This window comes from Vipera berus (genome assembly GCF_964194415.1).
Source record: "Vipera berus genome assembly, chromosome: Z".
Taxonomy (NCBI): domain Eukaryota; kingdom Metazoa; phylum Chordata; class Lepidosauria; order Squamata; family Viperidae; genus Vipera; species Vipera berus.
The window spans coordinates 46,046,975-46,334,932 of record NC_138205.1 but is presented as its reverse complement, the minus strand read 5'-3'; the positions used below and the strand labels follow the sequence as shown (position 1 = coordinate 46,334,932).

The 287,958-nt window shown below is 39.6% G+C and overlaps 4 protein-coding genes across 4 annotated transcripts; 3 read left to right on the top strand and 1 right to left on the bottom strand.

The window, feature by feature from the left end:
- The first annotated feature begins 15,648 nt into the window (after nucleotides 1–15,648).
- HEXIM1 (HEXIM P-TEFb complex subunit 1) lies at nucleotides 15,649–18,324 on the top strand. The gene has a single exon (XM_081343048.1). It carries the CDS (start codon nucleotides 16,607–16,609, stop codon nucleotides 17,678–17,680), a length of 1,074 nt encoding a protein of 357 aa, XP_081199174.1. The 5' UTR covers nucleotides 15,649–16,606; the 3' UTR covers nucleotides 17,681–18,324.
- A 53,437-nt stretch (nucleotides 18,325–71,761) lies between these two features.
- LOC308676916 (cyclin-dependent kinase 5 activator 1) lies at nucleotides 71,762–73,896 on the top strand. Its single transcript, XM_081342981.1, has 2 exons — nucleotides 71,762–71,836; nucleotides 72,822–73,896. Exon 2 carries the CDS (start codon nucleotides 72,958–72,960, stop codon nucleotides 73,873–73,875), a length of 918 nt encoding a protein of 305 aa, XP_081199107.1. The 5' UTR covers nucleotides 71,762–71,836; nucleotides 72,822–72,957; the 3' UTR covers nucleotides 73,876–73,896.
- Nucleotides 73,897–77,726: 3,830 nt separating this feature from the next.
- Nucleotides 77,727–242,721, bottom strand: LOC308679161 (unconventional myosin-Id-like). Its single transcript, XM_081346478.1, has 22 exons — nucleotides 242,536–242,721; nucleotides 212,939–213,147; nucleotides 211,425–211,518; nucleotides 210,105–210,270; nucleotides 208,588–208,641; nucleotides 204,282–204,377; nucleotides 201,922–202,038; nucleotides 200,702–200,905; nucleotides 199,749–199,894; nucleotides 199,555–199,669; nucleotides 197,586–197,756; nucleotides 190,659–190,729; nucleotides 188,784–188,858; nucleotides 188,552–188,684; nucleotides 184,702–184,868; nucleotides 183,457–183,664; nucleotides 160,200–160,423; nucleotides 159,770–159,914; nucleotides 158,841–158,945; nucleotides 150,301–150,414; nucleotides 147,973–148,127; nucleotides 77,727–80,374 (listed from the first exon to the last, which is right to left on the bottom strand). Exons 1-22 carry the CDS (start codon nucleotides 242,628–242,630, stop codon nucleotides 80,218–80,220), a joined length of 3,021 nt encoding a protein of 1,006 aa, XP_081202604.1. The 5' UTR covers nucleotides 242,631–242,721; the 3' UTR covers nucleotides 77,727–80,217.
- Nucleotides 242,722–258,905: 16,184 nt separating this feature from the next.
- Nucleotides 258,906–267,116, top strand: LOC308678967 (somatotropin-like; the record flags this gene model as incomplete). The annotated part of the gene is made up of 3 exons (XM_081346198.1): nucleotides 258,906–259,028; nucleotides 259,779–259,922; nucleotides 266,916–267,116. 3 exons carry the CDS (start codon nucleotides 258,906–258,908, stop codon nucleotides 267,114–267,116), a joined length of 468 nt encoding a protein of 155 aa, XP_081202324.1.
- Between the last annotated feature and the right edge of the window lie 20,842 nt (nucleotides 267,117–287,958).

The following is a 287,958-nucleotide window of genomic DNA, read 5'->3' as shown; positions in this document are numbered from 1 at the left end:
ACCTACATGCCACTATCAGCTCCAGAGATTACACCAGTTTTCTGAATAGTAAATCTGAGTTGAACCATTTTGTTTGTAATTCAGAGTTAACAGCAGTGGAGGGCAACAAGTGTTCCTGTGCTGCATGAAGCCTTTGTTCCCTTTTTGCAGCCCACTAGAATACACTTTCCCTATGACCACCTGTGATATTTTAAAGCTCACAAAAATATTTCTAAAATAGTATAACTGATTGTTTAAAATTACCCCAAACTGGGGGGGGGGGGGGAAATTGAAAAAAAACCCATGTTAACATGTAACCCCATGTTAAATATTGTTAAATCAGTCTCTGGTTTATGATTTAGCATGTGGGTGAACCAACTATTATAATTAACCATTTTTGACTTAGAGAAGTATTGATTGACTTTTTTGTGGCATAGGAGTTGCACTTTTAGTTGTTAATACAGTATTTCAGGGACATCTAACCATACAGGTATTTGGCAAATCATGCACTAATATATCAAAATGGGCAGAACTGAAATACTTTGCTCTTCTGTGCAGGTTTCAAGGTAGATATCAACTAAAATACATGATATAAAACTTAGCAGTACCAAAAGGTACAAAGGTTGGGCTCCCAAAATCTGTCTTTTATGGTTGTATTTCAGCAATATGATATTTGGACAGCTCACCACTAATTTCCAGACATTTGCAAACCCAGTTCAAGTGTATAATCATGCATGGCCCCTGCAATATGATTCTCCAATAAATTTGTAGAAAACGGTTTGGAATGTTTTCATAAATTAGTCATCTACAAATTGAAGGTGTGGTGATAGTGAACAAACTATGGGCAATGCTATTGGCCCTGCCTAAAGTCAAATAGGAAATGAGCACATATTTTTTTACACTTAAGATACATACAACATGGATAGGCATCCAGGTACATGTGATCTCCCTTTGTATCCATCAGGCTTCTTACCATTCCTGAATTAAAAAAAATAGAAACATGTTTTAAAATAAGATAAATTAGCATTCTGCAAAACAAAGAAGTACCATTCTTCAGCATTAACTTTCGTATCAAGAATATCCCTAGACAAATAGGCATTCTTATAAATAAAATAAAATGGAGACAAGGGACAAAGCTGAAAAAGTATGAAAAGTCCTGAGAAACTAGAATAGTTGATAGCAATTTTATGCTTACATTCAATCAGCCTGCTTTTGCACCCTTCTCACTGGTCTTCTACATAGGTGGGAACTTTCAACTTGTGTTCTCTGTTCACTCAGACTGGGCAGATAAAAACTATCTGGGATAAATAGCCTTGTTAGTAACTGGCCTGTGGTCCCCACAGACTTTTTACTGGCATATCAGAGATGTTATTTTATGAATACAAAAGATTTTTGAAAACAGCTATTTTTTGAGAGTGCTGCAACATGCTCTTGGAAACCTAGATGTGCTCTTGTCCCCCAAGTATTGTTTACTTCTGGCATAAACATAGACTAATTACTTAATATGAACTGGGAAAAAGGGAGGGAATTCATAGAAAAAAATTGAAGACCTGCCTCTATCTCTAAATAAAGTAAACAAATTTTATTTAGGCAGATCTCACAATTTACCATTTCTCACTGGACAAGCAGGACAACTGGAACAGGAAGCAACCTGTAGTAAATATAATATTTAAATTATAGAGCCAGTTTGAAGTAATAGTTAAGACACCAGGCTAGAAACTGGGAGGGCATGAGTTCTAATCCCACTTAAGACACAAAGCCAGCTGATCTTGGACTAGTCACACTCTCAACCCCAGGAAGAAGACAAAGCAAACCATTTCTGAAAATTACCAAGACAACTGCAGGGACTAATCCAGACAGTCACCAGAGGTCAACACTGACACACATATATGCCTAATATAATAAATCAGCAGATAAGACCCTCATTTCAATTCATAAAGCAGTTGGTTTGGTTGGCAACTATATTTTTAACTCAAGGTGCATTTTCTTAAGGTTCATCCAAGATCTACAGTTCATAAATTATATCTGTTCACTGTGGTCCAGACTTTTAGCATGGCAAACAACAAATCCTTGCTCCCACACAAATTATTTCCTGATCACCCTGCAGAATTTTATCTCCAACAAAAGGCATAGGTAATTTAAGGAAACAGTAAAAGTTATATTTTGCTCAAGTTAGAGCACTCAAGTGTTTTAATGTGAACATAGATACATCCAAAGCTTAGGATAAAATTGCTACTGTAACGAAGAGTACAATTGGCTTATTTTAGCCAAAAAAATAAAACAAAAATAAAACATTCATCACTATTCTTTTATGAAATAAATTTTGTAAGCTGCCCTGAAAATACTTAAAAATTAATCCATAAGGTAGCCATTAACTAATTAATTAGATAATTAATCACAAGGTGTAATTTTCCATGGTCAAAATATTGATAATTAACTTATGTAACATAGTGAACCTAAGTAACATAGATATTAGCACAGTCTTTGGGAAAGACTTACCGTATGTCTATGTCGGCTTTTCAATCACATACATTTACTTTCCGTTGCCAAATGCACAGGACCTCTCTCAACGGGTTGAGCTACTCCATAAAAGGATAAAGGTCAGCTTGGCTTAACAATGAGTTATAGCCTGTGAGGCCCCATGAACCAAGAAAGACATATAGAATTACTTCTGAGCAGTTTCCTTTATGTTCCTCACCTATAGACAGAAATTTTACCAAACTAAGGCAATTATTTGAATTAGTATTAATATACTCTGAGAATGGCTAGGGAAGAACCTTCTTAACTCTCTTCTTCTGACCAAACTATCTAAGCTTTGTTGTCTCTTTGCCCCCCGAAATGCAGCCCCTCTCTCAAGGGAATCCAGAATACATTCTATCATATAGCCCACTTAGTCATAGTCAGGGCATCCCCATCAATGGAAGTTAGTCATTAGATTTTTTGTTAAATATATTCTATTGATTGTTTTACAATAGTAATCTTTAGTGCTTAGTAAGCAGTGTGTTGTCTGGGTTCATATATTTAAAAACAACAATAATTTCAATAATTCCATAATCAATATATTAGTTAATGATATATTTCTTTGATCTTCTCTTCTTCCAATAGTATTCTCCTTTGTCAACATTAAGCAAATATAATTCTTAATACTTTCGATACATACAAGGTTGGATATAAACATTTTTCTTGTGTTTGTACAAATAACAATAACATCCACATATAACATCTTTTCTGATTGGCTTATGTTTCAATTGTATTTGTAAAAGTCATCTGATTAAGTCACTGTGTCCTGTTTTCAAAATTCTTATTTAACCTTAATTTCCCCTTAGTATTCAAACCATTATCAGTCATAATTTTCTCAAAATTAATTACCTTTAAATATCCAAACTTTTCATTCATATACCCCATCCCAGTATTTTACATCTCACATATTAAAAAATATACTATACTACTTATATATCTTATCCCTCTTACTGTAGGGCCCCTTTATATTCAAAATTTATCTGTTCTTTTAACCATATTCAAACAAGTGTTTAATCATATAGTACTCCATTTGGTAAGTTGAATTGAGTCTCTTGAATCTAACTCTAGCCTTCTTCTTTTGCCATGTAGCTTTCTGTGTCAGTATGATCTGCTTGCCAGGGGATTCTTCCTGTATTTTTGTGAATATTATTGGGAATAGGAAAGACAAGTTAATTAAAATGTACATTATGATTCACCTGGCAACTCTATAATCCATTTTGTTAAATCTTCTTTCTTATCCTTAAGTTTTTGAAGTCCTAAAAGATAAAATATATTTTCTGTTTTCATTGTTGTGGCAAAATCTTGCAGATTTTTTCTTTGTATTAAGCTGTGGTTCTCTTTATTTGTAGCTTTCCTATTTGGGTCACTTTCCTCTGAATGTTCTGTTATCTGATTTGTTTGTTCATTCTTTATCGTTGTTTTCTAGAGTTTTTTAATTGTAAGTTTAGGTTGGAAATGTGCTCATTTATGTCATCAAAGTTATTTTTAATCTCATCATGGTTTGAAACAATTGTCATTTGAATCTGTTTCAGCACTGCATACATTTCCTCCTGGAAAGTATTTGCCTTGTCTTGGAGTGTTGCTCCTGCAGATCCCCAATGTTCCAGGCTGGGGCCTTCAGAAGGGAATATTAGATGTGGTTTTAGTTAGGTATGCAACATCCATTTTGTCTCCCCCCTTATAGTCCTTCACTGGTACCATAGCCTCTGTAATTAGCTTTGTCAACCAGCCAATATTAAAATCCAAACAACCAAATCTTATATAGTTCTTATTTTTATATATGGTTTTGTAATCCAATGCATTTCCAATTGTCAAAGCACCATTGAAAGCAGTGTTTTATAACAGTTTTTCTGTTTTGACTGTATTAACCAGTCAAAATTGCAATCCAGAATGTTTAGCCACCTAAGAGCTTTCCAGTAAAGTCCCCCCTAGAAGATTAGCCAAAGTTAAAAGTTTTTCTTTCTCTACAAACAGTTCTTGATCTTAGAAATCACAGCTCAATAAGTATTTATAATCCCAGAAAGTCAGCAGTTTTTAAAATAAATGTAGTTCTCACTCTGTAGTAGATAGCCCAGTGTATTTTCTTTCCTCTATTCAGCTGTTTTTAATTTGGCTAAAAGTCACTAAGTTTCAAAGGAACAATTTTTTCTCTATTTCTGGGCAACTTGCCTATTTCTATAGTTTTATACTCTAATCCAGGTGTGTCAAACTCGCAACATCACGTGACGTGTCGTGACTTTCCATTGCCGGCAATGGGGTGGGCGTGGTTTTGGCATGACGCATCCAGCCCGCGGGCTGACAGTTTGATACCCTTGCTCTAATTCTATAGTTTTACTCTAATTCCATACTTTTATACTCTAATCCTCCACTAGATGTCAGTAGTTATTTTCCAACTTTTAAGACAAATAATTATTTTCTTATAATTTTATCAATACTTTTTCAGATGTGAAGTCTTAACAGTTTTTATAATTTTCAGATTTATTGAGACTGTAGCATTATTAATTTCATTTCAATATATTTCTGTCCCCCATAAACATTAATTTGCTGCTTCCGTCTATGGAAGGGTGGGGATGTGATTCCCTCCCTTCTCACTTTTGGAGGATTTTTTGCTTTTTGGGGATCTTTTCCAGGAAATCAGTTACAAAATAGGAGAGAGAAGATCAATATTCTCTCCCAGTTCCAGGCATGCTGTTCACAGTTGTTCTGGTTAGCACTTTTGGACTTCAGCTGCCAGTAGCTTGGGCTAATCACTGAGGTGTGGCTAGCCTTTCTCCTGTTGAGTCGGAGGGCTTCCCCCAGATCAAATAGATCGACCATCATTCCATGATCAGCGGGGGGCCCCTCCTTTGTCGCTTCTCCAGGGCGACTTTAGACCCAATTTAGGGTCCCCTGGCAGGGTGAAACCAGCCATGGGGTGTGGAGTTCCGCAATCCCTTGGCCGTGTTACTACAAAGCAAGACCAGAAGTCATCATTAGATTTTTGATTTTTTATATATATATTATTGATTTTTTTTAAAAAAAACTAACAACCTGGTGCTTAGTAAACAGCATGTTATCTGGGTTCACATTTCACAACAATCAATAATAGTTAATTTCTATCATATAATACTCTACATAACAGCTTTCCTTGATTTTCTCTTCTTCCCATATTGTTCTCTTTTGCAAACATTAGGTTAATACAGTTCTTAGTATTTTAGTAACAAAGAGGTTAAATATAAACATTGTTCTAACATTTATCCAATTAGTAATCGCATCAATATAGAACTTCTTTTCTTGTTAGTCCTCTTGGTTGTGTTATATGTCCTGTTTTCTACATTCTCATTTAGACTTTTTCCCCACAAAATTGAAATCATTTTTATCTGTTAAGATTTTCTCAAAGTTGATTAACGGTTAAAAATTTAAGCTGTTTCCCTCACAATAATCCTCCAACAATTACATTTTTCATATCATAAAAAATACAATACTACTCAGAATAAGAAAGAAGAAAAAGAAAAACATCTCTCTCAAACTAAAATTCATTTATATCCCCCATTTTTTCATTTTTTAAACTCTATTCCATTCAATATTTACTGATTAGGCAGACCATATTATATTTTAACCATATTCAAACAAATGCTTAATTTTTAAAAATTGCTTCTGATAGGTCCAATCTTCTAAACCCTTGGATGTGATTTTAGTCTTTTTCTTTCACCAAACGGCTTTTCTCATTCATCTATTTCACTTAGTTAAAAAGTCTTGCCATTTTCTTGTGGATGTTGTTAAGGGTAGGAGAGACAAATCAGGTAAGATGTTGATTTCTTTAATCTTTTTTTGTCTCTTAAGTCATAGATTTTTTGGTATCTCTGTAATCCATTTTGTCAGACTTTTCTTCTTATCTTTGGTTTTGTTTTGTGATTCTGGGGTGTGGACTATCTCTTCTAGTTCTGGTGCTTCAGTCATGTCTTGTGTGTTTTCCTCCATCTGCGTTAAATCACAGTCCCTTCCATTGTAGATTCTTTCATTTTCTGAAAATTTTTACGTTGTGAGGTTAATGTAAGAATTTGTCCATTTATGTCATCAAAGTTGTTTTTAATTTCATTGTGGTTTAGAGCCATTGTTGCTTGGATTAATTGCAACATAGTGAGCATTTCCTCCTGGAAAGTATTTGGTTTTTCTTGACAAGTTCTTTTTGCAAGCTCTTGAGATTCCATGATAGCTGGAATTAAAAAAAAAATTCTTTCTCTGAAAACAGCTTTAAAGTCACAGTTAATAGGAAGATCAGTTATGTTTTTTCAATTACAATCTTTGCTTATTGTGGCTGGCCCAGAATGTTTTGTTTAGCTCTGTTTAAAGATCAAAGAAGCAGGTTATCTCATTCTCGGCGTCCTGCCAATACTTATAAGAAAACAGCTAAAGTTATATATTCTCTTCCACCACTAGATGTTAGCAAAAGTATGTTTTCTATCCCCCTTAATAGTTTAATTCGCTGCTTCCTTCCATGGGAGGGTGGGGCAAAGCTCCCACTCCATTTCACTTTCAGAGGGTTTTTTTGCTTCTTGGGGTATCTTTTCTAAAAGAAAAGAGTAGGAGAGAAAAGATCATATTTCTCACTCAGTTTCAATACACTGCTCACCGATATTCTGGCGAGTACTTGTGGACTTCGGCTGCAGTGGCGTAGCGTGGGTTGTCAGCACCCGGGGCAAGGCAACCGGAAGCGGAAATAGAGGGGCGGGTGGGCGGTGACGTCACGGCACTGCTGAAAAGACGCGCCCCGCAGCGGCGTACACTTTCCAAGAAGAGTCACGCGCATGCGGGATGCTTCCGGGTCCCTCTCGAGGGCGGCTGGGCGGGGCTCCGACCTGCAAGAGCCGCTGCATTCAAGCTCGCACGTGAGCCCCGCTAAATAAAGCCACGCATGCGCACGAAGCTAGGCCGGCCGGCCAGCGGGTCCGTCTTCGCTCGGCCAAACCTGCCAGGGCGCCTGCGGGGCGCTTGCGGTTGGCCTGAGCCTGGGCAGAGAGTTGGCCGCTTCTATTTATTTTATTCAGTTTATGTGGCCGCCCATCTCACCTGCCGGACTCATTTCGCTTTGCAAGAAAGAGCAGCTCGAGAGCGGAGCCAAGCCAACTCTGTGCAGCCCTTGGGGCTCCCTGAGCAGCTCAGTGCGAGCGCGCCCCCCCAGATGTTGCGCCCGGTGCGGCCGGCCCCCCCTGCACCCCCCACGCTACGCCACTGTTCGGCTGCAAGCAGCTTGGGCTGGTTACCAAGATGGGGCCAGCCTTTCTCCTGTCGGGTTAGAGGGAATTTCCTGATTTAACAGGACAACCACTGTCGTTCCCAAATCGCTGGGTAGCCCCTCTTTCTTTGCCGCCTCTTCAGGGTGGTTTTAGACCCATTTAGGGTCCCATGGCAGGGCGAAAAGAGCTGCGGGGAGCGGAGCTTTTGTAATCCCGCAACTGTGCACCACCAGGTAAAACCAGGTGTCCTAGATTTTTTTTTAAAAAAGACCCAAATACTCTACCTCCTACTGCAGGGGTGTCAAACTGCCGGCCCACGGGCTGGATGCATCATAGCAAAACCACCCAATTTTATTTTATTTTATTTTATTAAATTTATATACCGCCCTTTCCCAAAGGACTCAGGGCAGTTTACAGGGCATTTAAATTGCTGGCAATAGCAAAAAAAGTCATGATACGTTGTGACACATCATGTGACATTGCAAGTTTGACACCCCTGTGCTACTTTATTCTGGTCATGAGTATTTTCAGAAATCTTTAACAAAGTACATTGCCAAGGTATCTAGAACCACTTTGCTACATGGGAATTAAAAGCAGGTGCTAATTTATGGAATTTCAAATCTTTCCCTATGCTAAATTGTATTTTTGTACATAGGTTGTTGCTGCTGGCTATGTACAATTAAATCCAGTCGAGTGGGATTGCCAGCTCTTTATGAGCAATTTGAGTAGTATTTGCTATAAACAATTTAACCTGCTGATTTCTGCCCAGCAAACTCTTCTTGTGACCCAAGAGTACACTGTCCTGTTTCTGTTTTGATTTTCCATGGGCATTTAAAAATCTTAGCTGATGTCAAGGTTTCATTCCAACTTTGTCAGTACTGAACAGCAAGCTAGAGATCAGCTCGATCTGGACTTAAATTAAACCTCTCCCCAGCCACATTATCAATCTTCTATCAGCACTGCACTAAGCAACTGTTGGTAGCACTAGGCCTTGGGATAACAAACTAAAAGCCAACCCTGGAGAAAGAAAGGATTAGATCTTGCATTTCCCTCAAAGTACAAAAGGACTCTGCAAGGCAAAAAAAACAAGAAGACAATTGTAGAGCTGTCTTTCTAGTGATGTTGTATTCTGTTTTTGGTGTGGCCTCCCAATACAATGAAGGAACAGACTGTCCCAACAGCAGGCATCTAAATTTCAGGTTGCAGCTCAGAAGGAAAAAAAACACTTCTGCTGTCAAACATATATTCAGCTCCCATGGAAAGCAAAATACAACAGATCCTCTGGAACTAGAGAAAACAGCATCTCTGAAAGCTCTCTGGAATTAAAGAAAAAAATCATCTCTGAAAAACAGGGGGTATTTTTGGTTTGTAAAAAGAAATATTAAGAACCCATTCTTATCACCTACAAAAATTAGCTTTCTTGTTAATATTCTTGATAATATAGTTAATATTCCTATGTATATGTTTTATTTAGACAGATGGCACTGTTATTATCATTTTACAAAAGAACCAAGGGTGATTGACTCTGCAAAATGCAGAACAGAAACATGACTTTTCTAACTGTAACTTTCAAGTACCCAAACCACCTCTGTTTGTACAGTCCCAAAATAGATTGTTCAAATAGGCATTGCCAAAGCTGAGGAAGAGTGTTCTTGGAATGCTCTGAAATATATTTATTTACCTTATTGACACATTGATACTACATGATAAATACTACATGATAAATTGATTTTTCACAACATACTACATGTGATATCCTGCACTGACAATAAACAATATAACAATGTTCCATAATCTGAGATCACTAAGTCTTTGGACCACAACTCCCATTACTCGAACCAGTATGGTATGTGGATAGATCAAGGCAAAGTAAACAGCACTAATTAGGTAGTCAGAATTATTTATGAGTAAACACTGTCAAGGCTTGCATTATTAAGTCATTTTATTTTCTTTATTCTATTGCAAGTAAATATTATAACCTCTGGGTTTCAGGATTTTATGTTCCTAAATGTGGATTTTTTTGCATTTATTATTTTACTCTTTATAAAATAGTGCAAAAGAAAACCAAATGCAAAAATAAAAATACATACATTATCAAAGAAAAGAAAAAAATCATTTTTAGAAAAGTGAAGTAAAATATAGCAAAGGAAAAAAGTACAATATATCATTTTAACTGGTTACAATTTTATATATAGTTATCTAATGCAATTATTATTCAACAACATATATTTAATACATTTCTTTAACATACTTTATTTGTATAAATGAGTCCCATACTTGATTATATTTGTTCATACAAAGTCTAGGTCTATAGGCAATCTGCTCATTGCAAGCCACTGAACAAAAGGGGCATATATTTATATTTCCAATAACACTACATTTTTATTTATTTACTTATTAGATTTATCTACCACCCATATCATTTAGAATATCAGTATTCTGGCCACAGCAAGGACATGGAGAATCTATTTATGTTACCAAGTTGTCAAATTCTGTGTATTAGGTATGTAGTTCACAAGAATATTATAATCTGAAAATTTTACCTTTTGTCTCACGATCATATTTATATAGTCCACTACTTTTCTCCTAAAATTTGATAAATATAGAACATAGTAAAAATATTTTAAAGAAGCATTATCCTTGTTATATCTTCAATAAAATTCTATTGTAGATAATCCTTTTCTATAATATAACTGTACTCCAATAAATTCTACGTACGTTGTTGTCATAGTTTAGGGTATTTGACACTGTTGGTATATAAATTAAAACTCTCTCCAGTTGACTAAGCCACATGTCCCCAACCTTTTGGGCACCAGGCAACAATGCCATGGAGAAAGGTTTTTCCCTGGACCAGAGGGGGTGTGGTTTTGAATACTGCCTGCATCCCAAGGATGGAGCTTTGCTTGTTTGTGTGGCCCGCTTGCTGGCATGCTGCGGACCGGTGGTGGTCCACGGACCAGGGGTTGGGGACCCTTGGTTTAAGCAATACAGGAATCTGTAATTCCTTATTCCACTCATTTCTCAACATCTGCATATCAAACTGATTTATTAATAACATATTTATACTATTTGGGTTTTTCTTAAATTTAAATGATATAAAAAGTTCTCAGTTGCTTCAAAATCTGAGAATGCTGTTGGTCCCAACAATATTGGCAAATGTTGTCACTGTAAATATTGCTATTGGATTACATTGGGTAGATGATAATCTATCTCTTAACACAGCAAATTCATCATCATCTGTCCGATAAACTATTATCAATTTTTCCATATCATATTTTTCATATTTTTATCATATTATTAAAGTTGGTCAATTTAGCAGGGGGGGAAAGGGTTGAATTTTTATTAGACATTATTTTCCATAATTTTCTAACTGATGCAATTGTTTCCAGAAATACTAGAGTTTAATGTTTAGATCCTAATACTGTCCATCCAATTAATACTATATGTGTATATTCCATAGTTACCAAAATCTGAAAATTAACACTAATTATTGGCCTCCAAAATTTGATACTTGACAATAGATAAGCATGATGATATAGTTGCAGATTTGGAAACCTGAATCCCTCACATTAATTGGTAATTGCATTTTCTGTAAAGATAATCTCAGAATGAAAGTGCTCCATAGAAATTTTCTAAACAAAGAATTTAGTTTCTGAAAATACATACATATATACTACATCCAGATACATATATACTATAATTATTCTCAAAATATAAATTAATCTGGGAATAATATTTTGAGAGCATTCACCTTTCCTCATTAGGGTAAGGTTTAATGATTGTAATTTTAAATGTGTTCCTAAATGTGGGATTATGTCCCTTATAGTCAATACGATAATGATTAAGATCCAGCCCAAGAGTAGGGAAAGCCAGATTCCAATGTATTATCTACATATCTTTGGAACACTCACTCTTTCAAGCCCATTCTACCTCACAGAATTCTTGTCATAGAGAAAAACAGGATGAAACACTATGTAAGGTCACCATGAACTCTTGTATAAAAAGTGATATATAAATCTAATAAATATATTGAGAATGCATTATTTTATATGGAGATTTTCATTTTTATTCTTTTGGATTATTGTATTCAGTCTTATTGCAGAAGATACAGTGCAACATGATTCTAGATCAGACATGTCAAACACAAGGCCCGGGGGCCGGATCTGGCCCGCGAAGTGGTTTCATGTGGCCCGCGAAGCCATCTTGGAAACAGTGAGGGAACGGCCCCCACTGCCTTGGCCCTGGCCCAGAGACCCTTCTCCTGCCAGAGACCCTCAGATCTGTCCCACTCCTGCCCAGGCCCCCATAGGCACCCTTGATGCCAACGATGTAGAGCTGGCCACGCCCACCCAGTAGGCCATATGTACTCTAGCCACACCCACCCAGTAGGCCACGCCCACCCTGGCCATACCCACCCGGCCCCCTGAGGGCAACTGCAATGCTGATGCGGCCCTCAATGAAATTGAGTTTGACACCCCTGTTCTAGATCATTATTTAGATTCAGCTCAGCACAGTATTAGAATCTGGCTGTTCTACCCAAGGTTAAAGCAAATTATGGCTTAACGTAATGAGGGCATTTAGCCTCTATATAGCTAGAATCTGACTTAAACGACTGACTTTGCCATAGGATGAGGATGAGGACCTTAGGCAATTGTATTTTCCCAAGCCCATTTTCTCCATTTTACTTTCATAGGACTTAACCATCTTTATACATTTATTGTCTGTCTTCATCTTTTTCCTGAGTAATTTTGGTAATAATAATATTACCAATAATAATACTAGTAATTACCTAGTCAATCAATAATTTATGAAATCTCCATTCAGGATAAGTTCTTTCCAAAATCTCAGCACTGTATGATTCTTTGGTTCAGTTAGCTTGCTGTACCAAAGAATTATACAGTTTCCAAAATAAGTTTTGGAAAATTTGGCCTTTTACAATGAGGAAAAGTTCTCATCTGACTAAGCAATTAAACTTGGTTAAATAGGTAACAACTACATTTTTGCAATTACATCTAATCATTAATATTTGGTTAGTTTTGGATTTATGATTTATATACGAACCCAACCACTTAATTTACAAACTATTATTAAGCAAAATACCAGTGCATCAATAAACTTGTTTCTAGGACCATATTTAACAAATTTGGGAGGACAACTGCTGGAGGGTATTTTAACATGCAAAATAAATAAGATGATGTCCAATAATGGGGACAATACTTTTTGTAATTTCCTGAATTTGGAGAATTTCTTACATTAACAGGTTACATGAATCTTCAAAGTTATCCTATAGCCAACTTCTGCCTCATAGTGGCATGAAATTTTTGTCATTTTAGACTTGTAATTGAGGGTAATTCGGGAAAAATTACAAAAAAAGAAGCTATGCTCTTTAGGTTAAATTTTTACTATATATGGAAATTTTGTCTGCCCTGCTTTATATACCTCTGATAATATATTAAATCCATTGTGGAATAGATCAGCAGTAAATATACTATTTTCACTTTTTGAAATTTCAATTGTTTAAAACTGGTTATTTTGCTTTTTAAAATGTTGATTCTTGATGACAAGGACTTAGCTTCACTAGATTGTGTGATAAGTTACAGATAAGTTACAGGAAGGTTGTGCTGGAGATACATTTGCATTTTGGGCTGTATAATGTTGTATTACTTGCTTCATTTTCTTGTACAGTATTTCACCGTATTCTCAAGATTACATTATAGAGAAATGTTGCATAGCAGTAAGGAATCATTCTAGTTTACAATATGTGTGCAGCAAACTTAGCAAGGCAGCCAGTGCTGAACTGAACTGAATTAGGAAACTAGCATAGAAACATAGAAAACTGACTGCAGAAAAAGAGCCAGTGATCCATCCAGTCTGCCCTTTGAGGTTTTTCTTATTTTCATTTTTTTTTATTTTTAGTTTTTTGCAGTTAGCCAAATGTTCAGATTGGATTTGCCATTATTATATTACTTGGTTTCTTGTTTGCTTACTTATTTACATTGCATGATAGACATGTGCTTTTCTCAAGCAAATTTAAACTCTTCTGGAAGTTGGTTTCAAGCTTTCCCCACTCTATCAGTGAAGTAGTACTTTCTATCATTACTTCTGAACTTCCCTCATGTCAGTTTGAGTTGTAACTGTGTTTTTGATTTTTGTTAAAAGTCTTCAAACCCAATGCCTAAAACTCTTACTTTCTGCCATTTAAAATGCAGTTTTTATCTAATTAGCTTAATGCCATTACAGTCATGCCAACATGTTTTTCACAGGAAAGGATAAACATGCTGGCATTTTAAATTTAATCACTTCTCAGATTTTCTATCATTCTAAGTTACTTTCAAGAGACCGGTTCAATTCTCAAAAGCTGTACAGAGTCCACAGTATTTGGCTCCAACATGCTCAGTTTATACTTTCTACCTTTTCTTTACAAATTGTTATTCACCTGGGTCCATTGTAAAAGCTAACCAAAAGCTTGTCCTGTTAACACTCCACAATGTGAACAGCAGTGAAGTCACACCAGTTCAATTCTGCAGACAAGTCAGGATTCTGGGATGGAAGAGATGAGCAGTTGTGGATGGCAAAGGAAGTCCTCTCCCTCTAAGCAGCCTTTCAGGTGAGGTTCTCCAAAAGACGAGTCCCTCCACTGAGGCAATCAAAGCCAGCTTGTCTGGGTCCCAGCTTCAGCTGAGTGTTGAACTGTAGAACAAGGTAGCTATTGAGCCTAACCTGGCAGCCCATAGTGCTTGAAACGGGGGAAACAGAACTGAAGATAACTTGGTCTCTGAGCATATACAGAATGCATCTGATTCATGATAACTTGAACCAGCTTCTAAGTATTAGAAGGAAAGAGCTCGCAGGCCTCAAATTCTGTAGCTTCCTTTTCAGTCACGGTCCTTATTCTCCATCCTGCTTTCTTCAAAGCCAGAGAGAAAAACTAGCAGTAATCGGTTAATAAACTCTTTCTGCTTTATCTGCTGCAACTTGGGCATATCTTCCTCTGGCGAAAGGGGAAAAAAGAGTCCAAATTTTAGTCTTTAACCACTAGACTACAATCCCCTTTCCAGGCCTTCAATTACATCATTTGATTCAGCGGGTCGAGTGCCTCTATACCTTTAAGACGGAACTAGTTTCCAATTTCGGTTTGTTTACAACTCCCTCCATGTAGATCAGTCACCATCATAGGTTAACATAACTGAATTTTTTTACACAACTAGTAGTGACCTTCCGCCAGCAACAGCTTCCTACTCAACTCTCCAATCTAAATCTTTTTTGCCACTAGATGACATCATTGCTGTCCCTAAATTCTCGAATAGTTACTGAAATTTGTCGATTTTAAGCGAGTGACTCATTACAAAATCCTCTTAATCTTTAGTGTTATATTGGAACTACTTTTTGGGCACTACCATAATTATTTTGTCGAGGGGTAAATTACGAAGCTATTTTCCTTCAACGCTATTACGATAGATAAAGTGCCTGAGGTGACATTCGTTTGAACAGGAGCTCTAGCAGGCCTCAGAAAGGTCGGTTCAATACGCGTTAAGATTTCAAGATTCTCATAAATTGTTGGTATATTCCAATTCCCTCCTCCTACACCGCCTCCAACTATTTTCCTTTGATTGGTTCAGTTAATGTTGAAGGACTCCCATTATAGCCATTGATCTTTTAGTTATTTAGGCAGCCTACCAGAGAGGGCTTCCTTGTTGTCCCAACCTTCCTTGAATATTGATTGGCTAAACAACAGTCCCTTACCGCGATTCTGGGAAAGGTAGTCATTGTGTTAAAAGAGAACTGGGCAATCGATCGGAAGGAGAAACCACAAATCCCGAGATACCTTGGGAACAGGAAAATGAGAAGCGGCTGCGCACTGCGGTGAAGGGGCTGGTTCGTTTATATAAGGCGAGGAAACGCGCTAGGAGTAGCAGTTGAGAACTGGCGGTGCTCGAGTAAGGGAGCAAGGCGGTGGAAGGAGGGGTGGGGTTAACTGCAGGGAGGGAGAGATTCGAACTTTGGATGTGCGTGGAGGAGTCATCCTTCTCTCATTTAGTTAACTCTTTCCTCTCCGAGGTGGAAACCATTTTAACTCGTTCGGCACCGGAGACTTTTTAATAGCTGAAGCTTGGGACAGAAATATTTTTCAAGCGATTTTTGAGGTCCGGATTGTTGAGAAAAAAGAACTGTTACACACTGAGACTTGGCACTGGAACTGCCTTCAACTTTTTCGTGCCTGAACTGTTAACCCTTGATTGTGTGGATTTGGACACTTCACTTACCTTCTGCGCTGGAGTGAGAACCCTGCTGCTTAACTCTTCAGTGGCCTTTTGTCTCGCGTATCTTCATTTTTTAAATGCAATTATTGTTGCATACAAGGCGTTTTAAGGACATACTGGCTCTGTTGCGGTGGCTCGTTCTTTAGCTGGAACTTTTTTTTTTGCTTTGAATCTTTTTATAATTTGAGATGTGCATCTTTTCTACTGTGTGAGAAACTGGAGAAGTAGAGACTGCAGGAAAAAACGGATACTTCCACACTTCCCAGAAGGTAATGAACATTTAAAGACTATTGATGACCAAGACACCTTGCCGGTCTTTCTTTTCCTGCAAAGTTTAGTGTTTGTAACACACTATAAATTTAAGAAAGAGCAAGAAAGGCTTCCAGATTAATACTCCTGATAACTATTCTGCGATTAAGCAGTAAGAGTTCTGTAAAGGCTTGCAAGTTGGGCTGAAGTGTTAAAAGTATTTGATTTCTCAGAACTTGTGAAGCTGGCAGCCCCGGCCCCATCGCAAGGCACTGTCGGCTAATTAAATTCTCCCTCCTTCAAGAGAAGAGGGAGTCAACCCCTCGGACTTACTAGCCAACAATCTCTTTCGGACTGAGGAAATTGCTAAAAGCACCAGCTATGGCTGATGCTGCCCTCTCTGCGAATCTGAGGCAACAGCCTAATGGCAAAACAACTTTCCCCCCCTGCAGGGATGCAGGTGGAGGAGATAGTGGTGGAGGGGGACCTTTTGTTGGATCTCCACCCACTAACCAGGAACTGCTCCAAGGAAGAGAGATTGCCGATAGATGGCAATCAAGAGAGGTGGTTAATCAGGATGGCAGGCCTGTCAGTACTGATGTTTCCTTCCCTGGTATAGATCTCACAGTTCCTGTGGTTGAAGGAAGCCAAAGTCTGGGTACCCCAGGGATTAATCAGATTGAGGACCAGACATTTGGTGCAGCTGCAGACATCCAAGATGCAGGAGATGAAGAACAGCCAGACCTACAGGAGCAGGGATACTGTGGGCCTGTTGACCAGAGTTGCAGATCCCAGTCTGGTGGAGAAGAGGAAAAACAGTTGGGCAAAAAGAAACATAGAAGGCGCCCTTCAAAGAAGAAGAAACATTGGAAGCCTTACTACAAACTCAGCTGGGAAGAGAAGAAGAAGTTTGATGAGAAGCAGAGTCAACGGGCTTCCAGGATGAGGGCAGAGATGTTTGCTAAAGGACAGCCTGTTGCACCATACAACACCACACAGTTTTTGATGGAGGATCATGATCAAGAAGAACCAGATTTGAAGACAAGCCTTTACCCCAAAAGATCTGCCACCAAGTCAGATGAAACCAGCGAGGAAGACTTTGTGGAAGAGGAGGATGGGGGTAGTGATGGGATGGGAGGGGATGGTACTGAATTCCTTCAGAAAGATTTTTCAGAGACATATGAGAAATATCATGTAGAGAGTCTACAAAATATGAGCAAACAGGAGTTGATCAAGGAATATTTGGAGTTGGAGAAGTGTCTTTCCAAAATGGAGGAAGAGAACAATCGCCTACAGATGGAGAACAAGAAATTTGCAGGGGACTCAACAGAGGACCCCAGGGTAAGTCAGTTAGAACAGGAACTGGACAGGTTGAGAGCTGAGAACCAGAAACTCTTGAAAGAAAAGGAACTTGGCAGAGAACAGGAGAACAATTGCTCTAAACTGGGAGAATGAAACTGAACATTTTCTGAGGACATAAGTAGAATTGGACAGAAACCATCCCAAGATGCTGTATTCATATTGTGTGTATGTGTGTGTGCGCGCACACACACACACACACACACATAATAGAAACAGGACTTCTATGTGATTTAATCAGAATAAATTCACAATCTTACACTGTTTTTGAGGATAGTTCTAATATAGTGCGTGCTCTTTTTTTTTATTATGTGTAATCAAGGGGTTTGGGATTTGTTTTTTAAAATGAGAACACAGAATATCCAGCATTCTTAGGGGAAAAAATCTAAAAGTTCATTTAATTCATACTGAAACAGAATTTGTGATCCTTGTAAAGGAGAGACATTGGTGAAGAGGGAATGGGGCACAGGAAGGAACATGTAAAATAGTCATATTCTGGGGCGGGGAGGCTACCCAGATACACAAAGAGAATTTAAATAAGGTAATGTCAGCATAATTATTCTGGTGTGATTTCTAGAAAAATAATTCAAAATATTTTCTTTTGGCAGAGAATATTGTGAATAATTTTTCCAGGCAACTTGCTTTAAAGGAATATGAATTGGAAGGGATGGATTATTCTAAGCCATTGTGTGGTTGGTCTAATAGAAGACCAAAGAAAAACATCACAGTCCAAATTTACTTTATTTACTAGAGCATTCTTTATTTGTTATATGTTTTATAATTATGGGGTGGGCGGGGGGGGGGGGGTTGAGCTGCCAAAGCAAGTTACTTTATTTAAGTACTCTGGCTCCACAATAAACCTGCATGGTAAGTCTCTGTTCTCATCTTTATACTTTGGAGTCAGAGGATGGGCAGGTGTGACATGCCCAAGGCAGTAGAGGTGGAGCATTCAAATCCTGTTGCCTAACTGCTGTTTTCTGTCACTGAAAATGTTGAATAGAGATATTGCTTGCTTTTTATCCATAAATTCTTTTTCTGCTTTAATAAGTAGTTATAGATAATACTTGAGGAGAAGGAAATGGCAAATCACCTTTTTTTAAAAAAAAAAATTCAGGCTTTAGTTTGGATAGGATGAGATGACTTTGCTGTGCTATCCAACTTTGTAATTTAGATCAACAGCAAAAAAAGGAGTTTTCCAGTGGCCATCCTAGTTAATAGCTTGCAATGACTTTTCTTTGTGTTCATTTTGCTGGCCAAATTGATATAGCCATCTATTTTACCAAACACGTTTTGCCAGATATTCTGTTTTTATCTTACTTTGGTAGCCTTAGCTCACTTTCTTCAACTATCTGGACAGCTTATCTATATAGGAAGCCTAATTTCCCCCTCCCCCCATGATCATGGTAATGCAGATAAAAGAGGATCATGTGTACATGCCGACATTATGAAAGTTACTGATATGATACTATGCACCAAACAGCCTAGTGTAATCTGGTTATAGGAATCATAATCTTAAAAGAATCATTTTTATTAGAACTGCCGAGGCTGATGGGACTGAAATCTAAGCAATTGTAGGATCTGCCACAGTTATGATAGCTTCTTTCAATGCAACTCCCACTTGAAATTGAGAATTGCTTTCAAATAAACATGGATAAGTTCTTACTTGTGTAGCCTCTTTATCCAAGCTATCAACTGGACAAGTTTTTTTAAGTGTTAAATATTAAGGAAGGTGGGATCCTTTTGTGCTCCCAACACTATTCCATTAACTGCAAAAGCAAGTTACCATTTTGATGAATTCAGTCTACAAAAATGTGGGAGGAAATTGAGTGAATACAGACTTCTGCCTTTACCACAAAACTTGTATTTCATTTTACTCTATTTTGGTGCACACACAGACTTGGCATATATAATGCTGTTCAATTTCATAGTATACAGTATAGTATTTTATATTTTTCTTCCCTCCTAATAACTGCCCCTCCTTATTTTTTAAAAAAAGAAATAATGTCTTTAGTAGTATATTAGACAAGTTTGTTTAGATACTAATAACCTGTAAAAATTTTATGGCTTGCCATCCTCTAAAAAATAGACAAGCTAAATTTAAAAATAAAGCCAATATAAAACAAAATTGGTGATCTTTAAGTGGTCAGGGCTAACCTGACCATTAAGATATGTAAGGAACAATACAAGTCTTCATTTTTATGGAATAGAAGGTCCAATATTGAGGAGCACTGTGACAGAAAAAAGGCCTCACTTCATGCCTACCAGTCTGATCTCTCTGGGAGAGAATCTAGAATGGAGCTGTGACTGTAAATTATGGGCTAATATTCAAACCCCCTAACAATTAGAAATACCTAATGATTAAGACAACAGGCAGCATTCAGTTTAATTATGAAAATGAGTTCATATAGCGAGGAGGCAAGCATGGACTTGTCTGGAGGGCATTCTAGATTTCTTAACCAAAATGCAGAGCTCTCTACAGTGATTAGGCAGACTCCCATGTTTTAGAGTTGTATTGGCTACTGAAACCTTTCTGCATTAACAGATAAAAATGAGCTACCTGGGCTTTTTCCCACAGGATGGTCTATGCCCTAGAAATTGGGAAGGATGGCACAGGAGTCAATTGGTCCACTCTTTGATTCAACTGGAGTCCCAGAATCATGTGATAGGCCATGATTATTTCAGGTTGTAGATACATCCTAGTTCAAGAGTGCCACCTGACCTTATTTTCTGAAGCCATTTCAACCATTGGTTCTCCCCTTCTTCATTTGTCCCATGGATATTTTCCCTACCCTGCTACTTTCCACTGTTCACTTTTCCCTTTCACCAGCATGTTGCTTTAGACTGAGGATTGTCTTAATTACTCCTCCCCTTCCCCCCCCAAGGAATATAAAACAGTTGACTGGTTGGTCTACTCCACAGGTGAAGCTTGAAAGAAAAAAACAGTCTTCTGAAGGCCTAAGTCTATAAATCAAACTGACTGCTCTGTAATGGAGGCTGAGATATCTGAGGATTCATTCTTAGAATGGGAGGAGGTTGATTAAGGTGGGGACTTGGCAATTTTTGGAAGGGGCTTTCCAGCCACTGCCAGAGGACAGATTCATCCAAGTTTGGGGGAAATTAGAAAGCAGCTCTCTGCCTTGTTTGGGGGAGGGTGTTTTTAGGAGTGGGTGTAACGTCATCCAAACCCCTTCAGCTGCCAAACTGCAGGAAGGGTGAAACTTCGACTGTGATACCAGAGAGACGTCTTGAAGTTTTAGTTTGTGCCTTCTAGAATAAAATGCTGCTTGTCTCTCTACTCCAAGGCAACAGATGATGGAGCTCTTCTGAAAGGAAGTGGTCTGGCTGATTACATACCTTATGGGAGGAAGCCAAGCAAAATTAACTTGCTATTTCATCTAGAAATACCCAACCTGGGTTTGAAATCATAATCTATTTTTTTCTATATCCTTGATTTTCAATAATTAGGAGGTAGCATTTATAAAAGGTAGCTTTTTTTTCTCAGCCCAACTTTTTCTGGTGTAAAATATATGAATAAATATGTTTCACAATGCAGAAGCTATAGAGTTGTATGTAACTCTTAACTCCTGCTTAGTTTAGAGTCAGTGTGGATCTGGCAATAGTTTTGTTGTCCCCAAATTTTTTTCCCTCTGGGGATTGGCAAAAGTTTGTCCATAGCAAGACTTTTGTGCCTTTCAGCATGTGGGAATTCAAATATTGAAATTTATGATTAAAAATCCTCACATACAAGGAGTCTAGACATTTTTTTTCTAATTGCAGCAACAAATATTTTGATAAAGTGCGTTTGTGTAGTTATCTGCAATCTTTTGTGATCTTTTTTTCTAACTAAGGTAAAAGGCATTTGGCATAACATATGAGTTCATTTAAAATTCCTGTGTTTGCAAGTAAAATGTAAGAAGGAAGTTTTAATCAAATTTCTCAATGTTCTTCTCTTCAAGGAAATAGTGGTTTTTGACTAATAAACACTTCAATTACACCATAGCCAGATCTTAAAACACAGTGAATGGTATCAGCATTTTACAAATTACTCCAATACCAGCTCCCTGGAAGCCAAACAGGTTTAATAATAAATCCATGGGCCAGTTTTTCGTCATGAAATGGTGCTTCTTACAAAAGCCAATGAGCTGGCAAGCTTTATGATGTTTTTATAACAATAAACATATGTTTTACAAGTATAGTAAGACATTATTTTCATATTTTATGATTAAAGAAACATTTTTGCTGAAATAAATTGAAATAGATTTGAATATTTTTGTCAAAATTATATGACCTATATAATTATTACCCTTAATTGTAAATGTGTACAATATAATTTAAATTTGAAAATGCTGCCTTATCAGGCTCATCTTAATCCAGTTATTAGAGATAAGATATCCAAGATGGAGTTATTTGGGGTGCAAGTGACAAAGGACATGTGAAACTGAGTAAGTTGGCACCATGCACTTTCCTACCTGGTGGGAGTAAGTTGGCACCATGCACTTGCTGTAAACAAAGGCAATATTTTATTTCTTGATGTGCAAAACACATAATCTGAGCGGTTTACCTCCTAATCCTGTTCCTATAAACTAAAAGAAAAGAGGCAAACAACTGCAGCATGGATATGCTTCACTCATTACTGTTCAGGCTAATAGTTCATCTGCTCCTTTTGCATAGTCTGAAGAAGCCCAAGTGACATCACGGTTTAAAGTACAGAAGCCTCCCCAACCTGGGTTTGCAGAAATCTAGACACAACTATATATCAAGAAAGTGATACAGAAAAAAGCAAAATCTCTGGTGCTGATTTGTACTTATCTGTTTCTCTGCTGTTGCAGTACTTCTCAACCTTGGCAATTTTAAGAGGTATGGACTTCAAGTCCCAGAATTCCCTACTAGCATCCCAGGGAATAGTTGCCAGGACTGAGAAACACTGTGCTACTGTATCAGTGGTACTGATGCCAAATGTGGTGTGGCAGTTTTATTCCCATTGTGAAAGACATTACAGTGAGGGGAAAAAGTATTTGATCCCCTGCTGATTTTGTACATTTGCCCACAGACACTGAAATGATTAGTCTATAATTTTAATGGTAGGTTTATTTTAATGGTGACAGACAGAATAACAACAAAAAATTCCAGAAAAATGCATTTCAAAAAAGTTATAAATTAATTTGCATTTTAATGAGTGAAATAAGTATTTAATCCCCTATCAATCAGCAAGATTTCTGGCTCCCAGGTGTCTTTTATACAGGTAATGAGCTGAGATTAGGAGCATTCTCTTAAAGGGAGTGCTTTTAATCTCAGCTTGTTACCTGTATAAAAGACACCTGTCTACAGAAGCAATAATCAGATTCCAAACTCTCCACCATGGCCAAGACCAAAGAGCTGTCCAAGGATGTCAGGGACTAGATTGTAGACCTACACAAGGCTGGAATGGGCTGCAAGACTGTCGCCAAGCAGCTTGGTGAGAAGGTGACAACAGTTGGTGTAATTATTTGCAAATGGAAGAAACAAGAAATAACTCAATCTCCCTCAGTCTGGGGCTCTATGCAAGATCTCACCTTGTGGAGTTTCAGTGATCATGAAAACAGTGAGGAATCAGCCCAGAACTACCCGGAGGATCTTGTAAATGATCTCAAGACAGCTGGGACCATAGTCACCAAGAAAACAATTGGTAACACATTATGCCATGAAGGACTGAAATCCAGAAGCAGCCCACATGGTCCCCCTACTCAAGAAAACATCTACAGACCCATCTAAAGTTTGCCAATGAACATAATGATTCAGAGGAGAACTGGGTGAAAGTCTTGTGGTCAAATGAAACCAAAATTGAGCTCTTTGGCATCAACTCAACTTGCAGTATTTGGAGGAGGAGGAATGCTGCCTATGACCCCAAGAACACCATCCCCACTGTCAAACATGGAGGTGGAAATATTATGCTTTGGGTGTGTTTTTCTGCTAAGGGGACAGGACAACTTCACCGCATAAAAGGGACGAAGGATGGGGCCATGTACCATCAAATCTTGGGTGAGAACCTCCTTCCCTCAGCCAGGGCATTGAAAATGGGTCGTGGATGGGTATTCCAGCCTGACAATGACCCAAAACACATGACCAAGGTCACAAAGGAGTGCCTCAAGAAGAAACACATTAAGATCCTGGAGTGGTCTAGCCAATCTCCAGACCTTAACCCCATAGAAAATCTGTGGAGGGAGCTGAAGGTTTGAGCTGCCAAATGTCAGCCTTGAAACCTTAATGACTTGGAGAGGATCTGCAAAGAGGAGTGGGACAAAATCTCTCCTGAGATGTGTGTAAACCTGGTGGCCAGCTACAAGAAACGTCTGACCTCTGTGATTGCCAACAAGGGTTTTGCTAATAAGAACTAAGTCATGTTTTGCAAAGGGGTCAAATACTTATTTCACTCATTAAAATGCAAATCATTTTATAACTTTTTTGAAATGCGTTTTTCTGGATTTTTGTTGTTATTCTGTCTCTCACTGTTAAAATAAACCTACCATTAAAATTATAGACTCATCATTTCTTTGTCAGTGGGCAAATGTACAAAATCAGCAGGGGATGAAATACGTTTTTCCCTCACTGTAATTCTATAACTGTTTGTTTGACATAAACTTACAGCTGTGGGGTTACTTCTGAGCACTGATGGCTATGAATGTGCTATCCAACAACAACAACAACACAAAACATGGACAGTATTAACTTGTCTGCGTGCTTCTTGAAATATGTTGCAGGGCACAGTACAAACTGCTGTTTTTGATCTTTAAAACTTTTAAGGCCTCAGCTCAAGTCTCCATGATAGTATCCCCACTGTAAGCCTTCCTGCTCAATGTAATTATCATCTAAAACCTGGCTGAGAATATACATATCTTTTGAAATTAAACAGGTGGCAACCAAAGACTGGACCTTTTTCAGTGGCAATGCCTATTCTGAAAACTCCTTCTGAAAATATTTGCTTTTTTCCCATTGTTGGCAATGGGGTGGGCACATTTTTGGCATGACACATCCAGCCCACAGGCTGGCATTTTGACACCCCTGATCTAATCTTATACCATGGGTGACATTTCTGACTTTATTAGTAGTAGATCAATTATATATTGCTTAGGTGCTTTGAAGCTCTGTGGGAAAACAAAATGCAAAAATATTTGAAATATTTTCATTCATGTTTTTTAAAATAGAACCCTACTCCATGTAGTAAATGAGTTCATGAGAGAGCAAATATCCAGTTGACCCAGTTATCAAAAGTAGTAAGAGTGGCTTTAAAATATGTCAGCGCTATACAAAGCAATACAAAAAGTAAATATATATGTAACGCTTGGGATAGCTCCCACATCACAGTTGCATGAAGAAAGTAGCAAGTCATTTATTTATTTATTTATTTATTAATTCGGTTTACATACCGCCCTACTCCCGAAGGACTCAGGGCGGTTTACAAGGCAAAATTTAAAAACAATACAATATAAAATTAAAATTAAATTAAGTCTAGCCCCAAAAAATTAAAATACCAATACCACTCTTGCAAATACTATGCAAACTATAAGTATCTTATCAGGCAAATCTACTATTGGAATCTCTCAGCTGTCTTTGTTAACAACTTTTTCAAGAAAAGTAGACATGCCTATCTATTTGGTATACCAAAAACTAGAGTTTTAATTTTGGCAAAAGTAAGTAACAGAAAGCAACTATTCTCTCTTGGTATAAGGGCCATTAAACAGAAGATGTCACCAAAAGGGGTGTGCTGGACCAGTATGTAACCATTTGGCCAGAACATATACTTAAGAACTGTGTTAGAGTATTTAGCATTTATAGGGTTAATCCTGCATCCTTAACAGAAGTGTATGTAAGAACGTTTAGCATTTAAAGGGTTAAGTACTATTTCCTTAAGAAATGGCTTCTGGGAAATGTAGCCTAGTTCTTAGTAAATCCTATAGCTTATCTAGACAGTGGGAGGAGTTAAAAGTTTATTGCAGGATTTCCTGGCCACGTGTCAGGGTTGTAAGTCTTTTGTTCTAATCAACTATGCATGTACGCTGTAACCAAGAATAGCTGAGATGGAGAATTACTCCTTTTTACCTACGAAAATGAATAGATGTCAACATTCATATGTTGTGATGACCAGATGTTTTCCTGCAAAATGTGTGTCTTTGCTTAAAGCTTCTGGACAATAAAAACATCTGTTATACAATTATTTTCGTTCGAGTTGAACTGTGTGAATTCTGGAATTATGAAGCATTTTAATTCTGGGAACCACAACAGTAAAAAGGATGTAATTATCTCCATTCTCCAGCTGGCTGAAGTAAAAGGAAATGATTTACTTTCCACATCTCTGGAAAAAAGCAAATTTGTATCTCTATGAACCAAACCACAGATGGTAACTGGATAAGTCTATCTGCTACGGTGACGACTCCACAACAGGAAGAGCAGAATGAGATTGCCAGTACTCAAGCCAGGCTAGAGTCTCTACTGTGTCAACGGGAAACAGCATCCCGAGGCATCGCCTTCATGCCCATTTTCGAGAGGCCAGAAGGTGAAATCTCGCACAATCATGTCGAGGCCTGTGTGGATGTCCAGAATGCACCACGTCAAGCATGACGAGACCACGCCCAACAAGCACACTAGAAGTCAGGTCTCCTCAGCTTAATGTAAAGGCAGAGGAATTCAGGCCAAATCCTCAAGGCTCCTTGTATATGCCATGGCAAGTTACCCTCAGCAGACAACACGCTGAAGAAGTTCCCCAGCCAGCCCTGGCACATGTCCCCATTCTCGGGAGCAATGCACCAATTCCGCCTAACTACACCCCCTATGCACCACCAATGTATCTTTCAACATCCAGTGGGAGAAGGGATATGGCATCCAGGGCCATGCAGAAATTCTCCAACAAACCAGGGAAGGAGTACTTATTGTGGAAGCAATTTTTCAAGTATGCTCTCCGTAACGATGGGATAAACCCAGGTGAAGAGATCGGGCTTATGACGTCATGGCTGGGACCAAAATCTTAGAAGGTGGTGGATGATATCTTCGCATCCCAATTAGGTAACACACACATCACCATTCAGGAAGCCTGTGAAACGCTTGATAAACTCTATGGGGCACCCACATTGACACAGTCCTCATTCCTAAATTGTCTCTACGAATTCCCTAACATCAACATCAATGATCCTAGTCAGATTTGGGAATTCTCCAATTTACTTAAACAGCTCCGGACAGCACAACAAGGTCCCACCATGCCAGGACTTGTCTGTCTTGATCAGTTTGAGAAGCAAAAGGTTATTATTAATAAATTATCAAGAGAGTTAAAGGAAAAATGGATCGATATATCTGAAACTCACGGTAAACAGAATCTTGGCAAACCCTTCACCTTTGTAGAATTCGTAGCCAACCAAGCAGAGCGGGGCAATAATGCCTGCAACCTCAATGACACAGAAAAATAGTTTCCAGCAACCAAACGGATCAGCCAGAATTCTGGCATGACCAATGGTCCATTCCAAACCGCGAGGGGCAAAACCCTTATTTCCGCACACAAGACAGAGGTCACAACCTGGCCAAAGAAGACTTCAGACAAGCAACTGCCGAGGAAGACTCAACCTGAACCTCGGCAGTCAGATAAAGGCTTCATAAACCTTCACACTCTCTGAACAAGTGTAGAGAATTTGGAAAGAAGTCCATAGATGAACAAAAGGCCCTGCTCAAAGAGCACAGGTTATGCTACAAGTGCTAGTGAGTCTACAGACCACCTAGCCAAAGATTGCGCAGCTAAGGTGAAGTGCCACCTATGCACCAGTGACAAGCACCTGGGGGCCTTGCACCTAGATTCTAAACAGCCACAACAAGCGACCTCGACCCCTCCTATGTTGAAAGAGCTTCAACGTGGCTCCAAAGAGCACCCAGAAATGATCAAGCTCCACTGCACGGCAATATGTGGGGACTCACCATGCCCTCGTTCATGCGCCTCCATCTGTCTGGCTAAAGTCTACCCCGACGGATGCCTAGAGGAAGCCGTAAAGATGTACATGGTAATGGATGCACAAAGCAATGCCACATTAGCCAGATCATCATTCTTCAACCTCTTTGACATCCCAAGTGAAAAGGCGATTTTCACAATAAAAACATGCACTGTAACAGCGCACGGCAGGGAGGAAAATCTCTGGACTGCACATAGAGTCATTAGATGGGTGTTCACAGTTCCTGCTGCCGCCAGTGCTGGAATGGGACTCTTTACCAGATGACCGCAGTAAAATCCCTACACTGGAAGTGGCGAGGAACATACCTTACCTGTCACACATAGCTGATCTAATTTCTCCCTTAGACCCTGAAGCTGAAATCCTATTTATGTTGGGAAGATACACCTCTGAGTCCATTGGTTCTGATGAAAAGATCAAAGGCCCACCAGGTGCCCCAGTGGCCAATAAGATGGATCATCGGAGGAACGGTCTGTGTTGATCGGCTGCAAGTTCCAACCCAAGTGAACGTCTCAGCAACTACTGTTCTTAGTAATGGGAGAGCATCCCATCTGAAACCATGCCAAAAACACTTTATACTTTCAACATCTAAGCCCGCTTTAGGAGCGACAGTATTCCAGACCAGTGAAGATGACAATGACATGGCCCCGTCAATAGAGGACAAAGAATTTCTAGAACTCATGGACAAGGAATGCCTGCAGGATGCCACAGGGACTTGGGTAGCCCCACTACCTTTCTATATACCCAGGCAGTGCCTACCTAACAATCATGAGCAAGCTCTGTCTCACCTCGACAATCTGAGGAACAAAAAGCCCGAAATGAAAACACATTTAGTAGAGTTCACCGAAAAGATGTTCCAGAACGGACATGCAGAGCCTGCCCACCACTGAAGGAAGATGAAGAATGCTGGTATCTACCATTCTTCGGAGTGTACCACCCACAAAAGCCAGGGCAGATAATAGTAGTCTTCAATGCCAGTGCACAGCACCAAGGCATCTCTTTGAACAAAGTTCTTCTCACAGGGCTTCAGAAAGGAAGCTGTGGCTGTCATGGCTGACATCCAGCAGATGTTTTATTCCTTCTACGTCGGGGAAGATCATGGCAATTACCTGCACTTCCTGTGGTTCAGCAATGACCAACACAACCAGCAGATAACAGAATTTGAGTGCACGTTTTTGGAAATGGCTCCTCCCCTGCAATCACTAAGGCCTGCAATGCACCGCCTGTATAGGTGAAGCCAAATATGGTGCAGATGCCAGACACTTCGTAGAATGGGACTTCTTTGTTGATGATGGCCTAAAATCTGTACCCACTCAGCAGAAGCTATAGACCTACTAAAAAGGACATGCCAGATGTTAGTGCCAGCTAACCTTAGGCTGCACAAAATTGCATCCAACAGTGAAGATGTGTTGTCAGCCTTCAATCCTGAAGACCATGCTAAAGGTCTACAGGATCTCAACTTTGGCACAGACAATCCTCAATTGCAACGTAGTCTCGGTTTGTGTTGGGACTTGAAGAAGGACATCTTCACCTTTAGAACCCCGGCAAAAGACAACGCTTTCACAAGAAGAGGAGTTTTGTCTACAGTAAACAGCCTCTTCTGCCCTCTAGGTTTTGCTGCACCCATAACAGTCCAAGGAAAGCTTCTTCTACGCTCACTCTCCCAACACGCCACAGACTGGGACAAGCTGCTTCTGCCAGAGCAGAAGCAAGAGTGAGAGACATGGTGCAGATCCCTAAGTAGTCTCCAAAGCATCCACATACAGCACACGTATGTTCCCCTTCCACTTGCCGCCGCAACAAAGAAGGAGCTGCACATGTTCTCAGATGCTTCGATGAAGGCAATAGCAACTGTAGGATACATCAAAGTCTACAGTGGGGAGAGCTGCAACATCAGTTTCATCATGGGAAAGGTGAAGCTAGCACCACTACAAAGTCACACCGTGCCCAGGTTAGAACTCTGCTGTGCTGTTTTAGCCATAGAAATAGCAGACCTGATAACTAAAGCAATGGACCTTGAGTTTCAATTCACCACCTTCTACACAGATAGCAAAGTGGTGTTAGGCTACATTCACAACAGAAGCAGATGCTTCTACATCTACATAAGTAATAGAGTAGAAAGGATCAGAAGATCTTCAAATCCTGAACAGTGGCCAACAGATCAGAATCCGGCGGACCAGGCTACATGGTCCATTCCTGCAGCACAGTTAGCAGACTCAGTCTGGCTAAAGGGTCCTGAGTTCTTGGCTCATCCAGCTAGCCAGGCATCAGAAAAACCAGAACATTACAAGCTTCTAGACCCAGATCAAGATGATGACGTTCGACCTCAGGTACCCAACAAATCGCTCAGACAGGGCGAGAAAATGACCACCCAGATTGTCTGCCTGTCTACAAAAATCAAGGAGGCAAAGAAACCACCTCCCGGTCATTTCCTAGAACAGGCTCGCTTCAAATGCTTCTCCAAATGGAAACCTCTCGTAGTGGGCATAGCAGTGATCATTCTTGCCTGCATTGCGAGATGGGCTTCCGAGAAAGCTGTCTCCAAGCTGAGAGGGGTCTTTTGAAGTGTGCAACAAGATACATACCTAATGGAATTTGAATGTCTGGCAGCTAAAAGGACTGTTCCAAAGTCTAGTGCATTGCTGAAATTGAACCCATTTTTAGATAGTCATAACTTACTCCAAGTAGGAGGGCATCTAGACAAGGCTGAAATAGCTTCAGACATCAAGCACCCTATCATCCTCCCTGCCCATCAACATGTCACACATCTGTTGGTCCAACACTACCATGAAACTGTCCACCATCAAGGCAGGCACTTCACGGTAAGTGCCATCAGAGCAGCTGGTTTCTGGATTTTAGGAGCCAAAAGATGCATCGCCACTGTCTTGCATAGATGTCTGCCGTAAACAATGAGGTGCAACACAAGACCAGTTGATGGATGACCTGCCACCTGAGCGCCTCATTCCAAGACCACCATTTACCAACGTAGGCCTAGATGTATTTGGGCCTTGGTCCATGTCTGCTTGTTGGACCAGAGGTGGTCAAGTCAACAGCAAACATTGGGCAGTACTTTTCACATTAGAGTGGTCCTCATCGAAGTTATCGAATCTGTGGACACTTCTTCTTTCATCAATGCTCTAAGAAGGTTCCAAGCCTACAGAGGCCCGGTCAAGGTGTTTAGATCCGACCGTGGAACTAACTTTGTAGGGGCCTTCAAGGAAGTGCAGATTGATGAAGGCATTCATCCCGATTCAGAAATTGACAAGTACCTAAAGGCCCAAAGTTGTGTTTGGACATTCAATTCCCCTTCATGCATCTCATATGGGAGGAGCATGGGAATGCATGATTGGCGTAGCCCACAAAATCCTGGACTCTATGTTGATAAAGATACTCAAACTGATGCATGAGGTCCTTACTACCTTCATGGCAGAAGTAGCAGCTATCATCAATGCTCGATCTTTGGTTCCAGTTTCTTCGGATTCTGAAAACCCAACTCTCCTTACTCCAGCCACCTTGCTGACTCAGAAGACAGGCGACTGGCCAGCATCATTGGGGAACTTTGTCCCCAAAGACATGTACAAACAGCAATGGAGACAGGTTCAACTACTGGCCAACACCTTCTGGAAGCACTGGAAGCAAGAATACTTGTCTACCTTTCAAGATCGCCGCAAATGGAAGACCAAAGAGCCCAACCTGGAAGAAGGAGACCTTGTCTTGCTGAGAGACAAGGACGCCCATCGGAACTCTTGGCCCATGGGACTTGTATACCAAGTCCTACCCAACTCTGATGGACTAGTTTGTCAAGTCGAAGTCCAGATTGTGAAGCCTAAAGAGTCGGGTTGCAACTTACAGATTCTTGTTAAACGGCTTTACACCAGACCAATCACTGAACTGGTCCTGTTGCTGAAGAAGACCAAACTTCAAGACTGAACCTTCAACTATGCATATTATGTCTGCCTCATGATTGCATTATTTGATGTTATGTTTTGTTTATATCAATTATAGTTATGCATGATTGATACCATGTTTTTTGTTTTAGTTCATAGTTAATAGTGAAAATTGCATGCTTGATGCTATGTTTTTTGGTTATTCTAGTTAGTTAATAGTGAAAATTTATATTTCCAAACAGGGAGTGTCTGGACCAGTATGTAACCATTTGGCATATACTTAAGAATTGTGTTAGAGTATTTAGCATTTACAGGGTTAATACTGCATCCTTAGCAGAAGTGTATGTAAGAATGTTATAGCATTTAACGTTATAGCATTTAAAGGGTTAAATGCTATTTCCTTAAGAAATGGCTTCTGGGAAATGTAGCCTAGTTCTTAGTAAATCCTATAGCTTATCTAGACAGTGGGAGGAGTTAAAAAATTATTGCAGAATTTCCTGACCACGTGCCAGGGTTGTAAGTCTTTTGTTCTAATCAACTATGCATGTACTCTGTAACCAAGAATAGCTGAGATGGAGAATTACTTCTTTTTACCTACGAAAATGAATAGATGTCAACATTCATATGTTGTGATGACCAGATGTTTTCCTGCAAAATGTGAGTCTTTGCTTAAAGCTTCTGGACAATAAAAACATCTGTTATACAATTATTTTCATTCAAGTTGAACTGTGTAAATTCTGGAATTATGAAGCATTTTAATTCTGGGAACCACAACAAGGGGTAAAAGCAAACTAGCCTAGGCATCAAAAGAATGGTATGTGAATCTCTTCACAGGTCTCTACCGACCAGAGTCTGCATGTCACCTCAAACATAGCATTTCCCAATGGAGTCACATCTGTTGCTAGGAACCATCAATTGAGAATCAATTAAGCCATGTATGTTTGAATGTGAAACTGTCTTTTCTCTTTCTAATATGAACTCATTTTTAGAAAAAGTGAGCAAAGAGCAGACAGGAAGGCATGCCAGAAAAGAAAAGGCCACAGGATTAGCCCCTAGCTAAGTTTCATCCCTGTTTTTCTCTCTACCTCTGAATTGCACTTCCATGTATGATGTATGCCACTCAAAGTAACTTCTTGAGTGGGATAATGATAGAAATCATATTTTTTAAATGTACGCATTCACATTTGGGAAGGGTAGGGAATATGTTGCTTCCCATACATTGAGGAACTGCAACACCCAGCATTCTTTATTATTTGCCATGTGAGCTGGTCTTCTGGGAGATGTAGTTAGCAAAACCTGAAAGGCCACAGGTTCTTTATCATTCATGTGAACTATGTATGCACAATGTACTGATACTTGACTAATTGAAATGTGGTTTGTAGTGCCCAAAGTTTTGACTTCACATGACAGATTTGATCATAAACCTTAAAGACCGTGGTTTATTTAGCCAATGTATAAGGCTAAAATGCGGTTAACTTCTTCATGATCCAATACGCAGTATGACTGGGTAAGAGGTGGTCTGATTAAACCACTATAATGATTCACATTTTAGGTTTACTTGTAGGCAGTAGAAATTGCTGTTGAGCTACAGTTCCAAGCCCACATAGTGAGGTGGTATCTAGAGGATCACTGGTGCTTCATCTGCATTTACCATTCTAATCCACTTGCCTTTCCACAAGGTAGATGGTTAAGCTTCTATATGTTTTTATCCAAAACTGCTGTTTTTCACCCGGCTCTGATTGCTGCATTACCCCACTCTTGGCAGTCCAAAAGTTACCTGATTACAAGAAATTCTCAGCATACATCTGTAATGAAACCATCCCATTATGGTGATATGTTGTGATGTTCATAAATTATCCTGTGTTTATGACTTTTTTAAGTCATTAAGTGACTGCCACGGTTGTTAAGACTGTACTATGTTTTTGTGGTGGGCATTAAGCAAATGCTGCAGTTGTTAAATGAATGCTGCAGTTATTAAATGAACCAATAGTTCGCTATGGGTGTGATTTTGCCAAAAACCAGAAATATTGGTTTTCAGCAAAACTATTGTAAAATATGATCATGTGACCATGGGACACTACAAACAGTCATAAATACAGCTATGATTCCAAACTCCTGAAATCAACAACCTTGTGACTGTTGAGGGGGTCTGACTGTCAGAACTGGGCTGTAAGCCCCCTTTTGGGGGAGGGGCATCAGAATTTTGAACAGTTCCTATGGGGCCAGTCATAAAGTCAAGGCCTACCTGTACACATTCTGTTCTCATCAACATCACAACTGGTTAAGAAAATTGGGCACTATACCTAATATTAGGGGAAGGATTAGTGAACACTGGAGTTCAAGTTGAAAATGAAACGTTGCAGATGTCATCTTCTACCAATTCTCTTGACCTGTTGCTTTCCTCAAAGAAGCTTATTTCCTAAGCAAAGGACCATGGCAAGGACATTCAGTATTGGGAAAATTTACATATTTTTTAAAATAAGCAATCATATAAAAAAACATTAGCAATGCCAATTTATGGGTACATTTTTATTTATTTTTTTATTTTTTAAAAAAGCAACATTCAAATGAAGGGTGGAAGTTTTTCCTGGCACAGAAACAGCGGAAAGTCTTCATGCTTAAGTTGGCAAGAAAATTTCTGTTAAAGACTGAGGAGCAATGTCTGGAAAAATAAAACTTGGCAACTAGGAAATCAATCAAAATTCTATATTGTGTACATTTGCATAATTCTGAGAATTGTTTGTGATTAAAGATCTGAGGCTTTTGACTGCAAAACATAGTACTTACATGCCTTGGGGGGAAAAACCCCAAGGTTTTGGTATATTTGCCAAGCCATCTTCCTTAGATATAAAAAATTCCATGAATTAAAGTGGAAATCTCTTGATATAAAATGCTGCATTTCTAGAATGTCAGGTAATCTTCCTGCTGATTAGAGGATTGTGCAAAATGAAATTCAGATTACTAGAGTTAACTAGGTAGAGAATCCTGGATACAGGTTTTCAGAGATGATTGTTATAAAAATACTGTTTCCAGTAATTTGTAAATGCTCCATCAGTCTAGCTGTCTCTCCTATCTAAAAGAATAGCTCTTGAGAACAGCATTGAAATCTTCCGTTGTAACTCCAGTTCAGATGGCTAATTGAAATCTAATTAGATCTAGCAGGGTTTTCTTATTTTGCATTCAATTCAAATATACTTGATATATCCAGGGGAAAAGACAATAAATTATTGATTCTTCAAAACAAAAGACGGTAGTGATTCAGGTAAAAGTACATCCCTGAGACACATTTTTTTTTACTTTTTCTCCTGTATCCCAATAACAGAAACTTGTTAAATTTCTGTTAAATTTCTTGTTTAATTAAAACATTTAAAAGCAAAGCTATGAAAACCAACATTGGGAACTACACAAATGACAAACATTGAAAGAAGCGATAATTATATTAGTGTTGTCCTCCCTTTCCGTGACTGATCTTAAACTACTTTTGTACATTAAGCTAACCCAGTATTTCTCAATCTTGACGACTTTAAGACAGGTGGACTTAAACTCCCAGAATTCCCTAGCCAGCCATACTGGCTGAGGATTTCTGGGAATTGAAATACACCTGTCTTAAAGTTGTTAAAATTGAGAAACTCTGAGCTACCAATTGCTAACCAATCCCTAAAAGTGAGTCATAGTGTGCCACTGACAATCTTGTTCTCCTGATTACGATCCTGGGATGAAAGAAAAAGTTCTATGATTTATTACATTTCTGATACACCTTATCTTCCTAGATAGTGTGCTGGTCATTTAAAAAATGCAATCTGGAACCAATAGTTGTATGAGACAATAAAACACAGTATAAAAACTAACAGCATCAATAATAAATGCAGAAGATAAAAGGACAAGGACAAGTAATAAATGCCACAGATGAAATCACAATAAAAGCAGTAGGGAAACAGCCTTTCATATCTATAAAACTGGTTCCTAAAACACCCGAGGAAAGGAAAATAGATTCATTCTCAGAAAGGCTGTAATGCAGGACCAAGGCAAGCTTGTTTGAGGATTTAATGCATTCATCATCAATCAGACAGACACCTTACAACTACTTCCAGAAATCTCATGTTTGAATTAACAGATTTCTAAGGGTGTATCCCAAAGATCTCCTATGTTTGCTCTTGCTTATAATGTCTAATATAACACCAAAGAAAAACAGTTTGATTCTCTAAGGCAGACATGTCAAACACAAGGCCCGGGGGCCAGATGTGGCCCGCGAAGTGGTTTCATGCGGCCCGCGAAGCCATCCTGGAAACAGTGAGGGAACGGCCCCCACTGCCTTGGCCCTGGCCCAGAGACCCTCCTTTTGCCAGAGACCCTCAGATCTGTCCCACTCCTGCCCAGGCCCCCATAGGCACCCTTGATGTGAACGATGTAGAGCTGGCCACGCCCACCCAGTAGGCCATACGCACTCTAGCCACACCCACCCAGTAGGCCACGCCCACCCTGGCCACACCCACCTGGCCCCTTGAGGGCAACCGCAATGCTGATGCGGCCCTCAATGAAATTGAGTTTGACACCCCTGCTCTAAGGCACCAGGAATAAAAGTGTAAGTTCTAGTTCCACCTTAGGTAAGAAAACCAGTGGGTGACCTTGAGCCAGTCACACTCTCTCTCACCCTCTCTCAGTCCAAGTCACTTCATCACAGAATTATTTTTATGCTCACTGCCTTGAGTTATTTATGAAAATAATAAAGATGGGATTAAAAAAACCTTTAAAATATTTTTTTTAAAAAAGGCAAGTCTCTGTTAGGTTGAACTCCACCTCTGTGGCTAGCTGCATGTTTTCATGCTATTTTCTTCACTTGAATGGCACAAAAGTGATTTGCTACCAACTTCTCTCAGAATGGATTTCCTATAAGAAATGGAATTTTCTTGGCAATTATGAGTCTGCTTGCCTTCTCTAGATCAGCCATGGCTTGGTGTAATCCAGTATTTGAACATTTTTGCCCACCAATAATTAAAAAAATATTCACTTCTCCAAATCTTCTCTCAGTTCAGGGTTTGCAGCATTTCCTAACCTTGTTTTTTGCCTTGGAGGTAAACCAGATTCCAGGTCACTTATATAGTGAATGTCAGCAACAACCTTGCCTTCCCCTCCCCACCCCCTTCCCCTTCACATAGCATGCTGGTTTAGTTACAAGTGCCTGTACGTTTTGTGGCAAGCAAGTGGTAAAATGACAGAATTCCTATCAGGCAACTTCTTAAGTTGTTAGCCACAGTTTGTTCTGAAATTGGACTATTAATACTATTTTCCCCTTTCCTCCTTTCTACTGATTTTGGACAGCCTTTACAAATCTGAAGCCTAAATGGATTGGGGCTTCATGAATCCTACCAGTTCTAACCCATCTTGAAGTTGGAGAGGTGTAGGAGGAGCAACGGAACGCAACATGATATGTCACTGAATATTCCAATGCATTTTTCTGTAGATTGTTAGTTTCCCCTAATAACCTGCAGCTTGAGCATGTAGGCTGTAATTCAACTGAAAAAAGTAAAAGGGAGAGAAGGTTGCTAGTCCTTTACACAAGGCTGTTATGAATTATGGTTCAGAAAAAACAAACCACCATGATGGTACTCTCATATCATTCAGGGGGTTTATACTTGTTTCAAGAACCCATTTCAATCAAGAAATCACCAAAGGGATTAAAACAAACTCTTCTGTTGTATTTTGCCATTTTAAGAAGTTAGCAACCCCCATAGCCAGTGAGCTTTTATTCCTTTTGTAATAAAGGAGTACATGGTTGGAGAGCCAATCATAGTTCTCTCAAGCTATTTGTACTTTAGCCTTAAGGCAGTGTTAACAGTAATGTTCTCTGGGGATGATAGGCATTGTAATAAAGCATAACAAGGCAGCATTAGATTAGGGAATTCTGCTGAGGGCCTTTTATAGATCTCTCTCCTAAAAGTTGTGTTTTTCAGTGTTCCTACAGTTAAGTGTTAGATCTTTTCTGTTTACTCTCATCCTCCATAAAAGTAAGTGTAACCTTTCCCGAGAAGGTATTTATATTCAGTTTCTGCAGAAACTGTAGCTCTGGCTGCTCCTTTAGATTCTAAAGCAGCCAGCCCAAAACATTGTCTCAACCAAGGTAACAATAGGCTGTTACTCTTTCAGAAGTGATGTTGCATCGTTAAATGTTCCAGTCACACCTCACAGAGAGATACACTGAATTATCATCTCCAGCAGAGCTAATAGAAGGTGGACAGATTGTATGATTTATCATGCAGAGGTACAACAGAGATTCTGATAAGCAGGTGACCTCGTAAAAGCTGATCATGTCCAGTGGTTAGCTGGAAAATTGATAGCTGCTGGTTCCTGTGATTAATTTTCTTTGACTTTGTATCTGGATAGTTAGGAATAACTTTCTAGTGATATTTTCCAATATTAGGTCAGGATTTATTTATTTTTTGCCACAGAAACTGTAAAAAGCTAACATTTTGTCAACTTCTTTCTGAGACACTGTTAGTTTATATTTATATAGGTAGCGCTACCCCGAAAAGGGCTGCTGGAGCCCAAGTTTTCCTGGCCTTCTTAGTATGGCTGCCGGTCACATGATGAGGTGGTGGTCAGCTTCTCTCAGCAGACAGGTAATGTGAAGGGGTGATGGTCAGTCTTCTCCTTCTCCTTCTTTTCTCTCTCTCTCTCTCCCCACAGAAACCTCTCTTCTCCTATCCCCTTCTCTCCCTCAGGCTTACCTCATAATAGCCTCTCCCATTCCTCCCTATTGTCTTCTCTGCTAGGCTTATCCCTCCCTCCCCAATCTAGTCTCAACAGAGCCTCCATTCCTCTCTGCCCTCTCGTTGACCTCCCCCAGGCATCTCCCGGCACTGCCTCTTCAGCTCACCCTACCTCCACTACACACTCCCCTGCCCAAAGAGTGGGAAGTGCTCACCAAGAAGCTGGGGTGTCAGGGGATGGGTCAAATTTTCATGTAGCACCGAGTGCCACCTCTTCTGTGCTGTGGCCCAGAGTATCATATGTCAGTCTCCTAAGGGGATGCATCACCCATTTTGGGTTCAGCTGTAATGAATGAGTCATCCCCCAGAGACTTCTTGCACCCAAAAGTCTCTGGGGCTGGAGACCCATTCTCTGGTTCTAGCTGTTGTGAGGCATGTGGAAGGATTGATACTTTCTCCACAGGCTCCTCCAGCCCAGAAGCCTCTGCTTCTTTTGAGCATCTGATACATCCCATTCTTCAACAGCCTGTACTGCCTGCTCCATCCAGATTTTGTATTCTCCCTCCCCAGTGGCACTGGTTGTATCTCTGAAAAGTTTCTTGTACCCAGCCCCAGCACAGTAGTTGCCAGTCAGGATATGGATGGGTGTTAGGCTCCCTGTGGCCTGGGCAGATCTTGCCTCTGCTGTCCCTTTGGTAATCAAAGTACATGTCTCCTCTTGGGGTCCAATGTCTTTGCTGAGGGTGTAGTCCATGGGATCAGTTGTATCACCCTTGCTCTGGTGTCCTCAGTCAATTGAAAGCTCTCAACCCCAAAGCATTCTGGGACCCTTTTCTTCCACTCCAATAGCACATAAGAATGAGAGGAGTCCCAGTCCACTTTTGTGTCTATCATGTATACTGCCTTAGAATTTGCATTTATGGCCAAGCATCCCCAGGGATGTCCATTTCTATGCTCAACTTTACTTCACTGTTCTGGTCCTCATACCACTTAGTGACGGTGGTGGAGTCCTTTTTGCTCACTTGGCTCATGTCCCTGGATAGGAACCCCCCCCTTCTGGAGCAAAGCCAGAAGGAAATCCCAGACGAGCCCCCACTTGTATCACAACCTCTGAAAGGGTTGCTGGAGTCCGGATTCTCCTGGCCTTCTTGGTATAACTGCTGGTCCACAGTGGTCCCTCATTTAGGCACCTCTGCTTGACTGAAACACGTGATGAGGTGGTAGTCAGTCTCTCAGCAGACAGGTCACATGATAGAGTGGTGGTCAGTCTTCTTCTCTCTCTCTCTCTCCCTCCCTCCCTTTCTCTCTCTCTCTATCTCAGGCTTGCCCCACAAAAATTTCTCCTCTCCTATACCCTTCTCTCCCTCAGGCTTGTGACTGGCTGTTGCTTCATTGTGCTGCCAGCCCTCAGCTCCTAAATACTTGATAAGTTGCTGGTAAATCCACATTCCTGTTAACTGAGAAGGGGCCATTTCCCAGGCTTCAATCATTTCCCTGCTATTTTTGTACCTGCCTGGCCAACGATCTTAGTAGCTATGAAATTAAATGTGTGTCCTTGTTCATTGTGAGGCTACTAATGACTTTGGGTCTCCTCATCCAACACTCGGTTGTGTTCTTGCAGTCTGGTGGTTAGCTCCCTCCCCATTTGTCCTACATAGTCACAGGGGCAATCCATGCAAGGGATCTGGTAGATTACATTGGAAGTATCTTCCACTTCTAAGCAATCTTTACAATGCATAATTTGTCCTCGTATGGTAGCATCTGGGCAGTGTGTGATGCCCACTTGCAGATCTCAGAAGCTGCATTCTTCTGTTTCCAAAATATTTTTGATGTATAGGTAAAGGTAAAGTTTCCCCCACAAATGCATGCTAGTCGTTTCCAACTCTAGGGGCCAGTGCTCATCTATGTTTCAAAGCCGAAGAGCCAGTGCTTGTCTGAGGACATCTCCATGGTCATGTGGCCAGCATGACTAGACGCCAAAGGTGCACGGAACACTGTTACCTTCCCACCGTAGTAGTTCCTATTTTTCTACTTGTATTTTTTACGTGCTTTCAAACTGCTAGGTTGGCAGAAGCTGGGACGAGTAACAGGTGCTCACTCTGTTACGTGGCACTCGGGATTTGACCCACCAAACTGCCGACCATCTGATCGACAAGCTCAGCGTCCTAACCCAGTGAGCCACTGTGCCCTTTCCTTTCCTTTCTACCCAGTAGCTATTCTTAAAGGGGAATGTGCCTTTTTAAGCTTGTTCCCTCAGTGGCTTGTCTTTTTTGTCTCTGGAGGTTTTTCCGTGTTTGATAAATATATGGAAGAGGAAAAATATGGGGGAGTTCAAATTCTTCCTTCAGAAGGAAGGAAGGAATGAGAAAGAGGGAGGCAAGGAAGGAGGGAGGGAGGAAAACAAGAAGGAAGAGAGGAAGAGGGAGATTGGAATGAAAGGGAGGGAGGGCCACCAGCAGCCCTGCCATTGACTTTGCTTGTCAAAAGGTTGCAAAAGGGGATCACATGACCCTGGGACTCTGTGACCATCATAAATATGAATCAGTTGCCAAGCATCCAAATATAAATCACATGATCATGGGGATGCTGCAACGGTCTTAAGTGTGAAAAATGTTCATAAGTCACTTCAGTGCCATTGTAAGTTTGAACTGTCACTAAGTGAATTGTTGTAAGTTGAGGACTACCTGTACTTTATCACTTTTCTCCTTTTTTTGGTCATCAAGTTTTTGACACCTTGCTAGGTGGTAGTCAAATATTGCCATATCCTAAAAGTGGTACAATTGGTGAAAAGATTCAAAAGTCCTGATTTAGATTATGTGTGTGTATGTGTGTAAAATCTAAATGATACCAACATTCATATTTAAAAGATACCCATTAAAACCATCCAGTATATTAACAGTTTAATATATAATCAGCACCAAATATTCAATAGCCATAGAGAATAAGTGGAAAACCTATAATTCTATATTATCTGTAGGCAAATTCTGAAGAATTAGCATCTCTTAATTTTGAATAGGTGTCTATATATTATGCTAGTTGGAAATTCTTGGTAGCAACTCAAAGACATCTCAGGGTATTGGGTTAGAGAATGCTTGGGTGAAAGCAAAAGCTTTTGTGTAAATATAATGAAGTGGAGCTGATGGATTTCCAAGGGCACACAAGAGCTGCCAAGAAAATAGCTCTAATGTAGTGAGTAAAATGTAGTGGTCATGGATTCAGATTCAACATTGATTGTATTAAGACCCGTTTTTTTCAAACCTATCCTGTCCATAGTTAGTAGCTCCACTAAGTTTAAGATTACTTCCTATGAAAGTAAGTTTTAATGTGAAAACCTGGGCATACTGTAATGCATCCAGATTTTAGACTGAGCATCCACAATGAAGCTCAGCAGGAACTGTGATTGGTTAAGAGCCAAGGAGGGTATGTTTAAATACACCCTGAACAGTGTTTGTTCTTTTTTGTGTTTTGGCTTGGCAAAGTGTCTTGGAACAGCAGCATCTGGAAAAGCTTTGCAGGATATCCTTTCAGTGTCAGGTTTAGTCTCAGCATCTGAAAGATCAAGTCCTTAGCTGGAACATGAAATAAGTAGCAGCGCAGCAGTGATCAAATCCGAATGCAGAAATGGCCACCTCTTGAGTTAAAATTCCCTGCCACTTTGAACAATGCTGAGAATTGCAGCTTAGTAATACTGTAAATCAAGAACCACACATCCATCTGGAATTTTAGGTGAGGTTCTTTTATTTGCTTTTGTGAGCCAAGATGGTAGAACTGCTGATCAGCAGTTGTATCCATCTCCCCTTTCACTGGGATTGTTTTTTATCCACAATTTATTCCTGAAATTCATTTATTTTTGAGTGCAACTACTATGTATCCCACCCGATGAATTCCAAGTGTCTTATGCTGCATTTTTCATTAACTCTTACCATTAGTTACACTATGGGTGTCAAACTGCTGGCCCGCAGGCTGGTTTCATCATACCGAAGCCGCGCCCACCCCTTTGCCAGCAATACAAAAAGTCACAATACGTTGCGACACGTCATGTGACATGGCAAGTTTGACACCAGTGCTCTGGACTGAGTGGTAGTTCTGATTCTTTAAAACAGTATTTCCAATTTTGACAGCTTTAAGATGGGTAGACTTCAAGTCCCAGAATTTCCCTGCCAGCCATAATTAAAATTGCCAAGTTTGAGAAACACTGCTTTAAAGCCTGGCATTAAATGTCCAATTAGATCTGGACATTTAATGCCAGGATCTGGACAGACTCGAACACTGGGCACTATCTAACAAAATGAAATTCAGTGGTGAAAAAAGTAAGGTTCTACACTTAGGCAGGAAAAATCAAATGCATAGGTATAGTATAGGTGGTACCTTGCTCAATAGTAGTAACAGTGAGAGGGATCTCGGAGTCTTAGTAGACAATCTCTTCAATATGAGCCAGCAGTGTGCTGCAGCTGCCAAAAAAGCCAACACAGTGCTAGCTGCATTAAGAGAAGGATAGAATCAAGATCAAGTGAAGTACTAATACTACTTTACAATGCTTTGGTAAGGCCACACCTGGAATACTGCATCCAGTTTTGGTCACCACGATGTAAAAAAGATGTTGAGACTCTAGAAAGGGTACAGAGAAGAGCAACAAAGATGATTAGGGGGCTGGAGGCTAAAACATATAGGGAACGGTTGCTGGAATTGGGTATGTGTAGTTTAATGAAGAGAAGGGTGAGGGGTGACATGATAGCAGTGTTCCAATATCTCAGGGGCTACCACAAAGAAGAGGGAGTCAAGCTATTCTCCAAAGCACCTGAAGGCAGGTCAAGAAGCAACGAATGGAAACTAGTTAAGGAGAGAAGCAACCTTGAACTAAGGAGAAACTTCCTGACAGTTAGAACAATTAACCAGTGGAACAACCTGCCTCCAGAGGTGGTGAATGCTCCAACACTGGAGGTTTTTAAGAAGAGACTGGACAGCCATTTGCCTGAAATGGTATAAGGTTTCCTGCCTGAGCAGGGGGTTGGACTAGATGACCTCCAAGGTCCCTTCCAACTGTATTATTACTACTACTACTACTACTACTATTATTATTATTATTATTATTATTATTATTATTATTATTATTATTATTATTATTATTATTATTATTATTATTATTATTATTATTATTATCTCTACAATATAGACTAGACCCCCTCTGCTTGAACACATTCAATAGCACATATTATTCTCAGGAACAAGCAGTTCTGAAATTCATGTGGGTTTTTGGCAGGTCCTTTTCTGTGTCACGAGAACCAGAGAAGGTTTTCCAGGTGTGTGACTTTGGATAAATAGGTTAGTCTTGGATGCAATTTCCTTCTTGAGGAGCAGTTTAACTAATTAATAAATAAAACATTTAGCAAAGCAAGTAGGGAACAAATAAGAAGGTGTTGCCTAATGCTGATTATTATCGACATGGAATGCCATCACTGTTTCTTCCTTTACCAAGCTGAGAGGATTTTGTGTGGAGTTTCCATCAAATAAGACCACATTGACTTAATTTCAATAGTATTTCAGGACCAGGTGTTCCCAGTTGAATCATGAGGTCAAATTTTCTTACACTCTTACACTTTTTAAAATTCCTAAATAAAAATGAAACAATACTCTAACCTTGATTTACACGTACTGAGAACACTAAAAGTCAGGTTATGCATAATCTCCTGCAGGTGGCAGTACAGAACCAGATTTGTTTCACTGCTTACTGCTACTGTGATTCTTTACCAGCAATATGCAATTGGTAACTGCAGCACACGTATAATTCCACAGCAATTACCATAGCAATGGTAAAGCCCACCAAAGGCTTAGTTCTCGCTCAGAAGATCAATCCGTGTCTAGCCTGTACCACCTCAGAAGGGAAGAGATGGCACATGGATTGCTCCTTAAGGCAAATGTTTCCCTGCATGTGTATAATCAACACACCAGACGACATAAAGCTAAGGTACAGTCCTCTTCCCTCCCCTCCACATTCTTATTCGCAGGATTTTTAATTTTGATTAGCTTGGAGAATAACAAGTAAGCCCTTTTTTTCAGCGATCCTGCCCAGTAACAGGTGGACTGATTGATTGAAAAATCTGCCCTAAGATTGTTTTGCTGTGATTGTTTCGGAAAATGTATACTATTAAGACAATTCCAAGGGAGCATGTTCTATTCCTGTATACATATGAATATAACAGCATTATTTTTACATAGCGAAGCTTTAGTCATGTACCTTTTACCTGGCCAAAAATTGGTGAGCAAATTGGGTCTTATAAAGAATAACTAACTACTGATAGGATTACACTAAAAATATTAATGAAACATTACATATATACTATTGTTCTTCCTGTCAGAATTTAAAACTGAGAATATCAGAGTTGGATGGGACCCTGAAGGTATTCTATTCCAACTCCCTGCTAAAGCATTCTGGATAAATGGCTGTCCACTCTCTTCTTAAAAACCTCCAGTGATGAAACACTCTTCTGGAGGCAAGCCATGATTAATTGCTTTCATTGTAAAGAAATTTCTCCTTAATTCTAGGTTGGATTTCCCTTTGATAATCTTCTACCCATTACTTATTGTCCTGCCTTCAGGTGCTTTAGAAAATAAGTCAATTCCCTCTTGTCTGTGACAATCCCTCAAATATTAGAAGACTGCTATCATGTCACCCCTTCTCTTCCTTAGATTAGACAGTCCTATTTCCTACAACCATTCATTGTATGGTTTAACTTCCAGTCCCCTAATCATCTTTGTTGCTCTTCTCTGCGCTCTTTCTAGAGTCTCAACATCTTTTTTGTATTGTGATGACCAAAACTGGATGCAGTGTTCCAAATGTGGTCTTACTGTTGCACTATAGAAGTAAAGTGGTACCAAATGTAGATTAAACAGCATCATCACCAGATGGATTAATAACTGGCTGACCAACCTCATTCAACATATAGTCCTTAGTGGAACTGCAACTCCATGGAGGGAAGTACCTCAAGGCTCTATCTTAGGCCTAGTACTTTTCCATATCTTCATAAACAATTTAGATGAGGGGATAGAAGAGGTACTTATCTCATCAAGCTGGCAGGAATAGCCAACATTCCAGAAGTTAGGGTCAAGATCCAGAAGGATCTCAACAGATCCTTCATTAAAGAAAAGAAGGACTAGGGGGCAACTAGGTAGCAGTGTTCCAATATCTGAGGGGCTGCCACATAGAAAAGGGGGGCAACCTCTTATCCAAAGCACCTGAAAACAGAACAAGAAGCAACCGATGGAAACTAATCAGGAAGAAAACCAATGTAGAAATAAAGAGATATTTCCAGACAGTTGTAATAATTAATCAGTGGAACAGCATACCTTCAGAAATTCTGGGTACAGTAATTATAGTAAAATACAAGGAAAAGAAATCTTCGTTGAATAGGAACGCCTGTAGAAATAGTCTGCATTTGTATATGAAACCAATGCCCGATGAAATGGGGTATACTACAAATCCCAAGATGCATTGCCTCATCTTGAGCTGAAGAAGAATTGCATGCTGGAAACAGGATTGGGAAGTGGGGGGGAGGGATGCATAGAAGCAATGCTGCCATTTTGGTGACCGGGTTGGGAGGACGTGAGAGTCGCTTTAACATGTTTTTCTTTTGCAAATGAATCTTGTTGTGATATACGCATCTCCTCTGGCCCCTTAACAGCGGTTGACATCAGACAGAAAATTAACCGTAGAAATGCTAATTTGCTGCCCGTTTACATTAGGAGCAGAAGATGCATCTGTTAGATTTCTGCCTATTGTGCAGCTGGGGGGAAGGATTACGACATGAGAACCATGGAAGGAGATTGGGAACGGGTGATGTGGCTCCTTGTGGAAATACAAAAACAACTTCTGTATTTGTATTTTACATCCAGATTAGTGTCTTCAGGCTTGGGAGATCTGCTTTAAATCTCTCTTTCACCACTTGAATCTGCAGCAAAAATATGCTTTGAATACGGGAGGTGTGTGTGTGTGTGTGTGTGTGTGTGTTAAGCAGAGCTAACATGTTTCCCTCACAAAATATACATCCCAGGCTTTCTACTGATCATTGTTATAAATTTGGGGGGTGGGGGTGGGGAAAATATTTTTTGCTAGTACTCTTAAACAATTAGCAATCAAAAGTCCTGGCCAATCAACTAAAAATAATCCAGTGTCTTGAATACTCCTGGTCACTATTGCTTTATGTTGTGGAAATAATTGAGAAAGCCTAGTCTTCTGAGAAGTGAATTTTTAGCGCCATGGAATAAAGTGGTCAAAAAATCTGTGCTGTATCAGGGACTAACCCAGGGGTAGGCAACTCCCACAATTCCTGAGCCAGCCATACTGAGGCAATAGGGAGAGGTTTCCAAGCTGATCCATGCTGCCTCAGAAATTCTGGGAGCTGAAGTCCATCACTCATAAAAGAGCCAAGGTTGCCTACCCCTGGACTAACCTAAAAGCACAATCAGCAGAAAGGGGCCAATTCTCTTACGAGAGGCCACTGGGTGTTTGTCATACCTGCAAAGGCATAGACAGGAATAATGCTGTTTGGGCAAAATGAAGAGCTTGTACTGGGAAAGTTTCACAACAAAAGTGCCACCTTGCTGATCTCTTGATTTATATAACCAAAATAAAGAAGGTATTAAAGAAGGCATTATTTTGCATTCATTCTTCTCTCTTGTTTGAAAAGACACCCTTAGGATCTGCTGGCAATATTGCAGCAGGAATTGCAAGGGCCTCCATATGGTGTTAACCACAGTACTAAGCAACCCCAGAAGTTTGCTTAATATGGGAAACAGATTGTTGTTCAGCAACATTCCAAAGAATTTAGGCTAAATACATCTGCAAATAAATACAGTTGTCTTCACTGATGGCCAGATGCTTAATCTAGCAACTTTTATTTTGAAGGAAAAGCATCCTATTGGTGAGCTTTTTATTAAACAGTGAGAATGGACAAAAATCCATTTCTAGTGCTGACCCAAGAAATCCTTGGAATGACCCTTGTACTGAAAATCACTGGGAGAAGGAATAAAAGGTACAGTTACCTCATCCCCACATTCAATTGATCGCTAGCACAGTCCTCCACAGAACAGAGTGGCAAAGATCATGTGATACATTAAGCCAGGGGTGTCAAACTGCCAGCCCATGGGCCGGACATGTCAAAAAACCGCACCCACCCCATTGCAGGCAATGGCAAAAAAAGCTCCGATACATCATACGTCACGTGATGTTGCGAGTTTGACATGTCTGCATTAAGCCAAAGCATGATGAACAGGACCACACAGGTTGCATTTGTGGAAGTTTAAGGTGAGCTGGGTCCTGTGAACTTAAAATTCACAGAAAATGGGGTGGGGTAAATTGCTGGCCCACATGCTCTGTTAACCAAGCATTTCAATTTGGTTATTAAGCTGTCATCTATTCTAACCCATGACTTTGGTTCACTATGTTGTGTGAATGGGTTTGCAGAGAGGCCTCCTAATACTTTTTCCCCAGGTTGATTTGTATACTTAGCAGAAGGGATAAGCAGCTTCTGCTTTCTATGGCTTCCATAGTTTCTGCCTGCCCTTACAAGTGGCAAAGCAAGCCTAGGGTGGTGAGACTATTGGAGTATTGTCTGGAGCTACAGCATTGCTCCTTAAGAAGGATATTGTAAAGTTGAAAAAGCTGCAGAAAAGGACAACAACCAAAATGACTGGGGAAATAATAGCATTAGCTTGAATGCAAGAAAATACTGTAATGGGAGACATGATAGAAAAATGTAAGGTCCACTCAAGGTATAAATAATGTGGAGGGAGAGTTTCCCTCTCCTGTTAAAATTCAGGATCATCCATTGAAGCTAAGAAAATTCAGGATCATCCATTGAAGCTAAGCATGGAGATTCAGAACATTTTTTTTCACATGGATCATAGGTAAATTGAAATTTACTGCCAACAATTGTAGAAATGACAGCCAATTTGGATGGTTTTAAAAGAGGACTGATTTGTGAAAAATTAGGCAAGCAGTAACTGTTATTGAGGGATGCTTATACCTCCTGAGTTCCAGGACACATCTATACATTCCCTTAACTTTGGCTTGAAGATTTCTGATCAACTGTTCCTTAAGACACATCAATATCATGTGGTCTTTCCTTCACCTAGATCAGGGGTATCAAACTGCCGGCTGGCGGGCCGGACACGTCACCAGGAAACTGCGCCCACCCCATTGCCGGGAATGGGGGAAAAGCTCCAATACGTTGTGTGACATCACGTGACATCGCAAGTTTGACATGTCTGACCTAGATAATTTAGGGATTTCTTTTAAATTCAATGTGGAAGAATTGATCCAAATGGTTTGCAACATAAGCCTGGCTATATGCATTGTTTGTGTTGCTTCTGTGGTGATGGAGCAGCAGAGATCTACCCAACTCCTATTGGCTGGTTCATTCTGGACACACACCCTTTCTGCTCACTGCCAGTTTCTCTGTGACCCCTTTGCTTTGTGGTGCTATACTGACATTTGCTATTTACTTAGTTTATTGGCCTTACAAAATAATATAATCCAAGACAACTCTGAGCAATGTACATATTCCCAACCATTGTAGATTGGGTTAAAGTGGTTTAAAAGACAAAACAACAAGTAGCAACAACATTCATAAAGATTAACAATGTATAAGCCTTGGAATGTAATAGGTGTTTGAATAATCAAATAAAATTTCTATTGTTAGAGAAAACCAAATGTATTATTCCTGTCCCCAAGATCTGATGAAAAAGCCGTGTTTTGCCTGACTTTCTAATTCATGAGAATTGGAGGATAGGTGGGAGCAACCCTACAGATGTCAAAATTCTGAATCATTTAAGGATTTAAAGATGACAACCAGAACCTTCAGTTGCATCCAAAAGCTATCTGGGAACTAATGTGGTTTTCAAAATCTTGGTATTATATGGACAAATTAGAAAATACCCATTACTCCAGCAGTTGCTTTTTGGACTAGATTTACAACCTCAGAACATTGCAATACTTCAATTGAGAAGTGGACAAAATGAGTATGAGTAGACCTTCCCATTCCAGATGGGATTATATCTGGTGCACGAAATGATTGTGAGAAGATCCTCTTGACCACCTTCTCATCAAATATGAATCTAGGAGGACTTCCAGTAGATGGACAGCAGCACCAAGAGATGAGTCATGAAGATCCACAGAAGAGGAACAGCAGCACCCAAACTGCTGGAGGAAGCAGCAGATCATGACTTCTCTATACTTGTTTGTCAGGTCCATGTAGAAATAAATGCCTAGTGCTTATATTTAAAAGTTCAGGGAGGTTACTAAGCCTGCTATTGTAGCCTTTCTTAGGACCTGTCTCCTTTCCTAGCCCATATTAAGGGGAGTAATTGGTATATATTTTTCCATTAGCAGACAAATCCAGTAATCACCGCACCTTGACTTGCTCTCCAATAAATTTATCAATGAAGCTGCACTTCCCTACTTTGTTAACAAGACAGCTCAGAGATCTGCTGTGGGAAAGAGCTAATTTGTGTGGTACCTCATGAAAGCATCTTTCATTGGCTGCATAGATGTGCCTAAAGCATGCAGGGCTTAATGATTGCTAGGAAGGGATCTGGGAGTGAGGTGAGGGGTGAGATTCCAAATGTGTCACTCTGTGACACAAATTCTGGCTAGATGGGATAGTGTCTTAGCTTTGAAGAAAAGGTGCCGCAGGCAAAGAAGCGTTTCACCCCAGTTTTCCAGTTTCTGAAGGGATAGAGAAAAAAGGGGCTCACTGTTGCTTGCTGTTTCCTAGTTGCCTCTCCCCCTTCAAGTAGAAGCTTATCCTTCAAAATAAAAGTGTGTTAAGCTCTCTTTCTCAAGTATGTTTCTAGCCTCAGATCCAGCCAGTGTGAAAAAATAAGAGGATGATGTTTACACAATGGAACCATTCATGAAGGAGACGGGCCCAGAAGGATCTGCCTGCCTGCTTTTAAGTTAAGACATGCAGCTCTCCTCACCTAAGAGAGAACTAGAAATAAATCAGAAATCAGAGGATCCTCCTGCTTTTCTAGGCCATAGCTTGCTGTTTTGATTTGATTGCCAGGGTCAGTTTTCACCTTTCTGTTGAAATCTGCTTTGCTAGAAACTGACACAATCTGTGCCAATTTGCCCAATATGCCCTCTGGGTTCTCTTCCCATCATAAACCCCATGGATAGGTTATGTCATAGATACAGGCTGATGGAGTAATCCATGTTACTGTTTTATTTTTCAAGGCTAAAATAAGTGGCCGCTTATGATGGTTATAGAAAATTCAGCTGAAAAATGTACCTAAACTCACATAGTTTTCATAACAGGAACCTCATGGGATTCAAGGGCAAACTCAGGTTTGCACTTGCTAGGTATGTATTTGCCAGATGCACAGAGGGGAAAAAAAGAATGAAAAGAGGAATAGCATTTGGAAGGAAAGAAGCAGGGAAGAAATAGGCTGGGGGAAAACTGAGCAACTGGGTGTAAAGGCCCCTAAAGAATAGCTTTTCCCATGATTCTTGAATTGTGCAACACCATTGATCTTCCCAGAGGTGTAACCTTAATCATACTCAATTGCAGTCTGAGGAGCCAAGATGGCATCTGTGGCAAGAGAAGGTGTGTGTGTTTGTGTGTTTGTGTGTATGTGTGTGTGTGTGTGTGTGTGTGAGAGAGAGAGAGAGAGAGAATTCCTGTGAACCAGTTTCCTTCCCAAGGTGGTCTGAATGCACTACCTAGTCCTGCAAGAAAATTGATTTGTTCCTATTGTTTCTTCTCAAATCTGTTGTATTATATTTTGCTATGTTCTATGTGTTGTAATTTTTAAATGACAATTTTCCACTGATGTTTATAAACTTTGTTTTGAATTATTTTAAGAAACTAATGTCTTAGCTAATTTAGGTTGAAAGAAAAACAGTGCATTATTACCGCCATTATTTAATTTTAAAGAAATATTTTAATAAATGAAGCAGGAAAATAATCCTTGGAATTAGCTCTTTTATTATCTGTATTTACTTCTCCACATAATAATTGCCATTTGCTACATACCTATGCCAAAAGTGGACAAGCTTCTGAAAGATAACAACAACAACAACAACAACAACAACAACAACAACAATAATAATAATAATAATAATAATAATAATAAGTTGGAAGGGACCTTGGAGGTCATCTAGTCCAACCCCCTGCTCAGGCAGGAAACCCTATACCATTTCAGACAAATGGCTGTCCAGTCTCTTCTTAAAAACTTCCAGTGCTGGAGCATTCACAGCTTCTGGAGGCAGGTTGTTCCACTGGTTAATTGTTCTAACTGTCAGGAAGTTTCTCCTTAGTTCTAGGTTGCTTCTCTCCTTGACTAGTTTCCATCCGTTGCTTCTTGTCCTGCTTTCAGGTGCTTTGGAGAATAGCTTGACTCCCTCTTCTTTGTGGCAGCCCCTGAGATATTGGAACACTGCTATCATGTCACCCCTCACCCTTCTCTTCGTTAAACTACACATACCCAGTTCCAGCAACCGTAGCTGGAGCTGTAATGACCTCCTCTTTTGTGTCTTTAGCTGGGTTCTAGCAGTCTTTTATTTGCATCAAAAAGATATTCTGGAAAGTATCCCCTCACTTTGAGGAAAGTAGAAATGGTGTGGTGGAAAGTGTGAACTGTATGGTGGGTAAGATCCAATTTCACAATAGTGTCTTGGGTGGTTCATGAGAGGTGAAGCTTAGAGTTGTCATATTGCCACAACATGTTTTTTTGAAGTAATTTTCCATTGAGTTATATACTGATTCTGAACCAGTTGGTCAGCCTTTCTCATGTAAAACTGGTCAGAGGTCATCCACCTCATTCTTGATCACACAAATTATCTCTTTCTGGTTCACCTTTGCTTTTTTATTTTTTGTCTTATCAATGCACAACACCAACACAATCATCCCCATAAATAATACATTTGGCATTAAATTTCAGTTGATGTTACTCAGTCAAAATTTTTACCATGCCGTATTGTTTAAAGGACATTGATGCACAATGGCTACTCACAGCAACTTTTTTACCAAGCAAAGTGAGAATAAATGCTAAACACTTCAGCATTTCTAGTATGTCAGTACTGCCATCTGTTGGCAAATTATAACATTACAGTCATTATATTTCACTCTACCCTTGTAGAATTTCTTATTTCATAACAAGCTAGGGTAGAGCTTTTATTCATTTGACCCTGAAGCTCTACATGTAGAGTACTGTACTGATGAGAAGGCATCAGCAGACATCACTAACTGATATTGTTTGTTTGGATGACTGACTGACAAACGTTCCTGCTGATATTTATTCTTTAAACAATTTTTTAAAAAACTGGTCAGGTTATCTTTTCAGGATCAATTGGGAACTGTGCAAAATTCATACAGAATTTATCATGGAAATACTTATTTTAAGGAGAAATAATTATCAAAGAACATGTAGTCCTTGAATTATTATCATAATTGAATCTAGACTTAACAGTTGTAAATTGTGCTGCTCATCAACGAGTGATTATGCCTGATTTTACGTCTTTTGTGGCTGTTAAATGAATCCATTGTCTACAAAGGGTATTTTTCTTGCTGGGAACCCAAAGTAAATCCCAGTTTCTGGTTCTAAATGTCATAAATCACAGTCATGTGACTCTGGGATGCTGAAAATGGGGGTTAAATACAGCTTGGTTTCAAAGTGCCCAAAATACGAACATGTGACTGGGGTAAGGGAGCCTGGCCATTGAAACTTTGAATCCAGGTCAAAAGTAGCCCTTGGGAGATCTATCATAACTTTGAATGGTCACTAAGTGACTGGTCATAAGTTGAAGACTGCCTGAATTTATTTTAAGAGTCCCTGATGCTCTGCTTCTCGATCATAAAATACATTCATTAATTGAAAAAAAACACGTAAACAAAGAAAGATCTTAGGGCAACTGGGAGAAATTATTTGTACTATAAATTAAGCAAAGTTCTCTAACAGCATTTAGTCCAAATATATTCTTCCCTTGTCAGGGTTAAACACAGTGAGTGTACAAGCTAGGAAACAGTAGTGCAGCTCTGTATATGTGCAGCAAAAGTCAATTGTGAATAGCATCAAATGCTATTTATAATATCAGTACATAGGCAATACTCAAGGCAGTTTGGCTAAATGTTTCCATTTAAGAAAAAAAAAAGATGAATGAGATATAAACAGAAAAATGTATATAAAGCTTTATTAAAAATGCCTAAAGAGTAGGAGACAAACTTGATAATGAGATCTTTACTTAATAACTGTATATATGACACATAAACTACAAAGACAGCCAAATTTGTTTTAGCGGTTAAGAAAACCACACCCACAGTGATTTCTCTTTGTGTGTTCTGTCTGCCTCGCCCTTTGTGTTATACAGGAAAATGCCCAGCAATTTGATCCAATAGACCATTAAAGGGAAGAACTGCCAAACATTCTTTCCTTTTTTAATCTCCCCAGCTGGCAATGTTGTTTCTTTTAGTCTGAATATAGCAAATTTGTTCTCCAGAATTTCTGATGCTGCTGGATTTCACAACATTCTATTGTGTTTAGGAAAAATCTAGTCATGGATTTTCTTGGCCTGTTACAAACCGAGACAATGTCCATTGAGAGAAAGCAAAGTTATTCACATTTATTCTTGAAATGGCTAGAACAGTGGTGGTGAATCTTTTAGAGACCGAGTGCCCAAACTGCAACCCAAAACCCACTTATGTATTGCTGGGTGCCGGATGGGCATAGCCCGCTGGGTGAGTGTGGCCCACTAGGTGGGTGTGGCTATGGTGGTCATGGCAGACTGGGTGGTCATGGCCAGCTTGATGTTGCTCCTTGGGAGGGATGCCTATGGGGGCCGGGCAGGGTTGGGGCAGATCCAGGGGGTCTCTGGTGGGTGGGAGAGTGAGCAGGAGGGCATCTTGCTCAGCTTGGGGAGGGGAAGGGGGCAGCTACACCCCCTTCCAAATGCTGCCATCTCACAAAAGCAGGATAAAAACTCCAAAAAGCGACAAGGAAAAAAAAGTTAAAACAGAAGAGTGTCTTGCAATGGTTTTCTTCCCTGGGGGGTGGGGGGAGGCTTCTGACCCCTGCAGCTCTTCCAAGGGGGGGAGGAGAAGGGTGGGGAGGTTCTGTGCTGGGATCGGGGCTCCTCATGTCTTTCGCTTCCCGCATGCACTGTTCTGCCACAGATGCCGCGGCTCCACTTGCCTGGCAGGGCAGGAGTGCACTCGCGCATGGGGACACACATGGGACTGCTGCCTTGCTTTCCATGCCATGCTGGGGCTGGAATGGACTGGGCTGGGCATGGAGCCTCCTCGCCGCTTCTTCCCCCGCAGACATCAGGAGCGCCCACCCCACCTACTCCTCGTCCTGGGGCACCTGCTGATGTCTGGGGTTCTCCAGCCCATTGCTGGCCAGCCAGGCACGCCGGGATGCCTCTCTTCAGACTCCCTCACCCTCACCCCCCTCCAAGCTGGGGCTGGTCAAATTCCCCCTGTGGGCAGCGCATCCCCAGCCAGCCCTCCTCCTCCATCCTCCTCCTGTGGGCAGACCACGACTTACTGAGCTAGGCGGCACCTCTACCTGCATGCGTCCTCAGGTGGAGGAGCCAGGCAGCCATGGCTCTCACTCCCCTCCAGCCTCCATCTGCCCGAGGCCCAAGCTCGGTGTGCCTGGTTGGCCAGCGACAGGCTGGAGAGCGCGGGATGGCTGCAGCACCCCTGGGACAAGTAGGCAGGGTGGGTGCTTCCGATGTCTGCAGGGGAAGAAGCAGCATGGAGTCTCCACACCCAGTCCAGCCCAGCCCTGGCACGGTATGGAAAGCGAGACATCAGCCCCACCGTGTGTCTGACCAAACCTCGCAGAGTGCCGTTTTTCCTGCCCAGCGGCCTGATCTGCCCAGAGGCCTGGAAAAGGCCTCTGCTGCTTGGATCTATGGCTGTAGAGTGATTTCATGCCCCCTCACGGCTGATCTGGGTGGCAGATGCCTTTTTTGGTCCTCTGGAGCCCAGATCAGGCCGCTGGGGCATTGCAAAATTGGCCTGTGACCGTGATCCGAGCTCTGGAAGCTTGGAAAAGAGCTCTGCCGCCCGGATCAGCTGTGGGGGGGGGGTGCGTGAAATCACTCTGCAGCCATAGATCCGGGTGTCAGAGGCCTTTTCCAGGCTTCCAGAGCCCAGATTGGGCCGCTGGGGCACCGCAAAAATCGCTCTGCAGGCATAACTAGACTTGCGCTGGCAGCTGCCTCCTCCATCCAGCCTGGATCCGCCCAGCTGTTGCAGCTGCTCCCTGACTCTCAGTGCAGACAGAAAGAGAGTGGGAGCGCAGGCACATGTGGAGAGGTGGAGGGGAGCAGCCTGGCCCTTCCTCCCTCCTGGGCGATGGTGCGTGTGCCCTCAGGGACGGCTTTGCTTGCTGCCTGTGGCACGCGTGCCATAGGTTTGCCACCACAGGGCTAGAATTTGCCTTCTTTAAAATCTTAACAAAAAGAAAAATGTCTAAACCAATTATTGAAAGGTGAGAAAGATATGGAATGGGGGGGGGAAAATGACCTATAATTTAGAACAGTAGTTTCATACTGAGCAACTTTAAGATCTGTGGACTTCAATTCCCAAAATTCCCCAGTCAGCAATTTGGGGAATTAAAATCCAAACATTTGAAAGTTATTAAGTTTTTAAAATATTGGTTTAGACTCGCAGGGTTGGGGAACTATGGCCTTTTTATGACTTGTGGAGTTCAACCCCCAGAATTCCTGAGCCAGCCATGCTAGTTCAGGAATTCTGGTATTTGAAGTTCACAAGTCATAAAAGAGCCATAATCCCCCACCTCTGGTACAGAGGAAAGGGGGAGCATGGATTTGCAAATACAAAATAGGGAAGTCATACTGATGTGAAAAAAGCTGCAAATAAAAAAAAATCCATGTCAATTGACTCTAATCATCTTTTGCTGTTGTTATTTTCAGGTAAAAGTCAGGTGTGGGTTTCCCACTTAGCAGAAAATGTTGTGTATGAAGCAGGAAACTTCATCTTAAAACACCGATTAAAAGTCATTCATCTAAAGTCAATGCTTCTGGCAATTTCAGCTATGATATCAATATCACTATTCACAACACAATTTCCCCATCATAATCCATCTGAAAAACTCTGGTTAATTGCACTAGCTAGCCTTTTTGCCAGATGGGCTCTTTTTTCTATTTATATTTTAAAGATTGACCAAACACAATCTTCCCAACAAGTTTTTGCAGGGCACACAAGAAAATATACAAGGCAGATGGGTTCTTGCCAAATACAGAAGAGGATAATGCAAATTCAGGATTAACCTGCAATAAACAGGAATTAAATCTGAGAGATCTGGAAGACCTGACACTGAGACCATTCCTCCTCCTCCTCCTCCTGCCTCAACCATTGGTATTTGATGCCGTTGTAGTGTGTCTTTGATGTTGTCTTTCCATCTTCTTCTGGGCCTGCATCATGTTCTTTGGCATTCTCCTCCTTTTTTGTGTTTGCCTTATATAGTATAAAATCTGACTACATCCTCTCCAGGTGAGTAAACCACTTAACTAGCTGTCTTTTGATATAGTTTAAGGTTTGTTTTATTCCAGTTCTTTCTCTTATGATCTCATTTTTTATTTTATCTCATCTTTCCTCAACATCTCATTTCCGTGGTGACTAACTTTTGCCTAGGCTTTATTGCAAGTGTCCATGTTCGACACTGGTAGCGAAGGATGAAGATGAATATGCTTTGTATGAGATACAGTATTTCTTTGTGTTGATTGGTACTACCTTGTGTAGTAGGAGTGGAGCTAGCTGTCCCAATACTTGGTTAGCTTTAGTGCATTATATGTTAATATCATTGTCCATTTTTCCATCCTCAGTGAGAGTCATTTCTAGATATTTGAACTCTGATATTTGTTTTATGCTTGTCTTCTCTATTATTATTATTATGTTTAGGATGAGCTTTTTTGCCATTATTTTTCTTTTCTCTTTGTAGATACTCATATTATTTATCTTGAATTCTTGGTTCATGGACAGAAGATGTTGTTGCAGTTCCTTATCCTTACATGCCATCAATCCCTGATCATCTGCAAAGAGTAGTTTGTTGACAGTAGTTTGCCTCTCAAAGTCCAGGAGAAAGTAAAGGATTGGGTGAAGTATGACATGGCCGGGTGCCACAGGACTGCTAGGGCAGCCATGAGGACCCCCACTGGGTCACCCTGAAACAACCTGGCTAAAGCAGCTCTTTCCAGCAGTGACAGGCCCAGCAAGCTGCCAATGGACAATATATTGCTACAGAAATAGCAAGGAGAACATATATCCATTATGAAATTAGAGTACTTCGATGCTATTTAATGTTTAAGAATTTTCTGAAGAACCCAAGGGACTGGAATTTGGTAAGAATGCTAGAATAAATAAATTAAAAACCTACCCAACTGTAAGTTATAAACAGATAATTTATTTTTTTTAGAAATGTTTTATTGATTTTTTACAATAACAATCCTTAGTGCCTAGTGTACAACATGTCTTGCTTCATATAATTTGGAAAAAACAATAGTAGTTAATTAACAGTCAATAATAATTAATTTTTGTAATTCCATTATTAGTATATTAATTAATAGTATATTCCTTTGATCTTCCCTTCTCCCAATAGTATTCTCCTCCTTCAACCTTAAACAAATATAATTCTTAATATTTTCAATGCATAAATGGTTAAATATAAACATTTTTGTTCACGTTTGTACAAATAATAATAACGTCCATGTATGACATTTTTTCTTATCAACCTGTGTGGTTTATATAAAAATCATCTTATTAGTTCATCATATATCCTATTTTCATAATTCTTATTTAAGCTTAATTTCCCCTTAATATTCAAACCATTCTTATCAGTGATATTTTTCTCAATATTAATCATCTAAATATCCAAGTTTTCCATTTAGATATACCATCCCATATTTCATGCATTATAAAAATACTATATTGCTTATCTACCTTATAACATCTACCTATAACATCTTTTCTGATCAGTTTATATTTCATCTATATTTGTAAAAGTTAATTTGTTAAATCACTATATATCCTATTTTCAAAGTTCTTATTTAGGCTTAATTTCTCCTTAGTATTTTAATAATTCCTTAGTCCTAATTCTCTTCAACTTTTTACCTTTAAATTTTAAACTTTTTGTTTACATACATCATCCCAATATTTTTACATTTTATATATTATGAAAAATACTATATTACTTATATCTCTTATCCCTCTTATTGCAGGGCCCCTTTATAACCAAAATTATCTGTTCTTTTAACCATATTCAAAAAAGTGTTTGCTCATGTAATACTCCATCTTTTAGGGTGAGGCAAATCTCTTGAATCTGTCTCTGGTCTTCTTCTTTTGCCAAGTAGCTTTCCAAGTTGATATATTCCACTTGCCAGGAAGTTCTTATATTTTTGTAAGTATTGTTGGGAGTGGAGAATACAGGATATGTAGACTATATGCTTTTTATCTCCTGAACTCTAGTGGTTCTCCTGGCATTTCTATGGTCCATTTTGTTAAATCTTCTTTCTTATCCTCAGGTTTATTTTGACGATCTGATGAATAAAGTATCTTTTCCATTTTTATTATTATATCAAAGTCTTCTAAGTTTTTTCCTGTTGATGTTAAATTATAATTCTCTTCATTTGTAGCTTTGCTGATTAAGTAATTTTCTTCTAGTTTATGTTTTGTTATCTGATTTGTTTGTTCATTGTTGTTTGTTGTCACTGTGAGTTGGGGGTGGGGGCATGAAGGGAGGCTCAGCCAATCTCAATGTATAAAGGTTCATTCATTCTTTACCATCATTTTCTGAGTGTTTTTTTATTGTGGGTTTAAACTGAAGATGTGCTCATTTAGGTTGTCAAAGTTATTTTTGGTCTCCTCGTGGTTTGAAGCTATTGTCGTTTGTATCTGTCATAGCATTACATACATTTCCTCCTGGAAAGTATTAGTCTTGTCTTGAAATGTTGCTTCTTAGAGGTCTTTGATATTCCAGGCTAGGTCCTTCAATATTAAATGTGGTTTTCTGTCATTTTTTTGATAATTATGCAATATCCATGTTGTCTCCCCCTTTCAAATAGTCCTTCATCAGTGCCATAGTCTCTATAATTAGCCTTATCAAACCAGCCAAGCTCAGAATCCAAACAGGCTAAGTTTGTATAGTTCTTATCTTTATATATAGTTTTTATAATTCACTGTATTTCTAATTCTCAAGGCATCAGTAAAATCAGTATTTTATAACAGTTCTTTTATTAAGGGGTCAGTTGTCAACCAGTCAAAATTGCAATTCTGTATATTTAGCCACCTTGAGTCCTTCCTGTAAATTCTCCTTTAAAAGATTAGCCCAGAATCAAAATTTTTTATTTTTCTGTAAACAATTCTTGAGTTTAGACAACAGTCAGAATATTTCTTTTCCTTCAGACACTTTTTAATCTTATGGCTGGCCCAGTATGTATTCTTTCTTTGTTCCCACCCAGCTGTCTTCTGAGGGTTATTAAAGTTCAAGGGAACAGATTATTCTTTGTTTCTGGGTGTCTTGCCAATTTCTGAGTCAGGTTTGTTAATGTTTTATGTTCTAGTTCTCCACTAGGTGTCAGTAATTGTTTGTTTTCCAGCTTTTTCAGACAAAAAATTATTATTTATTGTTATTTTTATAGTTCCATCAAAACCCTTTAGAGTATAATCTTAGCAGTTTTTTTAAAATTTCTAGATTTATCCAGACTGTAGTATTTAAAATTTGATTTTAATATATTTCTTTCCCCCTTAAAGGTTAATTTCCCACTTCCATCTATGAGGGAGTGGGGGTCTAGTCCCCTCCCTTCGTTTTCAGAGGTTTTCTTACTTTGAAGATCTTTCCCAAGGACTTAGTTACAGAGTAGAGGAGAGAAGATCGATACTTTCACTAGTTCCAAGCACACTGTTCACCATTGTTCTGGTTCGTGCTCTTGGACTTTGGCTGTAAGTAGCTTGGGCTAGATGCTTGTGTGCAGCTAGCCTTTCTCCTGTTGGGTTAGAGGGCTTTGTTCACCATCATTCCATGATCATCCGGGCATCCCTCTTCTTCATCGCCTCTCCGGGGTGACTTCAGACCCATTTAGGGTCCCCTGGCAGGGCAAAATCAGTTGTGGGGTGCAGAGCTCCGCAATCCCACAGCTGTGCACTATGGCGCAAAAACCGGAAGTCCCCATAAACAGATAATTTATATTAAGCCAGTGAAAGTCAAATTTCAAAAGATATTTAGAAACATTCTACTACTGAGAATGTTTTGAGAAAAGTATTCTTGTATATAGCACTTGTACAGTTATAGAAACAGACCTTTTGACTGTGGATATTGCAATGAAAATTTGTAATTTAAGAAATTAAGAGGGTAGAGATAAAATAAAGGACAACTCTTAAAATGTTATCAAGAGCGAGCATCAGATTCAGCAGACTAAGTGGTTTGTCTCACCTTCTGATTCTCTATTTCCACTAGCTGCAGCATCCCAAGCCTCAGCTTTTCTTCTCTATCACTTTGTCCCAGTTGCTTTTGATTATATGGCTGCAAATTACCTCAAAGAAAAGTAATGCCTTGCCTGATGCATAAGCCATGGCTATCGTCTATGGACTTCACTTAAAAATCTTGAGTTAAAAATATGTATATATTGGCCTATTCCAAGATATTCTATTTCACCGTCTTTTCTCCTGTCCTATTTCTCAGGCTTGAGTTTGGGTATAGCCCTGGGAAATTTGTCTTCTCACTAACATGACATTTTTTCAGGTATCGTACCCTCAGTTCATCATAATTACTCCACTGTGTTATCCTCCCTCCCCTTGAAATGGAGGACAAGAAGAAGCCAAAGTAAAATGGACGGAATGCGTGCAGGGCAGCTGCAATTCATTGATCACAAACTACAGGGAAACCAGATGGAGAGAGGGATTTAGAAAGGGCGTGCTGCAAAGAAACTAGAAAGAAAGAAAAACATCACAGTTCCATGCTGGTGTTTTGGGTGACGATCACAGAACAGCAAAAGAGAATGAAGAGACTAGTGTAATTTAAGAGTATGTATCTTTCAGGCAGCTGAAAGTGAAAGAGTGGAACATTACATCAATCAAGTCATATAGTTTTACAGCTTGTTTGTTGAAAAAGAAACACTTGCTCAGTAAGAGCCAACAGATGTGAGTCCTAAATTTGATTGAGCTCTTCCACTTAAATTTTTAAATATCTGGGGCTCATAATACCTAAGCAGGGACACCTGTGATCTTAACATACAGTAGCAGGTTCTGTTTTTTCCATTTTCCTAAACACCAGGGGAGAAGGAAGATGAAGTGAAAGGAGAGCCCTTAATCCTTCAGCAGATCATTAGGAATCTCACAATACCCCAGCAATTCCTGGAGGTGAGTTACTGCATTGCTGGAAGGAAGGGATTAATTCTTCTCTTTAAATCACTACATGCCTCTCTTTTCTCCTCCAGAGCTTTAAAAGCAGGTTCAGTTTGAATCAGGCCACATAAAGCTTCACCCTGGTATTGGCATTAAAGCCAGAGTAAAACAGACTAGATGAAGTCAGAATAAAAGGTCCTTGAGTATCAGGAGCCCTTTCTTTACCAATACTGACTATTTCTAAACAAACTTGAATTTCAATATTTTTAAATTTTGCTACATTATTGGTAATGATTTTTCAATGCAAGAGTGAAATTTGAAATTTAATTGCAATTATTTTTTTAAAAAATCTTTATACACAAGCTTCAACATATTGCAGTAGGAATCTAAGTCCGAGTATACTACCTTCTTATGTCCTTTAATCTCACATAATCTGGTAGAATAGAGAATTTGGCACCTTGTACATAATACTGGACTACTGTTTCCTGGATTCTTATTCTGGGCTGTACTTGCTGCTATTAAGCCCAGAAAATGCATGTTCTAACAGGCCTGGGAAAAGCACTATTTGCTTATAATGGAATTCAGCTTCTTATCTGAACTATTTTAAGGACAAATTCACCCAGCCTACACAGTACCTTCATGTAATGCTTTTCTTTCCTTGGACCAAACAGACACCCAAGAAAAGGTACCTTGCTAAGGAAATTGTAGGAGGAAAGCCATGAGGTCTGCGATGGCAAAAAATTGAGAGAACGTTTTCCAATCAAACTTTATTAAAAAAAAACATAAGCTGTCATGATCTACAGTTCATTTAATCAATTTCCTAGAGTGGATTAAACCAGTATTTTCAAACAGAGCAACTTTAAGATGTTACAGTTACCTATGTTGCCATCTTAAAGTTGCTAAGTTTGCAAAATGCTGAGCTGAATGGATTGAAGATTTAAACTGGAGTAAAGTGGGAACAAAGGAAGACAGCTTCAGATTTATGTAGATGCAGGTTACATGTGAGACAGATTGCACATTAACATACTGTAGTTTTCATGGTTCATTGTATTTGTTGAAGCCATGGTTGAGACTTTCTGATGTGACTTCTGCCATTTTTCATTCTGTGGTCCTTAAACTGTCATTTTGAAGTCTGCTTTATTAATAAACTGTTGGCTATTGTGGACAGTGCACTGCAATTTCCCAGGCACTGGGTTACAGGCCAATACTGTGCATACAACAACCCAGTTGAAAGCAGATTCTTGCAAAGAGCAAGAAACAATGATATCAATATGGGAACCAGACGTTGCACGACCCAGATATCTACATTGCCCCCATATTCACAACAGTAGCACCATGATAGGACCAATTAGTACACAAAATTACAGGCACCTTCATATGCTTTTTTTTTCTAATGTGAGATATGCTGTGTGATATGTACAAGCAGACTCAAAACAAGACAAGCAATAAAGTATTTCAACCTATGACAGAACTCAAAATGACTATTTTGTAAAAACAGCACTTTGAAAGTATAGGTAAACCTTAACCTTAGATGCCCATTGATTTCCCATTAAATCCTTGGAAGTAGCATGAAAAGTGGATAAATGACAGCCCAAATTCAGTAAATAGCATATCTGATTAAGTTTGAAAGCATTAATGGGAATATAAAAATGGCCGAGGGTACGCTATTTAATGCTAAGTTATAAAATACTTTATTTTGCATCTATTTTATTTAAGAACTGCCAATCTCTTTCAGAAAGGTGCTCTGGAGGGTGCACAATAAAATATTAAAAAGCATAGAAAGAGCATATAAAATTTAAGAGAGGCAAGGAATGTTGTAAATTAAAGTGCAGGAGGAGGGCTTTCAGGGTACTAATTGACCCCATAGCTTCATGCTCCTCTATGTGCCCCAAGCAAGGCCACAGAGCTCTGCTTTTATGCCTTTTCAGAAGGCTGTGTTTTTACAAAAGAAATATGGCACTCTCTGTCCAAGTTGCAGCTAAACAACACCCTAGTTTAGGCTAAAATGAACTTCATTAGCCTGTGGGTCAGCATGTAAAGGGAAGCTAGCTATTAGCATGTTGTATGAAATTAGCCATTATGTTAAGAAATACAGTGGTTTATGTTTGGGCATAGCATGGTATGCCAAACTATCTCTGTTCTGCAGAATTGGATGGCAGCAAAGCTATCAATGAAGCTATTTTTGCCTGTTACATTGTGTTTTTCATGGTATTTCAGCTCAGATACAGTGCATGAATGTTAGTTGAACAAATATTTTGTTAATGCAGTTCTAGGGCTTAGTTTTTTGTGAATCCAGCCTTTATGGTCTATTTTACTATCTAAGGGGGAAACTTGTCCTGCAAAATGCTTTGCAAGAAGCACAGATATTTGAACAATTCCTTTTTACAATTGGTAGCCACAAGAGGCATAATACAATTTCTGGTCACTTGGTGGCACTATTTGCAGAGTAAACATGGTATTCTTTGGCACTTCTAAAAATGAACAGATTTATCACGGCATAAGCTGTTTTCTTGTGTACTGTTGTTATTTTACTCATAAAGGTTAAAAACATGATCAGTTGGCACACAGATAGCTAACATTTCGTGTTAAACTAGAGAGGAAGAACAGTTTCCTTCTTTAACTAGAAACCCGAGAAAGCTAGATATTATTCATACATCCAGTGTTGGGATTCAGCTGGTTCGCATCACTTCGGCAGAACCAGTAGCTAATTTTTTGTTGCCCAGGCTCAGAATGGACTTCTGGAAGTGGCATCCACATAGAGAACTGGTTGTTCACATATTTGAATCCCACCACTGCATACATCTCATATATAACTGTCATGCAGAAAACAGTGTTATGTTTTGACATAGCTATGCATACAGTAGATTTACTGAAATCAAAATATTAAATTACCGCTAATGTAAACTCTGCTAATTTCAATAGCTTTATTAAAAGCATGGTTAAATGGGGTTGCAGGCCCCACTTGTTTATATAATAAATGCAACTTAAGGTTGGGTACGCAATTTGTTGCTTCTGCGTTGAACAAGAAAAATGGAGTGGTTGTCTACGTTAAAAGTACCCTAACAGCGGAACTAATTGAAGCAGACAAGCAAGGAAGATATGTTATGATAGATTTGCTGTTAGAAGGTAAAAAAAACGCTTCTAGTTGGATTGTATGCTCCTAATCAACAAGCTGATTTTTTTAGTTTACTTCACACAAAGGTTACCCAATTGGATTATAAATCGTTTATTTTTATGGGGGACTGGAATGGTGTCTTAGACGTACAGATGGACAAGGCTGGTTCTTTTAAGCGTGTTCCGAGTCATGCTAGATTGCCTAAATCTTTTTTTGAAATGAAGGATGATTTGGAACTGCGAGATATCTGGCGTGACACACATCCGCACGAAAAGGATTATACTTTTTTTTCTGACAGACATCAATCTTTTTCCAGGATTGATTTTATTTTGTTGACTAATGATTTTTTTTCTAGGATTAAGAAGGTAAAGATCTGTGCAAGAACTATTTCTGACCATAGCCCAGTTTGGTTAGAGATCAACAAGGACAATAGGGATAGGCGCTCGTGGCGCGTAAATGAGAATTTGTTTAGAAATCAGAGGAATGTGGAAGAATGTAAACAGCAGATGAAGGTTTTCTTTGAAATTAATATGAATAAGGATACCTCTATGGACATGGTTTGGGATGCTAACAAGGCCTACATGAGAGGGGTGTTGATATATATGAATAATAAATACAGACGTATTTTGGAAGCCAGAAGGAAAGAACTGGAGAATGAAATTAGGGAAAAAGAAAAGGCCCTAATTTTGAACCCATTGGATGTGAAGACTAAGGAGGTTATTAAGCTATTAAGAGGACAATTTGATAAATTGATGGCAGATCAAGTGGCAACCAATTTGCGGTTTGCCAGGCATAATACTTTTTGCAATGCTAATAAGCCAGGTTACAGACTAAGGAAAAAGCAAAGGGCTTCTTAATATAGATAAAATTGAACATAAGGGAAAGGTTGTGTTTCAACAGGATCTTATTAAGGAAGCTTTTGTGGATTTTTATTCTACATTATATGCTAAGGAGAAGATTAATGAAAAAGACATTGATGTATATTTGGAGAATGCTAGCATCCCGGTTCTTACGCAAGAACAAAAGGAGGAGATTAATCAATTGATAACAGAAGAAGAAATCCTTATAGCAATTAAGGAACTGAAGGTGGATAAAGCGCCAGGTACGGATGGTCTGACTGCAGCTTATTACAAAAATCTACAATTGGAGTTGATAAAGCCGTTAAAGGAATTGTTTCAAACAATTCAGAGGGGGGGAAAGGTGCCTCCATCTTGGAGAACTGCTTTTATTTCTTTGATTCCGAAGGAAGATCAAGATGCTACTCAAGTTAAAAACTATAGACCGATATCACTTTTAAATACAGATTACAAGATATTTGCCAAGGTCTTAGCTAATAGATTGATGAGGGTTCTGCAACAGGTGATTCATGGGGATCAAACTGGGTTTATTAGTGGTAGGCAAATGAAAAATAATGTGAGGCATATAGTTGATGTGATGGAGTTTTTGGAAAGGAACAACCAGATCCCTGCGGCGCTAATTTTTCTAGATGCTGAAAAAGCTTTTGATCAATTGAATTGGCAATTTTTGATGAAAGTTTTAGATAAAATGAATTTTGGGGATAAATTTTTGCAACCAATTAGGGCATTATATCAAAAACAAACTGCCCGAATAATAGTCAACAATAGTTTGACTGAAGTATGTAATATTGAGAAGGGCACAAGACAAGGGTGTCCGTTATCACCTTTATTATTTGTTTTAACATTGGAGATATTATTGGTAAAAATACGGAATTCAGAGAGAATTAAGGGTATACAAGTTAGAGATCAGGATTATAGACTGAGAGCGTTCGCAGATGATCTGGTTGTTACGGTGACCCAGCCAGAAAACTCTGTTGTGGACCTGATGGAGATAATAATGCAATATGGGAAGGTTTCTGGATTTAAAGTTAATGCACAAAAAACTAAAATTCTGGCCAAAAATATGACAGTATCGCAAAAGGCCCTTTTAGAAAGATTAACTGGATTCGAGATTGTTAAAAGGGTTAAATATTTGGGGGTGTTTTTGTCACCCTCTAATACAAAGTTATATAAAAATAACTATGAAAAGTTATGGGGAAAAATTCAAAAAGAAATGGAGAGTTGGGAAAAATTGCAATTGTCTTTGCTGGGAAGAATTGCAGCAGTGAAAATGAATGTCCTGCCTAAATTTCTATTTTTATTTCAAATGATACCGGTCCTTAAAAAAGATTCTAATTTGGAAGAATGGCAACGGGTTATCAATAAATTTGTTTGGGCAGGGAAAAGGCCACGAGTTAAACTTAAGATTATGCAGGATACTCGTGAAAGAGGTGGTCTTAAAATGCCTAATCTTAAATTATATTATGAGGCTGCTGCGTTATCAGGAATAAGTGATTGGATTAATTTGACACAAGAGAGATTATTAAATCTTGAGGGCCATGACTTGTTATTTGGCTGGCATGCATATTTGTTGTATGATAAGAAGGTAGATAATGTGTTTAAAGTGCATATTTTAAGACAGGCATTGTTGAGAGTTTGGAAGAAGTATAGACATAAGCTAGGTTACAAGATGCCGTTGTGGGCAATTCCAAAACACGCAATAGAAAACATAAATGTTGGTTTCAAACATGATGTGACTACGTATAAGGAGATTTTAAGTTTGGAAATAAATGTCTGGTGTTTGAAGCCGTACAACCTCTTGCGAGATGAGAAGGTTGTTCAAACTTGGTTTCAATATACTCAGTTACGGGCCAGGTGGAAAGAAGATCAGAAAATTGGTTTTGCAATGACTGATGAAAATTTGATAAAGCAAATTAGAAATCAGGGTCCAGCACATATCAAATGGATATATCTTGCACTGATAGAAATTGACTCAGAAACAGAACTTGTTAAAGACTGTATGATAAAATGGGCCCAGAACATTCAAGAAGTTATCACTATGGATATGTGGGAAAAGATCTAGGTGAGGAACGTAAAATTTACACAAGCTCAGAACTTAAGAGAGAACTTTTATAAAATGTTTTATAGATGGCATTTAGATCCTAAAAAGCTTGCAAGTATGTATCCGAACTATCAGCCAAAATGTTGGAGGTGTGGTGGTGAAGATGCAACATATTTTCACATATGGTGGACCTGCAAAAAGGTTAAGGCTTTTTGGATAAAAATCTGGTGGAATATGCAGAAGATTTTTAAGCAAAGGATAAAGTTCTGTCCGCAATTGTTTTTGTTGGGCATAATTACAGATGCTACTGTTGTGGACACTAAGTTGATGCTGAATTTAATTACAGCAGCAAGACTTTTAATAGGTCAATATTGGAAGAAGAAGGAGCTGCCGACTATAGAAGAATGGACTCTAAAGGTTTCTGACCTGGCGGAAATGGCAAAGATCTCGGCTTACTTGAAAGAACATTCGCAAGAACGTTATATTATGGAGTGGAAAAAATGGATTGATTATATCCAGAACAAATATGGGACCAAAAAGTTTCATTTAGCATTTGAATAAGTCTTCCTTTCTTTTTTCTGTTTTCTTTCTTTTTATATGTAATATTAATATTGCTTGTAGTTAGCTTATATGAGCTAGAGAGTGATAGATTTAAGAGTTTATTGTTGTTAGCATAGGGATGTTTATGATTGTTCTTTGTTTTTATACCTTGTACTTAGCTCTGGGAAGTCGGGGGGGGGGAAGGGGGAAATGGGGGGAGGGGCAGGGAGGGATAGGTAGGGGTGGGGGGAGGGGGGGATTGTGAAAGACAAAATGTATTTTAAAACTTTTCAATAAAAAAAATAAATGCAACCAATTGTGTCTTTGTCAACAAATAATGATTTAAATAACCATGCCTTAGTATAGTTCTCATTAAAGTTTAAATATCTCACTATACAGCCTCTCAACTTAAGGTTAAGGGTAGGGGTTGGGGTTTTCCCCAATAACATTCAATATTTGGCAAACAGCATGTTGTCTGGGTAATTATATATAAATAGAGATAATGAGGTTAACAATAACACTGATAGATATCATAAATTATCAAAAACAATACTAAATTTTCAATGTATGATAACATTCTTAGTCAAATAAATTAATAGTTGCATATCACATTCCTTTCTCTCTAACTTGTTTATCTAGCCATTGATAAAATTTATTCCAAGTTCTGTAATAAACTGAATGCTCTTTCTCTTTAATCTCTAAGGTTAATCTATCCATTTCTGCACAATCCAATATTTTCTTAATTAATACTTCTTCAGTCGGTGACTTTTCATTTTTCCAATATTGGGCATACATAATTCTTGCTGCTGTCAATACATTTAAGATTTAATGTTTTAAAAGCAAGATTCAGCTATAATGCACAAATCATGTCCTTCCCCCGTTTTCATTATTTCTCTCCAATTTATTGTGATCTTCGGCTTACTGTCCAATCCAATGGCAAAACATATCTTCTTGACTTGAAAATATTTACTTAGTTTTGTTTAGATGAACTGACTAGTGCCATAAATCTCGTATCTTCCCTGCACCTTTAACATTGTTGGAATCTTGTGAAATTTGTATTTTTGAGATCACTCAAATACTTCTATAAAGATATGTCCCTTCAGATCTTCTATGAACAAGAAAACAACTAATTGTCCAGCATTCATTCGTGGAGTGACCTAGGCAATGGCTGCAACATCATTTTACTGTGATTACAGTATTTTAAAATAATATTCCATGATTACGTACATAATACTGCACATGTATGAGTTATTGCATGTGATAATTGTATTAACCTGTATTAACAAATTATGCTACAACCCTAGTCTCTTTCTGGCTTAATATGTTGTGTAGAGTGAAGCACATTCTTTGTGATTCTAACCATTGTGGTTGTAAACCATGGTTTATAGGTTAATATGCTATACGCCAATCATGGTATATTTAATGAAAGATTTAAAACCGGTCCGCACAAACAAGCAAAGCCCCATCCGCAGGATCCAGGCAGCACACAAACCACGCACCCTCTGGTCCATGAAAAACCTCTCTCCATGGAACCGGTCCCTAGTGCCAGGGAACAGCAAAGAAACAGGGAGACTGTGAGTTCTAATCCTTTTTTGGACATGAAGCTTGGGCAAGCCACTCACTGTCAGCATTTCCCTTAAACCTTGTTAAGAAAACTTCAGGGGCTAGTCCAGGGGTCAGCAACCTCAAACAGTGAAAGAGCCACTCGGAACCGGTTCCCTCACAAAAGGAAAAACTGGGGCCGCAAAAAATATGTGCGCATGCGCGTACATGCGCACATGCGCAGAACAGGGTTTGACTGAAGAGTGGAGCCAAGGTGAGATATGCACCTACCCTGCATACTTGAATTGATTGGTTGAACTTTTTAAGTCCCACTTTTTTGGGGGGGGGACTGCACATGGCAGAGGACCGGGAGCCGCAGGAGACAGCTGAAAGAGCCGCATGCGGCTCTGGAGCCGCGGTTTGCAGACCTGTGGGCTAGTCCAACAGTTGCTGGAATCAACACTAACTCAAAGGCACCAATAGTCCCTCTCCCAATTTTTTGGCAAAGTTTTTGCTTATTCCCTCACTCCCTCCTTTAAATCAGTACACCCAAGGTCTAAAAGTGGGCAGCCATGTATGGATGCTTGGAAGAGGAAGAAGTAGCCCAATGACAATTGTCTTTGTCCCAGTGGCCATAGCCTCCTTGTTTGAAGTTTTTTTTTCTTCCCTTTGTGATATCAGCTGTCTTTGAATGAAGGTTTTGGAATGATGCTGAAAATATCCAGCATTCTGAGAAGCTCTTGGCAGTTGGTCCAGGGTTGAGTCCAGGCTATTAGCTGAGGACTGACTCTGGTTTGAGAATACCTATGCTGTCTTTGTGAGATTCAGGTGAGAAGAACAAATATAGTCTTCTGGTTGCTGCTACAGTCCAGTTTTATTAACTTTGAATGATTGATTGATATCTTGTCATTCTTAGAGGAGCTCAAAAAAGCTGGACATACCTCTGTCCTTTACCATTTTTTTCCACAACAATTTTGTGAAGTAGGTTGGGCTGAGAAAAAAGAGTCTGGGCCAAAGCCATTCAGAGGGCTTCTGTGGCTGTGGGTGACCTAGAGACCTGGGTCTTTCCCATGCTGGCCCTATGCTTTCATTATGACACCACAGTGGTTGCTATTTTAAGAAGAGCACAACAATCTTCGGCATGTTTTCTACATGGGATAATTATTTGGTGTTAGACATTCCATTGTTGATCGGTTTAATTAAAAATGAATTATTTAAATCTCCAGGGATCTTAGCAGTGCTTTTTCATGGAAGGATGTAAAATGTTTTATGGTAATAGTTATCTGAGGATTAACCCTCCAAGGAGGAACTAGGGGGCTTTTTAGAGCTTGTCAAGGCACTCTCCTGTGTTACGTATTTGAGAATTCTGCTCCTGAAAATAGTTGCTCTGATGACAATGTTATTTATTCTTTGCATAAACTCTGGGTCACAGTGTAATTTCTCTACAGAGATTGAAGTAGAAGTACCTCCATTGTTGCTTAGAAATTATGGACAGAACAAAAAACAACATGCACAGCATTCAAGACAACAGCCAGTGTTCAGCTCAATCTGGCTTAATAAAGGATACGCCATGCGGTGCTTAAAAGGAGCCCGAGCTGCTGGTTGAAGCATTAGAGTTTACAGAGAATCCTTTCAGTGGAGAGAAAGCGTTCCCATAGAAGGAACCGCCTGTCCCTAGGCCACCAATCCGGCGTTTCGCTCTGCATCCGCGCAGAGGCGCGCTCCGACAGCGTTGGGGGGGGGGAGGGCCGGGAGCCTCGGTGCCATTTTGCCGCGCTGTGTCGGTGTCCGCCGGGGGTCGCCCTGCTTTGCAGGCACGTTGCGGCTACGGTGAGATGAGTGAGTGAGAGGCAGAGGCGGAGCTAGGCGGGTTTAGCGAGCGCCGTCTGGTCGGAGTTAAGGCGAGCGGCGCGGTGAATCAGCCGGCAAAGCAGCTGAGGCGGTGCCGAGGAAGGCTGCTCACCAGCCAGTGGGGGCTCCCGCACAGTTCTCGGGAGGGAGCGACTGGCCAGTCTAGGAGGCGTCATTGGGGACGGCGTTCGGGCTGGCAGACAAGCAGGCATCCGCCGTGTGCCGCTGCCACACTGGACGAACCTCTGCATGCATTTCCTCGTTTGACTGGAGAAGCTGGACGGCCTCGCACCCGCCCCTCTGCCGCCTCCACGCAGCCCCCAGAGCCGAGCCGTTTCCTGCAGGACCCTGGACAGAAACCACAGTGCCCGGAGGGCGCGCATTGCGGTGGGTACCACGGTGGAGGAGGAGGAGGAGGAGGAGGACAGGCGCCATCGCGTCCTTTGGGGAGGGGAGGCGGGAGGAATGCAGCAACATTGCGGCGAGAGGGAGAACGTGCGGGAGCCCAGCGCTCGCTCTCTCTCGCGCGCGGAAAAAGCAAAGGCGATTTGGTGGAAGAGAGATATTTATCCTCTTAAAGGTACTACCATTTCTAACTATTTAGTAGGCAGGCAGGAGTGGGTAATAAATACGCATGGTGGGCGTCTAATTAAAAACATGGATGACTGATCTTTCTCTCCCTCTGTCTGTACTTGCATATGGACGGAAAGATACCTTTTTTTTTAGAAAGATGGAGAGGCATCTTCCATCTTCCATCATACATCAATTATTCCATAAGGTGCTAGGAGATTCTTTGTTTTGCTGCAGCCAACTAATATGGCTCCCTCTCTAGAAAGCATCCCTGACACATTTTTATACACCCATATACACTTGCCAGGATAACATTGGAGCGAGGGTATCTGTGCAGCCTTCCTCTCTAAACATACCCAGCTTTTTCTTTCAGCTTTTGTGGTGGTGGAGGAGTATATATGCCATTTATAGAAAAGGAAACCAGCAAGTCTTTGGTGTGTGTGGGAGCATCAGAGATAGCTTCCTACAAGGCTTTGGGTTTGAAATTCAAGGTCCCATTTTGTAGGGCACTATTTGCACATGTCCAGATCAGGTGTTATGTGCCCTCCCCCCTTGGTCTCCCCCCACAAACATGTAGGACAGTTTAATTTGGAAGGGAGAAAGGGAGAAAATAATAATAATAATAATAATAATAATAATAATAATAATAATAATAATAATAATAATAATAATAATAATAATAATAATGCTCTTAGAAATGGATATGTGAATGGGCTAGTATTACTAAAAAGCAAGGGTCTGTATATCTGGAAGAAAACCGACCCCTGCCTGGGCTTATTGGAATTGTTTTTGCTTTTGGTAGGTAACTTCTGAATCCAAGCTATTTAAGGCTGTGACGGAAAGGAGAGCCAGCACGGTTGAAGCAGAGACCCCTCTGCCCTGCTGGTGACAGCACCCAGCTCTGTCCACTTTGCTCTGCTCCTAGCTGCCTGTGCACCATGGGCACTGTGTTGAGCCTTTCACCCAGTTACCGGAAAGCCACTCTCTCCGAGGATGGTTCAACCACAGTGGGGCATTATACTGCAGTCCAGAATAGTAAGAATGCCAAGGATAAGAGCCTGAAGCGCCACTCTATCATTTCAGTGCTGCCTTGGAAACGCATCGCAGCTGTATCTGCCAAAAAGAAAAACTCCAAGAAGGTGCAGCCTAACAGCAGCTATCAGAACAACATTACACACCTCAACAATGAGAACCTAAAGAAATCTCTCTCCTGTGCCAATCTATCGACCTTTGCCCAGAACCAGGGCAGTCAGCCTACAGCTCCAAGCCACCAAATTTCTAGTTCCAAGGGCACCGTTTCTTCTGTCAAGAAAACACCCCACCCCAGCTGCAACTCATCTGGCACTCCCAAGAGGGTCCTTGTCCAAGCCTCAACCAGTGAGCTGCTAAGATGCTTGGGGGCATTCCTCTGTAGACGCTGCTACAGGCTGAAGCACCTTTCCCCCACTGATCCAGTGTTATGGCTTAGAAGTGTGGACCGATCTCTCCTCCTGCAAGGCTGGCAAGACCAAGGCTTTATCACTCCAGCCAATGTGGTCTTTCTGTACATGCTTTGCCGGGATGTCATTTCATCTGAAGTAGCCACGGACCATGATCTTCAGGCTGTCTTACTTACCTGTCTCTATCTCTCCTATTCCTATATGGGCAATGAGATCTCCTACCCTCTCAAGCCCTTCCTGGTGGAGAGCTGTAAAGAGGCATTTTGGGATCGTTGTCTCTCCATCATCAACCTCATGAGTCCCAAAATGTTGCAAATCAATGCTGACCCACACTATTTCACTCAGGTCTTTGCTGACCTGAAAAATGAGAGCAGCCAAGAAGAGAAGAACCGGCTGCTCATTGGCCTGGATCGGTGAGCTGAAACTCCGTCAATTCACCTTTTCATTTATCTTCTTTTTTATGTTCTGTTTCTTTTCCAAACAAGCCAGGACACATAGGTGAGACAGGACAGGCCTGAAAGAAATCAGCCACCCACCACTGGTCTCCACCATTATTACCTTGGCTTCTATGAATGAAAACTGACAAGAAATGGGGTTTGTCTGTTTGGTTTTCAGTTTTGCTGCATGTGATGGATATGGCTTCTTTTCCAGATTGTAAACCAGGAGAAGGCAAAATAGAGTGGAGAAGCAAGCACGAAACATAAGATCATGGTATCCTTTCACCTTTTGCTTGTCCTAAACAGCTTGCGAATTGGGGTGAACTAGCCTGCAGAATTTACTTCTTCACAATGGAGGAACATAATATTTACAATTCTTAAGAAGAAAAAGACCAAATCTAATAGATGTTCTAGCACCTGGTATTCTAAAAAAAGGGATTCAAGAATGGATTTTTAAAAATGGAGATTTAAATATTATTTATACACCAGTTCCAACAAGATGACGCCATCTCGGTACTAGCCTTCAAAAGGGATTCTTACTCCACAACAGTGTGATTATATTGAGAAACAGAAGTGGGTAAGGAAAAGTCAGAAAATATACAAGAGACACCTCATTTTGTGTATGATATCACCACTTGCACCCATTTCATTGGGGACCTTTGACCCAGGCTCCGTAGGTCTTCTCTAAATATCAGTATCGAAGGGTGAAGATGAGATTTGACAATCTTTTCTTGCTAAGGTAGATATAAGCCAGAATATGGGTTAGGAGGTGAGATTCAAAAATCCCAGGCAATAGGTACTAGCTGTTATTGATTTGTTGAGAAGTGATGTATGTTAGTATTGACAGGTCAAAAATTGTTAATTCTTTGGGAGCAATATTTGCATAATATAACTTTGCTGTTTCAAACAGGCTGAATTTGAGTCCCTTGAGATTTTTCTGAGGATCTGCAATCAAGTTCCCCAATTCATTTATTTATTGAAAAATGCTGGGCTTATGTAGGACTTGGTGCTGAATTTCAGCGTAGAAATGCTTTTCTTCTAAGTGGTTCCTTGCAGCCCCAGCCAGGACGGTATAGTTCATGTGCCAACTAACACTCTTCACACTTTATGAAAACACAATAACAGCCAGAGTAAACAGAACAAGGAAACCCACTGAACAATAAAAGACTCCCCTTCTATTGTAATAGTGTTGAAGACTGAGAGTGAAGATAAGTTGTAATCTAAACCTACAGCAAATACAAAATATTCAGATATTTTGTACATTTTATAGAGTAATATTGCAGAAGGTACTTTTGGGCCACAAATCTGTTCCCATGCTTGGAGACATTCTCTTCCATCTCGTAGACTTACAATTATAGGTGAACATCTAAGAATTTAAATATTTTTCCCCACACTGAACAGCTAAATATTTGAATAAAGTTAATTTTTTATGCTTAAATATTTTTTTGTTTTGTTCTCTAGCTCCTGAACAGTATGCAAAGGTTAAAATATTCTAATCTTCAGGGATAGTCAAAAGTATATAAAAAAAGAGTAGTGGGGAGACTGAATTTCCCTCAGTTACTAATAATATGTATTAAAAGTCAATAGTCCAGATCTAGGGTTTTATGGAAGATGTGAACTTTTGGTATGGAGGTAATCTTCACTGTTTTAAGTTCTCACAAGCTGGACAGTTAAATAGTATAAAGGCAATAATACTCGGGTAAAAAAGGCTGTGGATAAAACAATGTTAGAAATATTCTAGAAAGCTCTTCTAATGCTACTGCTAAGGATGCTGGCATTCTAGCAGAAAGGCAGACGGAGAATTATATTGTGTCTTTAAATAGGGTAGCTTGCAATTAACTTAAAAAACAGCAAAGCACTGTTAAAATACAGAGGAACCTTAAAAGCTGTGAAATCTGAAAAGGTCAAAGCTAAGAGGCTGCAGTAGACTTGAACTAAATGCATATGTTGTGATGATTAAACAGCTGCTGGGTTTGTTCAGCAGGTCTTGCCACTGCCTCAAAAGCTAGGCCCAAATCTGAGCCATTAAGAAGTGAGATACTGTTAAGCTTGTTGTTGAATTTGTAAAGGAAAACTGAGCCTTAGCATCAAAGAGGAAAGGGAGGGCTCCTTTACAATTAATTCTCCCCTGTAAACCATTTGCTTCTCTGAAGTGGGTGGCATCTATCATCATATCAGTCTCCCTTGGAGACCCCAGTTCTTCATTCAGCATTATGGCTGAGTTCTGGAATACTTTACAGTAGTAGTTCAGACTAAATTCTGGTATGTGTTTGAAGACATCATTCCCCTGGTTGTTCAAAATGGCAGTAAATCTTTTTGCCCTCCCTCTCCTTTTTAATAAAGACTATATATTAAAGGCAAATCACAGTTGTACTCATATGGATATGAAAGCTTAAAGCTGCAATCCTTTGCATGTTTACATGGAAATAAGTTGCATTCAAGGAATCAGACTTATTTCTGAGTAGGTGTGCTTTAGATTGCACTGCATGGAAAGCAAATGTGACTTGGTGGTATCATTGATGTGCAAAACTATCTTGGCTTGAACCTATATATTTACTGTTTTATAGTGGGGAAAACGGTCAACTGACTTACTTGATATAAAAGAGCAATGAGTGAGAATTTAATATGCTGCTGTATGAAATGAATCATTTTAGAACAAAATCTATGCTTATGGCAAGAGGAAAAAGAAAACCTAATCCTTTTCTGTAGTTCCATTATTGCTTTACAGTAATACTGTGCATGCCAAAAGCAGCATTTTTTGACAGCAGGCAAAACTTTAGAACAGTTGATTGTAAAAAGAAAAAAATAGAAACACAGTAACTCACCATGCACAAATTTCAAGCAGATCTACTGCTTTCATCCACACCTTCATTTCTTCAAATCAATGTATTTCATCTCAAGACCTCTAGATATTTTCTGATATAAACTACACGGTTCTTAATGTTTAGCTCTGTTCTAAACTATTTTTTCTCAAAGGAAAAAAAACACAAAGAAAATACTGTGCCATTATTTTTCACTTGAACATTCTTCAAAACTAAAGTTCTGAAGTGGGAGAAAAGAAAACAGGATCTGTTAAATTCTATATGTCTATGTATGTTAAAGTTTTTGGATTTTTTTTAGTGTGCAATCCCTTCTGTAGATATTTGTTGACCAAAATTGGTATTATTGCTTATTATTACTTAATTTATAAATGGTCTTTTGTATGTATGTGTACTATAGTGTGTTTCTAAGTATGTGAGGTTTATAAATATGACAAGACTGTCAAAGAGCTGTGTGTGCCTGTAACTTAATGCCTCCCTATTTTTATTTATTTTTGTACTGTGCTGATTAAAAATAAAATGCACTGACCATCCATGACACAAATGATTTTCAGAGGAATTTTTTAAAAAACTTCTGTCTGTGGTGGGAAGATGACAAGGAAGACTGTGGGTAAATAATGGAGCTTTGGGGAAACAGTTGAATCTACCCTGACACATGATAAGTTTCAACCTATGTGATCTTAAAACTGAGTCAGTTACTTTTATTCATATATATTCTCTCTCAAATGCTATACCTTAAACAAGAGTATGCACTCAGTCACAAAATAGATAATTATCTTAACCAATGCCTGGAGATCTCATGATTTAAACATCAATAAACCAGGAGATTATATTTTTTAAAAATAATGGATCATGTAAAACCATGTAATCAGGTAAGAATGAAGAAGTCTATTACCATAGTTGATGAAAATGATATAGATTAGTTGAAATTATTTTCTTCTCTGAAAAGAGGAAAAAAACAAATACATTTCAGAAAATGCAAAATCAAAATCAAGCCAATGGAGTTGGGTATAAATGAGAGTCCTTTTATTTCAATTATGTAAACAAAAATACATCTTAATTATGAATAGGATGTGTGTCCACATTTCTGTATAAACTATTTTAAAATATTAATTACACTATAACCTCATTCTTACAGATCAGGCGTACAATTAAGAAATAGTTAATTTATAGATAAACCCCAGAAATACACATATAAGGTAGACTTCAGTATCCTGTGAGAAGCTCATACACTTAGATTTTCTTCCCTCTGGAGCACCTTGCCCAGTTCTCAATACTCCCCTGCTGACTGGGTGCTCTGCAAAGCACACACGGGGGAGGACGAGGAATTTCCCCTTCCTGTTTTGGTAGCAGAAACTACCTTTGTTAAAGCAAGCAAAATAATGTATCGTATCTGCCCCACAGAAAACCATACACACAAATCAAGAAAGACAGAAATTCTGCTAATTCATTTAAATCAAAATACTTCATTACACATTATATAATCAACTTAATAGATTTGTATCTCGGTACAGAAAGTTTTAATCTCATACAATTTTCATAAATTTGGTCATCATTCAAATCCAGCCTTTATTTTGGAATATTAAATGAAAGTGCTAATTTTAAAACTTCTGAGGCTAATTTGGCTGCTTTGAAACTAAACGTTTGAAGCCATCAGGGATCTGAGGCAGTCCATTTTTTTGTTGGCAGTAGAGATAGGAGTGTAAATGCTCAGTCTAGGTAGCTAGACTGATTAAAAGCTAGCTTGCTTTTTAGTTGAAATGAAGGATTAGGCTCTACTGCTTGCCTTTCATCATGGATGTGCTGGCATTTGGGGGAACAAAGAAGAGAACACCTAAAGAGATTTCTATAGTTACATTGATCTTCCAAGGCAACTCCTATTCTGCTTGTAAATTCCATCTGTGTTGTATTTCATTTTCCCTAAATTACAGCTAGATGGTTTCTGGCTGGGATTAATGGGATTCAGAATGAGATTCCCTACCTGGAAGGCACTTAGTTGAAGAAGCCCTTCTAAGAGCACTTGAAGATACTAGAAGATTGGGCTAATCAATGGGAAAATAAAGGACTAGAGATAGCAATGCTTTTCATTGAAAAGCTAATTTGAAAAGAAGAGCAATAACTCATCTTGGGCAGAGGCAAATAATCCTATTTAGGAAATGAACCATATTTAAGAGTGACTCAGAAGCAAACAGGACTTCTAGCTAGCTGTAGTTAGGCAACACTTGTTTGCCATTTTGTGCCCCAGCTCACAGAAATGGTAAGTACTGTCTTCTCACATTTAAAACAAAAGCAAGCGTACTGAAGCAATTAGTTCTACTGTCATTGCTTTATTCTTAGGCTGTGTGCAATTATAATTATTTAAGTCCTGACCTGTCCAGCAGTGTCAGGTTTACAATTATTTACCTTTAAATGGTCCAAAATAGCAATCTCCTCCCTTGTATTAAGATGCTGGAAGTGCTCTCCATCAATGTAAAATAAAACATGTTTCTTTTGGCACAAGAAGAAACAAAGCCCTGTTAACAAGGCTATAACTACACCTCAGCAGAGGGCTGTACAAGCAACAAAAGGCAACTACAAGTCTATGCTGGCCAGAATAATACCAGCTGTTCAAAGGAAGCACATTATATATTGGCCCAAGCTTTGGGCTTTAATGCTTGCAATAGGAGTAGCATCTGACAATCAATCATTAAGCAGTATCTGAGCCAAGCTGAATACTGAAAGGGGGAAGGGGAACATTTTTTATTTGTATCCCGCCTTTATTATTTTTACAAATAAGGCAGCGAACAAATCCCAACCCTTCTCCTTTCCCACAACAACCCATGAAGCGAGTTGAGCTGAGAGAGAAGGACTGACCCAAGATCACCCAGCTTGCTTTCACGGCTAAAGTGAGATTAGAACTCACAGTCTCCAGCTCATGTTACAAGCCAGACCCACTGAGGCATCATATAGGAATACACTATAAGTTCAGCAAGTCTTTGAGTTGCACCAAAGGACCTACCCAACAAAACAATGAATCCCCAACCTGAATACACACAGAGTGCCAAATGAAACTTCCTTGGAAAAAAGATTGAAGGGATGGAGTAGTTACAGGGAAATAATTTCCAGTCTCTTATCATTCTCTAATAGAAAATCTCTTTCCCCCAAATATAGCTCCCGATTTATAAATTAAGATTTGATATTTGTAAAAGTGAAAGTGGTTACTTCTGTTTGTTTTCACACAAACTTTTGGTTCCTTCCATTGCAGTCTCAACTATTAGCTTTCCAATAATTTTATATATCTGGAGAATTCATTAATAAAAGTCACTTTGGTACACAATGGATCATACAATAATTTAAGATCATAGTTGGCTTAATGGAGGGAGCATTTCAAGTTCTCAATTCATTAACAATGTTTGTTGTGCGTCACACACCAATACTTTCATACCCTTCCCTCCATAAGACAGAAGGCACTAAGATTGAAGGCATCAGTGGAACGTGGAAGGATGCTTAGTGACAGAATAAAATTAATTCTCAGGTACACAGAGGATGAAACCTGTATGATCCTTGATGAAGTTTGGCTCTGATTGGTTGATTTTGGTTTTCACTGAGATGCTGCATTTTCGCCCATGCATACTGCACTGGACAGGGTTGGTGATGTTTACTTGCAGGCGACCGTTTTCACTGTAGGTAAAAAAGAGAGCAATGAAATAAAAAGGATTAAATCTTGAGGGAAAATGGTTAAAATGGGTCCCCAATTCCCGGGCCACTGTTAAATATCAACTACCTTCAACTTGAGAAACCCCTCATAACATTTGGGAGGCCATGATTAACAGGCAGAGATTACAGATTAGGCAAATGAAGAAAACGAAGAATTACTTTAGTCACCGAGGATAAGGTCTGCCATCTTAATTAAGTTGTTGGCCAACTGTAACTTATGCATTTCTTGGTTTGAGATCAGAAAATTTATAGGCAGAAAACCCATACAAAAAGAGTAGGAACATACCTTCACCTGCAATAATCCTAATTACAATATCCCCCACAATCAGTTTCATGAAGTAGGGAGAAAAAAAATCAAGTGCTTTCTGAATGCAATGACTCCTTTGCTTTGCAGGGCAGAGAGAGTGAAGAGGAATGGGATTTTAAAAGAGTAAGCTGTTTGCTAATCTATACATGAAAGCAATGTGATTGCACTGACGGAGGGAAAGAGTAAGGTAAAGGAGAGATTGCCCATAGAAATCACTTGTCCCTTTTCTCTACCTACACCTCACAGATTGAAAAAATCGGATAGAGATTTCAACCTGTTTGCATATTGTAGCCATGGTTCCCCATCCTAGGCTGCCAGCAAGTTTGCATTGCTTTTGATAATTCAAGACAAGAAGCAGGCATTCAAGCATTCCAAATGGCTAACAAAAGAATGGCAACAAAAGTGTGAGTACTGCAGTCTTGTCTTTTTCCAGGAGAATGTTAAATGATTTCCCACTTAGTGACAGCTTCACTTAGTGGCTGGTCCCCTAACTTGTATCTGATTTCTTAAATACCCTAGGTAAGAGATGGTGTTAGACTTCTGGAGAAAAAAGGAGGAACCTGCCCCACTTTACATCGGGGAGGACTGTGTAGAGAGAGTTTCCTCCTTTAAATTTCTGGGAGTCTACCTCTGTGAAGATCTGACCTGGAAAGTTAACACAACCCAGGTGGCTAGAAAGGCCCAACAGAGGCTTCACTTTCTTAGGGTCTTGCGGAAGAACAGGGTAGAACAACAGCTAATGACCCTCTTTTACCGGTCTACTATAGAGAGCGTCCTCTTGTATAGTATTGTGGTTTGGTATGCTGGTCTGACAGCTGCGGACAGGAAAGTATCAGAGGGTAGTGAGCACAGCACAAGACATTGTGGGCTGTTCCCTGACACCACTGGATGACATTGCCAGGGCTCGTTGCCTTGGAAGAGTGAGGAAGATTCTCAGGGATGACACACACCCTGGACGGTATCTCTTTACTCTCCTACCATCGGGTAGGAGATATAGGAGTATAGCCAGTCGTACCAACAGGCTGAAAAATAGCTTTTATCCGTGGGCTGTTAGGCTTTTAAATGGGACATAATCTTATGCAGAATTGACTTGGGAGGCCAGTGTGTGGTGTAGTTGGTTCACATGGTGTGGTAGGATGGAGGGTTTGTTGTCACTGTGTGTTGGGGGGGAGAGCACGGGGGGAGGCTCAGCTAATCTCAATGTACACATGTTGTACTTTGACAATAAAGGTGTATTATTATTTATTATTTGGACATAGGTGAGTCTAAAGGTGATTTCTATTTATGTTTTCAAGAGCTTCATATTCTGAACCTTGTTTAATCACATGACTGGGAAGCAGAATGAACAAGCAAGATGCGACATGAGGATGGAAACTCATATCATTATAGCAGTTACATGAAGAGTTTCACTTCACTTTTTCTTCTGCCAGACAAAGGACTAGAACAATTCTTCTGCTTCTTAGCAAAGTTTGGTCTAGTAATTAAGGCATCAGGCTTTAACTAGGAGACTGTGAGTTATAGTTCTGCCTGAGGCGTGAAAGCCAGATGATTGACTTACAGCCAGTTTGTTGTCACTGTGTGTTGGGGGGAGAGAGCACGGGGGGGGGGGAGGCTCAGCTAATCTCAATGTACACATGTTGTACTTTGACAATAAAGGTTTATTTATTTAAAATGAAAGGAAAGTTTCCTTTAAAAATACAACAGATTAGCTGATTAAATATGAATAACTTTTAAAAGTTTTTCTATAATTTCTTGAAAAAAAGGATTACACTCAGAGAAAATTGATACATTCCAGTTTTTCATTTTTTAAATTAGTATTTCACCTTGATATTAATTACCAAAATAGATAATGTTCAAAAATGCAGGAAATGTAATAACCATATTCCATATTTGGCAGTAATGTTATAAACTCAACAATTTTGGAAGATAATTCAGCACAGGATGAAACAACTTTTTATTTTTCTGTTAAGTAGGGTTTCACAGAAAAAGTAGTTATTTTTCTACAAAATATACAGAGCTGGCCCTGTACATGATAACAGCTGCTAGAATAGTTTATTTCTTTCTGAAAATTACATATAATTCCTTTTTAATAGCAAACTAAAATATGGGAGTATGCATCAATGTAAAAACAACCAATTTTGTATTTTTTAAAAAATATCTGACTGAATTTAATTAAACCTGAAAATAATTTTATGGACCTTAATGCTGCACATGGACTTGAACCACATCCAAAAGCTTATCCTATCATAAGATTTTAAATATTATATTTTGCCTTATTTGTTATCCTATTAATTGCTAGTAGCATATTGGTGGTCTTGGCTCATATTGATTATTGATTTGATTTTGACAATGGTCTTAAACTGCTAAATTGATGCATAATCATATTTATGCTAATCTAATATTGATTATAGGTAATCCTCCTTTAGCGACTGCTTCATTTAGATGCCATTCAGTTACAATATTGATGAAAAAGTAACTTTATGACCAATCCTCAAATTTATAACCTTTGAAGGTCTGTGAAGCAAAGATCACTGGTACAGTTGCTGTTTCACTTAACAATCGATTGCCAAACTCAGTTGTGGTCACTAAACATGGACTACCTGTATTTCATTTTATGCAGTTTGTAAATCACTTTTTATGTATAGAAAACTCTCCCTGCAGTTTTCCTGGCAAGATGTTCAGAAGTCCAGAATGTCCAGATGTTCAGAAGATGTTCAGGAGCCTTTGCTTCCTTCCTAGAAGAGTGACTGGCCCATGATCAGCCAGCTAGATTTATACCTAAAATAGCTCTCCCAGTTTTTAGCTTGTTCCCTTTAATCATTACTCCAATCTGGCTCTAATTTTTTTACAGCATCTTTTCTTCTTCTTCTTCTTCTTCTTCTTCTTCTTCTTCTTCTTCTTCTTCTTCTTCTTCTTCTTCTTCTTCTTCTTCTTCTTCTTCTTCTTCTAAATTGTTTTTTTTTGAATATAGGTTGTAGTAAAAGAAAAATGAGAATAAATCTTTTAAGGCAAACTTTTTAAAAAGTGTTCACAGATTTTTTTTACTTTTGCAAACCAAACCTATATTACTAGTGTATTATTACTCTCATTGTAATGTAGTGGGTCCGACGCAAGGAAGAGACGCCAGCCGGAGTACGTGTTCAGCTCTTTATTGGGGGGGAACGTACTGAAAAACAAAAGCTACCTGGCCTCCTTAAATACCTAGCCAGGTAGGCAACCAGCCAATGGGGTTGGCCCTACGTTTCCCACTGAAACTAGGTTTCCCGCCAAAACTGTCCAGGCCAACGCCCTCTGGTGGCTGTTGCTATGCGGCTGCCTGCATCAGGATACATCACACCCCTCCCCCCTTAGAGAAGAACCATCTTACAACTATGTACATGCATAACTATATACAATGTGTGCCACTACCTATGCAGCTACTGTGTGGTTACTTGCAAACATAGTCCGCTAAGTATGCTGGTGTCCTGTGGGGCCTGGTGGACCGTCTGGGTGTGGCTTCACCCTGAACTGGAACATCTGGCTCGTGATGCCCCTGTGCAGGGTTGAGTCCGGCCGTCAGATTCCCGCCTCCTATGGTGCCCTGCCGCTGCTGCAGCATCTGTTGCAGGAGGCCATCCTCCTCTAGTTCTGGTTCTGAGTCGTTTCCGGTTGGTCTGGCCTCCCTTGGGGTGTGGCTATTCCGTTGGCCGTGGGTGGTACACTCAGGGACCCTTCCTCTGAGCTGGTCGATGTGTCGCCTTATGTGGCGATCCCCCTCCACCCCCACGATGTAAGAGAGAGGCCCAGTTTTTTCAACCACGATCCCTGGAATCCATGGATGTCCTGCCCCGTAGTTCCTTGCCCAAACCAGGTCCCCCATGTTTACCCTGTGGGATGCGGGCCTGTCGGCGACGGCGGCTTCTCATAGGGCGGCGATGTATTCGGCCCCGGAGTCGTCGGGACGCTGGTCCCTCTTCTCGAACTGTGATCTCGAAGCCAGTTTGGACATGCGGGGCCAAAAATTGGCATTCAGCTTTGCGACGAGGTCCTGGTAAGAAACGGTATCAATGGCCTCCGGGGCGAACAGGTTAGCGGTGACCTCGAGGAGTGCGGGTCCGCCGATGCAGAGCAGGGCTGCCGCTTTTGAGCCGTCTTCCGAGATTTGGTTAAACCTCATGTATAGCTCGGCGTGCGACAGGTACTGGGCCCATTTCTCCAGGTGGTGGGTGTTGAACTCATGGGGTTGCCCTGCTCGTGCCATTGTTCTTCCGTCGGTCGCTGTGGCGTGTGGTTCCGTTGCTTATTGCGGTGGCCGGAGCCGGTCTCTCGCGGTGGCCGGTTGTGGTGGGGCGAAAGGAAAAGATTCCTCTTTTCCTTCAGCGCGTGGTGCTTTCCCCTAGTGACTTCAGCTCTTCTGTCGGCAGTATCCCACCTTCGTCGCCACTGTAATGTAGTGGGTCCGACGCAAGGAAGAGACGCCAGCTGGAGTACGTGTTCAGCTCTTTATTGGTGGGGAACGTACTGAAAAACAAGGGCTACCTGGCCTCCTTAAATACCTAGCCAGGTAGGCAACCAGCCAATGGGGTTGGCCCTAGGTTTCCCGCCGAAACTAGGTTTCCCGCCAAAACCGTCCAGTCCAATGCCCCCTGGTGGCTGTTGCTATGCGGCTGCCTGCATCAGGATACATAACACTCGTGCTTTTCATCAAACCTATAATTCTTTCCTTCATGCTTTAATTATTTTCCCTAGTATATCTGGTACTTGGTTTTTTATTTCTATTCAAAATCCTACGTGGAAAGGTTCATTAAATTCCACAGGTCTATTTCTGACTAAAATACATTGTGCTCTTAATATTAAGTATCTGATTATGGTGATAGACGTGCCAAGTGTCATCAACATTAAAAAGGAGCATGAGAAGCTGGAGAAGTACCAGGGCCTGAAGGAGGAACTGGAGAAGACGTGGAAACTAAAAAGCCAAAGTAGTCCCAGTGATGGTAGGAGCACTTGAGTCTGTGACTCCTAAACTGGAAGAGTGGCTCCAACAGATCCCAGGAATGATATTAGATCTCTTTGTCCAGAAGACAGCAGTATTAGGAACAACTAAGATACTGTGGAGAACCCTCAAATTCCCAGGCTTCTGGCAGAGGACCCAAAATTGAGGAAGACACATGAAACAGCAAAGTCATTCCTTGTTCGCATTTAATATTTCTTTAGTTACACCACACTAAGCTACATCAATCTGCTTAATCTGCTATTTTTGCAGGGCATTAGCAGACTTAGATGCAGTAAATGCACCTTAAAGTCAAAACAGATCACTGGTGCTTAGAGACAATATAATGTAAATCACTGGCAATGAGGTCAGAATAACAGAGCACTCTGTCCTCTCAAAAAACTGCAAACAATTTTGCAGATTCATTTGCAGACACATGTCCATAAACAAGTTAGTAACCTCTTGCCTTGCAAGAGTTCAGAAGTGAATCATCCAATGTGCATAAAGAGAAGTTAGCTTTCTGTCTCCCACTATTGCTCGGTCTGGGGACAACTTGTTCCCCTGTTTATGAAAACATTTAGTGAAGGTTACTTTACTATCCTTGAAGTAAGCACGAAAAATAAGCATTTAATTATGCATTTGGCTCCTTCCAATTTAAAAAGCATATTTTAAAGTCTGTTAAATCCATGTATATTACTGAAGCGAGTTCACAATTTGCAAAAAAGGAAAAGAACTGTAGCAACAATAAGCATAATCACAAAAGGCTTTCAACAGCATCTGACTTTTAAAACATTGCTTCATTCTTGATGATGGAAATGGATGTTTCAGAAATGAAATTCAAGCCTAAACAGAACAAGTGTAGATTCAAAAAACTGCTCTCTTTATGATAGTCTTCCCTGATGTAGTGCTTTTCAATTGAACTATTGCTTTCATCACCCCAGCCATACCTTTCAAAGATTATGATATGATTCACTAATTATCTTCAAGTATACATATTATCAGTTCTGTAACCAGGTGTTTGCTTTTGCCTCTTGGCACAGTGAAATTATAGCAACAAGCAATGCAGATAATTGAGAGAGCTGTATAGTTTCATGATGGGAGGGAAAGATAAGACTTCTAAGCTGGTTTGTTCTGGTACAACTTCCTAACCTGATGTCTGTTTGTCACTAGACAATTCAATTCTAATTCTGGACACTTAAATTACACTACACTTGTTTCATAATATTTATTATAACAGGCCAATCGGCTCTACTTGGAAATATACAGCACTATAAGAAGCAGGTTCATAATGTGGGGATGCTCACTGCTCACAACTTGTCAGCTTGAAATTCCCCATGCCTTTAACCAACACATAACCTGCACTGGTAATCTCCTGCCTGCAGTGCCACAACATATACACATGAAGCTTCCTTTGAGGATTGGCCATTTTGAACATGCCCATTCTACTCCTGACATCTACAATGGTTTGCAAACATATTATTGATAAATGACTAGAGAAGCTGATGGAGCTGGCAAAGATGGCTAAATTCTCTATTTTGATTAAAGAAAAGAATATAAAGTACTTTTGTTTCTACATGGAGACTGCTTCTGGATTTTGCGCTTGAGGTGGGGAAAAACTTAAACTTTGATTTTGGTTCTATTGATTAAATTGATCTGTTGTTATAGAAATGGATAGTTTATACTATTATGGAAAAGTAAACAAGTTGAAGTTAATGTCTTATTCTACTGCAACAGAGGGAGCTGGAAGTCAATGACTTTTCTTTTCCCCTTCTCCCCCTCACTTTTCTTTTCCTTTTTCCTCCCTACTGTGTCCTACTATTTGCTTTTGTATTTTAATAATCTAATAAAAGAAATGCCTTTTTCATATTTCATGGTTAGAATGACTTACAGGGGTTTTCTTCCGGTTCGCCACCTGCAATGATAGATTGATAGATAGACAGACAAACAGACACTCCATCTACCTACCGAAAGAGATCTGCTTGGTCTCAGCTACATAAAAAAATTAAATGTTTTATTTTTTGTTGCTATTTTGTGTTTTGTCTATAATTTTTCAAGAATTGTGTGGCATCTAAAATAAACAAATACATTTGTTGTGGACATCTTATATGGATAGAAATCCCATTGACTGTAATAGAGTAGTACATAATAGATTTGTCTCATTTAATTATATTGTAGACTTTGATATGTCATTTACATAAAAACAACTAAAAACCCCACATTTTTAAATTTGAAAGTGGAATATTCCCAGCATTTGCCTGGTTTGTGGGTAGCAAACAACAACAAGAACAATAATAAAAATATTACCTTTCCATTAAAATATTATTGAACATACAATGCAAGTATATTAGCATTGGAATATTATATGAGGAGAGCCAGGAGCCAAAATGAAGGACATAAAAGTAATACAAAAGTAAGAACCGTTTTCCAATTTCTTATGTTTTGAAAAATCAAGCAGCATCATTGGTGGGACTCATGAAAGATAAACAAAAATTCCGAAATGCCCAAGAGAGTTGGCCATCACAAATCGCAACTAGCATTTGCTTATCTACAGTTCAGAGAATTGCTTGCTTTGAAACCTAACTTTAGTTCCTGGAATCTCTAGGCCCATCCTGAAAGAATCCTGAATTGCTATGTAACTGTACAGGGGGACAAGTTTATCACACTGAAACATAACCTTAATATACAGACTGGGATTGTAGAACAAGCTAATTAAGTTGTGGTTGGCTAATATGTAGTTCAGTGTACTATGGCATTAGCATGAGTATGGTTAGTCTTGAATAATCCAAATTAAAATGGAATAAACCTGACAAGATAGAGATGTTTACAACTAAAAAAAATCACCCACACAGTTCTAATGAAACAGCGAGAGAAAAGGAACCACACGTGTAGGAAGAAAGTAAGGCTGAGAAAATGGTGGTGAAGGTTGGAGAGAAAAAGAAAACATTTTTTAAAACACTACAGCTTTCAGTCTCAGTCACCATAGTAACCTTGTTCTTAGCATTCAGTCTGATACAACATCATTGCTAGCCAACCAGAAGATGAAAGCAACATGCATGTTCTTATTAAGTTTGTAGGGAAGGAAGTTAGAAGGTATGTTTGCTGCCTTTTCAGCAGATGCCTGTTTACAATTCCAACCACAGATCAATTATAAAATATGCATTTTTACTATCTCACAGCATTCCAACTATCTTGTTTGTCCACACAATTGTGTATATACACACAAATCTGTATAATTCAAATCCTGGAGCATCCAAACTTGCTTACTGAACAGGAAATACAACAGGAAACAGTGAAGCAAGAGGTGGTTATTAATAGAAGCACTCGAGGGTTTTCTGCTTCATTTTGCACTACACACAGAGTCCTTGTTGCTGGATGAACTAGGTGTATTGATAGTTATGAATTAGCCTACCTGATGAACTCCAGAAGCTTCCCTTTGAAAGCCCTGCCATACCAGTTATGAAAATGAAACACCTGTCTGATAGATATAGAAGTCATGTTTGTCCAGCTGCATGTTTGTTTTAATCAGCATGTTTTAAAAACTGCATCTGGATACATTTCGAATGTTCTGTTCTCTCCACTCTGCTTTCATCAAGACTGTTTTTCTTTTATCTAGGCTAGCAATAACCAACTTTTATTCTTGCAAAACAGAGCCTGGCCTTCCCTCTTCACCATCCTCTCCACTTTGAACCTCAATCCTAAGCAGATGCAGTAAGAGCAATGCAAGAATAGAAAGGTTTCCTCCCTTGTCCCCCAAACAAAGATACTTCAATCCTGCCAAAGCACAATTTGGTAGATTTTTATGTGTAACCTAATATTTGACTTGCCTGATGCACTCATAAATGAAAAAGCTCAACATTAATAATAAACACTGGATCAAGATTACACAACTGCAGATAAAAGATTGAACCATAAGTCCAATTCCAACCTTGCCAATGATACGAACTTGACTATGTTCTGACCATTGTCACTTGCTATATGGATGTATTAGCCAATCTACAAAAGTGTTCTAAGGCAATATTCCTTAAGATGAAGCTCTCCAAGTCTGCCATGAAATCCATCTGTATATCCCTAGCAAACACTGATTATTGTAAGGGTTCAGAGAGTTCAGTGTTCTAACACCCTACATAAATGTTAATCTGTCCTTATTTCTTGACTTCTTATTTCATTCGAATTCTTTACAAGTTGCCAACATTCTAGTTTTCACACTCTCCAGAGAGATTCATCAAGAGCTAACATCCAAGAGATAGAGTACTAGGATGTAAAAAGAAGCTTCCTGAATGCATTCAAAAAAGGACACACATCAAACAATGGGTACTCAAAGCTGATGAAAAAAATCTAACACCAAGGAGACATGAACTATGAAGAAATATTCTTCCAGAATCACAGAGTGTCAAAGGAAAAATAGTATGGAAAAGGAAATCTATATTCAGTTACTTTGTGCTATATGCAGGGAGAAAGCAAGATAAACAATATTAAACCAAAAGGACGACTCATACCCTGAATATTATAATCTTGAAGTTACGTAAAATAAAATAATTTCTGGAGGAATAGCTATAGTGCACTTTCTTTTGCTGCAAAAACAACTGTCTTATGTTAGACAAATTCTGTATTAGAGTCTACTTGAAATATACTATTTTGCAGTATTGAGGTTCTCTTCCATGTTTTTCTGAAGAATAAACATGATTCAACTCTTTTTTTGGGGGGAATGCACAATACCTGTTGGAAAGGGCACACTTGGAAGTAGCTGGTTATACCTTCCCATTGTACCCAGCTGATTTATAATAACTATGACTAGCCAGCTGGGAGTAAAAAAAATAAGATTTTTTTTCTCAATACACTCACCAGATAATTTTCCCATCCTGAGGGGAAACTATTGCAAAACATCAAAAATACTATGTGGAAGGAGCTGGGAAGAAATAATAAATACTGCATGGCAGGAACTGGTGCTTCAAGGAAACAAACCAAACAATGTGCTACTATGGAGTTTTATTGTTGATTACAGAGACAATGTGCTACATAAACATTATAATTAGCATGGGTCACCTGAATATAAATGTTTTCCACAGTTTCAGTACATTTTTGCAATGAAATTTCTGCCTAGTGGTTCATTTTGCTTTGAAGCCCACAAGTGAATCTGATATGTATGTGGGAGAGGAGAGGAAGTAGATAAAACGCTCTACTCTTAGAAGTAAGAAACTGGGCGAAAGGGTGTCATGGATTTCAGCTCTCAAATTTATCTGGCCTGTCTGTATAGCTATTGATAAACATATTTGTTTATACATATATTAACTATTTCCTAGGACACATATTTTATGGTGTCCTATGTACATGGAAATGATCTTCATTTTGAGGAGTGTAGTAGGAACAGATAGCTCTGGCCTACATTTGCCTTTGATAAATGTTACAATTGAAACTAGCTGAGATTTTGCTGTAGGGTTCAACCAAAGTACCATCTCCCAAATTTGCCTAGCCACCTTTAAAAGACTGTATAATCTTTAGCTTATACATTTTGGAATGAAGAAGTGTGACTCCAAATGCACTTTAGCGAAGGTCAGATTCTGAACCACCATCTGTGAAGTAAAACTACTTGCCCTTTTTGCTACAGCTGCCATGCTGGGACTCTCCTGTGAATCAGAATAAGCTTGTGAAAGGACAATTTATGGCCATGAAAGATTATCTCTTTTAAGGCAGTGACCTGGTTTAGTATTTGCATTTTCTAATTTGCCCAATGAGAACTTTGAATTCAGAAATTAGTAATTTTAGAATAAAGAAAAAAAAATCCATGTAGACCTGTATTCCAGTATATCCTGTAGCAAAATTTTAACAGTTAAGAATAAACGCTGGCTTATTCTACAACTAGAACAGAATATTATTTAGTCTACGGTAAGGAAAACATCTTCATTAAAAGATATCCTGAAAGGCAAAGAGTTTTGTACTGACTTATCTTACTAAAGGGACGCGGTGGCTCAGTGGGTTAGGACGCTGAGCTTGTCGATCAGAAGGTCGGCAGTTTGGCGGGTCGAATCCCGAGTGCCGCGTAGCAGAGTGAGCGCCTGTTACTCATCCCAGCTTCTGCCAACCTAGCAGTTCGAAAGCACGTAAAAATGCAAGTAGAAAAATAGGGACCACTACAGTGGGAAGGTAACAGCGTTCCGTGCGCCTCTGGCGTCTAGTCATGCCGGCCACATGACCACGGAGACGTCCTCGGACAAGCGCTGGCTCTTTGGCTTTGAAACGGAGATGAGCACCGGCCCCTAGAGTCGGAAACGACTAGCACGCATGTGCGGGGGAACCTTTACCTTTACCTTACTAAAATAAAGAATTAAAAGGGCAGCTAGTAGAGTTAGAATTGTTTCCCCAAAATAACTTTTTTTAAAAATTAAAAAGATCTTAAAATCATGTACGAACCATGCATCTTCCTTAAAAGGCTTTCAACCTAAATTTATGAGAGCTAATTTTGTACATACTTCAAAGGTAGTCTGTTTTAATCACATTCCCCAGTTGAAGCTTTTGGAACATTAATAACTGTTACAATATGTTTGTATACCTACACGTTTACAGATTTTATCTTATTTATATTTAGAAGCTGCATGTCTCCGAATAACTTCAGACAGTTTACACTTTAAAAGCAAATCTACCAGGGATCCCACTGCAGTAAGAGATGATTTAGGTATTTTGGTATGATCATTTTTCAGGATAATATTGTATTATGTTAAAAAAGGTAAAGGTTCCCTCGTACATGTGTGCTAGTCGTTTCCGACTCTAGGGGCTGGTGCTCATCTCCATTTCAAAGCCAAAAAGCCAGCGCTTGTCTGAGGACGTCTCCGTGGTCATGTGGCCGGCATGACTAGACACCAAAGGCGCATGGAATGCTGTTACCTTCCCAACATAGTGGTCCCTATTTTTCTACTTGCATTTTTACGTGCTTTCGAACTGCTAGGTTGGCAGAAGCTTGGACGAGTAACAGGCGCTCACTCTGTTAGGCGGCACTTGGGATTCGACCCGCCAAACTGCCGACCTTCTGATCGACAAGCTCAGTGTCCTAACCCACTGAGCCACCGCATCCCTTGTATTATGTTACTGTAATGCTATAGTACAGCTAGTGTTCAATTTACAACCACTTACAACTATTCATTTAATGACTATTCAAAATGAAAAAAAATGTCTTAGGACTATTTTTCACACTTAAAACCATTGCAACATCCCATAGTCATGTGATCAAAATTCTGGCACTTGGCAACTGGCATGTATTTATGACAGTTGCACTGTCCTGCAATCATGTGATTGATCACCTTTTGCAACCTTATGACAAGCAAAGTCAATGGGGAAGCCAGATTCACTTAACAACTGTGTTACTAACTTAACAGCTGCAGTGATTTACTTAACAACTGGGGCAGGAAAAGTAGTAATATGGCACAAAACTCACTAAAATTGTCTTGCTTAGCAACAGAAATCTTGTGCTCAATTATGGTCATAAGTTGAGGACTACCTGTATTGCTTTTTCAACCAATTTACTATATCAGAATGCATGTCACAAAGTCCATTGTACTTGAGTATTAAATAATTTGAATTAGAAAAGCAGGGTACAAAAGTTTAACAAAGAAACATACTCCATTTTTTTTCTTTTGACTTTTCTCATGTTAAGCACAACTATGAGAACTGATATGTCATCAGTTTGTGAATACTCATCTCTTTTTTTCCCCTCTGATCAAATTTTAGGACTTATGCTCAATTGTACAGTAACAGGCAGGTAATATAAACAACAAGTGAAATCCACTTTGTATTAACATGCAAATTAACTTTTAGACTGTGATAAGATACCAAGCATCCAGAGAACAGAATGGAACAGTGTATGAGAGTTAAGGAAAGACTAGCCCTGCCTACCCACCCATATACAAAAAGATTGCACTGGTACATAGGACATAATTTTGCCAATTATCCCAACAATCAATCAGAATTACGAGAACAAATATTATACTCTTGACACCAGCACACCTACCTCCATTCCCTTCCCCACTCCCCCAGTTTCAGAGGCAGACCTACACAGAATGTTGTCATAGTCCCGGCTGGCAAAAAGCATTTATAATGGTGGTTAGAAATGTTGTTTCCAAAAATGTCTACAACTGATCTACTGACCTAAGGTAAGAAAAAATAGCCCTGGAATTACTAGCAGTATATAATACAATGACTGATTCCAGAAGCACTCCCAAATTATTATTTTTATGATTTGTCACACTATTTGTCTCTATACAAATTTGATGTAATCTTAGAGGCAAAATTATAGGGTAGCAGCAACAGAAATGGGGGAATGATGAAAAACAATCCCTAGTCTAATTTGAATCACACTGATTTGTGCTAAATAGAGGTAGTCCTTGACTTATGACCATTAGTTTCACAATGGTCAGGAATTATGATGGTCTCAGAAAGAGTGCTTTATGGGCCATAAAACACTTTCAGCCCTCACAAAATGTCACCCCCATTCAACCGTATAGTTGCATGATCACAATTTGATTGGCTGAGGTGAAATTTGACCAGACTTGGAGCTTATTCCTTGAACCTCTTACATTTAATGCATAATAGGTTAGATCTTGACTTAACCATTACTGGATCCACTGATATCAGAGGAACATAACTTAACTATGATATAAAACCTAAGTTACTTCAATGGATCTACACTTCTGGAATTTATTTTGAAACCAAACTCTGCCTTCACCCACCACTGAAACCACATGAAATCAAAAACAAATAATAACATTTGCAGCCATTGAGAGGGAAAATTCTTTTTTGATAGTCTCTTTGTTCTGTGAGTAAGCACAAAAGGATAAAATATTAACAAGAGAACCAGGAACAGAAGAATTGAGACCATTATGACTAAGTGATACTAGAAGGCTTCTGGTAACCAGCCCAAAGACCAGCAGTGAATTCCTAGGTGCAATTTTTAAGCATTTAGTATTAATTTATTAATTTCATCAATAGCACTAAAGCATATTTTCCTTATCTGTCTTTCAAAAACACTTCTAAAAAGCACCAAAATCTAATCTCTTACATTTTTCTAGCAAAAACTGAAAGAACAATATACAAATAGCAACAACCACTAAAATAATAACACCAAAAGATTGGAAAAATGAATTGCAAAAAAAAATTGTTCACTAGAATAATTGCTTAATGATTTGTTTCAAAGTTATTATAGGAGTTCAATGCTTCCTGAATCTGCTATTTACCATATAGTATAAAAGCTGCTGCAGTCGCAAGATAAATCCCAGGAGGTTTCAAAGGATTAAAAAAGTGTCACTCTTCAAAAAAGTCTACATTCTTCTGCATGTAGTTGAAGGAGAATCATATATGGCTAAGATGTATCTAGAGATCAATGTTCAGATTACTTCAACTTGCCTCAACATCCCCTCAAGTGTGATGTCAAAACGTATATATTAAGAATGAATTGGAGGCACTCCTTACTTACCCTTGTTTGGTATGTATTGATTATTCAAAATGGTGGATGATAAATTGCTCCATGCTGTTAGATCCTGACTACTGTGGCCGTGACCCACACAGAAATGCACAAGTTCTATTCAATTATGTATCAGTATGTATAAGACACTCTTATTCTTACAAGATTATTTCTTTGGCATTCATTTATAGGTAATAATTTATGTAGCAGCATATTATATAACAAGACAAAATGTGAAATCTGGTGCTTGTACAGGAAACCTTATCCAAACTTGCATATTATAGGTGTGCCAAGTTGAGGAAGGTTGATGTCATATAATACAAAATTAACTTTCAGCCTTAGTATCCTAAATGTAAAAATTGATGCCACACATCTACATCAATTTTAGTCTGTCCATAAGTAAAAACAAAGTCTTAAAAAGGTATGAAAGTGAAGAAGGTCTCATAAGATTAAAATCACCTGTAGCTTCTAATAAAATATTTAATTCACAACAGTAGATATTACAAGCTATGTATTATCAGTGCTGACATAAGGCATGTACTTGATTTATATTATAATTTCTATTAAAATAGTTTTAACAGTAGCTGATATCCAGTAAACATTTTGGGGAAGAATAAAGATTTTGGATTAGAAAATACGTTTTCAAGATAACTAGTGGAGAAAATAGCATAATGTTGCCGTATGTCTTAACTTAGAAAGGGAAGAGATAATGGTGGGTTATGCAACACTTGACTAATAGTAATGGAAATATCCAAAGTAATTTCTAGAAATAAAACCATGTATTTCAAGAACATTAAGAAACATAATTTTAATATTTTAAAAGCAGGTATACAAAAAGAATTATTTTTTGAATCTGGGTAGGTTCAAAATTATATTTTAAGGCAGTTTTAAACATAATATATTCAATCCACTGTGGAGTGACAGGGAAACAGATTCTTTTTTGATTAAATCTGGGAATTTTGTTGTATTTATAAACAGAAGAAAAAAAAGAGAGTTCTGGATGGATCAAAAGTGCGAGTGCGATTCAAGGTGCTGGTAATAACCTTTAAAGCCCTGCATGGCTTAGGCCCGGGGTACTTGTGAGACCACCTGCTGCCATTGTCAACCTTCCATCGCCTGGTTCGCTCCCACAGAGTTGGCCTCCTCAGGGTTCCGTCAGCCAGGCAATGCCAGCTGGCGACCCCCAGGGGGAGAGCCTTCTCTGTGGACATGCCGACCCTCTGGAATGAGTTGTCTCCGGAGCTGCGGACAGCCCCTGACCTTCGTTCCTTCCGCCGTGACCTGAAGACCTGGTTGTTCCAACAAGTGGGCCTGGACTCACTACGATTTTAAATTAGGCTTTTACTGGGTTAAATTGTTTTGTAATTTTGTATTTATTGTTTAATTCTCTTTTAAATTTTTTACTCTAAGTTTTTTAATTTTTATTGTGAGCCGCCCTGAGTCCTCAGGGAGAAGGGCGGCATATAAATTTAATAAAATGAAAAGACATCTCCCACCACTCCCCCAAACAGTTCCTCTCAAGAAAGCAGCAAACCCGTTTTAAAAGGGTTTTCCATTTTACAGATTCCAGTGAGATAGCCATTTCCCAATTTAGACACACCATTCCATCAGAATAAAAACTTAGTTTCCCAGCTGGAGTGGCCCCCAAAATGGGGTGGAGAAGCCAGTTGTTGTGTTGCATTTAAAATACCTCAGAGAAGGTTGCGATAATAGACATCTGTTGTTGTCCAACTCATGCGGAACAGCTGAAAAATACAGTATGATATTGTTCTCTTCTCTTTCTGAGATTAACATTACTTGGTGGTTTATTTATTAAGCACCAGCAAAATGACACACTTGGAGTGAAAAAAGAAAAAGATAGAACTTTTTGTTCTATTCATCTGGCCTAGTTTAATATTTTCTATATTCCCTATGATGGCTAACTGCAAGATTGGTACTTTCTATATGCAAGGCAAACATTCAAATATGTTTTATTTTAATTTTACACTGTATTTGGAATCCTTTGTCTAAAGTACAAACAAGAGGATTTTGCTGTCTTTTTTCAGTATTGCTTTATATCATCATTTGCTTGTTTTTGCACCTTTGATTCCTGGTGATTGAATAAGGACAAGTGCCTGAACAAATCCCTATAGTTTTCTTGGGAAGTTTTTCAGCAGTAATTTGTCACTGCCTTCTTCCTAGGACTAAGAGAGAATGACTGGCCTGAGGTCACCCTGCTGAACTAGATCTCATAGCCTTCCTGTTATAAATCATGACAGGTTCAGAATGCAGATGTGTGAACTCCTCATGTAGCAAGATAATAGAACTCATTCTAATTAGCCGGAAGAGTTTAGATATGGCATACTGTTATAAGCTACCATGAGACTATGACAATAGATCAGTTCAAGAATAAGTAAACATAATAGTTATATCCTTTGAGATAGGAGCAAACTATGGGAGATAAACTGCAGCCCTACCTCAGTTATTTTGACTCCTATACTTACACCACAAACTGAAAAAGATTTACCATAGAAAACTATTTCTATTTACAGAAGTTTTGCAATTTTCTAAACAAAGTAAACTGCGAGTTACAATGCTTTCCTTATCTGAACAGCAATCCACAAAACCATACAGTATTTTGTAAAGTGAAAATAACAGAACAAAAACATGTAACTTCCTGTAATGGTCATATTCTTCTTCGTAGCAATAATTTTGAAATCAAGTAATGGGGGGGGGGAAATTGTCCTATTTTATAAGCACCATAGTTCTGTTACTTAGTAGCATGTTCAACTCAAGAGGCTGAAGCAGAATTCCAAACATCAAATCTTCTATGAATTTATCTACACAAGAGCACCAGTTGCAACTTGCAAAATGAAAGGAGCCAGATTATATACTCTGAATCTATTCTTCAAAGTATAACCTAGATCTATCAGATATAGATAATTTAACACCCTCCCTCTATTTTTTTCCAATCTAGTACCATGAATATAAGACTTTACAACTGTTGAAAAGAGACTGCATTTTTCATTGAACTCTAATCCAGAAGGCTTGGCTCCTTTTCTAGGATCCATGGTGTTTCAGTTAATTTTAGAATAGGGATATCAAGTAAGCAGCAATGCCATATTAGGAACCAGGTTCACTTGCATAAAGAACTGAAAAACAACTTGATATTTCACTGGAGATAAGAAAAATGAAAAATGCAGTAGCTCTCCCACTAGAGCTGGCGGAAACTCTCCAAACCGGCGGATGAAAGACCGGCCATAGAAATATGGCTCGTCACTAGCGTGCAGACAGCCAAAGTCACACTTACCACCAGGCAACTTTAAAGCAGCACAGAAAAGACTGGGTGAAATTTACTTCTCTTAAATCCTAATTATTTTTTGTACCTGCATAAGCTACTAAAGTATTTTTCCCCCTGTGGAGAGGGAAGGGAGAGTTTAGCCCTCCCTCCAGAAACAGTGGTGACTGACTACTCAGGGGAGTTTAAAACATTGAAAAAAATTAATTGGATCCCAATCGGAATTTTATTTCCTAAAATTTGTGGACTAAAAGATTCTTTATTTTTTACTCTCTACTTTTTATTTTTACTGAAGATCTGGGTTTTCCCTTATAAAACAGAAGCAAAACTGAAAAGATTAAAGTAACTTTGGGACTCAAAGGAAATCTTCAATTGGCAGGAGCAACAGCTTGTGGCTAAATTTGATACTTCAATTTGTTATTGTTTAAAAGAGACCTGGCTGACAGCCCAGAAAAGAGATAAGACACATGTAGTCTTGAAAAATTAGCTGGGAGAAGCTCAGCTGTGCTCCTTACCCAGTGGGGAAAAAAAACTTTTCTTTTTGAATTTCCTGCTTGTAAAGCTTATAGCCTAACACATTATCATGGAAGAAGATTAGGAACAGACTTTTTCTATGGATGAGGACCAGGAACAAATTCTTTTTATGTTGAAAGCAATTCTTCAAACCCTCTTTACAGCTGGTGATGAAATAAGAGGCTATAGAAAAAAAACAAGAAGGCACCTTGGACTTGCAAACTCAAACTCTAAGTACAACCAAAGAATCACCTATACAGAATACAACAGAAAAAGTGGAACAATTAAATATCATGACAGAAGATTTAACTGCTCAACAAACACAGATAATGGAAAATCCAGAAAAGAAACTGACAATATGGAATAAGGAAAAGACTTTCTATACAAATCAGAAGGAACCTGAGGATCAAGAAGAAGAACAGCCGGAAGAGAAGATAAGCAGTTCAGGACAACTACGTCAAGATGGAAAAATAAAGAGACGACCTGTTAGATCTTCTAGTCCCCTCAAAAAAATGGCGACTGGATGGTTTTTCAAATGTCAAATAATAGATATAACAATACAAGATTTTTTTGACGACTCAAAAGCACAGACATGGAAGACAATTTGGCAAAAGAAAGCTAGAATAAGACTGAAGAATGGGGTTTTGTCCTATCTATGAGAATTAAAATAGAATATACTTAAATAGATCTGTACTTTGAATATAAGATATTGTTATGAATTGAAAGAAAATCCTCATTTAAAACTTAGAAGTATAAATATTAATAGTCAAATTTGAACACTGATTTGCTCATAAAGGTCATGTACACACACACACACACACACACACACACACACACACACACATATATACAGTGCTTTTTTTTCTAAAAAAAGGTGCCAGAACTCTCATCTTGGCGGGCGCAGGAGGCAAGGGGGTGGGGGGGTGCTGCTGCAGTCACAGGTGCGAAGGGTATTGGCGGCGGGCTCCCCTCCCTGGGTCTGGAGCCGGCGCGGCTGGTGCTGTGGGAGCAGTAGAGCCCACTCTATATGGCGGGGCTGCGCAATGCGGGCAGTGGAGGCAGTGCGGGCCAGGCGATGTTTTAATCTTAGGATTTTAAAAATATATTTTTTCTATTGCAAGTTTCCCCAAACCTCGGCATGTGGATTGCATACAAATATTATGTAATTGATAAATAAAGGTAGAACATATGTTAAATATACATCAAATGATAATATGCTTCCCTACAAAGTCAATTCTTGCTCAATGACAGACCAAGGAGTTAACTCGGAAAGGCAAGAGGAAAATCTAGAAGAGGTCTGTGCAGCTCTTCAACATCTTCATCAACGATTTGGATGAGGGGATAAATGGGGAACTCATCAAATTTGCAGACAACACCAAGCTGGCAGGAATAGCCAATACTCCAGAAGATAGGCTTAAGATACAGGAGGATCTGGACAGACTCGAACACTGGGCACTATCTAACAAAATGAAATTCAATGGTGAAAAAAGTAAGGTTCTACATTTAGGCAGGAAAAATCAAATGCACAGGTATAGTATAGGTTGTACCTTGCTCAATAGTAGTAACTGTGAGAGAGATCTCGGAGTCCTAGTGGACAATCACTTAAATATGAGCCAGCAGTGTGCTGCAGCTGTCAAAAAAGCCAACACAGTGCTAGGCTGCATTAATAGAGGGATATAATCAAGATCATGTGAAGTATTAATACCACTTTACAAGGCCTTGGTAAGGCCATACTTGGAATACTGCATCCAGTTTTGGTCACCACGATGTAAAAAACATGTCGAGACTCTAGAAAGAGTACAGAGAAGAGCAACAAAGATGATTGGGGGAGTGGAGGCTAAAACATATAGGGAACGGTTGCTGGAATTGGGTATGTGTAGTTTAATGAAGAGAACGGTGAGGGGTGACATGATAGCAGTGTTCCAAGATCTCAGGGGCTGCCACAAAGAAGAGGGAGTTAAGCTATTCTCCAAAGCACCTGAAAGCAGGACAAGAAGCAATGGATGGAAACTAGTCAAGGACAGAAGCAACCTAGAACTAAGGAGAAATTTCCTGACAGTTAGAACAACTAACCAGTGGAACAACCTGCCTCCAAAAGTGGTGAATGCTCCAACACTTGAAGTTTTCAAGAAGAGACTGGACGGCCATTTGTCTGAAATGGTATAGGGTTTCCTGCCTGAGCAGGGGGTTGGACTAGATGACCTCCAAGGTCCCTTTCAACTTATTATTATTATTATTATTATTATTATTATTATTGTTGTTGTTGTTGTTGTTGTTGTTGTTGTTGTTGTTATCTTTCAGAAGCTTGTCCACTTTTGGCATAGGTATGTAGCAAATGGCGATGATTATGTGGAGAAGTAAATACAGATAATAAAAGAGCTAATTCCAAGGATTATTTTCCTGCTTCATTTATTAAAATATTTCTTTAAAATTAAATAATGGTGGTAATAATGCACTGTTTTTCTTTCAACCTAAATTAGCTAAGACATTAGTTTCTTAAAATAATTCTTCTTCTTCTTCTTCTTCTTCTTCTTCTTCTTCTTCTTCTTCTTCTTCTTCTTCTTCTTCTATTATTATTATTATTATTATTATTATTATTATTATTATTATTATTATTATTATTATTATTATTAAACTTGTAGAAAGGAAAGGCCCACACTGATAAATTAAAAATCTTTGTGGTCTGCAAAGGAATGCTGGTGGGCTAATCAATGATTTGGTGACTAGTGGAGCATCTACAGTGTTGGAGCTTGTGGTCATGGTAAGCCATGGAGGCACTAGGCAACATGACTTTCAGGGCAGTGGTGGTCATTTTATTACTTTTAAAAAAAGTCTGTGCTCTGTCCAAGGGTACAGGCATGTACAGGCCTGGTCTAGAATTTATTTTGGAGCATTCAACTATCTAGAGCAGGCATGTCAAACTCATTTTGTTTGAGGCAACTTTTTATAAAAGAATTGCCATTAATTTGTTTTAATAAAATAATTTAAATCAATTTTTCACTTGATTTCAAATTAAACGAATAAGATTTTTTTAGTACAATTGCCAAATGCACTAAACTGGTTTCAGGTATATGTTACTGGAAGGAAAAAGCAATCCCTGTTGCGTTACTGATCCCCGAGAAACATTTGCATGTATGCAGGTATCCTTAGGGTGCCATAGTTATGGATGAGAAATATTGGTTCCAAAGTTGGCATTTCTGGATGTAATACAGATATTTTGGACTTATTTTTGTTTCTTTGCATGTTTGATATTTTTAAAAAGGCATATGCTATTGACTACGCTTATGCACATATGTAACATGATCACTGCTTGTCCAACATTTTACTATACAGATAATACCCCCAGAAATTATTTTAGCCTTTTTAATAAATGTTGTTATTGATGTTAAGCTCACCAGGGAAAACATCATATATTGTTATGTATATACTAGGTTAATTATTTAAAGACTGAAGTGCAACATAACTAGATTCTAAATAATCTATTTTTCAAAACACACAACAGTCCAAACAGTAAAAGTAAAGTCCAAATTAAGAATATTTCATTCTTAAGAATTGTTTAGATTCAAAATAGTTTTCAAGAGTGTACAAAAGATACTATTTTTTTCTAGAATCCGCTAAATTAGACATATTACATTGAGAAAAATGTTTCTCATTTCTTTCCTGTTACCTTTGATTTCATTGCAGAGATGTTAACATAAGAAATAGATTATTTGTTATCTAATTTTACCTTCCAAAAAACAGAAGCAGATGAAAAATGTGAGGTTCTTTCCTGTTGGCTTTTCTGAATTAGCTGTTTTAGATTCTAAAAGTTTAGTTCCTAAAGAAGTAATCCTGTAAATAATTTTAATGTCCTCCTCTAGTGCAGGCTCTTTTATGACTCAAGGACTTCAACTCCCAGAATTCCTGAGCCAGCATGGTTCAGCTTGGAAACCTCTCCCTTTCCCCTCAGCATGTCTGGCTCAGGATTTCTGGGAGTTGAAGTCCATGAGTCATAAAAAAAGCAATAGGCTTAGGAAAACCAATAAGGGAGCTGGGTTGTTGTTGTTTTTTGCAAAAAAAAGGTTCCGGAAACGCTTGTCCGAGGACATCTCCATGGTCATGTGGCCAGCATGACTAGGCGCCAAAGGTGCACGGAACGCTGTTACCTTCCCACCATCATAGTGGTCCCTATTTTTCTACTTGCATTTTTTACGAGATATATATATATATATATATATATATATATATATATATATAAATAATTATTAGCTTAAACATGAGATAGTAAATGCAAAGAGGAAAAGAGAGGAAATATTAAATGTTGGGGGGGAAACTTTAGTTATTAAATTTAATATATTTGGAATTATTAGAAAATAAGAATATTATATTGTATTATTAATTTGTTAATGTACATGGTGAGAATGTAAACAGGTAAAATGTGTACCCTGAACACCAGATTATATGAGGAATTGTGATGAAGGGAATTGAGGTCATTTAAAATTTGGGTATTATAAATATTAAATGTTAACTTGTTTAAATGTTAACTTAAATGTTAACTTAAATGTCATTTAAAATTTGGGTATTATAAATATTAAATGTTAACTTTAAATATTAATGGAAAATTAAAATTGGGAAAAGTCACTAAGTTATTGATTGTCTAAAAGATTGAGTGTTAAAATAATTAAGATACATATAAATTAAAAACTATTGATAAATTTAAGAAAGTTGCTTTTATTTGATTGTTAGAATAAAAATTGTGTCAATTTAAATAAGAGACACTACATATTAAGGGGAAAAGAGAGGAAATATTTACTGTATTAGTTTGAGGTTTGTACTAATGATATTTGTATGTAATTGAATTATTGTAATCCAGTTGCCACATGGCTTTTCAAATATGTAATTGTAACATTAGAAAATCAATAAAAGTTTTTTTTAAAAAAGGAATATCATGGTTCTAGAATCAATATTTTCTAAGAAGGGCCTAATTTGGTGAACTAGACTAGGATATATTGTTGGCAGACAGTGTAATTACTAATTTTGTTTAGAAGCTAATCAGAATTTTTACAGTATTAAAAAACTGAGATGTTTGTAATTTTTTTTTTAAAAAAAATCAAATTATTTGAAAAAAATAGCTGTAAATATAACCATTAAGAGACCATACAAACACAAATATTGTACACGATGGTCAAATGCTTCCTTCCTGCATGCTTATGTCTACATATATTTCATTTTGCTAATTCTGGCTAGCGGATTCATCACTGAGAACTTACCTTGAATAATGTTTTTAGAAGGTCTTGAACAAAGAGGAGAGATTGTGGAAGAAACTCCGTTATTATTACTGCAGCAAATCTTTCCCACATATTGCTTTGTTACAGAGACTTCTGAGCCTTCAATAAAAAAGCCCAAGAAAGGGCCTTTGAATTTTTCTTATTGTATTTTCCCCCCATATTTTTGTTTTTTAATCTGTATGCTATCATCTGCACAGTTACTAACTGTAGCATGATATGCAGAGGGATTTCCCCACACTTTGGAAAACATGAAAAGAGAGCTGTGGTGGTACAGTGGTCAGAATGCAGAATTGCAGGCTAATTCTTCTGACTGCTGATTGCCAGCCGTTTGGCAGTTTGATCCTACTGACTCAGCCTTTCATCCTTCCAAGATCAGTAAAATGAGGACCGAGATTGTTGGGGACAATATATATGCTGACTTTGTAAACCACTTAGAGGGCTGTACAGCACTGTGAAATGGTATATAAGTCTATGTGCTATTGGGGGTGGGGAGCGGCAGTCAAGCATTGGTTATCCAAACAGCTGTGTACCTCTCTAAAAGCCTCCTCCCCTTTAAAGGTTTTAGCCATGCCAGACCCATCTGATTTTTCTTACAGGCTATTACAGATTCATAATGTTAATTGCTATTTAGTGAGGAGCTGTGTGGTGGCTAATCTATCCTTTTGCTTCTGTTACAATAAAGCTTATTTCAAACATTACAGCGTTTCTACAGTATGCAGTTCTCTCTCTTTTGGTGTACACACATAGAGCAGTGTCACAGAAGCTACAGCAGCAATGTTTCACCCAGGCTTTCATATTTTCCACTGGAATTCAGTAATGAACTCATTAAATCACCAGCTTAGTGTGATAGAAAGTCATTCAGCTACTGATGTTGTTGCTATGGAAACCTGCACTCTTGCTTAGAGATCTTGCTTCTGCACTGGACCTATAATTACTGTGAAGCTCAACACATCTTCTCCATCCCCCCCCACAACTGCGGCATCTTCCACTATCATAAGAGTCCTCCTACCAAGGAAGAACCTATTTCGCCAACAATTATTAATATATTGTGATTATTTTAACTGATTCCCTCCGTTCTTTGCATTTTGTCTCCAATCCTGGCTTACTATCAATCCCTTCCCCGGCAGAGGGGATGAACCAATAAGATATTATAAAACTTCCTTTTTATGACCCTAAGGTAAAATATTTCATGTTGAATATTTAAAGCTTACTAGCATTCAATTTTACACACTGTCATTCTATACATATAAGAATGGTGGAAATCTTACGTGGGAATTAAAATCACCCCCTTCCAATTTCTTATTTACTGTATGTATACATACAAGTAGCCCTTGATTAACAACTGCCCTGTTAGCAACCATTCAAGCTTACAATGGTACTGAAAAAGTAGCTTTATGTACTCAAACATATAGCTGTCACAGCATCCCCACAGTCACGTGATCATGATGCAGGTGCTTCACAACTGGCATGCATTTACAAAGGTCACAGTGTCCCGGGATCACCTGATCACCATTTGTGACCTTCAAACCAATGTCTGATGAAAATAGTCAATGGAGAGGCTGGCAGTAAGTTTCAAGTCATGCTTAATAACTGCAGTTGATTCACTTAACAACTGCAAAACTGACAACCTAATTCTGGAAGGATCACATGTTTCACTTAATGACAGTTTCATTTAGCAACAGAGGTGTCAGAGCCAATTGTGGTCATTAAGTGAGGCAATTATTAAGTGAAAACTATTTGTATACACACACACACACACACACACACACACACACACACACACACACATATATATATATATATATATATATATATATATATATATATATATATATATATATATATAGGTAAAGGTAAAGGTTCCCCCGCACATGTGTGCTAGTCGTTTCCGACTCTAGGGGCCGGTGCTCATCTCCGTTTCAAAGCCGAAGAGCCAGCGCTTGTCCAAGGACGCCTCCGTGGTCATGTGGCCGGCATGACTGGACGCCAAAGGCGCACGGAACGCTGTTACCTTCCCACCGTAGTGGTCCCTATTTTTCTACTTGCATTTTTACGTGCTTTCGAACTGCTAGGTTGGCAGAAGCTGGGACGAGTAACAGGCGCTCACTCTGTTACGCGGCACTCGGAATTTGACCCGCCAAACTGCCGACCATCTGATCAACAAGCTCAGCGTCCTAACCCACTGAGCCACCGCGTCCCTCTCTCTCTCTCTCTCTCTCTCTCTGCAAAAACACATACATGATGGATTTAGCATTATGCTGGATTAAATTTCTTCTTCATTCTGCACAATCAGCTGAAGGGTTTCGGGGAGCTTAAAATATATATTTCTAATGCCATTTTGATTATCCCTAACAATAGTACTATCAAATACAACATATGGGAAAATTATTCAACTACCAAAATAAAACTTGAAAATACAAAAATCTTTAAGCAGCATTCTTTTCTAATCATTATACCCACCACTTTGGTGATAACTGGTTTTCACCAACAGCAAAACAAATTGATAGTTTTAAAGAAAATATATGTTACAGAGTTTGCATCTCTTTTCATAAACATTTTTGTCTCCAAATAAGAAAATGTTTCTCACAGATCAGTTATATAGGGATTTATTGTCTATACTTCATGAAATTCTAATATTCCAAATGCTTAGATCTTGATAGGTCTCCTGCTCACAACATTTTCTGCATAATTTTTTTTTAGTACTCACCCACACAGTTTTTTCTCCCACACGTTGATCTGAAGCTTTCAGATAAAAGCTGATAGTCTGGAAGTTTCACTTTCCACTAAGCTATCATTTCCTGAATTGAAATAACAAAAACCAAGCAAACTCAGCCTTAAACACACGAGGGTGTAGCCACTGAGACAGTTTTAGAAGTTTATAAAGCTAGAGAGAAGTAACTCACAATTAATGACTAATGAGAAATTCAATTTTTGTTTCAACAGAAATCAAGTATCTAGCCCTCAAGGGGTGGAGATGGTGGTGTGAGAAACTGTCATTGGTCCTGCCAGATTATTGGCATTTCTAGAGCTAGCAGCCTCAATTATATTAATGAAGAAGCTCTGGCAAATGTTGCATTTTTCTAACATTCTCTGAAAATTTATATTGCATGTCATCATTATTGACTAGGACTCCTGATAGGACAGGGCTTTAACTCATCCTCATAATCTTCTGAAGAGTCAGAGATCACCTGGTGATACAGTGAGGTCACTGGAAGGGTTATGATGGAAAGATAAAACATAAAAACAGCCTCTTTATTTTCATTTTTCAGCTTTTCTGCTGGGTAGAGCTGGAGCAAGTCAGTATCATTTTCAGCATCTCCTATCTTGAACTGCTTTTGAAGTTTTAAGCAGTGGGCTAACGCCTCCTTAAGTAACACCAGCTGCCTGCAATTAGTGCAGGTTCGCATCCCACCAGGCTCAAGGTTGACTCAGCCTTCCATCCTTCCGAGGTAGGTAAAATGAGGACCCAGATTGTTGGGGGCAATTAAGCTGACTTTGTAATAATGCCGCTTGGGGTGTGTGTGAAAGCCCTAATAAGCAGGCATATACATAGAATGAAGGCTACTGCTAAGCTTGTAAGCCGCCCTGAGTCTTCGGAGAAGGGCGGGATATAAATGGAATTAAAATAAATAAATAAAATAAAATGAGAAGCCTCTAGGAGGCAAAACAGTATCTCCAGTAAAATCTTCCCAAACTTAAAAGATGCTATGAAATTGCATCACTGACATCTGTCTATTTTACCACTAGATAGTGTAGTTGTTTGGTGTTAAAAACTGAAAATCAGCTTCCATTGTCTGGGCTGTTGCCCCACTTGGGGCAGGGGAACAGGATAGAACTAGGTCACTCTCATGTTTATATGAACCAACATAAAAATACTTCCTTTTTCAACTGCCTGAGTCACTTTCCCCAGAAACTTCCTCTGTCATATTCTTGAAATGTACTTGGATATCCCCTTCTGTTTTGAGACATTTAAGATAGAAAAAGAGATAATATACAGTATGCAGCTAGTACAATCACACCCTATGGTAAATTTCTAGCTGTCAATGAATTCCTGGTAAATGTAATACTTAGCTATGTGGTTTCCTGATATATTATCATAGACCACAACTTGTATTAACTTGGTTAAATGTTATATTTGTCCAGGGAAAAAGTGAGAGGGAAAAGGCTATTTGAGCAGTATATAAAAGCAACAGCCAGTGATAACACAATAACAACAGTAACATAACAAAAATGCAATATAAAGTCGTAGGTAAATTAAAAGACATATAACGTATAATACATATAATATTCCTGGCACTGGAAGTCATAACATCATTTAAGTACAAAAGTTTTTTATAAACATCTAGAGTGGCCAGGAGAGTTGAGTTGTTCCAGAAAAGGATTCTTTCTGGATTTACCAATGTGGCAGTCACCCTACATAGATCTCCATAGTTGAAAATTTTGACTTTCATCTATTCGTTTGTATTTTATGTTACTATAATTTACCATTATTGTATCTGTTGCCTTATATTGTTATTGTTATATATCTTATATTTTATTATTTATAAACAGATGTAAAATATATACAACTTGATAGTTTTTATCTTGCTGTTCTTTTGGGTTTTTGGCCATCATCAATTATTTAATAGCCTCCAAAATACTCCATCAAATTGTTCTGATCCTTAGAAGCATCCTGAGCTGTCTTACTCTCAGTGACAGAGCCACAAAATATAATGAAGTGTGCTTCCTATTCCATAGGAAAAACAAATCTCTTTTCACTTATAAAATGCAAGGTGTATCCTAGAAAAAGCAGTAATTATTACTAGGCAAAAATTAGTTTTTTTTGTCCAGCACTTCTTCCTTTGTCAAGTCAACAACCTAGGGCAGTTTTGGGCACTCTGATGTCCTAGTTCCATTCCGCAATTCATACACGGGTATCTTTATTATGTTCTTTTCCTTTCTTAAACACGAGATGCATTTAATTGACATGTGAGGGCCAAGTTTGATGGGAATCAACTGATCCTGCAACGTGATCACTGGAACTTCTTTCTAAGGTGCTGTTGCTGCTTGTGGAAGACTTTCTGTCTCTATCTATCTATCTATCTATCTATCTATCTATCTATCTATCTATCTATCTATCTATCTATCTAATTAACTAATTAATTAATTGATTTTATATACCGCCCTATTCCCGAAGGACTCAGGGCGGTTTACAGGGTGAGTTAAAACAATACAAATAAGTACACTTTAAAATAGAATTAAATAAAACTAGCCCACAATTAAACAAATTAAAATTAAAATTAAATTAAAATTAAAATTAAATTAAAACCCCCTCAGTCCAGGCCAGCAAGATCAAACAACCAAGTTTTAATGTCCCAGAGAAATGAGCGAAGGTCTGGGGCAGTCCGAAGTTCTACCGGCAGATCATTCCATAGGGCAGGCGCGCCCACAGAGAATGCCCTCCCCCTTGGAACCATCCGTCGGCATTCCCTAACCGGCGGAACCCTAAGGAGGCCCTCCCTGTGGGAGCGCACAGGATGCTGGGAGGCTGATGCTGGCAGCAGGTGCTCCCTGATATAATCCGGACCCATGCCATTTAGGGCTTTATAGGTCATCACCAGCTATCCCCTGTTCAACTCACTATACAAGTTTGTAGAGATGGAATACAAAGATTCTTAATCAAGAAGGTTCCTGTTAAGGCAACTATACCTTTCCATTTTACCAACCCCCCCACTTTTCTGTGACTTCAGAAAGAAAAGAAACCAGACAAGACTTTTCTCTTTCTACAAAACAAGCAACTAGGAAAATGCTGAAGGGGGGGGGAGGAGAGATGTCAAAATAACAACAACAATAATAATAAAGTTGGAAGGGATCTTGGAGCTCATCTAGTCCAACCCCCTGCTCAGGCAGGAAACCCTATACCATTTCAGACAAATGGCCGTCCAGTCTCTTCTTGAAAACTTCAAGTGTTGGAGCATTCACCACTTCTGGAGGCAGGTTGTTCTGTCAGAAAATTTCTCCTTAGTTCTAGGTTGCTTCTCTCTTTGATTAGTTTTCATCTGTTGCTTCTTGTCCTGCCTTCAGGTGCTTTTGAGAATAGCTTCTCTTCTTTGTGGCAGCGCCTGAGATATTGGAACACTGCTACATGTCATCCCTAGTCCTTCTCTTCATTAGACAAGACATACCCAATTCCAGCAACCGTTCCCTATATGTTTTAGCCTCCACTCCCCCAATCATCTTTGTTGCTCTTCTCTGTACTCTTTCTAGAGTCTCGACATCTTTTCTACATTGTGGTGACCAAAACTGGATGCAGTATTCCAGGTATGGCCTTACCAAGTGGTAAAGTGGTATTAATACTTCACATGATTTTGATTATATCCCTCTGTTAATGCAGCCTAGCACTGTGTTGGCTTTTTTTGACAGCTGCAGCACACTGCTGGCTCATATTTAAGTGATTGTCCACTAGGACTCCGAGATCTCTCTCACAGTTACTACTATTGAGCAAGGTACCAGCTATACTATACCTGTGCATTTGATTTTTCCTGCCTAAATGTAGAACCTTACTTTTTTCACCATTGAATTTCATTTTGTTAGATAGTGCCCAGTGTTCGAGTCTGTCCAGATCCTCCTGTACCTTAAGCCTATCTTCTGGAGTATTGGCTATTCCTGCCAGCTTGGTGTTGTCTGCAAATTTGATGAGTTCCCCATCTATCCCCTCATCCAAATTGTTGATGAAGATGTTGAAGAGCTGCACAGACCTCTTCTAGATTTTCCTCTTGCCTTTCCGAGTTAACTCATTGGTCTGTCATTGAGCAAGAATTGACTTTGTAGGGAAGCATATTATCATTTGATGTATATTTAACATATGTTCTACCTTTATTTACCAATTATATAATATTTGTATGCAATCCATCTCACAGTTGCTACTGTTGAGCAAGGTACCACCTATACTATACCTATGCATTTGGTTTTTCTTGCCTAAATATAGAACCTTACTTACATTTTGTTAGATAGTGTCTATCAAGATCCTTCTTTATCTTAAGCCTATCTTCTGGAGTGTTGGCTACTCCTGCCAGCTTAGTGTCGTCTGCAAATTTGATGAGTTCCCCATCTATCCCCTCATCCAAGTCATTTGATGAAGATATTTAATATTTATTTATTTTTTACCCTGTCACACTTCTAATGAAAGGCCATGAAGGCCTTGATGAGAATGACTGACAGTCCCTTTAATAGTAGTTTGCTTTTGCTCCTATCCACTTGCGGCCTTTTATTCCTTCATTTAGTATTACAGTACTTTATTCCTTTTGATCTTGTTTACTTGTGAACCACCTGAAATCAAATCTAGGAATGAGAAGTTTAATTAACAAAAATTTATAAACTATTCAAAGTCAACTTACATACATACAAAGAAAAAACATGAGCACCCCCAAATTATTACTTTACAGTGGCTCTTTAAAATATTCTTACAGTATTTTAAACTAGCTTTTCTCAATCCACCAGATATATTGTTTTACACAGCCTTGACAATCTCCATTTGGGATGACCATAGTCCAATACACGCAAGGACATTTGATGGAAAAAACTGATCTAGACATACAGAAGAATTTTTCCCTAAGCAGGCACAAACGATTCTGTATTATGCAAATCTTGGCTAAGGAATTGGTATTCAAGGATCAGGTCAGAAAGATGCTAAAGCTGTGAGAAAAATTCTTATCATTAATTACATTGTGTAATCACTGTACTATTACAATAATTAAATACAACAACATAGGTATTATTAAATGTTAACCTAGTCACATGGAATCCAGCTTGCAAAACTGTAACTCCCATAGGACTCTTCTTCATTTAAATCAAGTAAAAGTCAAGTTGCTATTGTAACATCTCACTGCATCAGTGAGGGAACGAGCAGTGTAATGAAGACTAGTTAATACTCTGTGGAGCAATAAACTAATGGAACACTAGATAGATATTCTTTTGACTTAGCTTGATTGTGTGCTGTCAGATCCAATGGAGTTAATGCAGCCCCTATATTTCCATCCCTACCCAAGACAAAATGGGGTATGATCTATCACCTTCTGATTTATGTACGTTACAAAGTATGTGCAATGCAATTGTGAGAATAAGGGCTTTGAATCTCAAGGCTAAAGCTTGGGAATTGCACAGCAATTAGAAGCATCAGAGTAGAATAATTTCATGAATTAAAAGATAGCCTAAGGGAACTTCAGAAGGCCCTAGCTTTAATTTGGGTCAGATATCACAGCACTGGAAGTGAACATTCTTCTCACATTTCAAAAATATTTTGCGCAGGGTTCACTTCGCAATTCATTTGGTTTGCTTTGATTATTGATTTCAAATTCACATACTACAGTATTGGAAACTTTTCTGAACCAGTACTCTTTTCCTTTTATCAAAAATGCTTATATAGGCTATGATTCATTGATTACAATCACACTTCTACTGTCCCCTATTTTCCGAGTGACGTAGGACATCTCAACTGTAATCAGTTGAAATGCTGGAGGAAAGTAGATAATACAGTAGTGAGCTGTGTAATCAAAGCATGGAAACAAAGGGGAGACTAAATAATAATTACACCTTTGCTAAATTTCCAATATTACAATAAGAACTCAAAAATATATGTGTGAGAAGCTGGCCATGCTGTAGCAAATATTAATAGGTAACAGTATTATCCAGGGTTTCAGATAGAAGCTTTTCCCATTGCCATCTTGAAATGAATGTGTACTCTAGTCTATTATAACATCTTTTCTGATTAGCATGAAACCACCCACTGATTCTTCAGCCAATGGTATCCTCAATGTCATCTGGCAACTGGCTTCCAGAGAGGAAATACTGTATACACACAATGCTAAATATCACAGCTGCTCAGCAGTTTCTATTGCACAATATGTAAATCACACAAACACTTCCTTAAGTGTATCAGTCTAGACACTTAACTGTCTGGTTTCTATAGGTCTTGTTATCAATTAATTCATTATAAATGAAATAGTGTGGTTTGCTGCCTACAGTACTTCAGGGATGAATCTTCAACTTAAAGTGAGGTAAAGCTCCCTTTACAGCAAAAGATAACTGATATCATATGACGTACTGGTCTCTGGAAAAAGATCAAGGCTTTTAATTTAATCTGAATAACACATTTCCTCTCTCTATATTTTTAAAAAATAACTATAAAGAACAGATTGACTTGAACTGTTTCAGGGAAAAAATCAAGAACTCATAAAATTTTACCAAATGTAATAGGCTACAGCATCTTCTATATGTTCAATGCCAGTTTATTCGGGAAGCAATTCTATTTTTGAAGTAATCTATTACAATCAGCCCCTAGCTTTGATAGGTACTATAATACTTAAGTAAAACAATCCTTTCCTAACATTAATTGTTAATCACTCCATATGCAAAACTGTTTTTCTTACAAGTGGGCAAAAATCTATTATCTAGGTCAGAATGACACTTTACAAGGCCACCAAGCATAGATAAAATTACTTCATGGGCACAAGTAATCCAGGCACAGCTGTCTGTTTTGTTTTTTTAAATACTGAAGCATTTTTACCAAGAAAAAGTATACCCCAGTCAAAACATAGAGCTCTCTCTCTCCTCCCTTATGACTTTCAAGAGTATTAATCTAAAGCAGAGATGGACACTTGTTAAATGCCAAGGGCAGTGTTTAACATTTTGGGACACCATGTTCACTTCCAAGGCGCAGGAAATGTAAATCAGTTTTAATAGTCATGATCAAAGACAACTCTGAGGACTGCAGAAAGGAAATTTGATGGTCAAGCATGGCCCATCCCTGCTTTAATGAATCCACCATATTTGCCCTATTGCTGCTTTGAAACATACTCAAGTTCCTATTTTTATTCCTCTTTATTTGAAGCATCGTATACATATAACATGCAAATTGGAAAATACTGCAAGTCTTTTGGGAATATAGAGCTCAACAACACATCACAGCACAGAGCTTGTGAGGAGCCAAATATAATTCAAAAAGCATTTCACAAGTGCAGTTCCCAGTACATTGTAGCTTCATTATAATATGTATCCAGATCCTTGTAATTTGCTTAATTCTGTGGGCTTTAAGGCCAAACAAGATGAACGTATGTATTAAACATCTTAAAACAACCACTCACAGTATAGTGAGGTAGAGGATAACTTTTTCATTTCTATTCCTGCTCCATTTAATCTTCACCCACATTTAACAAGCAACAAGCATTGGTGTAGTTGGCTCATACTACTACATTCATGTTGGAAGCACCTACCAAGGTGCTTCCAGATTGAAAGGATTAACCAATGATATAACTGTTGCCAAGGAGACACCCAAAGAGGTGCCCTTCATGTCTCTGGTATTTTTCCACCAAAGTGGTACCTCTTTATCTAATTGTATTTGCATGCTTTCGAATTGCTAGGTTGGCAGGAGCTGGGACAATTTGATGGGAGTGTATTCTGTCATGTGGCTTATCCTCTCAGGATAATTTCCAGCAATTAATTGTTCTTAACTTCACAGGTCGTAAGATTCTTAGCAACCCATGGCTGCTTCCAGTAAAAGCTACAAAGTGCCTATTCCTGAAAGTATAGTATTGGATAAACATAAAATCTCTGTCAAATTAAACTTGATTCCATGTGATGATATATGGATATGTCAGTGTTGTTTTCTTGGTAACAATAAGGAGTGATTTGCCTTTGTCTTCTCTCACAATTTTTTAAATCTTCCAGTCAGACTTACTGTCTGTCTGTCTGTCTGTCTGTCTGTCTGTCTGTCTGTCTGTCTGTCTGCCTGCCTGCCTGCCTGCCTGCCTGCCTGCCTGCCTGCCTATCTATCTATCTATCTATCTATCTATCTATCTATCTATCTATCTATCTATCTATCTATCTATCTATCTATCTATCTATCTATCTATCTATCTATCTATCTAATGTGAAGCTAACTTTTTTTAGATCAATCACAGTCAGATAAATACTGACTAGGAACTACTAATACTATATATAGCAATCTCAGGACATTTCATTTCTGCAATATTTTTTCTTTTACTTTATTATCTTGCTCAGATTGGCTATTTATGACACATTATTTTCTCAGTATTTCAAAGGTAGATTATGACACAGGTTTCTCTTATTTTCCTTCTAACAATCAGTCTTTAAAACAGAGTAGACTAACTTGGCCAAAATAGCTCAAGAAGGTTTATGACTAACAGAGATCTGAAGTGTACAGACTCTAGGCTACATGTTTATCAGTTTATTTGGCTGTGATCAACAGTATTTGTAGAAGTGACTATTTTTCTGAGTAGTCTCAAGTTTTTGTCCTCTGACCATTTTTGAGCAGAGTCTTAAAATTTAACTCTAGAGCTAGATTTCTCTCTTCAAGTCCAGTGTTAATTGTATTAAGGAAAAGTGTATTTCTTAAGACAGTTCTTTTTCGTTTGGTACTGAGAACCAGAAAACCCCCACATCTTATAATTTTATTTGTGATGTTGCTGAAACCATAGAAATACAGAGTTCAGAGGGTAGACTTTGGCACAGAACATTAGTAAAGATAATTACATTTCAATGTGGTCTCAGTCTGGTTTGTTAGCATGGAGAAACTCTCTTCACAAGAGCAACTGATTCAATGGCAATCTAATACTAGTAATATGCCAAGCTTTAATACATGGACAAACTGTTCTATGGATGTTGTTTCGGATGGAGAGAGGTATCTCTTTAAATAGCTAGAATTTATATTTTCAAAAACAGAGAACTTCAAAACATACGCTTGCTTACTTCCCCCCCCCCAGTAAGTTCCAGAAGATTCCTTGATATAGTTCAATACCATATTTGTACCTGATAACACCCAATGTGAACGCCCAGGCTTCCATCACTATATCTAACAATGTAATTGCATGCACAGCCATGATTTCTCCTCTCTTTTGTCTGTTTTCTGCCTTGCCTGAATAATCACTTTTTAAAACTTGAAAGTTTGTAACTATTCTGTGAATATTCAGTTGGACTAATCAAAATATTATGCCATGAATTTTGGATTTTTAAAGTGTTCAAGATGATGTCCACTGTTATAATAATTTAATAATTCCATATGATCTTTCAATAATGCAAGTAGGATCTCTGCCCCTCATTTTCAAAACCTTTACTTGGTATAGAATAAAGTGAGGAATGAGATGCAATCCACAGTAAGGGCATTGCCTCCTCCTCTGCCTTCTGGAACTCTCATTATCCTAAAAAGTACAAATTAACTGAATGGCTTTTGTCAGTGTTACCAACTCAGCATTTAATTGCTTTGAAGTACTGCTCCTCTAGTGGAAATTAACAAGAGCTAGTCCAGTTCCCACAGGACATTTGTCACTAAGCTAATTGTACCACCACCCAACCTGATTCTCATAGATAGTGAAGCCATTCCATGGTGTTGTTTCCATCTCTTATGAATTAGCAGGGTGTAATGCTGAGTGGGCCAACCTTCAAGGTGAACAAAGCAAATACAACTATATGTTTGTTTTCATATTACAAATTTTTACTTTTATATAAAACAGCTTTACACTGACTCAAGAATCCCTTGCCTATCATAATCTATTTTTACTAGTAATTGTTTTCCATGGGTACAAACATGTTTTTTTCTACCGAAGACCCTTTAATTGGAAATGTTAAGAGCTCAACCTGCCTTATTATAATGTGGGGATGCTCTGTTGGAGACCAGCACATTTATTTGACCTCAGCTAATGGTAAAATCTGATGTGTCCACAGAGAATGAGAGGCTATTAATCAGCTTGCTGGCTATGGAATCTGTAGTAAACTACATGGAAAAAGAAAATAAAATACAATGAAACAGAGTTGGTCTAAGGATCTAGATGTTCCTGGCTTGTGCACTTCTCTGCATGCTCTGTAGGAAAAGGCACTGAGAAGGGAATAGTCCTTCACTTGAGATCAAACTCAGAAATAAATAAACCTAACCTCCACAGCAAAATGGAGGGTGATAACTACTTCAAAATGCTTTCTACTGTACAAAAATAAACAATTTATAGATTAATTCACAACTACTTCTATCTCTACTTAAACCAGAGGTATTTTGTGATAACTATCTTTAAAATAGGAAGAACAGTTTGAATGCTTCAGTGTGTAGGAGGAACCTATCATTGTAGCATAGAGGTATGTTGCTGCTAATTTCATCATATGATACTCAAATGCAGCCAGCAACCCAGATGCAGCTTCCTATCTTCATATTCATCCCAAACTAAAGCCAGGAAACTAAAGAGAAAGCAATAACTGAATCATATTATCTGTCCAAAAATTATAGGTATTTTATTTTATAGTCCCAGCACTTAACAGTCACATATACGTCACATCATATATTCATAGAAAACATATATATTGTAGGAAATGTATCCTGAGAAAAAATCCCGAAATAGCAATAGCACCTAGACTTATATACCTCCTCATAGCGCTTTACAGCTCTCTATAGGGATTACAGAGTCAGCCTATTGCCTCTAACAACCTGGGTCCCCATATTACCAACCTCAGAAGGATAGAAGGCTGAGTCAACTTTCAGCAGGTGAGATTCAAACGGGCGAACTGCTGGCATTCAGCACTCAGCAGAATTAGCCTCCAATACTGTATTCTAACCACTGCGCATTCCACTGGAATATTAATCAATTAGTTCTTGTATATAATTAAATGTATAGCTTTTCTTTCTTTTGGTAGAGAGCTGCAGTATGACCTGCGTTTTGTTTCTTCTGTCGTTAAACTGCAACCTAGATTTTTCATCAGAGGAATCTGCATGGTGCTGCTCATCGTCTTGTAACAAAGACATAGATCAGGGGTCCCCAACCTGTGGGCTGCGGCACAAGCTGGCCAGTGTGCGCACATTTGTGCACACACCCCTTCTCGTGTTAGTGCTGTGCCCACAGGGTGCAAAAACAGGATGCCGTGCCGCATGGTGCAAAAATGGGATGCCGCTGTGCCTCAGGGCATGAAAACGGGCTGATGCCATGCCTTGGGATGCAAAAATGGGCCGATGTCATGCTGTGGGGCCTAAAAACGGGACACTGCCACACTGCAGAGCACAAAAACAGGACACCATGCTGCCACACTGCACAAAAATGGGCCAACACCTTGCCTCAGGGTGCAAAAATAGGATGCCGCTGCGCCTTGGTGTGCGAAAAGGGGCCGATGCCACACCTCTGGGCACAGAAACAGGGTGCTGTGCACAAGAATGGGGCAGGGCTAGTGAGTATCACGCAAGTGCTAGTCCCACGCCATTTGTGTCACGCACATGCTCTCGGCCCTTTGTGTGTGCTTTCTGCTCCCTTTTCTTCCAGTCCACCAACCAAGAAAGGTCGGTAACCTCTGATATAGATAATCTTCTTCTACACTTTCCTCTAAGCGTTTGCTAATAACATGATTTTCATAGCTAAAATTAAACTGCTTTTTTCTGGACACCACTTCTAATTGCAACCCAAACAGAAATATAAAGCAGCAGCACAACCAACAAATTCCTGACAGATGTGTTTTCAAACAAAATAACTCATGCAAACTAGGTATTGCATTTGCTCCCTTTGTTGTCTGGTAATAACTTTTAAAACCACACTTCGAACTTGATTTTTAGGAATCTTGCCATTTATAAATGTAGTAAAAACAATAATGGAGGTTACATAGCAACAATCTTATCTTTGGGGATAAAAATAGAACATGAAATTGGGTGTTGGAGGATTTGCACAGAACTACTCAACATCTGTTGTACAGTCAGCTGATTGTTAAAAAAAATCCTGGAATTTCCACTTCATTATTAGAGGAAATAGGCTTGCCTAGGCAGGCCCACTCACTGATTGTTAATATATAAGAGACTGGAATTTTATGAAAACTTCTTATCATAGAGAGTTTGAGATATCTTTGCACTTATGTTAGACACTGAAATGTTTAGTCAAAACACTTTGTTGAAATGAGGAATTCTATAGGGGTCACAAACGTGACATTTCCTGTCTCCCTCTAATTTTCCAAAACATACAGAAAGTAATTTTCCTATAGAATAATATGTGTGTCATGGATTTTCTGATTTTCAAAACTAGTAAGCAGTTAGAATAATACTTTCCCAATTAGAGGAAAGGGGATTTCCTAAATAACCAAGATATACGAAGCAGTATATATAAGAAAGAATAAATAAGTAAGGATAGAGGTTAAATCCATTTTCAGTAAGATATTCAAGATATTCAATCCATCTTTCTTGAATTTTAGCCCCTCTATTACATTTTTCAAAGTAGCTTCCCAGTAGCCAAAACTGTGCATTCTATCTGTGCAGCATTTTTAGGAGTAACAGAAGACTACAATATACATCTACTTTCACATGTTTTCACATATCCCAACTATTTCTCCTCTTTGTTATTTTAAAGCTATCCACAGTAGTCCTAACTGTCTTCAAATCCTGGAAAGTTTAGTTTAGTTTAGTTTTATTGGATTTCTATACCGCCCTTCTCCCTAGGGACTCAGGGCGGTTCACAGGGCATATATAAATAGGTATACAAAAATTAAAAGAGAATTAAACCATGCCCAATTAAAATACAGCAATAAAAAAGTAATAAAACCAGTTAGAAAACCCAGGCCAGACCAGCTAACTCAAACAAGTGGGTCTTCAACCCACGACGGAAGGATCGGAGGTCCGATGCCATCCGGAGCTCAACCGGCAGTTGGTTCCATAGTGCCGGGGCACCCACAGAGAAGGCCCTCCCCCTGGGGGCCACCAGTCAACATTCTCTGACTGGAGGCACCCTGAGGAGGCCCTCTCTGTGGGCACGCACAGGGCGGAGGGGAGTTGACGCCGGCAGCAGGTGGTCCTCGAGGTATCTCGGACCCATGCCATGTAAGGACTTAAAGATCATAACCAAGACCTTGAACCTCACCCGGAAGACAACTGGTAACCAATGCAGCTCGCGGAGCAAAGGTGTAACATGGGAGTACCGGGAAACTCCCAAGACAACTCTCGCGGCCGCATTCTGTACCAGTTGGAGCCTCCGAGTGGTCTTCAAGGGAAGCCCCATGTAGAGAGCATTACAGTAGTCTAGGCGAGAGGTCACGAGCGCATGAGTGACCGTACACAGGGCATCCTGGTCCAGATAGGGCCGCAACTGGCGCACCAGGCGAACCTGGGCGAAAGCCCCCCTAGTCACGGCTACTATATGGTCTTCCAGGGTAAGTCGTGAATCTAGGAGGACTCCCAAGTTGCGAGCCCTATCCACGGGGGGTAAGAGCTCACCCCCCATAGAAAGCGATGGAACATTTTGAATGTCCCGGGATGCCGGAATGTACAGCCACTCAGTCTTGTCAGGGTTGAGCTGAAGTCTGTTCCTCCCCATCCAGACCCGTACCGCCTCCAGGCAACGGGACATCACAGCGAGGGCATCACTGGGGTGGTTTGGGGTCGAAATGAAAAGTTGGGTATCATCAGCATATTGATGATACCCAACTCCAAAACCACGAATGATCTCACCCAGCGGTTTCATGTAGATGTTGAACAGGAGAGGCGAGAGAACTGACCCCTGAGGAACTCCACAAACGAGAGACCTAGGGGCCGATCTCTGCCTCCCTGCCAACACCGACTGCGAGCGTCCCAGGAGATAGGAGGAGAACCACTGAAGAACTGTGCCTCCCACTCCCAATCCCCTGAGACGCCGCAGCAAGATACCATGGTCGATGGTATCGAAAGCCGCCGAGAGGTCTAATAGGACTAGGACAGAGGAATATCCCCTATCCCGAGCCCTCCAGAGATCATTCACCAGAGCGACCAGTGCCGTCTCCGTGCTGTACCCGGGCCTGAAACCCGATTGGTAGGGGTCCAAATAATCCGCTTCATCCAGGACCAGAGGGAGCTGATGCGCCACCACACTCTCATCTTGGTTATGATCTTTAAGTCCTTACATGGCATGGGTCCGGGTTACCTCGGGGACCACCTGCTGCCGGCGTCAACTCCCCTCCGCCCTGTGCGTTCCCACAGAGAGGGCCTCCTCAGGGTGCCTCCAGTCAGGGAATGCCGACTGGCGGCCCCCAGGGGGAGAGCCTTCTCTGTGGGCGCTCCGGCATTATGGAACCAACTGCCGGTGGAGCTCCGGATGGCATCAGACCTCCGAACTTTCCGTCGTGGCCTGAAGACCCATTTATTTGAATTAGCTGGTCTGGCCTGACGGGGGATTTGGGTTTTAAATTGTTGTTTTAGAATTGTATTATTGTTTTTAACTGGGCATTGATTTAATCTTTTTTAACTTTTGTATTGTATTGTATTGCTATTTATATATGCCCTGTGAACCGCCCTGAGTCCCTAGGGAGAAGGGCGGTATACAAATTAAATAAAAACTAAAACTAAACTAAACTAAACTCTCAACAACCTTCGCAAGAAAGCGAAGGTTGGAGACTGGACGAAAGTTGTTCAATACAGCTGGGTCCAAGGCAGGCTTCTTGAGGAGGTCTCACCACCGCCTCCTTCAAGACGGTGGGGAAATAACCCTCACTCAAAGAAGCAGATATAACCGCCTGGAGCCAGCCTCGTGTCCTCTCCCTAGCTGCATAAACCAGCCAGGAAGGGCACGGGTCCAATAAACATGTGGTGGAGCTCAGCCTCCCCATAATCCTGTCCACTTCATCAGGGGTCACAGAATCAAACTCCTCCCAGATAACATTGACAAGACCGCCCGTGTCCTGATCGCCAGACTCTGCCCAGCTGGAGTCCAAACCGGTCCGAATCCGAGCGATTTTATCCGACAGATGTTGACTAAATTCCTCGGCACGACCCTGCAAGGGATCCTCCCTCACCTCCTGATTAAGAAGTGAGCGAGTCACCCTAAACAGGGCGGCCGGGCGATTATCTGCGGACGCGATGAGGGTGGAGAAGTAATTACACCTCGCCACCCTCATCGCTGCGAGATAAGACCTAATATGGGTTCTTAACCGCAACCGGTCGGATTCGGATCGGCTAGACCTCCAACAGCTCTCTAGGCCCCGTTTCCGACGCTTCATTTCCCGGAGCTCCGCGGACAACCATGGAGCTCGCTGGGATCTGCACCGGGTCAGGGGCCGCAAGGGTACAACCCGGTCAAGTGCCTCAGTGGCTGCCCTTTCCCAGGCTTCCACTAAGGCATCCGCCGAGTTGTGAGCAATGGAGGCAGGTGGGGACCCCAGCGCCGCTTGGAATCTATCAGGATCCATTAAGCGTCTGGGGCGGTACCATCTAATTGGCTCCGTATCCCCACGGCGGGGGGTGGCAAAACGGAAGACCAGCCGCAGGAGGTGATGATCGGTCCATGACAGGGGCATAATAAATGGAGAGCCCCCACCAAGATCATCCAACCACCGTCCAGATAAAAAAATCAGGTCAAGGGTGTGGCCTCCCTCATGAGTAGGTTCAGAAATTCAGAAAGGACAAGAATAGGTTATCTTATCACCAAAACAGTTTTTCAGCCCTCTAGAACAGGGATTTTCATCTGGTGGTACGCATACTGGTGATACACTGGCACCTGGCAGGTGGTATATGGCCCTGCCCAGCCTAGCCAAGCGTAGTGGGGGAGGGAACAAGCCAAAGCAGCATAGCAGAGGACATGGAGTGAGGGAATCCTCGGGAGCTGCAGGCCCCAGGATCAGCACTTCCGGCTCACCCAGAAGAGAAAGGAGGAGGGGGAGAGGTCACCCTCTACGAAGAATGAAGAAAGGCAGCATCGGCTGAAGGTGAGGCACGGAGGGAGGGAGAAAGGAAGGAAGGAAGGAAGGAAGGAGATGGCAATGAGAAAGAGGGAGGTAGAGAGCAGGAGGAAGAGAAATGGAAAGGAAGGAAGTGTTGTAAGAAAAAGCCGGGGGCTTGCTTTCCAGACAGGAGGTTATACCTTTAAGAGGAAAAAAAAAAGAAGTGCCGGTGTTTGAAATAGATGAGAGGAAGTCGGCTGCTCGAGAGGAGATGTTTATTGGCAGAAGCGAAGTGCCATTTCAGTTTGGTTCTGGATCAGCTGAAAAACAAACTGGGAGAATGGAAGGATTCTTATGTGATTTTGTGACTTTAAAGTTCTGGGATTTGTGCAATGTGGGCTTTGTGTTCTTTAAGGAATGTTTGGCAATTTCTATTGTGGCTGATGGCTAATGTCCCGTGTTGGATTTTGGGGTGAGTGGTTACTGATTCTAATTCTAAGCTTGGAGACTATTATCCATATCTGAGCTGGCAAGCCACCAATGATGCCTGGGCTTGGGGAGAAGAACCTCTCCTTCCTCTGTGGATAAGTCTCCAAACTTGGAATGTGGTGTGTTTGTGTGTGCATGCACACACTTGACTGCTGGCAGTTTGGGAAAGTGAGGAGTTTGTGGGGCACCTATTGTCCCTATGACTTGTTCTGTGCCGACCCATCCATCCTGAATCAGCGGAGTTGGGCCAGCTGCACCTATCCGGCCACACCTACCTAGCCAAGTCCACCTGTCCATACTGGGTAAGCCACAGCGAGATGAGCACCAGCGAGCTGGCCAGGTCAAGTAGGCCACACCCACCCAGCCCTGCCCACAGTCACGGCGACCTGGCTCTGACTACCCAGCCACACCTACCCAGCCATGCCCACCTGCCCCCCTCTTTTAAATAGTTTTATTCAGTTATAACATAAAATGTGAAAATACAAAAGCAAATAGGGGACAACAGTAGAAAAAGGGAAAACAAAAAAGCTGTGAAGAAAAGGCTCTTTGAGAGCAACCATAATGCTGATGTGGCCCTCAATGAAATTGAGTTTGACACCCCTGCTCTAGATGATAGATGAGCACCTGTCATACTTCACAAAGTACTGACCAATGTAACAGTCAAGCACAGTAAATAAATCTTTGCTTCACTAAAGAAAAACATCACCATATTTCTTATAAGAGGAAAAAACTGAAGCTGCATTATTAGTTTTCATACTTAATATTACACTCCTAATATGCATTGCCACATTGCAACGAATGCTGTTGAAGAGCTGAGTGGTCAATCAGCCAAAAGTACAGCTAGTTAATTAGCAAAACACTACCATCAATACTCTGACAATATCTCTTGGCACTACTCATAAAGGAAAATTGACTACAAAATCTGAGCAGGTTTTAAGAGGACCAATTTAATTACATGTTCCTTATGAAGACATGCTGAAAAATGAACTACAAAAAATAAGCATTTTGCCTACCTGAATTTACCAAAATAATAGATGTGATAGGACAGTGCTTTTCTTGTACAGTTTCAAAAGCTGAAGCACTTAAAAAACCCTGCTGTATTATATATGATGTAACATGATGTAAACATTCCCTTGAGTGTGTATGTTAACAGTACAAAAGCATCGTCAAAGCATATTTAAGGAAAGCCGCCTGACAGGAATACACGCGGGAACTTTGACAGCTGTCAAAGTTCCCCGTACTGCGCAGGCGCCTCCACTGACAGCTCGCAGCTGTCAAACTCCGGACCATGAAGAAGACTGAGCTGTCAAAGCGTCCGCCACACTGCGCAGGCGCAGCCACTGACAGCTCGCGGCTGTCAAAACACCACACCACGCGGAAGCCGGAGCTGTCAACAGAAGACGTCGCTGATTGGTCCCTGCCTGACACGGCGCCAAAATAAATACATCTGATTGGTCCTCGCTACCTGCTGCCGGCTATAAAAGCCGGACAAGTTATTCTCTGTTTGTCTTGCTCCAAATAAACTTGTTGTTTAACTAGCCTGTCGTCCCGAGCGGTCCTTCGGCTACTTCACTGGCGACGAGGATGGGATCGCTCCGGAGCTGAAGTCACGGCCGAGGAAGAGAGTTCCCGGCAAGAGCTGACACGGAAGTTCTAACTTCCATCGGAGCAACCCAGGACCGGACGACATGGCAAACTTCGGCCGTGTGAGGGAGTTTGATACCCGCCATCCCGAGAGATGGCAATCACACCTCGGCCAAGTTGAAGGATTTCTCCTCGTCAGTAAAATTACTGACGACCGAGCAAAGGCCGCCGCCCTGCTGTACATCAGCGGGCCCCCGGTGTACGACGCAGCCGTCGGGCTGTTCAGCCCAGTGCCCATCACGGACGTCTCCTACGCGGACCTGGTGGACCAGCTGAACAAGTACTACATGCCGGCTCGCTCGGAACTGTACTGGCGGGTGCAATTTGCACAAAAGAAACAACGGCAGGACGAGCCCGCCAACGAGTTCATCGCCGGGGTCAGACACGCCGCGCGGAACTGCTGCTTCCCCGACCTGGAAGACCGCATCAGGGACCAGGTGGTGATCGGTCTGAGGGACGAGAAGCTACAAAAAAAACTGACGTCCAAACCTGACATGAATCTGGCTGAGCTGACCAGGGAGATCATGGCATATGAACACAGCCACAAAAAGAAGCCGACGAACACGACCCCAGAGACCCCGGCGACCGTCTACCAGGAAAGCGCAACCTTCAGCGACAGCGGAGAGTCGGTAGATTTCACCGATGGAGAAGCTCTACAGCGCAGGATGGAGCACCGACAGCCGAGGAGGGGAAAAACGTCGGACCGCCGAGGAGTCAGGGACCCTCCACCGCCACCCCCGCGTTACGTGCAACGAGCCGCCTGTGCCAGCTGCGGGGGCAACCATGCCCGTGGAAGCTGCCGCTTTAGGAACGCAAAATGCCACAACTGCGGGAAGACTGGCCACATCAAGCCGGTGTGCCGCAGCAAGGGCCGGGACAACGTCAATGAGGTGGAGGCAAACCCCCCAGGTAGGCCAGCTGCCCAGGCCAACAGGGAAACCCCACCAGGCAACCGGGTTGAGACAATCGATAGGGTAAACTGCATAAGTTCCAAGGTTAAGGTCTGGGTCAGAATTCAGGGGGTGCCTTGCCACATGGAGGTGGATTCAGGGTCAGCGGTCTCCTTAATTTCGCTAACTACCTATCAGGAGATCTGTCAGAAAGGCCGAAGACAAATTCCCCTGAAACAAACTCAGGTTCACCTTGCAGACTTCCAGAAAACCCCTATTCCGTTGGAAGGGAAAGCCAAGGTCCTTGTACAGTATAAGGGGTTCAAAGGCACCCTGGAGGTTTTAGTTACGCCAGGGAACCGTACCAACTTGATAGGGCTTAACTGGTTCACGCCACTAGGCATCGCCTTATCTGGGGTTAATACCATTCAAACACCCAGCCTGGAAGCCGTTTGCGAAAAGTACGCCGACGTTTTCGAGGGCACTTTAGGGAAATATACAGGTCCCCCCATTTCCCTGCAATTAAATCCAGCAATCCAACCAATTAAAATAAGAGCTAGGAGGGTACCCTTTGCCCTCAAAGAAAAAATTGAAAACGAGCTTGACCGACTCGTGAGTCTAGGGGTGCTGGAGCCAACAGATGGGGGAACCTGGGAGACCCCTATTGTCACCCCAATCAAACCTAATGGCGAAGTGAGAGTATGCGCTGACTATAAGGCGACAGTCAACCTAGCCCTCAGCCCCCATGCTTACCCGGTGCCAGCGGTAAGGGACGTATTTGCTTCCATCCGCTCTGGCACCATTTTCGCCAAGCTTGACCTCTCGCAGGCATATTTACAGCTGCCTGTCACAGACGACACCGCGGAAGCGCAAACCATTGTCACCCACCGCGGTGCTTTTAAAGTTAAGAGGCTTCAGTTCGGCATATCTGCAGCCCCGGGTATCTTCCAGGGTATCATGGAAAAGACCCTGAAAGGAATACCCGGGGTCTGCCCATATTTCGACGATGTTCTCATCGCCGGAGAAAATGAAGCTAGTTTAGCTGACAGGCTGTCAGCTGTGCTGAGCCGGCTCAGAGAAGCCGGTCTCAAACTTAAGCGGGAAAAGTGCTCCATTGGAGTCACTTCTACAGAATTCCTAGGGTATAAAATCGATAGCCAGGGCATCCACCCCACCTCTGAGAAACTAAGGGCTATTCAAACCGCACCCAGCCCTAGGAATAAGCAAGAGCTTCAATCCTTTTTGGGACTGTTAAACTTTTACCATGCTTTCATTCCCCACAAAGCCACTATTGCAGAGCCTCTCCATAGGCTCCTCGACAAGGGTACAACTTGGTCCTGGACCAAGGAACATGAAAATAGTTTCCAATCGTTAAAAAAGATTATCTGTCAAAGCTCAACCATCACCCTTTTCAGAGAAGACACCCCAATATGCATCGCTTGCGATGCCTCTCCCTACGGAATTGGGGCAGTCTTAAGTCACCTATTCAAGGATGGCACACAACGACCCATAGCCTTCTACTCCCGCACTCTGACCAAAGCTGAAAGAAACTATGCACAAATTGACAGGGAAGCCCTAGCGATAGTAGCAGGGGTCAAAAAATTTCATGATTATCTGTATGGAAGACCATTTACGATATTTACAGATCACAAACCCCTGCTAGGCATATTTACTTGGAATAAAATTACACCACAAATTCTCTCCCCGAGAATCTTAAGATGGTCAACGTTCTTAGCAGCCTATTCTTATCAACTAATACATAAACCAGGTAAGGAATTAGGACATGCTGACTGCCTCAGCAGACTGCCCATACAAACCAGGGACTCAGATCCAGCCCCAGCCAGCCTAATTTTAGCAATCTCTCAGCTTCCAGAATGCCCCCTGACAGCAAACATTATAGCTAATAATTCAGCAAAAGATAAAATACTTGCCAGAGTCCTCAAATGGGCCACAACAGGGTGGCCAGCTCAAAACCCACAACCCCAATTCCAACCTTATTATAACAGGAAAAACGAGATTTCAACACATAGAGGATGCCTGCTATGGGGAAATAGGGTCATCATACCAGAGAAAAACATAGACCAAACATTACACATTTTACATGAAGGGCACCCTGGAATTGTAAAAATGAAGGCAATGGCTAGAAGTTATGTATGGTGGCCTGGCATAGATAAACAAATTGAAAAGTATGTGGGTGGGTGTTATACCTGTCAGGAGACCAGGAGCGAACCCCCCCAGGCACCGATCCATAAATGGGAGACTACAAGGAACCCTTGGTCACGTATACATATAGATTTTGCAGGACCTATCCAGGGCCAAAGTTTCTTAATAGCAGTAGACAGCTATTCCAAATGGCTGGAAGTCACGCCCCTTAGAAAAACAACGTCCGCAGCCACTATTCAAGCCTTAAGAAAAATATTCGCAACGCACGGCCTACCTGACACCATAGTTTCCGACAATGGACCTCAATTCACTTCTCGTGAATTTCAGATCTTCGCTACGAAGAATTGTATTAGGCTGGTCACGTCGGCGCCGTTCCACCCGTCGTCGAACGGAATGGCTGAAATTATGGTACGATCCACGAAAGAAGCATTAAAAAAATTCGTTAAAGGGAACTGGCAGAGGCGACTCAGCCAGTTCCTCTTGTCACAACACACAATGCCATGCTCCACGACGGGCAAATCACCGGCGGAATTAAGATGGGGGAGGAGGCTAATAACACGTCTCGACAGACTGCACCCCGACACATACCCAGAAGAAAAACAGCACCCCCACCCCGGCCGCACACTCAACCCTGGTCAATTAATATGGGCAAGATCATACACAGATAAAAACAAGTGGGTTCAAGGGACAGTAATAAAACAAACAGGACCCATCTCATACCTCATAGCTACGCAGGCACAGGGCAACATACGCCGCCATATTGACCAGCTCAGACCCAGACAACCGCCACACAATTCCGAGCAACCAACCATCGCCGACTCACAACCCCCACCGGAAATGCTGCCTATCCCAAACCAGGAAGTTGAACACCAAAACGAAGAACCAGAACCAGACCATCCACCACCCCTTCGCCGATCATCCAGGAATCGAAGACCACCCACCTACCTAAAGGACTATCAGTGGGCAGGGTCAAACATCCAAGAGGAAAGGAACGCACCAGGGGAGGGGTAAGGGGTGTATTATATATGATGTAACATGATGTAAACATTCCCTTGAGTGTGTATGTTAACAGTACAAAAGCATCGTCAAAGCATATTTAAGGAAAGCCGCCTGACAGGAATACACGCGGGAACTTTGACAGCTGTCAAAGTTCCCCGTACTGCGCAGGCGCCTCCACTGACAGCTCGCAGCTGTCAAACTCCGGACCATGAAGAAGACTGAGCTGTCAAAGCGTCCGCCACACTGCGCAGGCGCAGCCACTGACAGCTCGCGGCTGTCAAAACACCACACCACGCGGAAGCCGGAGCTGTCAACAGAAGACGTCGCTGATTGGTCCCTGCCTGACACGGCGCCAAAATAAATACATCTGATTGGTCCTCGCTACCAGCTGCCGGCTATAAAAGCCGGACAAGTTATTCTCTGTTTGTCTTGCTCCAAATAAACTTGTTGTTTAACTAGCCTGTCGTCCCGAGCGGTCCTTCGGCTACTTCACCTGCTAAATTCCAGGAAATGCTTATCTTCATCAGGCTAATGATGAAACAAAAATAGCAAAGGCCTTTGGATAGTAGGTTTGTATGGTATATATCAGAATAAATATTTTTCAGCCAGTTACTTAATTACACCCTATTTTTAAAATTTCAAGTAATAACTCTGTACTTTTGAAGAAATGTATGGATGTATAATTTATCTTTTAAAATGTTCTACATCTTCAAGGGATTTAAGTTCCTCTTCCAATCTGAATCTAGGAAGTAATATATTCCTGCAAGTCTCTCATGAGAATCAATCAACAATAGAAAGATATGGACAGATACCATGTGGTTGTGGTAACTTCCAGCTTCTGTCATTACTAGCCTTTCCAGTTTGGGCTGGGAACTGAGGCCTAACAACATCTGCAGGATAACAACTAGTCCACGTATAGCATGCATATACACTTGTCAGGGAATAGAAATGTTGGTCACACCTGCAGGACCTCACTGAATCCTGTTTATACTGAAAAGTTATTGTAAGAAGGTCCTCTGTATTTGTAAGAATGGACTATTTTCAAAAATTGTACTGTAAACTTTAGCTAACTCTTTTTAAAGAAAGAAGCTAAAGTTAACTATGAATCATTTCTTCAAATGTTCCTTTCAGAACAGCTCCGAATTTTTAGGTAGCCTAAATCAGAGGTCCCCAACCTTTTGGGCATCAGGGACCAGTTCTATGGAGAGAGGTTTTTCCATGGACCGGAGGGGGTGTGGTTTTGTGTGCTATCTGCATCTCGCGGATTGAGCTTTGCTTGTTTGTGTGGCCAGGTTGCTGGCATGTGGTGACCCGGTACTGGTCCACGGACTGAGGGTTGGAGACTCCTGGCCTAAATGATAAACATCAGATGGAGTAATCTATAGTTAGATTACCTAACAAATTTGTTTATAGCAAAACCATATTGTTGGCTATTCTTAATAATTAATTCATGCTGCAGAAGGAAAATATATACGTGTCTATTTTGTAGCTACTGGTCTACAAATATGTATCAAATTCAAACTGTCTTTAAAAATCAGGGATTGGTGAGGATCTTGATACATTCTGCTATTTTAAGGGCATGCAATCACTAATTTTAAAGTTTTAAAATTTTAATTTGTGAAGCACACGTTTTTACAAATGGAAAACTGAATATTAATTTACTGATTTGGACATAATAAAGGTAAAGGTAAAGGTTCCCCCGCACATGCGTGCTAGTCGTTTCCAACTCTAGGGGCCGGTGCTCATCTCCGTTTCAAAGCCGAAGAGCCAGCGCTTGTCCAAGGACGTTTCTGTGGTCATGTGACCGGCATGACTAGACGCCAAAGGCGCACGGAACGCTGTTACCTTCCCACCGTAGTGGTCCCTATTTTTCTACTTGCATTTTTACATGCTTTCGAACTGCTAGGTTGGCAGAAGCTAGGACGAGTAACAGGCACTCAATCTGTTACGTGGCACTCGGGATTCGACCCGCCAAACTGCCGACCTTCTGATCGACAAGCTCAGCGTCCTAACCCACTGAGCTACCGCGTCCCTAATAACCTAACCTTATTTTAAAAGCAGAGAATATTGCAAACAATAATTTAAAATAACGCCATCTATGCAGCATGACAACTGTTTGATTTACATGGGATCACAATTACATCCTGGTATATGATAGTACATTAATTTCATATCTGAAAGATTAGCAAAGATTATTATATCTAATTGCTGGAATGTTAAAAATCAATCATAAGGCACGACAAAGCTGATAGACAAATATATTTAATGTAAGGCAGCAGTCCCCAACCTTTCTGGCTCTGTGGACCGGCACCAGTGGTGATGATAGGAGACAGGAGATGATTTCATGTGCGCATATGGCACTTTTGCAAATGCCATTTCATGTGCTCACGTGCTTTCCTGCCGTTTGCGCGGCTCGGTTCCCAACAGGCGCCGACTGGAGCTTGGGGACCCCTGTTCTAAGATACCATCTATAGCCAGAAATTATTGTTGCATCCTGACAAGTTTTTCCTGAAAAGTAGAAACTTGTTGAGGGAAGGAGAAAAACTCTTTCTGATTAAAGTTATTAGACAGATGGTCTTTATTTCCTTTCCTTCTGATCAAAAGCAGTGACAGCAAAGTAAAAGTCTTCCTGAGAACAATGAAGCCTGTAATTTCCCAAGCAAACAGAGAATGAAATGCCAGGACAGCTGCTTGGGCCAGATGGATCTTTTGACAATTCCATAGTGCTTCCACTAGTGTAAGGGGATCAGTATCAAGACTATGTGCCTGAGAATGTGCACAAAGACTCCTGGAGCAGTACGTATTAGAGCTAAGGGAAGTAACTGCATGACCAGTTCTTGGGAATCATATAACCAGATCCTTGCAATGGGTAACTATAACTTTCTTGTACTAATGGAGTTCAATGGACATTTGCACAAGATGGAAGAAACTATCTTTCCAATATGTTGCTATATAAGATCTAAATAAATAAGAAATATTAAAATATATATTAAGAAATATTGCAACAGATAAAGAGGAGAGAAAATATATCTAGCTCCCTTACGAGAAAAAGGTGTGCTTAGATTCCTTTTCTAAAAATATTACGTCTAACGCTTTTCAACCTTTTCACCCATTGTACCACTTTAGGATATGGCAACATCCGAGTACCGCCAATCACCTAGCAAGGTGTCAAAAACTTGATGACCAAAAAAAAAGGAAAAGGAAAAAAGTGATGAAGTACAGGTAGTCCTCGACTTACAACAGTTCACTTAGTGACTGTTCAAAGTTACAATAGCACTGAAAAAAGTTGAGGATTGGCAGCAGGGGTGGGGTGAGGTGGGGGTGTTTGGTTTTTATCCCCCCCCCCGTCTGCTTGGTGGTTGCAGCAGGTTTTGGTCACTTCACATGATCTTGGGACACTATGCCGACATAAATATGAATCAGTTGCCAAGCATCTGAATATAAATCACAAGACCCTGGAGATGCTGCAACATTCCAGCTGATTGGCGCTTCTTCTGGGCTCAGCAGAAGCACCAGGATCAGCGCTGAGCTCCAGCTGCAGCCTGGCACTGATCCTGGCACTTCTGCTGAGCCCTGACAGCCCTGCAGCTCCAGCCGTCTCTTTCTCAGGCTTGTGCGGTGCTGACACCAGTTCACCTCATTCCCCTCCCCCGCTATCACTTTTCTAGGATGGTCGCATACCACCTGCCAGGTGCCAATGTACCACAGGTGGTACCCATTCCACTGGTTGAAAAGCCCTGGTCTAACGCACATTCCACATTGCAAGAGCATTTTTTTAAAAAAGGTTCATATAAGCTTTAAGAGGTATTCTTGACTAGATCTTAATAATGTATTACAGTACTTCATTTTTTAAAGCCCTTATATCTGGACCTGAGAAATTGGATGGTCAAATGATTAAATTTCAGGGAAGTTATTTTAGATTCCATGTTGCAATACTAATGCATTGCTTCAGTTGGAGGTTGTGTCAAGAAATTTATTGTTTTTATTTTTATTTTATTTTACTGTTGTATATTTTTTAATTGTAAGCCACCCAGAGTCCCTGACTGAGATGGGCAGCTACGGAAATTAAATAAATACATAAATAAATGCAATGGCTTAATTTAACTGAATTATAATTGAAAGTAAGAGTTTCACCTATTTAGGTTAGCACTATTAGTATGGAATAATTTTTTTTCACCTATTGGGAATGCTCATTATGCCTTTTTGTCATATCTTTAGCCCTCTTAACACACATCAGGTACCGTGTTTCCCCACAGTCTTTTTTTTTTTGGCCTCCAAAACAGGCACCAGGTCTTATTTTTTGGGGGGTGTATTTTCCATGGTCTCATCTTGCAGCAGTGGCATCAACAGCCCTGCCCAGCCAGCCCACTTCATCTGCAGCCTTCAGGAAATGCCTCTGCAGCTGAGAATGGAGCTCCAGTCTGGATTTTGCCATGAGAGGCCTTCCAGAAAGGCCTCTGCAGACAAGAAAATGTAGCTCGGTTCTCAGCTGCATTCTGGAAGGCCTCCGATGGCAAAATGCAGGCCAGAAGGGGGGACTCGGAGCTCCATTTTCAGTTGAAGAGGCATTTCCTGAAGGTCTCTGATGATTATGAAATGCAGACCGGGAAGCGCTGCAGAAGAAGTGGGCTGGTGAGGAGAGGCAGGTGTCGATTCATGGGAGGCCTGGCAGCAATGGTAAGTGGATGTGGGGCGTGTGGGGCAGCTCCACTCCCACCCCACCCTAGCTTGGTTTTTAGGTGTGCAGCTGGCCCCAAAACTAGGGCTTATTTTCGGGGTAGGTCTTACTTTCTGGAAAATACAATAAGAACAAGCCAGAAAAGTACTTAGACAAACAATACCAGATATAAAGAGGAAAACAGAACTAAGACATACTGAATACCTCAGGGTAATATTTTGGGACACCCAAGATAATAACATGAATTTAGATATTTAAATAGGATAATTGTGCCAAAACAACATAGAATGCTTACTCTAGCCCATTTTGACATGACTTATATATGGCAATGCTGGAAGGAACATACATAAATGTTCCATATGTTAAACTTTACCATCTGTGCAATACAAAACCTGAAAACATAAATGTCATCTGGTCTCTGAAATTAAAAAAGTTATTCAGGCCAATTCATTTAAATTGTTATCAGAATCAAATGATGCAAGATCTGTAAACATCACTACATTCTGGTCTTAAGGCTTAAAATTATCATAAAATTCCTATTTGACAGTGTTCAGATTACTGAGAAATTCAAGAAAAATAAAGCTACACTTCAAGGCAGATTCACAGTGAAACATACCATTTCTTCAATAGCTAGTCCTTGAAGTATTTAATTCCTAACAAACTAAGAAAAGAAACCAGGATTTTAGTTTAGTGAATGGATTAATTTTAAGATTCATTGGTTGTAATGGGAAACTTTAAATATAATCTCTCACTCACATATACACAAAACCCAACTCTTTTATATTGATTATTATGATATTTTATTTAGAGCACACTAAACTATTGTAAGTTCAGATCTAAATCTTTCCAGATAGTACCATTTAAAACTTTGAGCTACCTATAACTATAAGCAATGACCCACCAGTTATGTTTTGTTGGCCATATGTTCAATATCTTTTTCAGGAGGGAATAGTTCTTCCAAAATCCTTAATTAACAATTGTAACAATTGGAATTAGACCTTCTTTTGAGCTGAAGTGTTCTTAAGTTATACAAGAGTTGTTTCTTCAGGATTGCATTTGCTCACCACCATTAAAAAGGAAATTTAAATCTGTTCATTCAAAGAGCAGTGTAAACATGAATTGTAGTCTCTTCCTTTTTTCAGGACCATCTCCTTCTGTTCTTAACATGCAAATAATAATAACAACAATAATATAACAACAAGGAATCATTTAAGACTGAGGCATGTTGAGGGCAACACTTAATGGAAGACGATGAAGCAGTTACTTAAGGCTAGGCAAAAATCAGTGGGGGGCGGGAGGGAGATAAATGGGAGAGAAGAGCCTTGTTAGTTTATGTAAATAAACATGAAATCTGGTAGCATTTCATGACTAACAAACTTTATTGAGGCATAAATATTTGGGAGCAACAGCTTACTGCATTAGATGCAGGGAGGTTTCAGTAAGTATCTAGGAATTACACAGAAATTTAAGAATTATTAATTTAATTTAATTTTAATTTAATTTATTAATATTTCTATACCGCCCTTCTCCCGAAGGACTCAGGGCGGTGTACAGGGCAAGAATAAAACACAGAAATTTACAAAAACTAAAAGATAATTAAATGCATGCCCGATTAAAATACAATTGATACATAGTAAAAACCCCAATAAAAATGATAAAAACCCCACCAATCCCCCCTCAGGCCAGGCCGGCTTGCTCGAACAAGTATGTTTTCAGATCGCGGCGAAAGGAGCGCAGATCGGGCGCCGTCCGGAGCTCAACCGGTAACTGGTTCCATAGCTCCGGGGCGCCCACAGAGAAGGATCTCCCCCTGGGGGCCACCAGTCGGCATTCTCTGACCGGTGGCACCCTGAGGAGGCCCTCTCTGTGGGAACGCACAGGGCGCAGGGAGCTTGATGCCGGCAGCAGATGTTCCCTGAGGTACTCCGGCCCCATGCCATGGAGGGCTTTGAACACCATTACTAGCACCTTGAATCTCACCCGGAAGACAACTGGCAACCAATGCAGCTCACGGAGCAGAGGTGTCACATGGGAGTATCGGGAGACTCCCAACACAACCCTCGCGGCTGCATTCTGTACCAGCTGGAGCCTCCGGGTGGTCCTCAAGGGAAGCCCCATGTAGAGAGCGTTGCAGTAGTCTAGACGAGAGGTCACGAGCGCGTGAGTGACCGTGCATAAATCATCCCGGCATAGATAGGGCCGCAACTGGCGCACCAGGCGAACCTGGGCGAAAGCCCCCCTAGTCACAGCCACCATGTGATCTTCCAAGGTAAGCCGCGAATCTAGGAGGACTCCCAAGTTGCGAGCCCTATCTACGGGGGGTAAGTTGCTGAACCGTATTTTATTTTCCTCAAAGTACAGAGCACGATTATTAGTGTATTTTAATTGGCCTGATGGGAGATGTTTCTGAGAATTTCTGTCAAAATAAGCTGACTGACCTTAAGTAAGAACAACAGATCTGCTGAGCAGGGAAGGAACAATTTGCTAGTCTACCTCAGAAGTCAAAATGTCTTGGGCAGACTGTGGGATGTGAGTGACCTTTTTTGTATATTGAAAAATAAATAAAACTTAACTTATACGTGCCTTTGGTATTTGGATCTGATCAGTATACTGACAGATTCCTTAAGATGTAGCTCTTCACTGACAACAGAGGTAGAATGATGGCATATAATTTTGAGTATGGTAATAAAATGAATACTTGGCATCCTGATATATACCATGTACTTTTAAGAATATTTGTTTAAGAAATGTCTGTTGTGCTTACTTTCAATCTAGAGGGTTATAATGAAAACTACAACATTAATACTAAAAAGTGTTTCACATCTGATGATCTCTGTAGTCCTTACAATTCTACAAGCAAAATCTCCTAGGTTTGCATTTCCTAAAACACTGAGTTTTATGATTAAGATGACATTTTAGGCAGGAATTTTGATTCATAGTTTTAACTATAATATGAAACCAGCTCAATTTTCTGGAAAATGGCCCACAACTTTCTGTTTTTTATTTTAAGAGAAAGGAACATGGTTGATATTTCCACAACTTCAATAAAAAATTTAAACATATCTTCTCATTCATGTATGTACAAGTGAGAGTAACCTTGTTAGACAATATCTCTGATTGCTAATGAGAAAAGCATTTATAAACATCTAGGCACAATGTACACAATAGACCACAACCATTATTTCTTATGTTGCCATTTTGGTTCATTAATTTCCTTTTGCTGAATCCTCAGGATCAATCACTCAACATAACCTCTTCCAGTCTCACTAGTCATCTCAGCCCATTTATTTTGCATATTAGTAGTTTGGTGATCTAAGACTTGGCTTACCTGTACAACTTCTATGATTCAGCTGGTGAGGCATGTTCACGTTGTTGTGTGGGCGCTAGCCTTTTTAAAGAAACTAGACAGCCTGTGAACTCTTGGGTCATTCTTCTTTCCTCTCATGCCCCCAGAAAAGTGGGGTGAAGCCTTCTCCTCATTCTTCTCAGCTGACCCATGGGACTGCTTGCCATTTTGTTGGGGGAGGGATAACAAAGGGAGCTTTGGAGTGTGAGGAAAACTGCATCCCTTCTTCCCATTCTAGCACGTTCCCAAAGACTCTTTCCAGGAAGGAAGGGAGTGCCTTGTCTTCTATATGCCAACCTTTTAGACACATGAAAGCAACTATTGTGTTACTCTACCCATTTTCTTCAAATGAAACATGTTTAATGGCTCACAGAATTTTCTTTCTAGACCCTTTATAATTTTGACTGCAGTTCTCTGAACACACTCCAGCTCATCAAAACCCTTCCTAAAATGTTTGCTCAGAACTGGACACAATATTCTAGGTATGATCTGATAAACACTATGGTTTCATTTATGCAACATGAAATAAAGGAGCTCAACCAGGGAAGTGAGCAAGAAAATCCTTGCAGTCAGCTTCATTTTTTAAAAAATCCTTGTTTCTCATTTTTATATAACATTGATTTGCATTTCTCATATGAGATATATACTCATAAGGTACAGTATAGAGTTTATTGCTTTTAGGTCAAAAATTCTTGAGTTTTATATTTAATACATTGTTACAGAATTAGAATTAGTTTCAGAACTCAAAATTCATGATATGTTTTTCAGAATCAAACAGCAATTCATGTCCAACTAAAATGCATATAAGGTTTCTATTTATGAAAACATTTTCTATAGTTCTGAACAGAACTATAGAAAGTAAATTTGAACCCAAAATGTGTGCACTACATCTCATGATGAGATGGGTGGTAAACAAATTTAATACATAAAAATAAAATACATTAGTATTCTTGTCATATTCACTAGAATATCACAGGGATGAATATAACAGAACTTACTCAATCAGACCAAAATAACGAGATTTCTTGATTACCCCCTACATCACTATACAAATCCATGTTTGTATTTAAATATTTTATAAAACTGTTGCCCAATTTTATTTTATCTTTCTGTTATGTTTGCAAACTTTTATGCTCAGAATACGAAACTCATAGGTGTAACCCTTAAATTGGGTAAGAATTAAAAAGCATAGGTATATTGATAGCACCTTATACATGCATAATCAGATTTTTAACTTTCCAAAATAGGCAACAGGACAATTAAAATTGCAAAGTATATTTAAGTATCAGAATCCTGTTTGAATTGAGAACTTCGCTAAAGAAAAAAGGACAAAACCAGCCTCTGTCTAAGGTTGCTAAGCAATATAATACTTTAAAAAAGGGAGGTGGAGGATTGACATTTAATATTTCTAATATGGAAGTTGCTGAAATGTTCAGCTACAGAGGGTTTTCTTAAGCAGCTGCAGTGAAATAAAAGATATGGCAAATCACTATGACAGATGCATTTAAGGCTGATGCAGCATATGCTTCATTTAATATTTCAGATCTATATTTTTCTTCCGTTCTGGCTTATATGACTGTTATATAACCGTTAAGCAAGACAACTTACAATAAGAACAACAAAGGAAAAAACTCCAAAGAGTAAAACCCATAACTGATGCCAAACCAACATTCTTTTTTTAAAAAAAGTTTTATTGATTTTCTAATTTTACTTGTAAATATTTAAAAAGCAATGTGGCGGCTGAGTTAATTGATAATTTAATAACATACAAGTATCTTTAGTACAAGTCTCAAATTACTACATTAAATATTTCCTCTCTTTTCCCCTTAGTATTTACTGTCTCATATTTAAACTAATATAATTCTTATTGTATCAATTAAATAAAAATAACTTTCTTACGTTTATCAATAAATCTTAGTTTATACATATCCTGGTTATTTTAACATTCAATCTTTATAGATAATCAATGTCCTAATTCATTTTTCCCAATTTTTAGTTTCCCATTAATATTTAAATTTAATATTTATAGTTTCCAAGTTTTAAATAACCACAGTTCCCTTTTTCACAATTCTTTAGAACATCCAACAATATATCATTGGCCTCAATCTCCAGCAATGCAGGCTAAGAGGACTCTGTCTATTAGCTGTTAGCCAGTGTGGAACTGTTATATCAAAATAATGGATGAACATAGAATATATACAGTACATTATTGCAAATGTCTGAATGCTCTGGCTTCCTACAGACTCTAGTCGTAATCAGGGGAATGTACAGTTGCCAAGAAAACAAATGGGTATTTCCATGAAGTTCATGGAAGCAAGTATGAACTGGAAGAAGACTGTATTTTTAAAAACATTATTTATGGCCACCTCACCAGCTCCCTCTGCTGAGTGCCTTCAAAATTTACCTTAGCTCAGAGATGGCCTTTATCAGATGGACACAGAAGCTGCATCAGCTACACCTGAGACTGAGAGAAGTGTCAAGCCCGGTTCTATACAACAGTCCCCTTAGGACGGTGATCAGCTGTAGTAGAAACACTCCTATTCAGATGTGAAACAGTGATGTACCAATAACGGAAAAAGTGTGCAATCCTAAACTGACGACTCCCAACTATAATTTAAATTGCTTATCACTACCACTCTTCTGCATCTTTCTAAGAATGGAGTTTCTTTCTTCCAAAATAACTGAAAATAGGTTAATTCCAAGAGAGCACTTATTAGCATGCATAGACCGTCTTGAAACCAATTAATTTCTTAATTTTGTTATAAATCATATATGAAACCATTTTATATAGTTATTTACTCTCCACTCCTTCAACTCTGCAAAAACAATTTAAATATTTTTTTCCATTTTATAAATTTAAAAAGTCATGCTTGTAAACATACAACAAAAAAGAAGTTTAAGTAAGAATAGATATAAGGCTGAAATAAAAAACAGAAAATGTAAGGATCAAAAAGGAAAACTTAATTACAAGCATATTGCTTTTAAAATGACAAAAATAAGTAGAAGAATCCCTTATAAGTCTATTTGGTTCTTTTTTGAATTCATAAGGGATCTGGAGCTAGGGGTAATCAATACTACCAAATTACACAGATTTAACAAAATATCAGTTATTGTTAAAAGCTTCTAATAGATTTCTTTAAATGTTCTTTAATTAGCATATTCATTCACTGTTTTTTTAGATACAGACTGTCTTCTAGTTTAGTTCTATTTAAAATATCACCACCACACCTTAGAACAGGGCTTTTCAACCTTTTCACCCACTATACCACTTTTAGGATATGGCAACATCCAAGTACCACCAGTCGCCAAGCTCCAGCCATCTCTCGATTAGGCTTGTGCGGTGTTACCACCGGTTCAGCTCATTCCCCTCTCCCACTACCACTTTTCTAGGATTGTCGCGTACCACCTGCCAGGTGCCAATGTACCACAGGTGGTACCCGTACCACTGGTTGAAAAACCCTGCCTTAGAAGACAATCAATCTTAAAAGGAATGGCACAAATGTGCGGCAAACTGATTATTACCTATATATGAGGACTGTCAAATACTCAGGCTCAAATTTTGGAACCCGCTGTGGAAATTAGTTAAAGAAGACACTGATATTGAGATAGCATGGCACCTGGAATGGGTAACTTCTAACTCAGATCTGCTTAATTTAGTGTCTCATTCAGTACATTGCCCCCCCCCCCAGCTTTGGTCTTCCAAAGAAAAACTGGCAGCGCTTAACCGGATGCAAATCAACCATTGCAGGTACCAATTACAAATAGGGGCTGGTTGTTAATAGTAACTCTGACTGTGGGAAAGTCCCACAAACTTTACATCATATTGCAATGGAATGCCCTATCAGAAGATTCCCAGATTCCTGCAATAATCATTTTGAAGGCACTGGTGTCCAATTCCAAAAGATCTAGATATCTGGCCATAGGCTTAGCGACTCTAGTAACTGCTCATACATAATTTAATTTTATTCATCATTTATATTCTGAATTTTTAAAATGATTCAGCATACTGGTGATCTTATTTTGATGTACATTTTATATGCTGTTTTTGTGCAGTAATGCTGTATACACACACACACATAATTAAATTATAAAGCAAAACAAAATAAAAATACTGAAATCATAGTTTTGTATTGTATAATAATATATTAATCATAATTCAAGGCCAGAGTATAACCCCTCACTTCAAGAGGTTAATTAGTTAGGTACTATTTATTATTAGTTACAAATCACTAACTAATTTGAAACTTTTTCCAGTTTTAATGATTCAGGGGCACAGTATTAAAATGAGTAATCTCAAATCTATCACCCGGCTTACAAACTAAATAAAATAGGAATCAATTTTTTAAAAAAAAGATTGAAAAGATGTACAGAACTGGAATACTAATTTTGCATTTTGCATTGTTGATATCTGATACCAGAAGAGTTTATCAAAATATATTCCAATTCCAGACACAAACACTGGAAAAACAAAAAATGGATATCCAGATGTTATTCATATGAAATGACTATCTTATCAGAAAGGATTTCCTACATCAGATAAGATATTCAGATACAGTTCACAAGATCTCTTTTATGTATATTTGGAATACTGAGCTAAATGTTTTCTCAATAGCAGGGAAGCAGCAAGAGTAATAGGTGAATTATTTCAACAGGGAAAAATATATTGGAATGGGGTTTCTTCATATAAATCTTCCCCATTTAAATTATATTCCTACTAGCTACGGACACAATTCTAAACATGTCAGGTGCAAAGGATGAAGATTATATGTTAAATTGCAATTCAAAAAGTTTATTGTTTAAACCTATATACAAGAAAGGGACGCGGTGGCTCAGTGGGTTAGGATGCTGAGCTTGTCGATCAAATGGTCAGCAGTTTGGCGGGTTGAATCCCGAGTGCCACGTAACAGAATGAGTGCCTGTTACTTGTCCCGGCTTCTGCCAACCTAGCAGTTCGAAAGCACGTAAAAATGCAAGTAGAAAAATAGGGACCACTACGGTGGGAAGGTAACAGCGTTCCGTGCGCCTTCGGCGTCTAGTCATGCTGGCCACATGACCATGGAGACGTCCTCGGACAAACGCTGGCTCTTTGGCTTTGAAACGGAGATGAGCACCGGCCCCTAGAGTTGGAAACGACTAGCACGCATGTGCGGGGGAACCTTTACCTTATTATACACAAGAATCTAGTCAACTAAAGTTCAATACTAAATTGGCATTAGACAAGACTCAATGGAATTCAAGGTTGAACCTTGACCATTTGTGGGAATGTAATGACTCTATGCTGATGATGAATTTAACTCTGTCCCCCAGTTCTGTCTGCTCTTCTTGTATAAAGTATTTGAGGAAGACAATATGTTGTCCCTATATAACATCTTCTGGTTCTCCTTCCAGCAATTTCAGATATCCTATTATGTATCCTATTTCTAAGAGATGATAGTGAAAATAGAATCTTTCATTTGTGGTTTTTCTTTTAAAGCTATAATTCCTGAGGGAGAGTCCCTCTTTCTGGAGGAGTGCCTCTCCCAATATGAAGGTACCCTATTATTAGGATATGTAGGAGAGATTCTTTTCCAGATAGCTTGGATGTATAGTATATGAGAAAGGGCAGTTAATGAATAAATGTATAACTAACTTCTACTTGAAGTCTTGCCCCAATTGGATTGGCCTCCTCCACTTTGGCATGCTGGGATTCTGTCAGTCAATGACATTTAGCTGTCAAGGTCTAGGAGAAGAGCTTTTTCTGCCATGGCTCCACTCTTTGGAACATCTTGCCACCCGAGGAGAGATCCCCCCAACCTTTTGATCTTCCTGAAAGGCATTAAAACTTGGGTCTGCCAGTTGGGATGGGGCTCCAATAGGAGCAATTTACCCTGGAGGTAGTTGCTGGAGTAATAAAGACAATCCCATCTCCATACTGCTTGTGCCCTTGGTTCTTAGTTTTATCTAATTCTAACTGTTGTTTATTTTGATGTTTTCTTACTAATGGTTTCATTGTATTGAAAACTGCCCAGTGTCATTTGGGATAAGATGGGATAAGTGTAATAAGCAAGTAAATTGTATGAAATTTATTAAGCTAAGCAAAATCTTCATCTTCTTTAAAGGGCATCTTCATCTTATTACACAGAGTTCTTTATACAGCAAATGCATTTTTTCTATTCAGTCAAACAGCTTGTCTATGCATGATTAAAATGGGAAGGACACTGTTTGCAGTGCTGATAGTTTTCCTCCTCCCCCATCATAACACATTCAAGTTCATCTCAACATCAAGCTTGATCATTGGTTAAATAGGGCATCTGGTACTTAGATTATGGTGTCTTTCTTCCCATCTGTATCCTAAATGTGTCAGTTCACTTCATGTACTTTATGTAGGATATTTATTTTATTAGACTTATATACCGCCCTTCTCCCGTAGGACTCAGGGCAGTTCACAAGGTTTTTTTTAAAAACAATACACAAGTTACAAAAATTAAAAGAATTAAAATGATTACACTAACCTTGAACTAAAAACCCCAGTTACAATTAAAATACAATTAAAACCCCAGTTAATACTCTCAGTCCAGGCCAGAAAGCTCGAAGAGCCAGGTCTTCAGGTCCCGGCGGAATGAGCGAAGGTCAGGGGCAGTCCTAAGCTCTACAGGCAGCTGGTTCCAAAGGGCCGGCACACCCACAGAGAAGGCCCTCCCCCTGGGTATTGTATATGGTATATTGTATATGGGTAATGTAAGTTGGGTTTCAGGTTATTTTAGATGAGAGATCCTTGCTTTAATATAATAATATATCCTAAATGTGGCAGTGCATCTGGAATAAAATTCAGGTTTTAGTTGAGGCATACTGGTCAAAATGTGCCAACTACCAAGGACTGTGATCTAAAGCAGAGGTCCTCAACCTTTTGGGCACCAGGGACCGGTTCCGTGGAGAGGTTTTCCCGCAGATCGAAGGGGACGTGGTTTTGTGTGCTGCCTGCAACCCGCAGATAGGGCTTTGCTTGTTTGTGCAGACTGGTTGCTGGCATGCCATGGCCCGGTTCTGGTTCACGGATCGGGGGTTGGGGACCCCTGATCTAAAGAAAAGTTGGGCAGGATTCTGAATGAATGCGAGTCATCCTGTTAGTTAAGTAGAATGGACAGATGGAAATGAGATGAGAGCATGCAGAAAAAGTGATTCAGCCAAGGAAGGACGAGAATGATTATTGCTTGGCATGTGGTTAGAAAAAGCTTAAGATAGTTTGAATATGGCTAAAGATGAATCTAAAGGCAGCACTTGACTGACTGTGATGAAAGATTGAGAGAATTAATGAAGGATCTGTGAATGATGAAAGGTTATGAATGCAGGACAGAGTAGTTATTGTTAGTGTTGAAAGAAGAAAACTGGACATGGAAGAAAACTGCAGAAGAAGAAACCTTTTCTGTATGAAAAAGAAACATTAGTCTATTAATTAATTTCCCAAGTGAATGAAGGGAAAGCAGGCCTCAAGAAAATTATGTTGAAACTTTTTGTAACTGATTGGAAAGAGTTATGTTACAAAGTACTATGGAAATATGTGGAGTTATACTGTACTATTCAGATGCAAAGGCAGAAGCTATGAAGAAGTACTGAGAACTGTGCTAATATAAGCCAGATTTAATTAGGTTTTCTTCTTTTTCTGTTTTTCTTGTATCTGATTTCTTTGATTTACTATTTTTTACTCATTTTCTGTACTTCATATAATGTTGCTTATCCTGAGACTAGTGCGGTGTGGTGGTGGTGGTTATATGTATGAATACTTTTTTGAAAAAATCATGCAATACTGTCTCTTCTGGCACAGAGAAAAACTTATGAATGCAGTAATTAGCATATTATCATTATTTCCTATAAGCAATCAACTAGGCAACAGGGCTAGGGGGAAACACAACAAGACCTCAGATTTAAATTTGTTTTGTTTTGTTTGTATTCCACCTTTATAATTTTTACAAATAACTCAGCATCTTATACTGAGATAAAGTGGGGAGACAGCAGGAAAATATATTATAGTACTACAGGTAGTTCTCGAGTTACGACCACAACTGAACCCAAAATTTATGATACTAAGTGAGATATTTGTTATGTAAGTTTTGCCCCATTTTACGAACTTTCTTGCCACAGTTGTTAAGTGAACCACTGCAGTTGTTAAGTTAATAACACGGTTGTTAGGTGAATCTGGCTTCCCCCATTGTCTTTACATGATAGAAGGTCACAAAAGTGGATCACATGACCCCAAGACATTGCAACAGTCATGAATTAGTTGCCAAGCAACCAAAGTTTGATCATGTGAGCATGGGGATGCTGCAATGGTCGTAAGTGTGAAAAATGGTCATCAGTCACTTTTTTCAGTGCCGTCATAACTTTGAACAGTCTCTAAAATAACTGTTGTAAGTCCAGGGCTACCTGTACTTTATTCACCTTCTCTCTATACATATGTCTTCAGGAAATGGGAATGTTTAAGTGGGAAACAATAAAAGAAAAAAGTGAGCACAGGCAGTTCTCAACTTACAATTTTAATGGAGCATGCCCATTATGGTTGCAAGTCATGATGGTCTTTAAGTAAGGCACCCACATGACCACCTCATTTAACAGCTGTCATCTCTGCTAAATGGCCCCCGCCACAGAGTCTAGGGATACTGAGGGGTAGAAAAGCCTGGACTTCCACAGAAAGTAAATGATTCAGGTTGGGGGGATGTGGAGGAGTGTGGAATCTGGTGGGGCACGATGGGGAGGAGTTAGGCTGGGGTGCTACACAGCATCCCTGCGGTAGATTGAAAGAAGCTAATCCGCCTGGATTTTGTTCATGTAACCACAGGAATGCTGCGGCTGCTGTAACTTTGAAACTGAATCTTAAGCAGCTTTTCAGAGGTCCATTGTAACTTAGAATGGTCACTAAGCAAGCAGTCGTAAGTCAAGAACTACCTGTATATGTGCATGTATGAGGATGAATGGCGGTAGTTAGAGTTAACAAAAGAACTGGAGTATAAGATTCAGGAATGTAGCTTAATTTTCCCATTTATAATCTGCATTTTAGTAATCAATTCCTGTCTATTCACCCTAGGCTTTCCTTTCTTTCCTAGATTCTAAATAACTACCATATTAAAAAAAAGTGAATGCATTAATTCTAGAAATACATTTTATCTCCAATTATTAATTTTATTTAATTTAACAATTAAAATTTAACTCAGACAAGAAAAAAAAATCTAGTGTTTGATTCCATATTATCTCCCTTTTAGCAATCAGTCCCATTCTTTTGACCTTTACCATTACTGGCTATATAAAAGCAAAGGGCAAATGCGCTTTCTATGAAGCATTTTTTTACACAATACTTAACATGGGTAAAAGACCTCAAAACCAAGCCCCCTATGTACGTGACGGCTCTTTGCTGAAGTTGATTTAGATAGTAATATTGATGAACCTTTGTTTCCCTTTAGACCAAATTCTCTTAGGGCCAAGGAAATCGGTTGATAGTTCACAACACTGTATATCCATGAGAATGCCAATCTCATGGAACTAAATGTTTCATAGGATCAGGAAAATTAAAGTGCTCCAAAACAAGAACAATTACAATCAGAATTCCAAAACTTGCTTTTTTTTAAAGATATGAAGAAGATGGTAGCTATTGGTAACCTAAGGTATCATATTTTAAATCTGTACTTCAAACAGACAAGGAAAAATCTAAAGTGCAAAAGAAATAGGCAAATCACTGCTGCAATATCAGTTTTTGTTAAGATGAGGAGGGGAAGGAACTGTGAAATAGAAGATGAACGCTTTTCAAATAATACACATAACGGGTGGGTGTGAATAGGAAATGGAAGCTCTAATTAATAAAATCTATTGAGAATATAGTACAGCACAGCAGAACACATTGCTTCTTGTAAAAGAAATTGACTTAATGCAGGACAGTTATTAGCAGTCATGTTTAGGGGTTCCATTTGCATTGTTTTACAAAAATACATGCCACCTAGATCCAATTTTTGTCAATGGTTGAAATGAAATAAATAACAACATATATAACAGTGCCAAAACAAACCAAATTAGCAGGATCAAAGTTGGAATTTTTTCAAATTAGGAAAAGAAAGAAGACAGGAAATTCTAAGAATTAAATTGTAGATAGAGGACAGAAAAAAGGCTACAGGAAGTCCTCAACTTATGACAAGAATTAAGACCATGATTTTCATTGTAAGTCATTGGGTCATAAGTCAAAGACCAATTTTACAACCATTTCAACTATGATCATTAAGTGAACACTGAGATTTTAAGTGCAAACCATTCTTCCAAATGGCACTTTTTTGCCATAAACTGGCAAAAAAATTGCAAATCCTGATCATGTGACTGCAGAACACTGCAACTGGTCATAAATGCGAGCTGGTTGCTAAGTGCCTGAATTGCAATAATGTGACCATGGGGATGATGCAAGAGTCATAAGTGCAAGGAATGGACTTTTTTCAGCAGCATTGTAACCTTGAACAGTTGCTAAATGAATAGTTGTAAATCAAGGGCTACCTATATCATCAATTGGGGCGCGGTGGCTCAGTGGGTTAGGACGCTGAGCTTGTCGATCAGAAGGTCGGCAGTTTGGCGGGTCGAATCCCGAGTGCCGCGTAACAGAGTGAGCGCCTGTTACTCGTCCCAGCTTCTGCCCACCTAGCAGTTCGAAAGCACGTAAAAATGCAAGTAGAAAAATAGGGACTGCTACGGTGGGAAGGTAACAGCGTTCCGTGCGCCTTTGGCGTCTAGTCATGCCAGCCACATGACCACGGAGACGTCCTCGGACAAGCGCTGGCTCTTCGGCTTTGAAACGGAGATGAGCACCGGCCCCTAGAGTCGGAAACGACTAGCACGCATGTGCGGGGGAACCTTTACCTTTACCTTTATATCATCAATTGGCTTAATTTTTACTTTCATATTTGTTTCAGATTCAGAGGTGCGCATTCATACTTACCTTTTGAAGTGATTTGCCACGACTCCAACCAACTCCCCAATTCTGTTCTCATTAAGTGAATGCATACTGACAAGGCAAACAATTAGATCTTTGTTGTCTTTTGTGTGGAAAACCACAAGCTGATCCTTTCCATTAGAGACACTCAGTCCTGTTAGCTGCATGAAATAAGAACGTTAAAGCTAGCAATGTTTTATGCTGTAAAATATACTTTATAGACTAAAGGCAAGAATTTTTAGAGTATTTGTTGCCTCTCAAGGCAATCTATTATACAATGGCTTTCTTAGGTCAGATTGTTTTCTAAGCTAGAAAACAAGCTGCAGGAGAACCAGACATCAGCTGATGTCTGCTATGCCAACAGGTTCCATGGGGATATTGTGATATTGACAAGGAAGCTTTAGAAGCCACGATGGTAAACATGGGTTGATAGACAAATGAAGCTCAACAAGCCTGGTTTCAATACAGACACCGTGTATTATTTAAAATTAAAAACGATACGTATAAGAGGAAGAAATAATCATCAACAATTGAATATTATTCTCTCCACAAAATTTCTAAGGAAACTAATTTCTAGGGCTTCTCTGGAAAAATAAAAGCTACAAAATATATTAACTGCTTATATTATGAAATAAGATAAAAAATAAAAAATAGGCTTGATGTTTTTTATCTGAATAGCAATTTAAAATCTTGAGGTTGGTGGTTTAGTTTTTTTAAAAAAACTATTTTAATAAGAAAAAAAAACACTCTACTGGGCAAAAATCACCCACTTATGGCCAGCATGCTGATGGTAAGTGTTGCTAAATGTGTTGCTATATTGATGCTAAAGGACTAGACTTGCCATATCACTGAGCACATAGCAACCATTGTTGAAAACATTCCCATGACCAACTGAGGAACAAAAAAAGGGATTCTATTTGAATATGTTAACCATTTCATTTGTTCCCCTCAGTTGCTTTTTATTCAAGTTATACCTGGATCTGTTATTATATGCATTCTTATACATTAGTGAAACTGATCCCAGTACTTGCTAAAATATGTGTTTACTGGAGATTTTAAGCTTCAAAATGAAGCTAGGGGAAGTTGTCCACCCAAAATGCAATTCTAAATATTTTAAATGCCTTCATTTCTTCGCTTAGAATTCTAAATTGTTCTCATTAAATTTAAATTCCAGATTTCCTTGGGGGAAGTCAAGCTTATTGTTAGATAGGAAGGACCAGTACATAAACTAAATTAATTATAAATTGGTTGGAAGTATGCTTGATGGAGCATCAACTCCACACATCTGCTTTAAAGGAATGAACATATGCTAAAGGAAAAAAAAAGTGTTTAATTTTGAAAAGTCACTATATAAGATGATTTCATTAAACTTTTCCCTGTATGAAAGCTTGTTAATATAGCATATAGAAAACCAAATCGCTCTTGGTCCTCTCTAAGCCATAATTAATTGGAAGATAGGAAGTGTTTAGGAAGTTTCTCACAGCAACTGAAGTAATTTGCCTATCTGCACCTTCAATCTTATAATCTCTCTCTCTCTCTCTCTCTCTCTCTCTCTCTCTCTCTCTCTCTCTCTCTCTCTCTCTCTCTCTCTCTCCCTCCCTCCCTCCCTCCCTCCCTCCTTTCTTCCTTCTCTCTCTCTTACAGCTACCGGTACTTAGCATTTTCACTCTTAACAGTGTCAGAAGACCAAGCTATTTTAATATGATTTGGCATATCTTAATTGCTATTCAAGACAAGTCATTCCTAAAACAGACAAACTTCAACAATAAATTATAATTGGAGAAATGTATTTCTCAGCCGAGGGCATCCAACCAGCTCCTGAGAGGATTATTAGTGAGATGAAGGAGAAGGGTTTACAAATGATATCACTGTTCTTGCTTTAAAAAAATTCTGACGTTTTAACTTGGGATAACCCATCCTGCACTAAGCAACTGTGTGAACGTACAGCAGGAAAGCTGAGTAATATAGCAATACAGAATAAAGGATTGCAATGACAATGGGAAATGGGAGGGGAAGGTCAGCAGATACTGTATGATTACACAGTAATCTTATGGAGATCATAATGCATGAATAGGCACAATAACTAAAAGCAAAATTTGGAAAAGGGTTTCAAGATTTATATCTCTGGTTGGGATTGCCAATGTTATTTTAAAATGATCATATTCTATTAAACCATGCTGAAATTTTCAACCATTGGAAATTATAGCAACAAAACAGTACAACAAATGGAAACTTTCTTATTATATGACCACAATATATATTTTTAGCAAGTTACAATGCATAAAAAATAAATCCCAAAGAAAATATTCAGGAAGCTAACAGAGTAATACTTACATTATACAGTGGGATAGTTTTCATCACTTTGTAGTGCTTTACAGGGTCCATCTTATAAATGTGTCTGTCAGTTATAAAAATTGCTCGATTTTCTACCTTATTGAAGCGGTTTACCTGCAAATAATTAAAACACACACTAGTATTACAATTATTACCTTAAAAGCAGTACAATATCTTACACACAAACGGAAAGAATTATTATTGTGAAAACTAGAATCTTGGTCTGCATTATATAGATATTAAATTTGCAAATAAGAGTGCTCATTAGAATTGCTGATGTTAAAATTTTAATATTTCTAACAAAATGCATTAATTAGAGTTCCGATAACTTTTTTTTGAATTAGCTGTTTGAAATCCAGATCGCTACAAAGGAAATCTGACAAATGCTTCCTTAAAATACTTAAATTACACTTTAAATAATTGAATTTTATTTTAACAATAGATATAGAAAATAATTCTAAAAATTAGTATACATTTGTATGTATTTATATAAACCTTTTCCAATGATATCAGTTTAAGGTATTCTTTTGACATAAAGAACAATAACTACACCTAACTTCAGATCTGCTTCAGATTTATATAATCATTCATGAAACAATTTCGCTTTTTGGATCTGACAAATTTTCTTTATTTTGGCCAGGACTCAGGCTAGGGAACACTAAAAGACTAACCCAAACCAATTATTTTTGATAATCTGGCCATCAATTAGCTGAGTAAAGGAAATATTTTTGCCACTGATTAATCACTGTGTGCTGTTATCATAAAATGATGGTTGTTTAGCAGAGAGAGTGCCAGATATGAAGAGAAAGAACAGAAAATTTCAGTCTTTTTTCCTGAAACTCAATAAACTGACCTGCCTTACTAGCAAAGCATCATATTTAAATCACAGTCCATTTCAGTATTAAAAATCTCCATGAGTTAATCGTAGATAAAGGTGCTAACTCTACATATTATTTGGCCTAATAAGCTAGAAAATGAAACCTACATTATGTCCCTCACACAGAGTTCATGTTCAGGAAATAATTCCAACCTTTTTATTTTAGAAACAGGATATAATGAGGACTCTATGTTGAGAATTGTAATTAGTGGAAAATAGAGCAGCCAGATTGCTTTCTAGCACCCGCTCTATTGATACACACCAGTTTTTCACGAACTGCTTTAACTGCTAATTATTTTTGTGACACATTTCAAGATGTTCAGATCCTATTTATAAAGTCTCAAGTAGATTGGAAGCAGGATACCTGAAACACTGCCCACAGTCTGATTTGCAGCAAAGAGCCTTCTATATGCTCCATAATCAAGGCACACTAATTTGGCAAAGAGGCAGTACAAAGCCTTCAAAGGGATAGGCAGGGCTTTTTTTCTCATAGAACGCTCAGAACGGAGTTCCGGCACCTTTTTTGGATGGAACTTTGTAGGGTAGGCAAGGCGGGTTGTATGATATGTGTGAGTTCCGGCACCTTTTTCTTTTACAAAAAAAGCACTGGGGATAGGACCTTGCCAAACTTTGCTCCATATAGGGCTCTTGCTGGAGAGCCTCTATCCATTAAGTTAAATTTCAAAAACACCAGAAGTGTTTTTAACCAGTATATCTGAGGAAAACAGCCTTCAAATCAAACAAGATTGGTTCCCAGCCACACAGCTTGTGAGGTATTTTGAAATGGGTCATGCCATTTTCTGTTTCCACATCACAATTTTGAAATTTTGCTAGGTCTTAAATTTGACCAGGCTGCAGGTACTATCTCTGCTGGACTTTACAAGAATAATGACTCATAGGTAGTTCTCAACTTATGACCATTCATTTAATGACTGACGTTACAATGATGTGAAAATAGTGAGTTACAACCAGTCCTCAATTTAAAACTACTGTAACATCCCCAAGGTTATATGGACAAAATTCAAGTGCTTGGCAACCATCATGTATTTACAATAGTCGCAGTATCCCAGGATCATGTGATCACCATTTGCGAGCTTCCCAGAGGGCTTTGGACAAAGTAAATGGGGAAAGCAAGTTCACTTAATGACCACATGGTTTGCTTAAATATTGCAATGATTTGCTTAATAATTGCTGCAAAAAACTGGACAGTTATAATGTCTGATAGGATTTTCCATGTTGTGAGGAAGCAGGTTATTGTCAAGTTGGACAGTGCTCTTCCCTTGTGTGTGGGGGGGGGGTCTTTCAGGATGAACACTATCTTTCTGTGTGTTGGTCAGTTTGGCTGAAATCCTGCTGCTAACAGCTGGTTCGTCTATGCTGCTAGGAGTCAGTTTCTTTAGCCAGCAAGCATGGATCACATTCAGGCCAGGTGCTGTCTAGCTCTTCACGTTCTTGATCCACTATTTATTTTATTTATTTTATTACATTTATATACCGCCCTTTCCCGAAGGACTCAGGGCGGTTTACAGGGTGATTAAAAAAACCAAGATACAAAAGTCAAAAACAAATTTAAAAAAATTATATTTGTCCCTGCATAAATAAAACCCCATTAAAATAAGATTAATCCTCAGCCTGGGCCAGAGAGCTCGAAGAGCCAGGTCTTCAGGTCCCGGCGGAATGAACGGAGGTCGGGGGCAGTCCTCAGCTCCACTGGCAGCTGGTTCCAAAGGGCAGGCGCCCCCACTGAGAAGGCCCTATCCCTGGGTGTCGTCCGCCGGCAATCTCTTACCGGTGGCACCCTGAGAAGACCCTCCCTGTGGGAGCGCACTGGACGAAGGGAACTTGATGCCGGCATATCTGATATCTGATATTGGTAACTGATTATGGTAATTAGTTCCTGTTCTGGAAAATTGCTGTGGTCTGTAACTACTTTGTACTTGAAGCTAAGGAAGATATTTTCTTTTCCCATTACAATTTCCTCAGCTAACATTAAAGATAACTTACTCAAATCTGGAGGCCTGGAGGAACGTTGTCCATAGGGTCGCGATGAGTCGGACACGACTTCGCAGCTAACAACAACAACAACTCAAATCTCTGTGGTTTTGGTTTATCTTCATTTTGCCCACTCCTCTTCCACTTCTACCTTTCATTCACATTACTGTTACGTGCTACTCATTTCCTGAAAATTACTGTTGCTTCAGTCATTTAGTCACTCCCAACTTTTTGTGACACAAAGAACGCAAATTTGCCAGAATTGTCTTTTAGTAACTGTTTCTTTGAGTTCTTGTAAGTCAATGCTTATGTCATCAATGAGGGCAGGGCTTTTTTTTGTCATAGAACACTCAGAACGGAGTTCCGGCAACTTTTTTGGATGGAACCTTGTAGGGTAGGCAAGGCGGGTTGTATGACATCTGTGAGTTCCGGCACCTTTTTCTTTTACAAAAAAAGCACTGAATGAGGGTATCTGGCTACTTTATCTTTTATCAGAGTCTTTTTTTCTGTTAGACTCTTTTTCACTTGCCTTCCAAAGTTTTTCCAAAAATCATAGTCTTTTTCAAAGACTGCTGCCTTTGCACTGCTTGTCCAAAACACCCAACCTTAAGTGCTCCTGTAAGAGCTCCTAGTGAACAGTTTATTTTTATTTTATAAAATATTTAATATATTTTATTAATAAAGAACCAATATGCCTATTAAAAAGATCTAAAAATGTCAAGATTACAATAGCAACTATCATATGTACTACGGTAAACAAAAAGAGGCTGTTGACCTATTATATATTTATTATGGACCGATGTAGAGTTGAAGGAATTAAGGGAAATAGGTGATCCTACAGAAACATATTGGTTCAAAAAGGATATTTAAAAAATTGTTAAGAGGATTCAAAATCCCTTTTTTAAAAAATTGATAGAACTATGGAATAAATGGAGATACCGGTTAACGCCAGGAATTTCTCCTTTAACACCAGTGGTGGAAATGGAGAAATTCCCTAAGATTGAATTGAAAGAATGGATTACCGTATTTTCTGGCATATAAGACGACTGGGCGTATAAGACGACCCCCTACATTTCCTGTTAAATTATAGGGTTTGGGCTATACTCGCCATATAAGACTACCCCTCTTCCAACGCACACCAAATAAAAATTAAAAAACATCAGATTTGATTTTTATATGGTAATTTTAATTCAAATGTTTATGACATGCAGGTACTTAGTAGGAAAACTGTCACTTATAAACATAAGGCTGTTTGTCATCCAACATATAAACATAAAACAGTGCAAGTGGATTAAACTTTTCCTAATTCACTCTAAAGCTTTCCCTGCGCAGACCAAATGGGAGATCTGCTCCAGGTTTTCCAGCCAGCCCGCCCAGTTCCTGAGTCAAATGCGTCCTTAGAGCTAAGCAGCTGCTCTGGCTGCTGCATTCCCCACCTGCCTTTCAAGTTGGGATAGACTGCAGCTGCTCTTCAACTTTAGAAGGAAAGACGCCCAGACCCCAGCCTGTAAAAAATTACAGACTGCAGCTTCTTCTCCAACTGGTCCCGTTTTCCCTGCGCAGACCAAATGGGAGATCCGCTCCAGGTTTTCCAGCCAGCCCTGTCCCTAAAGTTTCAGCACCCGGCGTATAAGACGACCCCTGACTTTTGAGAAGATTTTCATGGGTTAAAAAGTCATCTTATACGCCAGAAAATACGGTAGTAAATTTTAAAAAAAAATCAGATATATAAATGGGAAGACTGTCCTATGTCTCTTCTGAATATAGTTTGCTACATCTGGCAGTTGTTTTTCCATGTGCTATTGAAGCACAAATAGCAAAATCTTAATAATAATCCTAATTCAAGTGGAAAATAAGTTGAACTATAAGGTCTGAGCATTCTTTAGCACTGTCCCATTTTGTGATTGGAATATAAATCTCTATTTTTTCAGTCTTGGCCATGCCTGTATGATGCATTTTAACTGAATCGTCTTTGATTTTTGATCTCTGGTCAACATTTCCAGCATCAATGTTAGCAATTTTGTCAAGGATCCATTTAATCAAACTTTCAAGAATTTACCTCTAATTCAATGAGCAAATATTTACACACACAGTCACAGACACTAGGTTACTAGGATGTAACTTTTGCATATTACATTAATTAAGTGAACATGATGGAGCAGACCCTGATTTCCTTTTTCAAACAACTCATTATGTCCATATCAAGAACTTCAGAATTTAATATGTTAGAGCAGGGGTGTCAAACTGCTGGCCCGTGGGCTGGACACGTCATGAGGAAACTGCACCCATCCCATTGCCGGCAATGGAGAAAAAGCTCCGGTGCGTCGTGCGACGTCATGTGATGTCGCGGGTTTGACATGTCTGTGTTAGAGGTAACATGAAAAGCATCACACTGGTGATCTCTGGCGGGCCCGAGAAAGGGGTTATTCCTCTGTCCTGGTCCTATTAGATCTCTCAGCGGCTTTTGATACTATCGACCATGGTATCTTGCTGCGACATCTTGAGGGGTTGGGAGTGGGAGGCACCGTTTTACGGTGGTTCTCCTCCTACCTCTCGGGCCATTTGCAGACGGTGTTGGCAGGGGGGCAGAGGTCAGCCCCTAGGCCCCTTAGTTGTGGGGTGCCTCAGGGGTTGGTACTCTTGCCCCTCCTGTTCAACATCTATATAAAGCCGCTGGGTGAGATCATCCGTGGTTTCGGGGTGAGGTATCATCAATATGCTGATGATACCCAGCTTTTCATCTCCACCCCCGAACCAACCCAATGATGCCCTCGACGTGATGTCCTGTTGCCTGGAAGCGGTATGGATTTGGATGGGGAAGAACAGGCTCCGGCTCAACCCAGCCAAGACTGAGTGGCTTTACGTACCAGCATCTCATTTAGTCCAAGAGGTTCCATCTTTGGTTATGGGAGGAGAGGTGTTACCTCCCGTTGATAGGGTACGCAATTTAGGTGCCCTCCTGGATTCACGACTCAGTTTTGAAGATCATAATGGAGTCGTGGCCAGGGGGGCATTTGCCCAGGTTCGCCTGATGCACCAGTTGCGCCCCTATCTGGACCGAGATGCCCTAGGTACAGTCACCCATGCACTTGTTACCTCCCGTATAGATTACTGCAATGCTCTCTACATGGGGCTGCCCTTGAAGACCACCCAGAGGCTTCAGCTGGTGCAGAATGTGGCTGCGCGGGTAGTGATGGGAGCATCCCGATACTCCCATATTACACCCCTCCTGCGTGAGCTGCATTGGTTACCGGTTGTCCTCCGGGTGAGATTTAAGTTGCTGGTACTTACCTTTAAAGCCTACATGGCTTAGGCCCAGGATATTTGCAGGACCGTCTGCTTCCGGGAACGATCTCCCATTGCCCAGTACGCTCACACAGAGAGGGCCTCCTCAGGGTGCCGTCAGCTAGACAATGTCAGCTGGCGACCCCCAGGGGGTGGGCCTTCTCTGTGGGAGTGCCAGCCCTATGGAACCAACTTCTTTTCCGTCAGGCTGACCTGGACTGACGACAGGGATTTTAAAATGTTTTTAAATTTTTAACTACAATTTTAATTTATTCTATTGGGGCTGTTAATTCTTTTTAACTTTTGTATCGTTGTATTTTATTGTTGTTAGCCGCCCTGAGTCCTTCGGGAGATAGGGTGGCATATAAGTCCCAATAATAAATAAATAAATAAATAAATAAATAAATAAATAAATAAATAAATCTACTGGTTAGTTGGATCAAGGAATTCTTACTATGTGCAAAGTCATGCAAGTAATTATTGGTATTGTTTTTATTTTGCTCTGGATTGTTATCACTTGAATCATATCAAGTTATTGATCATATTTAATGACCAATGCTCACACAGACCTCCAAGAAAACAAGGACTTCACAATTTCTTGTAATACCAGGATCCCACCTTGCATACAAGGAGCTGTCCTTTGTACTGAAGAAAAGAAGAAAGCTTATGTTCAAATGATCTATTCTATTGCATTTTTATTGGAGGTTTTGAACACAGCAGCAGTTCTTTCCCAAAATATTGGACAAAAGGGGAACCTGAAGAATCCAAGACCATTAAATGCTATGTTTTCATTTCAGTGCAAAATTTTGCCTGATTTTGCACAGACACACAAACAAAGCAAGGAAATTCTTCAAGATACAACTAACTATCCTGGAACAAAGCTGAGAAAAATATACATACAGTAATAAGGCGAGGTACAGATATTAATTTTAGAATGCCTGATTTATTGTTATTGCCACTATGTGAATCACAACATGCTGGGTAATATAATATGCTTGTGCAGAGGGAGGATACTGAATATGACTTCAAAAAATAAAGATTATTAATACTGATCATTGTTTTGCAGGGCCTTGTGGAAAGGTTCAGTAGTAGCAAGGGAAGAACAGAAATAGATTCCAAATATTATTTGAGAAATTATCAAATGTTGTAGGACAAATGAAGCTACACAAGTAGATTACTGATGAAATTACTTCAAAATGGTCTCAGTACATTAATGGACCAATGTTTAATAAAATAAAGAATCCTACAGCGTCTTATTCAAAGAATCCTTTTATTTTAGTACTCTACACTCTTATTTAAAAGATTTTCTGAAGGTTTTTAGTAAAAGGCTATACAAATTACTGTATATTATCTGAGAGCTTTTAAATTGAGATGTTTTTTAGGTCTGCCAGAAATCATGATATACTAGTGCTGGAGCACTCGGTACATCAACAGACTGCACAGATTCCTGCCAATCCTGCCCCAGAGCCATAATTTCTCCTTATTGCTTCACTACCCAGGTGCACCAAAGTACCTCGACTTCCATATTAGGCTTTCTATTTCATCATTCCACTCCCTTGGCAACTAATCCTTTTCTAGTCTTCTAATAATTGCTGTTAGCATATTCTATGTTCAGAACAAACTAGCTGCAAATATAACTGCTGTTATACAAGTGTTTTGTACTATCAACATGTTCCAAATGATACACCCACAATTTATCCAAAACTAATACAGAAATGTTTGTGACAAATACACAAGGATACACACCAGAAACGGCTGAGTAGCAGTAACACAGTGTGTATCTATAATGAATTTAAGGAATCTGCACCTATACTTTGCATGTTACATTGCAACAAAAACATGTTTTTCATACAGACAGTGAGGAAAAATAAAGGGGAAAGATAAATACCTGAAAAAACTAAAGTCACAGAAAGAACTTCATGATAACAAAAAATAATAGAGACTGGCTTTAGAATTCATGAAAAGAACAAAAGGAGGCTGTTTTCATCAAACAAGTTACATGGCAGAATACATTCTGAAACCGAGCGCTCTAGAAGACATGAATGAGCAAAGCAAACAATAGGGCTGATGGAATTCATGGTTGTGCAAAGAATAAAGAGAACTTGGAGGGAGTTAAGTGCCCTACAGAGCACTTTCAACTCTGAAGATACCAGCCACATTGGCTGGTGAAATGTCAGAACACCGAATAATTAAACTATGGACTAATTACCCAGAAGGTCATCACCACTGAACTAACTTAGTATTGTGCTAACAAATAACTCCTATATTATTTCTGCCAACTGTAAAAAAATCCTTTATTTCCCCCCAAAGCCTACTTTTGATCCCAAACACTCAGGGTTAAAACTCAGTGTTTGGGAGGATTTTTTTCCAATTTTCTCCAGCTTACCTTACGAACTTGAGATGAGAAAAGAATCCTCATGAACTTGTCCTTGCGTTGCAACTCAGAAGTAACAGAGGTGAATGAACCCGTAGCCTGAGAATTATCAGGATTCTTAAAGAAACAATAAATTTATCTATTGTTAAAACAAGTCCAGAGCACCTTTACTATTCCAAATCAAATATAAGTAATAAAACTTTACTGTAGCTATTGTTCTCCATTTGCTTAAGTTTAAAAAGTCAAGAAACAAAATTAAGGAGATGGACATAAGTGTCCAAAAGGCAAACTCTCTACAATAAGCACAGCCTCCTATAATTTTCAAGAGTTCAGTTTAGAATAGAATACACCTAGATTAGCTTTCCTATTCCCATGCCCCAAAGCCAGGAAAATAGTCAAAATTTTCAGTGACTTTCTGAACATTATCGGGGTGGTAATCATATGGGGGACTGCTGTTGTAGACAGCAGGCACCACATTTTTTTATTGCTACTATTTCAATTAGTCTTATTTCTCCCACAACTGTCTGATTAAAAAAAAATTAAAGAGACACAGGGACATACAGAAAAATTCCAACAAAGGCTTTCATCTTGGTATATAGATTTTTTTTATTGGCTAAACCTACTCCTGACATTAATATTGCAAGAATGTTTTTAATATGATTTTAAATTTCCAAACATATGCACTGACTCAAAACCTTTGGAGAAGATTCCACAAATTTTAAGTAAAGTAGGAATATGGAGGCCAAACTTGATTAGATTACCTACTGAACAATATTACCACTCTTTTGTCTGTCAGGAATTTCACGTTAATTAATTTAATAAATTATTAATTTATCTAGCAAGAACTGCACATACTGCACTATTCATCTTTTACTATGTTTTCATTTTTGTAGTATTGCAAGAAACAATGACTGAATTTTGACAGGTTCTACTATAATTACCAATGCAAGGTAGTTGCCCTGCCAGACCCTTTGCAATCCAATATCCCCTCGATGGCCCTTAAGCAACTCCAATGCTGCCACTTTTGCCTTGATTTGTGGCAAATCTTTGGGTGGGATACTTTTAATTAGTTCATGTGCTCTCCATCTGAGAAAAAAATTAAGAAGTCATACAGGAATTTGACAGAAGGCAAGGATTGTGAAACAAAAATTCAAAATTACCCATCAATATGAGAATTTCATTCAGAAAAGATGTTCAGCTGACTCATATCATTAGAAATGTGCAATGGTATTCTTTATGTGGTTGATGCTTCCCGAAGTAGCATCTCTACTATTCCATCTACAAAGCTAACTCCACAGAGAGATGCTGAAGATGCTGGGTGGCTCTGCCCAAGCTCCATAACTCAAGAAACAGATTGTTTCCATTTCTTACCTGGAATAGATTGCATGTAGAGCTTTTTCAAATCGTCGCAAAACCTTTGGAGGATTAGGCCATTTCACATGCTTCCCATAATCTTTCATAGACTTCACATTTTGAAATCGCCGGGCAACCTCACAGATATAAGACTTCACTTTGTATCGACGGTAACATTTTAAAATCTTCAGGGCAGCTCGGGTCCTCTTGTATTGGAGTCGAGCTAATGTACCTCTCCAAACCTACAGAAATAGCCATTCAGAAAATATTAGGCTGTGGCATAATTTATTCTGCTTCTATTAATCAAGGGCATGTGTGTTTATGAAAAGGTTTGCCATTGCCTTTGTGTTGGATATTTTGTAATCTAACCTATTAAGATTCCTGGTTTGTTTGCACCCAGCACTAATAAGGTTTGATCCTTCTGAGATTTTTTTTTAAATCAGCCATAGTTAGCTAATATTGCTACATAAATGGGAGCACTATCTACAGGTGAAACTCAAAAAATTAGAATATCGTGCAAAAGTTCATTTATTTCAGTAATGCAACTTAAAAGGGGAAACTAATATATGAGATCCCCTTCATGGATTACTGCCTTGTCGTGGCGAAGGGGCTTGCGTAATTCAATGAAGCTATGAGCTATGCCGTGCAGGGCCAACCAAGACGGACAGGTCATAGCCGAGAGTTCTGACAAAACGTGATCCACTGGAGAAGGAAATGGCAACCCACTCCAGTATCTTTGCCATGAAAACCCTATGGACAGTACCAAAAGGCAAAACGATATGACGCTGGGAGATGAGCCCCTCAGGTCGGAAGGCGTCCAATATGCTACTGGGGAAGAGCAGAGGGCTAGTACTAGTAGCGCCAGAAAGAATGAAGCGACTGGGCCAAAGCCGAAAGGACGCTCAGCTGTGGATGTGTCTGGTGGTGAAAGGAAAGTCCGATGCTGTAAAGATTTTTTCTCCATAGGAACCTGGAATGTAAGATCCATGAATCAAGGAAAGCTGGACGTGGTCAAACAAGAGATGACAAGACTGAACATCGACATCTTAGGTATCAGCGAACTAAAATGGACAGGAATGGGTGAATTTAATTCAGATGACCATCAGGTATACTACTGCGGGCAAGAATCCCTCAGAAGAAATGGAGTAGCCTTCATAGTCAATAAAAGAGTAGGAAAAGCAATACTGGGATACAACCCTCAAAATGACAGAATGATCTCAGTTCGAATCCAAGGCAAACCATTCAATATCACAGTAGTCCAAGTCTATGCCCCAACCACCAGTGCTGAAGAGGATGAAATTGACTGGTTCTATGAAGCCCTACAGCACCTTATAGAACTAACACCAAAAAATGATGTCCTTATCATCATGGGGGATTGGAATGCTAAAGTAGGAAGCCAAAAGATAACCGGAATAACAGGCAAGTTTGGCCTTGGAGTACAAAATGAAGCAGGGCACAGGCTGATAGAATTTTGTCAAGAGAATACGATGGTCATAGCAAACACTCTTTTCCAACAACCCAAGAGACGGCTCTACACATGGACATCACCAGACGGTCATCACAGAAATCAGATTGACTATATGCTCTGCAGCCAAAGATGGAGAAGCTCTATACAGTCAGTAAAAACAAGACCAGGAGCTGACTGTGGCTCAGACCATGAGCTTCTCCTTGCAAAGTTTAAGCTTAAACTGAAGAAAGTAGGGAAAAGCACTAGGCCACTCAGGTATGAATTAAATCATATCCCTGTTGAATATACAGTAGAGGTGACAAATAGATTTAAGGAATTAGATCTGATAGACAGAGTGCCTGAAGAACTATGGACAGAGGTTCGCGACATTGTACAACAGGTAGCAACCAAAACCATCCCAAAGAAAAAGAAATGCAAGAAAGCAAAATGGCTGTCTGAGGAAGCTTTGCAAATAGCTAAGGAAAGGAGGGAAGCGAAAGGCAAGGGAGAAAAACATAGATATGCCCAATTGAATGCAGAATTCCAGAGAATAGCTAGAAGAGATAAGAATGCCTTCTTAAATGAACAGTGCAAAGAAATAGAAGAAAACAATAGAATAGGGAGGACCAGAGATCTTTTCAAGAAAATTGGAGAGATGAAGGGAACGTTTAATGCAAAAATGGGCATGATAAAGGACCAAAATGGCAGGGACCTAACAGAGGCAGAAGAGATTAAGAAGAGGTGGCAAAATTACACAGAAGAACTATACAAGAATGAGCTTAACGTCCCTGATAATCAAATTGAGGTGGTCACTGACCTCGAGCCAGACATCCTAGAATGTGAAGTGAAGTGGGCCTTAGAAAAGCTGAGCAACAACAAAGCTAGTGGAGGTGACAGTATTCCAGCTGAGCTATTCAAAATCTTAAAAGACAGTGCAGTAAAAGTGCTACACTCAATTTGCCAGCAAATTTGGAAAACTCAACAGTGGCCACAGGATTGGAAAAGATCAGTTTACATTCCAATTCCAAAGAAAGGCAGTGCCAAAGAATGTTCAAACTATCGCACCATTGCACTCATTTCTCATGCTAGTAAAGTCATGCTTAAAATCCTACAAGCTAGACTTCAGCAGTATGTGGATCGAGAACTACCAGAAGTACAGGCAGGATTTCGAAGAGGCAGAGGAACTAGAGATCAAATTGCCAACATACGCTGGATCATGGAGAAAGCTAGGGAGTTCCAGAAAAACATCTACTTCTGCTTCATTGACTATGCTAAAGCCTTTGATTGTGTGGATCATAACAAACTGTGGCAAGTTCTTAAAGAGATGGGAGTACCAGACCATCTTATTTGTCTCTTGAGAAACCTATATGCGGGTCAAGAAGCAACAGTGAGAACTGGACACGGAACCACTGATTGGTTCAAAATTGGGAAAGGAGTCCGGCAAGGCTGTATACTGTCGCCCTGCCTATTTAACTTATATGCAGAGCACATCATGAGGAAGGCAGGGCTAGATGAATCAAAAGTTGGAATTAAGATTGCCGGAAGAAATATCAACAACCTAAGATACGCAGATGATACCACTCTAATGGCAGAAAGTGAAGAAGAACTAAAGAGCCTCTTGTTGCGGGTGAAGAAGGAGAGTGCAAAACTTGGGTTGAAACTTAACATTAAGAAAACCAAGATCATGGCATCTGGCCCTCTCAATTCCTGGCAAATAGATGGGGAAGAAATGGAGGTAGTGACAGATTTTATTTTCCTGGGCTCCAAGATCACTGCAGATGGGGACTGTAGCCAAGAAATTAAAAGATGCTTGCTCCTGGGGAGGAAAGCCATGGCAAATCTAGACAGCACACTAAAAAGCAGAGACATCACCCTGTCAACAAAAGTGCGTATAGTCAAGGCTATGGTTTTCCCAGTTGCAATGTATGGCAGTGAAAGTTGGACCATAAGAAAGGCTGAGCGCCAAAGAATTGAAGGCTTTGAACTATGGTGCTGGAGAAGACTCCTGCGAGTCCCTTGGACTGCAAGGCGATCAAACCGGTCAGTCCTAGAGGAGATCAATCCTGACTGCTCTTTAGAAGGCCAGATCCTGAAGCTAAAACTCAAATACTTTGGCCACCTAATGAGAAGGAAGGACTCACTGGAGAAAAGCCTAATGCTGGGAAAGATTGAGGGCAATAGAAGAAGGGGACGACAGAGAATGAGGTGGCTGGATGGAGTCACTGAAGCAGTAGGCGTGAGCTTAAATGGACTCCAGAAGATGGTAGAGGACAGAAAGGCCTGGAGGAATGTTGTCCATAGGGTCGCGATGGGTCGGACACGACTTCGCAGCTAACAACAACAATATATGAGATAGACTCATTACATGCAAAGCAAGATAGTTCAAGCCGTGATTTCTCATAATTGTGATGATTATGGCTTACAGCTCATGAAAACCCCAAATCCACAATCTTAGAAAATTAGAATATTACATGCAATCAATAAAACAAGGAGTGTACATAGAACAATGTCGGACCTCTGAAAAGTATAAGCATGCATATGTACTCAGTACTTGGTTTGGGCCCCTTTTGCAGCAATTACTGCCTCAATGCGGCGTGGCATGGAAGCTATCAGCCTGTGGCACTGCTGAAGTGTTATGGAAGACCAGGATGCTTCAATAGCGGCCTTCAGCTCTTCTGCATTGTTCGGTCTCATGTCTCTCATCTTTCTCTTGGAAATGCCCCATAGATTCTCTATAGGGTTCAGGTCAGGCGAGTTTGCTGGCCAATCAAGCACAGTAATCCCACAGTCATTGAACCAGGTTTTGGTGCTTTTGGCAGTGTGGGCAGGTGCCCAGTCCTGCTGGAAAATGAAGTCAGCATCCCCATAAAGCTCGTCTGCGGAAGGAAGCATGAAGTCCTCCAAAATCTCCTGGTAGATGGCTGCGTTGACCCTGGACTTAATGAAGCACAGTGGACCAACACCAGCAGATGACATGGCTCCCCAAATCAACACAGACTGTAGAAACTTCACACTGGACTTCAAGCATCTTGCAGTGTGTGCCTCTCCATTCTTCCTCCTGGTTTCGAAATGAGATGCAAAAGTTGCTCTCATCAGAAAAGAGGACTTTGGACCACTGAGCAACAGACCAGGTCTGTTTTTTTTTAGCCCAGGTAAGAGCTTCTGACTTTGTTTGTTGTTCAGGAGTGGCTTGAGAAGAGGAATATGACATTTGAAGCCCATGTCCAGGATCCGTCTGTGTGTGGTGGCTCTTGATGCACTGACTCCAGCCTCAGTCCACTCCTTGTAAAAGTCATCAACACTTTTGAATGGCCTTTTCCTGACAATCCTCTCCAGGCTGCGGTCATCCCTGCTGCTTGTGCACCTTTTTCTTCCACACTTTTCCCCTTCCACATAACTTTCTATTAATGTGCTTTGATACAGCACTTTGGGAACATCCAACTTCTTTTGCAATTACCTTTTGAGGCTTTTCCTCCTTATGGAGGGTGTCAATGATGGTTTTCCGCACAACTGTCAGGTCAGCAGTCTTCCCCATGATTGTGATTCCTACTGAACCAGACTGAGAGACCATTTAAAGGCTCAGGAAGCCTTTGCAGGTGTTATGGCTTAATTAACTGATTAGAGTGGGACACTTTGAGCCTAGAATATTGCACCTTTTCACAATATTCTAATTTTCTGAGATTGTGGATTTGGGGTTTTCATGAGCTGTAAGCCATAATCATCACAATTATGAGAAATCACGGCTTGAACTATCTTGCTTTGCATGTAATGAGTCTATCTCATATATTAGTTTCCTCTTTTAAGTTGCATTACTGAAATAAATGAACTTTTGCACGATATTCTAATTTTTCGAGTTTCACCTGTAGATATAAATGAATAAATACAATTAAATGTAGTCAAGCTTTTTGAAATTGTTCTTCCCCACTAATTTCTAGGAAGATAGCTCACTCTAATTTGACATCATTGCTTGTTTTTAGTTTGCAGTGTTTGTATGAACCCAGGAATGTGTGGTTTATTCCACAGTCATAGTTAAATAAACCATAACTTATCTTTATAAGCAACTACCATAAAAATTATACATTTGTCAATTGGAGTATCAGTTAAAAATACCATAAAACACTTTTATGTAGTGAGTTTAATGGGGTCTAGCTTCCCTAAACTAGAAATAGGATTGACTTCCTATTTCAAGAATAATAAATTACTATATTAAAAAATAATTCAATTTCTTCTGTTGTGCTGTAAAAAAGGTAGCAGTCTTAAATAAGGGAAAAAAATCACTTGTTAAATATTTTAATAGCAAATCAAGAGAAGAAATTTGCAGATTGTTTGAGAAACTGTATGTCTAATGCAGTTAAAGCCAAGGAGTACATACATATTGATTTGTAGTATTTCATGAAAATATGGATAGAAGTACAAGTTTTACAAGTTTTCCTCAAGGGACATTTTCTCAGAAAATGGCTTATGTTATAGCCCCTCTGAATAAGCTGCATGTCAGAATGCTGTATAGCATCTTTATTCTTACATAATTTTTATAGTTTGACTTCACAGCATGAATTTTTGCAGTCAAGATTAAGAATGCCAATTTGCTACATTTGCAGCAATTGTTGTTAAGCAAATTAAATTAGAACTTGCCATGATTTGCTATTTAAATGATCACCTTCTCTAACCTAAAGGATGGCATCAACACATCAGTGTAGATCAGACTTATGATGTGATTGCTAATATTACTTTATTATGAGCTTACATCAACAGAATCTTGTGCATCTGAATTTGCTTCCCCCTCCCTCTCTTTAGTTTCTTGAGAACTAGAGGGACATATCTGAAATAGAGAAATGCATTCAGATGCCTTTTATCTGATCACTGCCTTGGTTGGGATAGTTCCTCTTGTTCAGGTTATTCCTTACTGCCCATTACAGATGATGAAATCCATGGGTTTTTTCAATTGTTACATCTTATTGTTATGATTTATTGAAAAAGCATTTTTATACCATAATTAGTGTGCACTGAAATTTCAATTTAATGGGCTGTCTTTTAGCTGACTTCTGGTACAATGGGTCACATTGCCATCTAGATATCTCTCAAAATAATGGACAAATTTACTGCATCCAATATAATCCATTTACAATGGTCACAATTGTCCTGCATTTCATTTCAGCTTCTTTTTTATTCTTAACAACTTATCTATCCAAACTGCATCCTTGTTGTATTGTTCTTGTGTTCAGAACAATACTGTTTCTTCTTTGCCAGATGCCGGCTGTTTCACTGTAGTCTCTCCATTGATGGATTGGCAGAAATGTTTCTGATTCAACTGAAATTGGAGATTCTACCTGTAATGTGCAAATTCAAGCTTTGCATCCATTGATCTTCTTGATTATATTATGCTGCTTTGTTATTTCCAGTGCTCCTTAATCCTCCTTGTTTCTAAGTTATATTTCTTGACCAGATATTTTTTGGTCTTGTTCTTCAGTTTCTCTTCTTTCTTCATTTTTTAGCTTGCTTGGGTAGGGTGGTTTTGTGCAAAGTCAGGATATTCAGGTGTAGTAATTTCAAAATTGCCATGTACCTAGGCAGCATTTTGGGTATTGCTCCAGTGGCTCCTATTACTATTAGTACAACCATTGATTTCTTCCTCCGCAATCGCTCAAGTTCAGTTTACAAATCACTCCCCCCCCCCGTAGCTGTTTCTCTTTAATTCATGCATCCCCTGGTATTGTAATATGAATGAAACAAACATTTTTCTTTTCTACAATAGTGATGTCAGGCATGTTGTGGGCCAGATGTCTATCTGTTTCAATCAGAAAGTCCCACAGGATCTTGTCTTGCTCATTTTCAACAACTTTGTCGATTTGGTGTTCCCAGTAATTTTTGCTGCATTCAAACCCAAACTTCTGACAAAGCTTCCACTGTATAATTTTGGCAACTTGATCATGACATTGTAGATATCAGTCTGTGAGATTTTGCTGCAGCCACTGATAAGGTGATCCACTCTTTCATCTTTCTTGCTGCATAAGCGATACTTGCTTTTATTGCCGACATGTTGAATTTTTGCTTTCATGGAATTGGTCTGCAAGGCTTGCTCTTGAACAGCCAAAATGAAGCCCTCAGCTTTTCTTCAGCACTCCTGATCTCAACCATTTCCATGTTAGCTTTGTATCTATCTACCTTTCCTTCAATGTCCTTCAGGCATTGACTGTGCACAGGCTTCTTTTTCCAGTTAGAAACTTGATGCTCAATTGGTTTCCTTTCGATATTCTGCTTTCAATCTTGTTGTTTTCAAGAGGTTTCCCTTGTTCACCTCCTTCAGCAGAGGCTCTTTTACTTTTTTATGTAGTCATTTAAGCTGTTTTTTTCCTCTTCCAGAGTTTGTTTCCCTTGTAAGAGACCTCTGCCATTATTATTATTATTGTTGCCATTGTCATCATCATCATCATCATCATCATCATCATCATCATCATCATCATCATCATCATCATCCCTTTTCACATTTTAGAAATATTAGCCTGAAAAGGCTAAATAAATGTCTTAGGAAGATGGTCATAAACTATAACTACATTTTAAAAACTAGGATAATGCAAGCTCTTCGTTTTTGCAAAGTTTTTACAGGCTGAAGAATAGGATCAAACATAATTAAACATATTCTCCTGTTCAAAAAAGGAGAAAGATCTGAGAAATACATCCACAGAAGAGCAGTGGTAGAAGAATACTCATGTTTGGAAGAAAATTGTGGATTAGAGAAAACATCTGGGAAGTGGATGAAGTTTTTAAAATATAAGTAAAGCCTCTAATGATATGCTGGATGGATACAGACTTGTTAGTTCAGGAAGGCATTTTCATTTTTTTGCTGAAAAATACTTACTTTATAAGAAAAAAAAACTTATCAGTAGGATTTCTGCAAATACTGTTCCTTTCACTCTCTTCAAATATGAATTCCAAACTCCCATGAGGCTCATACTGAATTTCAGATAGAAAGTAATGTTCTCTAAGAAGCAATCACAATGGCTACATTCTATTCAAAATGCCTATTGCTTCCTTGGGATAATATTTGTTTCTTCTTCAGCTCAACTTAAAAGAAGCCTTTGTTCCTCCTACTGGTATGCAAATAACTCCTATTTCTTTCACAAATGTTGAAGAACTTTGATTCTGTTTCTGAGCTGGCATTTTACAGTTCCCTAGAGAGGCATAAATTTTCTACTTACACTAGGATTAATTAATTACCCAGTGCAATTAGAAACATAATTATCAATATATTTTATATAGATGATGTAAAAAAACAAAACACAGTCTTTCTTGTATATACCTCTATAAATGTGGGTTACATCATCTTAGGAGAAGATGTAAAATACAGTTAGGAAGCAATGAGAGACAATATTTATAGCAACTGAAACCCAAATAAACAACCTTCCTCAAGAGAAATCAAGAAGGAAAGAAAAAGGAAAGGGAAAGGCTTTTTGTAATATATACCAATACAACACACCCCTATCATAAGGTTCAACACTATCAGTTCTATCCAACTTGGATGGGACATATGTAGGAATTGTTGGAATAAATAAAATGGCAATTGTGTATATGAAAAATAGAAAAGTTTTAATGGAGAGGGAAACTGCACCAAAATAAATGAATTGATGAGACATGCAATTATGGATATTTAGGAAAAGAGGGTTCTGTAAACTAAAAGAACAACGCAGTTTTATACTATGTGGTAAGGCATATGCAAAGAGTAACACTCTAAAGTGTACAACGATAGGACCCATCTCTCTTTGTTTCATCTAATGAATGCTTTAATTCTTATAAGCTTTACTTTTCTGTCCAGATGTCTTTCCTTTTTTTTCCTTAGCTGTTCTGTTATCACTTTGTATTGTTTCATCTCCACTCAGTTTGATCTTTCCTTTTTCTTTCTGTCCTTTACTAGTATGAACATCCCTTCCCTTCCAGCCTGTTTTTCTCCTTTTTAACTGATTCTATATGTTTGTTTAGTGTGTCTATGTGTGAGAATGTGTGCATAAGACAGGATAATTGATGGGGATCAATCAGTATTATAAACAGTATACCTTAGTTTACAAACAGTTTTAATCAGTAATTTTTAATTCAATTATTTTATATAATTTGGCTAACACACATACACATGTATACACAAACACAGATACACAAGAACAAAGTTAAATTATTATTTACACTAAATTATTATAAATTATGTTATTCATGTAATATAATGATACATCAAGTTTAATTTGTCCTGCTACCTTCAATTTTTTTGGTGTGCAGTTCCCACCCACCATGTTTGCCCAAAGGGTGGGCAAACATGGGCACCTGTACAGTCATTATTATAATGGACAGAGCAAATAATTCACTATACTGTCACACTCTCTCTCTTATAGAAATCTAATTATTGCTAAAACTTCACCCTTTCAAAACTTCACTTCAGCCACATAGGCCTAAAGTAAGTTTATCACACAAGTACCCTGGTTAGTGCTAGTACTATTACTGTAGGGTGCTAATATACTTTCCCCATTTTTAAGAAGTCTGATCTCCTTTTTTGTAACTCATCCGTTCATTGGTATATCATGATGTTCTAATTCGTGAGTGTGTGTGTGTGTGTGTGTGTGTGTGTGTGTGAGAGAGAGAGAGAGAGAGAGAGAGAGAGAGGGAGAGAGAAACAGAGGGAGAGAGGGAGACAGAGACAGAGAGAGAGACACAGAGACAATAAACAATGTACAACTGCAGAATAGAGAACAATTGCCTTTGGCTCCTGTTTCCTTACCCTGTCCCTGGGCTCTAACCATTTTATCAACTGTTTTCATCTCTCTTTTTCTTCTTCTTCCTCATTTTCTTTTTATGTTCCATATTTTATTCTACAACCAAAGGGGAAGAATTATCCAGGTTTTTTTCAATAAGCTGTTAATCATCCTGGGAATCTTTTCAGCTGAAGATTAGTGTAAAAATGTTATCCTAAAAAATATCTCATTTTGCCAAAGAGCTGCAGCAGGCACATTTCTGCTCAGGTCTGGGGAGATATATGAGCAGAATGTATCTTCATAAAGTCTTTGTCCCCATTAAAAAAACATTCCTGGCAAAATAGCTGAATCTGGGTGGCATGATCTCAGGATGCTGCAGGATGGCAACTAAAGGAGCTGTATGTGCATTTGCCTGCCCAATATAGTCTTTATTAAAGAATGAAGAACTTTTTTAGATTGGCCTAATCACTATTTTGCATAAATACTTAAGTTGGACTTTTCCTTACCTTGCCCCATGCATTTTCATCTTAACAAGAGATAAAAGAGATAAATTTCAAATATTTGAAGTAATAAGGCAATAATGAGAAACGCAATACTAGATAGGAAAATGGAAATATAGCTCAAAGGAAATTATTTAACATTAAACATTGGCCAGACATCCTAGAATGTGAAGTGAAGTGGGCCTTAGAAAAGCTGAGCAATAACAAAGCTAATGGAGGTTACAGTATTCCAGCTGAGCTATTCAAAATCTTAAAAGACGATGCAGTAAAAGTGCTACACTCAATTTGCCAGAAAATTTGGAAAACTCAATAGTGGTCACAGGATTGGAAAAGATCAGTTTACATTCCAATTCCAAAGAAAGGCAGTGCCAAAGAATGTTCAAACTATCGCACCATTGCACTCATTTCACATGCTAGTAAAATTATGCTTAAAATCCTACAAGCTAGACTCCAGCAGTATTTTGATCGAGAACTACCAGAAGTACAGGCTGGATTTCGAAGAGGCAGAAGAACTAGAGATCAAATTGCCAACATACGCTGGATCATGGAGAAAGCTAGGGAGTTCCAGAAAAACATCTACTTCTGATTGTGTGGATCACAACAAACTGTGGCAAGTTCTTAAAGAGATGGGAGTACCAGACCATCTTATTTGCTTCTTGAGAAACCTATATGCGGGTCAAGAAGCAAGAGTGAGAACTGGACACGGAACCACTGATTGGTTCAAAATTGGGAAAGGAGTCCAGCAAGGCTGTATACTGTCGCCCTGCCTATTTAACTTATATGGAGAGCACATCATGAGAAAGGCAGGGCTAGATGAATCAAAAACTGGAATTAAGATTGCCGGGAGAAATATAAACAACCTAAGATATGCAGATGATACCACTCTAATGGCAGAAAGTGAAGAAGAACTAAAGAGCCTCTTGTTGCGGGTGAAGAAGGAGAGTGCAAAACTTGGGTTGAAACTAAACATTAAGAAAACCAAGATCATGGCATCCGGCCCTCTCAATTCCTGGCAAATAGATGGGGAAGAAATGGAGGTAGTGACAGATTTTATTTTCCTGGGCTCCAAGATCACTGCAAATGGATTGTAGCCAAGAAATTAAAAGACGCTTGCTCCTGGGGAGGAAAGCCACGGCAAATCTAGACAGCACACTAAAAAGCAGACATCACCCTGTCAACAAAAGTGCATACAGTCAAGGCTATAGTCTTCCCAGTTGCAATGTATGGCAGTGAAAGTTGGACCATAAGAAAGGCTGAGCGCCAAAGAATTGAAGGCTTTGAACTATGGCGCTGGAGAAGACTCCTGCGAGTCCCTTGAACTGCAAGGTGATCAAACTGGTCAATCCTAGAGGAGATGAACCCTGACTGCTCTTTAGAAGGCCAGATCCTGAAGTGGAAACTCAAATAATTTGGTCACCTAATGAGAAGGTTCACTAGAGAAGAGCCTAATGCTGGGAAAGCTTGAGGGCAAGAGAAGACGGGGACGACAGAGAATGAGATGGCTGGATGGAGTCACTGAAGCAGTAGGTGTGAGCTTAAATGGACTCCAGAAGACGGTAGGGGATAGGAAGGCCTAGAGGAACGTTTTCGGACACAGGCAAGTTGTATTTTTTACACAATACCCAGTGGATTAGTTTAGCAACTTGGTCATATCTAGCTTTGTAATCAGTTTGCGTGATTTTGCTGCACTCACATATTAAATGTGAAACAGTTTCAACTTTGTCATTGCAAAGTTGGCAATTTGGATTGTCAATAGATTTTTGTATCTTCGCTTTCATGGCATTAGTTTGTAGTGCTTGTTCTTGAGCAGCCAGTATTAAGCCTTCCATTTCTTTTGATGGTTCCCATCTTAAGCCATGCCCATGTCAAGTTGTTATCGCATTTTCCTTCAATATTTTTCAAATGCTGTCCATGCAAAGCTTTGGTTTTCCATCTATTTAATCTGTCATCCAGGCATTTTTCTTTATATTCTGCCTTTGTTTCTGTTATTTTTATAATGCTCTCTGTTTTCACAGCCTGCAGCAATTTTTCTGTACTTTGATTTACATAGTCATTCAAACTTCATTTTTCTTCTTCTACAGTTTGGTGGATTTGCAGTAGCCCTCTGCCCCCTATTCTTCTTGGCAGGTACAACCTGTTGATGTCACTTCGTGGATGTAGAGCGTGGTGCACGTTCAAAAGTTTACGTGTTTTCTGGTCTAGGTGTTCCAATTCAGCCAAAGTCCAGTTGATAATTCCAGCTGGGTAGTGTATCAGTGGGACTGCCCATGTATTAATGGCTTTAATTATATTTTCACCATTCAGCTTTGATTTTAGTATTTTGCGGACTCTCCTGATGTATTCCTTTTGCGTTGACTCTTTGACTTTTCCATTCAAGATGTTATCTGCTTCCAATATGCCTAGGTATTTGTAACCGTCATCCTTTGCTACTGCTTTCATAATACTTCCATTTCCCAGTTCTATTCCTTCTATTTTTCCCATTTTTCCTTGCTGCATGGATAATATAGCACATTTTCCAAGTCCAAAGTCCATTCTGATGTCGCTGCTAAACAGTTGAACTGTGTTGAGTATTGATTCAAGTTCAGTATGGCTTTTCGCATACAGTTTTAAGTCATCCATGTATAGTAGATGGTTTATCTTGCCATGCTGGCTTGCGATGTGGTATCCCAGTTTTATGTTTCGTAATATTATTGTCAATGGAATTAATGCAATGTTGAACAGAAGTGGTGAAAGTGAGTCCCCTTGGAAGATTCATCTTCTGGTGTTGATTTCACCAATGTTCTCCCCATTTGCTGTTAGAACTGTTTTCCATTTTTGCATATTTACTTTCAAAAATGTACAGATGTTTTTGCTGATTCCAAAGTTTTCCAAACATGCATTAATCCAACTGTGGGGTAATGCGTCAAATGCTTTCTTGTAATCAATCCACACCATATTTAAATTTGTTTTTCGTCGTTTTGCATTTTTAAGTACCATTTTGTCAATGAGCAGCTGATCTTTTGTTCCTCTTGATTTTTTATAATTTCCTTTTTGTTCTGCCGGATACAAATTGTTTTCCATCAGATGATTGAATACTGAATTTGCCTGTATTCTTGTGAAAAGTTTGAATGTTGTTGGCAGACAAGTAATTGGGCGGTAGTTGCTTGGTTCTGTGCTCTTTTCAGGATCTTTCATTATCAAGTATGATCAACCAGCTGTTAACCATTCTTCACTTGTGGCATTTTGAAGCATTTCATCAACCTGAGTGGCCATGCAGTGATGGAGGCTGGTGAGGTGTTTCAACCAGTATCCATGCAGCTTGTCCAGGCCAGGTGCACTCCAGTTCTTGATCTTTACTTGTTTTGAAACCATATCAGTGGTTATTACAATATTTTCCATTTTGTTTTCTGTTGCTTGTTTTTGGATATCTTTGATCCAGGAGGCAGTTTTATTATGTTCCACTGGGCTTTCCCATAGTTCTTTCCAAAAGTTTAAGGTTTTTTCTTTACATGGTAGAACAGTAGTTTGCACTTTATTTTCATCAAGTGACTGATAGAAGAGGTGCTGGTTTCTTCTGAACGGGACATTTCCACAATATTGTTTTATTTGTCCTTCCTATCTCTCAATTTTCTTTGCTGTTGCTATTACACGCTGTTTTAGGTTTTCCATGATTTCCGTTATTGTTTTTTCCTCCAAGTTATATTTTTTGTATAAACTATTTTTCAACTTTTCGTTCTTTAGTTTTCCTTCTTTCAAGTATTTCAATTTGCTTATATCTCCTTGCAGGTTTTTTTTGTTTTATTTTCAAGTCGAATTTTTCACTTTGGTGTTCCAGTAGGTTTCTTTTTTTGGCATTCTATAACCCAATTCTGCAGTTATAATGGCGGCTGTACTGTACATTAGTTGATTTGTTTCATACAGTGTGCTGGAAGGGATGGAAGCTAAAATATTGTTCACAGCATTTAGTAGATCTTTCACTTGTTTGATATGCACTTCACAGATGGCCGGCAGTCTTTTTCTTTCTGTGTTTTGTTTGATGCGGTTTTCAATCTTTTCTTTCAGCATTTTCGCTAGATTACTTAGCTCTACACTTTCGAGTTGTTGCACAGGGGAGTATTCATCCTGTGTGGTGGCTTCTTCTGTTGGTTGGTCACTTTGTTCAGGTATTGGAACAATTTCTTCAGCCTGTTCATCATCATTGCTTGTTGTTTTCTTTTTAGCCAATGTTCCTAGATGTTGAATTTCCACATCTGTAAAAACATTATTACGGATAATGAAACATCTTTGATCCATTAATCATTGTTTGGTTGCGTCACTTTCCGGATGCTGTCCAGGCCCAGCCATGTTTTTTTTAATTATTATTATTATTCTATATGCAGACATGCATTCTCTCACACTAAACTTTGTTCATACTTGCATGAGCTACTTGGCAAAAAATAGTTCACACTGTCAAAGAAAAGTGGATTTTCTATGCACCAAGTCTGAAGTGAGTCAGATAATTTTCACCTAAATGTTTTCAATAAAACATCTCAGATAAGATCTATTCTGTCAGAGGCTATGGTCAAGACTGCAGCAGAAAAATCTTCTATTTCTTGCCTATTAAGAAGCTAAAAAATAACTGCCCTTCAACAGGTTGGGCTCTGAGAGATAAATTAAAACAAGATGTTATTATTCAGAGATGGATGAAATTATTAACATTATCTTGCCCCAAACAATGAATCATGATCATTCTTCTTTTTTTTAGTAAGCATTAAAATTCAGATTAAAATATATACTCTGTGGACTGGCACCCCATACTTCATATTTTTGATATTTATACTTTTTTTTAGTAACAGATTAGTAATAGAAGACTTTTGTTCAGATGCAACTGGCATAATTTGAGAGAGATCTGATGTGCTTTTACTCACAAAAATGACCATCTATATTGTTATTGTGATTATTTTGTTTACATGTGAAAGAAACATGAAGTCCTCAACATTGCTTGATGATTGGAGGATATATAAGTTTGGTAAAAAAAAATGAAATGAAAAATGAAATAACTTGGCTTAGTGTAATTTATAATTCTTTATAATTCCAAATCTGAGTGTTAAAAACTAATTGCCAAATAGAAACTGATTTCTGAGGCTTAAGGGTTAGTCTTAATGATCTTTTCAAACGCATGGAACCATTCCATGTCTCTGATTCCCTATGATCTGAAGCATATGCTGGGAATCCTCTGTCAATCAATGCATTATGTTGATAGAAAAACAGTATTTGTTCTTACCAACTGTCAGAAATCCGATCTCAAAGGGTGGTAAATGAAAAACCCTTGATAAGGTCATTATGCTGAAACCTATCTCCAGTGCTGGTCTGTAACTAAATAAGGGTATGAAATAGCTGTCCTCTATTATAGGGGCTTTTGTTTGTTTGCCACTAACAATTCCTAACATATACCATTTTAAGAACATATTTGGAACCAAAATATTAAATTATAACAAGCTGGCCCAGCTTTTGTTTCCATCTCATCTATTCATTCCCACCTACCCCCTCACCACCCACCACTTAGCCCCAAAACATTGCTATGGCAACCACAGCTGATAGGGATTTGACTGACAAGTCTCCTAAGAGGAGTGTTTGCAGAAACTAGAATGCCTCAAGGCGAGGGGAAGGACAGAGCACAGCTACTCACAAGACTGGCAAGGATGGCAGACACATTTATATTTGGGAAGGGACATTACTCTATGTGGAGCAGGAAACTCAAGATGACATGTTTTTCTCCATGAAAGCACCTTGAGGGAATCAAACACATGTCTTTCCAAGCAGAGAAAATGGTTTGGGGAATTGAACAAAAGATTTTCTGAGAAGTTAAGCTGGCAATTCCCTAAATTATCTTAGTTTGCATTACAAAAATTGTGAGTCCAAGAATGTGTGGGAAATAAAGGCATTAGAAGTATGACTTAAATATAGCCATGCATTAAACACTGAGTTCTATTTGTGCTAATATAAATGGATGTTTACAGTGAGACTATTTCTAAAACAAACTTGGATTTATTTTTATAGTTGCTATACTAGACTGCCTTATATATGTACATCAGACTAACTATGTAATTGATAAAATATGAAGCAGTTGGAAAAATACCACAAGAGGTGTAGCTTCTTATTTCCCTCCCTCCAATTATTTAATAAACTATTACTAAAAGAATTGCAAACAGGCCATGTGTTTTCAAATCTCAGAGGCTGATGGAGCAACTATAAAGGTAAAGGTAAAGGTTCCCCTGCACATGCGTGCTAGTCGTTTTTAACTCTAGGGGCCGGTGCTCATCTCTGTTTCAAAGCCGAAGAGCCAGCACTTGTCCAAGGATGTCTCTGTGGTCATGTGGCCGGCATGACTAGATGCCAAAGGTGCATGGAACGCTGTTACCTTCCCACTATAGTGGTCCCTATTTTTCTACTTGCATTTTTACGTGCTTTCGAACTGCTAGGTTGGCCGAAGCTGGGACAAGTAACAGGCGCTCACTCTGTTATGCGGCACTTGGGATTCGACCTGCCAATCTGCCGACCTTCTGATCGACAAGCTCAGCGTCCTAACCCACTGAGCCACCGCATCCCTGGAGCAACTATAGCCCTTACTTAAATTGCTTTATCTGCCATGGTAAACCATGGAATGGGGTAACTCCCCACGGCCAACTCCCCACAACCAATTTGCCATGGCCTACTCACCTGTAGGAGATGAGCCCAAGGGAGGGGTCAAACGCAATATCAGTGATAAATCCCTGTACCGCCTACAAGAGATCTAAATCCAGTCCATCTTGAATTCCTTTGACTCTTATCTACCACCAATTCGTTTTGACCACCAGTAGCTCAGATTCTTACAGAGAGGTTAAGCTTGCAATAAATCTTTATACTCAGTTGAACTGCCTGAATCTCCTGATTTCCCCAGCACTTGACATCATCATGGCCAACTTGCCACGGGACAACTTGCTGAAGGGTTCACCTAGTTCCTTTTATTTTTGTTAACATTTTCATCAAAATTATTTTATTTATTTTTTATTTATTTATTTTATTGAGATTTCTATACCGCCCTTCTCCCTAAGGGACTCATTTTATCTACTGTATCAAAGAAAATCATTCCTATGACTACCAGCTTTTGTAATGCTTTGTTGAGTAATAAAAGAAACTAAACCTGTGTTGAATTGTCCTGCAGCGAGTTGTCCTGTGGTGAATTGGTCATGGCGAGTTGGTCGCAGCAAGTTGGCCGCAGAGTTGTCCTAGACCAGGGGTAGGCAACCTCGGCTCTTTTATGATTCATGGACTTCAACTCCCAGAGTTGAAGTCTATGAGTCATAAAAGAGCCGAGGTTGCCTACCCCTGTCCTAGACCATGCTCTCATGATATCTCCCTTGGTTAGTCTTTGAAAAGTGTTAGCAGACTATAATCAGATTTCTGACCTGGTTGGTTATTAAAGTCACAGAAGTTCAATAAATCTATTACAAGTTTTCAGGCAGAGCTAAAAGTTGTGATCCATCTTCTTGTTTATGAATCTGTCCAAATTTTAGCTAAAAATATAGACTTTCCAATATCCTTACCAACAGACTATTAAGCTTCCTTCTTCACTGTCATTTCAATACAAGCTTTGTTGTGGTTGTTAGGATTGATTTATTCTATATTACCTTCTCATTAGGTTTACCCTTAATAATTATTTTAATATATGCAGTATTTTATCTAGTTATTGTTACTTGTCTCAAAACTTAGTATAGAAAGATACAGAACACCTTTAAATAATGCATAAAGAATTCAGGAAATACTTTGTACTATACTAAAATCATAATTCAGTTACAAATAAATATCATAAATAGCCTTGAGTATTATGTGAGAATTGAGGTTGAGAATTTAAACAACAACAACAAAAAACCAAGGTTGCCAATGATCCCTGCCACTACAACAAGTATAAAAGAGAACTTTTCACACTGACAGTTTTACTATCAAGGGAGTCAAAATTGTGCATTTTTGTGCAAATTAAGAAAAAGATACAAAATTCAGGGTGCAACAAAAAATATATGAAAAGATAGCATTTTAATTTAGAAAGATAACTGACAAAGCACATTCAAAAACATTCAAAAATATGATACTGAAGAAAAATTATTTCATTTTCACCTAAAGTATTTTTGCCTAGTTTTTCTAACAAGCTTTTAATCAGTGATAAAAGATACTATCTTTTTCGGAGTAAACAAGTATCCATAAGAATAAAATGAACAAGCCAAAAGTAAAGTCTTAAAGCTAATTTCATAAAATTAAATAATGGCATTATTTAACAACACATTACAACCCTGTGTTTATGTGTGTGTTTGTGTGTGTGTGAGAGAGAGGGAGAGTTAGAGGAGGGGGGGGAGAGAAAAAAAACTACCTTTAAGAAACAGAGAATGAATATTTATCAGGAATTATTGCTGTTGTCATATAATGAAAATAGTCCTCATTTCTGGAATTTTTAATCACAAAGGAACTATTTGACGCATCAGTTAATAAAAAATAAATAAAAGCCACACAGCTCTGTGTATTAATGATTCACCTGTGGAGGTGGTTAGCAGCATCAAGTTTCTGGGTGTGCAGCTAGGGAGTAGGCGAGCTTGGTCGCTCACTGGTAAAATAGGTACAGCAGCGCCTGCATTTTCTGTGTCGCATGAGAAAAGTACATCTTCCTTCCCTTGTCCTTGCCACTTTCTATAGAGGGATGATCAAGAGCATCCTGTCATATTGATTACTGTCTGGTTTGGAAGCATTACTGCTTCAGACAGAAAGGCAGTGCAGAGTGGTGAGGATGACAGGAAAGAGGATTGGTAGTTCATTTCCTTCTATCCAGGACACAACACATAAATTATGCTTGAAGAGTCCACAGGATATAATCTGGGACACTATACGTCCTCTTCACGACACGTTTTCTTTGTTATCTTCTGGGAGGAGGCTTTGTTGTATCCGAAGCAGAACATCTAGATTCAGTCACAGTTTTGTTTTATATAGCATCACCTTGTGAACTCTCAAGTTTCCTCTTTCTGCCATGTGTTCAAAATGCATTTTTCAGTCAGCCTGCATTTCTGGAAAGGCCACTGCAGCCGAGAACCGAGCTATGGATCCATAGCTCGGTACTCATCTGCAGAGGCTTCTGGAAAGGCCTGACTGCCAAATGCAGGCCAGAATGCAGCTGCAGAATGAAGCTGCTCCTTCGGATGCAGAAGAAATGGGCTGGCTGGGTGGGGCTGTCAGTGCAGGTGGTGAGTAAAAAAGACACCCCCCAAAAATAGGACCTGGTGCCTCTTTTGGAGGCAAAAAAAAGACCCTGTCTTATTTTTGGAAAAACACGGTTACATATGTATATGTGTGTGTGTGTGTGTGTGTGTGTGCGCGCGTGCACGCGCGCGCACACACACACACACACACATATATATATATATATATTAAAGGTTGCCCCACACATGCGTGCTAGTCGTTTCCGACTCTAGGGGCCGGTGCTCATCTCCGTTTCAAAGCCGAAGAGCCAGCGCTTGTCCGAGGACATCTCCGTGGTCATGTGGCTGGCATGAGTAGACACCCAAAGGCACATGGAATGCTGTTACCTTCCCACCGTAGTGGTCCCTATTTTTCTACTTGCATTTTTACGTGCTTTCGAACTGCTAGGTTGGCAGAAGCTGGGACGAGTGTTTTCGTAGATTTTCACAGGTACAGGTATGTAGGTCTTGGCGTATTCGGGCCACAGATAAAATCAGCAAAATTCTCCACAAACACAGTATCAAGACAGCCTTCAGCACAAAATAGCCAACAGCTTAAGAAACCCCAAAGACGTTCCAGCTTGAAAACCAAGGAGTCTATAAAATACCATGCAAAAACTGCCCAGCCACATACATTGGAAAAACTAATAGGAGAATAAATGCACGTATCGCGGAACACAAGAATGCAGTCAGAAAAGAAGAAAAAACTTCCTTCCTTTTTCAGCACCTTAAAGCAACAGGACATGAAATTGACTTTGAAGGAACGAAATTAATCTCCAAAACTGAACACTACAATAAGAGAATAATTATGGAAGCCATCGAAATAGAGAAACACCCCCACAACATGAATAAATGTGATGATACCTCCCGCCTACCAGACATCTGGAAACTAGCCCTAGTCAACAAACGAGTCCCAGCCACAAAAACCAACACCGGACCCACAACACAGGACGCCACCACCAATCATCCTCACCAGACTCAAACCCAAACCCACCCCACAGACAAAATGCAACCACCATCCAGAAGCCAAACCACAGCGGCATCTCCAGCTACTGCACCCACTCCCGACCCCCACACAAAGCAAACTGACACACGCCATGAACACAGACCGCAAACTCGGAGCCAAACCAGAGCCTGGGATGTTACACCACAGCCTTCTGCTCAGGACATTACATCACAGAACTCAGGAGGTTACAATACTAAACCTCGGGATGTCACAACACAGCCAACCGCCCGGGATGTTGCAGCACAGAACTCAGGATATCACTACACTAGAGCTCAGGATGTCATCACACAGCCCATTACCCAAGTCATTACAACACAAAAGACTAATGGGCACACAGCCAACACCTCAGCCACACAGGATGTTACAAAACAGCCGACTAAGCTGCAAACAATAACTCCATCATCCAATCAGGATGTAACAACACAGCCAACCAAACCACTTACAGCAACAAAGCCAGTACCACGCACAACCCCACCAATATTTATAGAGAGACGGCAGCTCCGATCACGCTTTGCTCGCACAAGCACGAAGCTGAAGACACCAGCCTGAAGATGACGAGTGGGACGTCGTTGAAACGTCGCCAAGACACTCTCAATCTTACACGGGAAAAGACCCGAATATGCTAAGACCTACATACATATATATATACATATATATACACATACATACATACATACATATATACACATACATACACACACACACACACACACACACACACACACACACACACACATATATATATATATATATATATATATATATATATATATATATATATATATACACACACACACACATACATATATATACACACATACATATATATATGTAGGCATGCATATATGTGTGTGTAAGTATGTATAGCATGTGTATGTGTGTGTGTTATGTATGGGTAGATATATACTTCCTTTTGAGAGCAGGCAATAGAATTTCATTTTTAACGTGGGCCAGCGTGCTCGCAGTAAAAAACATCAATAAATGCTATCTTATCATCTTATCTTATCTTATCATCTTATCTTATCTTATCTTATCTTATCTTATCTTATCATCTTATCTTATCTCATCTCATCTCACCTTACTTTACCTCATCTAACCTTATCTTACCTTACCTTACCAAATTGGTGCCTGTGTTATTAAAAATTCTAACCCTTATTCCTACCATGGAGTTTCATCTTGTTCAAAAATTTCTCCTTTTTCTCATATAACCATCAACTTACTACTTAGATTATGAAAATAGCAATAAAACATTTAAATAATTGATGAGTTAAACACAATAGAGAATAATGAATTACTTACTTTTGCAAAGCAAATTTAGTTATTATATTTCAACTTATTTGCTTTGAATGACCAGTTTCCTTGAGAAAAAAATGGCTTTTACTGGCATTTTATATACATATTCTCTCATCTGTCGGTAAAATCCGTATCTCAAGACTAAACTAATGATGTTACCTAGTTAGGTAATAAAACCTCTGCAAGCAAACAACCAAGCTCAGAGAGTACCAAGGACTCCAGAAAATATTTTTAATAAACACTATTAGTTCTTTGCCAATAATAAGCAATTGCTAAAAATATTGTTGGGGTGATTCACAGCAATAGCTGATGCAGAAGTGTGTGACTGGCAAGAAAAATTATCCAAGAGCTGTAGGAACATCAGGGACTTTTTAGCCTGGAAAAAAAGACTGAGTAAAAGAGAACGTATCACAGAAATAAGCTAGTACACGTTATATGAAACAAGTGGACAAAACTGTTTTTCTTTCTCTTTCAATTTGAACTGAGATTATTCAAGGATCCTGAATGAACATAGAGACTTTTTTATGCAACATATGCATAACTATATAATTGTCTTCACCAAGGTGTATCAATTACTATCACCTGAATGACTTTAAGTATCAATGACACCAATTAATGGAGGAGGGGACAATAATGGATATTATTGAAGTGGCAACCTCTCTTGTGCACAAAGTGTTCTTTCTCTGGGATTATTTCTTGAGAAATATGAGAAGAAAAGTGCTATTATTCAGTTTGTAAGATTCCTACAGACATCTGGACAGCCAACATATGAACAGAACAAGACTGGACAGGTCTTTCAAATCCAGTTTGGTTTTCATCTGTTTTTAATCCCTTAAGAGTTAAAGCCACATTGGAAATATGATAGATCTGAAAGGAAAAAAACAACACAACATTCTGCAAGAAGGCAATGCAAACCATTTATCACTACCAAGAAAACTATATGGATGTGTCCATGTAAATCACCAGGACTGGCATATGATTAAAAGCAATTTATTTTACAAGTTATGTTTTTTCATTCTGTGTATTTGTGGATATCAGATGTAGATTATTTTATAAGAAATTTCAATAGTGCTTTTCACCTTTTGTAGAAAGAGAACCACCCATTCAAGCATCTTGGCGTGCATTTCTTCCAATGTGAAGAGTGTTCGTGGTGTGCGAATAAAAATCTTTGTCTTTCCATATGTCACATCATCTTGAAACCCACAGTGCTCAATCAATTTCTTCACAGCCTCCTTGTCAGATGGTAGTTTGTGATTTGGCCAAGTAAATTCAGGAATTATTTTGTACCTGTATTGATACAAATATATTTTTTAAAAAAAACATTGTTTGCCATTACTAAATGCGATGGTCAGTAATACGGCAAAAAGATCCACAACAACCCAAATTATCTTGCCAAAATAGATTTCCCATAGAAAGCAAATAAATATACAATCTTGATATATAATTAGGGAATCTTATACATGTATTACAAAGTGCTAATGTGTAATAACTGTGAAATATCACTAATCCTTGATTTGTTATTCAATAATTTACTGTATAAGCTACAATTGCCTAAGTCACAGAATAAATGATATGCAAACTAAATTGTTGGGTTTTCATATAAGCCCATCTGCAGATAAGACAAACATTATTTTTTCAGTGCATTTTGGCAACTAAAATTCTCAGCTTATTTGCAAATATATATATATATATATATATATATATATATATATATATATATATATATATATATATATATATATATATATATATATATATATATATATATATATATATATATATATATATATATATATATATATATATATATATATATATAATACCTTCTAATAGACTAGATAACTAACAAAGCTAAAAGGAATTAATAGTATTATATTAAGCTAAGATTCAAGTGGATCTGGCCGAATGATTTAATCATGTTTTACAAATCATAATTTTAGCATGTTCTAGCTTTTGCCAAACAATTCTAAATAAGAATAGTCAGTGAGAGATCTTGCTTTAGTTGATAGAGTTGAGCCTTGAGTAAGAAAAGGATTTATAAAAACTGTTCCATTTGGATTTAATGTGTAATACATTTTAATAAAAGGTCTGTGTAAAATTCTTTAGACATCCCATGAAACTCCTGCTGTTCCATAAAAACACATATAGAACACTAAAAAATGGGTTTTTTCTTTAGCTGTTCTCACTAATCTTGGTAATATTTCTCTTAAAGTTACTTTAAGACATAACTGTGATTTGTGTAAGAATGCTAATGTAGTATCAAGCCACAAACATATTTTTGTTGTTAAATATAATAAATCTGCAAAGTTTTCATCAATTGTTACCTGTGAAGGAATTTTTCGTATGTTTGGCGATAGGCATATCCTGCCCGCCGTACTCTTACATTTTCCAGAAGTCCAAGATATTCAACTTGATGCTTGCATCGTTCTTCATCAAACAGCTGTGGTGACTTCTTGTCATTGGGTTTAATGCAGCGGACATAGTATGGTTCCTAAAAGAAAGCAACCAGAAACAACAGTATTTGAATAACAGATAAAGTAAAAGAGTAAGGTGAAAGCAAGTTAACATCCCGATTCTTTAACTATTGTTAAGGAAGAAGGACCCCAAATCTTTTCCTATAAAATTCCATTAGAAAAACAAGACTTTATATTTTCCTAAAAATCACCTGAAATAATAAAAAAATTCCTTTCAGATCTGTCAGGTAAGTTACAATGAGCATCATTAAATGAATTTCCAGAATGCAAATAACAGATCTAGATGCTTTTTCATGGGGAAATGGATTTTCTTGTTTTTCTTTGAAGACGTTTAGTTTTTCATCTAAGAAGCTTCTTCAGCTCTGACCAGATGGTGGGGAATGTAAAGATTTATATTCCTTGCGGATTGCTGGTCATTTACATTCTTTTAGCAAGCGGTTAGTGCTACCTGGAGGCTTATCTGTGTCTTCAAGATCACCTGAGTAGTGGAAATGTGTGGAGCCTTCTTGGAACTGTTGAAAGGACTGTGTTGTAAACTGGAGATAGATGATGCTATCTATCTACAGTCTACGAGAAATGGGATGGCTTGTATGAAGAAAATAGACTTAAATATTTAAATGTAATCAGCTTTGAGAAAATCTTAATTACTAAGAATGTTTTGAACACTGTGGGGAAAACAAATGTAAATAAGAATTGTAAACATGATTTATGATGAGGCAACCTAGATGTCTAGCTAGAAAAGAAACATTATATGGATGTGATTATTATTTGTAGAAATGTTGGAAAAATCTTTATACTTAATAGTTACTTATCAAAATAATAAGAATTGTATTAATTGAAGGTTGGCAAAGAGAATATTATTGGAAGAAGAGAAAAATAAGCAAAGCTACTATGTGAATTATAGATTATAGAAACTAATTGTTAGTGATTGTTTAATATAAACCCAGACAACATGCTGTTTACTAAATATTATGGTGATTATGTTAAAAAAATCAATAACATATATACAAAAAAGAGAATATCTTGAGACTACTACAGTCATCCAGCAAAAAAGTCATTTGTTTTCTAGCTTAGTCAATCTGAAATTTAATATCCTAATCAATTGCTACAATTTCTTACTATTCACAGTCATCTTAAGATTGCCAGTCTCCAATTATAAAAATTATAGTTGGCAGAATTTTGCCTGCCATGCAACTCTTAGAAATAAAGAGGTAATTATCCCTAAGAAGTATTGAACATCCTATATAGTAGCAGGAGTGTCAGCCATGAGAGAATCCAATGTCCTCAAATATCTTTATTACGAGAACTTCTCAAAAAAAGTTGCCAGCCAGTAAGAAAAAAGAAGAGAGGGAAGGCGAAGGAAAAATTTGACCAATATATATTTTCCTCTGCCAAGACTGTTCTAGCTTTTAACCTAATGAAAGAGGCTGAAACTATCATAAAATTCTGTTGGCTTGTTAGTTATTATTTCTTTCTTTTTAAAAACCAGTTAAGAAGCTAAACAGAGAGCACAGATCTCTGCTGGAAACGAGTTTGAAAGATGGTAGGAAAATTCCCCTACTTGCAAAATTCTTAACTGTCATTTAAATAAAGAAACTTTATTGAGGCAAAATAAATTCTGAAATCATTTCCTCAAACGTTTGTCCTTTTATTTTATGGAAGGCCTGCTCTGTTTTTTTTTAAATTATGCATATACATAATTATACATAAGCCTTTCTGTTTAGATTATTTCCCAAAGTTGCTGTCAAAATTTAAAAACAAAAAGAATATAGAAATATAAAATAAATAAATTAAAATAATGAATTTAATACAATTGATAATTAAAGCATCTCTTTTACAGCGACTGTAAGAACAAAACAGCTGTTTCCTAAGTGTCAAAAAGATGCAGCGTTGATAGGGTCTGTATCTTCAAAAAAGCCCCTTCTTTGGATCTTAAGAGCCATTTGTGATGGAATAGATGGCCCTGTAGATGCTGGAGTCCCTAACCCTAACCCATTCCTTCTCAACTCCAGGAGTAAGACATCTCCTATAAATTCAGACTCAATACTGCTAACTAAAGAAAACTTATTTATGTTTCCAGGAGAAAGAGAAGTGTGTTAATTTAGTGTTAAAACACACTGTAAATTATTCATCTATAACAACAACATTTTTAACCCTCTATTCTCCATCCTTAAAAGGAATCCCAAGCAGCACTGAGATAAATCAGTCAGAAACTTGAAGAATTGCTGCCACTTAGTGTAGGCAGTATTGTTCGCTGGACCATGGTCTGATTGATTCAATAGAACAAAATGATTTACTATATTCTTATTTTAGAATATTATTCTTTCTTGACAAAATATAAAGCTGTCAAATTTATTATGAATCATGGTGTCAAAATATACCATACATTCTTTTATCTTAAGTACTGTATATTTATCATCAAACATTACACTAAACAAAAAAGCACAGATACAGGGAAGTTGACAAGCTGCACCCTTTACTGTAACTTATTTATCTCTTCCTCTCTGGGAAAATTCCCACCGATACCCATAATGGGTATTCATTACTAAATAAATAGGTAAAATAGATTTAACTGATGAGTTCAGCCACTATATTTCTTAAGAGATTCAAAACCATAAAACAGAAAGAATAAACTCAAAAGGAGTCTCTTGAGAAATGCTAGTCTACAATCTTTATAATCAAAAATTCTGTTCCACATAAAAATTGTTTTACATTTAAACCCTCGAGTAAAGTCTTGAGGAATGTTATTCTCCCTCTTTTTATTTCAGGCTTTTGTTCTTTGCTCCGTGCTATTCCTTTTGTGTGTTTATTTTACTATATTCAATTTAACCCCTTCTCATACCTGGAATATCAAAATCTTAGCTTAGCAGAAGTTCCCATTGGTAAATAATATTTTGGGTTTGCTTCAGTTGGCCAACTGCACTATGGAAGCTGGAAAGGGCTGCTTCAAATTATCTTCAGTAGAAATTGCCACTATAAAAGGTAACTTATTTTCATATCTTCAAAATATTAACCCCCTGGAAACTCCTGAGATCATAGTAAGATACTTAATTGTGTCACATCTATAAATAGCTTTTTGCTGTAGTACCCATTCTTAGAAATGCTCCCCCCAACAAATAAATCATACACTGACTTAGCTACAATTCAGACAGATGTTAAGAACATCTTCATTCTCCTCAGCATCAACAAGTTCACAACAGTGCAGTTGAATTGTTTATAGCTACAGATGATTTTTTAAAATTAGATCATTTTATATGTGGCACTAGGCAAAAATTCTAAGGGAAAGTTTTAAAACATGCTGTATCAAGAAATGTGAACCATTTACATTGATAGATTTGTTCTTGTTTGCTGTTTGTGTTCTTTTGCAGACATTATATACCCTGGGCTAGCATTATTATTACCTATTCCAAATGTTTGTGTCGTGTTCTGAGTTCTTATGTGATCTGGGCTTGGGGAACACAGATTTTACTCCCTTCTCATAAGCAGATCACACTGTAATCTTGGAGTTTTCTCAGTGCCAGAAGGAAGATGAATGCTGGAAGTATTCTTTAATATTCTGATCCCAAAATGTCCTATTGAAATCTTACACTGAATTTTGTTGCTGATAGCTTCAAGTCAAGAGTGACTTGGCAAGTAGCAACAGTAATGAAATAACAGGTAGTTGCCAAATCTCACCTTTTCTGAGTTAGGAACTTCTTACCTTGGATGCCAAGTTGTCTACTAAGGCAATCATTGAGTTCTTAAAAAGTGTAGCAGCAGTCAGTGGCCGCTTGGTCACTTCTGTTATACTCAGTTTGCCTTCTGGCCACATCTTTTTCAGCACAGGGTTGGAGCTACAAAATACAAGAAAGAATTTTTTAAAAGGCAGCTATATAGTTATATTTGGCCTGTTTTGCGTAAAGAAACAAATGGATAGTTAAAGTTATTCTTACCTGTTATACATCAAACGCTTGAAGTCTTGAAATAAAGTGTCCTTATTTTTATCAATGAATCCTGTGACTGAATAACTGGTAAGTATAAAAAAATGGTAATTAGCTGCACTGAACTATTAGCTAATTACTGAGATAAAATTATTACCTGGACTTAGAAAATAAGAAAAATAGATAAACAGAAATCAACAAAATAGAAGTCAACATCAATAGAAATAAAAAAAATTAAACATCTAAAAAAATCTCATAAAAATGAATAATGTTCAAAACACAATGGTAAGAAAAAATAGCTTTTAAAGATTCTCCCTTCAAGAAGCAATGTACAGTTTTCCAATACTTTAAGTCAAAGGACAGTAAATATTCTTCCTCCTCTTCTTTATTATCAGCGTTATCTTTAGGGGTTTTAAACACTTATAATGCAACTGGTCCAAAGTGAACAATCAAGAGGTATTTTTAGTTGTTTATAATGCCACTTTGCAATCTCAGGTAATCCAATTTCCCCCTGCAGTGATTAAATGGCTTGAGGACTTCATTAGCAATAAATTGATTTTAAATATTTATATCTTTTAATCATGTATGACATGCAAAAAGGCTTTAGTTTATCATGGGAATAAGCGTCAAAATTATACCTCTGCCTTAACATTTTCCAAATATGTTTTGCACATCTTAATGCAGGAAATACATTTAGAATTATACCTAAATATAAAACCAAGCTATTAGCTTAACATAAAAAAGGAGCACATAATAACTATCTTTTTAGTACCATCAGTTTTCTAGTCACCTTTTCACAAAAAAGTCCTTGCTGCAACTAAACTGACAACGCATTATTACCAAATCATTTTTTTAAAAATACAAAACTAAATTTGTGCAATATAGAAGGAATTTTGAATGGAGAATTGGAGTATCATATCTTGCCCAATAAATGGTATCAGGTTTTAAGAAAGGTTAAACATATTTGTTATCATTGAAAAAGCTTGTGCAGCAAAAAAGAACAAAAAGAAAAACCAAACATTCCTTAAATTGTGCTTTCCCTTAAAGCTGCTGTTTTAGCTGAAATGACTTTTTTTTTGCTGCTTTGGAGGATGGCAAAGTTGTATTTCTATTCTTCTCCTGTTTCCATATTTATCATCATGCCTTTTATTTAACTTCACAGCATACATTTAAATTGGGTGGGACAGAGGCATATTTATATTTCCGTAGTATAAAGGCTATACTACTGGAACTATCTTCTGTGCTATTAAGTACTGGATTAGCATTATCAACTCTATCAATAGTGTCCTAAGTGTCAGCAGAGGTTTTTTTCAATTCTTAAACTGGAAATATCGGGACGTATTTGGGTTGGACTTTCAAATCACATATTCCCCCAATAATCAATGTCCTAATTTTCCACAACCTTGCAAAAACTCATAAATAACTGTTTATACCATAGCATATACCATAGCAATTAAGATATATTACTATGACTGAGGAGACCTAAATCCCAGGAACTAACTGTTTTAGGTCAGTTACTCTCATTCTCAGCCCAATCTACTTCACAGAGTTGAAAAGGAGTTCAGGTTTAATCTATCTTAAGCTTTTGGAGAAAAGAGGGAGGAGTAGTAGAAGGAGGAGAATATATCATCATGCATGGAACAATAAGGCAGAAAATGGAGCAAGTGTTCTCAATATGATGTCTGGATTTTTATAGCACAATACAGTACGTACGCCACACCAATCATTTGGATATCACAATGAAATAATTTCAGATGTTTTCCTACATCGCAAATAAAGCAAAAAGAAATACAGAAGGAAAAAGAAAGTGCAACAATAATTATGCAACTATGCATTTATAATATTTTAATATGAATCAGGACAACAAAATATGAGAAACAAACTTACATAACATCTCCAGCATAATGTTTAATCCGAAAGTCTCTATCAAATTCCAGGTTTTTATCCATAGCACAAAGCTTAAAAACAAATGGATTAAAAAGTAATTATTGAAATGCAATTGCGGGTAACTTTCAGCAGGTTTTCAGTTACAGATCTGAATGAAGTCTAATTATTGCTACATCTAGTTGTGAAAGCTTCTTCCTTAGTGCAGATGCTGTCTGTAAAACAAGACAGTATCTTTCTCAGTGATTTGATACAACTTAGTGATAGAACACATGGGAAACAAATGCACATGATATTTACTAAGGGCTTTTTTCACAAAACATGACATTTATAAAGGGCTTTTTTCATTTAAAAAACACCTTGTGAACTAAATACAAAAAATGTGTAAAACATTTTATACACACACATCAGTAAGTATATCAGTTAATATAGAACTGTGAAGATGGATATAGCCTTCTCAATATTTCCATTATTGATTTTAGTAAGGTATTGAAATACAACCTGTTTGACTGACCCTATCTGACTCTTCATTCTATTTCACTTTTTGAAATATTGACCTGGCAATGATAGAGATAAGAAATATGCATTTAAAAATACAAATCTATACAGTAAACAAAATGTAAAATATATGGAAGAAGTAGGATTCCTATGTCCACAGAAATGAAAAGAAGCCACAATTTAATTCTAAGACTGAGATGAAAAATGGAAATTATTAAAACCATCAATTCTAATTATTGGAAAAGGAAGGAGACAAGCTTCATCTGTAATTCCAAATGAGTTGTGCTGCCAAACCACAATCATGCAGTTTTCATTCAAAACAGAACATACTTCTCAATGTAAAAGTATTAATTTATAAGGTGATTTTCTGCATAATTTTCTGCATTTGTCTATTTAATTCAATAATCAATCAACACATATATTCTGTGTGATAATATTTGTTAAATCATCTTCAACTGTAGTACAGTTTGAACAATACCTCCTTCATTTAGTTTAATTTTAACAATGAGAGCAGATGAGTTATATGCTGTTCAGTTTTGTACACCATGGCAAACCATTGTTTATCCTAGCACCAAGGAGCACTTCCTCTCTCCCATTTCCTCCAACACAGGCACAAAAAAGAATATCAGATACTTTCATGTCTGCTTTCCCCAACCTTAGTCTGCTATCTTATTTAAAATTGTAATTAATTTTTACAGTGATTTTTGATGAATCTAATTTTATAATATATAGCTTGAACTCATTTATCCAGACTGTCACTTTCAAATAAAGCATCAAATTACAACGAATGAAAATTAGAAATGAAAATCTTAGATTTCAGGTATGCTAGAAGATCAATCCAGTATGATTTTGGTAATAATTATGATGATGATTGCCAAACTAATCAAATATACAGTGTCTTTCAAAAGGTTATGTTCATGCATGTTTCATAGGAGTGGATCAAAAGAGCTTACCACTGCCATGAAGCTCTTATTTTACATTTGTTTGGGCTTTTTGTTCTTTAAGAAGCTTAATATTGTAGTTCTATTGTGTTAAATTTGGAGACAATATTATCAAATACATGTTAAAAATTGTTTCACATTTTATATCTTATCATGAAAATTTTTATCAGTTTCATTATTTTAAAAGTGCTATTGAAGTTAATTATTATGGTTCATTGCACAGTCAACCAGGCGTTTAGACTGGATTTGACATTTTTATCCTCCCACAGAATCCTTTTCAACGATTGGGAATAGGGAGATATTGTTTTTTAATGGTGATAAAAATGCTGTTGCAGGATGTAAACTGTTCCAAGTAAAACTGCCTTTTCCAATTGACCGTATTTATTGGTCTATCACACAGTCAGCTAGATGTTCATACTGGATTTGGCATTTTTGTCTACCTATCAAGTCTTTTCCAAGGACCTGGGATAGGCAGATGTGGATGTTAGATGATATTACAGATATAGTTGCAGGACTAAAGCTGTTCTAAGTAAAGCTGTCTTTTGTAACTGACTGATGGTGAATTTGTCAATGCCAATGGTGTTCAGATGCTCTGGGATTGAACCCAAGGCTCTATTACTACTGGTACTACCTTTGCTTGCCTTTGCCAGTCATTCTACTTCTATTTATAGGTCTTTGTATTTTGTGATCTTCTGAACTTCTTTCTCTTCTCTTCTGCTGTCTCCAGGTATTGCCATTGCCACTATCCAGATTTTTTAAGTTTTATCTAATTTCAATACAGTGCTCCAAGTTAGCCTATATTATCTAAAACCTTAATTTTTGGGTAACCCACATGTCCCCTATTTCATTATATAGTAATTATCATATCTGAAATACAGATTGTTCATTTAAGTGTATTCTTATTATATTTCAAAAACATATTCTATTTGTCATCTTTGCAATTCATCTATAATTAACAAACTATGTTTTATTGTGTCATTCCAAGTTCTATAGATAATTCAGTTATGCTCTAATAGCTAATTTTCATTCCCTTAAAAATCTAGATCCTAAATATAAAATCAGTTTATATCTTTTAACAGTTCCCCTTAGCCCTTGTTTAAAAAAAAATTAAGCTTTATTATTACAAATCCCAACATTTACAACAGAACCCCCCATTTTTTAAATCTAGCTTTCTTCTTGTGCCAGGCAGGCTTCCATATCATTGCCTTTAACTTCTCAAATGTGTCTCCCTTTCTTCCTACACACATTGTTTGAATCCAGGGAGACGATCCAGTTATCAATTTTTTAAAGAGGGTGACCCCTTTATAGTCATTAAATTTTCGTTCTAATAAATCCAATCTCCATGTTTGGTGTAGTACAGTTGTCATTAATTCAATCTGGTCTTCTTGTTCTTTCAGTTCCATCTGGCTTAGATAAGAGGTCTTGTCTGGTATTGTAGCTATTGTTTGGTTGCTTAAAGTCTTAATGTACTGTATTTGAAGGCCTTTGGCATCCTCCATCTTAGTATTGCTTTCTTCAGCTTCTGTTGTTTGCTGTATTGTAGGTTTTATAATTGAAATCAAAGTTTGGGCATCAAGGCTCTCAGTAGATTGTACTTGTTCTTCCCCTATTTTGTTGTTGATTTCCTCATCCTCTGTTAGTTTTTGGGTTGTCAGTTTGTCAATTGAAGTCAGATTCTCATTAGGTGGGTTTATGCTGTCAGATTTGTCTTTAAGTCTGGCTTTCATTTCTGCAGTCATTGCCAAAATTGTATCATGTATGAGTTTATAGTCAAGTGGTGGAATATATTCTTCCATTACTTTAGTATTTTACAGATAGGCCTCTAGTGGAGGCTATTTTAATAAAAGTAAATAAATGTCCACCTCCACTATTCCTAAAGGTTGTTTTCAGTGCCAGGTGTTCCCAATTTTTATTTTTAAAGATAATGTCAAGGACAAATCTGTTACAGCCAGATCTCAGAATAATAAAAAAAGGTTTACTTGTTATACCAGATTACACCACAAGATGTCCTCAATAGCATGTAAAATCCTTTTCCAGACTAATATGAGGCTTTTATCCAATTAATCCATCTTTTAGCACTAAATAGGGTAGTAGGTCCCTGCAGAAATGAGCAATAAAAACTTTTTAGTGGCCCCAAAATTCCAGAAGTACAAATAAGGTTACTTAGTTATTTAGCTTAGTCATTTGATTTCTTTTGAGGCTTTAATGTTTTAGTTCTCCAAGTAGGCAGTCGCCGATCTTTCAAGAAGGGGGCAAAAGATTTTCAGGAAAGTCCCACAGGAAAGTAATTAGGGAAGTAAGAAAGGTAAGGTCTCACCCAAATCCTCCAGATTGCTTCATTGTGCTTGATAGTAATTTTGACTTTCGGCAGGGACCAGCTTAGTGATCAGCCATATTGATGACCAATCTCTTCTTCTTTGGGCCAGAGGAGTTGCTCCGGATCAAATGGAGCGATTGCAGAGAGAGCCTCCTCACGGTGGTCGCCCCTCCAGGGCGACTTTTGACCCTTTTCAGGGTTCTCCAAGGAAGAAAGACCGGATGGTGGGGAGAGGCTTCTTCCTGCATGTCCGCCGGCACTGTGCACGCAAACCAGAAGTCCTACAGGATCTTGATTTGCTCATTTTCAAGAACTTTGTCAGTTTGGTGTTCCCAGTAATTTTTGCTGCATTTACTCCAAACTTCTGGCAAGGTTTCCAATGTATGATTTTGGCAACTTGATCATGACATTGTAGATAATCAATCTGTAAGATTTTACTGTAGCCACTGATAAGATGATCCACTGTTTCATCTTTCTCACTGCATAAATGTCATTTGCTGTCACTGCTGGCATGTTGAATTTTTGCTTTCATGGAATTGGTTTGCATGGCTTTGTATCTACCTTTCCTTCAATGTTCTTCAGATATTGACTGTGCATAGGCTTGTTTTTCCAATTACAAATCCGATGGTCAGTTGTGCTTTCAATCTCATTGTTTTCAAGAGGTTTCTATTGTTAAACCTTCATCAGAAGCTCCTTCCTTTTTATGTAGTCATTTAAGCCATGTTTTCTCCTTCCAGTTTGTTTCACCTGTAAAAGTCCTCTGCCACCCTGCAATCTTGGCAAGTGCAATAGATCAACATCACTTTTGGGTGCAGAGCATGGTGCGCTATCATTAGTTTTCTTGTCTTTCAATTCAAGTTATCAAGTTCTATCTTCTTCATAACAACAACAACAACAACAACAACACACTCAGCCAGTTGTTTAGACTGGATTTGGCATTTTTGTATACCTATTGAGTTCTTACTAAGGACTTGGGATAGGCAGATGTGGATGTTTGATGGTGTTACATATATCATTGCAGGACAGAAGCTGTACCCAGTAAAGCTGCCTTTTGCAATTGACTGATAGTGAATTTGTCAATGCCAATGGTGTCCAAGTGGTGGTCCAGTTGTTTTGGGATTGTACCCAAAGCGCCTATTACTATTAGTTCTACTCTTGCTTGCCTTTGGCACAGTCGTTCTATTTCTATTTGTAGATCTTTGTATTTTGTGATCTTCTTTCTCTTGTATTCTGCTATCTCCAGGCATTGCCATGTCCAATATTCAGACTCTTTTGTCTTTCTTATTGACAATTGTTAAGTCTGGAGTGTTATGTGGCAGGTGCTGTCTGTTTGAATTCTAAAGTCCCAGAGCAATTTAACATTTTCATTTTCTATGACTTTCTCTATTTTATGGGTCCCATCAGTTCTTGCTTGCAGGCAAATGATATTTTTGCAGATCTTCCAATGTACCATTGTTGCTACTTTGTCATGCCATTGTTTGTAGTAAGGCTGCCTATTCCTGTCTTCTCAATTCTGTCTTTGTGTGCATCATCATCATCATCATCATTACCACTACTCTTCCAGTGGCTTTCTGTATTTATAAAATATATAAACTATGGGTAAAACTGTAACTGTGCTATTTTCTCTCCAAGCTATATCAATCCACAAAGAACTTTACTATTTCTGAATGTAAAAATGACATACCTTTGAATTTGTTAATAATGAAAAGTGCTTAATCTCTACATTTCACTTAGAATATAGAATCTATTAACTGCTACATAGTGTACTTTCAAAAGTGGATTAACTATTCTTAGTTGTTAACAATTCTAGAGGCAACTCTAACAATCCTAGGAGCAACCTGAAATCTGTATAGTGTTTAGTACTATCTGTTTAAGACAGCAATTATTATCTAACACTCTACTTTATGGATGTGATCAAATGAAGACTTTGTGCATTCAGCAAACCTAGTTTTTTCTCTTAACACCCCTCTCTCCCAGTGTTTTGTGTAATTAGCCTTTTGAATAGCTCTAACAATTTGCCACTATTTTGTTGCATTCTGTTTGCTTCTAATAAAAGTATTGTTCAACTATAGTTTCAAAAGAAATCTCTTCACCTTTCTGAATGAAAAAAACCTATATACGCCATATTCTCTGCTCTTACTTGCTTAGGAAATGCTACATGAAATTAAACTGGACTCCTATTGGTTATAAATGACATCACTGTCTAGCCAGCTTCATGCTTCTGTTTTCTCTTTAACATTGAAAAGTCTATGGCTCCCTCTGCTGGACATTAATTTTTTCTCCTTTGGAAACAGCTTTAAAGATTATTTATAGAAGAGGAGTACTTCAAATCATAAGCTCCTAATTTTTTCTCTCTCAATCTGTGAATCTTAGCTACATATTTGGTATGTGCCAATTGGTTCCTTCCTCCAGTCAATGTCATAGAAATAACAGACTACAAGCTAACAAATGCTATAGTTCAGTTTAAGCCCCAAATCATCAAAATCAGATCCACATATGAATGGAATGGGATGCACTGAAAATTCATGTATTTTCACCTCAGCCGTAACACCTATAAGTTTATGGCTGGGCATGGATTAAAAAGTGTGTTCTAGTTCTTAAAATCCCAATAGGATTAAATATATACTGAACGAGACACCATGAAGAGGGGAAGATGGAAGAGGCAGCACTGGTCTAGTTATGAACTTTCTTCCATGTTGCTACACGCTGAGCCCATCAAAGAGAAAGCAGTCTTCCACTGTGAGGAAATGGCACTTGCTGAACTTCATAATATGACTTGGTCAACTTGATAATAAACAAAATATGGTGTGAATATTGTGTGAATGACATTTTTATGATCATCTGTAATATTTTAGTTTTTGTACAGTTTTTTTTAGGGACTGCAATTTAAATTGTGTGGACAGAGATTACCTTTTTTGTGCACTGTTCTTTGATGCTTTTCAGGAGGGTAAGATGTTTTAGGAAAAAAATCAATTAGCCATAAACTCTAGAAAATATGCCTTTCAAAATTCTTTGGCATATGTTTAGAAGCAGTGGTATAATATGAAGATAAATTTTGTGTAAACTGATCTGTTTCAATTGAGAAAGGACAAGATCAAACATTTCAATGCTAATTAAGTAAAAAAAATAGTCTAGTGACAGAATTATAGTTAACGTCAGATTAGACAAAAATACCTTTCTGCTGGAAAAGTGAGCATGCTTGCCCAACTTCTTATTAAGAACCTCCAAGAATATTTCATCTGTGACTTTTCCAACATTCATGCACGCATCATCCAAATTGGCTATAATTCCCTTATGTTGCTGCTCCACAAGATCAACAATAATCTGGTTGTTGAAGTAGTCAATCTACAGAATATTTGAGCACAAATATTAAAGAAAACTCCATGAGGAAAAGTACACTGTGCTACTAGAATCAGTAATACAAAAGAAAATGAGGAGGTATCCGTTTAAATTTCCTTCAGATGTAGTTCCTATTTTGGAATGCAATGAGATTTATTCTCAATTCATATACAATATCTGAGACAGATTTAATCCAAGCTGTTCAAATTCTACAGCAACATTTTGAAATTGATATCTAAATCTAGAGAATTCTGAAGAATAAAGAAGTATTGATACAGAATTTCTGTGGTTGAGATGGGAAATGTATATTCCAAATTTTACCTGCTTTTTTTGAATTTTATACCAATAACATTAAAGGTAGAAACCCTCTCTATTCCTTCAAAGTTCTGAGAGCAGTCTCAGAAACTTGGGAAAAATGATTAAATATGTGGGGTCCCTGCGGACATCTGTACTATGGCATCACACAAGGATATACAGTAATTTGTTCTATGTACTGAAACTGTCGTGAAATGTATCATATCCCAGAGATTCAGGGGAAGATATCATCAGTATGTAGGTACATTTTTTTCCAGCTTGTGTAAGTATGGGTATCCTGAACCAGCATATGTCCATGAGAATAAGGATCACCTGGATGTTGCTGTTTAACCAAAGCTAGATGCACTTGCAATCTCTTTGAAGAAGCGACTACATTATATAGGAATGTTCCTCGCTCAACCATGGTTTAATGATAACCATTATTGGAGTACACCAATCTGAACTAGATGATAACCTATTCTTTTCTTGGTTAGAATATTATAATACATTCTACATGGGACATTCCGTGAAAACCCGTTAGAAGTTATAGTATATAAAATACTCATTTTGCTTGTATTTTATTCATGCTCAAGATTCTACATAGTTAACAATTCCAATATGTAATGCTTCCAAATACATGCAATTCCAGATACAAGTAAAAATGAAAGCTCAAGAAAGATAAAATCAAAAAGTATATATGACATGCACATATGGTCCTCACCTTCAATTATAATACACTCTCTTCCTGTTCAAGTTGGAACAGATAATTCTTCACAATTTTCCTAAAGCCTAAGAGAGATGAAGCTGGCGGAACCTCTGCCAAGAAGAAGTTCGAAGGAAATAGGCAGCTAGGTGTTAAAAATGCCCATTTCCAAGGCCCCATTAGATAACAATCCAATAGGGATGGGATCTGGAAAGAGTTGATCCCATTTAATTTGGTGGACAGGGAGATGAGTACAGGAATATTCTGTATTCATGAATATTTGTATATCCATGAATACATAGCTGCAGAAGCAGAGGGTATTCTCAAAGATCATAGTCTATTGTACTATTGTTATTGTGGCTGCCTTGGCTATTGGTCTGCTTCCAGGCATAACTCAGAGTGCTAATTATAATCTTTTCCACCACGCCTTGGGATCAAAGTATTTAAAAGATTGTTTCTGTAAGGACTTCCTTAGCCTATATAACAGCTAAAAAAGTCTTCCTTGAAGTTTTACATTTCTAACCCTTTCCCCAAATCCAGTTATAACAGAAATAGTTTTTTTTCTTGAAAACCACCCTCATTATCTTTACCTTCTTAGCTGGGTAAAATTTGTCTGCTTTCAAATCTCAGTTTTAGGCATGAAAGCCTGATCTTTTCCTTCAAGGCTTTTGCAGGCTTTATTAACTGGGTTTCTAGAGACTGTGATCTTTAGATTTGATGTTTTAAATAAGCCTATTGGATCCCCCCCATGTGATACTGAATTTTAACCACCGAGCCTTTCTGAGCAGACCATGTAAATCCACTCACATGCTTCCAAGGAATCCCCTCTCGCTGATATTCTTCCTGTTCTTGCTTTAAAACAAGTTGAATGAAGAGCTGTTGCAGCTTCTCATTGCAGTAGTTAATGCAGAACTGTTCAAAACTATAAAAAAGGAAAAAACCAGTAAATAATGTCGTAAATCCTCCTGTGAACCCAATGTACGCTTGACTGCCTGTTTCACCTGTTGTTGTCAAAGATCTCAAAGCCGTAGATATCAAGAACTCCGATCACTGTGTTTCTGCTGTGAACAGTGCTGTTGTGGTCTTTCACTGCAATCTCATCATTGATGTGCATCACGATCCAGCAAAAAAGGCGCTCATATATTGCCTACAAACCAAAGTACATCAGCCAATTTTATTTCCTGGTTTAGAACCCAGATTTAATTTAAGTCTGCATTTTTGTGTTAGGTCACTGCAGTCTTATAAAAGATAACTGGGAATCATCCAGTTCTAACCTACCACTGCAGCAGTAAAAATTATACATGAGTTAAACAAATAAGTTGCAAACAAAGCTGTTCTTTTGTTGTAGCATTATTAAAATTCCAATGGGGTAATTTTCAGGGCATTTAACAGGTCAGCCAGTTCCAGATTCTTCCTCCACCAACGTCTTAACTTCACTGATGATATACAATGTGTTTCACTGGAAAGTAGCTACAAATGTGTGCAATCTGATCTCCCTGCACACCAGTAATGCACTTGTCTTCTCATATCCCGTCTCACAATTTCTCATAATATGATTTTTATATCATCCATAAACTTTGGTAATTCCAAAGACTTAATAAATTCCCAGATAATTCCAAAGATAAGTGGCAATTCAGACAAACTTCAAACAATATTTTGATTTCTGGTAACAAGAAATAAGGCACCTGATGACAGATCACAGACAGAATATTTTTGATAACTGGAGAGAATGTCACCTTTTCCCTTTCTTATATAAATTGTTCATGAGTTATAAGTGATGAACAGAAAAACATGGACAGACAAATCAAGCCCATACTAAGAATCTATGTGTGGATTTATCTGTGTGGCTACTTCTGAACTTTTTGAATCAGTCATATTGACTTCAACTTAAAAATGAAGATATTATAAACCAAAAAGGTAGACTTCACACTGAAAGGATAGAATCTATATTCACCTTTGCAAATGCATTTTTGCCATAAGTGGCTTCTTGCTCTGTATGTTGCTTATCAATGATATCACGACCAGTAGCTACAGTCCGAAAAAGCAGGGCCTTCTCCACCATATCAGCTTTAGTTGAGAGCAGATCGGCAACAACAGATACTAGCTTGCCATTTTCAATCACTGGCGTTTCCCCATCCACAGAAAATTTCAAGTTGCCCTGGGGAAAATACAAAAAAATCTTGTTCATTTCCTCATCAATTTCAGCATCAAGCTCAATTTAGACACTATGTCTGCTTGAAAACTCTGTCTATTTCCTTGATTCATCTCAAACTAGGATAATAGCTATTCCATATCCATCTTAACTAAAGCATTTCTTGCTAGGGAACCAAATTCCTGATACATCGTGTCACTGACAAGATTAGGAAAGTTACACCTTACTTATTAAAATTAGCAAAAGAACATGTCCACTAAAGAACATTGGAGGTTTCGATAACTCATCCTTGACTCACAAAAACAACTAGACCAGAAAATCCGTGATTAAATGATGCAGAGGTTAATTGAGGTACCACTTGACCACAAGTTATTTTACAAGTTATTTATGTGAATCACTGAGGTTAACTGAGATAACACATGATGAACAACTTGTAATGTTCTCTGAGGGCTTCCCCAATGGCTTTGCTTGTAGGAGGCCGGCTGGGAAGGCTCCAAATGGCAATCATGTGACCCCAAGAAACTGCAACTGTTATAAATGTCAGCTGATCACCAAGCGCCCAGATTGTAATCATGTTATTGTGTGTATGGTGTGATGGTTGTAAGCATAAGTTGTCAGCGACACTGTAACTTGGAACAATTGCTAAACAAACAATTGTAAGTCAAGGAGTACCTGTAATTTTTTTAACCATGGAAACCTGATTCATTCTATTAGCTTGCCTATCTTTATAAATAGAATTAGTCTCTCATCAAAAGGAATGTGCATATATAGATGCAAAACATAACTATTACTCTCTTGTTCCTGATGTTCCTCATATAACCTTACAACACACATTTCTTTCCAGAAGTCTAATAGCAACAACAACAACAACTTTATTGATTAGCCAAAACCATATCAAAGTGCAAAGTTCCAGCAACAAACCATCACCAAAACTTGATAAAAGCAATCCAAAATGGAATTTGATAAAATACAATTTAAAATGGAATTAAAATAAAATTCTAATAGCAGAGAGAACCATTTACCAAATGCAGAATGGCAGCAAGGATTTTGTACACTGTTTGAACCTCTTCCGGTCCAAACCCAATCACTTTCATTGCATCAGCAACAGCTTTGAAATCTGCACTGTCATTAATGGCACACTGAAAAAGAAGAACAAAACATGAAATCACTATCTTGCCTCAGCACTAAGAATAAGATATTAAGCAGGGGAAAATAAGACACTCATCTCTAGGAATATTTTAGCCAAAACAAAGAACAAACTATTAGTACTAGTACTAGTAATAAATGTATTACGTGAACTAGCTGGTAGGAAAAAGAAAAGCAGAAGAGAAAGTCTATTTAATTTATTAAAATATTCATAATGAATCCAAATAATAAAGAAAAAATTAGAGGGTGATGGTGGGGATTGGAGGAAAACAAGGAAAAAAGGAGTAAATCACAGCTGAAAGAGAAAATATAAATTATCGTCCTTTCCTGCTAGTCATGGTCAAACATAGAAAACAAGATAAAGTTAATTAGCAGTTGAAGATAAATAGTTGGCAACATAAAGTTGATACCTGGCCTGCAATAACATAAACTTTTCAAAAGATCTCAGCTGAATATTTGAATTAGATCTTTTTTCCAAATAAAAAAGTGGTAAGGAGAATTTAAAACCAATTTGGTCAAATTTGGAAACTGTTTTTGTTATTGTTGTCAAGGAGCAAAAAAGAACATAGCAGAGAATTCCAAATAAAAATAGGTAACTTTATATAATAAAAGTAAGGTAATATAAGATACAATGCAGGTAGTCCTTGACTTATGACCAGGAATTGAGACCAACATTTCTGTTGCTAAGTGAGATATTTAAGTGATTTTTACCCTATTTTATGACCTTTCTTGCCACAGTTGTTAAGTGAATCTGGTTTCCCCATTGACTTTGCTTGTCAGAAGGTTGCAAAAGTTGGTCACATGACCTTGGGACACTGCAACCATCCTAAATATGAGCCAGTTGTCAATTTTCATGGGGATTGTGCAATGGTCATAAATGTGAAAAATGGTCAGAGGTCACTTTTTTCAGAGATGTTGTAACTTTGAACAGTCACTAAATGAAGTGTTGTTAGTCAAGGGCTACCTGTAATATCCAGAGCATTTTTACATATCCTATTCAAATCCACATTCATAGTTATTAGATAATGCATGACCCCTTTCAGCCATCTTTTCAGAGATATTTCCTTACCAGATCCCTCAATGACTTTAACAGTGACAGAGCTTCTAATGCAATGCCTTAACTGGAAAATGCTGGAATACATTCAGAGGTTTATGTGTCTTGAAATTAGCCCACATTGAACTGTATAGCATAGTCAAACATCAGCACAGGAAATGTTTTATGACATTTTGCATTATGTCATAAACTGTTCTATGATATAAAATGTTTTATAAAATTTGCCCAATTTCAATTACACTGGAGTCAAGAGTCCCAATTTTGGACATGTTGTGCATATTAGAGCCTTGGTGGAGCAGTGGGCTAATGCCTCCTTAAGTAACACCAGCTGCCTGCAATTAGTGCAGGTTCGCATCCCACCAGGCTCAAGGTTGACTCAGCCTTCCATCCTTCCGAGGTAGGTAAAATGAGGACCCAGATTGTTAGGGGCAATAAGCTGACTTTGTAATAATGCCGCTGGGCGGGGGCGAAAGCCCTAATAAGCAGGCATATACATAGAATGAAGGCTATTGCTAAGCACATTGATTTGTGCTTTAAATTGTAAGCCGCCCTGAGTCTTCAGAGAAGGGCGGGATATAAATGGGATTAAATAAATAAATAAATATTAGCCCATTTGAGATGTCCTGGTTCAAAAGAAGCCCTATGGTGCAACATTTTAAAGATTACAGGAATCAGAGTTTTAGTAATAATGTAACAAAATTACACAATAAAACATTTCAGCCTGTTTTGCTATTAAATTAGCCATAAATTTTGCTATTAAAATGTGGCATTGGAATTACTGAATGAGATTATGTATTTTAGTTTCTTCATCTAAAAGAAATCAGATACTGTAAAAGATTCCTCAGAAAGCCCTACAAAGTTTGCTAAAGATGTAATTGTCTTTGTGTATTTTATATCTTTTTGCTCTTAAAATTATTATATTTCACCCTTTGAATCCTGGTCTGGAACCTTAATAAAAATTTGATTTGATTTGGTAGTTAATCAACTAAAATTGGAAATTTAAGAGAACATTCATTTTTATAGAGGTTTTTAAGCTGGCCAATCAAAATTACTTGTAAGCATTGGATATGTTAAATTGATATTAGAGAATAAATACATTCATAACTCCAAATGTACAGGCTGATAAGAAATAGAATGGTTTACTATGTAACAGTGTCAAAGAAAAAGATGATTCTTCCTCACCTTTGGTTGCGCTCCAACACTAATATAGCTATATGCAGATAAATCTTTATGGAGATACAAAGATCGCAGAAGCTGCTCAGAGCCTCCCTGAAGAAGCTAAAAAGATAAGAATCAGTTACTTAAATGAATTGTAGTGATAAAGGAGAATATTGGTAGCTCAGGGTTGAAATGGGGGTCCTTGGTGCTCTCTTAATCTTGATTTTTTCCTTGCAGACATTTTATTATCCAAACTAAATAACATCATCAGTCCTACTCACTAGCACTGATGATGTTACCTAGTTTGGGTACTGAAACATCTGCAAGGAAACTACCAAGCCCAGAGAGCACCAAACACCCCTTAAACCAATTGTCTTTTTGGTGCTATGTATTATTAATATTATTACCACCTAAAACACTCTGTCTTGATAGGATAATCCATCTCAAGCATACAGTATAAACAAATATTCAACAGAGGAGAGGGCAAGCATTGCAACAGCTGCTCCTTTACTAATCACTCCAGATAATTTAGATTCTTTCTTACATAAGGTTATTTTGGGGAGGAAAAAGTATATGGTTCCAGTGGCATTCAACCCCAATTATGTACTTCTCATTACCAGTCAGCAACGCTACTGGTACTTCATCTGTCTTTAGGATCTTTCTTCTGGAATCTCAGCTAAGGGGTACCCTTCATTTAAAGACTGCTGTTTCTCCTTCCCTCTTCTTTCATCCTGTTATAAGTGATGCAGCTTTTAATGGAGCTGTCTTAAACTATTAAATATTCAAGAACTCATGGTTTCTTCAGGATTAGAAAACTTTCTCCTGGGTCAGAATGGCTAGTATCCCAAAATATTTAAATTGTTTCATCTAAACCAAAATATTGTGTGTGTGTGTGTGTGTGTGTGTGTGTGTGTGTGTGTGTGTGGTGTCTATCCTGAAAGGACATTGAAACTGGCTCACTGGAGCGTAAGTTCACTGGGAAGTGAACTCAGCTTTTATTTATTTATTTATTATTATTATTGATCATCACACAGTCAGTCAGATGTTCAGACTGGGTTTGGCATTTTTGTCTACCTATTGAGTCCTTACCAAGGACCTGGGATAGGCAGATCTGGATGTTTGAATTGATGGTATTACAGATATCGTTGCAGGATGGAAGCTGTTCCTAGTAAGGCTGCCTTTTGCAATTGATTGATGGCAAATATGTCGATGCCAATGGTGTCCAAGTGGTGCTCCAGTTGTTTCGGGATTGTATCCAAGGTGCCTATTACTATTGGTACTACCCTTGTTTGCCTTTGCCACAGTCATTCTATTTCTATTTGTAGGTCTTTGTATTTTGTGATCTTCTCCACTTCTTTCTCTTCTATTCTGCTGTCTCCAGGCACTGCCATGTCTACTATCCAGACTTTTTTGTCTTTCTTATTGACAATTGTTAAGTCTGGGGTGTTATGTGCCAGGTGCCCATCTGTTTGAATTCTAAAGTCCCAGAGCAATTTAACATTTTCATTTTCTATGACTTTCTCTATTTTATGGTTCCATCAGTACATGCTTGCAGGCAAATGATATTTCTTGCAGATTTTCCAATGCACCATTGTTGCTCATGCTGCTGCTTGTAGTCAGTCAGGGCGATCTTCTTGCAGCAGCTTACCAGGTGGACAACTATTTCTTTGCATAAGTGGGACCTACTGTCTGTTGCTGTCTTCTCAATTTTCACTTTGTATGCATTTGTCCTTAAGGCTTGGTCTTGTGCAATCAGAATTAGTCCCCTGGTCTCTTTGTTTCTAAGTGGTATTTCTTGATTAGGTATTGTTTGGTCTTCTTGTTCTTCAGCTTCTTTTCTTTCATCTGTTCTAGCTTTCCTGCATCTGATCTTAACTTGTTGATCTTATTCCAGTCTAACCTTCCATTTTTGTAGTGTACTGTTTGGCTTTTTTCTTCTTTGTTAATTTTGCATCCCAGGTATTCAGTTATAACTGCAGCTGTGCTGTACATTAGTTGGTTTGCTTATTGCAATGCATTGGTGTTTATTCTTGATATTGCAGTATTTGCATTTTTTAATGCTTGTACTAGCTGTTTCTTTGGAACAAGCTTCCGTGCAGGCAACCTTATTCTGTTGTTTTGTGCTGTTCTAGATGCTCAGTTATTCTGTTTCAATTCTTTTATTCCTTTAGTTAGAGGACTTTATTCTTCCTGAGCAAGAGGTGCCTGGTTTCCGAATGAAAACAGTTGTATATCTTTGCTGGATTCCTCTACTGCTAACTCCCCCTGGTTTACATTCTGAGTTACTTCTGGCAAGGCTTTGATTTCTTTGCCCTGGGTAAACCTTTGCAGTTCATCTAATTCTGTTTTTGTGAATACTTTATTTTATATTATAAATCAACGATCTGCTAATCTCTATTCTGTTATTTCTGATTCTGGATGTTGTTCCTTCCAGGACTGGTGCATTTGTTTCAGATATCCTCTTCTTGTTAGACTTGATCTGTAATAACAGATTATTATTTCTTTGTTTTCAATCACTGTGTATTTGCGATAGGTAAACACCTTTTCTTTCAGTAGTTCTGCAGTTGCTGGCCCTGGTTGCTCAGCTAAAAGTCCTGAGTCCTGTAGTCCATTTTTCACCAGATATCCAGGAAATCCAACGTCTAGCATGGACTTTGTTAACCTGGGCAACATCTGAGCCGGTATGGTTGTCTGAAATTTATGTCTCACCATATTTTTTATGGCAGAGACACTCTTTGTCTGACTCCTCTGATGAGACCTGTCCAGTATGGTTGATCCTCTGGCATAGCTCTCATCTTCCTCAGAGTACACAAGCTCCACAACTACATCAAGGGAGTGCCTTACTGGGGGTTGTGGTTGTTGTTATTATTATTATAATATGCTGAATGGCATTGAAGATATCTTAATTTTAATCCTAATTTTTTACTTAATATAATTTAAAAAAAATAATTAATTTTTATTATTTGTGGGTTTGCTAGCCATCAAAGTGAAGAAGAACTAAAGAGCCTCTTGTTGCGGGTGAAGAAGGAGAGTGCAAAACTTGGGTTGAAACTAAACATTAAGAAAACCAAGATCATGGCATCTGGCCCTCTCAATTCCTGGCAAATAGATGGGGAAGAAATGGAGGTAGTGACAGATTTTATTTTCCTGGGCTCCAAGATCACTGCAGATGGGGACTGTAGCCAAGAAATTAAAAGACGCTTGCTCCTTGGGAGGAGAGCCATGGCAAATCTAGACAGCACACTAAAAAGCAGAGACATCACCCTGTCAACAAAAGTGCGTATAGTCAAGGCTATGGTCTTCCCAGTTGCAATGTATGGCAGTGAAAGCTGGACCATAAGAAAGGCTGAGCGCCAAAGAATTGAAGCCTTTGAACTATGGTGCTGGAGAAGACTCCTGCGAGTCCCTTGGACTGCAAGGCGATCAAACCGGTCAGTCCTAGAGGAGATCAACCCTGACTGCTCTTTAGAAGGCCAGATCCTTAAGCTAAAACTCAAATACTTTGGCCACCTAATGAGAAGGAAGGACTCACTGGAGAAGAGCCTAATGCTGGGAAAGATTGAGGGCAAGAGAAGAAGGGGACGACAGAGGATGAGGTGGCTGGATGGAGTCACTGAAGCAGTAGGCGTGAGCCTAGATGGACTCCAGAGGATGGCAGAGGACAGGAAGGCCTGGAGGAACATTGTCCATAGGGTCGCGATGGGTCGGACACGACTTCGCAACTAACAACAACAACAACTAGCCATCTAGAGTTGTTTTGTATAAGTGACCACATATATTTCTCAAATAAATGAAATCAATGCCATAGTCTTTACACCTCCAGTAAAACAATATGCTTTGCCAATGTGGTAGCCTGGCATAAAAGTACAGTAATACAGAATCCTACTTTCCAACTGAAGCAGACGTTGTCCTTTGTAAAAGGCTACCCTAAGGCACTATTAGCTGTTTCAGAGGCATCCAGTTACCATAATTGCTAACAGGCACACAAGGCAAAACCATGAAGTATATGGAAATTATTTCCATCTGCAGCTAGAACTAGTATGATTTTGTCTTCCAAGGAAAATAAAAACACCAAGTAACTTTACATTTGGATAAAGGAAATCTGAAGAGCCAGTCTTTGAGCCTCAGAATGGAATAAATTATCATCTATAGCGAAATGGCTATACAAAGACTGTCCTTTGCACTGTGAATGAACTAGGGAAGAAAGAAGGATGTAGTAAACTGATAGGATAAAACAATGAGGAACATTACAAAGAAGTGTAAAGAATGCATTCCTCTGAATTTAGGAGTGATTACCCACAATGTGCCCAATTTCACAGTTGTAACTCACCTGATAGAAGGAGTGAAAGTTTCTCTCTCCTGGTTGCTGCACAATCACCCGAGACTAGAAGAACAAGGAAAGAGCCTTATGAAATAAGCTTGCTAACTTATTTTTTAACCTGTACTATCCTGAGCAAACTGTTTACAGTAAGTTAAATATGGAAAACAGGTTGTTTTTAAACCTAATCTTGCTCTATTCAGATAATATATCTCTTGGGAGGCAGAAGGCTTAAAGGGGGATGAAAACTAGCTACACAATTTATGTTATTGCAATATAACACAATATAATTAATTATTACTATTATTATTATTTTATTTATCTATTGAGGTTTTATGGCTGTGAGCAATCCAGAGTCATGTGAGAGATGGGCAGCCATATAAAGTCCTTTAAATAAATTAAACAAATAATGAGAGTCTTGAAGAACAACAGTGGCATAAGGACCATTTGCATGAACCAATTTCAGTTTAGGAAGTGTGGTGGCAATTTCTACAAAGGGCAACTAGCTTTTCACACAGCTATGGAGGGCCCTATGAGGCTGCTGCCATAATCCAGAAAGCAAAACTTTTTATTTAGTATGACCAAGGGTAGAATACCTTCTGGTGTCAACCAGATGGGCAAGCAGGACTTCAATAATGCTACTGGTTAAGGTTTCATTAATCATCTCTTAATTCGTTAAGTGAACCATTGGGGTGTTGTAAATAAATATGAACCCATTTATCCAAGGAGGGTTTGTAAGTAACCTTTTTGAACAGTTGTTAAACCAGAAATTATAAACTAGAAATAGGATAGAAAGCTTAATAGGGTTATCCAAGATTGATTTTTATTTGACAAATTAGACAACTAGCAGAGGGCAAGACACAGCTAAAGTGGGAGTTTATTATTAGCAGTAACATTGAGACGGCCCATGGTTTTAGGACATTTCTCAAATTTGCATAATCTATCTCAAATTATCCAATAGGATTAATTCTAAAAATATGATATGGTTACCAAACCAACAGAAATTGCTGCATGATTTCAATTTGGGAGATGGGGAGAATACCTGAAAAATAACTCCTAAATCATCAAAACTTCAGTGTTTATTCCAAGATTATGATTCTGACAGAGTAGCAAAGTAGAGTGAGGGGAGGGTAAAAGGGAAGAGAAACATACAATGTATATTTTCTATAGATGTTTAAGGACTGTTGCTTTAAAAAAATAATTTCACATATAGTCACACAACAGAAAGCTAGACAGCACTTAAAAACTGCCCTATCATCTATTCCATTTTTAACCGAGGTTTTCACCAGGCCACGAAACATGTAATAGTAAATTTCCTTACAACCACATGACAATCTATTTAAAACTGTGGTCTCTGTTACAATTATATTTACTGAAAGTTTTGCAAGTTAGAGCCAACTTTCCCATATACTTAGTATTATCCCAAGAACTCACTTCAATTTTCTATTATGAATCCAGATGCTTATAATATAGTAAATTTTACTAATTTCTGAAAGATATCTGTGGATGAGTATGAAAGCCCTAGTTACCTTTTCCAGCAAGTAATTATTGATATGTCCACCTATGGGGTCTCCTTTAAAATCAAAATTGATATCCATATATTTTCCAAAGCGGCTGGAGTTGTCATTACGGTTAGTTTTCGCATTGCCAAAAGCTTCCAGAACACAGTTGGATTTCAGCAGCATGTTCTTCACCCTTTAAAGAACACACATGCCCAAAAACCAATAATAAAGGAACCTATGTCATACACAATATTTTTTTATAGGCAAGAAACCTAATGGCCATGTTAGCTCTACTACAGGCTAAAGGAGACCGTATTCCAAAAATGTGGTCGGCAGAAAGCCATCTCAAGCAAATAATAGATCCTTAATTCTCAATTTTAATCTAAAGCAAACTTCATTCTATGTTTAGGAAAGAAGAAATACAGTGGTCTAGTCACTTCCTTCATTGTAGATATTAAAAATTCCTCCTCTCTCTCAAGAAATCTGAAGCCAAGTATAATTTCCCAAATTATGCTCAAGGACTTAGTGGCTTCAGAGAATAGAAGATTATCCTGACAAAATATATAGATAATATTGCTGAGATTATGCTCCTGACTAATAGCAGAAATAGTAAGGAGAAAATGAAAGCAGTTGTATTCAGGTTGTCTAAAGTTTAATCCACTTTAAACCTGACACATTAAAATTCTCAGAAGATAATAAGCCAGATAGGGACAAGTACTTTTTGGGATGTTGGCATTGCCCTAGCCACATCTTATGCAACAGCAAGTTGCTGTTAAAGGCGTTCAGGCTATTATTTGATATTAGAGCTCCACAACATACCTTGAACATTTGATACAATTTATTCTGTGTTCTTTTTTTCTTTTTTTTCTTTTCTTACCAGAGCTTCTGAGAAGCTAAATCTGCACCCTATAGATCAGACATGTCAAACACAAGGCCCGCAAAGTGGTTTCATGTGGCCCGCGAAGCCATCCTGGAAACAGTGAGGGAACGGCCTCCACTGCCTTGGCCCTGGCCCAGAGACCCTTCTTCTCCCAGAGACCCTCAGATTCCCTGTCCCACTCCTGCCCAGGCCCCCATAGGCACCCTTGATGCAAACGATGTAGAGCTGGCCATGCCCACCCAGTAGGCCATACACACCCTAGCCACACCCACCCAGTAGGCCACGCCCACCCTGGCCATACCCACCCGGCCCCCTGAGGGCAACCGCAATGCTGATGCGGCCCTCAATGAAATTGAGTTTGGCACCCCTGCTGTAGATGCACCTTCATTTCTACTTTTTCCTATGGAGCAATTATATTTTGCATTCAATTAAATCAGACATTTTTCCCTCCAAAGCAAACACCTTACCTTTCAACTTCAGCTCTCTGGCTTGGATTAGTAATGGCAGCTATGTACTGCATAATGTATTTACTTGCTTCTGTTTTACCTGCTCCGCTTTCCCCTGAGGGCACAAATGAAAGACAGGATCATAATGCAATATCATCTATTTCGCTAGCTAAAAAGTGTGCTTTGAGCTTCTTGAGCTTCTTTATCATTCAAGAAATTAATATTAAGCTCTATGTCTTCATGCTCACTTTCTAGTTCAAGAGGAAAACTAGGTAAATCTTTGAAACTCTTTATAAAAGTTGGCAAGAAAAGTAGACAATATTGGACTAACAAGTGCTAGATTTTTTAAAAAGAAAAGTTGGAATAGGAGAGCATCAGGCAAATAACTTTTGCAGGTTATATTTACAACAATCTACAAATCCCATTTGATATATAATAGTTTTCAGTGTCTGGAGGTTGTGAGCATATGGATGGGGAAGAGAACTCAGCTCAGCCTTGGTAAACTGAGTGGCTATGGATTTTAGGGTCCACGGTATCTAGGGTTTTTCCATCTTTGGACCCAAATGGATCCAGTGTGCAATCTGGGGTCACCCTTGACTCACAACTTATCTTTGAAGAACAGATGGCAGCTATAATGAGGAAGGCTTCTCCACAACTTTGTTTTTTGAGCTCAGTTGCACCCCTTCCTGGATCAAGAGGCACATGCCTTAGTCACCTCTCAAGTGTATTAGTGCAACACAATTACATGGAGTTATCCTTGAAGACCATCTGGAAGCAGCAGCTGATCCAGAATTTGGAAACACTGGCATTTCTGGCTGTACCTCAGTACTGTACATCCATGTTACATGTCTGCTATGGGAACTGTACTGGCTCCCAGTGTGTTGCCAAGTGGAATTCAAGATGCTGATTGTTACCTTTAAAAGCCTTCCATATCACAGGGCTTAGATATTTGTGGGATCATTTCTCACTGGTTGTTTTTATCCATTCCACTAGGTCTGACAGGAGGGGCATGGTCTGGATCCCTTCAATTAAAGAATGTCATCTTAGGAAACCTTGGAAGCCTGCTTTTTCATTGCAGCACTTGTCTTTTGGAACACCATATCATCCTCAAGATCAGATTGGCCTTGACTCTGCTGGCCTTCCATTAAGCACTCTATGTGCTCCAGGACAAGGGAGTAGATGGGTCCCACATTTTGTATTGTCTTCTTGGGTTCATCTTCTGTGACCATCCTTGGTTTTTTATTTCACTAGTAATTGTTTTTATTGTTTTAATGTGTTGTTAGCTGCCCAGAATTACCTTTACTAGATAGGTAGCCATTTAACATCAATGAACAAATGAACGAACAAATGAATATTACTCAGTCATTCATTCAATAATCAATTATAGAACTTATTAATCAAGCTGGACTCATACTTTACACAAAATTACCACATTGTCAGTTTGTGTTGCAATGCAATATAAGAACCTAACTTTAATCTTCCAGCTTTGTTTAAAATATCACCATGATGGGAAGTAGCAGGTACCTCTGACGCACCTGATATTACAATGCAGGTGTCCTTTGATCGCCTCTTCATAGCTTTATATGCAGCATCTGCAATGGCAAAGAGATGTGGTGGCCTCTCATACAACTCCCGCCCTTTGTATTGCTCAATTGTATCACGGCTGTAGATATTCAAATTCTTGTAAGGATTTACAGAAACAACTACTTCGCCAATGAATGTGTAGATCCGTCCCTTTTCAAACCTAAACAATACAAGACAAAGGCAATAGAAAAGGGTAATGAAAAATTAGAAAAGGTTAAAAGGCAAACAATTAATATCATATAACTTACACAGGCTTTGTACTTTAAGGAGAAGCTCATTTCATCATACTTTTTCCTCATGACCCAAAGAATTTATTGACTATAAGTAAGCAGTATTTGAAGAGTTACATCAGTTATATAAGTACAGGTAGAATTATGTACACTGTGTATGTCTTTTAAGTTCTTTATGTAAACATAGAAACAGGATTAGGAATCTAAAAATTCTGGGCATTCATGAATGTGTGCACAGACCTATTCCTAAAGTTGTATCTCCATTAATAGTAATACTTAAATATGTAACACAGCACAATTCAAAACTCTAAAAATGCTATAAAAAACAAGACTTTAACATTTAACATACAAAATGTCATGTCAAAAACCTGTAGTTTTCTACTGGGAATTTAGTTTTTCCACCAGTATACCATGAATCCAAGCCACTATAGAAAAATAGCACTGCAGATTATTTATTTGTATACTAGCTTTATTAATTTTATCCAAACATATCCAACAAATCTTCCCCTGTCTTTTTCCTTCATAAAAACAACCCTGTGAGGTGGGTTATGCTGAGAGAGAATGACTTGCAAAAGGCACTTCTGGTTTTGTATGCTAAGGTGGGACTTGAACTCATGGCCTCCCACTTTTTAACTTGGCCTTAACCATGGTAAAAGATAAAATATTTTGAGTCTGGGGCAATAGTTTCTCTTCCTGTTTTATTTAAAGGTAAAGGTTTCCCCACACATGCGTGCTAGTTGTTTCCAACTCTAGGGGCCGGTGCTCATCTCCATTTCAAAGCCGAAGAGCCAGCGCTTCTCCGAGGACGTATCCGTGGTCATGTGGCCGGCATGACTAGACACCAAAGGCGCACGGAATGCTGTTACCTTCCCAACATAGCGGTCCCTATTTTTCTACTTGCATTTTTACGTGCTTTCGAACTGCTAGGTTGGCAGAAGCTGTTTTAGAGCAACTTTATTTCTGCATCACAACAATGTGTTAATGTTTCTTTACCTCTAGACCTCATCAGCTTATTTCTTAACTCTACAGGATTTGATGGCTAATAGAATCTCAGTCCTGTTTGTTCTCAAATATTACACACTGTTCTTCATCAATCACAAGGCAAGATATGACAAATTTTTATTTGATAGCTCCACTAGAAACATGAAACCAAGTATAAAGAGTCCTCAATTTTCAACCATTCATTTAGTGACCATTTAAAGCTACAACACCACTGAAAAATAGTGGCTCATGACTGATTTTCACTGTTGCGGTATCCCAACGGTCAAATGAGCAAAATTGGGGCGCTTGGTAACTGGCATATATTTGTGGCAATTGCACCATCCAGGGATCATGTGATCACCATTTGTAAGTTCCGAACAAACAAAGTCTGTGGGGGAAGCCAGATTCACTTAACGATTGGATGATTCACTTAACATCTGTACTGATTCACTTAGCAATTGTGGCAAAAAGGTGATTAAAAATGAGATGCAACTCATTTTATAAGCATCTCGCTTAGCAATGGAAAGTTTGGGCTCCTTTGTTATAAGTAGTCCTCAACGTATGACTACAATAGGAAACAGAATTTCCTTTGCTAGGAAAGGTGGTTATTTAGTCGTGCCTGACTTCGCAACCTTTCTTGCAACAGTTGTTCAGTGAATCACTGCAGTTGTTAAGTGAATGATGCAGTTATTAAAGAATTCAACTTCTCCCATTGACTTTGCTTCTCAGAAGCCAGTTGGAAGGTCACAAATGGCAGTCACATGACCCCAGGAAGCTGAAACCATCGTAAATAAAGGCCGGTTACTAAGCACCTGAATTTTGATCATGTAATCGTGGGGATGCTGTAAGTCACTTTTTCAGTGTCAGTGTAATTTGAATGGTTGCTAAATAAATGGTTCCAATCTGCACTGAATGCAGATATGGTTGAAATAGTTATTTACCCACTATTCAACTCCACACCAGTTATACACTGATTCAGTAATTCCAAAAACAATATACCTATAATATCTATATAAGGTCTGGACTATTTTTTTTTAAAAAAATCTCAACCACATTTATATAAGAATTATTGGCTCCTCACAAGAAAAATAGCAGTTGTACTTAAATGTATTATCATTAAACGTGGCATTGAAAATATAAGTAACAGGACAGGCAAAAAAAATAACAAATTCATGTTTCACCAAGGAGAGAAATTGGGTTTATTTGGTCTGAAGTAGCATAATTTCTTTTAAGTTTATTCTGGAGATGAATATAAAATCTGGACAGAACAATATCTCAGCTGTTTTTTTATGTTGCAAAATTAAATAAAATAGTATCAGCAGTTAAAATTTTGTTTAACAATAAAATTAAGGTGTAACCAGAATTGTCAAAAGTGTTTCCTCTTTCCTTTTAAATATACCAACTATCCTCTTCTCCCTTCCTTTCTGATTTTCTTTCCTAATTTTCTCCTTCTGTCAAATGCTTCTCTTAACACTAATTCCCCATGTCATTTTAGGATTCTCCCTTTCTTCCTAAAAGAGAAATAATCAGTTAAGCCTTTTTCTGCTTTAATAGAATGCAAATAATCTAACATTTTATCACATACACAGTATGAAAGACTTCCTATCAAAACCTTTACCAAAATCTTACCAAAAGCAATCTTTCACATGTACCCAAAAAGTTCTGTATTACATATTGTCTTAAAATTCAGAATTCTGCTGAATTTTTCTACAATGGAGGCATTTACTGATATTCTGAAACATAAGTGTATACTTGAATTTTTAATACATTTTTCAACTCAGTGTTGAGGACAGCCAATTTCCCCAAGTAGGAAATGCCATTCTTTGCACATTTGGTGTCCCTCCTTTCCTGTACGGGACAAAACAGCAAGGAGAGTGAGAGGTCAAATTATTTTATTATACAACATTCTGAACTGGGGCAAATTCTTCTATAAAGGAATCTTGGAAAAGAAACATATTTAATTCAAAGGTTGCCAACAGGTCCATGCCAACTGTAAACCATTCTTCTGGCTTATTGCCATAGTATATACACACTCACACAAACACACTCACACACACAAACACACACTAAATTCTAAAGTAGTATATTCTATGATGACACAGAAATATTGGACAAGAAAAAAACAATCCCATGGTGATAGGTATGGGAACAATGATCACAAAAGAAAAAGGATTTTATTTAAAAGCCTAAATAATTTCCCCTTTAATTTAAACTAGAATTAAAGATTTAAAAGTCGCCCAGGGATCTGATTTCCATATACATTCAGCCTTTTCATTTACATTAACTGTTACTGATAATGAAGGAATGGATGTATATTTCAAAGTAGCCAGCTACTAGAGAATGCAGTTCAGTTCACAAGACAAGGCTTTAAGAAAAAATGCTTTTCTGGCACATTGCGATTTTAATTTACTACAAAGCAAAAATCTTGGACAGAAAGAAGGAAAAGTCAAATCATAAAAAGGGGAACACATGAATGCTTTTCTATCTATTTGCATCAGAAAATATCCTGAGCCATTCCTTCCCCATACTGTATTGTAGAGTGAAAATAAACTTGGAATGTCTGTTTTATCCGCAGACATTAGGAAAGAAGAGCAAAGCAAAAGAAAGGCAATGGAGGATTAAATGACTTCCTAGAAAACACAATAAATCAAGAACAAGGTATTTCCGCTGCCATCTCTCTGACTGAATTTTAACTGTCTTTCTCTAGGCACCTTGTATATAAAAAAGTCATGTAGACAAAAAGAAAAACAAGGCAACAGAATCAAATTTCTATATTTAGCAAAAGGTACATACAGGGACAAGAAGCTAGAATTACATATCTAGATATATGTCCTTGGAATTCATTTTACTAATAGATTATACTATTCTGCCAGATAACCTCCTAGGTTGAGAATAAAAGCTTGCAAGGATTCTAAAGTCATGTAATTCTTATTGAATTGTGCAGTTAAAATTTCATTTTTCCAAAATGATTATTTTAAAATCCTCAACAGAACATCCATGAATGTTGAAAATCCTAATATTATTTCAAATTTGTTTTGAGTCCTGATGTTAAACTTGTATCCACTGGTTCTTGTTGAGCTATTTGCTGTTGATGTAAATCTGGAGAGAAAATAAGCATCTGGGCTTGTGCCAATATCTGGTTCCCATGTTGACATTATTTTGTTGTTGGTTTTTCTTTCTTTTAAAAATCTGCCTTAGGCTAGGTTGTCTCTATTTAAGTATGGGCTTGCTACCCAACCCCTAAAGCAGGGGTAGGCAACCTTGGCTCTTTTATGACTCGTGGACTTCAACTCCCAAAATTCCGGAGCCGGCTTCATCCCAATTTAAATCCTACTTCAGTTTAGCCACTCCATGCATTTGATGAAGTGAGCCACAGCTCACAAAAGCTTCTTCCTTTTAATAACATTTGTTGGAAGGATCTAATACAGGGGTGTCAAACTCAATTTCACTGAGGGCCGCATCAGCATTGCGGTTGCCCTCAGGGGGCCGGGTGGGTATGGCGAGGGTGGGTGTGGCCTACTGGGTGGGCGTGGCTAGAGTGCATATGGCCTACTGGGTGGGCGTGGCCAGCTCTACATCGTTCGCATCCAGGGTGCCTATGGGGGCCTGGGCAGGAGTGGGACAGATCTGAGGGTCTCTGGCAGAAGGAGGGTCTCTGGGCCAGGGCCAAGGCAGTGGGGGCCGTTCCCTCACTGTTTCCAGGATGGCTTCGCGGGCCACATGAAACCACTTTGCGGGCCGGATCCGGCCCCCGGGCCTTGTGTTTGACATGTCTGATCTAATAGCATCTTTTCTACCGATTTTGGAAAATATAAATTAACTTGGTTTTTCTCCTACAATGCTGTTATACCTTTGTTGTCTTAGGAATACAGAAATTCAATACTCAAAATCATTTAGATATCTGCCATAACTATAGAAATCTTGGTATTTTTAAAGCTCTGAATATAATTCATATTTATTGGATATCAGTACTTTAGAAATATCAGCTATTCTATAAGCCCTAATTGGCTATAAGATTGCATTTAACTACTGTATAAGCAAAACTGATTGATTTAAGAGGATTCCAATAAAACAGTAAAATTCATTTTTACAAACTGGGACCTCGCTTTTGTCTTTGGCTTGAATTCTGTGCATACTTAATGTGAGTGGCAGTGCCTAAATGATGTTGCCTGATCTCACCTGCTAGGCAGGGTTAATCCTGGTTAGTTGCTGAGTTCTCAGAGCAGTGAGTTACACTGGAAACTCAAAGAAAAAGAAAAAAATAATTCCCAGAAGAAGGGTGTGGCAACCTACTTCTACAATACTGTAAGAAATTGGCATGGATGCAGCAATCAAGTGTCACACCAACTTGAGTGTCTTTACTGTCCAATAAATTCCAGGTGGCAGCATTTGGCAGCAGGTATATGATTTTTTAAAAAGCTAAAGAGGGTCACGCCTAAACAGAATTTAAATGGGGGAGTATCCAAAAATACCAAGACTGTAGGCTAAATTGGAAAATCAAATAAACATCCTGGAAAGTGTGTATTTAAAAACCAACACACTCCGTGGGACTTACCTCTAAACAAGCTTGCGTAGTATTGTCAGTTACTGGTACTTCTCTGAAAAAAATATCTCTTATTTTCTTTTTCAGAGTCCTATTTTCTACCTTCTTTGAAAACTGTTAATACGATCACATTTACAGATAGTCCCCCATTCATGACCACAATTGTGCCTCAAGTTTCCGTTGCTAAGAGAGATAGTTGTTAAGTAAATTTTGCCCAATTTTTAGCCACAGTTGTTAAGTGAATTACTGCAGTTGTTAAGAACATGGTTGTTAAGTGAATCTGGCTTCCCCATTGACTTTACTTGTCAGAAGGTCGCAAAAGAGGATCCCATGAGCCAGAGACACTGCAACGGTCATAAATATGAACCAGTTGCCAAGCATCTGAATTCTGATCACATGACTGTGGAGATGCTGCAATTGTTGTTAAGTGTGAAAAACGATTATAAGCCACTTTTTTCAGTGCTGTTGTAACTTTGAACAGTCACTAAATGAACTGTTGTAAGTTGAGGACTACCTATACCACATTTTCAGTGCTATTAATAGTATTATTTCACTGATATGAAATAAAAAAGAGGAATGAAACTGTTTACATCAGGAACAATACATACCAAGACTAAAACCAATAAAGAAATTACAAATAGTGCAAGCTTATCAATATCGTTCAAAGAGCAGAGGTGCTTTAATCCGTTTATTTAGTTTCCTATGGATACTATCTTGACTATCTTGCTTTCTTGGCTAAATTCCACATGCCGCACAATTGCTTTCCAGCAGATGCAATCTGACCTCTTACTTGGGAGTACCATATATCATGAAGTATTAGAATAGTTGTTTAGATAAACACACACACACACCTGCTTTTTATAAGATAGAAATTTTTATCTGAGGGGATAAATTTCAATATGCAGGTAGTCTTTGACTTACAACAATTCATTCAGTAACCATTCGAAGTTTCAACAGCACTATTTATAACTATCCCTATGATCATGTGATCAAAATCCGGATGTTTGGAACTGGTTCATATTTATGGCTGTTGCTGCATCCCAAGGTCATGTGATAAGCTTTTGTGACTTTCTGACAAGCAAAATCAATGGGGAAACTGGATTCACTTAACAATTGGGTTTCTAACTTAACAATTGCACTGATTCACTTAACTGTGGCCAGAAAGATTGTAAAGTGGCAAAATTCACTTAACAACTATCTAGAAATTTTTGGGTTGATTGTGGTCATAAGTTGAGGATTACATGTGTTGAGGAGGAAATACATAGTCAAAACAATGCAAAGTCAGAGCAAACGTAGACAATGAATTTTTACCAGGTATCTGCTAGACAATTTAACATTACTGAATCACTGTGGATTTTTCAGACCATTTATCTTTTTGAATACTGTATAAACTTTGCAACAAATTTATTTACTATCTATCTATCTATCTATCTATCTGTCTGTCTGTCTGTCTGTCTGTCTGTTTATCTATCTATCTAATACACAATTGACAAAACAATTTTTAATCTTAAAATAAGAATTAGAAGGGAGACAACTCCAAACAACGTTAAAAATAAAGAAAAGAAAAAAGAAAATTTATCTTATATTTTACATTTATCAATACATTGGTTTACTAATGATTTCACTACTATATGAACAGTATAAAATAATAAAAAAATCTGCAGTAGAAGCACATATTGATACGGTACATGTTTTGTTTAACAGAAAATATTGTTTTTTTTCCAACAGATATTTCTTAGTTATTTCTTGACCTGTGGAATATCACATTTCCAATTCAATCTTTTAGCTTCCCTCCATGTTTGTTACAGCCAGAATTCCTGATAGTCAAATCCCAAAGTTTTTGCTAAATTTACATGGAAATCTGTCTCAAATATAGAATTTCTTCTTCTAATTGCCAAAGCATAGCAACAAAAAAGCATTTCTTAAAAGGTTTTTCAATTCCCTTCTTGCTATTAATGGGCCACAAGCTATCAGCAACTATGCGCTTAGAAGCTCCATTGTTTTCTTATAAAGAAATATTTTACATTTGTCTTGCTCTACGCTGCTTTGTGAACACTGAGAACTTCTAAATACAGTAGAGCACTGTTTCTGAATTTCAGCATTTGAACTTCAAAAGAAAACTGGTAAATCTAGCTAAAATGTACAACAGCACTGAATCAATCATATATCTAATTTGGACCGCTAGCCAATTACTTTATAAACAAAATGGGAACACAAGGGTGTTTCTTTCAAGAGAGATGTGTCCACATTTTCTTAATAGACCAATTTTAGGCCCATTTCTTTTAATCCAAAAGTATATATGAATTCAGATACCTATATGATGCATTATAAAGCGATTAACAAACCATGCATACAATACAAAGCTATAATAAAATCAGCAACATTAGCAGTGAAATAAATGATATAAATATATACTTGATATTTCTTTCTGAAAAAAAAAGCATTCAAGTGGATCAGTGATATAAAGCACTCTGCATACTTATGAAAATAAAGCCTAAACAGCATGTTTCCAAACATACAGTAGCTTCTTCCTTCCATTAAAATTCCTTTCAGCAATAACTGAACAATGTAAAAATATACACAGTTATTATCTGGAGAAGCTAATGCTTTTCTAGAGTTCACTCCTGAAGTTCCTTTCCGTAATTCTTCTGGACAGGAGAGGCTGCCTATTATTCAATTTGAAACAACAGCTCTCCACTCATATGTGACCATACAAGCAAAGACGTGAGTTCTGGTTGCCTCACATGGGAAAAACAATAATAACAAAAAAGACAGTATAAAAGTGATGCAATTCCAACAGGGAAACAAGTGAGGTTGACATATTATCTGACAAGTCCTAACAAGCTGCGACTTCTTATCAACAAGTAGTAAATAATGTGACATTTGTTTTCAGATCCTGCATTAGAAGAGTGAAATAACAGTTAAAAGTGATTCAAATGCAGGTAAAACAATATATTCCTTAATGCATATCTACAGTATTAGTTACAAGTTTTTGCACTGCCCAGTATTCATCAGACAGACTGCTAGTTTGCACTTATATTACGATAGTATCCAAAGTTCTAATAATGATAAAAATATGTCTCCGTACAGAAGTTTTTAAGCACTGCATGAATCTGATCCTAAACATTCTGGATGCAAACCCTTCAAACAGGAGTTAACAATAATTCAGCTTTTTCTAGTAATGTTACCATGTCACTAAACAGCCTCCTGCTTACTTCCAGAAAATCATCAACAACAACTTTATTATCACTGTGAATGTACACCAATCGGCATACATTAAAATGAAATTTCGTTGCATACAGCTCTCAAAGGTTCACCAACTCTGATATACACTCCTGGTTCATGGTCAGCTCAAGTTACAGATCTTCCATTTTAGTCTCTAGGGAGCAAATGGTGGCAAACAGGACAGATGGAAATGGAGCTCCATGTGGATTAGCCTTCAAATTAGCTTGTATTCCTCCACGACAACCTTGCCTCCTTTTCTTTTTCTGATCCTGTCTCTTCCACCTTTTCCTTAAAGAGGCCTTGATTCTTTTTGCCCCTGGAGCACGTTGCCACCAATAACAACCCCTCCAAAAGCTTCTCTCCCATCCTCTGCACCTGCCAACAGCCTCATCCACAAATACTACTCATTCCTGGGTAAACCATGCTTTATTGTAGCATTATCTGTAAATTCAGTTAACTCTTGGATAAGCAACAAAAAAGGTTTAAACATGACCTTTTCCCCAATATGTGAACACATGCATAATTTCCTTAAAATAATCAAATTTCATTAACTAAGTGGCAGCTATTAATCCTTGTCCCACTTCACCACATAAAAATAAATCACAATATCCTGGATTCCACATAGCCAAACTGCCTGTAGCAAAGTTTACAACCTGCACTAATATTAATTTCTTCCTCATTTACTCCAAACTGATCCCATTCCTTAATACATAAAATAATTAGCATTAAGAAAAGCAAAAGAGGAGGGAAGCATGAAAATCAGATTCCACATTTTTGAGATAGACTTTTGGTAAACAATATTGCCATTATTAATGGGTGCTGTCTTCAGAAAGGCAAAAAACATGAATGAATACTTTCAAGAAAAATCTTGTCTAAGAATTTCTTCTTGCTGTAGGAAGTTCAGCAGACATATAGATTGCTTTAATTGAGAAAATAAATATTTTAATAGCAGATTTATTAAAAGTACAAGTAGTCCTTGACTTACAACCATTTGTTTAGTGACCATTCAAAGTTACAATGGCACTGAAAAAACCAATTTATGACTTGAATCTCATGCGGAAGACAACTGGAAGCCAATGCAGCTCACGGAGCAAAGGTGTAACATGGGATAAACAGAGGCATAGAATCAAGATCACACGAAGTACTAGTACTGCTTTATAAAATCCTAGTAAGACCACACCTGGAACACTGTAACCAATTTTGGTCACCGTACTACAAAAAAGATGTTGAGGCCTTGGAAAAAGTTCAGAGAAAAGCAACTAAAATGATCAAAGGTCTGGAGGCTAAAACATATGAACAATGGCTGCAGTACTTGGGTTTGGCTAGTCTAAAGAAAAGGAACAGGGGTGGCATGATAGCAGTATTCCAGTATTTGAGGGGCTGCCACAAAGAAGAGGGCATCAAACTATTCTCCAAAGCACCAGAGGGCAAGACAAGAAACAATGGTTGGGAACCATTTAGTCAAAGAGAGAAGGAACCTGGAATTAAGGAGAAACTTCCTAACTGTGAGGACAACTAACCAGTGGAACAGCTTGCCTTCAGAAATCATGGCTGCTCCATCACTGGAGATTTTTAGGAAGAGACTAGACAGTCACTTGTCTAAAATGGTATAGGTTCTCCTGCTCGAGCAGGGGGCTGGAGTAGAACATCTCCAAGGTCTCTTCCAGCTCTATTCTATTCTATTCTATTCTATTCTATTCTATTCTATTCTATTCTATTCTATTCTATTCTATTCTATTCTATTCTATTCTATTCTATTCTATTTTCAACTTATTCTTTGTGGCAACTCCTGAGATATTGGTACATTGCTATCATGTCACCTCTAGTCCTTCTCTTCATTAAACTAGACATACTGAATTCCAGCAACCGTTCTTTATGTTTTAGCCCCAGTCTCCTAATCATCTATGTTGCTCTTCTTTATACTCTTTCTAGAGTCTCAAAATCCTTACCAAGACATTATAAAGCGGTATTAACAATTCATGTAGTCTTGATTCTATCCCTCTGTTAATGGACCTTATCACTGTGTTGGCTTTTTTGGCAGCTGCAGCACACTGCTGGCTCATATCTAAGTGATTGTCCACTAGGACTCTGAGAACCCTTTCAAATTACTATTGAGCAAGATATCACCTATACATACCTGTGCATTTGGTTTTTCTTGCCTAAATGTAGAACCTTATTTTTTTCACCACTGAATTTCATTTTGTTAGATAGTGTCTGTCAAGATCCTTCTGTACCTTAAGCCTATCTTCTGGAGTGTTGGCTATTCCTGCCAGCTTGGTGTCACCGCAGATTTGATGAGGTCCTCATCTATCCCCTCATCCAAATCACTGATGAAGATATTGAAGAGCACTGGGCCCAGAACAGAGCCCTGGGGCACCCCACTACACACTTCCCTCCATGTAGATGCAGTTCCATTGAGGACCGCACACAGAGTACAGCCGGTCAGCCACTATGAATCCATCTGGTGGTGATGCTGTCTAGTCCATATTTTTCTATCTTATCAAGTAGTAGATGGTGGTCTACTTTATCAAATGCCTTACTGAAGTCTATGTAAATTATATCCACAGCATTCCTCTGGTCCACTAATTTTGTCACCAGGTCAAAGAATCTGTTTTTGACAAACCCATGTTGGATTTTCTAATGACTTTGCCTGTAGCTGATTCATTGCTTGATTATCTTTCCAGAATTTTCCCAGGTATTGAGGTCAGGCGATGGGTCTGTAGTTTCCTGGATCCATTTTCCCCCTCTTTTTGAGGATGGGAATTACATCAGCTCTTTTCCAGTCCTCTGGTAGTTCCCCAGTGCTCCAGGATCTTTGAAAGATATAGTTCAGTGATTCTGAGATATCTGCCAGTTCCTTCAGAACCTATGGGGTGTAATCCATCTGATCCTGTTGATTTGATCTTGTCTAGGGTGGACAGGTGCTCACTTACCATTTTATAATTTACTGTGTTTCTAATCGGTTTTTTACAGTACTGTTTTTGTACCATAAAACATTTTAAATATGTAGTAGTTTGTTATGGTATTACTCAAGAAAACAAGCATTTAAGGTTTTTGATTAGAGGATAACCTACTAGTGGCATGCAAGATTTACTTCTGAAATATAAATTGTATTAAAGATATGGAGAATAATCAGCATATTAGACAATACTGATAAATGTATCCCCTATAAATCCTATTATAGAATAGAAACAAAATGTGTAAAGGTTTCTTTTCTATTCCTAATACACTTTGACTTAATTCATAAACATTCCAAAGACTTGATTAGTTGTAAAACTAACATTTTTGGAGTTGGTATGTCATCCTCCTGCAGGAATGAAACTGCCCAGTCCACTTTTAACCAGGGGAAACTTTTATGCCTCAGGCAAGTGTACACTCCTATAGAACAAACATTGCTTTCCCCCTCTCTTCTGTACACTGCGGGTTGTTGTCATTCAGTTGTATTATAATACTTAACAGTGGTTTCCACACTTCAAGATAATGTATTAACTTGAATAGTTATTGATTTTGAAGAACAAAAGAAATAATTTGTTTTAAGGCTAGAAAATCCTTCAAAACACAATTGAGTACATATAAAGCACCTCTTTTCACCTAATTAAAGTAGCTACATCTTTCAAATGCATGTTGCTGCCTGTAAGACTGCTCCTGTTTATAATGGATATGCACAAATAACCAAACAAAGAGACAACTGAGAACAGCTTTCACAAAAGTTATGTGAACCTAGAAAAGGAGGCACTGTAGCTGTTTTAATTTTTTTTATATATAAAAAATGCTCTGGATATGCTTCTGCACATTTTGAAGGACCTTTTTCAAAGTTTGCTCAGGTCTACTGAATATATCTTTGATAAGAAATGACACAGATTCAATTAGGAGGAAGGCCTGTATCCAACGGAAGATTATTTTCCATCAATTAATACTAGGTCTTAGCTGCAGAATGTCTGGAAAAAAAACCAGAAACATAGTTGAGAGAACACACACACATGGACGCACACGGAGAGAGACCACGGATCAATGTTTGATTAACTTAAATATAAATTGGATAATACGTTAGTCCTTTGATTAGGAGATATCATTTTCATTATTAAAAGAAAGTTAACTAGAATTGTCAACCAAGATCATATCGTATATCAAAGCATGAAACAGCAAACATTTACTATTTGTCTAAGAAAAGCACATCTGAAGAGTTACAGCAGATTATTAGGTATTTCCTCCTTCACAGTTGGCACTGAAAATCCATAATCATAAAAAGCAAGACTTGGAAGGAACACATCGTCTTTGTAGTTCTCTCTAAAAAGCACACAGCCAATCACAACAGTACAATCTTGGAACTCTCCAGCTACCAATTACAGTGGCTTTTGAAAATTTTTGGTTTCATCTAATGGCTTTCCTATATATTATCCATATCTCAGCTCTAAGATAACCCTGTTGTTATGTCCTTACACAGAGCTGCCATCTTGGAGCTAGGCCACCACTCAGATAATTTTTAGTCAGATCAAAGTGATCTGACAGGAAAGTGCTGTTTTCCAGAAAAAATTTTTTGGGGGGGAATCTATGCAAATATTCTAGGTTGCATGAGGAAGTCACCTTTGGAGGATCAACCACTTGCTGGGTTCCAACTGGCTAACTATAGGGCCACCTTCTCCTATGGGGCCAAGGGGTCCTCTCCTCCATGGAAATTTTGGTTTTGGCTCTTGAACAAATCAGAACCTCACCTAGAGAAATGCTGCTGACCTCGTGAAAGATTTTTCTGAGGTTGATTTCCCATTGCTACCATCCTAAGATGAACCATTAGAATGTCTCTTAAATTCCTAAATATCAGAAAAAAGGTTATGTTTAGGCATAAAGTAGAATCTACTGGCCACTGTTCACCAAGCAAAAAAACAAAACAAGCTTCCATGGTGTGTGCTCTTCTATTTTGCCAGTTGAGCCTGACCACCATAGTTGGGGATTATCTCCAAGAGAGAGGAATGGATGAGCCTGAAGAAAAATCATTGAACAACTGAGCGGCAACAAATATATCAACAATACCTCAATGTTTTCAAAGGTGTTAGAAATTTACACATTGTATAATTAGTCAGAGGACAGGAAGGTCTGGAGGAACGTTGTCCATGGGGTCGTGATGGGTCGGACACGACTTCGCAGCTAACAACAACAACAACAATAATTAGTCACTCAACTTATACAAGCTTATCTTTCAAATCTTCCTATCACTGGGCTGTTTTTTAAAAAATAAAATAAAGATTTGCCAAATAGTTACAAGGTGATAAGTTTAAAAAAAGGCATAATATTATTTGCTCTAAGAAATGGCAAAGAAGATATTTGTATAGAATAAGGAAGACAACCTTGACAGAGAAGGGCCAAGCCAATTATCAAGTTACCGTATATACTTGAGTATAAGCCGAATTTTTCAGCCCACTTTTTGGGCTGAAAAATTCCACTTCGGCTTATACTCCAGTCAACAAAAAAACTTACCGAGGACTTGTGCGCGGCCGAGGCTTTGGTGCTTCCGGGATCGCCCGCACCTCTCCCAAGCCACCGCCGTCCGAGACCTGCCGAAGTTTGGGGAGGTTTGGGGAGGTGCGCGCGCACCTCCCCAAACTCCGCGCCTTGCCTGCCTGCTTCTTTCCGCAGCGGAAAGAAGCAGGCAGGCAGGGCGCGGAGGAACGGAGACTTGCCGACGTTTGGGGAGGTTTGGGCGCCTCCCCAAACCTCGGCAGGTCTCCGTTCCTCCGCGCAGACCTGCCGACGTTTGGGGAGGTTTGGGCGCCTCCCCAAACCTCGGCAGGTCTCCGTTCCTCCTGCCGACCTTTGGGGAGGTTTGGGCGCCTCCCCAAACCTCCCCAAACCTCGGCAGGTCTCCGTTCCTCCTGCCGACCTTTGGGGAGGTTTGGGCGCCTCCCCAAACCTCGGCAGGTCTCCGTTCCTCCGCGCAGACCTGCCGACGTTTGGGGAGGTTTGGGCGCCTCCCCAAACCTCCCCAAACCTCGGCAGGTCTCCGTTCCTGTTTGGGGAGGTTTGGGCGCCTCCCCAAACCTCCCCAAACCTCGGCAGGTCTCCGTTCCTCCTGCCGACCTTTGGGGAGGTTTGGGCGCCTCCCCAAACCTCCCCAAACCTCGGCAGGTCTCCGTTCCTGTTTGGGGAGGTTTGGGCGCCTCCCCAAACCTCGGCAGGTCTCCGTTCCTGTTTGGGGAGGTTTGGGCGCCTCCCCAAACCTCCCCAAACCTCGGCAGGTCTCCGTTCCTCCGCGCAGACCTGCCGACCTTTGGGGAGGTTTGGGCGCCTCCCCAAACGTCCCCAAACCTCGGCAGGTCTCCGTTCCTGTTTGGGGAGGTTTGGGCGCCTCCCCAAACCTCCCCAAACCTCGGCAGGTCTCCGTTCCTCCGCGCAGACCTGCCGACCTTTGGGGAGGTTTGGGCGCCTCCCCAAACGTCCCCAAACCTCGGCAGGTCTCCGTTCCTGTTTGGGGAGGTTTGGGCGCCTCCCCAAACCTCCCCAAACCTCGGCAGGTCTCCGTTCCTCCGCGCAGACCTGCCGACCTTTGGGGAGGTTTGGGCGCCTCCCCAAACGTCCCCAAACCTCGGCAGGTCTCCGTTCCTGTTTGGGGAGGTTTGGGCGCCTCCCCAAACCTCCCCAAACCTCGGCAGGTCTCCGTTCCTCCGCGCAGACCTGCCGACCTTTGGGGAGGTTTGGGCGCCTCCCCAAACGTCCCCAAACCTCGGCAGGTCTCCGTTCCTGTTTGGGGAGGTTTGGGCGCCTCCCCAAACCTCCCCAAACCTCGGCAGGTCTCCGTTCCTCCGCGCAGACCTGCCGACCTTTGGGGAGGTTTGGGCGCCTCCCCAAACCTCCCCAAACCTCGGCAGGTCTCCGTTCCTGTTTGGGGAGGTTTGGGCGCCTCCCCAAACCTCCCCAAACCTCGGCAGGTCTCCGTTCCTCCGCGCAGACCTGCCGACCTTTGGGGAGGTTTGGGCGCCTCCCCAAACGTCCCCAAACCTCGGCAGGTCTCCGTTCCTCCTGCCGACCTTTGGGGAGGTTTGGGCGCCTCCCCAAACCTCCCCAAACCTCGGCAGGTCTCCGTTCTTCCTGCCGACCTTTGGGGAGGTTTGGGCGCCTCCCCAAACCTCCCCAAACGTCGGCAGGTCTGCGCGGAGGAACGGAGACCTGCCGAGGTTTGGGGAGGTTTGGGGAGGCGCCCAAACCTCCCCAAACAGGAACGGAGACCTGCCGAGGTTTGGGGAGGTTTGGGGAGGCGCCCAAACCTCCCCAAAGGTCGGCAGGTCTGCGCGGAGGAACGGAGACCTGCCGAGGTTTGGGGAGGCGCCCAAACCTCCCCAAAGGTCGGCAGGAAGAACGGAGACCTGCCGAGGTTTGGGGAGGTTTGGGGAGGCGCCCAAACCTCCCCAAAGGTCGGCAGGAGGAACGGAGACCTGCCGAGGTTTGGGGAGGCGCCCAAACCTCCCCAAAGGTCGGCAGGAAGAACGGAGACCTGCCGAGGTTTGGGGAGGTTTGGGGAGGCGCCCAAACCTCCCCAAAGGTCGGCAGGAGGAACGGAGACCTGCCGAGGTTTGGGGAGGCGCCCAAACCTCCCCAAAGGTCGGCAGGAAGAATGGAGACCTGCCGAGGTTTGGGGAGGTTTGGGGAGGCGCCCAAACCTCCCCAAAGGTCGGCAGGTCTGCGCGGAGGAACGGAGACCTGCCGAGGTTTGGGGAGGCGCCCAAACCTCCCCAAAGGTCGGCAGGAGGAACGGAGACCTGCCGAGGTTTGGGGAGGCGCCCAAACCTCCCCAAAGGTCGGCAGGAGGAACGGAGACCTGCCGAGGTTTGGGGAGGCGCCCAAACCTCCCCAAAGGTCGGCAGGAGGAACGGAGACCTGCCGAGGTTTGGGGAGGCGCCCAAACCTCCCCAAAGGTCGGCAGGAGGAACGGAGACCTGCCGAGGTTTGGGGAGGTTTGGGGAGGCGCCCAAACCTCCCCAAAGGTCGGCAGGAGGAACGGAGACCTGCCGAGGTTTGGGGAGGTTTGGGGAGGCGCCCAAACCTCCCCAAAGGTCGGCAGGAGGAACGGAGACCTGCCGAGGTTTGGGGAGGTTTGGGGAGGCGCCCAAACCTCCCCAAAGGTCGGCAGGAGGAACGGAGACCTGCCGAGGTTTGGGGAGGTTTGGGGAGGCGCCCAAACCTCCCCAAAGGTCGGCAGGAGGAACGGAGACCTGCCGACGTTTGGGGAGGTTTGGGGAGGCGCCCAAACCTCCCCAAAGGTCGGCAGGAGGAACGGAGACCTGCCGACGAGCCGCGGCCACACAGGGTATTCCTGTGTATTCAGGCTTGCAAAATGGCGGATCGAGCCTCTGCTGGCGGCAGAGGCTTGCAGAACGGCGGATCGGCTTATACTCGAGTCAATAACTTTTTCCAGTTTTTGGGGGTGAAATTGGGGGTCTCGGCTTATACTCGAGTCGGCTTATACTCAAGTATATACGGTATATGCAAGTGAGTCAGGCAGACACCTCCCTAATTCTATGAATGCTTCTAAAGTACAATCAGGCTTTAAAAGATTCTATCCCTATAACCAATATTAATAAAAGTGGTTTTAGTCTTACTGTGGAATTGATGTTTTGGCTTATAGTGGGACTCACAATAGCTGAACAATCAACTTATATACTCAAGAGGAGTATATGATAGTTCTTCAGTCCTTCAATTATTTCTACTCTTTGTGAGTCAGTGGAGTTTGTTTCACCAGAATTGTTTACCAATAATTACTTCTTTTTGGTTCTTGTATGCTTCCTTTTTTTTCTAAGCATTTTTCATGCTGCTCTTGTTTTCACGTTAAGTATCCAAAATACTAAGTTTTAGTTTCACTGTTAATATTTTTAGTGTGCAAGTTGGTTTGATTTCATCTAGTATTTTTGAGCTTAAGAAGAGAAAGGTTGTTACTACATCAACTTCTTTTCTATCTAACTGAATTGATTTGAAATTTCCTGTTTAGATGTTCTTTTTCAAGCAAAGCAGCTTTTGTGCCTTTCAACATGAGATTCTTCAAATCTTCTTTGCTTTCAACTATCAAAATAGTTTCATCATTATCTGAGGTTAATATTTCTTCCGTCAACGTTATTTCCAATTTGTATTTCTTCTAGTCCATTGTTTCTCATGATAATAAGTTAAAATAAGGTGACAGTGTATAATCTTACCACATTCCTTCACTATTGATGTCACAAACTGCATTTTAACAAGTTCACTCTAAGGTGTTCCTTCTTGGTCATTATATTATTCAATATAGGCATATGAAATAATGTGGTAACCTATTCACTTGGGTTACACCTACTGGTTATTCCCAATTTGCTTTGGGCTACACAGTTAAAAGCCTTTGTTTAGAGCAAAAATACTTATTTTGGAAATCCTTTTTTTAAAAATATCCACTGGTTGTTAAAAAGTGATCTCTCAGGGTCCCTCTGTCTCTAGAATCCAATTTGTACATCTGGCAATTCTCATTCTAAGTACTGTTGAAGTCTGGATTGCAAAATCTTAAGCATTATCATATTAGCATACGAAATAAATGCAACTGTTTGAAATTGTTTACAAAATTTTTTGACACTGCTTTTCTTTTTATGTTGAAATATGAGCTGATCTATTCTAGTCCCTTGGCCACTGCTTTGTGTCCGTAGTCTGCATACAAACCACACTACAGCGGCAGTTTTGTGGTTAGCAACGTTTTCCACTTTCCAGAATGTCTGACTAGTTTAGTTATCAAGCCTTCATGGGGATCATCAATTTGGCATTCTTTTATAAACTCTAGTTCTTCTATAAATTGGTGTCATTTCTTTTTTTTAATCTTCTTTTTCCTGTAAACATGTATCTTTCTTGTCTTTTATCATGCCCATGTCTTGGCATAAAAGGCTCTCTTGACCTCTGTAATTTTCTTGAGTAAATGCTAGAACTGTTCTAATATCTGAAAGGCTGTCACACAGAAGAAAACCAAGTTCTGTTTTTCTGAGTCCAAGATAATAAGCTAAAAATGGCCATTGTATTTATGTTCATCTTTAAGATCTAAATTTATTTTTACAGAAAACTATTTATCATGGCATTGCCCTCTCCTAACACCACAGGGGATAAAATCACATTACTATATTTTCTGTCTATATGTAAACAGACTTTCAAGTAAACAAGTCAACACCATTATTTTCTAATGCATTAACCTGAGATGGAATGCGGTACATTTTTTTAATAAAATAGCGAGCAAGATATATGAAGGGAATAATTTGTTCCATTTGGAGAATGCTACCTATAAACACCAGAAGAAAGTTGGTATGGAGATAAATGCATTATTGTTGTTGTTATATTAAGAATAATATACCCTAGTCCCAAAACAATATAGTAGGTGAGATACTCTTCCTTCAAGTGATGCCCTCCAGATATATTGAGCTACAAAACAAATTAATTGGCTAAGAATAGCAGAGTACATTCTTAAAGGCAAAGTATAAATATGTACTCGAAAGGATTCATTGTGTAACAAAAATAATTAATTGATAAACTGAAAAACTATACAAAATACAAGCTCTACTACTGACAAGAATACACCAAAAGCAAACAGTTGTTCTGCTTTTGCAACCCTGATACTGTTTGTTGGGCGAGGTCAAGAACAGACTAAGCCTGCCAAACAAAAGAGTCATCTCCCATAGTTACATCCTCCCCACAGAAACCTTAGAGATATAAAATACTAATTACACAACATAAATATTTCTCAAATGGATAGATCGGGCCTGTCCATTTTTAAACATGTGATTTGTATTTAGTAAGTCAGAAGAACACCTTTTATCAAAGATAAAAAATTTGCTTCAAGGATATAAGGCATTTCAATGTGTTAAATTGTTTCAAAAGTTAATTATTAGCCTTTTATTACAATACCTGTTTAAAGTTACTAATTAGAACAACTATAAGTTGCAATTATAAAACTACTAAGTTCTTCTGTAACAGCACCTAGGACAAGCTATGTATAAAACTTCAGCAATAGCAACAGAAGGTGAAAACAGATTGGAAAGACAAAACAGATTTTGAAACAAAAAAATGGACCGTTATTAGACATATACCTGTGATAGAAAAATCTAGGCAATCATTGAAGGCAAGAAATAGATATATTTACTGTAATTTGCAAAGTAATAACAGAAAATTTGCATCAAGGGGGTCTGGATTTTGCAGCCCAGTTAGGGTATACCTAATATTAAGTACAAACACTTCTAAACATATACAGGTAGTCCTTGACTTGCAACCATTCATGTAGCAACCATTCAAAGTTACAAACGGCACTGAAAAAAGTAACTTGCACTTAGGATAGTCACAGCATCTCTTTGGTCGTGGGATCGCGATTCGGGCATTCAGCCACCATTGCACTGTTTCAACGGTAACAGCATCCCATGGCCGTGTTGTATCATTTACAACCTTCCTAGCTAGCTTCCAAAAAGCAAAGACAGTGGGGGAAGCCAGATTCATTTAATGAACACAGCATTAAAAGTTGTCTCCCTTAATTCTTTGTTAGCAATCTAAAATTTATACACACACACACACATATGTTTGCTCCTTCCCCGCCAAATGGGCGCCTCGCCTTCTTTCCTCTGAGCTCTCTCGCTTGGTGCGCTGCCGCTCTCAGTTCCGCACTCCGTGACCGGGCGATTCTTCTGGTCGGCGCAGTCAGGCGGTGCCTCGGCGGGAGCAAAGGTGCTCCCTTCCTACTGTTCAGCGGCGCGCCTCTGGGGACCGCCTGCCCCTCCTCTCGTCAGGGACCTGACAGCCAGCATTGGAAGCGCCAGCATGACCAGTCCTAGAAAGAGCAATGGCGGCGGCTGGAGCAGCCGCCCCATTATCTGACGAGAGTTTGCCCTCCATCACCCGTTCACTGTTGGCCGCCTAACCACGGGTCGCCATCGCCTACCTCCATTCACCCAGTGATCCCGCCGTCCAGCAGAAAAGATCAGAGAGGTGAATAGTATTTTCCGGCGTATAAGACGACCCGGCGTATAAGACGACCCGGCGTATAAGACGACCCCCAACTTTTGAGAAGATTTTCATGGGTTAAAAAGTCGTCTGAAATTGATTTTAAAAAAACCAAAACTATCGCCAAAATTGAACATTTTAACAACAGAATAATCAGAGAAGCCATTGAGATAGAAAAACGCCCCCACAGCATGAATAAACGAGATGATACCTCTCGTCTACCAGCCATTTGGAAACCCGCCTTGATTGACAGACGAGGCCCAACCACCAAGAATGATACCAGACCCAAACTCATGATAACATCACATGACATCACCACCACACAACCATTCAAAAAGCAAATCCGAACCCACAACGATAAAGACACACAACCACAAAACAGAAACCTAACTACAGCTGCAACATCAGCCACTTTAAACCCCTCCAAACCACACAATAAGCAAACTGACATCCACTATAAAAACATGGCACCACCACAAACACGAAGCCGAACAAAAGCAGCACAACTCACCAGCTCAGGTCTGGAGCTGGCAGCTGAGACCAGCCCATCCACTCAGAACACACCCCCACCCAATCAGAACACACCCACCATTCCAAACACACTCCCACCCAATCAGAACACACTTGGTCCCCTACCCAATCAGAGCACACCTCCACAGAACACACCCCCTCTGGCAGTTTAAAAAAGAGGAACAAACAGCCACATGCTTCTCCCAGAAGAAGGAAGCAAAAGCCTGATGATGACGGATGGGATTCCGTCGAAACGTTGCGCCTACACCTTTAATTCTACGCGGGGAAAAACCCGAAAAACCAAGGATCCACATACAGGCACCCGCGAAAACCTCAGAAAACATATACATATATATATATATATATATATATATATATATATATATATATATATATATATATATATATATATATATATATATATATATATATATATATATATATATATATATATATATATATATATATATACATATACACACACACACACACACACACACACTAAACACCTTATCAGGAACTGAGTATTTATTACTTGCCAAGTCAGAATGTGGCTTCCAATCTTGAAAGCAGCATACCATAAGAGAATTTGGCCACCGCCACAAATGTGGAGTCATGCTGGTCAGTCAGCAATAGTTGGATGTAGAAATGGCCTGTATGATATAGAAAATCTGCTCGCAAAGGTGTTTTTTATATGTATATAAAAAAGGCAATATAATGAAACATGACATAAAGATTCCACTGCATTTAAGTCACAAGGACATAGTTAAGCATTGTTCTAAGGAAAGAAATTAGTGAAGACGACTCCACTAAAAGTACAATTGACCACTGTGATGGAATGAAGTGCCAGCAAGAAGACTGGCTCTTCATAATTCCTCTTTGGGCAAGCAGAGGACTTGAGATAGCCACTAATGTTCCAGAATATAGAATAGAATAATAACTTTATTGTCATTTTGAATGTACACTAATTGGCATACATTAAAATGAAATTTCGTTGCATATAGCTCTCAAAGGGTCACCTCCAATATACACTACATACTGTAAATATGAAAATACACACATACATACATACATACATACTGTACATACATACACATATACCCACATATATTATATGACACAGAAAAGCATCACAGTCTAGTTTGGATTATGTATAAATGTGCCTGGTGAGAAAAACGAATCTTGAGAGTTTACCACACAGATGGCACAGGCAGTAAAGCTATTACAGAATTGGTTAGTCCTGCTAGAAATACTTTGAAACCTCCTTGTAGAGGGTAGCAACAGAAATAGACCGCAGGGGTATCAAACTCGCAACGTCACATGATGTGTCCCGATGTATTGCAACTTTTTTCCATTGCCGGCAATGGGGTAGGTGCAGTTTTGGCATGACGCATCTGGCCCAAGGGCCGGCAGTTTGACATCCCTGTTCTAGGCTGTCCTTACCAATCTCTCTATGGACTTTCTATCTGAGTCACTGCTGCCACCAAATCAGAAAGTGATGCAGTTTGCTAAAATTCTCTTAATTGTTCCTCTGTAAAAAGTGGCCAGGATAGAAGTAGAGATGTGTGCTCCTCATCCGATGCAGGAAATGCAGACGCTGGTTTGCACACTTAACTATACAGTTGCTTGTCATGAGGAGATTGCAAGACAGTGATCTCCAGTGAGTTTAGACCTTTGAGAGATGAGGGAATAGCTATCTTGCTCAACCCAAGATCGGCACCTTAAAGGACACTGAGTTCGCATACTTCCTTGTCTAATCACTTCCAGAAATTGCTTGCTCAGTGTTTTTCAGTTATTGGAAACCTTTGGACCAACAAGTTTTATAGCACTGTGTAATTTTCCTTCAATCCTTAGTGAAAAAAGTTTGAAATAGCTTGCCACTTTCCAAATAGGACCAAAGTTGCTTTTAAAAATTCCGCATTAGAAAATTGTTAAAAAGTCTTTCTGTATCCAGTATGTGTGTGTTGCTGCTTGAACATAAACAGTGTAAACATGTAAAGAGCTTCCCAGGATAACATAGTGAACGAAATTCCTTTTTCATCATTACTCTAGACTTGGAGTTGTCACTCAAAGCAAAGTGGATCAGTCCATCTGGGTAAAACAATTTGTTAGACCAAATAGGAGGAAATTTCAGCCCAAAGCAAAATAAGCATCTATTATACTACTTTAATTAACTTCTTATGACAGTCCCCATTCCCATTTTTCAATCTTTTAGCCAGTGATTAAGATCACTTTAATATTAATGAAAGTATGCAGTTAAAAATTGTAGTCATACATGCACCCATCATCCAGAAAAGGAACTGTCAGATTAATGAAGTTGACACATGTGTTTTAATTAGTTCAGGAACAAAAGTTAGAACCCTAACCCCTTTACAAATTAAAAATAATATTAGGGGGAAATTGTAATTACTTGACATGCTATCTATCAGGCATTCACTAGATAATACATTATGTGAAAGCAAGAAAATGATTTGCTTGGTTTTGTCTTATTGGAATGACAGCACCCAACCACTTCCCCAGCAAGGGAAGTACAAATAAGAATTTTTTAAAAACTTACCTGACCACAAGTATGCCATGTATGTTATTTTTATCTGAATTATAGTGATTTTTAAATATGGATCAATACATTGAAACTGACCTATACAACTGGGTTTTGCAGAAAGAACAGAGAAGCCAATCCACAGATTAGGCTCAGAAAATTATGTTGGCACTCCTGGAAATACTTTCAAATTACCTCAATATATACAGTAGCTGGGATTCTATTACTACTGCTATTTACACATAGCCTACCAAATACCTCTGACTGGATTTAATACATTTGACAACTACATCCTTATTAAAGATCTGGGATAATACAATTGTTTTAATTGATGAGTTGAGACTCATCATATCATTCTTCCAAATAGTTAACCCAAAGTCTGAAATATATTTATGTTTTCCACTCAATTAACAAAAGAAACCAATTTACATTGTTGTATTACCTTTCAGTCTTAAGTATGCAAAATTATCTTACTGTACAAAGATTTCTTTATTTAGAAATATTTTTATTAATGAAAGCATTAGAAGTCTAACTGAAATGAGATAGTTGAAGCTATTGCTAATAAATAAAAAGAAAAGAAAAGCCCATGTACCCAAGATAGAGGATTCTAAATCTTGCAGAAAACAGTACCTTAGATTATTTTAAATATTCTTAAACTGGTCTGTACTCCCAGGCAGAAAAAGAGGGTGGAAAAGCAAATTTCATGCCTAACTGATTTTAAGACAACTCCCTGTCTAATTGTCTATGCTTTCATAAAGGAAGTAATATATTTGGAATTACGGGGGTTATAGGGATATTCTTGTGGTGAATTTGGCTTTTCACTGGCAATAGTACAATGAATTCCCTCCTTGCTGCCTCAGAAATCTCCTCATAGGCACAAAGCAGTTTTCAGAAGACTTAGTTGTTACTGTTCCAGGGGTTTCAGTTAAAAATGCAAAAGCATCACACATCATTTTTCTTCCAATATTTTCCCTGGTCATCAAAGGTAGCATTTTTCCACATTTTTTAAAGCAAATAAGCAATGGGAAACCATCAGTGTTAAGAAAACTGTGAAAACATGATTATAATTACAAGCTTCAAGCAGGTCTTCGTTTTTTGTTTTTTAAAAGGTTAAAACAAATTTAATCAAACACTGATCATTCCAAGTATAAAAACATTTTTAAAGTTCTTAAGCTTGTAAGCCGCCCTGAGTCTTCGGAGAAGGGCGGGATATAAATGGGATTAAAATAAGAAAAAAATAAAAATAAACATAATAGCCACAGTCATGGTGGAAAATGGACTAGATGCTAGTTTGCTAGGTTCTGACCTACCAGCACTGTAGATGGCAAGGTTACCACTGAGTGATTTCTAGCTAAATAATTAGGTGTAAGGGAAAAATGGGGAGAAGGGGATCATCTTAGTTTCACAGTGGCAGCAAGTAGTTACTCCGTTTTAAAAAAAAATCAAATCTGTATGTTGCCTGATAACTTTTTCCTCCCATTGTTAAATGGCCACAACACTCTTTGGGATAACACAGCATTCCTCTAAAATAATTGCTGAATCCTATTTTCTATTTTCTGAAATGCCCTGAATGAAATATCATTTTAGGTCATAGGTCCATATGTGTGAGTTAGGGTAGAAAGACAATAGATACTGTACCAATGCGTGGAAAAAGTGATGGTTGTTACTTTTTTTCTTTTTTTAATCCCATTTATATCCCGCCCTTCTCCGAAGACTCAGGGCAGTTTACAATCTAAGAAGCACAAATCAATGTGCTTAGCAATAGCACTCATTCTATGTATATGCCTGCTTATTAGGGCTTTCGGGGGGGCCCCCAAGCGGCATTATTACAAAGTCAGCTTATTGCCCCCAACAATCTGGGTCCTCATTTTACCTACCTCAGAAGCATTAGCCCACTGCTCTACCAAGGCTTTAATCACTGATACAATAGCAAAAACTATAAACAAACCACCCTCAAAACCGCAGGAGCCAAAGCCCATATTAATAAAAATTATTAAGGGAGACAAAGAAAGTAAGTGGAGTTTCAACTTAGAGGCAGCAGAAACAATGATACACAACAAAATCAATACAGGGAAATCTACTTTGTGCAATTCTTGCAGAAATTCACTTTCCCTAGTTACACAGACATGCATCAATTTATTCTACTGATGCCTTTTTGTCTCTAAGACGATATACAACTCTTTAACTGTCTGGCTTAAGAGCTCTACTTAAAAGTTTCCTTTCCCTTTCCATCTCTGAGTCACACACTGAATGTTGACCTAGGAGTGTTCAGTGAAATACACCCTTCAAGGAAATAGCAAGGAACTTATTTTGCCAATAGAGCTTACTTCCAACCACAAGGCTAGCTAAATAAATATGTTTCAAAAATGCAATTTCCTACCCTTTTCTTTAATATAAACTCTTGTCAAACCTCCACATAAAAAAACCTTTTCATTCAAACTACCTAGAAAGATAACAAAAATTAGGAAAAACAAGAAGCCAATATAGCCACATTTAGAGAGGTACATGAATTCAACTATTATGCACATGAATAAAAATACGGCTTTAAGACAAGATCAGCAACAGGTCTTTCCTGATATTGGACTGCCACATTGCCATGTCCTTTATTGCAGCTGTACTGGGCAAATTGAATGGGAGTTCAGTTACCTGCTTTAATTTTCAAGCAAGAAAATTTTCAAATGGAGTATGAAAGAAATGGGTATTTCATTTGGCTTTTAACATCTCACAGTTTTGTTTCTGAACATGAAGACTTTACCTATCTATCATATCTAACATCACTAATGGACTTTCATGATATTTTCTTTGTTAAGGCAAAATAAGAAAATATCTCCTTGCATTAAAGTTGTGAAAAATCTTGTCCTTATTGTAATTTAACCTACTTATATTAACAGTTACACAGCTGTTTGTGATTGGGGAGTCAGGCAGTGTAAGCACAATAGGTAATAAAGGTTTTCATTTTTAAGCATAAAAAAAAATCTTATGAAGTACTTGGTGCAACTGGTGGGTAGTGAATAAGAACTATTGTTTTGATGGAGATACAGGTCATTCTTGATTTATGACCACAACTGAGACCAGAATTTCCATTGCTAAACAAAGTAATTGTTAAGTGAGTGATGTTTGATTATATGACCTTTTTGGCCATGATTGTTAAGCAAACCACTGCAGCTGTAAAGTGAATCAGGCAGTTGTTAAGTGAATCTCACTTCCTCCATTGACTTTGCTTGGCAGAAGGCTGGGAAGATTACAAATGGCAATCACATGACCTCAGGATGCTACAACCATTGTAAATACAAGCTGGTTCTCAAACTCTCAAATTGTGATCATGGGCCATGGGGATGTTTGAAGTGCAAAGACTAGTCTTAAGTCACTTTTGTTTAGTGTTCTTATAACTTACAACAGTTGCTTAATGAATTGTGAGTTGTAAGTCAAGGACTACCTGTATGCAGAAGCTGTTGTCTAGCTAAATGGAGCTGACACATTTTTAAAGTCCAGAACAACAAGATAACAGAAATAGTTCAAATACACACCTCCATAATTTGCTGAACAATAAGGAGGTACAACATAATCAGACTTTCAGGATTCCATTATTGTAGTCAATTTCAATAAAAGCTGTTTTTAGCTTTCTTCTGGATTTGATTTCTTAGTTTGGTCTATCTAGTGGCACTGGGAGTTGTAATCATCACTAAATTGCTTCTTATTCAAGCACTGGTCAATTCTAGTGTGAGAGGGCAGGCTGCCTAAGAGTAACTAGCACCTAGACCAGGGGTAGGCAACCTTGGCTCTTTTATGACTCATGGACTTCAACTCCCAGAATTCCTGAGTCAGCCATGCCATGAGTCATAAAAGAGCCAAGGTTGCCTACCCCTGACCTAGACTGATGGTGCCCTGCACCTTCAAGGCCTTTCCTCAGCCAACTAAGCTGCTTAGGAAAGAGGAGCTATAAAAGCTCTGCAGCAAAACATCTGGGTGTGGTGGGTGGGTGGGCAGGTATGTGTGTATATACTGGCTCCACCCCCCAAAAAAACTGGTCAGTGAGAGAGAGCATTTGCTTGACTTCAGAGACAGAACTTCTCTTGGAATTTTGAATGGTTTTCTGGCGTTCTAAAAGACAAGACATTGGTTCTGTAGTGACCATGGGAAACATTGTTGAGAGATTCTTGAAAACAAGCTAAAAGATCATTATCCCAGACAAACCAACACAATGGTGCAAACAGATGTATTAAATCTGAATGGTAGGTACCTCATATAAATTAGGCTAAAGGCCTATATAGCACAAGCATATTCATGTCATTCTGTATACATATATATAACAGAGATTATTAAAAAAATAATGGCCCTCTTGACCTTAATAGACTGTGTGTGCTATAAAAATATTTCTATTGCCAAGAAGTAAAATCACTTTGGATATTTCAGCTATTATCTGAGTGATTTCATTGAGGCAGGATATAAAGGTGAGGTAGGGTGTTGGGCTACTCAAGAATTCAACTGCAAAATTCTATCCTATATAAAGTAGATATCCCAGGGAGACTGTGGATAGAGCTAAATTCTATGACTAGACTTCTGGAAGGCTTGAAGATTAGATTATAAAAGTGAACCAGCAAGAATTTTTGTGAGTGATGTTATTGCAAGAATTAACAGAGTAATACACAATAGTGTATCAGTCAATACCCTCTACGACTGTTTAAAAGCAGGGCTTCCACATTCAAACCCAATCTAGAAAATATATAAATACTTATCCAAGTAGATTTAACAGGTATGAATCAGGAAGTCTTTACTCAAAATTTTCAACTCTGCTCCCAATGTAGCCACAGGTACACAACTCTCTCTCCACCCTTGCAACCCTTGTAAAAAGGGATGATACTATTTTTATAGGTTTGTTTTTAAAGCCATTTCCCCAAACCCATAACCCACCCTCCCTCCGACTTTAACTCGATCTGAAAAGCAGACAGCCCGCTTCGGAGATTATAACATTTCCAGGATTTCTGATTGTTAGCTATACTCGCTGAAATTAAACAATCCCAATACGCAATCACACTGGTTTTCATTCAGCTAGATTATACATATAACACACTATGAACACATGGTCCAAAGGTTTAAGTTAAGATCTTTAAAAAGGGTCAGATTGAACTTTATGACTGATGACTTCCCAGCTACATCCAGATAGTTTTCTTGGCAGCAATAGAGTAGTAGTTTACCTTATCTTCTGGGTTCTTAATTTTCTGGTCTACCTAGTAACTGTAGGATTTCATGGTGATCTCCCATCTAGATAATAGCTTTTCTCCTTGCTTAGTGTTTCTCCCAATCACCACTGGCTATATACGTTGCCTTCTGTGCCAGGAAGCATTCATTTCACTAGGCTTCATTTAACTGGCGATGGGAAATGAAACCGATTTACTTTCCATGGTAGAGGTCCTTCTTTCCCAAAAGCAGGGAGAGAAACACCTGCTGCCACTTCTTTCTCTAAATGGCACTGGTCCTTTCCGTCCTGGAATGAAGGCAGGAAGAGGCACGGAGATTTCCCCCACCCCCCAGCAATCCACTCTGTACCTCAACCGGAGATTGGCCATGAACTCCGGCATAGACACGGTGTCGAGAAGCACAAAATCTGCTTTGCCGAACTCCAGGCTCTCCAGCTCTGCCATGGCGCTGCCAGAAAGCCAGCTGGATGGGCAGCCACTCCTCTCGACGACCAGGAAAGAAGGGCGATGTAAAGTCGAGCCGGGCACCGCAACCACCGGCTGCGCGAGCAAAAGCGAAGGGAAGGGTTTCTGCAGGAGCTACGCCCACACCTGAGCGGCCGCTTGCTACTGGAAGCACGTCAATCTTGAGGGAGGGCATTGGGCGGGATTGACACCCCACCAGACAGAAGCTACGCCCAGACCGTTCCGACCTCTGAACAGTTGTACTGCCACCTAGCGGCCTAGATAGCTGCGTGGACTCATGCTTACTGTATAAACTTCAGAGGTTTTTTTTTTATTTCCATAGGATCTTTCATGTAACCCATTAACTCAGTATCTACCTTCTGTCAGGCTGTATCACGATTCTTTCTTCTTCGAAAGTGTCAGAAATAGGCTTCAGAGCTAGATGGACACTGGACCCGAGAGTTATCAGCTTTTATTTAATTGTCCTCAAAATCTTTGGCCATGTGTTTCAATACCTGCTTGTTATATGTAAGTCCCTGTTCTTGCAAGGTTCAGCTATAGAGAAAAATGAATATAATCTTAACCTTGGTTCATCTCAACTGCAACGATTTGGGTGACAACTATATGGCAGCAACGAAATATAGAAAATTCTCACGTGTGCAATTTAGTGGTTGTATTTTGCAGCCTGCATATCATAACACTAATAAAGCACAAAGAACCTGTTTGATGTAGTGGTTAAAGTGCCAGGCTAGAAACTATTCCGATGAAAGCCAGCTGTTGACCTTGGAACAGTCACCCTTTCTTAGCCCAACTCACTTCACCTGCTGTGGTGAGAAAAATAGGAAGAAGAAATATTAGATAATGTTTGCCACCTTGAGTAGGTTCCCAAAACAAAGAAAGATATAAATCAATTTGAAGATCACCATGGCTGGGATCATTCATTGCCCTAATTAACCAAAAAACCCAACCCTTCTTACTATAGTGAATGTGGTGAAAGAAAAGGAGAAAGATCTTTTAACAAGCAGTAACAAGATAATTCAAACGTTCTAATTTCAAAACAACCAGTTATTGCAAGCCTTTATACAATAAACTCATAAAAGCATAATTAAACCAACTAATCAACAGCTAACAAAATACGCTAATGCTGTCTCACTTGTAAGATTCTATTATTATACCTTATATCAGTTAAGTAGCATTCTTGGTAGCCCAGATATGAGCTCTAATAGAAGCCATAAGGAGTGTAAAAAAATAAAGGGAAGGCTGAACTAGTACCATTGCTGCTATTTTACCTTTTCAGTGGCTGATTTGAATTTTTTTTTTTTGCTTAAGATTCAGATTCTGCCCAAGATCCGAATGCCCTACTTTGCAGATGTTTAGAACTGCTGTGACCTGGCTTTTTACACAGAGCATTGGCAAGACCCATCTCTTTATTGTATTTGCCATCTTTTATATTTATCATATATTGATTTTATTGTAATTGCTTTTTTATTGTTGTGTACTGCCCAGAATTGTTGGGAGTCAGGCAATGTAAACATCTAATAAATTATTATGGTTGGTTGTACAATCAGCCAGATGTTTAGATTGTATTTGTCATTTTTATCCACATTTTTATCCTATAGTGTCCCCAGGGACCTAGGATAGCTAGATCTTGTTGTTTGATTGTTTGATTGTTGTTAAATGTTGTTTGTTGTATTGTCTCAAGATGTAAACTGTTCCAAGCTACCTTTTGCACTCACAGTGATTTGGTCAATGTCAATGGTGTTCAAGTGGTGCTTCAAATGTTTTGGGATTGCACCCAAGGCATCTGTTATTGTTGGTACTATTCACTTTCTTTTACCAGTAGTCATTCTATTTCTATTTGCAGGTCTTTGTATTTTGTGATCTTCTCTAGTTCTTTTACTTCACTTCCTCAAAAATCTATTATCTAGATTTTTTTGTTTTTCTATAAACAATTGATAGAATTGGGGTGTTACATGGCAGGTGTTTGTCTGCTTGAATTGTAAAGTCTCAGAGCAGTTTAGCTTCTTCATATTCTATTACATTGTCTGTTTTATTGACTAATCAGTTATTAGCATTAGCATTGTGAGTATTTAATTGTAACTGGAGGTGATGGTAAGAACATTTTATATTTTATATTCCTTCCAAGGCTGGATTCAAACCTAGGTTCCTGTACTGGATAGCCACTATTATTTTCTTCCAGAATCCTAGGCAAAAAAATATTTGTAACTGCTAGCAATGGCCAGCTTTCATAGACAATTCTCTTCTTAAATCTGACGCCAAAACTTATAGCAACCACACTTCACCTCATTTTTATATTGTTCTGTCTTTTTAACATTCTGGCTCCTGATGAACATTAAAATTTGTACAATATTTTTATCATTCTGATTAGGTAATAATAACTGTTTATTTCTGATTGTTCAGAGATAGGTAGGGTGCAATGGAAAGAAGAAAAGAGAGATAGAACAGCTCAGAATACATATTAATATTTTTATTAGGTCAATTGAAGCTTTACAAAATATTGTGAAACCCTCTGGTTTTCCAGAACTCTTACTCAGTAACAATAGTTTAAAAATGGGGTGGAGAGAAAAGGAAACAAAGCAGGCTTTTATAAAGTGTTTACATTATTTTCTTAAAATAATTTAAGAGGGCTCTTGCACAATAGATATGTCTCCTTGTTGAAAAACTCTATTTTTTAATATAAATCTTGTAATCAGCCATTTTAGCCTTTTTATAATTTATGCCATCACTCTTTAGCTTGAAAAACTTACAAAATAGCTTACAGAACAGTAACATACAGATGTTCCTGCCTTTGAGTTTACATTATTAAAAAACACTACAAAGAAGGCTCTAGGAGTCTTACTGGACAACTACTTAAACATGATTCAGCAGTGTCCTGCAGCTGGCAAAAAAGCCAATGCAATCGGAGTCTGCATCAACAGAGGGATAGTATCAAGCTCATATAAAGTGTTAGTACTGTTTGGTAAGACCACTGTCCTGTCCCATGCAGAGGGGGTTGCTGGATTCCATGTGAAACAGGCAGAATAAACTCAATGGACGGATCATGCAAAATTACTTTTATTCACAGGCATCCTCAAGTCAATAACTGACGGTTACAGCAGAGGTTCTTTGGAATGGAGTTTGTAATCTGGACCCATTGCATAGGTAAAAAAAATAATGGATTTCCCCATTCTATGTAAATGTTACATGCTGCTATGGAGTTCCTAGCCTAGCCTAGGCTAGAATTCATGCAGAGAGATAATAGAACTCTGGCATATAGCCAGGATGTCCTGCAATAAACTTTGAAGCTCCTCCCACTGACTAGATAAGATATAGGACTGACTAACAACTATTCTACATTTCTCAGAAACCATCTCTTAAAAATACAGCATTAACCTTTAAATGCCAAATGCTCTAACACAGTTCTTAATTCCTAAGCTAACTATATAATGGACCAGATGGCTGTACACTGGTCCAGCATAACCACACTTGGAGTATTGCATCTAGTTTTGGTCACCATGATACAAAAAAGATGTTGAGACTCTAGAAAGGCATTATAAAGTGGCATTAAGATTTCACGTAATCTTGATTATATCTGTCAGGTCCCCAAATCCTTACTGTTCCATATACACACATGCGCGCACACACGTGCACACACCCACACCCACCCACACACACTTGTGCTTTCCTGCCATTTAGCTGGGGGGAGGAGGATACTGTATTTACTTTCACTTGGGATAACTTTCGCTTTCTGCTTTCCTTCTTCCACCTCTATCAACTTGAGAAAGGAATGTGTCTCCCTTATCAGGGAGACAGTTACAGAGAAACGAAAGTTGGAAAAGACCTTAACTGTACCAGTTACCCGGTCATTGTGCCACCTGTGGATTAGCTGGATTTCAAATGGACATTATGACTTTGGTGAGAGGAGGGATATTGGTGGTTTAATTATACCATTTAAGCAGGATCTTCCCCAGATCTCACCTTGACTTCCCTACTGTCATTAGCCCCTAATTAAAGTTCATTTTGAGACAATGCCTGTTTCAAGAGTTTTGCTTTCTTGGATGGTTAGATGAGGTGGATCCTTACATAAGGTGAGATCAGCACAGTACTCAACCCAGAGAAGCTGCTGCCCTACCAGGGGAGTCGCAACTGATTTCTACCTGGAGGAGTTCTAGGAAGAGAAATGGGACGATCTCCTCTGCCTAAAAGCCGATGAAAGCTGGACCTTCTGGTGAAGAAGATAGAGTCAGATGGTCACTCGGGATAGGTAAGAAAGAAAGATGGGAGTAGAAAGTCCCGAAAGTCACTCTTACCTGAGGCGGAGGGAAGAAAAAAGCAAAGAAGAAAAATCCAGAACCTGCCCCTCCTGATAAAGAAGGAGAAAAAGAGGAATCAAAGTTGGGGATGATGGAAACTGTGATGGAATATGTGAAAAAAGCCCTCAATGACTTTAAGGTGCAACTGAAAGAAATCCCCAAAATTGGGGGAAGAGTCAGGAGATGAATCAGAGGAAGAAGAATCCGAGGTCCAAGAGATGGCTGTAGCTGGAGCCTAGGAGGCAGTACTGCAGTGAGGCAGTCCATCTCAAGGAACCAGAGGCAGACCACCTCATCCAGCTGAGGTGAAACCATTTGCAATCAGAGTGAAGTTCAACAGAGACCCAAAGTGCCTGGAGTATTTCCTGGCTCAAGTGTTTACCTACATGCAAGTCTATGGGAGAACATTGCCTACTGATGTTGAGAAGGTATGAGTCATCACCCTAGCCCTGGAAGGTGGAGCAGCTGATTGGATGGTGACCCTGTATAATTGCAATGCACCTGAACTGAGAAATTTCAACCACTTTATGGCTGCTCTCCGCAGGTGGTTTGAAGACCAGCTGGCAGACAAGAAAGCCCAGGAGTGCACAAAGACCATGAAGCAGGGAAGGAGACCAATTGCTGGATACACTGAAGTATTCAGAGAGCTGGCCAGTCACCTTCACTGGCCAGAAGACATCCTGGTGAGCTGTTTCCTGGATGGGCTCAGCGAAGAGCTGTACAATGCCTGCATGGCCCATGGAGCACTGGGGAGACTGTATGACTGGTGCCTGCTAGCTGAGGAAGTGGAAATGAACCAATGCAAACACCTATATCACCCAGTGAGACTGAGTTTCAAGCCACAGTGAGAGAAGCAAGGGGAGACTGCACGAAGTTCACCTGCTCCAGCTCACCTGCTCCAGCTCTAGCACCATCTGCTTCAAATGTGGCAAAGAGGGGAATCAAGCCATGGATTGCTGCAGCAGGACACCGGCCAAGAGAGGGGATCATCTACCAGCTGGAGACTGCGACGAGTTCCAAGGAAGTCACAGAGCTTCCCTGGGATCGCAACTGAGAGGATCGAGCTCTGATTCCATGCCACAATGACCCAGGAGCAGCAGAAGATGACTACAACAACGACCCATTGGTGAGTGGGCCAATTTACACTAAAACCAAAAATGAACACATTAAACTGATCAGAGCAGTACTAAAAAGTTGTGCTCTGCTGTGGTTCTGGATTTCAGTACAACCAGATGGGCGAGGGAATCGCTCCTCATGTCACCTGGATTTCTTTATTGGGAGGCCCCTGTAAAGGGGTAAAAAGTCACCCTGGAGGGGAAATGAGTGGGGGAGACGTCTCTCCAGTTGGTGGTAGAGGGGCGGTGGCCCTCCCGTCGGCTTGGAGCTACTCTCTGAACTGAAGAAGAAAGGATCGGCCACTCCCATGGCCCATTGTTTAGCCATTTCCTGCCAAAGTCAAAAGCATAATAAAGCACTTGAAAGCACTTGAAAACTGGGTGAGAATTGCCTTCTTCTTTTCCTAATCATCTACTTTCCCTGCCAAAAGCTTTCCAAATTTGCTTCCCCTTGCGAGGAGAGAGGGAAGGGATTTTTCCCCCACCTCCTTAATAGCGGCCTTTATCTACATTGGGAGAGAAAAGAAAAAGCCTTGTACTAAATTATACTGATTAATTGGACTTACTGCCTTTCTACTTTTGGCCCAAAGTTCCTATATTTACAGAAATGGACTATTCTACCTATTAGTCTAAAAAGAGGGACAAAAAAGGAAATAAATATAAAGACACCATCTGAAAAGGATTTGAAGTACTCTGGGGATATCTAGTGAATACTATTGGCAAACAAGCTTGTTTACATTTTGGACTGACCTTGGCATTAAGATAAAAACCTGAAACAGCTGGAGATGAATTTGGCTTAGACTTGTGGAGGTGGACACTTACTGATTTTTGTTCGAAAAATAGCGTCCACCAAGGACTATTTATAATTATTAAAAAATGGAGAAGGATCAGCCACAAACCTTGCTTGACTATAACCTTATACTTGAAACAATCTACAGAGTCACTGAGATATCTATCTCCAGATTTAATAATTTACATGCCAATCTTAAGTCACAAATTGAAACCCAGACTGCAACTAAATAATTTACACTTCAGGATATAACAAAATTGGAAGATATTATTAGTAAGACAGAAATATAAGCAACAACAACAAAGTACTTAAAAAACTAATATCCAAAACCTGACTTTACTCAAAAACCTACAATTTTTAAAGTACCGTATTTTCCGGCGTATAAGATGACTGGGCGTATAAGACGACCCCCTACATTTCCTGTTAAATTATAGGGTTTGGGCTATACTCATCGTATAAGACTACCCCTCTTCCAATGCACACCAAATAAAAATTAAAAAACATCAGATTTGATTTTAATATGGTAATTTTAATTCAAATGCTTATGACATGCAGGTGCTTAGTAGGAAAACTGTCACTTATAAACATAAGGCTGTTTGTCATCAAACATGTAAACATAAAACAGTGCAAGTGGATTAAACAACAACAACAACAACAACAACAACAATAATAATAATAATAATAATAATAATAATAATAATAATAATATTAAGTTGGAGGGGACCTTGGAGGTCATCTAGTCCAACCCCCTGCTAAGGCAGGAAACCCTATACCATTTTAGAAAAATGGCTGTCCAGTCTCTTTTTAAAAACTTCCAGTGTTGGAGCATTCACCACTTCTGGAGGCAGGTTGTTCCACTGGTTGTTCTAACTGTCAGGAAGTTTCTCCTTAGTTCTAGGTTGCTTCTCTCCTTGATTAGTTTCCATCCATTACTCCTTGTCCTGCTTTCAGGTGCTTTGGAGAATAGCTTGACTCCCTCTTCTTTGTGGCAGCCCCTGATTCCAGCAACCATTCCCTATTTTCCTAATTCACTTTTTCACTTTTCCTAATTCACTCTAAAGCTTTCCCTGCACAGAGCCTTAAGTAACACAAGCTGCCTGCAATTAGTGCAGGATCGCATCCCACCAGGCTCAAGGTTGACTCAGCTTTCCATCCTTCCAAGGTAGGTAAAATGAGGACCCAGATTGTTGGGGGCAATAAGCTGACTTTGTAATAATGCTGCTTGGGGGGGGGTGAGGAGACACACTGCTTGGGGGGGGGAGGAGACACACACTCCTTAGTGGAGGATTCACATCAATTTCACTGGGCCCTTTCAGGGACAGCTATTTTTGATAGTGGTCGACAGCCACTCTAAATGGCTGGAAGTTATTCCAATCGCAAGTATGACTACTGCTAGGACCATCCAGGTGCTTAGAAACCTTTTTGCAACACACAGGCTGCTGGACGTTGTAGTATCCGACAATGGGGCCCAGTTCACAGTAGCAGAGATTCAAGCCTTCTTGAGGACTAACCTCATAAGGCATGCTACATTGGCTCCCTTTCACCCCTCGACTAACGGGCAGGCTGACCAGATGGTGCACACTACAAAGGAGTCACTCAAGTGCATAGTGACTGGGATTGGCACCACAGGCTGGCTGATTTTTTGCTTTACCAGCACATTACGCCTTGCACAGCAACAGGCAAGAGCCCAGCAGAACTTCGCTGGGGAAGAAGACTTATCACTAAACTGGACAGGTTACACCCAGACCGGGTGGGAGCAGATGCCTCTCGCCCAAAGCCTCCAAGGGGGTTGCAAATGGGTGATGGGGTGTGGGGCCAGAACTATGGGCATGGGAACTTGTGGGTGCCAGGTAAAATTGCTAAAGCCTCAGGCCCCCTCTCGTACAAGGTGGCTCTGGATGGGGGGCAAGTCGTTCACTGCCATATTGATCAGCTGGGGAAGCGGTTCCCAGAATGGCCACAAAGTGAGGACCTCACAACGGGTCCGTTCCTAGAGCCAGAAACTGGCAGCCAAGTGGGGCAATTCACATGCCCTGAGGACTCTAGCAGTCAGTACAATGGGGAGGTGGTCATAGATGGGCAAAGCCCAGGAGTGCAACATGGATCCCCCAACCGGGGAAGTCAACCCAATCAAGACAGCCGCTGTGCTAACTCCAACGATGGACTTTGGTTTGGGCCGACCTGGAATGGCCCGCCAGAGGGACTTGAATCAGTCTGACTCGCACGGACTCACGAGTCCTGGTCTACCCAGCCCGGTGGGCAAGCTGGTAGACTGGGAGTTGCCTGGATTCCCCAGGTGATCTACAAGGTCACGAAAACCTCCAACTTATTTGCAGGATTTTATTCTTAAGTAATTGTACTATTGTAAGTGCTTGTATGACTACTGTTTTTTTATCTCCTGTTCAGGAGAGGTATATGTACTATTGCAAACAATTGTAACTGCTGCTAATTTCATGTCAATGTTAACAACATTTTTCAGTGTTTTCCAGCCACTCCTTTTCCTCCTGATCCTTGGTTCTTATTTTATTATCTTTAACCTTTGTCTTTTTCCAGATCACCAGGACCTTATTTATCATCTTATTCTGTGACTCCACTACTTCCTGATTTCACCCCTCTTCCTCCTGATCATTTGTTCTTATTTTACTATCTTTGCCCTTTGTCTGTTCCCAGGTCATCAGGACCTTATTTATCATTTTATTCTATTCACTCCATTACTTCCTGATTTCACCCCTTTCTCTTTTGTTATTAACTCTAACTTTATCTTTTCCTATTTTATGTAATATTTCATCGGTTGTCCTTTAACACTTGGCAATTGTTCAGGAATATTTACATTATTTATTTATTGCCTATATACCACTGCAATCCAATAGCTCTGGTTTATTTACTTTAATATAGAAAACATTCAAAACATTCATTGTATTATTTAAAAAATAGTAAAATAATTATAAAACCTCAGATTAAAATATCTCACATATTTTATATCTCACAGTTTCCAGCCAGAAACAGCACATCTTGTTTGTATTTTTTTCAATTTCAAATTGAACTTGACCATAAAAATAATCATTTCCCCTTTCTTCTGTAGCAATGTTTGGAACATAAATTTGGTTAACTGTCATATTAAAGAATTCTCACATCTAATTAACATTATTTGGTCAATGATCACATTGTAGTCACTCGCTGTTTAACTGCTGTATATATTCTTCCTGACTGTGAAAGCAATATTGCTGTTTCATTTTTTTGTGTCCTGTGTAATAAGCAGTATGATATTCTCATCAAGTATCAAATTCCAATCCATTTTAATCACTAAGATGTTAATAAGTAATCACTTCATTTAATCTTTTGCTGTGTTCAAGGTCCTAATTTTTCATGTTCCTGCTCTGCTATAATTATGTCTCTGCAGTTTTGGATTTTTTGTTTCCTTTGTAGGAAGACAGCACACACACACACACACACACACACACACACACACACACACACGCACGGAAAGAAATGTTTTAGAGAATAATCAGCCAGAAACTCAGCAGGTCTGTAGAAATTTTTTTTTTTTATTGCATTTATATACCGCCCTTTCCCTGAGGACTCAGGGCGGTTTACAGGGAGTTAAAAATCAAGCATACAAAAGTTAAAAACCAATTTAAAAAATATTAAATCAACCCTGTATTATTAAAAACCCCAATTAAAATAATTTACTCCTCAGCCTGGGCCTGAGAGCTCAAAGAGCCAGGTCTTCAGAAATGCAGATTTGATAATCCCATTCAGAAAGACAGAGGCCCCATTCATGAGCAAATACTGCCTGCAGCAACCCATTCAAGTCAGGATCTTTCAAAATCCCTTGGAGCAAGATTTGATAGCTAACAACAACAAGAGTGATAGGATTAGAAACAGCAACCCTCACCCAAAAATCCAACACAGGATATAGCCTCGGTCACAGCCCCAGAGAAGCAGGACAAGACCTTTAGGACATAACAGGATTAACTCACTATCATCAGAATATCAAAAGAACATGCTCAAAAGCTCAGGTCAAAGTTCATGTCACAGGAACAGGAACAACTCCAAACACAAAAGCCCAAGAAGATATAAAAACCCACCACTCCCAGCTCTATATGGTCAGCTGCCCCAGAGCCATATTTCTGTCTGGTTCTGCAACTCAATAAACAAGAACCTTTTTTCCCAAAGCAGTCTCCATTTTGTCTATTCCCAGCTTGAACTGGACCCTGATGAAGATTTTTCTTTCAACAATTTGGCAATCTAGATGGGACTTCAAGCTAACCCCATCAATGCACTGGGCCTGGGTAAGCCACCATTTTTCTGGCAGCAGACCCCCTATGTCTGTGGGTGGGTTTCCCAGACCCTGCCCATTTGGAGCAAGCGTAGTAAAGGAAGTTTTGAGTTTGAATTCAAACGCTGCTTGGAAAGGTGAGTACCTCTAAATTTTAACTTTAGAAGCCCAAGAAGCAAAAGTGTGTGTGTGTGTGTGTGTGTGTGTGTGTGTGTGTGTGTGTGTGTGTAGGTGGAATCTCTCTCTGCCACAGCTGGATCCTGCTACTCTCTCCTTTCCTAGCTGCAAAAAGGATCTGTTCAACCAAGAGACTGTGGAAAGCAAGGGGATTTGGCCACAGTGCAGGACCTTTTGAGAAAGAGAAGAGAAAGTGCATCAGAAGTGAGTGCAAAGGAAAGAAAGGGTTTTAATGCTGGGCAACTACCTAAGAACAGAGCCCTATTCTGGAAAAGAAGTGACCATACTCTGAAATCATGGTGGAAAGAGTCCTCCAGGCCATTTGCCTGAAAAATTGAGGGGTTACCACAGGTTGAAAGATACCTCCACCTGTTGGGGGGTGGTGTATTCTGCTGGCAGTGTATTCCACAGGTTGTAAGGGGCCAAGGAGAAAGCCTTGGAGTCTCATTGTGGATGGTGGGAAAGAGCATGGGAAGCTCAGGATCAAGGATCCCACTGTAGGGAGATGGATGGATGCCTGGGACAGGGACAAATTGCCCACCCAGGCAGAAATGCATAAGAAGCGCGGATGCAGATTATGCAGGAGTAGACTCTGCTCATGGATGAAGCAGAAAAAAACCCCAATTTGGCTAAATAAAGGTACTTAGAAGAAAAGGTAAATATATAGAAACAATGATTTTCTGTTTCTCTTTCTATTTAACCACATGATGTTTCAGATTTGTGCCTTCCTTAATTTGATTTAACTGAGATTTATAGCGGGAATAACTAGGATGTGAAAACTGAGTATTCTGTTTTCCTCTCCTTTTCTCTTTGTCTTTGTATTTGTGTGTGTCAAGGTCTTTGTGTACCCTCGAGGTTAATCCCTAGAGACAAGAATTTTTAACTTCCCACTTTCACCAAGTTCTCAAGAAGTGTTCAACAAAGAACAGTAAGTGAATTCTAAACATCGGAGGAGAGTCAGAGAGCTAGTTAGATACCCAGGTAAAAATGAAAGGGACTAGATAATATAGTCAAGTCAACCATCTGAAGGGCTGCCAGTTCCTCATTTCTATGCTGCAGGATAGAGAACAGAGCATTAGAAACTCTATGCTTTATTCCATTTGCAAATTTCAAATATCTTTGGCTAAGATTCAGGCAAGGATCCAGACATTTAACCATGCATTTAACCATGGCACAAACATGCCCTGGCAATATATTTTTTTTCCTGATGTTTCCCTATGATGCTACCTTTATCACAAATCATGTCTTTTATCTAGGTATACTTCCCAGGCTGCACAAGTCAGTTCTCTGTTTCTCTCTGAGATAGAGATTCTGTACAGAAATACAGAAAATCTTTTGTCATCATTTAATTTGGTTTGCACTCCAGAATACAGTATGTCTGCTCTTAGCAATTTTGGCATTTGTGTTTCCTCTTTAACCCAAAAGAATCCAATAGCCATAAAATGTGTAAAATCTGTTATGCTCCATTACCCATTCATCAGAGGACCAACAGTGGGTGGGATTAGGAAGATGCTTAGGGACTGGTCCAGGATGATGCAGGCATGCCTCTCTCTTTAGTCCACTCCAACTCCTCTGCTGATATTCTGCTTATGTCCCCGCTTAAAGAATTTGATTCAGCAGCACTTGGTAATGGTCTATCACAATTGCACAATGATGCCAAACTGCTTACCCAGCTGTTATATACTGACAGTTACAAGGGTTAACACGGCTCGAGGAAGCCTCCAAACCTGAGGCTTTACCAGGGGAATCCCCAACGCGGCAGCCGTTGACAGTGACAGCTGTCAAAAGGCTGCCGGAAGAAATCGCGCATGTGCACAAGCCGGCGGCAGCCGTTGACAGTTGACAGCTGTTAAAAGGCTGCCTAACGCAATAGCGCGTGCGCCAGAGCCGACCCAGCTGACAGCCGCGAGCTGTCAAAATGCCGGTTCCCGAACACACTTTCCCTCAGCCGGCGGGCCAGCCAGCTGGTGGATTCCCCGACCTAGCCGCGCAAGCGCAGTCAGCCAGGAGCTGTCAAAGCTGCCGGCAGGCCATTGGTCTCCGCCTCGAGGCGGGAGAATACAGTTCCCTGATTGGTTGTAACAGTTGACAGTTCACTATAAAAGCAAGGGTTTCTCTGCTTGTCAGCTGTCCGGAGCTGAAGCAAAATAAACGTTTGGAACCCAGCTTGCCATCTCCCTCTCGTCATTCTCCAAACACTTTACCTGGCGACGAAGGTGGGATCCCGGTACAACAGAGCTAGTCACTGAGCTAAGTCATGGCAAGAAGGAGTTTCAATCCCTCCAGCTGCTCAAATCACTGTGGAAGTCACTGGCTGAGGGCAAAGGAACCCTTCTAATCGCTTGCACAGTACCGCAGACCCAGAGAATGGCCAACCTCGGACACATCAGGGAGTTTGACGTCCGACACCCCGAAGGATGGGAGTCGCACTGGGGGCAGGTCGAGGGGTACCTTGTCGTGAACAAGATCACGGAAGACCGCCACAAAGCCGCGACACTACTCTGCCTCAGTGGACCGGCCGTCTACATCGCCGTGGGACTCTGCAGCCCGGACCCGGTCGCCACAATACCATATGCCAAGCTGACCGAACGCCTCAGCAAACATTTTATGCCCAGGCAGTCGGAATTGTACTGGCGGCTCCATTTCGCTTGCCACCGTCAGCAACCGGGCGAGGCACCCACCGCATTCATCGCGGGGGTCCATCATGCCGCCTGCAGATGCCAATTCTCAGACCTGGAGGATTGCATCAGAGACCAAATCATCGCTGGACTCCAAAATGAGCGGCTTCAGCAGAAGCTGGTGGCGAAGCCCACGATGGATCTCGCGGAGCTCACTCTGGAGATCATGGCGTATGAAGATAGCCACCGTGAAGACTCCTCCGCAATTGGGGGCAGCCCTAGCGGCTCAGTCCATCAGGCCAGGGAGCCTGATATCGAGACTCCTGAGGGCGATCACGGTGTGGACGCGATCATTCCCAGATTCAACAGAATGGCCATCGGCTGTGAGGGGAACCGCAGACCGACCAAGCCAGGGGGCGCCAGCCAAAAAACCATCCCTTCAAGCTCAAGGGCCAGGTGTGCCAGCTGCAGTGGGGCCCATGCCAGAGCCACGTGCCAGTTCAGGAACGCCAAGTGCCATGGATGCGGAAAGACCGGGCATATCCGCTCCATGTGTCGCAGCCAAAACCGGGAGACCTTCCACGAACTTGAGGAAATTCTGTCAGGTAGGACTAAGTTTTCCCGCTCTCCCCAAAAAACCTCGCAGCCCTCTGTACTATCCATTCTCTCCAGCCAGAAGCCCCTTCACCTACAACCCAAAGTTAAGATTTGGGTTAAGATCCAGGGCGTCCCATGTGAGATGGAAGTGGACTCAGGGTCCTTCGTCTCTATCATTTCCTGGGACATTCTCCAGAAAATCAGCGTTAAGTGCGTCCCGAATCTTACTTGCTGATTTTCAGGGCGCTCCCATAAGCTTAAAGGGGCAGGCCAAGCTGACAGTAGAATTTAAAAAGTTTCAAGGGCACCTTTTAGCTCAGATCACCAAAGGACACAGGGCCAGCCTCATCAGCCTGGACTGGTTCGAGGCTCTGGGCATCCGCCTAGAGGGTACTAACCGCATCCATTCGCAAACCCTGGAAAACGTCTGCAAAACATTCGCTGATGTTTTTGATGGGATGTTAGGCAAATACACTGGGCCCCCTATCGACCTCAAACTCAAGAAGGAGGTCGGTCCGATAAGAATCAAAGCCAGAAGGGTCCCCTTTGCCCTAAAACAAAAGATTGAGAGTGAACTGGACCGCCTAGTCGCCCTAGGGGTCCTAGAGCCCACTGACAGGGGAACTTGGGAAACCCCAATAGTAACACCTGTCAAACCTAACGGGGACATGAGGATCTGCGCTGATTACAAGGCGACCCTCAACCACGCATTGAACCCCCACACTTATCTGGTTCCAGCAGTTAAGGATGTCCTGTCAGAAATCGGCTCTGGTGCTATTTTTGCAAAACTCGATCTGGCACATGCATTCCTCCAGCTCCCTGTCACTAGGGAAACAGCTGATGCCCAAACCATTGTCACACACCGAGGAGCGTTCAGGGTGACCCGCCTCCAATTCGGAATCTCAGTGGCTCCTGGCATTTTCCAGGAAGTCATGGAAAGAACCCTGAAAGGAATCCTTGGGGTTTGCCCCTACTTCGATGACGTCCTCATCACAGGGGAATCTGAGAGCATTTTAGCAGCCAGACTGCACGAAGTACTAACCAGATTCCGTAGAGCAGGACTTAAGCTCAAATGCGAAAAATGCTCCATAGGAGTTCCATCCACGGAATTCCTTGGATACAGAATAGATTCTCAGGGAATCCACCCCACAAACTCCAAAATCTTAGCCATCAAGGCTGCCCCGACCTCCAAAAACAAAACAGAGCTCCAAGCGTTCCTTGGGCTCTTGAATTTCTACCATGCCTTCCTACCCAGGAAGGCAACCATAGCAGAGCCCCTCCATAGGTTACTTGACAAAGGGGCAGCATGGCAGTGGACAGCAGTCCACGGTGATAGTTTCAAAAAGCTCAAACAGATGCTCTCTAGCAACGCAACCATTTCCCATTACAAAGAAGACAAACGCGTCTGTATCGCATGCGACGCATCCCCATACGGGATCGGAGCAGTTTTGAGCCACCTACTAAGTGACGGGACACAGGCGCCGGTTGCTTATTATTCTAGGACTCTCTCCAGAGCTGAACAGAACTATGCCCAGATCGACAAAGAGGCACTGGCAATCATGGCGGACATTAAAAAATTCCACGACTACCTTTATGGCTGACCATTCACTATATTCACGGATCATAAGCCATTGCTAGGGCTATTCACCTGGGACCATCAAACTCCCCAAATTCTGTCCCCAAGAATATTGCAGTGGACAACATTCCTCTCAGCTTATTCCTACCAATTAATTTACAAACCAGGGCGGCAAATGTGCCATGCTGACGGCCTCAGCAGGCTACCCCTTCCCCTTGTAGACCCAGACCTGGCCCCGGCTAGTCATATCTTAGCTGTCCAGGAGCTCCTGGAATGCCCACTTACAGCAAGAGACATCGCTGCTGCAACTGGCAGAGACAAAATCCTCAGCAGGGTTCTGGCGTGGGTATCTTCTGGCTGGCAATCCATCCCCCCTGGCTCTGATTTCCAACCATATTTCACAAGGCGGAATGAGCTGTCCTCTCACCTAGGCTGCATACTCTGGGGCTGCAGAGTGATAGTGCCGCCCATGCACAGACCCAAAGTCCTACACACACTACACGACGGGCACCCTGGCATCGTAAAGATGAAAGCCTTGGCCCACAGTTATGTCTGGTGGCCTGAAATCGACAAGGATATTGAAACACACATTGCTGGCTGCTATTTATGCCAGCAATCCCAACCAGTACAACCCCAGGCCCCTATTCACAAGTGGGAAACCACCCGGAATCCATGGTCCTGGGTCCACATTGACTTTGCTGGCCCCTTCCAGGGACAGACTTTCCTCATCGTAGTGGATAGTTATTCAACTGTATTAGGCACGCCACGTCGGCCCCCTTCCACCCCTCGTCTAACGGTCTTGCAGAGGTTATGGTGAGGGCCACCAAAGATGCCCTCCGGAAGATCATTGCGGGAGATTGGCACCTAGCTCACACTACGCCCTGCTCTACCACCGGGAAATCCCCTGCGGAACTGCGCTGGGGCCGCCGGTTGGTGACAAGACTTGACAGACTCCACCCAGACAGACTGGCGGCTGAGGAGGGCAATAAACCCCCACCCAGGACATTTGCCCAGGGGCAGAACATCTGGACCAGGGACTATGGGGGAAAGAATAAATGGATCCAGGGAGTCATCCTGGATTGAACTGGCCCTTTATCCTATACAGTAGACATCGGAAGGGGACTTGTTCTCTGCAGACACACAGACCAACTCCGACCCAGGGCACTTCCAAACCTCCCCCTAAATCCACCCCCCATGGACTCCGAACCGCCCAGCAACGACACCCCAGGCGTACCGCAACCATCCGGGGACTCACAACCCCCACCTTCACCACCCCTTGAAGAAACACCAGTAGAAGAGGAGAGGCCCCTCCTCCGCCGCTCCAGCAGGACCAGACGGCCCCCCCGCCTACCTCGCGGACTTTGAATGGGCTGGAAGCACGCCAACACTCAACGCCTCTGTTAAAAATGTTTATCCTGACAGTTCAGTTAAAAATGTTGTTAAGGTCTCAATTTGGGGGAGGGAAAGGGGTGTTATATACTGACAGTTACAAGGGTTAACATGGCTCGAGGAAGCCTCCAAACCTGAGGCTTTACCAGGGGAATCCCCAACGTGGCAGCCGTTGACAGTGACAGCTGTCAAAAGGCTGCCGGAAGAAATCGTGCATGTGCACAAGCCGGCGGCAGCCGTTGACAGTTGACAGCTGTCAAAAGGCTGCCTAACGCAATTGCGCATGTGTGAGAGCCAGCCCAGCTGACAGCCGCGAGCTGTCAAAACGCCTGGCTAAATCCTATACGGTTTCTAAGCAGGATGTTTACAAACAGTCTTGTGTTTGGGACCTCAGACAGAGTGTACGAAAAACTCCAGGACTTGGAACAAGACATCCAACTTCTTTTTTTTTTATTTAAAAAGTTTTACAATACATTTTGACTTTAATCCCCCCTCCCCCACCCCTATCCCTCTCCCCCACTCCCTCCTCCCCCCCCGACTTCCCAGAGCTAAATACAGGGCATAAAATCAAAAAACAAACATAAACACCCCTATGTTATCAACAATAAACTGTAAATTCTATCTCTCTCTAGCTCATATAAAATGAGTACAAACAATATTAATATTACAAATAAAGTAGAAAAGAAAAAGAGGAAAACAGAAAAAGATCTTTACTCAAAATAAATTTTTTCTCTAATTTCCAAACAAATTCTCAGTTACGCGCCAAAAGCGCTTATCTCTGTTAATCTTAATAATCTCCGACCAAACTAAACTATAATCAAAAATAGTTCTTGCATGTATCACGCCAAATGTCTCACAGTTCCAAATCATCCTTAAGTTCAAATAAAAGTTCAAATAAAAAGAGTATATAAAAAATTTTTTTTTGCAATCTCTAAGACAACTTGTTATTAATTAGGAGCTTACATACCCACTCTTAGTTCAACACATACTTTAAGTCCATAACCCTAAAATACTTTTCTAGCAAGCAAATCACATCAATCTTAAATTGTGTAAAATATTAAAAAAGAGAAAAAAAACTTTCTTTCTCCTCTATAATAATTTTACTCCATTGACATTCTAATCTAAAAATTTAATCAGCAATCTTAACGCCCCAAAACTTTTGGAGCACCTCTGTCATGACCCCCAAAACTTCTTTAGACCGCTCTCCTCCTACATCTTCACTGTAAGCACACTTTGAAAATTCCATAACTTTCTGCTGGTCTTGCTCTTGCTAAGACATCCAACTTCTTATGAGGGTAAGCAATCCCTCCCAAGGAGTAATTTTTAAGTACTGTCACAGATTATGCTGTCCCACCTGGTTAATGTTATGAAATTAGAGAAGACAGACCTCTCTATGTATAAAATCAGAACAATCCCAGCCCTCAAGATTATTACCTTCCATTGAGAAAGCCTTGCTATTATGATTTATCAACACTAGAAAAATATAGAAAAATATAAATAGTCCTTGACTTATGGACAGTCACTTAGTGACCATTGGAAGGTACAATGCATCGCCAAAAGGATTCTTGTGACCCAGATTCAAAATTCCAATGGCTGCTCCCTCCTTGGTCACATAACTGCATTTTGGGCTCTTGGCAAACGGTCCTCATTTACAGCCTTCCAGCACTCTGCTGTCAGGTCCCTGCAATTTATGACTGTGTTTGCTGGAAATTAGCATTTATTTCCAGGTTCCAGCAAGAAAAAAAATCTCCATGCACTGCTTTTTGGGGGCGGGATTGCTTGGACAATGGGTTTGCTTAACTGCTACAAAAAAAGTAAAATCAGATTGTCACATGATGGCCCACCTAATAACCAGCATGACTTATAATCATAATTCATAATGATTCATAATGTAACACGAATGGGGCAATTGATAAAGGATAAAGAAAATTACCTAATTTTGAGATTGTAACCAGTAAGCATATGATAATAAAATCATATCATCAGCATAAAGCAAGCTGTTACAGGATCATCGGCATGTGTACCATGGTATCCTTCATTAACCCTGGCAAATCATTGATGTATAAATTAAATAATAATGGGGCCAGGATACACCCTTGCCTTATCCCTTTATTTGTGTGAATCCTGTTAGTCAGGGCCCCATTAACCCCATACCGCACCCTCAAACAGGTACTTGTGTAAAGGGCTTTAATCAAAGCCAGAAGTCTGGGTTCTATTTTAAGAGATGTCAATTTACTCCATAGTACGTCTCTATTTACCATATCAAATGCTGCTGTAAGATCTATAAAAGCAGCAAACAGGGGTCTCCTCTTATAGGCATATTTGGCAATTAGATGGTTCAAAACAAAGCAGTTATCAATAGTAGATCTGTTCTGTCTAAAACCTGCTTGTTCTTCTGTGAGGATGTTGTTTTCCTCTACCCAGATTTCAATTCTGTTCAAAAGGTACCTAGCGTATATTTTTGCTACAATGTCAATCAGGCTGATGGGCCTATAATTACTAGGATCCTTTTTATTCCCTTTTTTATATATAGGGAAAACTATTGCCATCTTCCACCCGTCTGGTATATGGCAGGTGTTATTTATGTGTGTAAAAAGACCTGCTAATACAGGGCCCCACCAGTTGGGAAATTTCTTAAATAATTCTGCTGGTAAAAAATCCTCGCCTGGGGCTCTATTGCTCTTTAAGCTTTTAATGATGGACTGTATCTCCTTTTCTGAGGCTGGTGGCCAAGGGGGGAGAGTTCTAGAATTTACCAAATCACTGTTTAAAAATAATTTCTTTACCGGTTCGGTGGGGGCAAACAAGCACTGATAATAATTCTCCCAGTCCGCAGCAGAGATTGGTATGTCAAATGCAAATCTCCGTTCCTTCAGAATACCTGCTACTGAGTGCCAAAATAATACTGAATTATGACTTCTGGCAGCCAACTCAAGTTCTGACCAGATTGAAATGGCAAAACGTTTTTTCTTTAATGTTATAGTTTTTTTTATATTCCCTTCTTGTGTGCAGCATCTTAGCTTGTATATGGGCAGTAGGATTCCTCTGGGCAAGCCTCATGGCTGCCTTCAATTTCTTTTTCTGTCGCTGGCAATCAGGATCAAACCAGCGAGGTCTACCCACTTGGGCTCTTTTTGTAGTAGGTTTAGCTGTTAGGTGTTTCTTCAGTATGTTACACAGATTGGAGAATGCATTGAAGGCTGACATCCAGTCAGTAGTAGATGACTGTATTGTTTTAGCCCACTTAGTAGCATTCTCTGTTTTAAGGCATTCTAATATTGCCTTAGTATCAACTTTGGCCCAAATTAACCTTTTATTTTGGGTCACCTCTACCTTTTTGGTGAGCCATCTGTCAGCCATATTATATGGTCTTAAATCTGAGCGGCCTCGCAATGTCACACTTACAGGCTGATGGTCGCTGTTGTCACTAAGGTGTACTGTGACCTCTGAGAAGAGGTCAGCCTTATCTCTAGACACACAAAAGAGATCCAGCACACTACTTGAATTGGCTGAGTGGTATGTATAAGGGTATGTATAATTCTTGTCCTTACCTCCCAAAATTTGGAGATTACCCTTAAAAATTAAGGAGACTAGGAGCAGGCCAGCGGCATTACTTTTACAGTCTCTCGAGAGCCACTGAGGATGGTTATCAAAGAACTCCCCTGGGATTCCCTTCTTCTGGGCAAGCTCATACAGAGAGGGACCCAGTCTAGCGTTCAGATCTCCTAATAATACCACTATGGACTGAGGGTACAGTATAGATATATCTTCTAAGATAACTTCCAAGCCCATCCAATATTCAAAATTATAGTGCTGGGATGTGCTTGGAGGAATGTACACATTTACCAATATAAACTCAAACTGGTCATATTCAAATTTGACAGCTAGAAAGTACGGATACTTATCTTCGTTATATAATTTCTCTCCCTGCCATTGCAACTCTTCCTTTATAAGAATGCATAGCCCACCAGAGGGTCTCCCTTTGTTCTTTGTTTTTAGGGCTGGGGAGGCCCATCCCTGAAAGCCTGGCAATTGTACTGGTTCATCCACTTCGGTTAGCCAGGTTTCTTGAAAGGCTATTACGTCAAATCTAGAAAGAAAGCTCATTAGTCCACTATCAACCATCCTTTTCCAGCCAGCTATGTTCCAGGTCATCAACTGTATGGGGTTCTCAGAAGCAACGTGGTCTGACTTGGTTGATTGGCTAGATGGTGGAAATGCCAGATGTCAACTTGACAATGGAGCTGGGTCAATATCATCTAAGCTTCCCATATAAACACAGTTGTTGTGAGGTTCGATATTTCTCCTCGTGGGTTGCAGAACTTGTTGTTGCTCCTCTATATCTCGGTTGCCAGTGTGCCTCTGCTCTTGCTCCAAGAATGATTTTTTTTCCAAAGAGCAGGTACTGTGGCTTAAATCTATAAATGTAGATTTATGTCCATTTTTGGAGGGGCATGGCTGAGGGTTCATCTTGTGGAGAGATGTTGTGGGAACTTCTAAATCAGATGAGGATGGAAGCTGGATTGTGTCCTTAGTGTTTGTCAGCTTAGGGGGCACTGTGTGATGAAGCCCTTTGTCTTTCAGTTGTTTCTCAGAGGCTGGGTCAGTCAGTGCAGTTATTCCACTCTCAGCCTGTGTGACAACACCTTTTTTTACTGTTGAGGTAAAGGCAGATTATTGATTAAATATCTTGTCACAAGGTTGCGTGTTTAGTGGAGCCAAATTAAATAGAGGCTTTGCTGTAGATTGGGTTGTTGTCAGTGCCTCTTTTAGGTCGTCCAATCTTTGAATGATGTTAACTTGCTCAGGTTCTGGCAATGCACTGAATAGGTCAATCAACATTTCCTCTGGCACATCCTCAGCAGTTCCTGCAGCTGTGGGTAACACAGTTCGTATATTGCTTCTTTGCTTTCTCAGGGTCAGTTCAGTTGCAGCAGCCTCAGGCTTAGTAGTGTGAGGGCTGTTGCAGCCTAGATTTAAAGCGACAATTCCCTCTTGGTGACGCTGTTTCAGGAGTGGGCACACTTTTTCTGAGCAAAAGACCCTTATTGGAAATATAGAGAAAAAGCTCAGAAAGGGCTTCATTCTGAAGAGCATGGAGGGAATTGTGGGCTGCTTGAATGATAGGAGAATTCTCATACATTGTGTTCTTGCTGGCAGCCACTCTACATGTAGTAGATCTATCAGAGTGAATTCACAGCGGAGCAGCTGGCTCAGGGACAGCCTAATAGCTTTTCTATTGCTCCAACGCCCTCTATTTACTCTCTTGTCATAAATTTGCAAAGTAACCTGGTTAGTTTGCAGACTGTAGTTATATTGGTCATCTCTTAGACCTTTGCCTGATTGAGTGTTTTCTCTGTAGGTGTTCAAATTTTTGGGAGGAGAACAAGATCCTTCTCTACTTTCACCTTCTGAGTTAGCCATCCCATGTCTGTCCATGGTTATCCTCCCAAGTCCTTTCACAGTATTTGGGTGGCTCCTAACAAACTCTGCAAAAGACTCTTTCAGACAATCAACCTTATCCATGACAATTGACAAGAGATTATATATTGAGTTTACAGTTTGAGCTGTAAGCAAACATTGTCTAGAGAGGAAGTCTGTCACATTTTCCCCCTTCAAATTTGCTACATCTCCCTCCTGTGTAAAAGAGGCTGTTGCCAGATTCCAAGGAGGGGAGCCATTCTCCAAGAGGGAGGAGGACAACTCCACACGCTGTCTGCTCTCCAGTTCAGTTTGTAAGTCCCCTTCCAATGAGTCACATAAATTAAATTTATCTGATAAGGTGCCTGCGAATGAGTTACTTACTGGAGCAGACTGTCTGTTTGCAATATAATCCTCCATTTTCTGCTGCTTCAAAGGCTTGGATATACTTTCTGCTGCAGAGTGCTGTCTCTTCCTTCTTTTCCCCATTCAGGTTTGTTAAAACAGGTTTAAAAATAAGTTTAAAACTATGGTTTAAAAGGTTGAAATGGGTTAAAAATGGGTTTAAAAAGTTTAAAAGAGGTAGGTTAAAATACAATATTAAAAGAGGTTAAAAAGTTAAAATAAAAATAAAGTAAAATAAAATAAAACCTTTACTTTTGGAGGAGCTCTTTACAGCCTTTGCTGCCTCTCCACCATCTTGGCTCCGCCTCCCAGTAAGCATATGAATTTATTGTATTCTTTAAGATCAAAAGAAAAATAACCCCCAAAATTAATTCACAAGGGCCTATATTCAATGACCATCACACTGGAAGAAAAATCAGGTCCAGTTCCAAGGTTGGAATAAGATGCTGGAAATAAAATGGAGGCCAGCACCTTAGGAAAGAAGCTTAATGATGAGCACAACCAACAACAGCATGTAGTTCTGGGACAGCTGACAAACTGATTTGATGTGTATAAGGATTTTTAGTTTTATTATTCGTAATTTGGAGGTTTGCTTTGTGTGCTTTTGTTATTAGATTTGCTTAGCAATGGGTCTAAAAAACTAGCTTCCTTGGGCTTCAATCTTGTCAAACAAATGTAATTAATTTTATCCCCTTATCTTTAATCTGTCTAATGCTCTAGTGAGCTCTTTGTGAATCAACAGGCTTGATTCAATGTTTCCGCTTTTCAAAATAGGCAGCATCATTCAGATTCCTGATTGTAACAAATATTTTCTTTAAGCTGAGGCATGTGGCTGGTTTGCTTGCAGCTGTTATCTGACAGCTTAGAGGAAAAAAAAGTTGATCTTCTTTTACTCTGAACGGCTCCTGTGTGCTTTTTCCTGGTTTTGAGCTTTGTTCTTATGTTTTTTGGGGTGCAGAAAAGGGGCTGGGGGATGCATTTTTCCTACAATGGAATCTGCAGAATGAGATTTACCCTTCATAGTTATTGTAGTGTTGTTCAACTTTCCCATTAATTTGCAACCAGCACAGCCCTTGGCCTCCTCCTACTCCAGAACTCAAAAGTTGATAAACAATATGGAGCTCAGACTCTATTCTGATGCCTTCCCCGAGGTTGGGAAAAGTGGGAATTCTGTCACCCACCCATGGTTGTGCACCCACCCGTGGACCATGGTAGAATAAAGTTCAGAGGGTCACAATGATGCAGCTACAGATTCACTATTCCTTTTATGTTCATAAAACAGGAAGTACACAAAATAAAAACACATTATGCCCCAATCCTTAGGCTTAGTACTTAGCATATTACAAATTACATTATTATAAATTATTATTAAAATTATATTGGATAAAATGTATATTTCATTGTAACTATATAGGTCATTACATTAAATATATTAGAAATTATACATTATTATAAATTAATTTCCTAGTTTAAGTACTTAGCTCAGTAAATCTGAGTTGAGAATGTGTGTGTGTGTGTGAGAGAGAGAGAGAGATTTTTTTTGAAGCAGAATGAGATGCTTAATACTTTTTTATTACTCTTTCCATGTACAACATCTACTTCCAGGAGGTGGAGGATGGTACTTCCCAGGGCCTTCAGCTGCTTAGACCCACCTATGAAAAGTTTGAATTCAATCTCCGGAGTGAAGCTGCTTTGCTGAAAAACTACAATCTCTTGTCCTGCTTCAGGAAAGACCTGCACAAAGTGGAGACCTTCCTGCGAGTGATAAAATGCCGTCGTTTCAGAGAAATCAGCTGCATCCCCTAAAGGCAGAAAAGACCCGCCACTCCATTCCACTTTTCCTGCACAGTTTCCTAGAACCTGGAGAAGTGAATGGGCTGTTGCCGCGCCAACTACCTACATGCCTGAGTCAAGTCGAAAGCAACTGAGTACATTTCAAGGCCCTGCTGTTCGTGAAGTCCCTCAATGCTCCTTGATATCTGTGCAAAAATAAAGGCAATTTTGCTGCTGAAGAATGATTGGTATAAGTTGACTGGCTCAATTAGATCTGTCTCTTAAAAGATAAAGAACACAACCCTAAAGGCATTGACCTCATTATATTCTGCTGAAAACAAGGTATCTGGAAACCTGTTTGTAAGTGTAATTTTCCTTCACTTTAATTCCTAGAAAATTAAGGCAAACAAATCCAAAGAAAAGACTACACAAAGAAGCCCTTAAAAGATCACCACTCTAATAATCCTATTAACTTGTACTTTATTTTTTTTCATACTAGCAATAGCACTTAGACGTATATACCACTTCACAGTGCTTTACGGCCCTCTCTAAGCAGTTTACAGAGTCAGCATATTGCCCCCAACAATCTGGCTCCTCATTTTACTGACTTCGGAAGGATGGAAGGCTGAGTCAACCTTGAGCCAGCCAGGATTGAACTTCTGGCACTCAGCAGAATTAGCCTGCAATATTGCATTCTAACCACTGTGCCACCATGTCTCTATGATCTCCATAGTATGAGGAAAACAACAAGATTTTTTTATTATATATTTTTTCCATTGAAAAAATTACACAAACACATCCTAACAATTTTGTCTTTCAGTAAGCAGCTTTATTGTATTCTAGAATGCAACTTTCATTTTAAGATTATTCGAGAATTATTTCCCAAAGACTCTCAGAATTTTGGCTGTGTGACTGGATTTTTTCAGCCTTGTAAATATATTATAAGAGAGGGGAAGTGCTGGCAGAATCCCAGTTTGTAATGAATGTAATATTCCTTCCACTTATGCTGATTTCCACTTGCGGCCACAAAACTATTATATTGGGACTCAATGGAAACTTATATATTTTTCCACCTTCATTTTTCCCCCATCATAGTCTGTTTACTACCAGCCCTTTATGGCTTATTCTGTGAAGTTTTTTGTTCGCTTAAAGATCATTCTGGCCAAGTGGAACTTCCATAGGCAGAGATAATGCTAAGGGGACAAGTAACAGACTTGTGAGCATACATAAGACACAGGAGTCCTTGACTTCTGACCACAATTCAGCCCAAAATTTCTGTTGTTAAGGGAGGAGACATTTGAGTTTTGCCCCATTTTACGACCTTTCTTGCCTTAGTTACTATGTGAATCACTGCAGTTGATAAGTTATTTAAATAAATTTGGCTTCACCTTTGACTTTGCTTGTCAGAAGGTCACAAAAGGTGATCACATGACCTTTGGGCACAGCAATGATCATAAATCTGAGGCAGTTGCCAAGCATCTGAATTTTGATTACACAATCACTGGGAGGCTGCAAAGATCGAAATTTTGAAAAACGGTCATAAATCACTTTTTTCACCTGCTGCTTTGGTCAGCCTACTGGCCCCCACCTCAACATCCTGCCCACCACTGCCCAGCATGGTTGCCCCAGGACTGCAGGGGCAGGCCCTACCCTCCCGCCACCATGCCTGCCTCCGCCCAGATGCCCTCCCCTCCCCCAATGTTTTTTTTACTAACCTGCCTTTCAGCTGCATTCCATTTCTCCATTCACTTCTCAGCCTTTGCCACGTGTTTGAGGAACTATTGGTAAAAAAAAAAGTTCCCTCAGACTTTCTAACTTTTTGAGATCTCGCGAGAAGTTAGAAAGACTGACGGATTTTTTTTTTTACCGGTAGTCCCACAAACATGTGGCGAAGGCTGAGAAGTGAATGGAGAAACGGAATGCAGCTGAAAGGCAGGTGAGTAAAAAAAAGGCTCAGGGAGGTGGGGGCGGGCGCGGCAACCTTATCCTGTGTGGGTATTGATGCAGGTTGCTCATGGACAGGACTTAAGGCCTAGGACTGGGGCAACAGCGCGCGTGCCCACAGAGAGGGCTCTGTGTGCCGCCTGTGGGCTTAGAGGGTATTAGATCAAACATTCCGCCCCCAAAGAAAAATTATTTAATTTCTAGGATAAGGGAGGTAGGCCAGATAAAAGGGACTCATCCGCTGCACACTGTTATTAACAATGGATTAATGATACAAATGAATATTATTTGTAACAAAAAAAAGATACCGTCTGGTCAAGCTTCCAGCACTAAACTGCTTTAATTCACTGCTTTTGTAGTGAACACATATTGCGACTTTTCTTTCCCTGGTGATTTTGAGTACCTTGATCCTTTCCTGCTGAATACCTTCCTTCCTTCCTTCTGGCCAGAATGGTGTTAATAGCAATTACATTATTACGCTATCTGACTCCCAGAAGCTCTGGATGATTTACAACAACATTTTAAAATAAGTAACATTGAAAAAAATAAAAAAACCAAAGAGGATAAAAAGATGGCAGGAAAAAAATATCTGGATGGAACGAAGAAACAGAAGGAGTGTCAATCATCCTCCCCAAAGGCCTGGGCGAAGATGCAGGCCTTCAAAGCCCTTTGCAACACCAACAGCGTGGGAGCCATTCAAATATCTTATGGACAAGGCCTAAATATTTCCATAATCAAGTTTTCTTTCACATGCCCCTCATACTTCAAAATATCCCCCAGAACACATTTTACATTTGATCAGGTCCAAGCAGTGGTGGGATTCAAATATGTGAATAACTGGTTCTCTGTGTGGATGCTGTTTCCAGAAGTCCATTCTGGGCCTGGGCAACAAAAAAAAATAAAATTTTAATTAAAACGTTTAAAACAAAAGTCCCTAAGATGTAGTGCCATCAATGAGGTAAAGCATATTTATATAGGTAGCTTAAGACTGCATATTGTGTGAATTCAGTAATGTTATTTATAATCTATAGGACTGATTCATGGCTTATTCCATAGCAGCTAACCATAGTTCAGCATACTGTGTAAACTCTAATCTTTTAATTATGTTCACGAGTCAACATAAACTGTGTTGTTGAACAAATTGAAATTGGCTTGAGTAAAAAATCTGACTTATAACCGCAATGACATAATTCAACCAACAGATGGCTTAGTGATCCATAGTTGACAATTTGCCGTACACTCATTTAGTGACAGTTTAAAGTTAAAACTGCACTGAAAATAGTGATTTATGACTGTTTTTCACACTTACTACCGTTGCAGCATTTCCATGGTCATGTGATCAAAATCTGGACCCTTGGCAAGTGGCTCCAATTATGAGGGTTGCAGCTTCCCAAGGTTATGTGATCACTTTCTGTAAGCTTCTGACGAGCAAAGTCAGATTCACTTAACAACTGTGTTACTAACTTAGTAACTGCAGTGATTCACTTAACAACTGTGGCAAGAAAGGTTGTAAAAATGTGGCAAAACTCGCTTAACAACTGTCTTGCTCTACAATAAAAATGTTGGGCGCAATTATATTCTTAAGCCAAGGACTATTTGCACTCCAGGTGTAGGCACACTGGAAATCATCAGCCAGCAGAAAACCGAATCATTACTATAGATTTGCCCAGCAAAGCAAGAATGAGGAATCTTCACTTTGCCTCCTGTCCAAGCCTAATCACAACCCACAATCTGAGAGCCTTTGTCTTTTCCACAAAGATTGCCTTTTCTAATAGATTATTTTCTATGTTTGCCTTTCTTCCCTCCATCATGTAGTGTATCTTACCTTTTCTGCATTTGGACTGCTCCAATCTGTAAGACTTCACAGAATTGTTTGAGTAGCTGGGCCTGGCTATTGTGCCTTTGTTAAGTTCTACTGTGTCCGAGATGCCAGCAGGGCAGAACAGGTTTGCAGTGGGAGGTCACCATTTCAGAAAACTGCCCTGAAACTATCACCACCACCACCACCACCACCACCATCTTCATTTTAGCCATTGTCTATCTACTGCATGTTCCTCATGTTTCCAACTAATATCATCCTGAGCTTTCTTTTGTCATTTGGGCCCGTAATACTTGCTGATGTCATCTTGTTTAAGGTCTCTTTCACAGATACTTTTTATCAAGTGGGATCCAGTCTATGACTGCCTTGGCCCATCTGCCATCAGTTCTTGTTATGTGATCAGCCCATTTCCATTTCAATTCTTTACTCTCTTGATGATATCATATGCTTTTGTTTGTTCTCTAATCCATTTGCGGGTCTTTCTTTGTTGTTTTGTAATGCTGAGCATGTATCTTTCCATGGCTCTTTGTGCCATTCTTAGCTTTTGTATCAATTATGAGGTTAGTGTTCATGTTTCACCAGCGTATGTTACAGTAGAACAGGCAGTACACACTGATCGAAAACTTTTCTCTTCAGGCATAGGGAGAGATTGTTCTTAAAAATTACGCTTAGTTTGCGGAATGCCTGCCAATAACACACTGTTCAATTTCCTTTACTGTATCACCTTCCATTGAGATCCATTAGCCAAGGTATATTGTCAAGATTGAATTGCTGCAATGCCTGTTAGCTTCATCAGCTTGCCAAAGAAAAGGGGAGAGGCAATGGAATGGAATGCCAGGAAACCATTCATGGACCATAGAACCTGCACCACATCAAGGTCATTGCCACAGGTGCTCAATGAAGATGTGAATCACTCCCATAACTTCAGAGATGGTTTCACTTTTTCAGTTCTGAGATGCCAATAGATGACCTCCAAGGTCCTTTCCAACTTTATTGTTGTTGTTGTTATCCCATGCATGATATTCTAGGACTGGATTTAATGAAAGACTCTCAATGACAAATACTGTCCCAACTCCCCAAAAAAGGGACAAATGGCTAATCAGTGAAAGATCTGTGTTTCTATTTCTTGAAACAACCTGCCTCCAGTTCCAACACTAGACGTTTTTAAGAGACTGGACAGCTATTTGTCTGAAATGGTATAGAGTTTCCTGCCAGAGCAGGGGGTTGGACTAGATGACTTCCAAGGTTGTTGTTTCTTCTTCTTCTTCTTCTTCTTCTTCTTCTTCTTCTTCTTCTTCTTCTTCTTCTTCTTCTTCTTCTTCTTCTTCTTCTTCTTCTTCTTCTTCTTCTTCTTCTTCTTCTTCTTCCTTCATGTTATGACTGTAGTCTACTTGCACACCTCCAAGAGACTATAGCACAGTGATGTCAGGAACCAAAAAAAAAAAAGCTGTGGTTGCAGTGAAGCCTGTGATGATCCCTCCCTGGGAAGCAGTGGCAATGATCCCAATGGACTCCAGAATGCAGCTGATGGTGACATGGTCCACGGTGAGAGCCAAGAAGTCAGAGCAGCTGTTGACACAAGGAGAAGGGATCATGGCTGGATCCCTTTACCTAATCCCCAAAACTCAATGAATGAGCAGCGTGGGAAAGGCTGACAAGATGGAGTATTCCCTGGTCCCACCAGGAATGGTGATAATCCAGGGGACTAAACAGAAGGCCAGCAAGGCTGCTGAGTGGATAGAGCCAAGAGAGTGGAAGCCCCCAACCATGGCTTGCAGTCCTTCAGTGGAGCAACTGAGGGAGAAGTTTGGTGGAATGGAGATGTGGGGAATGGCACCCATGAATTCACCAACCTGAGGAGCCAGATCTGGAACTGGTCAGGCATTCATCACCTCTCCCCCCTCTCCCCTCTATCTGATGGTACTGGGACATATGTGTCAGGGGGCAGCAGGATATGGGAGGGCAGTGGGTTCCCTTCCAGTGTCTGATGTGCAACCCTTACTCATCCCTGTGGCAGCAGGATCCCAGGCTTGTGCAGTTCCATAGGTGGTGGGGATGCCACCAGGTTACATGTTGGTCCAGGATGATGCCAGCGCCTGCCTCGAAAGTCATGTTTTACAGCCAGCCAGAAAAATTCGCCTACTTCCTAAACCAGGTGTGGAACTCCTGGATCGATATGGTGCAGATTTACCTAACAAGAGGTCCATCGTAAATACCATTACCATGAACATGGAGGAAGAAGCCACTGAGATTGTAGTGGCACTCTATGATGAGGCAGCTCTAGAAATGGCAGATATGGATACCTTCCTGGAAGGGCTCCAGGCCAGATTCAGAGACTCCACACAGGTATGTTGAGTGGAATCCAGAATCCATTCCATTAGGCAGGGAAGTTATCAGTGGCTGAGTACATTCAGGAATTCTGCAGCCTGGCTGGAAGACTAAGAAGGTAGCTGGAGCACTTACTGGTCTACTACTTCAAAGATAGACTAAACAAGGAACTGCATCAGAAATGCCTGTCCCACGGAATCCCAGATGATGTCCATGCATGTTATCAACCGGCTACCATGGTAGAGCTGGTCCTGTTGGAATACAGGCAGCACACAGAGGAAGACAACCACCCTCACCCAGGCCAGGAGAAGTGCCAGTCAATGCGCAGAGGAGGAGGAACCAGCATCAGGAAGGCCAGCATCACCTGGCAAGTGCCTGCTTCCAATGCAGAAAGGAAGGTCAGCAGGCTGCTTAACTGCCTGGCTCCCCAACCTGTATTGATGCCAAGAGTCCTGAGCTAGCCTCAGCAGAAGAAAACACCAAAGAAGATGAAGATGAAGATGCAGGCACAGCAACAGATCCTGGAGGTCTCCCCCCAGTCCAGTGAAGGGGAGGGAACTCTGACCCCCTGCAAGCCTGGTCCAGTCTTCTATGAAAGCGACAGTGAGAGGGATAGATGACCTGATGGGAAGTGGAGCCATCACACTGTTGACTGCCCAATTAGAGGTTTCAGTGCTCCAGTCAGGAGCAATGGGGGGGCCTTCACCACCTTATTAGACTCCGGGTGCACTCATTGCTTAGTCAGCTTGCAGACAGTGGAAAAGTTGGGACTAAGACTTAAGAGACTGAGACAGCCCATGAAATTTGAGCAAGTGGATGGTCATGGGGTATGTGTGTGTGTGCCCACATTCTGCCAGACAAAGGCAGTGAGCCTAAAGGCAGGAAGTCATGAAGAGACTATTCAGTTTATTGTAACCCCAAAGAGGCAGAGATCATGATAGTGGGGTTGTCATGGCTGAAGAAATGGAATCTGTCAATTAACTAAGAGAGGAACAATTGGCACCTGAGGAGCAAAGTTGAGAAAGTGGTGTGGGGGAGATTTCCATGGTCATGAAAGTTAAATGAGTGATGTCGGTTAAGAAAGTGAGAGTGGAGCCAATTAGAGCACTAGTGGAGAGTAAGCAAGCACATCCCAAAGGAATACTGAGATTTGCCAGAAGTATTTAGCGAGCAAGAGTCGGACGCACTCCCCGCTTACTGCCCCTTGCACTGTTCAGTCGAATTACTGCCTAGGGCAAACCTTCCCAAACCAAAGATGTATTCCATGACCCAAAGGGAAAAGGAATTTCATGGATAAAAATTTGGCTAGGAACTTTATCCAGCCAACGAAGTCAGCACCTGTGCTTTTCAAGAAAAAAAGATGGCTCTTTGAGATTGTGCATCAATTTTTGAGGGATTAACAGGGTTTGTGTGGAAAACATGTAGCCCACCTCATGAAGGACATGCTGGGGTACCTATCCAAAGGAAATGTATTCACCAAACTAGACTTAAGAAAGCTTACTACTGAGTGAGGATTAAGGAGGGGGATGAGTTGAAAACGGCTTTTAATTGCCCCTTAGGATGGTTCCAGTTCCAGGTAATGCCATTTGGACTACAAGTAGCACCCATTATGTTTATGCAGTTGATTAACGAGGTGCTGCATGAGTACCTCTATAAGGGGATGCTGGTATGCCTGGATGACAGTCTCATTGACTCTGAGATGGTGGAGGATCATGTTAAATTGGTGAGGGAAGTACTGGGGAAACTATTGGAAGCTAAGCTTTACCTAAGCTATCCAAGTGTGCCTTGCACAAAAACTATTCTGGATGACCTGGGCTATCGTGTGTCTTGTGAAAGGATGGACATGGATCCTGGAAAGGTGAAAGCAATACCATAATGGGAAGCCCCACAAACCAGAAAGCAGCTGCAAAGCTTTCTGGTCTTTGCCAACTTCTACTGGCAATTCATCCTTTAATTTTGCAGATAGCCTTGCCTATTACTGAACTGCTAAAAACAGAAGGAGGGGGCTGACGCCCTGAGGGAGGACAAATGGTTCCAGAATCATAGGGAACAGTTGATGGTGAGAGAGGACTTGGCACCGAAGGGAAACAAGCTGTATGTTCCAGCCAGCTTCAGAACCCAAATGCTGCAATGAAGCCATGACGTGAAGGCTACTGGGCATTTCAAATTTGTCAAAGCCCTCCATCTGGCTAAGAGGCAGTACTGGTGGCCCAAAATGAACAAGGACAAAGGAAACTATGTTACTAGATGCCCAATATGTGCCTCCACAAAGCGATTACCATGAAAGCCCTGGGACTGTTGCAGCCAGTGGCCAACCTACTGCTCCATGGGAAGAAATCACCATGGACTTTATTGTGGAGTAACTTTATTGTGGAGAGTGCTTTGGACTGTAACTGACCTGTTTTCAAAACAAGTACACTTCATGGTGTGCACAAAGATTCCATCAGCCCAAAGTTTGGCAAAGTTGTTTGTGCTGCATGTATATTGGCTGCATGGAGTTCCAAGATGCATCATTTCTGAGTTGGAAGTGCAATTCACCACAACGTTTTGGTGCGAATTGTTGAAGTTAATAGATTCTTCCCAGGAACTTAATTCAGATGTTTCCTTCTAGTACTAATGGGGCGGCTGAAAACATGAACCTATTGATAGAGCACTATCAGCAAACTAATTGGGTAGAGGTCTTGCTTTTCGCAGAAGTGGCGTCTAACAACTTGATACATAGTAGTATTGGGTTCACCTCACCTAAAATAGCTACAGGAGCAGAGTTTGTGCCAGAAGAAACCTCCTTGGAAAAGAGGAGGCTTTGGAAATCAACCCTTTTTCTCCCGTCTAGCCGGATGTTCTCAGACTGGTTCTTGAAGAAGTAATCGGGTGAGTCTCTGGCTGGGGCGGGCAACCATGCAAGTTCATTGTGGAAGAGCCAGCCATCTAAAACAGACAATAAAGGGTGCCACAATTTCTTAGGCACTAGTGGTTGGTTTTTTGGTTTTTTGCATTTTTACCTTTCATGCTGAAAGAGGCTTTCTCTAGTTACAGCTTGCCTTTTCATTTTTGTGTGATTATTGTCATTTTTGAAGCTTTGTGACTTTAAGATGGCAAAGTGTTGGTTTATCCAAGACAAGACAAAGAAGCTGGAAACTACTAGAATTTAATGCATTGAGAAAACTATCTATGAAACTTTTGAATTAAATTTTTCAGAGGACTTTATACTGCTAGCTGACTGAGGAAGTTTTTTTTTAAGGACTGCTCGGATGGTGTTTTGTATTTGCCATGAGAACGGGATAAAATAGTTTTGATTTCAACTGTTACTGAAATGTGTAGTTTAATGAAAAGAAGGGTGAGGGGTGACATGATAGCAGTGTTCCAATATCTCAGGGGCTGCCACAAAGAAGAGGGAGCCAAGCTCTTCTCCAAAGCACCTGAAAGCAGGACAAGAAGCAACGGATGGAAACTAGTCAAGGAGAGAGGCAACCTATGTAGAACTAAGGAGAAACTTCCTGACAGTTAAAACAATTAACCAGTGGAACAACCTGCCTCCAGATGTGGTAAATGCTCCAACACTGGAAGTTTTTAAAGAAGAGACTGGACAGCCATTTCTCTGAAATGGTATAGGGTTTCCTGCCTGAGCAGGAGGTTGGACTAGATGACCCCCAAGGTCCCTTCCAAGTTGTTTTTTATTTTTATTGTTATTGTTATCATAACAATATTGTAACAATATTGTTATCATCATCATCATCATCTTGATTGGAATGCAGTAGACTTCTAAGGTTTTTTTTTCTTGTATAATAACGTTGATTGACCACAAGGGGAGGCAAAAGGCCATAGAACTTTCATTTAACTCTTAACTAATATTATTAAACCTACTGGATTTTATCTTATAAATCTATTAAAAATTTAAAACTATGGCCAGAAAGAGACAGAAGACAGAAAAACTTGAGAGATTATCAGGAGTTATAGAAGTCTTAAAATCCTTTAAGTATGATTACACAGCTAAAATGCTTGAATTCATTAATTCTAATAATGAATTAATTAGAGCAATGGGATCAAAGCTTGAATCTAAGATTGATGCTTTGACAAAGGAATTCTGGGAAGAAATTCAACACCTGAATTAGACAGGTGGAAAATAGGGTCTATCTTTTGGAACACAAAGTGAAATAATCAAATACTTTGAAGCTGATCGGATGAGAGATTAATTTGGGAAGTGCATATTAAGGAATTACAATTAAGATTTCGAGCAATTCCTAAACAACCAGAAGAAGATATCAGATTAAGGATGGTTAAGATTTTGGCTCAATTAACTAATAAAGAATTTTTTTTTATTGTGATATGGACAAGATATATAAAGTAAACTCCAGATTTGCTACTACAAGAAAACTACTAAGAGATATTGTAGTTGTAAGAAGAACAATAAGATATTATGTTTTGGACTGTCATTTCAAACACAAGCTAAAAATGGAAAATGTGAACATAATTGTTTTGAAGGAAATTCTAGTTAGAATTTTGAGAAAAAGGAAAGCTTATCCCTTACTGATATTCTGAAGAAGAGAACAATTCTTTTCCAGTGGGACAAATCGGAGGGGATGATACTAACATATCAAGAGCAAAGATTTAGACTAAACTCTATAGAAAAAGCCAAAGATTTTCTGATGAAACATAACTTAATTTTAGACCCAACTTCTTCAAAAAATTGGTATTGAAGAAGACCCAACTAAAATTTCTTCACAGTAATTTACCACTTGGCCTAAAGATGGAGATTAAGTTTATTACATGGAATTTTAATGGGGCATATGCCCCATCTAAGGATAAAAAACTATTTCATCACCTGAGAATGCGGACATAATCTGTCTTTAAGAAACACATATTAAAAAACAAGATAAGAAATACTTAACAAATAAATGATTAAGGGAGAAATTCATATGGTTTAAAAAAGATTAATGGAGTGATTTCATATGTAAAACCTCCACTTAAACCTAAGTTACTTTTAGTAGATGAATATGGTAGATTTGTAGTAGTCTAAACTGAACTTAATGGAATAAAATCAATAGTGGTTGACGTACATAGGCCAAAATTTTTTTTTTGAATATCTTTTGGATCAATTACTACCATTTTAATACAAAAATTAGCTTATGATGGGGGATTGGAATGGAGTGACTATATCAGCTTTGGACAGAACATTTATTAAGGGAATTAAACCCTCCCAGGGTATATTACCACTTTTTTCGAGATGACGGATAATTTAGTTCTAATGGACTCATAAAAATGGCTCCGCTAGAGAGTACCGTATTTTCCGGCGTATAAGACGACCCCTGACTTTTAAGAAGATTTTCAAGGTTTTTCGTCTTATACGCCGGAAAATACTTACATGCCAGTTGCCAAGTGTCTGACACAAGCCCGATTCAGCCCCGTCTGATGCAGATGGTGCAAAGCCTCCCTTTTGAAGCCCAAAGGGGCTTTTCCTTCCACCCACCCATTTGAGAGCACATTTGCAGACGGAGCAGCCGCGTGTCTGGAGCCAAGCCCCGCCCAGGAGGCGGTCAGCCAGGTAGGCTCGGAAAATGTGCTGGAGAGGCGGGCTTGGGGCGGCCATGCCGAGGCCGGCTGGCGAGGGCCGCTGCGTGGTCTGCGGGCAAGAGGGGCACCAGGCCCTCCAGAAGTCCCCGGAAGTTCCTGGAACTTAGAACGGCTTGGCGGCGGGCGGGCGCTCCCTCCCCAGGGGGGATGCAGGGGAGGCGTCCTGCAGGGGTGGTGGTGCAACCACCCCACCAGCGCCTGGGGTCCAGCTCCACCCCACGGAAGGCGGCTCTCGGGCTCCTGGGGGGAAGAGGGGCTGCTGGGGGGGCTCTTGCCTTTGAGCTCTGGCCGGGAGGACGCCTCTCAGCCCAGGAGGCTCTTCTCAGGGGAGGGCGCGGGGGACACGCAAAAGGGGCCGTTTCACCTGAGGGCTCCTAGGCCTTGTGGGGGCGGCGAGGGGGCAACTTTTGCCAATTGCACCTGCGCATACAAGACCCGCAAAGGCGAGAGCAGAGGGCCGCCCTGCCCTCCCTGTTGTCGCGCCCCGCGGGCTCGACGCCGGCCGGCACCACGGGCGCGACGCTCACCAGCACCTGCTCCCGCGATCGTCTCCGGCCCTGAAGTCCTCGCCGGGGCCCGGGCTGCGGCAGCATCCCACCGGCTGCAGCAGCGACGGCGGCCTGTTGACGACTGCGCGCCTCCACACGTGCGCGCCGAGCCAGCTGGGACCTCGGTGGTGCGCGCGTGCGCTGTGCGGCCCGGCCTTGCCCTGCCGGCTACATGCCTGCCTGAGGCCCGGGAGCTGGTGATACAGGGAGGCAAAGCCGGGGGCTCACCGGTCCTGCGATGGAGGGGTGAGCAGCTGGGTGGAGCAGCGCTTGGAGCGTCGGGTAGGAAGGTGCCAGCTTCGGGGACGGGTGTGGGGGTGGCGTCTGGCGGCGACGGGGCGGGCGTAGCCGAGGGAACTCACCTGGGGGGTGGCGGGTGCCGGGTGCCGGGACGCATCACAAAGGGAGGTGCTTGGGAGGAACGGGCGTTAAGTAAGGGATGGGCGGATGTGGGTGCGGTCGGGTGGGCCGTGGGCGTGTACATGCAACGTGTATTTAACAGCGTTGGATGCGAGTAGCAGCCAACGCTGGCTTTGTTCCTTTTGGAGTTTGTTTGCTTTTGCTCAATAAACCGTTCCTGAAGAACTCAGCACTCGTCTCGGCTGCTTGATTTTCCTGCTCTCCGGACGAGGCTTGAGACCTGTCCGTCGCAGAGGAGGCGAAGGCCCGACTGGCCCCGCCGGCCCTCCTGCTGCTCCCGCACTTCTGCCGGCCCCCGAGGTGCAGCGTTTCCTGGGCGGCAGGCAGCGCCGGAGGGCAGCCGCCACCCCATGGCCGGCGCCCCTCCTGCTTCCCCCCCAGGACTTGAATTTTCCCATTGGGCACAGGGAGGGGCAGCTTTGCCCGCCGCCTCTTTTTTACAACTCATGTGCCGCTTCCCTCTCATTGTCGGCCGAGGCACGCTCGGCCCGGGCTCCCGGTCCCTCTTCCCGGCCGGCTTCCCGCCCTGCCCCTCATGGAGCTGGACTGGGCGTGCAGCCTCTCAGTGTGGCTGCTTTTCATGGGCAGCCTGGCGGTGCGGCTCCTGCGCTTGGACCTGTTGCTGAGCCGGCGGCTGCTGCTACGCGTGGGGCTGCTGGCCGTCCTGCAGGCACTGGGCCAGGCTGTCCTGCCGCTGCCCCTCAGCGCCGCGCTCACGGCGGCTGCCTGCTGGCTTGTCTCGGCCAGCACCGCCCGGTGGAAGCGCATCCCCGCGGGGGGGAGAGCGGTGCTGGTGACAGGTGAGTCCGGCGGGCACGAGGCCCTTCCCTTGGGCCAAGAGCCGACGGGCAGCGCTGCCTTCGCGTGGGGAGAGCCACCCGACGCTCCTGGCCAGCCGTGTCCCGGAGCCGCACCGGAGATAGCTCGGTTGCGCGGGGCGGCCCGGCTTTGCAAGAACGGGGACGCTCGACTGATTTATGGTTTTTTTTCCGGCGTATAAGACGACCCGGCGTATAAGACGACCCCCGAACTTTTGAGAAGATTTTCATGGGTTAAAAAGTCGTCTTATACGCCGGAAAATACAGTATACATTTTTTCAGAAAGACATAAATATTTTTCAAGGATTGATATGATATGGATTTCTAAAAATCTTTCAAATAAAATTGTAAAAGTTGGTACTGTACTAAATCTTTTTCTGACCATCATCCAGCGCTTTTGGTACTTAGAGGAAGAAGCTTTAGATGGAGACTAAATGAATCTATTTTGCAAAAAGAAAGGATTGTAAAAGATTGTAAAAAGAAATTATTTGAGTAATTTGATAATAATTTAGGCAAAGGGACAAGTATGATAACTGTGTTGGATCCCAGCAAAGCTGTTATGAAAGGTTATTTTATACAGTACAATCGACTAGAGAATTAAAATCTTCAGGAAAAGATGCAGAAGAGTTTGGAAGAAATTAGACAGAAAGAAATTGAATTACAAAAAGACGCCTACTGACTCTAACCCTCTACATCAAATTAACTGTTATGGTAACAACTGTCCATGTTAACAATACAAGAAATAGAAACAAAATTGAAGTATGCGAAACAAATGATTGAACATGATTGAACAATGATTGAATATATTTTAAGACAACACTTACCTAAGCTATCACAGAGTCAGAGACAACTTATGAATGATGCAATAACTACTTTTGAGATATCAGAATCTATAAAAAATATATTTAGGTAAAGCTCCGGGCCCAGATGGCTTTACAAGCCAATACTGTAAGTGTTTTGAAGATGAAAGCCACTAAAGGATATAATGAATGAAATATTACAGGGGGGGGGGGGAAGATACCTCAAACATGGAAGGAAGCAAATATTGTGTTGTTACCAAAGGAGGATCAAGATATCACAAAGACAAAGAATGATAGACCAATGTCATTATTAAATAATGATTATAAACTCTTTGCTGCAGTTTTGGCAGAAAGACTAAAGAAGATAATTACAAGAAGACCAGTATGGCTTCCTGCCAAAAAGACAGCTAAGGGATAATGTGAGGACTGTCTTGAATATTATTGAATACTTACAATATCATAATTTGAAACAAGCAGCTCTAATATTATTAGACGCAGAGAACACCTTTGACAATCTAAATTGGGTGTTATATTTAAAGTGTTGGAAGAAATGGACTTTGGAGATAATTTTTTTCAAGGAGTTAAAGCTATTTAACATCACAGAAAGCAAAAATTGTCATTAATGGTGACCTAACTAACTCATGTGAAATTCAAGAGTACGAGACAAGGATGTCTCGTGTCTCCTCTACTGTTTATCTTGGTGTTGGAAGTTTTAGAGATATTAGGGCAAGATGAGAAGTGACTGTCTAGCCTCTTTATAAAAATCTCCAGTGATGGAGTGCCCATGATTTCTGGGGGCAAGCTATTCCATTGGTTAATTGTCCTCACTGTTAGGAAGTTTGTCCTTAATTCCAGGTTGCTTCTCTCTTTGATCAGTTTCCAACCATTGTTTCTTGTCCTGCCCTCTGGTGCTTTGGTGAACAAAGTGACCCCCTTTTTTGTGGCAGCCCCTCAAATACTGGAATACTCCTATCATGTCTCCCCTATTTCTTCTTTTCTTTAGACTAGCCACACCCAAGTCCTGCAGCTGTTCTTCATATGTTTTAGTCTCTAGGCCTTTGATCATCTTTAGTTGCCCTTCTCTGAATTGTTTCCAAACTCTCAACATATTTTTTGTGATATGATAACCAAAATTGGCTGCAGTATTCCAGGTATGGTCTTACTAGGGTTTTATAAAGCAGTATTAGTACCTTATGTGATCTTGATTCTATTTCTCTGTTTATACAACCCAGAATTGTATTAGCTTTTTTGGCTGATGCTGCACACTGCTGGCTCATGGTTAAGTGATCGTCCGCTAGGACTCCAAGGTCCCTCTCACAGTTACTGTTTTTAAGCCAGGTCTCACCCAATCTGTACTTGTACCTTTGATCTTTCCTGCCTAAATGTACAACTTTGCTTTTCTCTACATTGAAACTCATTTTGTTGGATAGGGCCCATTGTTCAAGTTTGTCAAGAACTTTTGGATCCTGAATTTGTCTTCTGGGATGTCAGTTTGATGTCATCTGCAAATTGGATGAGGTCCCCTTCAATTCCCTCTGTGCTAGACCAGATTGTAGCCAGCTTAGGAGTTAAGAACTGTGTTAAGAGTATTTAGCATTTACAGGATTAATGTTGTATCACTGAGAGAACTGTATGTAAGAATGTTTAGCATTTAAAGGGTTAAAACACCATTTCCTTAAGAAATTTCCTTCTGGGAAATGTAGTCTAGTTATTGGTCCTATAGCTTATTTATATAGTGGGAGGAGTTTCAAAGTTTATTGCAGAACATCCTGGTTACATGCCAGATCGTAAAGCTTCTGTCTAATGAACCACGCTGCAGCTGTAACCATGAATAGCTGAAATAGAGAATTATCCCTTTTTACCTACGAAAATGAAAAGATATCAACATCCATATATTGTGATGACCGGATGTCTTTTCTGCAAAATGTAAGTCTTTGCTTAAAGTTCCTGGACAATAAAATTATCTGTTATACAATTATTTTCATTGAGTAATATTACATGGATTCTGGAGTTATAAAGCATCTTATTTCTGGGAGCCATAACACCCTCATCTAAGTCTTTGATGAAGATATTCAAGAGTTCTAGACTTAAGACGGAGCTTTGTTGTGCCCCACTGCTTACTTCTCTCCATGTGGATGTAGTGCTGTTGAGGATTACTTGTTGTGTATGGTTTGCCAGCCAGCTACAGATCAATCTGGTGGTTATGTTGTCTATTTCACTTTTTTCCAGCTTACCAAGCAGTAGGTTGTGGCCTACTTTATCAAATGCCATACTGAAGTTTAAGTACACCACGTACACAGTATTTCGCTGGTCTATTAGTTTAGTCACTTTGTCGAAGAATGAAATAAGATTGGTGTGGCATGATTTGTTTTAACAAACCTGTGCTGGCTACTAGTTATAACTTAGTTTGCTTCTAGTTGTCCGCAGAACTGTTTTTTGATTATCTTTGTTAAGGAATTTGTTGTGCAGGGTCTCCTTGTGCTACCAAAGAGTTGCACAGACAAGGAAGGGTACTGAGAGCAGCAAGAATCACACACAGGAATACACTGAGTTATAAAAACAAAAAGTAGTTTACTTTTGAGGTGGTGTAAGAACAAAAATGCACAGTCAAAAATAAACAGTCCAAGTAGCAATCCAAAATACAAAGTCTTCTTACTGGTCCAGAGGTCAATACACAGTTCAAGTTTACAACAGTAGTAAACCAACAGCAGAGCAAAAAACAGTAACAGTAGAGATCAGTGAATTCAGAGAGAGAGAAGCTATGTTCCTAGCTTCCTCTTATGGCCATGAGAACACTTACACACCCATTGGCCAATTAACTTCTTAAAGACATAGCATTATGGTTAATATATTTTCAACCCAACATTGTAGGCTAACACCATATGCCTAACATTCTCCCCTTTGGGTAGAATAATATATAACTCTTACAATCTTATGCACATTCTTTCACAATTAGCATTGTGTTTCACAGCACTTTGTACCTTCGTAAAATGGTCTGCAATATTTACATCAGATGAACAATACTCTAGCTGTATTAATTTATCTTTGATACATTGTCTGACATTCAAATAACGAAGATCAGTATGTTTAGATCTTGTTCTTACTGCAGCATTATTAGCCATCTTTATCGCAGCTTGATTGTCCTCATACACAATAAATGGATCATTTACATTTAAACCCATATCTAACAATAATTGTTTGTACACTAGCAGTTCTGTACATAGCGATCAGGTGGACGTCTGATGCGCGTTGAACGCCAAGGAATTACAGGGCTTTGAGTTTCTGACTCCTTTCCTTCCTCTGATTCATCTTTTATCTCCCCTATCTCCTCTTCATCTTTTATATTTACAGGAGATGTATTATCATTACTAGTTCCGTTATCAGAGGAGTCCTCAAACACTAGAGGATCAGTATTAACAGTTTCTTGCTCTAACCTATCCCAACCAACGTGCTCAAGGAATTTTGCATTCGCACTGTTATATACATTAGTTGTGCCTCGTTCCCAGAAACGATAGGATCTATGGTTAGATTCGTAACCTACGAAGTATAATTGCCTAGCCCTATGTTGGCCTTTACTCCTGAGTTGTGCAGGAATGTGGACCCAAGCTGGGGTGCCAAATGTGTGCAGGTAATCAAGGTTTGGTCTTCTACCATGCCATATTGTATATGGTATTTTACCAGTAGAAGTATTAACAACTATATTCAGAACATGGTTTGCACATTTTGCTGCCTCCCCCCACAGTCTATCTGTTAAGCCAGAATCTTTTAACATGGTTCTAATCATGGCTTGTAATGTTTGCCCACGTCTCTCAACAAATGCATTATGTTGAGGCCTATAAGGGGCTGAACGTTTATGCTCAATGCCAGCTGATTCTAACATATCAACAAAACGCTTATTTGTAAATTCAGTACCATTATCAGTAATTATGCACTGAACCTTTCTCTTTGTTTTCCTCTCCACAAACTTCAGCCAGTTTGCAAATTGTTGGAAAGTGTCTGCCTTTGACTTAAGCAGATAACAAAATCCATAACGAGAGTAGTGGTCCAATATACTTAAAATATAACATGACCCTCCTAAACTTGGTTTCATGGGTCCAATTAAATCAGCAAACACAACTTCCAAAGGAACAGTTGTTTTGAAGCCGTTTAACCTGTTTGCAGGAGTTACCTTGCTCTTTTCCTGATTACAGGCATTGCAATTCAAATACTTACTACATGGCTTCAGTGTAATTCCCTCTACTAACTCAACTGTTTTACGTAGTGAGTTAAAGTTCACATGCCCTAACCGCCTATGCAATAAATGTATACACTCATCATGTGGCTTCTTGTTCTCACATAGTGAGTTAGCTTTAACTGTACTAACCTGGTTACTTGTGAGAACGAATAAACCATTTTTCAAATTAGCAGTTACACAGGTTCCATTCCTCTCAATAGTGCATTGCTCCCCTCTGAATGTTACCACAAACCCAACTTTAACCAATTCCCTTACAGATAACAGGTTGAATCTTAGTTTAGGTATATATAACATAGGTAACTGTTCATCAATGCATGGACAATAGGAATTACCTTCACCAGAGGCCTTCATCTTCCAACCGTTGGCTAGTGAAACATATTGGTTGCTGTTTTTCATATTAACAAACCTCTCTTTCACTTTAGTAATGCATTGTGAAGCCCCACTATCAACAACCCACAATTCATTATTTCTGGATGTTGGTTCACCAGAAATAGCCAAACCAATGCCCTTCTTAGCCTTCCCACTGCTATTCACATTCTGTTTTCTACCCTTCCTACAGAATTTGGCTATATGCCCTTTAGCCCCACAAGAATAACATTTCTTGACATTGTAAGCAGTGGAGAATGGCTGCTTCTCTCGTGGCTGTGTCTCTCTCAGCTGGTCTCTGTCACGCCTCCTTCTGGACTCTTCCAGCAGTCTCCCAGTAATGTTAGTCAATGTCAGTTCCTCTCTGGTCAGGACTTCCAAAGAAGAAACATATCCATCATAACTCTCATCCAAAGATGACAGAATAATGTAGACCTGATGCAACTCTGAAAAAATCAGCTCCTTTTCATGAAGCTCTTGAAAAATTGCTTTCATGTAATTTAAATGGGTCAGCATATCTCCATTCTTCTGCAGACGAGCCCTAAACAGCTTACGTGTAAGGTGTATATGTGCACCCACACTGTCTCGAACATAAAGCCTTCGCAAAACGCCCCAACACCTAGCAGCAGACTCCTCACCACGAATATGGACAAGCTGCTGGTCATTCAGTGTTAGTCCAATAATGCAAAGAGCTTTCTCGTTGCTTCGTTTAAAGTCGTCTAACTTTTTTGCATCCTCTTCGTCATCTGGATCCCAAGCAGTAGTATCTGGTGGGTTATTTACAACAGTCCATAGTCCTTCCTTGCGCAAAAGCAAGCAGCATTTCGTGGACCAGGAAACATAGTTTGTCCCATCCAACCGGGTTATCCAGGAGATGCCTGACATCAGTTCTTGTGCCATTTTACACCAAAAAGCTAACACAAACTCAGCTAGGAATACTGTGTGTACTTACTCTCAGTACAGGCCTGGGCCCATAACCAGTGTTAGGGAATTTGTTGTGCAGGGTCTCCTTGTGCTACCAAAGAGTTGCACAGACAAGGAAGGGTACTGAGAGCAGCAAGAATCACACACAGGAATACACTGAGTTATAAAAACAAAAAGTAGTTTACTTTTGAGGTGGTGTAAGAACAAAAATGCACAGTCAAAAATAAACAGTCCAAGTAGCAATCCAAAATACAAAGTCTTCTTACCGGTCCAGAGGTCAATACACAGTTCAAGTTTACAACAGTAGTAAACCAACAGCAGAGCAAAAAACAGTAACAGTAGAGATCAGTGAATTCAGAGAGAGAGAGAAGCTATGTTCCTAGCTTCCTCTTATGGCCATAAGAACACTTACACACCCATTGACCAATTAACATCTTAAAGCCATAGCATTATGGTTAATATATTTTCAACCCAACATTGTAGGCTAACACCATATGCCTAACAATCTTTTCTAGGATCTTCCTAGGTATTGATGTTAAACTGATTGGCCTGTAGTTTCCTGGGTCTGTTTTTTCTCCTTTCTTGAAGATGGGAACCACATCAGCCCTTTTCCAATCCTCAGGTACTTCCCCGGTGCTCCAGGGCTTTTGAAAGATGTGGTGCAGTGGTCCTGAGATAACAGCTACCAGCTCTTTCAGAACACTGGGATAAAATCTGTCAGGCCCTGGTGATTTATATTCATTAAGGTTGGATAGGTATTCTCTTACCATTTTCTTGCTTATTTTAATTTTTGTTTTTAATTTATCTTTTGCAGTGGTTTTTTGGTATGCTGTGCTATAGTTTTTTGTGTGTGAAGACTGATGCAAAGTATGATTTAAACAGCCTGTTTATCCCTATTGTCTGATATTTCCTTGCCCTCTTCTCTCTTTAGTGGACCTAGTTTCCTTGGCTTTTTTTTGTTAATATGTTGGAAGAAACTTTTTTTATTATCTGTAATTTCTGTTGCAAGTTTTTGTTCGTTCTAAGCCTTTGCTTTCCTGACTTCATCTGTGCATATTGTGGCTGTCTACTGATAATCAGCATCAGTTATGTGCCCCTCTTTC

Bases quoted from the DNA above. Each gene is read 5' to 3' on its own strand.
- HEXIM1 (XM_081343048.1), top strand. From the start codon at position 16,607: ATGGCTGATGCTGCCCTCTCTGCGAATCTGAGGCAACAGCCTAATGGC.
- LOC308676916 (XM_081342981.1), top strand. From the start codon at position 72,958: ATGGGCACTGTGTTGAGCCTTTCACCCAGTTACCGGAAAGCCACTCTC.
- LOC308679161 (XM_081346478.1), bottom strand. From the start codon at position 242,630: ATGGCAGAGCTGGAGAGCCTGGAGTTCGGCAAAGCAGATTTTGTGCTT. The intron at 199,895-200,701 runs GTGAATATAGAT...TTTGGTTTGTAG, and splicing joins GCAAAAATGCATTTGCAAAG to GCAATATATGAGCGCCTTTT. The intron at 158,946-159,769 runs GTAATTATAGTA...TGTTTCTTTAAG, and splicing joins AGGGCAACTACCTTGCATTG to AATCCTGATAATTCTCAGGC.